A 228651-nucleotide genomic window follows, 5' to 3' on the forward strand; every position below is an offset into this window, starting at 1 on the left:
GGATTAAAGGAGTTATTTCGCAAATCTTCAACTGGGCAGGCAGTTGGTGACTAAAACAGAAATAAGAAGATAAAACAACAATGAAGCAAAAACAATATTCCAAAATGACTGAGAATGTCCACAAGCTACTTAACAACATGAATTCAGGGTAGAGTTCCTCCTCAGCATTCTAATGTGAACAATTAAAAACCTCTTCACTGCTAGCAAACCTCGGGTCTTCTCATTGATGGGGCTGAAAATGATGGGGAGGGTGTGGGGAGAGGAAAAGAAAAGAAAGATGAGAACTAGCAAAAGTCAACAAGCATTTTATTATTCACACTGATTCCTTTTATCCTGTGCTTTGCTTTTATACACAGAACTTTCAAATAAATTCTTATAAACAGAGTGAGTTTCTTTCTGATTAAATAAAAAAACCACAATAGTGTTCATTGTGGTCAAATTAGAATTACAGCAGAATCACCATATGCCAGCACACACAATCATGCCCCTGGTGGCTGGAAAACTGGCTGGCGGCCCTGGAGGGTACATGGTGATGAGGGAAGGCCACGCTTGGAGAAAGCCGGGTCTTTCTGATCACCTTCAGTCCTCTTTCCCTTCATCACCATTCTCCGCACTGCGCTTGAACACAGGAATCTGCTGACCATCCTTGAGCTGTAAGAAGACCTCCTGAAGGTGCCACCTGACGGAAAGAAATCAAAAGGATAGAAACCAAAACCAAGCTCAGAGACACACAGAACAGATGGGTGGGTGCCAGAGGCGGAGTGGGAGAAATGTCAGCTTTTTTTTTAGTTTAAATAAACAAAATATTTTTTTAAAAAAGAAGGAGATTTGGGAAATTAACAAATAATTGTAACAAACAATATTCTTCCAAACAACCAATGAATCAAAGAAAAACTTACAAGGAAAAGTTTTAAATATTTGATGATGAATGCAAATGAAAACACAAGATACTAAAACTAACAAATGCAGTCAAAGCAAGAAGCAGGAAGGAAATAATATAGTTTGGAACAGAAATAAGTGAGAGAGAATACATGCAATCAACGAAACCAAAAGTTGTTTACAAATTAACAAACCATTAGCCAGACTGACCAAGAAAAAAAAATATATTTAAAATTATTCAAATCAGTAAAAAAAAAAATGTATAGTCTCTAATCAATGGAACACTGAGGCAAAAGACATGCTCAAAAAGGAAAAGAAGCAGTTGTTTGGAATAATGTCTTAAAATGTTTTAAATAGTATTTTATGTTAGAGCTGCCTTAACATTTTAAGATTTTATTACGGGCTCTTGTTACTTAACCAGCATCACTGTCAAGCAAGTTCAACAATGAATGAGCGCCGGTCAATGGAAAGGCCGGCAGGAAAGAGAAGGAGCAGTTTAGTCCCCGTCTCAGAATGCACGTCGACCTTTCACTCTTGGCTGGAACTTGGCCAGCTCCTCCACTAAGCCCAGGCTCAGGGGTCAAGGAGCCCAGGGGAAGCCAGGTGGGGGCTGCCTAAGAGCTGCCTGCTCCTTTTGTCCTCGGGAATTAAAACACATCCTGGCTAAACAGCAAACATCTCTGAGCGAGGCTTCCCGGGGGAAGTGAGTGAATGCAGCTATTGGCAACCAGACAAGAAAGGCCAATTAACAGGGTGGAGAGCTTATACAAAGAATGTGATGAATAATTCTGGAACAGAAACCCATGCCTTCATTCACTGGTAACGACTGAGGCAGCAGTGTCAGAAGCTGTAACATGGCATCAAATTATTGTCGACCTGGACCACCGTAGCTGTAAAGTTCTTCAAACTGAGCAGCAGCAGGAGAGGACGCGTCAGAAGACTGTCCTGGATGAAATGTCAGGACGGAGCCAGGAGCCAAAGCCCGGGCTTGGTGCCCAGGCCATGAAACTTTGCAGTCTTTGAAAAACTAATTCTCATTACTGTAATCATATAATTACAAACGAAAATGGGAATCAAGATTGTTTCTATCAGAAGGTTCTCCTCCTGTTCTCCATTCCCACCCACCTTCCCATAATACCTCTTAAAGGGGGCATCTCTGGACGAGCTGACATAGAGATGGCCCTCTGACTTGGATCCAGACACAGGAATCTTCAACTGGGGGTGTAAAAGGAGAGATATAATTGGATATGGTGTTGTCCTCTCAAGAGATGACAAACTGATGCTTTCTAGAGCTAACCCTATAAAATCCAGTGATTATCCACAGAATCTGGTTGTTTTCTAACTTGAGCCTTGCTGGAGAATTCACCTGATTTTTCCTTCTGTCTCCTTCCAAATGTCCCCCCCTCTTTGGATGGTTTGAGGAGGTCAATGGCAGGACTGCCATCGACCACTGATCGCCATTGAGGAGGGCCTCCTGTCTGGCAATGAGGACTTATGCACAAAACTCAATGCTCTTAGTACTTACAACAATTATTCAAAAATCCACTGTTAAAATAGAACAAACTACTGATACATGCAACAACACAAATTATCAAAAACACGCTGAGTGAAAGAGCCTTACCCAAGAGTATATAATGCATGATTCCATGTTCTAGAACAGGCTAAACTACGCTGGAAAAAAATGTCAGAAGAGCAACTGCCTTTGGAGGGGCTGGGGATTGAGGGGACCAACTGGGAAGAGCAGGAGGGGCCTCCAGGGTGAGGGGAATAGTCTCCATCTAGACAGGGGCTTCAGTTACACAGGTGGATACATTCGTTAAAATTCATGAGCATAAGGGTGTTTGAAAATGAGATGGGTTCATGGACAAACAGAGATATGGCTAGAAGAAGAGGTGTGGAATAAAGTAAACTGAGCAAAATACTAACTGTAGGATCCAGGGAGCAGATATATGGGCACCACAGCATAAATTCTTTCCTCTTTTCTGTATGTTTGAAACTTTTCATAATAAAACAGGAAAAAAAAAAAAAGTCCACTGTTTAAAAGGGGAAACTATTACCAGCAAATTGGTACACACTTTGGTCTGGACAACAAGGAACAGGCTCTCCGGAAAGTACGTGAAGGCTCATTTGGGAGAGACGACAAGGAGTTCTGGGTTAGGTCTGTGTCCCCAGCCAGCGTGGATGGCACTCATCCCTCTGGTGACGCGGCGCAGACGCCACCACGCCCTGAGCCAGGGGAGTGGGCCCGGGGCCTCAGAGTGAGCCGCTGCTTGCTAATGCTCCTATTTAGAAAAACACTGAATGTAGTATTTTTGGTTTCTGAGTGAAAACTAAAGATGGTTTGAGCCTTGAGAACGGGCCACAATGTGGTAATCAGGAAGCCTGTCCTCGGGCGCCTCCCAGGGCCCTCCTGTGCCACAGGTGACGGCCAAAGGAACTTCCATGGGCTGAGCTGGCATATTTCACCCATTCCAACATGCCACCTAGAGAAAAAACTGCTTTGGTACACACACATTTGTGTTTTCCAAAATTCTCTCTTTCACTTATTTAAACACATTCTAAAGAAGACACAGGCTTTGGGATGGTGGCTCCACAGTCACCTAGTCACACTCAAACGACTCTTCAGGGTTCCACTTTTGGAATCAAGCTGTAGCTCTTCTCAGGGGGTTATAAAATTAAGCAACAGAGCACACCCTGAGCATCTCTGCATGCTAAAGGAAAACCAAAAACAAAGGGAAAGAAAAGGGCACAAGTAAGTCGGATTTTGAAGAACAGCAAACACTGAGGGGTCAACATCTGAACTTTGGGCAGCGCATCTCTGCGAGTGGACAAGGCACGTCACAGGCCAGATGGTGCCAAAGAGTAAGCAGGAGTGTCTGCTACCAAAGTGTTCGTGAAGAGTGACCATTTCACATATACGCTTGGGAAAAAATCCTTCCACATGACAACTACCTCATGAACAACCAAATCTTCTCACCCTGGACAAAATACAGGAACTACAAATAGTGGACTTTGGGATAAGACAGCATGCGCTGTATACAGGCATCCTTACAAACAGCTGATTGTGAAGGAAGGAAGTGAAAAACCTGAGAGAATGTCAACCATACTCTATATACTGGAAGAGCAAAGGCTGGGGCAGCAGACCGCAAACTCCTGCCACCATGGAGTCACAGTGTTTGGCAGCAGCAGAGGCCCAGACCCAGCACCACAGCCAATACCATCCCGGTGCTGCCAAGGGCCCTGGGCTGCAGGGAAGCCCAGGGAGAAGCCCTCTCCACACAGCTGGAATGTGCTAGAAGACTGGGCCAAAGGGAAAGCCGGATCTGACCAGAGGAGGTTCCCCATCAAAACCACCATGGCGTCAACCACGCAAGGGGGCACTGGATCATGGAACTGATCCTGCATCAACCTGCCCTTAGCAAAGGCACCATCAGGCTTCCTGAGCACCTAAGCCGGGCCCTGTGCTCTGTGCTGAGAGACAGTGAACAACTGGACCCAAACCCTGGCCTTCCGAGTTCTCATGCTTGCAAGGATCCAGCCAGGTGACCAGAGATGGGGAAGTACAGAGGAGCCACACCACACTGTGAGGGATTTGGTGACAAAGCACATAAGGCCATCTGGCACAGGGCGGGCACTAAACACATATCCCCCCTTCCCTTTTCCCTCCTGGGTTCCTGTCTCACTCAGCGGCACTGCCATCTTCCCACTCACTCACGTTGAACATCAGAGCATCGCCTTTGCCTCATCCCTCTGCTGATACAAAACTGTTACCAGTCCCAGCACCTGGCCACAGTTGTCACCGGGCCACCAGGACAGCCTCCTCAGCCATTTCTCGTTTCTCCAGGGCACAGCACTGGCTCACGCTCTCACCACTGCATACCTCCTGGCCACAGTGCTCTCCCAAAGGTGGTTCCCTGAATCCAGTCCCTGCACACTGCTAATCTGCCTCAATTTTCCTTCTTTAAAACCAGATCAAATATTTTTATCACAATACTTGAGCATGAATTGCTTTTGCAGTTAGAAAAAAATCCCAATAAAACTATTGCCATTAAAAATAATAAAAACAATAATAGCAAAATATAAACTAGGTCAGATCATCTCACTCTTATCCTCAAAATACTCCAGGGCTTCTGCTGGCCACTGACTCAAGCACGCTCGCCTCACAGAATGATGTCATGGCCTCGAGATGCCCCAGCCCATCCCACCTGCCCACACCCTCGGCAGCCTGCACCTCGGCTGAGGTGCCCTGGCAGGGAGCACAGCGACGTGCCTTCGCGTGCATGCTGCTGCTCAGCCTGGCCTGCCTCTTCTCCACAGCAATCTCCCAGTGCTCCCGGCCTCTGGGCCTCCACCACAGCGGTCGTGTCAGCCTCTCTTATTCCGGAGTTCTAAACTGTGAACTCCCTGACAGCCTCCACGTCCCTGCACGCCCCATCCAGCCTGGAATCCTCTCTCTACCGCAGCACGTGCTCCACACACTTGTTACACAGAACTAATGCATTTTACATTCAGGTGAGCTTTATCAGCTGAACTATAAAAGACGGTAAGCTACAGCTGATAAAATGGACTGGCACTCCATGGAAGCAATGTCAATAACTAAGCTTTAAAACTGGAGTGTAGAGAGCTGCTTATGTTGGAATGAGCGTTGACTGGCTGTGGATGTACTTCAAGTTCAAAGTGGAAGCAAAGGCAAAGTACCACTGGTCACTCCTCCATGACCGTCGGTTCAGGACGGGGACATGAGCACAAACACTGCATTCCCTCCACATCCACTCCCCGGAAAGGAGGAAAAATGTATGAAAATAAATTAATTCACAGTGCTTTTGAAAAAGGTGCTACGTAATACCTAGTGGCAGTTTACAAAGTGGATTTTCCCACCCTCGACTTCCGCAGGACCCCGGCCTGCAGTTCCCAGGGAGAACGTTACCTGGGCATCGGCAATGTCCACGAAGTTGTACCTGTCGGTGAGGTGGAGATAGTGCACGCTGAGGGGAGGGCCCAGAGCTTCCAGAGCCTCGGGGCGGCTGTGCAGCTGCTCCAGCGCTGACTGGTAATAGGAAGCCCTGGAAAAAGCTTCTGGGGGAAAGACAGTTGTTCATTTACTTTTCTTTATTGAACTTGGTCAGGTGGACTCTCTGCAGAAAGTTAAACGATACAATTCAGGTACAGCGTGGAAACAAACTGATGTGCAGTTTATGGGTGGGAGAACAATTAGGAACCATCTACTCTAAACTGGCCATTTTTGAGACTCAAAACCAAAGTCTGGAAAGTCAGTGTCTGTGGGGATGTGGCAGATGATCCTGGGCAAGGTCCTTGACCCGTCTGTGCCTCAACTTCTCCATCCCTCACTTCCTCGCCTTCTTCACTGCCTCATTTCTTCATCTGAGGGGTCTATCAGATCTTCTCTAACTTTGCTTACAGTTCTAAAGTCCTATGATCCTGTGGAAATTAATAAACAGAAACCTCATTAAACTGAGGTCGAAAGGGAAAAGGGAGAGCTTTCCTGCCCTAAGTTGGTAGCAGAGACCAACAGGAAGAAGAAAGACTTCCTCTTCTTGATTGGCAAGAAGCTCGGCCAATGAGAGATGGTCACAACTCAGCCAATGAAAGGCCACTACACTTGGAACTCTCAGTCTCCTCCAAGGCACTCTGCTTACAATAGCCCTCCCAACTTCCTCTTCCCATCTTGAAAAGTTTCTCTTCCCCTTGCTGCTCAGGACTTGCATGTGGTTTGCTATGGTTGCAGACCCTTAATTGCAATTCTTTGCTGATCCTGAATAAACTCAATTTTTCTGGAGAAATAACTGGCTATTTAAGGTCCACAATTCCATGACTTGCTCAAAGTGATACAGGTAGTCCACGGCAGAGCTGGGGCCTGCATCTATGACTCTTGACTTCTAAACACTGCTCCTTCCACTAAGATGACGGTCCTGATAAACCAGCATAAAATAGACCACAATATCAATAACAACAAAACCCATGGGCCAAGAAACAGGACATAAAGATGGTAATTTGTCAAGTTTATAGATTTAAGCCAACATTTATGTAGATAAAGCTAATAAACTACTCTCAGTTTCAGGAACGCTCCTGGCCCGATGGCATCTAGGAACTCCAGGAAGCACCTCCCTGACGTGTAAGGTATGACCAGCTGCCCCAGGGAGAGAGCAAAAGCAGGCTTCCCAAGTAGAGTTTTTGGTTCGGCAACAAGAGGAGCTCCCCTCCACGGCCCAGTCATAGCTATGGAAGGGAAAGGGCTTGAGCCTGGAGAGGACAGGGAGAAGGCCATCCTGTGCGGCTTCCCGGGAATGGGGCAGGTAGCAGCGGATGCTGCGGGTGTAAATGAGGTGCCAGCCATGACAGGCAAAGGAGAAGCAGGCGCTGGGTCCAGACAGCTAACCTTCACTGAGTGATTTCCAAGGCTGGACATGGTTCTCAGTATTTCATATACCTCACAATTCTCAATATCTCACAGGTTGTGAGATTTAATTTTCGCAACTTTCTGCATAGGCACTAATATTATCCCTCATCGCACAGATAAGCTGACCGAGGCCCAGGAAGGTGATGGACTCCCCGACAAGGCCACATAGCTTGTCAAGAGCTGGAGCTGGGACTCAATGCAGGTAGAGGCTGCAGAGCCGACTCCAGCCTCCTAAGGGGAAAAGGCTGTCAGTCCCCTGCCCATGAAATGCGCCCATTCCTTTCGTGTCCTGCCTCTGTCCCTTTGGCAGAGGGGAGCGGAGGCTGAGCTATCCCAGTCTGCATTATCCCTGGGAATGCTCCTCCTGGGCCACCTCTAGACCCAGGGCCCTCTGGGCCAACTCTGAAGGAAGGTGCGGAGAGGACACAGCGCTCTGTTTGCCTGTCTGCTGGTGAAACACCCTGGCAGGAAGTGAAAACGCTGCAGAGTCAGCGTGAGAAGCCAAGCTGGGCGGGCAGAAAGGAGCTTCAAAGAAGTCAGTCTAGAAAAACTGCTGGCTGCTTCGCAACCAGTAGCATTGAAATGACCTTAAATGTCTTGGCTGCTCACAATGATTGTGGCCTGTCTTTACAAATTCAAATTTGGGTACAGTGGGGCTAGAAGCAGCATCTGTCAGGGTTTTGCCATCCTGGACGGCTTTTATTTTGTGCTTTCGCCAGGGTCCCTTGCTCAAGGTCTCCTCCTCTACTCAATCAGCAGCAGAGAATGGGAGGGCAAACAGGCTGACGACACTTGAGAAACAGCCAGTGTTCTCCACCTGGGAACCATCTGGTCTGCCCCTTCCCTCTCTTCTTCGTGTAATCTTGGAAATCTTGACAGATCTCCTTGCTTTTTGCAAGACTTCTTACACAAATGAATCCTGGTCTTTTATCTGCATCTGGGGCTCCTGGAAAAACTGGGATTACAGAATAAGGGGGAAGCTATAGCCAATGGAATGGTGTACCAGCTTCTAAATACAGCCCTCCCCTCCTTTCTCTGATCTGCTTAAAGCATCGGAAGCATTTCCTTTGATGGAGAAACAGGGACAGGAGAACCAGGAGGCAGCCACGCCTCAGGCGGCTCACTGGACACTCACTCTGTATAAGGTAATATATCAGGGTGCAGCTCCCACCAGCCACCACGCTGCCAAAAAGGACCAGTTTCTGCAGAGGCATTGACATCCTGCTTCCTGGAGACTTAAAAAAAAAGAGGCGAATTTCTCGTTAGATTCAGGTTTGTGCCTGGATTGGGCCCCACAGGGAAAGGAAAGCTAAGGAGGAAGTGAGCAAGGAGGTGAGGCCACCTTCCCTCATTTGCTTCCTTGCAGAACACCAGGGCCGGTTCTGGAGCCAAAGCAAAAGTGCCTTCCCGAGGGTGGCCTGCATCCAGGACCCAGGCCATGGGGGTGACGGCCGAGCACAGAGCAAGCATTCAGCCCTGCCGTCCTGACAGACAGAACCCAGCCTGTGTGCCAAGTCCCTCACTGCCAGGAAGCACAACCACTTTGTCTCAGGCCGGCTGGTAAACAGGAAGCTTATCCTTTTGCTGCAATAGCTGGTCTTGTAAGCCTACAAATGGGCCAGAGTGGTCACTGGCTGCTTTCTTTCATATTTTGAAAGATGTCCCACCCCCTGGATGAGGAAACTGTGGTCATGACTTTCAGGCTGAATGAAGAGATGGAGAGGAGCCAGCTCAGCAAATTCAGCACACCCATACCACCCTGGCCTTAACTCCTGGCCCCTGAAAGCCCGGGTGGGGCTAGGAGCAGCATGTGGGCCTCGATGGAGCCAATTATCCTCCTTCCTGGTGGCCATTTAACCACTGCTCACTCCCGGCCTGGGCCTCTCTGGAAGGCTATAAGATACTCGGCCATAAAACAGAGTAGGACAGTGGCTGGGATCGGGGGTCACAAGTCAAATGCCCAAAGGGCCAGACAAGTCACATCAATGAGAGCTGACCTTGAAAAGTGAGGCACACAAAGCCCAGCCAAGGGGCAGCTTCACCCGGCTCCAGCTAACTGCGGCCATGTGGGCCAAGTCTGGAAGGATCTTCCAGTTTTTCAAGAGGTCTTTTATGTGAAATTGCCCGAGTTCTAAATGTTGACAACCGCCCCAATTAAAAACAAAAAAAACCTAACAAAATACATTTGTGAGTCAGTCTTCCTGAGGACTTCCAGTCTGCTGTGACCACCCAAGCTGCATCAGGGCGTCCTCACCCGAGGTGAGATTTAGGTAAATTCCTCTTTGTCTGTCTTTGAAGCCATTTCTCCAAAAAGAAATGAGATTTGGGGCAGAGACGGAAATTTCACCTTTAGTAAAGGAAAAGATGACTATAAGTGTTTATGTCCCCATTTAAAGATTTAACCTTAGATTTTATGTGCTTCTTTAGAAAATAAAGGCTTTAATGTGACCTAAAGGGGTCTGAGGCATTGCTGTGCAAAAGAACTGGGTAGAAAGCTAGTTCCTCCACCAGCCAGACCTGTGAGTCCAGATAAACACTCTCACTATCCGCTTCGCCACCTTCTAGAATACGGAGGGTAACAACAACTGTCTACCTATCATTTCTGAAACCTGAGGCAAATGAATCCATAAGAAAGCCTGTTGGAGAAAGCTCTTCACGTGGATTATTCTTTCTAAGAACTGATAATTAAACACGTCCTTGGATAGGGCTAAAGTTGACCAGAATAATACTGAATCCAGATTTATGTATATAAAGGGTTTTGATCAACTTATCTAACTAGGGAGGTGAAGTTTTAGATCATTTTTGTCTTATTTACTTATATATACTGTTTTGCTCAACTAAGAAAAGGCTGCTGAAACCCCAGACAAACGTACTGCATCTGCTGTGAAAGTTTCGGCCGCTGCTGTATAGTACATAAGAGTATTTATCAGAGTGGAGTGTAAAGTCAATTACAATAATGTGATCTGGGAAAAGCCATTTTAGTCTCACAATGAAAAGGGTCAGAGCATCTGCAAAGAATGCATTAGTCAGATCTTGCTTAATGTGAAGGGGAGCTCAGCAGGGTGGGGCAGTGAGCGCGAGTTACGCAGAGCCTCCCACAGGCTGTAGTTTCCAAAGGCAGCGTTGAGATGCAAGGGAAGAAGCATCCTGAACAACGCAAAGAACAGCCCCCAGCCCTCATGTGATGTCACAGCCACAAGTGCCACCGAAGGCCAGGAGAAACCCACCACCAGTCAGAGAGCAACTGTCACCTACTGTTCAACTTGAGGACACCCTCGTGGGTTCTAATGGGGCACTTGGTTTGGGAACATTCATTACCTTTTGCTACTTCGTAGCACAGCTTTCTTGAAAATCAAAGGAAAGTTGTCCTGCAATCAGATAAAGATTTTACATTAAAATCACTTTTTCAAACGCAATTCTCTCTGGTTTCTACTTTTATACAGCCAAGATGTATTATTAATCCAAGCTTCAGAACAGGAGCAAGAAGTTAAGTTTAAAGTCTAAAACTAGCCTTGTCTGTAAAAGGCCCTTGTTTTCTCCCCTTTCTCTTTGGCCATATTAAGAAGAAAAACACAGCCTCTTGGTTTCCTGTCTATGCAGTGTATCTTTCGTTGCAGCAACCAGAAAATCGTGTGGGCGGGGGCGGCGCAGGTGTGTGACTGCAGCGCACACAATCAGGGGCCAGTCAGCACCCGCCCACACAAGATGCTCTCAATACAAGATGTATACCATGGATTAAAACAGCTTCTCAAGGTTAAACAGAAACAGTGGTATACTAAATGTAGACATAGCCTTTAATAATACTGATGATAACAGAGAACACATCATCTCTTACTATGATGTGCCTGGTACTATTCCAAGGACTGTACATATAATAATTCATTTAATTCTCACAACAACCCCATGAAGGAGGAACTATTGCTATCATCCCCATTTTACAGATGAGCAAACTGAGGCACACAGGGGTTAGGAAAGGTGCCTGAAGTCACACAAAGAAGTACATAAGTGACAGAACTGGGATTCAGACCCAGGCAGTCTAGCTCCGGGGTCTGTGCTCTCAACCTCTGTGATACACCAACTTTAAGATTTCTGCTGACTTCATAAATACTGAAATGTGAAAAGCAAATGTCTCTGAATTACAATATATTCATAACGTTTGGTGCAACAGGCCTTGTCAGGTATGCCTTCCCTACTATTTCTCCAGACAAGAGCATGGCATGTATTTGTACCTTCTTTCTTTCACTTAGCAAATGGTTGTTGAGGGCCTGCGCTGCTCAGACAGACAGTGCTACAGAGAATACAGACAATTCACAATAATTAGAGCCATAGAGTACAGCTGTGCGGTTGGGCACAGCACAGCCCTAGCAGGGCGCCACTCACAGGGTAAATATCCTAGACTCATACATTAAGACCGTTTTCCAACAGTTGGAAGTTCTATAAAGTGTCTCAAAAAAGCTGAGGGGGAGTGGTCTTTTTCAAATTTGCACAAAGGCACCTGTGGGCGAGCAGCAGCCTGGTTAGTGCCACCAGACCCAGGTGTGGGCACCAGGAGAGGAAGCAACATCCGGGAAGTGGTCAGCCCTGCCCGGAGGGGATCAGCAGAGGTTTCACAGAGGAAACTGACTCTGAAAAGAGAAAGGGGAATAAGTGGGAGAAGGGCTTCAGATCAGTGGAAATGGCAAGCAGTGGCAGAGAGGCAGAAACAAGAGGTGCAAAAGTATGGAGAGCCGGTGGGGAGCCACAGGAAATCGGTCTGGAAATGGAGGGAGTTACTGCTAAGAAAGGCCATCTACCCTGGGCTGCTGGGCTCCACTCTGCTGCTGAGGGGCTGCAGAAAGATCTCTGGGACACAGAGGTGGGCAGATGGGGAGGAGAAGGGATAGAGCAGGACAGCCAAGAGACCCTTGCGGCAGACAGCAGAACCAAGAGCTAAGACCGAAGTAGCCAGAGTGGATCAAAAGGATGATTTCTTAAAATATTTAGAATAATTCTTATTTATGTGCTAATTTGTACACCAGCTCATTCGAAAAAGGATGATGGGGCTAACAAGGATACACACTTCAGAAGAGAAGGAAATAAATGGATGAGGAAATGAAGACAAATGGAAAATAATTTTAAAAAGAGAAATACAGCTGGGGTAAAGTTAGTGCACAAAACCACACTCTGATGCAACAGGTACTTCCTCAAGGCAGCCACAGACTTGACACTGAGCTGCCAACCTGCTCAGGAGAAAGGGAAGCCTGAGCAGCTACAGGGCCCAGGGTGTCCATGGGGTCACATGAATCAGCAGCCAAGGAGGAAAACAACATTTCCTAATAGCACAAGAAGCCCGGGAAAGCTCTCTCCCACGCATGCTCAGAAAGGGATTCTCTGAAGCGGCTGGTGTTGCACACAACATCCCTAGTCTTTTTTTTAAGTTCACAATTTTCAAATGACTATTTTTATAACATCCCATAATGAAAGCCACAATCACAATCCAAGAAAAAACATAAACAGAATTTCACAAGTGGCCATAACAGTGAGGACTCAGTGGGACTCTGAGGGGCCACCTTGGTTCAGTGGAGAGAGAAGGCAGTGACAATCAATCTGGTCTCCAGGGAGCCGCTCTGTGCATCAGAGGGGTGAGGGCTTTGGGAGCAGAAGGCAGAACAGGGGCTCAGCCCCGGCCCCTTCTTAACCAGCTGCAGTTCACCCGCACCGTCAGCTGTCTTTTCGAAGAGAGTGTTCAGTAGACCCCTAACCTCACACACACACACAAAATAAAAAAGACAACTAGAAAGATTTTAGGCCACCTCCAGGAACGTTTTAGATCTAAGCTTCCTATAAGAATTGAAATATTTAAAATTTGATGTGAAAATCTGCAAGAAACTCAAACTCAGTCTACTAGGCAGCCAATTAAGGGAAGATCTTTTTGCTTTACAGTCAACCAAGGGGAAAGGGTTGAGACCTGCTTTGAAAATTAAGGGGCTGGTTAACCACGGAAGTGGGGGAACGAAGTCCAGGCAGCGTCTCTCCAGAAAGCAGTCCTGTAGCTCTGCTCAGACACACAAAGGGTGACTTAGGCTCTCAAAGGCCAATGGTTAACAAAATTTTTTTGAAGTACAGAACCTCTTTCTGGAGCCAAAGTGCAATCTGTCAGACAGATGCTCTGGGCAGCCAAAGGGTTCCAGCCACAGGCAGCAGCTGACCAGGGAAGGGTGAAAGGAGTCAGGTGGTACAATCTCAACTTCGCTGCACATTAGAGTTTAAGAAAGAAACCAGATGTCCAGGCCAGACCCCAGATAGATTAAAATAGACTGGGGGTGGGATCCAGGCAATCGTGTTTTTTAACCTCCTCAGGTGATCCTAACATGCAGCCAAGCTTAGGAACCAGCAGTCTACGGGAGCAAAGCACAGAGAGTCAGCACACGGCCTGAGTTTCGAAGGCAGGTCAGGTGATCCTTTAGGGGCTCCTGGGAAGTTAGAGAATAGAAACAGCTATTGCTCTATCCACGCCACACACACTACCTCCCCACCGCATCTTGAGACATACAGAGCCTGTGGCAATAAACGGAACAGACTCCTCTTCCCAGGGATTCCAGTACTGGACAGGAGACAGACTACCCTCGGGCCAGGTGAGATGGTGGGAGCCTCAAGTAGAGATCTGCCAAGCCTCAAGATAAAATCCCTGAGCTTAATAAGAGGTGGGCTCAGGAGACTGTCACAGCAAGACAATCATCCCAAAGCCCAGCTGAGAAAGATGGACCAAACTACAGACAAAAATCCTTGATTTTTAAGAGGCATTTTTCTCACACTGTAATATTTTTGAAATTGGGATATGTCTTACAAGCTGAGACTATTTATTAAAGTGACTCTTTCCTCTACACTCCCACATCCAAATTGGTAAAACTGAGGTTCATCTTAATATGCTAGAAGTGGGCATTATAAGAAGCTGAAGTAGGAGCAAGGCCAGAAGCCTATCCATGACCCCAGGACCAGTGACCTCCCAGCAGGCCTGTTAACATCCCATGGTTCTCTCTCATTCTGAGCTTTGCTAGGGCAGACCCACTCCAGGCATAATCTACCCACTCGCTTCATTTCCTCCGGGTGACATATGGCTGGCCTGGCTTGTCCCACATTTGAGTGACGACTATGGGCCAGGGACAATGCAGGGTATTCTATAGGCACTACTACTATTTCTTACAATAACTGAAAGGTAGATATTATTTTTGCCTTTTTAGAGCTAGGCAGAAAGCCTCAAGAAAGGATCTGAAACTTGCTCATGGTCACGCAGCTATTCCACAGCAGAGCTTAAATGCACCTGTCTGACTCAGTCTTTCCACCGAGTGACAAAACCCACGTTACAGACCACGGATTTCAGAACAATCAGCGCCTCATACAGGTGGTATGTGCTGTCCAAAGCCACGCCAAAAGTTCACAGGAGCCATCTGCCGGGAGCACATCTCCACTGCTCTGTGAAATTGTTTTAATCAGTATATCCCCAAGTTATAATTTCAGGGGTCAAGACAAAACAAAGAGATATAAAATCTACTTAGCGACTACTAGGGGGAGAAGGAGAGAAGCGGTCTCCCCTGGTTGTCGACTGACACTGCCCACTGCTACTACCTGCTGAGGACTGACTATACATCCTTCCGGCCTTTACAAAATCTAACCAGGACGGGGAGGAGAGGGAGTGCTTAAGAACACAGACACGAAAAAGTTAAGGCAGTCAGAATTAAAATTAGAATGAAAGAATGATAAGGAACATAAAAACCAAAAGGACCAAAAATAGAGGAAAAACTCAGAATTTAAGAAAAAAAGAATAGCAAAGTAAAGAAATAAAAGAGGGCTAAACTTTAAAAGAATGAAATGCATTATATTTGAGATAAGGGAGTCAAAAAGGCTAACACCAAAAAACAAAAAGATAAAAGCACGTAAGTAAACATGATAAAAGATTAAGAAAGAATTTAAAGAACTTAAATGTTCTCACCAAACACAATAAAATAAACAAACATGTGAGGTGCTGGATTTGTTAATGAACTAGACGGGAGGAATCCTTTCACAGTATGTATGTATATCAAATCATCACAGTGTACATTTCAAATATCTTACAATTTTATTTGTCAATTATACTTGGATAAAAATGAAAAAAAAAGGTGATTATGTTAAAATGAGGCCGTCAGGGTGAAGCTCTAATCCAGTATGACTGGGGTCCTTATGAGATGAGACACCAGGGCTGCACAGAGAAAACCATGAGAAGAGGCAGCAACAGGGAGACCATCAACAAGCCAAGGAGAGAGGCCTCAGAAGAAAGCAAACCTGCCCACACCTCGATCTTGAACTTCCAGCCTCCAGAACTGGGAGCAAGTAAATCGCTGTTGTTTAAGCACACCGCCCCCTGCACCCAAACAACTAAAAGACTAAGAAGTTAAGCAGTTTAAATATTAAGCATAAAAACGTTAGTGCCAGCTTTTTAACCGAGTTTTGGCTCTGGAGTCTTAACATAACTGAATACTCCTAGAGGAGAAACTTCGTGTGACCTTTTCCTCTTAACTCAGGCTAATCATGAGGCCAGCACCTGGCACGAGCGACTCCCCCCCTTGGTTAAGCTGAGTTAAGAAGGTTAATAAAGGGTTGTCCAATGTTCTTTTTATCAAAAGTATCTGTTAGTGATCCCAGGGAGACCATGACTACCTGGAGAGAGGGTCCCGGTGCCAATAAAAAGAATTAACATTTCTTAAAGATTAATAAAATGTAAGATAAAAAAAGACAACATCTAGTTTAAGAGGGCACCAGGCTACCACCTACTGATGGAATTTACAAATCCCATTTAAAACACCTATAAAGATACACATAAGAAAAGGCAGGCGGCCGGCTCTGCGGCCGAGTGGTTAAGTTCGCACATTCCACTGCGGCGGCCCAGGGTTCAGATCCTGGGCGCGGACACAGCACTTCTCGTCAGGCCATGTTGAGGCGGCGTCCCACATCCCACAACTAGAAGGACCTGCAACTAAGATATACAACTATGTACGGGGCGGGGCGGGGGAGGGGGGGTTTAAAAAAAAATTATTGGCAACAGTTGTTAGCCCAGGTGTCAATCCTTAAAAAAAAAAAGGAAGATTGGCAACAGTTGTTAGCCTAGGTGCCAATCTTTAAAAAAAAAAGAAAAGGCAGAAAGTAGAGTGTGCCTTGAACAATAACAACTTGGTAAAGTCTGGGAGAAATTTTCACTAACTCTAGTGTGAATGAAGACAGAGAAACATCCACGCAGGCTGCACCCTTGCCTCTGAAGGGGAACAGCACAGCTGCAAGCAAGGACACGCGAAGAGGGTTCAGCCCTTCACCTCTCTCCACCACTAGCACAATTTCTGGGTTTGTAGCAATCAGGAAACAGGCTGGCCAGCCCACACTGGGTGAGTCTGACAGCCACTCTCCCTTTCCCACCCAGCAGCTCTTTTCCTATATCCATTCAGAGACTCCAGTCCTACTAAGTACCACCCCGCAGTAAGTAGAGGCGGGGCTGGCACTGCCTCTAAGAACCAAGCGTAGTGGGAATAAAGAGGCATTATGCAGAGAAGGAAATGGAAGAAACTCAGATTAGGATAGATTTCAAGGAAACGAAAATGCAACAGCAGAACTAACATTAGCAAGGGAGAAAAATAGCAGAACTAACATGGCAGAAAAGCTGAATTCATAATGAGGAAGTTACATTCAAGAAGTTTTCCCATAATGTAGAACGACCAAAAATATGAAAATGCAGAGTGAGATGACAAATGTAGCTTTCAGAACTAAGCTCTATCAAACAAATCATTATACTTGCAGTTAAATGGACGATGAGATAAAACAAAAATTATACTAGAAGAAAACCTGACAGAGTTGAAAAAAAGACAAAAATGCACACCATGTTCCAGTTTCATTCACCAACACTTAGTGGCAAAAATTTTATATTACAGGGGAGAAAAAAAGAATCCAGTTCCCCAAAAAGAAGAACCTATAAAGGACAATGAATTCCCAAAGACAATGGAACAATAACAATAAATTCCTGAGAAGCAAAGAGTGTGATCCAAGAACTCTATAACCAACCCAACAGGATGAAGAGGAAGGCATGATAAATTTGGAAAGAAATCAGATATTATCTAATCTACATCGGATTCCTGAAACATGAGTTGAAGATATATTACATCTTACCAAAAAATAAATCCAAGTTCCCTAGAAATAATGGTATATTAGGACTGACAGCATGCACTGAAACCAATTAAATCGAAATAATTATTTATATAGTTATAAAATGAATGAAAACATGTAGTACTTTTTAAAAAGAATATATACAATATTTAAATTTAAATTATGGCCTAAAATTCCAGATAATAACTAAATATAAAATGTGAGTAAAATCATGCTGAAGGCCTCCGTTATCATAATTGAAGTAAAAGCACTGTCTTTTGTCTTGATGTTGATAGAGAAATGAATAGAATTAAAAGCACGAGGCAAATTCACCAAAGGAAATAAAAGCGAACAAGCCTCAACCGTAGGGACAATATTCACATCAATTAAAATAATAAATGTGAAGGGTTTAGATTCTCATTTTGTGCGAGGCAGCCTCCAAAGATGGCCCTCAATGGACCACACCTCCTTGTATTTACATGAATCTGGGCTGGCTCTATGACTGTCTTCAACCAACAGAATGAGGCAGAAGTGACACTGTGGGAGTTCCATGCCTCAGCTTTAAGGAGGCCTGACAGCTTCAACCTCAACACACTTGAGAGCCCTAAACTGCCATATAAGAAGTATGGTCACCCTGCTGGAGGGACCACATAAAAAGATCATGTGAAGAGGCCACTTGGCGAGGGAGACGGCTGAGATTAGAACAGCAGACAGCAAGATAGGTAGATAGAGAGTTCAATAGATATGGATGCTACGCTGTCAACATCCCACTTGAGCCCAGCCATCTCCACCAAGGCACTAGCCATGTGAATGAGCCATCGTGCACGTGCTAGTCTAGGTGAGCCACTAGATGACCGCGGGACCAGCAGAATATCCATGGAGCAGAAGAACCATCCAGCCATGAATCACGGGAGAGAATAAAATGGTTCTAGTTTGAAGCCACTAAGTTTTGAGATGGTTTGTTACGAAGCAATAGAAAACCAAAACATCTTTTAAAAGCTTTTCTGAAAGGATTTTTAAAAATCTCTTACATATGTTACTTTTAAGGCTTAAAATAGAAGACTTGAATTTTTAAAAATCTCTTATAGAGGTTATTTTTAAGACTTAAAAATAGAAGACTTGGCATACCCAAACAAAAACAAAGCAGGGCAGACACCTTCAAAGAGTAGAATTCAAGGCAAAAAGCATTTAATTGGGACAAAGATAGACAAAAATATAATACTTATGAACACTAGTAGCAAACAACATAACACAAATATATAAAGCCAAAGACTACTAAAGATATTTTTTTAAAAAAGGAAAACTATAGTAGGAGACTAACATGTCATTTTCCATCTTTAACAAATCCAATAACAAAAAAGCAATCAAGAACAGAGAATTTGAATAATTTTTTACCTTGCAAGGCTCAGTGTGTGTATGTGTGTGCGTGTGTTTATCTGTGGACACATCTTTGAACACACTGAGACTCTCCAGTGTCTAGCAGGTGGCACTTATCCCATGAGCCTTTGTGGGACTGACAGAGAAGTCCTCCTGCTCCCGCTGCCCAGTCCTGAAACGACTTCCTGGAGAAGAAATCTGTACGACTCTTGAGAGGGCAGAGCAAGTGCAGCTCAGCAATGACATCTTAAACCAATGCACCTGAACCAGAGTGGAAACTCATCTCACACTATCGCGAGTGGCTATTATCCCTAATTTTGAAGATTAAAATGGCAAAAATTTGAACTTGAGTTTTAAATAAGAAGACTGAAGAACTTAAGTCAGCTGAATGCAATTTTCAATAAAAATACAACAAACTAAAAATGTTAACAGTTGTTATCCATTCACTCAATAAAGAAATATTTGTCAAGTGCATCCAAAATACCAGGCACCATGCTATGCACTGGGAATACGGCAAAGAACAAAACAGACGGGTTGTCTGTGGACCTTACACTGTAGTGGAAGGAGACAAACAATAAACAATAAGATTATTTTAGTTAGCGATAAATACTCTGGAAAAAATAACAGTGTCAAGAGAATAAGAAGACAAGCCACAGACTGGGAGAAAATATTTACAAAAGACATCTGATAAAGGACTGTTAGCCAAAATATACAAAGAACTCATAAAACTCAACAATAAGAAAATGAACAACCTAATTCAAAAATGGACAAAAATCTGAACATCTCACCAAAGAAGATATACTGATGGCATCAAAGCATATGAAAAGATACTCAGTGAAATATGTCATTAGAGAATTGCAAATTAAAACAATGAGATACCATTATGCACCCATTAGAACCGCTAAAATCCAAAACACTGACAACACCAAATGCTGGATGTGGAGCAACCACTGCTGGTGCGAGCGCAAAATGGTACATGCACTTGTTAGACAGTCTGACAGCTGCTTACAAAACTAACCTACCTACCTAAATAAATACATAGATAATAAGTAAATAAATGTGACACGCTAGAATACAAAAAGAGGAAAGAGCAATTTTAGCTGTGGTGTGAGGGAAGGCCTTTCTGCCAAGGTGACATTTGAGTTGAGATTGAAGGAGTAACTTGAAAACAAGGGGAGGGGCAGGAAGGTAGGCTAAGGCTAAGGCTGAGGCGGCCATTAGCTTGGTATCAAGCAGCAGAAAGGAGGCCAGTGCGGCAGATGAGGGCGGGCAGGTGGGCAGCGTCTTATCAGGCAGATCTTTTTAGGGTGTGGTAGGGAGTTTGGATTTTATTCCAAATGTAATAAAAAGCTGCTGAAGGTTTAATCAGAGGATGACATAGTCTGGCTTTGTTTTTTTTTTTCTTAAAGATTTCTCTAGAAGGGGCAAGAATAAAAGCAGGAAGTCCAGTTAGAAGGCTGCTGTGGTATTCCACACCAAAGATGATGGCAGCTGGAGTAGCTGGCAGCGGTGGAGAGGCAAAAAAGTGAACAAACGTGCCATATGAAGCAGAACTACCAGGATTTGCTGATGAATTGGATATTGGAGGAAGGGTGAAGGACAAGGCCCTGGCAGAGTGACTTCACAAAGTTTATCATTATTATCCTTAAACCTGCTTGCAAATATTTTGAGCATTCAAAACTACCATCCAGTTAGAATAGAAATGATACAGTCTTGGTAGAAAGCTTTAAATAGTAAACCGCAATTTTTAAATCTGATTACTCACGATGTCTCATCTGTTTGAACAAAATATATTTCAAGGCCATTCTCTTATAGACTTGAAAACATAGTAGGAAGATATTCAGCATTTGTACAATATTCAGAAAGGGTTTGCCTTACTCATAGTCACTTGCAAAATGGCTATGAATCAAAATTTCATGTAAGCGACTCTGATTCATAACCATTTTGCAAGTGAGTATGAGTAAGGCAAACCCTATTAAACATTTACTTCAGCATTTCTATTAAAAGCCTCCATTTTAGAAAAAGTATTTAGAAAAATAAAATGATTTGTTATCAGTGATTAGAAGCGGAATCTGGGAGGTTTGTGGTTGACCCTACCCTCCCTGAAACCCTCCTTTATTCTCACAGACAGCTCTCCAACCTGCTGTCCTTCCCCTCAGGCCAGTCCTCCTACGCTGCTCCCTGCAATCTCCACTCCTCGGTCCGTTCCATTTCTCCCTCATCCTGTGTCATGGGCTGCACTGTGTCCCCTCACCTGCCACAAAATTCTTATGTTGAGGCCCTAATGCCCAGTACCTCAGAATGTAACTGTATTTGGAGATAAGGTCTTTAAAGAGCTAATTAAGTTAAAATAAGGTCTTTAGGGCAGGCCCTAATCCAATTACAACCGGTGTCCTTATTAGAGGAAATCTGGACAGAGACATGCAGGTGAACTGAGGGACCATGTGAACACCAAGGGAGAAGGCGGCCACCTGCAAGCAGACAGGTCTCAGATGGAACCAAACCTGACAACACCTTGATCGTGGGCTTCCACTCTCCAGAACTGTGAGGAATAAATTTGTTGTTTAAGCCACCCAGTCTGTTGTATTTTGTTATGACAGCCCTGACAAACTAATGTACTCTGTGTACCCTCTTCTGCCCCTCCTTCCGTCCCCAGCCCAACCTTCGGCTAAGATCTTATTCGATGACTTAGCTTCAGTCTACTAAGATGATTCCCCAATCTCTGTATCTAGGCAAGGCATCCCTTCTGCGCTTTAAACTGAGTCTCGAATAAACACTTACACATGTCCGCAGGGTAGCTCCTTCCTCTACTCTCCTCTACCCCATGCCCGCTCTCCCCTTCCTGCACTCCTTCCTGTGGTGGATGGAACCAACCCAGCTGCCTAAGTAAGATACCCAGGAGTCATCTTCATAAAAACAAAAATAGCTACCATATATTTGCTAAACATGTACGAGCTTTATATGCATCTTCTCAAAACAACTAGAACTCTCAGATACTGCTGGTGGAGTGGAAGTTAGTAAAAGGACCATGGAAATTGTTTGACAGTATCTATTAAAGCTCACGCACATATCCAATCACCCAGCAATCCCACCCCAAGATATTTGTATAAGAGAAAAACATACATGCATCAAAAAGCACACACAAGAATGTTAATAGCCGTGTTATTTATAATAGGCCCCAAATGAAAATGACAGAATGGACAACAAAAACAACTGTCATATATTCATACAATGGCACAAAATACAGCAATGAAAATGAACAAGTGAGAGGAAACCTCAGAAACACAATACTGGGCAAGAGAAGTCTGGATCCCAAATATTGCACAGTGAATAATTTTCCATACATAAAATTTTTTCCTCTCCAAAGTTGTCTCTCTTTTTTTTAATTGTGGTAAAAAACACATAACATAGAGTGCTATCACCAAGAGGGCAAAAGTGAGAGACCCCAGCCTCCGTCCCCCAGCAAAGAATACCAATTAGACAGTTTTTCATGAACAAAAGGAGCCTGGGAGACCTCAGGAGTCCATCTAGGAAGCTTCAGCAACACAGAAGACAAAAAAGCCTGAAAATAACTGCACAAAAAGGGGAAGAGGAGGGGCTGGCCCAGTGGCATAGTGGCTAAGTTTGTGCGCTCCACTTTGGCAGCCCAGAGTTCGGATCCCCACTGCAGACCTACACACTGCTCATCAAGCCATGCTGTGGCAGCATCCCACATACAAAATAGAGGAAGCTTGGCAACAGATGTTAGCTCAGGGCCAATCTTCCTCACCAAATAAAAACGGTAAGAAGAAAGTTTCATTTTGCCTGCATCAGCCCATCTTAGCATCAAGAGGGAATTCCCCAGGGGAACAGAGTTCTCCTTGCAGGAAAAGGAAAGCAGGGTGAGAGACTAGCTTTGCCAGCCTTTCAGGGCACTGCATAGAGGACCTGCTCCGATGTCACCCCACCCAGATACCAACAAAGCTGACATGTATAGAGAGACCTAGGAACAAGAAGGAAGGGCAGGGCTACCAATATCAGCCACGCGGCAGGAGTAACACGGTTCCCAGGGGCCTGGGCCTGTTCCTCAGAGGACCCCAGCAGCCTTCACCGCTGAGGACAACAACAAGCCTTGTGGACACTGCAGATATCAGCAGCTTTCATCACCGAGGACCTCACTGTAGACCCAAGCAGACTGCTCCACAGAGGACCCCAGCAGCTTTCACCACTCAGGAAACCAACAGCCAGCACAGCTGCTACGGACCCCCTGCAGATTTCACTACTGAAATTTTCAGCCACAGGTTTTCATGTTCACAGACAACAGCTGCCTAAGTCCCTCCCACTCCCTCCCCTCCTTCCCACTAGAGCTTAGGATCCACACCAGCAGCCAGCTCTGGGCTCCTGTAGCGGCACACAAGCAAGACACCAGCCTAGACTCCTGTGGCCAACCCTCACCGCCGTGCGTTCACCTGTGGCTAGCCCTTGCAGCCACACACATGCACACCAATAGCTAAGGCCCCCACAGCTGCTACTGGGCCCGGATAAGGCTCTGACCCCCGTCACTGGCCTGCAAAGCTGTGCACACCAGGACCTAGGCCCTACAGTGCACCTTTAGACTGCTGGCTCTGACTCCCATCACAGGCCTGCAATGTCATGTGCATGCCTGCAGCAAGCCCCTGAAGCCACACAAGTGTATGGTGACAGCCCAGGTCCCCACAGCTGCTTGGGCATCCAGAGCAGGCCCCAACTCCTGTCACTGGCCTGTACCACCACATGTGCCCAAGATAGCCCCAGCAGCCACATCCCTACACCCACCTGCCTTGATTCCCAATACCAGCTCCCAAACCATACAAGGCCCTGTGGCTAGCTCCCGCGGACTCACAAATAAACGCCAACAGCCAAGTCTCCTAGAGTTGGCCTGAGACTCTGCTGCTGAAGCCCTGGTCTCACCACTGCACATGTAACTGCAGCTGACCCTGCCCACACAGGCACCTGCAGCTGGCCCCTGCAGCCAACTGTGTCCATACCACCAACTCCAGCCTCTACCACTGCCTGCCCTGGTACCTAGCCACTGGACCTAGAAGCACCACTGAAGACTTCAACAGGCTTGCAGCCACTGTGGACCCTCTCCAGCCCTCCCCAAGGATCAAAGAGTTGTCAATGTAGTAGACTCCTGCTGCTTGAGCTGACAAGACACCATGTACCCCGAGGCCCAGAGCTGCCCCACGCCCCTGCACTTGGCACCTCTGCACCATGAGACCCAGGTTCACAGAACACTCCAGTGTGCCCCCACCTGCAGGTGAAGGTCTTTCCTTACTGAAGTCAGTCTGTAAAGCCTGGAAGAAGAGATCACTTCTTCAAATACACAGATACCTATGCAAGACTATAGTGATCACAAAGAAACAAGAAAAAATGACATCACAAAAGAATCACAGTAAGCTTTCAGTAACCAACCCCCTAAACATGGAGATACATGAATTGCCTGACACAGAATTTTTAAAAATCGTTATAAAGATGATCAGAGAGCTGTAAGAGAACACTGATAAACAATTTAACAAAATCAGGAAAACAATACAGGAACAAAATGAGACATACACAAAGGGACAGAAATCATAAAAAAAGAACCAAACATAAATTTTGGAGATGAAGAATACAATCACAGAATTGAAGAAGTTAATAGAAAGCTTCAACAGCAGACTCAATCAAACAGAAGAAATAATCAGTGAACTCAAAGACAGGACATTTGAAACTATCCACTCAGAGGAACAAAAGGAAAAAAGAAAAAAAGAAATGATGAAAGCCCATGGAACTTCTGGGACACCATTAAAAGAAACAAATGACGTATTATGGGAGTCCCAGAAGAGGAAGAAGAGAGAGAGGAAGGGCAGAAAGATTTTTTAAAGATATGGTGGCTGAGAACTTTCCAAAATGAGGAGGGATTTGGACATGTAAGTTCTTGAAGCTCAGAGATCTCTAAACAATTCAATCCAAAGATATCTTCTCCAAGATACATTATAATAAAACTTTCAAAATTAGGAGACAAAGAGAATCTCAAGAGCAGCAAGAGAAAAGAAGCTTTTCTTTTCACTTACAAGGGAACCCCCAAAGGCTATCAGTGGATTTCTAAGCAGAAACTTTACAGGCTGGGAGAGAGTATGATATATTCAAAATGCTGAAAGAAAAAACCTACCAACCAAGAATACTTTATCTGGCAAAGCTGTCCTTCAGAATAAAAAAGAGGTAACATGTCCCAACACCAAAAAAAGCTCAGAGAGTTCGTTATCACTAGACCTGCCTTACCAAAAATGTTGAAAGAATATCGTTAACCTAAAAAGTAAGGATGCTAAGTAGTAACATGAAAGTATGAAACACACTGGTAACGTTAAGTATTCAAATTCAGAAAACACAAATACTGCAATATAGTGGTGTGTTAATCACTTAACTCTAGCATAAAGGTTAAAGGATAGAATTATTAAAAAGAACTATAGCTATAATAATTTGTTAATGGATATACAACGTGAAAAGATATAAATTGTGACAACAGAAACATGAAATATACGGAGAGTAAGAGATTTCTGTATGTGATTGAAGTTAAGTTGCAATAAGTTTAAAACAGACTGTTACACTTATAAGATATATTATCAATGCCTCATGGAAACCACAGGGCAAAAACCTACACACATATCACACACACACACACAAAAAAAAAGGAGCCAAAGCATACCACTATGGAAAATTATCAATTCAGAAAGGAAGGCAGTATGAGAGGAAGAAAAGAACAAAGGAACTACAAAACAGCCAAAAAAAAAAAAAAAACTAATAAGAAAGCATTAATAAGTAATTACCTACAAATAATTACTTTAAATGTAAATGGATTAAATTCTCCAACCAAAGGAACAGAGTGGCTGTATGCATTAAAAAAAACAAGACCCAACTATCTGCTGCCTACAAGAGACTCACTTAAGCTTTAAGAATACATATAGGTTCAATGAGAAGGAATGTAAAAAGATATTTCACACAAATGGAGACCAAAAGAGAATAAAGATAGCTATACTTATATCACACAAAATAGACTTTAAATCAAAATTGTAATAAGAAACAAAGAAGATCATTATATAATGATAAAAGGGCCATTTAATCAAGAGAACATAACAATTGTAAATATATTGCACCCAACATTGGAGCATCCAGTATACAAAGCAACAAAGGAGTAAGTAGATAACAATACAATAACAGCAGGGGACTGTATTGTCCCACTTTACAATGGATAGATGATCCAAACAGTAAATTAATTTGGAAACATGGGACTTGAAATATGCTTCAGACCAAAATGGACCTAACAGACATATACAGAACATCCCATTCAAAAGCAGCAGAATACACCTTCTTCTCATGTATGCACAAAACATGCTCAAGGACAGATTATATGTTCTGTCAAATGACAGGTCAAAAAACAAGTCTTACTATATTTAAAAAGACTGAAGTCATACCAATCTGACTACAATGCTATGAAACTAGAAGTCAATAAAAGGAGGAAAACTGGAAAATTCATGAATACATGAAAATTAAACAACACACTCCTACACAACCAACAGGTCAAAAAAGAAATAAAAAATTATCTTGACACAAACAAAAAAGGAAACATAACATACCAAATTTATAGGATGTAGCAAAAGCAGTTCTAACAGGAGATTTATAATGACAAATGCCAATATTAAAAAAAAATAAAGATCTCAAAAAAAAACCTAACTTTATACCTTAAGGAATTACAAAAAGAACACACTAAGCCCAACGTTAGCAGAAGGAAAGAAATAACAAAAACCAGAGAAGAAATAAATAAAAGTGAGATCAGAAAAACAATAGAAAGGCTCAGTGAAACTAAGAACAAGTTTCTTGAAAAGATAAAATTGACAAACCTTTAGCTAGACTAAGAAGAGAGATGACTCAAATAAATAAAATTAGAAATGAAAGAGACATTACAATTGACACTACAGAAGTACATAGGATCATGAAGACTACTATGAACAATTATATGTAAAAAAATTAGATAACCTAGAAGAAATAAAATTTCCTAGAAACACACAATCTACCAAGAATGAATAGGAAGAAATAGAAAATCCCAAACAGATGCATAATGAGTTAAGAGCTTGAACTGGTAATCAAAAACCTCCCAACACAGAAAACCTCAGGATCAGACAGCTTCACTGGTGAATTCTACCAAACATTTAAAGGAAAATTAACACTAATACTGCTCAAACTCTTCAAAAAATTCAAGAAGAGAGAACACTTCAAAATTCATTCTATGAGGCCTGCACTACCTTGATTCCAAAGCCAGATAAGACTACAAAAAAAGAAAACTATAGATCAATATCTCTGATGAATATAGATGCAAAAATCAACAAAATATTAACAAAATGCATTTAAGAACACATTAAAAGGATTATACACCATGACCAAGTGGGATTTATCCCTGGGGTGCAAGGATGGTTCACCATAAGCACATCAATAAGTGTAATATATCACATTAAAAGATGAAAGATAAAAAAATCACAGGATCACCTCAACAGATGCAAAAAAAGCATTTGACAAAATACAATATCCTTTCATGATAAAAATCCTCAACAGATTGGGTATAGAAGAAACATACCTCAACATAATAAAGGCCATATACAATAAACTCACAGCTAACATCGTACTCAACAGTGAAAACCTGAAAGCTTTTCCTCTAAGATTAAGAACAAGACAAGGATGTCCACTCTTACCAGTCCTATTCCACATTGTACTGGGAGACCCAGCCAGACCAATTAGGCAAGAAAAAGAAATAAAAAGGCATTCAAATCAAAAAGGAAGAGGGGCCGACCCGGTGGCGCAGCGGTTAAGTTCGCACGTTCCGCTTCTCGGCGGCCCGGGGTTCGCTGGTTCGGATCCCGGGTGCGGACATGGCACTGCTTGGCAGCCATGCTGTGGTAGGCGTCCCACGTATAAACTAGAGGAAGATGGGCACGGATGTTAGCTCAGAGCCAGGCTTCCTCAGCAAAAAGAGGAGGACTGGCAGTAGTTAGCTGAGGGCTAATCTTCCTCCAAAAAAAAAAAAAAAAAAAAGGAAGAAGTAAAATTGTTGTTGTTTGCAGACGATATGATTTTTTATATAGAAATCCCAAAGACTCAACCCAAAGACTGCTGGAACTAATCAATGAATTCAATAAAGTTGCAGGGTATAAAATTAACATACAAAATCAGCTGCATTTCTATATACTAATAATAAAACATCTGAAAAAGAAACAAAGGAAACTATCCCATTCCCAACAGAATCAAAAACAATAAAATACCTAGGAATAAATTTAATAACCAAGCAAGTGAAAGATCTGTACAAGAAAAACTACAAGACTTTGCTGAAAGAAGTTGGAGAAGAAACAAACAAATGGAAAGACATCCCGTGTTCGTGGATCAGAAGAATTAATCTTGTTAAATGTCCATACTACCCAAAGCCATCTATATGTTCAACGCAATTTCTACCAAAATCTACCTGGTATTCTTCACAGAAATAGAAAAAACAATCCTAAAATTTTGGGCAAACACAAAAGACCTTGAATAGCCAAAGCAATCCTGAGAGAGAAGAACAAGGCCAGAGGCATCACACTTCCTGATTTAAAACTATACCACAAATCGAAGCAATTAAAACAGTATGGTTTGGCATAAAAATAGACACATATACCAGTCGAACAGAACAGAGAGCCCAGAATTAAACTCCAACATATAGAGTCAATTAATATTCAATAAGGGAGCCAAGAACACCCAGTGGGGAAAGAATACTCTCTTTAACAAATGGTGCTGGAAAACTGCATAAATACATACAGAACAATGAAATTGGACCCCTATATTATACCACTCACAAAAATTAACTCAAAATGGATTTTCAAAGACTTAAACACAAGACCTGCTACCATAAAACTCCTAGACGAAAACATAGGGAAGAAGCTCCTCAACATGAGTCTTGGCAATGAGTTTTTGGATATGATACCAAAAGCACAACAACAAAACCAAAACTCAATAAGTGGGACTACACCAAACTTAAAAGCTTCTGTACAACAAAAGAAATCCTCAACAAAATGAAAAGGTAACCTGCAGAATGGGAGAAAATTTTTGCAAACACATATCAGATAAAGGGTTAATAGTCAAAATATATAACAAACTTGTACAATTCAAAAACAAAAAAAATCTGATTAAAAAATGGGCAGAGGAACTAGACATTTTTCCAAAGAAGACATGCAAATGGCCAAGAGGTACATAAAAAGATGTTCAACATCACTAACAATCAGAGAAATGCAAATCAAAACCACAATGAGATATTACCTTACATCTCTTAGAATGGCTATCATCGAGAAGACAAGAGATAACACATGTTAGTGAGAATGTGGAAAAATGGGAACCCTTGTACACCGTTGGTAGAAACGTAAATTGCTTTAGCCACTACGGAAAAAATATAGAAGTTCCTCAAAAAATTAAAATTAGAACTACCATAAGATCCAAAAATGCCACTTCTGGGTATATACCCAAAGGAAATGAAAACAGGTTATTGAAGAAATATCTACACTTCCATGTTTATTGCAGCACTATTCATTATAGCCAAGATATGGAAACAACCCAAGTGCTCATCAATGGATGAATGGATAAAGAAGACATGGTGTGTGTATATATATATACACACACATATATACACATTTATACACAATGAATATTATTCAGCCATGAGAAATAAGGACAACCTGCCATTTGCAACAACATGGATGAACCTTGAGGACATTATGCTAAGTGAGATAAGTCAGACAGAGAAAGATAAATACTGTATGATATCACTTATACCTAAAAAAGATATAAATCTTTTTGGAATTTATGGAATCTAAAAAAGCCAAACTCATAAAAACAGAGAGTAACTTGTGATTACCAGGGGACGGAGGGTGGGGGAACAGGACAGATGTTGCTTAAGGGTACGAACTCCCAACGAGTAGCAAATGAGTCCTAGAGATCTAATGCACAGTATGGTGACTATAGACAACAATGTTGTCTCATAACCACAAACCTGGTAAGACATTAGATCTTAATTATTCCAACCACATAAAGAAAGGATAATTATGTGATGTGACAGAGGTGCTAATCATTGCTACAATGGCAATCATATTATAATATATAAATGTATCAAATCAACATGTTGTACACCTTAAATTTACAGAATGTTACATGTATATTTCAATAAACAAAAAAAGACAGATAACGACAAGTGTTGGTAAGAATGTGGAGAAACAAACTCTTCTACATTGATGGTGGGAAGGTAAAATGGTAAAGCTGCTGTGGAAAACAGTTTATTGCACTTTTTTTTAAAAGAAAGGCAGAGAGCCATATGCCGTGCCTCATTTGGATGTGCCTGGAGTCTGAGAAGCTTGACTCCGTACCTTCTCCTACAAATGGACCTTGGTAGTTTGTTGGCAGGTTGTAGCAGGGAAGCATAGCTACCATATACCCTTGACCGAGGTACGGTCCTCCTCTATCGGGGAAAGTCATCCTCTTCGACTGAGCGCAGAGCTTCGGGAGGGACACCTATGGAGTGGTGAGGGAGGAAGGGGACACCTTCCTAGCCAGCCAGATCAGCTGAATCCACCCTGACAATCAATGAGGTGACAGATGTTGCAGCCAGATTGCCCTCGCATCCCAAAACAGTTTTGAAGTTCCTTCAAATGTTCAACATAAAGATTTTAAAATATGACTCAGCAACTATACTCATAGGTATATACCAAAAAGACCTGAAAACAGATGTTCAAACAAAACTTACACAAGAATTTTCAAACTGGGAGAAAATAATTCTTATACCTATAACCACCCAAGAAACAGTATCCAGAACATATAAGTAAGTCCTACAAACCAATAAGAATAAACAACCCAAAAGACAAAAAGAGCAAGAAACACAAACAGACATTTAACAGAAGACTTATGTCAGTAAACGTGAAAAAAAGGTGTTTAATCTTTTAAAAACAAAAAAGTGTTTAATCTCATTAATGTTCAGGAAAATGTAACTTAAGACCATAGAATAACTGTATATCCATCAGAATGGCAAAATTAAGAAATATGACAATGCCAAATGTCGGCAAAGATGCAGATCACTGGGAATACTCATACACCGCTGATCGAATAGAAACTGGTACAACCACTGTGAATCCCAATTTTGGATATCTTGTGAAATTTAGCATTCACATATCCTAAAACCCAATAATTCCACTCCTAGATATAGGCCCCAGAGGGCATATATTTGGGTACATATGCAGGAGGAAACGTACAAAATATTGTTTATAGTAGCATTGCTCAAAATAGCAAAAAAACTGGAAACAATTCAAATGCTTACAAATAAATATATGGTGATGTATTTACACAAAGGAATACCAGCAACAAAAATGAATGAACTACCACTAAAGGCAACAACATATAGAAACACAACATGAGTATTAAAAAAAAATAGCAAGAATACATAACATTTTTGTAAAACTTCAAAAATAAGCAAAACCAAACTATATATTGCTTAGGGATACTTAAGTTTGTGATTTTAAAAAGGCAAGGAAATGATAAACAAAACTGAGGATAGCAGTGTTTCTGATAGGAAGGTTAGAGGGGAGGACAGGAAGGAACACACAGGTAGACAAATAGTGGCCCCCACGCTCTTCAGCTGGGCCTGAGAATTAAATTGACTTAAGAAAGATTAACAGGTGAAACGGGCACAAATTTTATTTTTACACGCACATGGAAGTCTCCACAAGAAAATGAAGACTCAAAGAATGGGCAAAACCTAAGTGCTTATATATCAGGTTGAACAAGGAGAGGCAATTGTGGGAAAGTAACTCAAATATATGGCAAGACCAAAAAAGAAAGATAGGCGTTATTTTAACAAGGTCTGTTTGTACAGAATACTCAGTCTCAACTCCTGTGTCTGGTGATAAGAATGTTTCTTTCCTCCTGGTATAGGGAGGGCATCTTTCACATGGGAGTTTTATCTCTTGCTTTCAGAAAAAAACAGGAGGTCAGAGCATCCTTCTTGCACCTTCTGTTTTTCAAGTGCCTTAGCTCAAAGTAATCCTTATGCCAAAGTGGCATATTTTGAGGTGGCGTGTTCTGCCACTCTTCAAGAGTATTGATTCTCAAATTGTTCTTACATTGAGCAACCGGTTCACAGAAAGCCATAACTTATATATGTGATACATAGAGTCTTTTGCATGTATTAAATAGTACATATTTGTTAAATATAAAAAAATTTTAAAAATATAAAATAATAATACATTAGCTCTGTGCCAAACATATAGTAGATGCTCAAGAAAGGTTAACTATTTTTATTGTGAGGAGTAAGCACTTACATAAAAGAATAGAATTCAATCAAGTATAAGCTGCATGTTCTCAATAAAATGGGACTTATTTTTAAAGAATAAAAAAGAATTTGAGGAAATAGACCAAAATGCTAACAACGACTACCTCTGGGGGATGAGAGGCAGAGTAAATTAATTTTTTCTGGATCTTCATACTTCCCTGTACTTACAAATCTTCTGCATTAAGCATGCTTAAACTACTAAGAGTGACAGCCCTACCAAATGGAATGGTCAATGAGTATAACACCTGACGCATATTATGCACTTAAAAAATACCTGTCACAATAATAAAGAAATGTAAATATCTCATTTCTACCATATTATCAAACTACTAAATGGCTTTCTTTGCCATTTTATCCTAGCAAAGTGACTCAAAGACCAATACAGGATATATTCTAAAGGTTACACACAGTTCTTGGGCTACTCTGGATAGATTATCTAACTCACCATTCAGTTAGCATTTCACAAAGACTGCAGAAACACAGGAGTGAGGCTAAATATTTAGTCCATTCTTTATTTAATCTCTCTGGGCCTTATTATTCCAGCTGTAAACCCCAAACAGTACTGTTACAAAGACTGACAGAGATAATACCATGGAAGCAATTTTGTAGTCTGTAAAGAGCAAGGCAGTTGTGAGTTGCTCTTATCCTCCTATGCTGTGAATATCTTGGGGGCATAATCAGCTCTTTGTAACTCCAGTAACTATGACAGTTTCTGAAATAAAAAAGGAGCTCAATAATAGCTTCTTAAATAGAATTTTTAAGTATGCCTTACTCCTCCCCCACCCAATAATAGCTCTAACACTTCTGTTTATAGATTATAAATCTTCAATGAACTAAGACGGTCTTTGATAAAAATCAAAATTATTCTTAAAATTCAGCTCTAAGTAAACTTTTCTTATGTTTCATGTGTTCTATCTTCCTAACAAGACTCTACGTTTACCTGGAAGTAGAAATTGTGTTACTTGTCTTGGGTTCAATATAATAGAATGTTTGGCAAATGGTAAGCATTTAATACACAACAAAGATTATTTCTTTCTTGTTTCAAAAGTGAAAGAGCTTTATAAAGCTCCATAGCTTTGAAGAAGAGCTGGAGAAACTACCCTAACCATATGAAACTGCTGGTGATATTACTATAGGGACTTTGTAATAAGCCACACCTTGTGTTATAAAAGAATCAACATAGCAACATGCTTTTCTCCATAACTTCAGCCTGATGTAATCCTAAAGTTAGAGAGTGTGATTTGTGACAAATGGACCTGAGTCAAGGACAAGATTTCCTTGATGAATAGACTTTATTGAATTAGTCACAGAGGGAGTAAATATGCACAACTCAGTATCAGGGCTTCTGTTCGGGACTTCAAAGGGCAGACTTCCCATGACCACTCTCATTCCAACCCAGTCTGTGCTCTCCATAGCTGAACCATGGCATAAGTATTAGGTATTTCCAAAACTGCTGATAAAGTGATAGAATTGCTTGGTTGAAGGTAATTTTAAAGGTTAAAGGTCATTGGCCAAGTTTATTTTTCCACAGATATTACACTTTGTATTTTTCTTAGATAATCCCTAAACAAGAATAGCCCTTCATGTTTTTTTCTTCCCCAACACACATGATACATGACATTTACACACACAAATACCCTGCCAGGCTATAGAATAAATAAGTGTATTCATTGTAACATCATCTCTTTCTCCTCTGCGCAAGGAAATAAGTCAAAAACTATTACAAGATTAAGTGCAAATCCACTCTAATTTATATGGTATAAGTAAATTAATTACACACAAATTCATTTCTTAAATGTAACAAATTACCTGCTATATTCCTCATGACCGTTCATTATTCTGAATTATAGGAGGATAATGTCACACTGAGAAAGTCGGATTACATTTTCAGGGGAAAAAAGTGCTACTGGTACACAGTTCAAGAGAATTTACATGAAAAATCTTATCAAAGAATCCTATAATTTGGATTGTTGAACTTTGAACAAAGCCAGATGTTACACAGGAGTTCACTTGTAGCATCTGAATAAAACAATTAATGTACTGCTCTGCTGACTCCTTTAACATGAAGGGCCCCTCAACGGATTTCTAAAAATCACTATTCATCAATACTGGCTGCTTCCAACCCTCAGCTTTTGGGAATCCCTTCCTTGCCGACTCCTGAACAAAGTGGTAACTGATAGTCAAAGAAGAAATTTCTAACAGAAATAAAATGAAACATTACCACATATCATTTGCAGACAGCACGATTAGTACACACTTTGTCACCGAAAATTTTAAAATAGGGAGGTTGCCCCTCCATCCACCTAATTAAACATGATTAAATAGGTGACATTTTAAATTTGAGACCTAATCCTTATTGATTTACTATTGGGGAAAAACACAGCCACTAAAAAGGGATGGGAATGCTTTCATGATTCCCATATTTTTGGTAGAAAATTACATCTTTGTTTCTCTCACTAGTAACTTAATTCTTAATGACATTTACAACCTAAGAAGATGCGATTTAGACTACTGAATTACTTGGTTATTATACAAAAAAAAATTATGCCGATGAGCTGTATCTTTTTTCCATGAAAATTGCAAAATTGCAACCAAACAGTATTTAAAAGCTAAGGATAGGAGCTATATCCCTCCACAGATTTCATAGGACTTAGGTCATCACTTGTGCTCTCATTCAAGTTGATTTAAAACATTACTGCAATTTCCTATTACCAATAATAGTGGCCTAGGTTTTACACATCACCTTCCCGTTGAAAACAACTTAATAATCAGTATAAATTGTTTAAAAACATCTTTTCAAAAGCACCAAAAAACAACAAGATATTAAGAAATTATCAAGTCAAAAGTAAAAGGGGATTTCAACAAGTGGTGCTGGGAAACGAAATATCTCCATGCAAAGGAAGGAGGTTGGACCCTTATCCTATACCATATACAAAAATTAACTCAAAATGGATCCAAGGCCTAAACAGAAGAGCTAAAACTACAAAACTCTCCAAAGAAAACATAGGGGGAAGGTTTATGACACTGGATTTGGCAATAATTTCTTGTATGTGACACTAAAAACAAAGCCAACAAAAGAAAAAAAAAATAGATATACTGGGCTATCTCAAAATTTAAAACTTTTGTGCACGAAAGAACACTAACAACAGAGTAAAAAGGCAAACCATAGAATTGGAGATATTTGCAAATCGCATATCTGATAAGGAATTAATATCCAGAATATATAAAGAACTCCTAATACTCAACAACAACAAAAATGTGCAAATTCAAAAATGGGCTAAGGACATGAATAGACATTTCTCCAAAGAAGATACACAAATGGCCAATGAAAAGATGTTCAACATCACTAATCACTGGGGAAATGCAAATCAAAACCACAATGAGATATCACTTCACACCCACTAAAATGGTTATTATTAAAAAAAACAAAACAGAAAATAACAAATGTTGATGAAGATGTGAAGAAATTGGAACCCTTGTGCATTACTAGTAGAAATGTAAAATGGTGCAGCTGCTGTGCAAAACAGTATGGTGGTTCCTGAAAAAACTAAAAATAGAATTACTACATGATCCAGCACTTCCACTCATGGTATGTACCCAAAAGAAATGAAAGCAGGGACTGGAACAGCTATTTGTACACTCATGTTCACAGCAGCATTATAAACAATAGCCAAAGGATAGAAGCGACTCAAGTGCCTAATCAACTGAAGAGTGGATAAACAAAATATGGTATATATATTTATACACACACACATACACACACAGAGGAATATTATTCAGCCTTAAAAAGGAGTGAAATTTTTATACATGTTACAACATAGATGAATCTTGAAGACATTATGCTAAGCGAAATAAGCCAGACATAAAAAGATAATACACGATTCTACTAATATGAGGCACCTAGAACAGTCAAATTCATACAGAAAGTAGAAAAAGTGATTACCGGGGGGAGGGGGAAAAGGGGAGTATTGTTTAATGGTACATTTCAGTCTGGGATGACGAAAAAGTTGTGGAGATGGAGAGTGATGATGTTTGCACAACAGTTTGAATGCACTTAAGGCAACTGAACTGTATACTTAAAAACAGTTAAAATGGTAAATTTTATGTTATGTATATTTTACCACAATCAAAAAAAAGTGAAAGAGGAATGAAAATTCAGCATGGAAAGCAAGTTCTGAAGCCATATTTCCTCTAAGAGGTCTTTGCTGATCTTGAAAAATTAGAACCTTTGCTTTCACTAACTCTCAGGGGTGATCAATATAGAAATAAAGCTGAGGGACATCTAACCTAAGACCCTCCTCACAATAAGCTGGAATCCCAAAGGGCTACATCCTTAGGGTGAGAATAACCGGAAGAAGATTACAGCCTAGGAGCAGATTGCTTTTACCATACTTTGAACTTGGTTTATAACCCGTCTGGACTGGAATACTCCCAAGTGTTTATCGGAAGCAAATGCAAATTGTCTAAATACCTACCCTGTGGGCCTAAAAATATTCATAAATAATTTTTCAAATGCAATATCCAGACCCCAGTCAAGGATAATGGAGTACACAAGGAAACTAAACAAGAATGAAAAAAAAGCAGAAACAGCAGGCAGGAAAAAAGGATCAGGAAAAAACCTTAGAAACTGGAATTATTAGATGCAGACTAAAAAACAACTGTGTTTTCTATGACAGGATAAATAAAAGTTGTAATTTTTAGCAGAGAACTGAAAACTATAAGTAGTGACACATTTGAAAAAAGAAAAAAAAACCCTAGAAACTCTAGAACTAAAAATAAAATATAATAACCCAAATTAAGAACTGAATGGAGAGGTTTAAAAGCAGATTTGATGCAGTTTGAGAGATACTTAATGACAGGAGGACAGGAGAAAAGCCTAGAGGTACGCTGGAGCCCTGCGTGAGCCACACTGTGAGGGCCAGTTATGTGGCTCCTTCTGACTCTGTCTCAGTGAAGTCATTTGGCTGCCTGAAACTGCCCTTGAGAATATTTACACTACGGAAATCAACAAATGCCACAAATTTGGGCTTATTTTTCTCTGGTGAGCCAGTTTATCAGCATATCACTGGAAGTAACCATACAAGATTCAGGACAGGTGGACAAAAAGATGATAAATGCAGAAGAGAGGATAAAAAATGCACAGGATACGTGAGAAGGTCCAAAATACATTTAATAGGAGTTTCAAAACAAATTGAAGAAAGACAGAATGGCAAAAGTAAGAAACATTTGATGAGATAATGGCTAAAGTTTTTCTAGAACTAATGAAATCACCAAATCATAGATTTCAGAAGCCCAATGAATCCATTAAAGAATAAATAAAAATCTTCTGTAAAGTAAGACTGACTTCTATACCATTAGAGTAATCTATTTGTTTCTGAATCTTTGAGTTTTTTTCTTTAAGAATTATAAATGTTACCAGAATTCAGAAAGACTGGGATTTATCTTCATTCATTTTGCCTAGAATACAATGAAGCCTACACTTCGGACCTGCAGATTCAGAATCTTTTCAGTTTCAGAAAGTTTTCTTCTGCTTTTATTCTTTGCCTCTCTTACACTCACTCTGACTTCCCCTTTAGGAACACCTTATTACTCATCAGTAGGTTCTCTCTCTGTCCTCAGTATCTGTTACCTTCACCGTCATCGCTTCATTTCCCTGTCACCATTTTCTCCTTCATTCTAGACAATCTCAAACACTCTATATAGGATTGATCCCATTTTCTGCAGGATCAGCCCTGCTATTTACAATTGTCATTGCAGATTTTTATTTTGCTATTGCATTTTCACTTTACTTTGTTGTTCTTCATTCTGACTCCTAAAATCTCATTCTGATTTTTCCTTATGCCTTTCCATTTTGGTTTCCTGGAGGTCATATTTTTTGCTCTGTTGCTAAGAATAAAACCTGAGATTTTCCATAAATATCTTCTGTATACCATAAAACATATTCAGAATTACTTTTAAGTCTTTCCTCATCTTTTGGTAATGGTTCTCTTCTTTTGTGCTACATATTTCTTTCTTAATCTCCATGAAGATTATTATCTTTGCAAAAAGAAAATATACAATGTTTAAAATGGCACAGTATGCAGACTACCCTTGATTCTCATCACTATCTATAGGATGGTGAAATTTTCCTCACATTTTAATTTGATCAAGTTTAATGTGTACAGCCTGATGTACACAGGCCATGGCTGAATTTACAGTACAAACAGCACAGTGCAGACAGCACAATCGTGCTGGACTGATTTGGGATCTTCTATCACTCCCTCTTCTCATATTATGAGGAGAATTCATTCCTATATTATTAGGAATATGCTGTAATTTGTCTTTTAACAGAAAAAATAAATGCTAATACGAAATCCTAAGAACACAACTCTCTCAGGGTTCCTCTGAACACCTCTACAGCTGCATCACAGCCCTGGAACGCAATATTCTAACAGTTTCTTTTCATTCTCTTCCATACTGCATACTGACAATTTAGTCTATGAATGGATGTATGAAGCATGGTGTTGAAGGTGGGTTGGGAGGGGTTGGGAGGGGTTGGGAGTGGGGAAGTGGGGGTTAGACAGAGGAATCTCTAGTCAGGTTAATTAACCTGTGATATATCATGAAATACATAATATGAAGGAAATAGTACAGGTTTCCAATGCTCATTCATGCTAACCTGTGTCTCAAAGGTATAAATAAACAACGGAAATAGATCAAAGCCTCTTTGATCTTCCCATCTAATTTTATTATCCTGTTTTAGAAGTCAAAGCATCAACAGACCACTAAGGCCTTCTCAGTCTGCTCCAAATTCAACATAGCAAGTAGTTAGTGGAAATGCCTCTAAAACTAAGAAATGGCTGACTGCTACTTTACTCTTCAGTGCCATTACAGGACTATATGAGTATTCTAATGGGAAGATGGAAGAAGGCATACCACACATAGATAGCTAAAAGTAAATATTTTTTAAAGTACAGTTTTTGGGGGTTTTTTTTGTTTTTTGGTGAGGAAGATTGGCCCTGAGCTAACATCTGTGCCAATCTTCCTCTATTTTCTAGTGGGACACCACCACAGCATGGCTTGATGAGCGGTGTGTAGGTCTGCACCCAGGATCCAAACCCATGAACCCCAGACTGCTGAAGCAGAGCATGCAAACCCAACCACTACGCCACTGGGCCATCCCCATGAAGTACAGTTTTTTTAAACAAAGAAACTGATATTTTATTCTCCATGTTTAAAAAGATAGTCAACCAAAATGTCATGGTGACAGGAAGTGACACACAGAGTGAAATAATTAGAATTCTTTCACACCAGAAAGATGAAGATCAGGACTTACTGTAATGACCGTACACATTTAAAATGGCTTACGATAATGATTTTATACATGGTGATGTAAACACATTTCTTCTCCATATCACTTTAAAATTTGAAAGAGATCATTTTAGGATGATTTTTTAAAGTTCTACTCTAACCACTCTACCCAGTAAACATAGAGAATTTGTTATTCCAGAATGTGATCAAAGGCAATGATACAAAGAGGTTTCAAAAGCATTCAGTTTAATTCACAGATGGTATCTCTAAATAGACAATTAAGGAAAGCCATGGCTATTTTGAGGACACATCCAAACCATACCCGTTGATATTCTTAAGGACAATTACCAGAACCCCATCTCCTCAATGGATGGAAAAGATTCCAAATTAAGAAAAATTACGTCATTTTTTTCCTTTTTACATATCATAATGAACATTTCATTAATAAAGTCAAGCTGAATCACTATTTCTAACATGACTAGTCTCCCCAAAACATTTAGTAATCTACTGGATTTCTCTTAGTTAATAGCTAAGATTTAATAAATCCTCACTACGTTCCAGTCACTTTTATAAGTGCTTTACGTGTATTAACTCATTTCTCTGAGGGAATGCTATTATTATCATCAGCCTTTAAAGACAGGAAGTTAAGGGACAAAGAAGTCAAGTAATTTGCCAAGGTTTTTATTCCAGTTACTATTGCTGTATAACAAATTATAGCAAAATATAGTGGTTTGAGAAACAATTTTAGCACACACAAATTCTGTGGGTCAGGAATGTGGACAGGGCACAAAGGTACCACACGACATCTGAGGCTACAATTAAGAAGACTGAACAGCTAGGGATGACTCGATGGCTGGGGGTTGGAATCAACTGGGGAAATCTTCACTTACATGTATGATTATTAATGCTACCATCAGCTAGAATCTCCGCGGGAGCTGTCAACTGGAGCACCTACATATGGCCTCTCTTGTGGCCTGGGCTTTTGTCACAGCATGGCAATTTCAGAAATAGCAGGACACCTTACATGGCAGCACAGGGATCCAAATGCAAGTGCCCCAGAAAACAAGGTGGAGGCTGAATTGCCTCTTCTGACCTAGCCCCGGACATCATGAGCACTTTTGCCACATTCTATTAGTCGTAAGCAAATCACAAGCCTGTAGAGATTCAAGAGGAGAGGACAGAGACCCCCTCCTCTCAATGGAGCAGTGCCAAGGTGACAGACTATAAAGAGCAGGCGGTTAGAAGTGCAGCCATCTTTGAAAAATACAATATATCACCACCATCTTTCAGCAGAGATTCACAGTGCATGTCCTTAACTATCATACCCGACTACTAGCTCAAAAAGTGGCACTCTTTCTAGTGCTAATGACCATGCTCTTGATCTAATCCAAAAGCTTTAGTGTAGCCTGCAACACCATTCAGCATCTGGAATGGGCAAAAGGACCAAGGGGAGAATGAGTTCTGAAGAAACTTTAGACTATATTCCCTTCATGTTTACTCCCTCTGGAAGCCATCAGTGAAGACAGTCAGAGGATTCTCTAAGCCACCAAGAAAAACAAAAAGCGTGTCTCTAGTAATCTCTCCACTATGGCAGCTCCCAGTGGTGGCCAACTGTATCACAGAAATCACTGTCTAAGTGCTTCTGAAAGAGGGACAGAGATGCGCCATGGACATCCTACTCTCACAGACTTGACTTCTGGCCCACTCACCATCACCTGGTGTCCAGTATTACAGCTCTAACCCAAATCAGACCTTCATTTCTGAGTTCTCATTAAAACTTCCGCAACATAAGATACACATTATTTACAAACAAATCAACAAATATTTCACATTCAGATGGGAATCTGCAATTCTAACAGCGAGTTTCCTGAACCTTGTTTGGGGTTGTGGGAGAGTCGGAGGAGCCATTCAGAACAAAAAGTAATTCTTTATATGACTTCATATCACATGTACATAATCAAAACTTACTGTTAATTCCTCTGCCAATTTCCAAGGGTTTGGAAAGACTAGAGTGGAATTTAGAGAACTGGAGAATTGGGCTATTTAGAGACTCTCCAACGTTAAATCTTTCAGAATCAAATCCGTGGTACAAAGCCAGGCAAATCCAAGGTGGGAACTGACTTATTGAACTAAACACTCGAGCCTTCAGTAGCCACCACGGCAGACTGATGTTTTAAAGCGGCAGAGTTACTGTCTGGGCTGTGAACAAACACCTCCCCATTAACCGCTCCTCAGAACACTGTTCTAAAAACATCAGTGTTACCAAGGAATTTCCATTAAATCTGGTTATTTTTTGTGAAAAATAATAAAATCAGTATCTTCAAGGAAGTGTTGGTTGACATAAAGGGAAAAATCAAGGCGGCCTTCTATTTTTGTTTATACACAGCTACAATGCATTTGTGGTTTATTTACAGAGAACCATTCAACAAAATTAGCAAACTGGTTGAGTGTTATGTATTTGGAGATACTGATGTAGTGGTAATTAAAAAAAAAAAACTACTTTACCAGTTTAACTTTATTTGAAGAATTCAAGTCAAATTTTCATTTTGAATAAAATTTCAATTAACACAAACAACGGGCTGGACTGTTAAAACAACCAAACAGTAGAGGAGATATTTAATGAATAAACTCCTCTGTTAACACTTTCCCTAAGTAGATTTTCCAGAGGTTCTGTGTTCTGGCTGTGTGAGGCTGGCTTTGTTTCTTTCAGTAAATTAGAGAAGGGAAAAGGTGGGGAGGGGAATGTGACAATCACACTTAATCCACACCAGGCTGCCATATGTCACTTTTTGTCCTCTGCTGGATCATTGATTATTCATGAGTTCACTACCTGAAAAGTGCTATATTTATCTTCACAGCCACAACGGTCGATTCAGTTCCAAGTATGCCTGCCTTTGTTTTCAATGAAATGCACAAGGCCTTGTGTATATGACGCTGCTCCATGCTATAATACAAAGATTAAAAAACAACATTGATATAATATAGGTGAGTTTCCATTTTGATACAGGCCTGAGCTTTATTATTATTTTTTAATGACTGTTACATCAAAAGAAAAATGAAGCAGTCTTGGCTTTTAGAGTCTTTGGCCTCTAAAGATTTCCACAGAGGCCCCAAATCCTACTCCTGCCTGTATTTTATTATCAATGGTCTTACTGTTTCCATTTCTTTTCTTCTGTTATCCACACTTGTTTCTCGTAAATACCCTCTGCTATTAACTCACCTGCTCAAAGCTAACTGAGTTCCAGCACTGCCTCCCAGGGATGCATTACATAGGCTCTAGCTCAGAATCTGCCCTAGCATTTCCTTTTCCCTCATTGCAGTCACTGTCGTGAAAGATTTCACAGGTCATTCAAATTCCAACTTGTTTGCCAGCATCTAGAGAAGACATATTTTTAAAAAAGGCATAAAAAGAGACACTTAGCTTTCATCACTACCAGACAAGAAGACAGGGAAAACAAGCTTGCCTAAAGACATTTTAAATGCTTCCTTGATGGCTTCAAACTTAAAACTACAACCACAAATCCATCATACTTGTCCTGAGGGAGAAAGATCAGAGAGAGAAAATAGATTAAAAATATACCGGCATCCTAAAAATTCTTTGAATAGCTTGAAGAATAAAAAAGCCAGTTGAAATCTATACTCCAAAATTACTATCACTTGAAAGTTTTATAATAAATAAAGCCAAAAATGTAAATTGAATTTAATTTTCCCTAGGTGTGCTCAACAATAATTGTGACATGAAAATTCAAAATACCTGATAAAGGTTCTTTAACAGTTAATGAATGAATTATATTTTCCACCATACCTCAATAAAGCAGGAAAAAAAGTTAATTGTTTAAATCAAACTTAATAACAAAGTATATGGGTTTATAACATGTAGAAGTAAAATAGGACAAAAATAGCACAAAGGAGGAATATAATGGTAGTATATTGTTGTAAGGTTCTGGTGTGAAATGGTATGTTACTTAAAGGAAAGGGAATATTACTTAAAGGTAAACTCATAAAGTTAGATATATATTATAAACCCTAGAATAACCATTAAAAAATAAACAAAGGTATAGCTAATAAGCCAATAATGGAAATAAAACGGAACCACAAGGGGCCGAGTGGTTAAGTTCACAGGCTCCGCTTCGGCGGCCCAGGGTTTCTCTGGTTGAGATCCTGGGCTCGGACATGGTGCAATCGTCAGGCCACGCTGAGGCGGCATCCCACGTGCCACAACTAGAGGGACCCACAACCAAAAATACACAACTATGTACCAGGGAGCTTTGCTGAGAAAAAACGAAATAAATAAAATCTTTAAAAAAAAAAAATGGAATCACAAAACAATACTCTATTAATCCAAAAGAAAGCAGGAAAACATGAAAAAAAGGGGAACAAAGACGGATAAGACACACAGAAAACAAAGAACAAGATGGCAAATTCAAACTTGATCATACGGATAATTAAATGTAAGTTGTCTAAACACTATGATTAAAGGACAGAGATTATCATAATGGATAAAAGGAAAAAGCAGGACTCAACGACACACTGTCTCTGTGAATTCATTGGTTTGTGACACTGACTAGCGTCCCTCAGGTCTACAAAGATATGGAATAGCCTCTTCCCTTTAACTGGGAAATTCCTGGATAGTGCAGGAAGGAGGGCCCAGCAAGGTCCTCACTTCACAGTCGACCAAGAAATTTTTCATCAATAAAAAATTTCCCTGCCAGAAAGAAGTGAAACTCTTGCTGTTTGCAGGTGACACGATTTTATATATAGAAAACCCTAAAGAAGCCATCGGAAAACTATTAGAAATAATCAACAACTACAGTAAAGTTGCAGGGTACGAAATCAACTTGCAAAAATCAGTGGTACTTCTATACTTTAATAACAAACTAACAGAAAGAGAATTCAAGAATACAATCCCATTTGCAACTGCAACAAAAAGAATAAAATATCTAGGAATAAATTTAACCAAGGACCTGAAAGACCTATACAATGAAAACTCTAAGACATTATTGAAAGAAATTGATGATGACATAAAGAAATGGAAAGATATTCTATGCACATGGATTGGAAAAATAAATATAGTTAAAATGTCCATTATAACTAAAGCAATCTACAGATTCAGTGCAACCCCAATTAGAATCTCAATGACATTCTTCACAGAAACAGAACAAAGAATCCTAAAATTCATGAGGCAACAGAAGACCCCAAATAGCTAAAGCAATCCTGATAAAAAAGAACAAAGCTGGAGGCATCACAATCCCTGACTTCAAATGTACTACAAAGCTACAGTAATCAAAACAGCACAGTGGGCCAGCCCAGTGGTGTAGCTATTAAGTTCGAGTGCTCCACTTCAGTGGCTTGCGGTTCACTGGTTCAGATCCCAGGTACAGACCTACACATCACTTATCAAGCCATGCTGTGGCAGGCATCCCACATAAAAATAGAGGAAGATGGGCACAGATGTTAGTTCAGGGCCAATCTTCCTCAGAAAAAAGAGGACTGGGGGGGGGGGGCGGTGTTAGCTCAGGGCTAATCTTCCTCAAAAAAAAAAAACCCAAAAAAACAAACCAGCATGTTACCGGTACAAAAACAGACACACAGATCAATGGGACAGAAGTGAAAGGCCAGAAATAAAACCACACGCACATGGACAGCTAATTGACATAGGAGCTAAGAACATACAATGGAAGAAAGGAAAGTGTCTTCAATAAATGGTGCTGGGATAACTAGACAGTGACACGCAAAGAATGAAAGTAGACCATTATCTTTTGCCATACACAAAAATTAACTCAAAATGGATTAATGCTTGAAGGTAAGACCTGAAACCATAAAACTCCTAGAAGAAAATACAGGCAGTACACTCTTTGACATTGGTCTTAGAAGGATCTTTTTGAATACCATGTCTACTCAGGCAAGGGAAATGAAAGAAAAAACAAACAAATGGGACTTCACCAGACTAAAGAGCTTCTGCAAGGCAAAGGAAACCACAGACAAACCAAAAAGACCCACCAACTGAGAGAAAATATTTGCAAATCATATTTCCAACAAGGGGTTAATTTCCAAACTATATAAAGAACTCATACAACTCAACAAAAGAACAACCAACCCGATAAAAAAATGGACAGAGGATAGATGTTTTTCCAAAGAAGATATACAGATAGCCAACAACCACATGAAAAGATGTTCAACATCACTAATCATTAGAGAAATGCAAATCAACACTACAATGAGATATCACCTTACAGCTGTTAGAATGGCTATAATTACCAAGACGAAAAACAACGTTGGAGAGGATATGGAGAAAAGGGAACCCTCATACGCTGCTGGTGGGAACGCAAATTGGTGCAGCCACTGTGGAAAAGAGTATGGAGATTTCTCAAAAAGTTGAAAATAGAAATACCATAGCACCCAGTCATTCCACTATTGGGTATTTATCCAAAGAACTTGAAATCAACCATTCAAAGAGATTTACACACCCCTATGTTCACTACAGCATTATTCACAACAGCCAAGACGTGGAAGCAACGGATGAATGAATAAAGAAAAAGTGATGTGTGTATATATATACAATGGAATACTACTCAGCCATAAAAAAAGACAAAATCATCCCATTTGCAACAACATGGATGGAACTTGAGGGTATCATGTTAATTGAGATAGAGCCAGACAGAGAAAGACAAACACCGTATGATTTCACTCATACGTGGAAGATAAACAAATACATGGACAGAGAAAACAGATTAGTAGTTACCAGAGGGAAAGGAGGTTGGGAGTTAGGAGGTGGGCATAAGGGGTAAAGGGGCACATACATATGGTGACAGACAAATAATAACGTACAACTGAAATTTCACAATGTTATAAACTATTATGACATCAATTAAAAAAAATTTCCCTGCCAGGAAGTAAGCAAGAGCAGAAACTCAGAATTATGGATTCTGCCTTTCTGGTAGCCCTAACATAGAATCTGCTGAGAAGACAGAAACTTTGGGTGAATTCAAGCCTTCAGCCACAGAAAGAATTACATTCGTTTGAAAAGGGATGGGAAAGTCAGTTGACCTATTTCATCCACACTGACCCACTGAGGCTTCTAAAAATTGAGCCACCAAAACCAATTAACTCAACAACAGCCATTGGGCAATGAGAAAAAACTTGGTGCTGCATCAAGTCAAGGAACATATCATTTGCAGGAGCTAATAGAAGTGTTGGCCACATTGGGCAAGTTGAGCTGTCAAACATGCACTTTAGCCTGCTGAGCAAGTCAGCCCAATAAAATAGGTAACCAGGGAACGGCCCAGCATTTTCTCCCTCTGTCAGGTAAGAAACAAGATACGTGTCTCGCTCAGTCTCCATCATGAATAACAACGCCATGAGCAGCTGCATTTGTAACCAAACAGGTAGTTTCCCTGATAAACATCACAAGATGACAAAAATAATTTCTTGAGGATTAGGGCAGGGCAATTAGGAGTATGGATCAGTATCTGACCTTGAATTCCTGGAAAGTGGCAGCCAACAGCAGAACAGTTTTGAAATTTTATGTATCCTCTTAACATTGGTTATGTTTTGTAAAGTCAATGAGCGAATACTGAGGTGTCCTAAGGACAGTCACAGCTCATTTAGAGTCAACAGTCTTACAGTGGGTTGTTTTATCCAAGCATCTAGATGAGAAACATGGAGCCAGGATATGTAAGGGAAATCAAGGTAGCCAAGGAAACCACCAGATGATAAGGGAAGGGGGAGAAGCAAAGTGGGTGACTTTTTCTGAGGAGCAGTATAAGTGCTTGTATTAGTTTTCTATGGCTACTTTAACAAATCACCACAAATTTAGTGGCTTAAAACAACACAAATTTATCATCTTACAGTTCTGTTAATCAGAAGTCTAACAGATCTCACTGGGCCAAGATCAAGGTGTCAGTAGGATTCATTCTTTTCTGGGGGCCCTATGGGAAAATCTGTTTTTCTGTCTTTTCCAGCTTGTACAGGTCATCACTTTCCCTAACTCGTAGCCCCTTCCTTCATCTTCAAAGCTAGCAGGCCTAGTCCTTCTCATGCTGCTATCTCTCTGGTTCTGTCTTCCAATTCCCTCCACCACTTTTAGGGACCCTGTGATTACACTGGGATCACTACATTAATCCAGGATAACATCCATATTTTAAGGCCAGCTGACTAGCAACCTTATTTGCCATGTATCCTAAAACATTCAGAGGTTCCAAGGATGAGGATGTGAACATCTTGGTGGGGCAGAGGAAAGGGTGGAGGGGGCACCACAGTGCCCCTAGCAGCTTCCATAGGGCTTTCTCCGCTGGTTGGCATGGATAAAGCAATGTTGTATATAGGGGGAAAACAGCACAGATTGGGGGAAATATGGGTAACCACTGTGGTTCCAAGTCTATGCTTTTATAGGTCTTCAGGAAGAAGTGTGGACAAGGCTCCCAAGAAAACAACAACAGTACTGCAAATTAGACTGGCCCAGAATAGAGTGGCTGGGAAACATCAGGGCCACAAAAGGCAAAAAAAGGGGGTGAGGGTCAGGGTTTGATACCAGAGTCCAAGATCTGAGACCAGCAATAAGGTCTTACTCAAGCAAGTCACCTAACTTCTGGGTCTTACTTTCCTCATTTTAAATTGAAAAAGTTGATCCAAATCATCCTTGAAAGTCTCTTCCAAGTCAAAATGCCATGATGTAATACAGAGGAGAAAGAAAGAGAGACCAGAAGTTTACTTTCCTTATATTTGAAACCAGGGCTCAGCATTTCATCCTCCCAGGGCAATGAAGAACAGAAAAATAGACTTTTTAATTTTGAAGCCAAACAAATAATACCTTGAAAACAGTAAGTGTGTGGAAACATCGGACTATAGCATCTTCATCACTTCAATTTTCAAATTAATCCATTTAAGTAAAAAACAGCCAATAGATGACATATTTGATGATTCCAATAATTAAAATATATAAAATGATGATATTGTACTATTAGAAAAGAAATAAAATTTTAGAAGGTTAACCAATCTTTGCGTTCAGGAGGAAGGACTGGGAAAGGTGAAAGAACCAGTTCCCAGGGAGTAGAAAGTATCATTCAGGATGAATAATTTATGAGTTATGAAACTGCTAACCAGCAGATTAATAAACACCTAGAACACAACCTTAAAAGGAAAAATTAATCAAATGAATGGCCATTCTACATGATCTCAGAATATTAATTTTTAAAAGTAAAGTATTGAAATATATTATGTAGTTAATCCCTATTACACAAGAACATTATCCATGATATGTAAATACTTACTGACTGTAGCAATTCTCAGGTATTCAATACAACTAAACCCCTAGAAACACTACCTAGGCTCTTTTTCCTGGAAAGAACTGATTATGGTTATTAACATCCTACCCAAATTTACCAGAGGAACACTAAAAAGTAGGGAGAATTACAGCCAACCTAAAAGTAAAGGGAAATCCCCTCCAATATAATAATCCAGATGTCCACTTTTTGGCCTCAATTAACATATATAAATATTAGTAAGGTAGTCTTTGAAAATTGAGAAATAAATTTACCCAGGTAACTTACACAGAGAGAAGACAGCTACAGTTTTATTTTTTTATAAATGATTGCCTGTTCTAAAAAGTGCATGTACAAAAGAAAACTATATGGAGGCAACATTTTTAAGGACATCAGCTAGATTTAGGAATAGAGTATTTACGGAAGGATCCTGGAATGAAATTCGTGGTTCTGGTGACAATGAATTAAAACTTCGGAAACCTGAGCCCTAGTCCCCACAATCTCTAAAGGCCTAGGTTTGCTCACCTGTAAAATAACAAGATTCGAATATCTGAGAGGATGACGGCTAGTTATTTTTCATATTCACTGACAGCAAATATTAAGAAACAGCCGTATACTGTCAAATGAAAGCCTTATGATGGATAAGGAAATAACTTTATGTTACAAAGTATTGTTAAAGATTACAACATTCCATCAACAAAGGCTGAAAATTACTTTTTCGTTTGTTTAATAGTAAACTTTATCTTTAGAGCAGTTTTAGGTTCACAGAGAAATTGAGCAGCACATACAGAGAGCTCCCGCATGTTCCCTGCCCCTCGCCCCACACACAGATACACAGCCTCCCCCACTATCCACATCCTGCACCAGACCTCGGAAGACTTGGTATGTGACCATTTAACATACTAAGCTGTCTTTACTCACTATCATACAACCTCACAAAGCACCGGAGCTATGTCACTATTATAACAGGTAAGGAGACGGACATGAAGATGAAAATACTTCACTCAAGAAACTTGATAAGTTATTGATACATTTATTTATAACAATATTCTGATATCGTACTCATCTAAACTTCAAAGAATTGTAGAGAATGTGGTACAAAGTGACTATTTAAAAGCAAGCAAGCAGTATTTTTGTCCTTACCATTTTTTCCAATTGTCTTTAATATTTACAGTGTTATTTTCAATCAGGTTTATTCTTCAGCAGATGCTAAAGGTATAGCTAAAATAAAAGAAACTTATTTCCTGCTCCTGACAGTAGCAAAAAGTCTTCATCATAATGGCCTACCAGCTTTTGCTTCCCAGCTTTCTGTCAAGAAATGAAAAATTAAGTTCATTGTGTTGGTCATTTTACAGATCAAAAATCTAGCTTTTGGGGGCCAGCCCCGTGGCCGAGTGGTTAAGTTCGCGCGCTCTGCTTCGGCAGCCCAGGGTTTGGCCAGTTCGGATCCTGGGCACGGACATGGCAGTGCTCATCAGGCCATGTTGAGGCAGCATCCCACATGCCACAACTAGAAGGACTCACAAGTAAAATATACAACTGTGTACTGGGGGGATTTGGGGAGAAAAAAAGCTGCATCACAAATCAAAAAAAAAAAATCTAGCTTTTTTTTTTTAACAGCGTGGTCAAAATACTGGAAATTAATAGGTACCAATGCCAAAAGCAGAATCTGACAATTTACATTTATTCAATATATTTCATAGTTAAAAACGGTGGTAACTATTCCTCAGAGCTCTTCTCTGACTCAAACGTGGCTTACAGTTGTTCTGCAAGCCCTAACCCTAGACTCAGAACCACAGTCAGGCAGGCGTGGAAGACCCAAACTGTCCTGGCCAACTGGGTGAGGCCCTACCACTCAGAGCATGTTTCCACCTGCCAGAACTTTTAGCTCATTCCGATCAGGCAGGGGTAGAGCTAATGAAAGACCAGGCAGAAAAGGACAGGGTCTCTTATGTGTCTCCAACTCCACTGCACTGCCAAGAGGCAAGTTTTCAGATGAAAAAAACATTATCTTAAATTTTTTCAAGCCCTTTTGTATGTATCCTATGTACCTTAACAGCAAAAGAGAAATATATATGGTTTACCATATAACCTAAGGCCAGTACAGTTTGATACAAAATCTATCTTGTTGTTCAAGGTAGGCAGCATAAGATCCTTTTTAAAAATCAAATTTTCCCAAGTAGAGGGGATAGTAAATAGAAGTGGGGGGGGGGGGCGGTGCAAGTGTGGCTTCTGGGTGCTAGTAATGTTACCCAGCCCACCAACCCCATAAGACTTTAACCACAGCCCTGCTCAGAACAAGCCTAACACATTCTCTTCAGCTTACAGGAAACCACAAAGAGAGGAAGGAGATGACTGAGACATATAGTTGAAACCAGTTAAAACCAGCTGAAGGCAACATGGCAGCCTGACTTGACCTGACATAGACCCTACAGCTTATCATACGCTCATTGTCATATATTACCATGCTACACAACACACCCACAGGTGCTATAATTTACAGCTGCCATGGCAACAGCAGGATATAACCAAATAAAAAAAGAAAAGAGGTGGCACCCTTGTTCCCCTGAAAAGCCTGCCCATTTCCCCAAATAACTATGAATATTCCTCCCCTTCATTACTGAGACCCCTTACAACAATTGCTTAATCACCCCAGGAGCTGAGAAGTTGATTTGTGAACTTAAGTTCCCACTTCTCCATTCTCTGGCCATTGAATAAAGCTTGCACTGTAGAAGGCTCAGATTCGGTTTTGTTTCAAATTCGAGACACAGAACAGGAAAGAACCCTCTGAAAAAGAGATGGATTGTGGGTAGGAGGCCACCCGTGGGCCCCTCCTCAGTGCTCCTCCAAGTGTGGGTGGGAGTCCCGCTGGAGTGAGGTGAAATTGATAAGAGTAATATTCTGTTTGTTGATTTGGGTGCTCATTACACGATGTGTGCAGGTGTACTTCAATATCCATGTAATACTTCAATAAAAAGCTCAAACCAAAAAAAAAAAAAAATCAAATATTTACCAATAGAAAAAAAGAGTCATGCAATGAATAGGCAATTCACAGAAATTTGAAGGGCCAGTAAACTTTGAAAAGATGCCCCACCCATCTCAAACTCCAGAACCCTTTCTCTAGGCCCTCAGAAACACATCCTATCATCCCCAATTACTCAGCCTTCTCTCAGAACATTCCTGCTTGGGCCACAACCCTGGCGGCACACTCAATCACCTTGGAGTTAAAAAAATTACCTAAGCCTGAGCCCCACCCCAGACTATCTGAGTCAGAATCTCAGAGGGTGCAGGGACCCAGGAAATGGTATGTTTACAAGGCCTCTCTGGTGATTTTAACGTGCAGCCAAGGTTGAAAGCCACTGCCAACTGAAACCTGGCTCTCTCTGCAGCCCTCTTCAGTCCTGGCTGTCTTCATTCTCACTCCTCCTTCCATCAGGCCTGGAGACAGAGTAGGTGTTCTCATTTCTTGTTGCCACTTCCAAACTATGGTCTCACCTACCTCTCTAAAATTGCATCTTTCAATCTCACATTATCAGACCACACAATCCCTAACTCTCCTTGTGGCAGTCATTAACATGACACCTCCAACCTCATTCCTTAAAGATTTTAGCTCCTGGCCATGATACTCTCTCCAACACTGTTCTTATCAAAATGCATAATGATTTTAAAAATCAAAAAAAATAGCTGAGACAGATGAAAATGAAAATACACCATACCAAAACTTTTGGACTGCAGCAAAAGCAGTTCTAAGAGGGAAGTTCATAGAGATAAATGCCCACATCAAGAAAAAAGAAAAATCTCAAACAAACAACCTAAAATTATACCTCAAGGAACTAGGAAAAAGAACAAATGAAGCTCAAAGTTCACAGAAGGAAGGAAATAAGAAAGACCATAGTAGAAATAAATTAAATAGAAAACTAAAGACAACAGGAGAGATCAATGAAATTAAGAGCTGATTCTTTGAAAAGATAAGCAAAATTGACAGATCTTTAGCTACACTCACCAAGGAAAAGAGGACTCAATAAATAAAATCAGAATTGAAAGAGGACACATCACAACTGATACCAAAGAAATACAAAGCATCAGAAGAGACCACTATAAACAATTATATGCCAACAAATTTGACAAGCTGGAAGAAATGGATAAATTCCTAGAAACAAAATGTGTAATGATTTAAATATCTGCAAAGATGATCCTTGACATCCTCCTCTCTTCTCAGAATCCAGTCCTTCACTTGACCACAGCTACTCTTTCCCAGTCATACCCTAGAACTTGTCATTACCAATAACTTGAACCCCTCCACAGTCTCAATTTTTAGCATCCCACTCTCCAGCCACCCCCTATCTTTTCAACTCACCTCCTCAAATATTTTTACTCCAATATTTTTAATCCCCAGTTCCAGAATCCATTTTCACTGTCCTTCACCCAGTTTAGAGTCCATGGTCCATCATTATAATCCCCCTCCTTTGAACACCCCTTCAACTATCTTGCCCCCTCTTCCTCTATCATTATCACCAGGCAAACCCCAATCACAGATAAATCCTAGGTCAATCCTACTCTCTACCTTATCTGCACAGGTGAATCTGGCTGGAGGAAAACTCTGCTGACCGACCTCACTATATACCTATGACCACTGACTGCAAGTGTAATCACACTTGTAATCACAGGCCATTTCTCTAGGTTCCTGGATGAGTAGGTCACACTTTCTCCTCTCTTCTCACTTTGTATCTCCTTCCCCCTCCTCAGGCTCAGCAGGTGATCTTGCTTCCTAATTCACTGAGAAAATAAAAGCAATGAGAATCTATCAGTTTACCCGTATTTGTGCCAAAGTCCTCTTGCCTTCCCTTTGCCACTGTGGATGCACAGTCTGTGCTCCCACTAAAACCAATCCCTCCATCTCCTTTCCTTTACTCAAGCTCATTCCAGCAAGTCTCCCCTCTTTACTGTATTATTCATATCAGCATCAAACACACTATAATAGCTCCTATCTTTGAAAAAAATTCTCTTAATCCCATATCTTATTCCAGCAACAGTCCCATTTCTCTACTCCCTTTCTGAGAGAAATTCCTCAAAAGAGATATCTATTTTTGCTGTCTCCAATTCCTGTGTCCCCCTTCTCTCTTGAGGGAACACCAACCCAGCCTTTGTCTCCTCACTACTCGACGGAAATGCTCCTGTGAAAGTCTTCAAAGGCATCCATATTGCTAAAACCAAAGGTCAAATCTCAGCACCCATCGTACTTGATCCATCAGAGCTTATTCGATACCACCAACCACTCCTTTGAAACAGTTTCTAGATTAAGCTTCTAGGACACTATTTGCTCCTGGTTCTCCTCTCCTTGTTAAGCACTCGTTTTCAGTCTCTCTTGTTGGTAAGCCTTGTCCTCCTGACCTCTAATCACTGGATTGGCCCAGGGCTCTTCTTAGACTTCTTTTCTATCTCTACACTCATTCCTTCACCCAGTCTCATGGCTTTAAACCACTCCTCTATGTTGACATCCAAACCTCTAGTTCAGCCTCTTTGTATTGCAGACTCATGTATTTACCTGCGGGGTCAACATCGTAATCTCAATACTGAGGAGGCATCTAGAACTTGCTTGTTCAAAATCACACTCCTGATTTCTTTCTCCTCCTCAAATTTGTTTCTCCCACAGATCCCTTTCAATGAATGGCAACTCTAGGCTTCCAGTTGTTCAGACCAAAGTCTTTGTACTTTTTCTTTCACATCAGCACATCTCATGGACACTACTTTCAAAACACATCCAGACTGTGAACACTTCACCACCTTCATCTCCACTCAGGCCTAAATCACCATCATCTCTTGCCTGGATTATAACCACAGTCTCTTAATTAGTCTCCTTATTTCCTCCTTTAGCCTCTCTTACAGTGTCCCCTTAACAAAGCAACTAGAGTTATCTTGTTAAAGCCTAAATGAAATTATGTCACCCCTCTTTTCAAAACCCTCAAATAACACATCGTAATCATCACACTCAAGGTAAAAGACAAAGTCTTTACAATAGTCTATAAGGCTCCCTATTAATTCTCTCACCTCATTTCCTTCTATCCTTTTTACTTACTCTACTCCAGCTGCCCTGGCCTCCTTGTAGTTCTGTGAACATGTTACACATGAGGGCCTTCCCATTTGTTATTCCCTCTGTCTGGAATGTTCTTCCTTCAGTTTTCCACATGGTATTTGCTCTCTTCTCTCTCTCTCTTCATAGCACTTATTGCCATCTAAGATACTGTGAAAATTAATAAAGGGAAACCCTATTTAAAAATGGAGTCAGGAGGCCTGAAGGAGGAGCTCCCATGTAGTACCACTGAGCTCAATTATAGGAAAGATAGTCAATTACAGACCCCAGAGAAAGAAGTCTCAACAGGAAAGAATTGTCAATTACTGGAAGAAATGTATATTGCATCCCAAACAGAAAGTGACTACGCCAGCAAGTCAGCCAATGAGAAACCATCACCACTCTGAAGTCTTGCTTTTCTCCAACGGATGTTTGTTCAAAACCACCTCTTCCAATTTCCTCCTTTTTCCTCTATAAAAATTACGTTCTTCTCCCTTGTTTGTTGGATTTGCCTATGGTCCACCATAGCACACACAACCCAAACGGCAATTCTTTGGCTATTTCTGAATAAACTCCTTTTGCTGGTAAAATAATTGGCTGTTTTATTTTTAAGGTTAACAATGCTATGCATTTTCTTGTTTATTCATTTCTCATCTCCCATTACTAGAACATAAGCACATGGGACTTTGCCTGTCATTTAGCAGTATCAATTCATCCACTGAAAGAATGAATGGTGCTTATGCTCATTAATAATTAGGGAAATGCAAATTAGAGCAATATGAAAAGCCATTACATACCAATCATATGCCAAAAATTTAAGCCTGATAAAACCAAGAATGATCAGAATATGGAACAGAAACTTTTTACACTACTGGTGGGAGTATAAATTAATGCAAATACTTTAGAGAACAATCTGGCAATATCTAGTAAAGCTGAAGATGCATATACACTTCAGCCTAGCAAGTGCACTTCTGCATATATGTCCTAGACTCTAGGGCCTAGAGCAACTCTCACAAGTAGACAAAGAGACCCCAGCAAGAATACTCACTGCCACATTCTTTGTTAAAGCAAACCAACCAAAAACCTAAATACCTACCAACAGGAAATGTACCCATTATAATGGATACATTTAATGGAATGCTATATAACACTAAAATGAATGACCAACCTGCAAATATCAACATGTCTGCAGTTAAAAACCACCATGCTGAATTAATGAAAAGCAAGCTGCAAAATGATATGTATTAAAGTATGATGCTATGTATATACATTATTGAAAACATGGAAAATGAAGTTATGTTGTGTACAGCTACATTTATATATAATAATATGTATCAGGACAGTGGTTACTTCTGAGAAAGAACAGAGAAAAAGAGATTCAGGGAGGATTAGGCAGGGTGTTACAACTGTAACCATTTGGTTTTATTTCTTAAAAAAAAGAAAAAGCCTGGCAAGTATGAGAAAATAACAAGATTTGATAGAAGTAGATCACAGATACATGGGTATTTGTTATGTTATTCTCTAAATTCTTCTTTTTTTAAAATTTTTAACTTTTTAAATTTTTATTGATTGATTGATTGATTGAAGCAGATTAGCCCTGAGCTAACATCTGCCGCCAATCTTCCTCTTTTTGCTAAAGAAGACTGGCCCTGAGCTAACATCCATGCCCATCCTCCCCTACCCTATATGTGGGACACCTACCACAGCATGGCTTGCCAAGCAGTACCATGTCCGCACCAGGGATCGGAACCGGCAAACCCCGGGCCGCAGAAGCAGAACGTGCGAACTCAACCACTGCGCCACTAGGCCAGCCCCTCTAAATTCTTCTTACGCTTAAAATATTCTTAATTTTAATCAAGCATATTACATTCTAAGAAACTTAGATGATTAAAATGTTACACTTTCCAAACCTCATAAATAACAATGGCAAGCCTCTTCTAATTGAAATGAGTGGCAAGACAGCCAGGGCTTTTCTGAAAATTCTGGAATCCCAGAAGAAGAGGGCTGACTGTCATCCCACTCACTATTCCACCTCAGCTTCCCTTCTTTAAAAAGATCTTTAAGCGGCACATTTCTATTTAAATATTAATCATCTGTAAACACTACCACATAAATACACTGCCCTAGGTGAGGGCTGTGAAGTGCAAATGCAATTTGAAGCAGACATAGCAAAAGGCCCCAAGACTCCCGTGAGCTGCTGAAATCATCAGTTGGTAAAATGACTAATGCAAAGGTAGACAACTGCTCTTTCATTTAGTTTCTGAACCACATACAGCAGGACCAGTGATATCTCTTCTGTCTTCTCAGATCTCGTACCCAATCCAGAAAGTGTCCGTGTAACTTGAACTCAGTAGAAAAATTCCCCTTACAATCACTTATTAATTAAATTAATGCAGGATGAAACTCCAAGAACACTAAAGTATAATCTTCAGGAAGACTGACTTTTGCAAGATCAAAACAAAAGTTATGGAATCACATACAACACGAAAAACAAATTTTAGCCCACAGATAAATCAGACAGGTTAAATTTCAGTGACACCAATACAACCAACTTTTATAAGATTGTTTTTAAAAATCTTGAACATTGAAAACTGCTACACAGTTCGCAGATGCAGAGGCATAAAGCCAGCTGACCGGTTAAATAACACACCTCTCAAGTCCGTGGTTTCTTTGCACTGTAAAGACACTGAATACTTGCCACCCACTATTATTTATACAGAAGCTCTGAGAATCGCAGGACAAAAGGCAATGCGAAACCTGCTTTACAACCATAGTGAAGGTTTAGAGTTGATGCACCAGGCAGCCATGAGTCAAAAATGACGACAGCCAGTTAGCAGGAGAACAACTCTATTAGGCTAATGATTTGTATAAATTGTGTTAGTGGCTGAGGTGTGAATCATCAGTAGCTTGCCATACTTGCACATGATCTTGAGTACTTAATTCCAAGGACAGTAATCTAAGCTACAATGTGCTTTAAAAGCCCATTATCAGTTGTTACTGATTAAATAACTAACCTTTACAATTAGATATTGCTTGGAGGACACACCAAGCACACACTTTTCCACCACACAAAGGATCCATCTGCATAAGGCCTGATACATCCATTCTGAAAAGCGCCTGCACATTTGAAAGTCACCACCACATTTGAAAGACCAGCATAAGTGGTCTACCTTATGTTAGCATAAACGTTCTTGCAATTGTCAGCCAGAAAGTTTCCAATTCCCCAGGTCTTTATTTTAGCACTGAAGAGACATCTAGGGCCTGGGAAAACTCAGAACAGGGTGGGTTAGGAGAGCTACAATTATACCTTGACTGCTCTCATCCAATTAGAGGAGTGGGAGGTAAAGACATTAATTGAGATACTCATAAAAGAACAACCCTTAAAGGCAAATGTTACACTCTGATACACTAGGATCAAATGCAGAAAAAAGTCATATCTACCCCCTCACTTGGTGAGTTTCACAGGAAATACAACAATGAGGGGCGCATAGTTCATAGGTCCCTGAAAGGAGAAATTCATGCACCTTTCTGGCTGCACCCAAGGTAGTTATTATGATTTAATTAAAGTTCTTATTCACTTTATTAATTACAGAGTTAATTATATCTGTTTAAAGTGAACTGTGGGACTTGCAGAGTAAACTTATTATTTGTAAAGAAAAAAAAAAGTGAAGGTTTTTTCCTCTAAGTACTAATTAGCATGAGAGTGTTTCATATTTGCTCCTAACACAGTTTCGAGTCTAGAAAGACTGCCTAGATTTCCACTTGACTCTGTTTACCACAGACAGCACCACTGTCACACAGCCACAAAAAGGAAATATGAAACAATTCTGTTAGGGAATGTTTCAATTGATTCAATACGTCCTAGATAGAGTTTACTGATGTCTTACAAGTAATACCACGCATATTTAGGATGTTGTTAACATCCCAACATCTAATTAGCATATCATAGACACTATCATTGCAGAACGAGATCTATCTTAGAAATTATGGCCAGAGGCATTTGACAAATATATTGAAACAGAAATTAGGAGGAGGTGGGGAATCCTTGAGGCATGATTAGAGTCAGCCTAACTTTTCAAATACAGTAATGGGCTGCACAATGAAGTTTCGGACAATAATGGACCAAGTATACGACAATGGCCCCATAAGATGAGTACCATATAAGCTAGATATGTAGAAAGCTATACTATCTAGGTTTGTGTAAGTACTGCAGGTGAGAAAGAAATTTTCCTCTACCCTTCTAGGTTCTTCTGGCTGATGTAAGAATTAAATTGAGATGAGAAGATTAACAGGAGAAAAGCTAAAGTTTAGTAACACCTATACAGGGAAGAAACCCAGGAAAACCAAGTAACTGGCCAAAATGGCTGAAGCCCTCACATTAAAAACCATCCTGAGCTAAAGACAAAAGAAGATGTTGGGGGTGGGGAGAGTCAGGGGCCTCAAAGGGAAGGAAGGCAATTCACAGGTAGGTGAAAAGGAGCAAACATTTGTAAAACAAGTGTTTGGGCACAAAGAAACAGAAGAACACAGAGAGGAGCCCAACAAACAGCCTTTTCGAGGTTCCTCCTTGTCTACCACCTAGTTCATGGTATGCTGAGGTGAGAGCTCCCTTCCTGAGAAAAGTTTTTGAATCTGAATTCTTTTAGGCAGTTAAGGAAAAGGTAACAGGAAAAACCTTCTGAGTCTTTTTTTTTTTGGGGGTGAGGATGATTGTCCCTGAGCTAACATCTGTGCCAATCTTCCTCTATTTTCTATGTGAGTCTCCACCATAGCCTGGCTTGATGAGCAATGTATAGGTCCACACTTGGGATCTGAACCCTCGAACCCTGGTCCACCAAAGCAGAGCGTGCAACCTTAACCACTACACCACCTGGCTGGCCCTTCTGAGTCTTTTGTTTCTTAAAAATAACCAGCCTAGGGGCTGGCCCAGTGGCGCAGCGGTTAAGTGCACACGTTCTACTTTGGCAGCCCAGGGTTTGCAGGTTCAGATCCCAGGTGTGGACACGGTGCTGCTTGGCAAGCCATGCTGTGGTAGATGTCCCACATAGAAAGTATAGTAAGATGGGCATGGATGTTAGCTCAGAGACAGTCTTCCTCAGCAAAGAGAGGAGGATTGGCAGCAGATGTTAGCTCAGGGCTAATCTTCCTCAAAAAAAATAAATAACCAGCCTAAAATAATCTTCATGTTACAGAGACACATTTTGGGGTGGCAAATTTTGTTCCATATTAGTACACTCTATGATGTTCACATAATGACAAAATCACCTAATGACACATTTATCAGAACATATGCCTATTGTTAAGCCACGCATGACAGTATACAAATGCCAGAACTAGGGGCCATTTTAGACAGATTTTTGGTCTGCCTTTCGCCTCTTCATCTGGTAGATCTATGTTAAGTATGTAAGTATACTTAAGTATATTTGTATACTTACATCACTTTGTAAGCACTTTAAGGGTAACTTCTACCTCTTTAGCGTCCTCCACTAAACAAAAAGCAAACCTGCCCCAGCAAACTCAGGATGCTCCATGATTTCTGCTGGATCTTGTCCAAATTAGGCTCTAAATATTTAGCATCATCTGATGGCAAATTTATTCTTTAAATTGGAGAAAAAAGCATAGACCACAACAAGTAATGTAAACCCTCAAATCAATAATAATATTCCAACATCAGTGCAAATTAAAGCTTTAGGTAATTGTTCAACTTGGATCATAGATACGTGGGTGTAGTTATCCCATGCTCTTTAATTTTGTGTATGTGTGAAATTTCCCATAATAAAAGAGCAAAAACCGCAAGCCTCTGAAAGCAGCCTGATTTGTGTCATGGAAACTTTCTTCAGACCCACATTCTAATTCATTCTGGACTCAGACTGCAAATACAATTTCTGGTAACATGACAGACAAAAAACTGGTAGAAAAACCCTGATCAGCTTTCTAAAACTGTAGGAAGATCCCTGTACATTTATGAGGGGAAAAAACCTTAAATTTATAGTTTAATTCTCAATGTTCACACTGACCTTACTGCATTTTATCACAACAGTTTCATTAAAAAAAAAATGGAATGGTAAATATTCTTCACAGTTTACAAATGTAGAGAGTTAAGAAAATGAACCCATAGCAACGCTGGCCTCCGCACCCAGAACACACACACCTCTCTCCTAGGTGCTCTGTAAAGAAGTAAGAACTTCTCAGGCCGTTGGAGGCTCAAAGGGGTCCCTTGCCTCGCAGAAATTATAGTATGGACTAACATAACATTCTGTCAGCAGCACTAATGAGTCTATGCTGATATATCCTGCCTATCTTACCTGTTTTCATTCCTACAAAGCAAAGCAAGCTACAAAACCCGACAAGTTTATGCAGACTTAGAGCAATATATTACTTTAAAGAATCTCTTTCATAAGTTAAGACACTTCTTTACTACTAAATTATTTTTAAAGAATAAAGTATAGGGGCTGGCCCCGTGGCCGAGTGGTTAAGTTCGCGCGCTCCGCTGCAGGCGGCCCAGTGTTTCGTTAGTTCGAATCCTGGGCGCGGACATGGCACTGCTCATCAGACCACGCTGAGGCAGCGTCCCACATGCCACAACTAGAAGAACCCACAACGAAGAATACACAACTATGCACCGGGGGGCTTTGGGGAGAAAAAGGAAAAAATAAAATCTTTAAAAAAAAAAAAAAAAGAATAAAGTATAAAACTCTTTCAGTAACAAATAAAAGTAGAGAAAAGAATTTGTCTTTTACATTACCGAAAAGAAAACCTCTTTTACACGAATGCTTAGAGTATTTTGAGTCAAAAGCAAAAACTGTCTGCACTCTGAGGATCTCCGGTGATCCTCCTTCCTGGTTTAGGCCTGGAACCTGTTTCAATTCTGGTTTGAGCCCCTGATTTACTCCATGAGCCTTCCTAGGTATTCAGGAGTGAATGCATAATCTAGAAAAGAACGCCACTTAAATTTAGTGGAGAAAATACAGAGAAATTTTACTTATTTAAAAAAGGGAGAGAGATAGGACTAAATAAAGCTGACTTCAATTACCATTTACTGTATTAAGAATACTGATGTGCAACAGGATATTTTTTTTAAAGTTTTAAAAAATCTCCATTATTAATACTGGTTGATATAAATTATATGACTGTATCGGAAGACAATACAAAGGAACAACTCAAAACCATTACCATAGAATCGATGAGTTTAATCAAGCGTGACGTAAACGACACCCATAAAAACCAACAATGTTCTTGTAAATACTCAACAATTAGAACATATAAATTTCAAAACAATATTCCATTTGTAACTAGAAAAATATATATATGTAAAAACTTTTAAATTTAACAGGGAACGTATGTAACATTTATAAAGCCACAGAACTCTTGGGTCAAAAATAAGGTTTGGAACAATAGAAAAAAGTACCCAAAAAAGTGACAGTTTCAACTACTTACAATTAAGACTTTTCTACAATGAAAATTTAAAGAAACAACAAATGTGTCATAAGAGAGTCTCATTACACCTCTGTCATATTCAAAAAAATTATACTGTTTGTGGGTCACACAAAAAGCTGGAGCTCTGAATTTTCAAGGGCAAAGTTACTTTCTGTACGTGTGCTGGCTAAAACTGTCCCTATCTAATCTTTAAGGGGTTCAAATTTATAATATCAAGCCCCAAATTAATAATTAATCAAAGGACATACACAAATGCTCACAAATTAGATGGAGAGGTAAGAAGGAAAATCTTGTATTGAATATTTACTCGGTGTTATAAAGCTGGGTGGTTCTTATTTTTCTATTGAAGTTTAACACACAAAGAAAAGCACAAAAACATATATGTTCAGCTCAATAAATTATAACACAGCAAGCACCCATGTAACTACCATGGAGCACTGCCAGTAGCTGGCAGTCCCTTCCTGTCCCCTCCCAATCACTAAGCCTTCCCCCTCCAAGGGTAACTATCACGACTTCTAAACACCGGAATCATACAGCAACTATTCTTTTACGTGTGGGTTCTTTTGCTCAACACTGTTTTTGAGATACATCCATGTTGTTGTATGAGGTCAGTTTGTTCGTTTTCATTACAGTATAGTATTCCAAGGTAGGAACACACAACAATTTATTCACCTACTATACTGTTGATGCACAATCCCCCAACTCATTATGGAGCTAGAACAAATAACGCTGCTATAAACATTCATACACACACCACTTGGTTGCACACATGCACACCATTTCTGTGGGGAGTGGAACTGTAGGTTCACAGAATATGCATATATTCAGCTTCTACACTGCCAACCAATTTACCAAAGTGTTTGTACCAACATATATTCCACCAACAGTGTATGAGAATTTCTTTGCTCCATATTCCCACAAACTCTCTATCGTTAATCCATTTTAATGTTCTGGTGAGTGTGTAGTAGTTGTATGCCATTATGGTTTTAATCTGCATTTCTAAAGACTTGTGGTTTTGAGCACCTTTTCTTATTTTTACTGGACGTTTCGATATCCTTTTGTTGAACTGTCTGTTCAAGTCTCTCACCCATTTCTCTATTAGGATGTCTTTTTCTCACAGATCTGTAGTTCCACCTATATCCTATCCATGAGCCCTTTGTCACAGTACTGCAAATATCTTCTACTCCATGGCTTGCCTTGCACTCTCTTGAAGGTGATTTTTGATGAACAGAAGTTCTTACTCTTCATAAAATCCAATTTATCGTTTTTTTTCCTTTCTGGTTAATGCTTTTTGTGTCCTATTCAAGAAAAATTTTCATAAAAGTTCACCTAGATATTTTCCTGTACTGTCTCCCAAAATATTTATTGTTTTGCCTTCCACAAGTAGGTCCACAATCCACAGGGAATTTATTATGGGTGTGGTGCGGCAGGGTCTTGATTCACTTTGTTCCATATGAACATACATGACGTCTCAGCACCACTTACTGAAACATCATATTTCTGCTGTTCTGCATGCCACCTTTCCAATAAATCATGTCTACATATGCATGTGGTTTTTTGTGCATTCTTTATTCTGTTCCATTCATCTACTGAACCAAGAATACTGTGCAACCTTGCACCAATACAACACTGTCTTTATTAATCTAGTTTCATTAAAAATTCTGACATCTGATCAAACAAATTGTTCTACTCTGTACTTGAAAAGCATCTTGGCTCTTCTTTTTAGTCTTTTGCATTTTCATATAAATTTATCTCTTTTAATGATTGTGACAACCCTGTATGTAACCAAATCTTATTAATCTACTTTAAAAATGTAATAAAGGAAGTCTAGAAAAAGTATATAACTTGCCTAAGGTCATAAAACCATAGAGGCTAGATTTGAACCTGGGAGTGTCTTTGTGCAAAGCGTACACTTTTTACACTACAATATCCTGCATGCCTATAAATTCACATGTGAAAATGTTAACCTTAAATGTAAAAAGACCCACAAGTAACAATAACAATCAAGTATTATTTTAGGGGCCAGCTCCGTGGCCGAGTGGTTAAGTTTGAGCGCTCTGCTGCAGCGGCCCAGGGTTCGGATCCTGGGCGCGGACATGGCACCACTCGTCAGACCACGCTGAGGTGGCATCCCACATCCCACAACTAGAAGGACCTGCAACTGAGATATACAACTATGTACAGGGGGGTTTGGGGAGATAAAGCAGAAAAAAAAAAAAGAAGATTGGCAATGGTTGTTAGCTCAGGTGCCGATGTTTAAAAAAAAAAAAGGTATTATTTTAATACCTGTTCAACATATCATGGGTAACTTTAAGATAATTAATTCTGACAATGCTGGCAAATTTATAATGAAATTGGTACTAACAATACCAATTTTGCCAGTAGAAGTGAAAATCACAACAATCCTTTTAGAGTTTTAGAAAACTAATAGTTACTACTACTAATAAAAGTGCAAGGGAACTTGGTGTCCTGAAGGATTGGTTTAGTTACTGCCAGCTTAAAGCCCAATTGTTATAAAATGTGGGTCATGCCTCACTCCCATTCTGGAGCTATTAAGGAGATGAAATGGATAGATTTTTGATAGGTGAAGGACTGAAAAAATTCATGGACAATTCCAGATGTCTGGCTTGAGCAAAGGGTGCCCACAGAACTAATATTTATGAACTAATATTTCTTCTAGGCAGTGTGGTAACTGCTTGACATAAATTATGTCATTTCATTCTCCCAAGTTTCCCAACTGAGCAGGTATTATTGCTGCCCCAAATTACAAACGAAAAAAAATAGGATGAGAAAGAAAGCACTGGATATCAGATCTTAAATGAAATATTCAGTTGCTAAGCCCTTTCCACCACAGCAAACTGCTAATATCCATGTGATATCTGTTTCACAACTGACCTGAAAGACTAGATTTTCCACCAGGAAATATACAAGTAACACAAAAACAACAGCCAGGCAGCTGTCAGGGTTTCACTGTGTCCAAATGTAGTAAGTCACATGGGAGCCTTTTGACATTACTGCCCCTAGCAAAGTCACCTTTGAAAACAATACTGCGTTTGTTTGTTTGGGTTTTTATTTCTTTCCTTTTAAAAAAAACTTTGGCACCTTAAACTTAAAAAAAAGTTTACATCTTTAATACACATTAGAGACCATGTAATATCTCACTCTACACTTTTTACAACCCCACTGCAGTGACAGCAGAAATCTTGTAATTTGGTTTTTAACATATTCTAACATAAATTAAAATGAGGTAATACAGGCTCATGAAAAGATAAGGGATCCCTATGATAGACCTTGGTGTAAGTGGATGGAAGGGAACAACTTCCTCATATACATGACAGCATAGGAACTACATGTAGGAAAGAAATGGCCCCACTTCAATCTGTACTCTTCAGACCACATCAGTAATACTGGGCAACACGCTTAATAAGGACAACAGATCAACCAGAGTAATAATTCTTACCCAACAGTAAAATTTACAATGCAGATTCCTGGAAAGTATTTAGAGAGTTTCTGATTCAATGGGTCTGAAGGTGAGGCCTCGGAATCTACTTTTTAAAAAGTTTCTACAAAACACCCAGAAAACAATTAACAAAATGGGAATAATGACATACCTATCAATAATTACTTTAAATGTAAATGGACTAAATTCTCCAATCAAAAGACACAGAGCAGCTGAATAGATTTTAAAAAGACCTATCTATATGCTGCCTACAAAAGACTCACTTCAGATGTAAGGATACAGACTGAAAGTGAAGGGATGGAAAAAGATATTCTATTCTGTTCAGATTTCCTATTTCTTTATGATTCAGTTGGTAGGTTGTATCTTTCTAGGAATTTATCCATTTTTTCTAGGTTGTCCAGTTTGTTGACAAAAGAAACCAAAAGAAAGCTGAGGTAGCTGGGAATACTTAAATCAAACAATATAGGCATTAAGACAAAGACTATAATAAGAGACAAGGTCATTACATAATGATAAAAGGATCAATCCAACAAGAGGACATAACATTGATATTTATACACCCAACATAGCAGCAGCTAAATACATAAAGCAACCATTAACAGACCTAAAGCGAGAAACAGACAGCAATATGATAATAATAATTAATATTGCACTTTCAACAATGGACAGATCATCCAGACAGAAGATCAATAAGGAAACATTGGACTTAAATGACACACTGACCATATGGAGTTAACAGACATATACAGAATATTCCATTCAAAAGCAACAGAATACACATTCTACTCAAGTACACATGGGACATTTTCCAGGATAGAAATATTAGCTCACAAAACAAGTTTTAATAACTTTAAGAAAATTGAAATCATATCAGCATCTTTTCCAACCACTATGTTATGAAACTAGAAATCAATTACAAGAAGACAACTGGAAAATTCACAAACAACATGCTACTGAACAACCTATAGGTCAAAGAAGAAATCAAAGAGAATTAAAAAAATACCTGCGACAAACGAAAATGGAAATACAACATACCAAAACATATGGGTTGCAGCAAAAGTAGTTCTAAGAGAGAAGTTCATAGTGATAAACGCTTACACTAAGAAACAGGGAAAATCTCAAATATACAACCTAACTTTACACCTCAAGGAACTAAAAAAACAAAGAACAAATGAAGCTCAGTTAGTAGAATGAAGGAAATAACAAAGATCAGAGTGGAAATAAATCAAACAGAGACTAAAAAGACAATAAAAGATCAATGAAACTAAGAGCTGATTTTTTGAAAAGACAAACAAAATTGATAAACCTTATGCTAGACTCATCAAAAAACAAAAAAGAGAGAGAGAGGGGACTCAAACAAAATCAGAAATGAAATAAGAGACATTACAATTGATAGCATAGAAATACAGAGGATCATAAGATACCACAATGAACAATTATATGCCAACAAACTGGACAACCTAGAAAAAATGGATAAATTCCTAGAAAGATACAACCTACCAACTGAATCATAAAGAAATAGGAAATCTGAACAGACCAATAACTACTAAGGAAATTGAATCCATAATTTAAAAACTCCCAAGAAATGAAAGTACAGGACCAGAAGGCTTCACTGGTAAATTCTACAAAACATTTAAGAAGAATTAATACCAATTCTTCTCAAATTCTTCCAAAAAACAGAAGAGGAGAGACCACTTCCAAACCCTTTTATTCCAAGCCAGAATCACCCAGATACCAAAACCAGACAAGCATGCCACAAGAAAAGAAAGTAACAGGCCAATTTCCCTTATAGATGCACTATCTATATTTTGCAAATTAAATGCAAAAATCCTCAACAAAATATTAGCAAACTGAATTCAACAATACATTTAAAGAATCATGTGGGATTTACTCCAGAGATGCAAGAATAGTTCAACTCTGCAAATGAATCAATGTGATGTACCACATTAACAAAATGAAGGATAAAAATCATATGATCATCTCAACAGATGCACAAAAAGCATCTGACAAAATTCAATATCCATTTATGATAAAAACTTTCAATGAAGTGGGTATAGAGAAAATGTACCTCAACATAATAAAGGCCATTGATGACAAGCTCACAGCTGACATCACAGTCAATGGTGAAATGCTGAAAGCTTTTCCTCTAAGATCAGAAACAAGACAAAGATGCTCACTCTCCCCACTTTTATTCAACATAGTATTGGAAGTTCTAGCCAGAGCAATTAGGCAAAAAAAAAAAAGAAATAAATGTATTCAAATAAAAAAGGGAAGTAGTAAAACTGTCACTATTTGAAGATAACATGATCTTATATATAAAAAACCCTAAAGACTCTGCCAAAAAACTGTTAGAACTAATCAACTAATTAAGTAAAGCTGCAGGATACAAAATCAATATACAAAAATCTCTTGAGTTTCTATACACACATAAGGAACTAAAGACAGGAAAATTCAGGAAAAAATCCCATTTACAATTCCATCAAAAAGAATAAAATACCTAAGGATAAATTAACCAAGGAGGTGAAATACCTATACACTGAAAACTATAAGACATTGATGAAAGAAACAGAAGAAGACACAAATAAATGGAAAGACATTCCATGCTCATGAACTGGAATAATTAATATTGTTAAAATGGCCATACTACCCAAAGCAATCTACAGATTCAATGTAATCCCTACCAAAATTCTAATGGCATTTTTCATAGAACTAGAACAAACAAGCCAAAAATTCGTATGGAACCACACAAGACCCCAAATAGGCAAGCAATTTTGAGAAAGAAGAACAAAGTTGGAGGCATCATGCTCCCTGATTTCAAATCATATTACAAAGCTATAGTAATCAAAACAGTATGGTATTGCATAAAAACAGACAAAGACATCAGTGGAACTGAATAGACAGCCCACAAATAAACCCATGCATATACGGTCAATTAATTTACAGCAAGGGAGGCAAGAATATACTATGGTGACAGGATAGTCTCTTCAACAAATGGTGCTGGGAAATCAGAGAGTTAAATACAAAAGAATGAAACCAAACCACTATCCTACACCATACACAAAAATGAACCAAAATGGATTACACACTTCAAAGTAAGATCTGAAATCATAAAGTTCCTAGAAAAAAACATAGGTGGTAAAATAGACTACCATATGATCCAGTAATTCCACTTCTGGGTATTTATTAAATGATAACAAAAACACTAACTTGAAAAGATACATGCACCACTATGTTCAGTGCAGCATTATTTACGAAAGCCAAGATATGGAAACAACCTAAATGTCCATCAATGAACAAATGCATAGAGAAAAGGTGGTGTATATATACAAGGGAATATTATTCAACCACAAAAAAGAAGGAAATCTTGCCATTTGTGATAACATGGATGGACCTTGAGGGCAATGTGCTAAATGAAATAAGTCAGAAAAAGACAAATATCATATGATCTCATTTACATAGGGAATCTGAAAAAAGAAACCTGAGCTCATAGACAGAGAGAACAGATTGGTGGTTGCCAGGGGCAGAGGGTGGGGGTAGGCGGAATAGGTGAAGGGGGTCAAAAGATACAAAATTCCAGTTATAAAATAAATAAGTCATGGGGATGTAATGTACAGCATGGGGACTACAGTTAGCAATACGGTACTGCATGTTTGAAAGTTGCTAAGAGAGTTAAAAGTTCTCATAACAAGGGGCTGGCCCCGTGGCCGAGTGGTTAAGTTCGTGTGCTCTGCTGCAGGCAGCCCAGTGTTTCGTTGGTTCGAATCCTGGGCACGGACATGGCACTGCTCATCAGACCATGCTGAGGCAGCGTCCCACATGCCACAACTAGAAGGACCCACAACGAAGAATATACAACTATGTACCGGGGGGCTTTGGGAAGTAAAAAGGAAAAAAATAAAATCTTTAAAAAAAAAAACCAGGAACATATATAAATTAAAAATAAAAAGTTCTCATAAGAAAAAAAATTTACATATGGCGACAGTTGTAACTAGACTTACTGTGGTAATCATTTCAAAATATATATAAATATTGAATCATTATGTTGTGTACCTAAAAGTAACATAAAAATAAATAAATTAAAGTAACAATATTATGTCAATCATATCTCAATAAAAAGATATTTTGATGTGCTTCAACCATATAAGAATATACGAAATATACATGCATATGAAGAGAAATTAATTCAACAAACCCCCATAGATCCACTGCCCTGTTTTAAAAAGATCTTCAACAAGACTTTAGAAGCCCCCTGATCCCACCTCCTTCCCTCCCCGAAGGGAACCATTATCCCGATTCTCTGTTAATCATTCCCTTGCTTTTCTGATTAGTTTTACCCCTAATACATACGAATACATATTCCTCTGAACAATGTATTTTCAGTTTTGAAAACCTGATGAGAAATCATAAACCCAGATACACAAGAGCACGGTGTCCTTAAAAACGAAGGTAAGTAAAGAAGGATAGGGAAAGATAAACTGAACAGTCTCTGCATCACTGTCCAGTTTCAGTTGTCCAAAAAGTTAACAGAATTCCTCTCTGGAAAAGTTAGCAGGCAAAGAAATGAATCCTGAAAAACACAAAGGTCAAGCTCAGTCAAGGCTTCTACCAGGGTAGTGTAGGTTAGTACTGAACTTACAGCAAGAACACAGGCGGAGAGCAGGCTCCTGCGCATCATTGTTTCTAAGCTCACCACGGCTATCCACCAGGACCTAGCAGTAGGTCAAAGCAAATACATCTGAGAGGTGAAACAAGCATCCTCAGCTGAGCCGGGCGGCAGGGCATGAGGGGAGAGCAAGAACTTCTGTAGCACATGGTCAAAACAAGCTAAGAACAGACAAACCTGGGTCAAGCTCACCAGGGAATTCTGTGCTCGGGTTTAAAAGGTCTACCAGTGACAGCAAGCATCTTGGTAATTACTGTCTTAACATTTCTGTCTTGATTCACAGCCCTCCAAACTAGAGTGGGTGACCTCTACATATAACACACAGCTGGCAGCTTGCAATCGCCTAGTCATCATTCTGGGGATTCCGCTCATCTCCCTTCTTTGTTGAATCTCTTGTTTCCTATATCACAAGTCTTCCTTTTTCTTAGTTTACTCTCGATTTGGTGTTCCTCATCCTCCAATAATTTTTAATGAAGGGGACAAGGGAGGTAACTATTTTGAGACACTGCCTGTCTGACAATAGCTTTATTCCAACTGGCCATAATTTGGCGGAGTACATACAGTCATGCATTGCTTAACAATGGGATACATTCTGAGAAATGCACTAGTAGGTGATTTCATCACTGTGTGAACATCACAGTGTACTCACACAAGCCCAGATGGTATAGCCTATTACACACCTAGTCTATATGGTATAGTTTATTGCTCCTAAGCTACACACCCGTACAGCATGTTACTGTACTGAATACTGTAAGAAACTGTAACACCCTGGTAAGTATTGGGTATCTAGACATAACTAAACATAGAAAAGGTAAAGATAGGGTATAAAAGATCAAAAAGGGTACACCTATATAGGGCACTTACCAAGAATCAAGCTTGCAGGACCGCAAATTGCTCTGGGTGAGTCAGTGACTGAGTGGTGAGTGAACGTGAAGGCCAAGGCCTTTCCTGGACAGTACTGTAGACGTTACAAACACTGGACACTACTATAGACGTTACAAACAGGGGACACTACTATAGACGTTACAAACACTGGACACTACTATAGACGTTACAAACACTGGACACTTAGGCTACAGTTAATTTATTAAAGAATATTTTATTTCTTCAATAATAAATTAACCTTAGCTTACTGTAACTTTTTTACTTTATAAACTTTTTAACTTTTTGACTCTTTTGTAGTAACACTTAGCTTAAAACACAAACAACAAGTACAGCTGTACAAAAATATTTTTACTTTATATGCTTATCCCATAAACTTTTTTCTATTTTTAAAATTTTTTATTTTAAACTTTTTTGTTAGAAACTAAGACACAAACACACACATCAGCCTTGACCTCAATCATGAGGATCATCAATGTCACTGTCTTCTATCTCCACATCTTGTCTCATTGGAAAGTCTTCAAGGGCAATGACACACATGGAGCCGTCATCTTCTATGATAACAATGCTTCTTCTGGAATGCGTCCTGAAGGGCCTGCCTGAGGCTCTTCTTGAGGAGGTATTACTCTCTTCAGAAATATGTCCGTGGTGGTTTCCTTGGTTTATTTTTTTTTTATCATAGATTTGCTTGTAAGCAGATAGAGCACCATAAACGTTCCTCTCTATTAATGAAAACCTTTCAATATTGGGATCCATGTTTTCAAACTTTTTAAGGAGCTCGCTGAGGTCTGCAAAAGCTTCTGCTAAACTCTTCAACTGTGAACTTCCTTGGGGGTTCTTTTTCTTCTCCTGCAGTTCCTTTTGCTCTTGCTGCTTCTTCAGCCATGGGTTCCTCTTCTAGTTCCAACAACTCCTCATTAGTCAATTCCTCAGGAACCACCTCTGGGAGCTCCTCGGTGTCATCCGTACCCACAACCAGGTTACAGTTACTTGCCATCTCAACCACAGGCTTGTTGATTTTTGCAACCTTTTCATCCTTGCTGTCAGGGACGAAGCTCTTGCATGTCTTCTTCCAGGTGCCATTCCTACACTCCTTGGTGACATCACCCCAAGCCCAAGTAAAGTTCTTGATGCAGTCAGAGATGTTGTAATCCTTCCAGAATTGCATCAGTGTCTTCTCAGCATCTTCCTCATTTGCAGCAACAGCCTGCACAAAGGTCCTCCTCAGGCATTAGGCCTTAAAATCTGCTATAACTCCTTGATCCACTGGCTGGATCAAAGAGGTGGTGTTTGGAGGGAGAAACATGACTTTGATATTGGGACGAAGATCACCAAAATAAGGAGGATGTCCAGAGCATTATCAACAATAAGCAGTCTTGAGAGGTATGTTAGTATCCAAACAGTACTTCTCCATTTCACTGGCGAGCTATTCAGGAGGGTGTCTTGGAAGACAAACTAGGTCATCCAGGACCTCTTATTGCTCCTGTAGTTCACAGGCAATGCATGCTTACTGACATTCTTGAAGGCCCTAGGATTCTCATTGTGCCAGATCACAAAGAGTTTCAATTTGTAGCCTGCAATACTGCCCCCAAGCAAGACTTTTATCCTGTCCTTAAAAGCTTTAAAACCTGGCATTGACTTGCCTCCTTATGGATAAAAGTCCTTTCAGGCATCTGTTTCCAGAACAGGAAGGTTTAATTCATATTAAATATTTGCCCCGGCAAGTAATTTTCCTCCACAATCAGCTTACCTAGAGTTTCCAAAAATCCTTCAGCTGCCTTCACATCAGCGCTCAGACTCACCACTCACTTTCACGTTATGTAATGAATAACAATTTTTGAATCATTTAAATCACCCAGAGCTAGCAGTAAACTCAACCAGCCTTTTCTTTCAACATCGCAAACAAACTTTTTGCTTTGGCTGTGATCGTCATGGTGCTGAGAAGGACATGCTTCCGTGTCCAGCCCTCAATCCAGGTCATTAGAAGTTTCTTCATGTCTGATATAGGCCTTTCTTGAATTTTTTTGTGAGTCTCATTGTCTTTAATGAAGCAGATCCTTTAACAGCTTCCATCCTTTGGCTCTCGTTCGTCAAGATCGTAGCTATGATGGAGTGGGACACCCCTGACTGGCGAGCAATAACTATCACTGACTTTTTACCTTTGCAGTCCTTCATCACTTTTAATTTTGCTTCCATGTCAATCACTTGATGTGGCCTCTTACTGGTGACGTTAGCAGTGGATTTTGTATTCTCAGGGGCCACGATGAACAAAACAACATGAGAGTAAATCAAGCACAGGAGAAAATGATGCGATCTAAAGATGCGGTAAATGTGAGATGTATGAGGCTGCTGCTAGTGCAACATAGCATACTGTTTCACAATCAACTTGTTTTTATAAGTGGAAAGAGTACACTCTAAAATAACAATAAACAGTATAGTAAATACATAAAACAGTAACAGTCATTTATCGCTATCAAGTATTATGTGCTATGCATAATTGTATGTGCTATACTTTCACGTGACTGGCAGAGCAGTAGGTTTGTCCACATCAGCATCACCACAAACACATAAGTAATGCACTGGGCTATGCCATTACAACAGCTACAATGTCAGTGGGTGATAAGAATTTTTCAGCTCCATTATAATCTTACAGGACCACTGTCGTATATGTGGTCGGTCGTATATGTGGTTGACCAAAATGTCATTATGCGGTGCATGACTGTACTTCAAAGTTCAAAATCATTTTCCCTCAGAATTTTGAAGGCACTGCTCCACTGTTTTCTCATTTCCAGGTTGCTGCAGAGAAATCCAAAGCCATTTTGATTCCTGATTCTATATACGTGACCTGTTTTTTGCACCCTAGACTCATCTCTTTGCTTCCCATTATTTTGAAATTTCCTAATGATGTGCCTTAGCACAGGTACATTTTCATCTATTAGGTTGGGCTCTCAGTGGGTACCTTCAATCTGAAAAGTCTAACCTTCAATTACGGGTCACTTTCTTGAGTTATTTATTATTTTCTCCTTTTCATGTCCCCCTTTTTTCTCTATCTGGAACTTTTTTTTTTTTTTTGAGGAAGACTGGCCCTGAGTTAACATCTGTTGCCAATCTTCCTCTTTTTTTTCCTCCCCAAAGCCCGAGAACACAGTTGTATATCCCAGTTGTAAGTCATTCTAGTTCTTCTATGTGGGATGCCTCCACAGCATGGCTTGATGAGCGGTGTGTAGGTCCGTGCCCAGGATCTGAACCAGTGAACCCCAGGCCACCAAAGAGGAGTACACAAACTTAACCACTTGGCCACAGGGCGGGCCACTCTATCTGGAACTTAATCATATGGACACTTAAATTCCAGAAGAGTCTGCTAAGTGTTCTCTCTTTTATTTTCTACGTGTCTTTTTGCTCTACTTTCTGGGCAATTTCCCCTTACAATCCTCCTACGGTTTCATTTCTACCATCATGTTTTAAATTCTTTTTTTGTTTTCTAATTATGTCTTTATAGAATACGGTTTTTATTTCACCCTCATCACTTGTCTCTCTTAATATATTAATAATTGGGGGCAGAGAATTGTTGGTAGTTTTTTTCTCTTTGCAAAGTCTCATCCAAGTGGCTTTTCTCTGTTTATTTGTTTTAGTTCCCATCTCCCACCTTCAACGTAAGAGGCTTTCCTCAAATAACTAGTAATACTAGGGTGTTTGCTTATGATTAACAGTAGGGGACTAAAATGTTTATCCTGAACTTGTGGGTGGGGCTTATGACCTAGATCTTCAAGGAAACCCGTGTCAGGTTTTTTCTCTAGGGCTACTCAGAAAGCCCTGACACTAAAACTTCAGCCTCATATCTGGCTACCAGCATTAGGTGAACCTAGAGGAGAAATGGGGGGCGGGGGTAGGGGTGAGGTAACTCTGCTCTCAGATTCAGTATGTGTAAAATCATGTATTCTTCTCTTTTCAGTATGGTAATGATTATATTTCCCAATGTTATTTCCAAATTCCAGACAGACATTAATAATTGAGATTTGGGAACAAGAAACTGGAATTTCCCAAATCACAAGTTATTCTGTACCTTTCATAAGACTTCACTTACGGATTCTTAAATAATAATGAGCGACCATAAAAATATACAGTGAATCATTTTTCTGTGATACAGTTATCATAAAAGTTTCAAGAGTTTTCTGTAAAAAGAAACTTTGATTATAGTTTGATGATAAAAAGTTTTAGGAGAGAGTGAAATCATCAAAATGGCAGAATAGAGTTTTTGACTGTCATCTCCCCAAAGAACACCAATTATGATAACCCCTCACAGACAAGAGCGCCTTTGTGGAAGTCCAGGAGTCCAGCAAAGAAATTCCAGAAATCGTTGAAACAAAAAGTCCGAGATTGCACGCATTGAAGAGAGTAAGAGGAAATGTCTGACTTAATGCGTCACCCCTCCCACAAGAGGACACAGCGCAGTACCAAGAAAACCCTTACTTGCCAGTGATTTCTCCTGCCGGGGAAAGTGAGTGTGTGTGAATTAGCACTCGGCCTCCCTGGCTGTGCTGGATGCTGCCAAAGAGGCTCATTTCTTGGGCCCCATCCAGAATACTGAGCTGTGAGCTGCACAACGGGGGCAGTAAGTGGCTAAGGGAAAAACAGCCAGGAACATATCAAAGGGACACAGATCCTACTAACTACTACATGGATTCCATCAAGGGTCCTGCCCATGAGCAACTGCGTATGCCTCACCTGCAGATTCCCACAACTGGCCCATGGGCACCCTCAGCACTCTGCATGCCTCACCCACACACACCACCACCCGTGGACAGCTCCGTGTGCCCCCCATGGCCGTGACAGCAAGATTTTGCAGATGGCTAGTGAGCGTGACTAGAAAGCCAGTCCAGGAGAAACTACAATCTTGAATATTTGGCACTGCACTAGGGAAAGCAAAAGGGAGGCTGTCACACCCAGTCTAGCTTTGCAGGACTGAGAGAAGGCATACAAGCTTAAGAATTCTGCCACAAGAGGAAGCAAGAAGTGTGGAGAAAGCGTACCCATAGAAGAGGTCTAAGAAAGCCTCAGAATCCCTAACAGGGCTGACAGAAGGTATTTCTCTCCCAAAGCTAGTCAGTAAAGACTGGAGGAGGTGACTGCTTCTTCAAATGTGAAGACAGCAATGCAAGACATCAAGGAACATGAAAAATTAAGGAAATATAACAACACAAAAGGAATACAATAATTTTCCAGTAACTAAACCCAAAGAATGGAGATCAGTAATTTACCCAGTAAGGAATTCAAAATAGTTGTTTTAAGGAAACTAAGTGAGCTACAAGAAAACATAGACAATTCCATGAAATCAGAAAACAACAGACAAAAAAAATGAGACGTTTAACAGAGAGAAATCACACAAAAGAACCATACAGAAATTCAAGGGTTGAAGAATACAATGAATGAAATGAAAAATACAATAGAACACATCAATAGGAGAATGGATCAAGCAGAAGAAAGAATCTGTGAAGTAGAAAGCAGGACTTCTGAAATTACCCCGTCAGAGGAGACCAAAGAAAAAAAGAATGGAAAAACATGAAGAAAGCCTATGTGAATTATGGGACCCCATTAAGAAAAATAATCTACGTATTATTACAGTCCCAGAAGAAAGGGAGACAGGGCAGAAAGCTTATTTAAAAAGTAACTGAGAATTTCCCATATCTGGGAAGAGGGTTAGACATCCAAGTTCATGAAGCTCACAGTTCCCCAAAGAGATTTAATCCTAAATGACCTTCTCCAAGACACATTAAAACAAAACTGTCTAACATCAAAGACAAAGAGAGAATTTTAAAAGGAGTAAGAGGAAAAAAATCCTGACTTACAAGGGAACCCACATAAGGCCATCAGCAGATTTCTCAGCAGAAACCATATAGGCCAGGAAAGAACAGTATGATATATCCAAAGTGCTAAAAGAAAAAAATTTCCAATTAGAATACGTTACCCAACAAAGTTGACCTTCAGAAATGAAGAGAGATAAAGATGTTCCCAGACAACCAAAAGCTGAGAGAGTTCATCACCGCCATACTTGCCTTACAAGAAATGCTGAAAGGAGTTCTACCAGCTGAAATGAAAAGATGCCAATTAGCAACATGAAAGCGTACAACACACAGGTAAAGGTAAGTATACAGTCAAATTTAGAATACTCTAATACTGTAATATGTTGGTGTATTAACAACTTAACTCCAATATAAAAGTTAAAGGACAAAAGTATGAAAAATAACTATAGCTACAATAATTTGTAAATTACTTATAAATTGTGACATAAAAAAACAAAAATGGGGGGCCAGCCCCATGGCCGAGTGGTTGAGTTCACGCACTCTGCTTTGGCAGCCCAGAGTTTCACTGGTTTGCATCCTATGTGCGGACATGGCACTGCTCATCAAGCCATGCTGATGCGGCATCCTACGTGCCACAACTAGAAGGACCCACAACTAAAAATACACAACTTTGTACTGGGGGACTTTGGGAGAAAAAGGAAAAATAAAATCTTAAAAAAAAAAATGGTGGGGTGGATGAAACAGTAGAGTTTTTGTATGCATTGGAAGTTAAATTGTTATCAGCATAAAATAGACTCATATCTACAAGACATTTTATGGATGCCTCATGGTAACTAAGAAGCAAAAACTTGCATTTGATAAAAGATAAAGAGAAGGGAATCAAAGCTACAGAAATTCATCAATTCACAAAGGAAGACAGCAGGAGAAGAAGACAGGAATGAGGAAACCACAAAACAGCCAGAAAACAATTAATTAGATGGCATTAATAAGTCCTTATCTATCAATAATTATTACTTTAAATGTAAATGGATTAAATTCTCCAATCATAAGGCACAGAGTGACTGCTTGGTTAAAAAACAAGACCCAACTATGTCATGCATACAACAGCCAAACTTCTGCTTTAGGTACACATAAAGGCTCAAAATGAGGGATAGAAAAGATAGTTCATGAAAATGAAAACCAAAAGAGAGGACAAATAGCTATATTTATTTCAGAGAAGATAGGTTTTAACTCAAAAGATGAAACAAGAGACAAAGAAGGTTATTTTATAACGATAAAGGGATTAATTCACCAAAAGGATATATTGATCATAAATATCTATGCACCCAACAATAAAGCACCTGTATATACTAAGCAAATACTAATAGATATGAAGGGCAAAATAGACAACAATACAATAATAGTAAGGGACTTCAATACCCCACTTTCAACAATGGATAGGTCACTCAGACAAAAAATCAATAAGAAAACCTTGGACTTGAACTATATATTGGACCAAATGAACCTAAGAGACATACACAGAACATTCCATCCAAAGCAGGAGGATATACATTCTTCTCAAACACACACAAAACATACTCCAAGACAGATCATATGTTTGGTCACAAAACAAGTCTTAGCAAATTTAAGAAGAATAAAATCATAGCAAGTACCTTTTCTGACCAAAATGGTATGGAACAAGTAATCAGTAACAGGAGGAAAACTGGAAAATTCACAAATATGTGGAAATGAAACAACACATTCCTGAACAACCAATGGGCCAAAGAAAAAATCAAAAGGGAAATTTTTTAAAAATCGTGACACAAAAGAAAAAGGAAGTACAACATAGCAAAATTCATGGGATGCAACAAACGCAGTTTTAAGACGGAGGTTTATAGCAATAAATGCTTACATAAGAAAAAAGAAAGATCTCAAATAAACAGCCTAACTTTATACCTCAAGGAATTAGAAAGAGAAGATCAAACTAAGCCCAAAGTTAGGAGAAGGAAAGAAATAACAAAGATGAGAACAGAAATAAATGAAATTGAGGCCAGAAAAACAGAAAGATCAACAAAACTAAGAGCTGATTTTAGATAAACAAAATTCATAATCCTTTAGCCAGACTAAGAAAAAAAGAGAAAAGAGGCAAATAAAATCAGAAATAAAAGAGGAGACATTAATCAGATACCATACAAACACAAATGATCAGAAGAGACTACTATAAACAATCATACACCAACAAATCGGATAACCTACATGAAATGGACAAATTCCTAGAAACATACAATCTACCAAGACTGAATCATGAAGAAACAGAAAATCTGGGGCCAGCACCAGGGCCAAGTGGTTAAGTTTGCGCACTCTGCTTCAGCGGCCCAGGGTTTCGCTGGTCCAGATCGTGGGGGCGGACATGGCACCGCTCATCAGGCCATGCTGAGGCAACGTCCCACATGCCACAACTAGAAAATATTCAACTATGAACTGGGGGGATTGGGGGAGAAAAAGCAGGAAAAAAAAAGAATTGGCAACAGTTATTAGCTCAGGTGCCAAATTCCTTTTTTTTTTTCTGCTTTATCTCCCAAAATCCCCCCCAGACGTAGCTGTATATCCTAGTTGCAGGTCCTTCTAGTTGTGGCATGGGGGATGCCACCTCAATGTGTCCTGATGAGCAGTGCCATGTCTGTGCCCAGGATCTGAACTGGCGAAACCCTGGGCCGCTGCAGCAGAGCACATGAACTTAACCGCTCGGCCACAGGGCCGGCCCCCTCAGGTGTCAATCTTTAAAAAAGAAAAAGAAAAAAAAAGAAACAGAAAATCTGAAGAGCCCAATAACAAGTAAGGAGATTAAATCAGTAATCAAAAAACTCCTAACAACAACAAAAACCAGGACCAGTTAACTGCATTAGGGAATTCCACCAAACATTTGAAAAAGAATTAACACTAATCCTTCTTAAATTCTTGCAAACAGTTGAAGAGGAAGGAACACATACAAACTCATTTTATGAGGCCTGCATTATCCTGATACCAAAGCCAGATAAGACACTACAAGAAAACTACAGACCAATGTAACTGATGAACATGTATGCAAAAATTCTCAAGAAAATACTAGCAAAGCCAATTCAACAGCACATTAAAAGGTCATATACTACAATCAAGTAGGATTTTAGCCCTAGCCAAGGTTGGTTCAACATCTGCAAATTGATAAATGTGATTTAACAGAATGAAAGTTTAAAATCATATGATCATCTCAACAGATACAGAAAAAGCATTTGACAAAAATTCTACATCCTTTCATGATAAAAACTCTCAACAAATACAGTATAGAAGAAATGTACATCAACATAATAAAGGCCATATATGAGCAGACAACAGCTAATATCATACTCAACCTGAAATGCTGAAAGCTTTTCCTCTCAGATCAGGAACAAGACAAGGATGCCCACTCTCACCACTCCTACTTAACATAGTACTGGTAGTCCCAGCCAGAGCAATCAGGCAAGAAAAAGAAATAACAGGCATCCAAATCAGAAAGGAAGAAGAAAATTGTTTCTTTTTGCAGATGACATGATCTTATATATAGGAAATCCTAAAGACTACACCAAAAAACTGTTAAAACTAATCAATGAATTCAGTAAAGTTACAGGATACAAAATCAACATACAGAAATCAATTGTGTTTCTGTATACTCACAATGAAATATCTGAAAAAGAAACAAAGAAAACAATCCCCTTTATAATAGCACCCAAAACAATAAAGTACTTAAGAATATATTTAACTAAGGAGGTAAAACATCTTTACTCTGAAAAAACTATAATAGTGTCTTACAGTTTTTGTAATGAAAACTGAAATAAGTGAAATTGTAATGAAAGAAATTGAAAATACAAATAAATGGAAATACATCCCATGTTCATGAATTGGAAGACTTATTATTGTTAAAATGGCCATACCACCCAAAGCCATCTATAGATTTAATGCAATCCCAATGAAAATTCCAATGGCATTTTTTTACAGAAAAAGAAATAAAATTCTAAAATTCACATGGAACCACAAAAGACCTGAAGAGCCAAAGCAATCCTGAGAAAGAAGAGCAAATCTGGAGGCAAAACACTTCCTGATTTCTAACTATATTCAAAGCTATAGTAACCAAAACAATATGGTACTGGCACAAAAACAGACACACAGACCAATGGAGCATAAGAGAGAGCCAGAAATAAACCCATGCATATACAGTCAACAAATATTTGACAAGGAGCCAAAATTCTCAGTGAGGAAAAGACTCTTCAATAAATGTTGGGAAAACTTGAATATTCACATGCAAAAGAATGAAATTGAAACCCTATCTTATACTACTCACAAAAATTAATTTAGAAATAGATTAAAGACTTAAATATAAGACCTTAAACCACAAAACTCCTAGAAGAAAACATAAAGGAAAAGCTCCTTGACATCTGACATTAGTCTTGGCAATGATTTTTTAGATATGACACCAAAAGCACAAGCAACAAAAGGAAAAAGCAACAAATGGGACATCATCAAAGTAAAAAGCTTCTGCAGAGCAAAAGAAATAATCAACAAAATGAAAAGGCAATCTATAGAACAGGAGAAAATATTTGTAAACCATATATCTGATAAGGGCCAATATCCAAAATATATAAAGAACTCATACAACTCAATAGCAAAAATCAAATAATCTGATTAAAAAATGGCCAGAGGATCTGAAGAGACATTTTTCCAAAAAAGATATACTAATGGCCAAAAGGTACATGAAAAGATACTCAACATCACTAATTATCAGTAATATCACTAAATATCAATAATTATAGTTATCATAATTATCACTATTACACAGTCCTGGGTGTACATCAAAAAGAAATGAAATCACTACATCGAAGAGATACCCACACTCCTATTTTCATTACAGCATTATTCACAATAGCCAAGACATGGAAATAACCTAAGTGTCCACTGATGGATGAATGGATAAGGAAAATGTGATACACACACACATACATACACACACACACAAACACACACACACACACAGACACACACGGAAGAATATTATTTGGTCATTAAAAAAGAAGGGAAATCCTGCTATTTGGGACAATACCAATGGACCATGAGAGCAATATGAAGTGAAAAGAGTTAGAGGAAAACATTGACTGTATGATATTACTTATACGTGGAATCTAAAAAAGCCAAACTCACAGAAACAGAGAGTAGAATGGTGTTTGCTAAGGGGTGGGAAATGGGGGGAATGGGGAGATGTTGGTCAAGGGGTACAAATTTCCAGTTTTAAGGGGAATAAATTGTGGGGATCTCATGTACAGAATAGTAACTATAGTTAACAACACTGTATTATATACTGTATTATATACTTTGTAATGACTTTACTCAGGACTTGGGATTTGAATAAACATATAAATTTCCTAAGAAACGCTAGGAATGCCTGCCTATGTGGAAATGATACTTTATCCAGAGATCATCTGCTTTGAACCTCCAGAATTTGACCCAAGGTGAAGAGGACCCATTGGGAGAGTTACTCCCCGGCAATATTCCAATCTTTCTTATTTTAACTCCCTTGTATCCCAATTTCCAGAGATATTGGTAATGCCAGTTCTTGAGGTTTTGAGGATTTACAGGGTAAATATGATTCGTTTCAGTTTTTCCCTCTGCCAATTTAAGATTCATGAGTCTTGGATATCTAAGTTAATTTCCATTCATTCTTAGGCTTTCAGTTTTCCAAATTGTATGGTCTCCTTTCCTGATGTTCTTGTCCTTTGGATCTTTATTATAGTTTTAGTGGGCTTCCACAGGGAGCAAAATTAGAAGAGTCAGTTCACTATCTTAATCCCACAGGAATCTTCATTTTTAACAAGTGTCTTAGTTGATTCCAATGTAGGTAGCCCCAAAATCACACTTTCAAACACTGGACTAGAGGACAATCAGTAGAAAAGTGCCCAGAATAGGGAATACAAATAGAAATAGTTGAGGGTGAGGATATTTGTCAAGAAGAATACTCTGGGAGCTACAACAGCTACTTCAGTAGCTAACGGGCATTAGAAAAGAAGTTAGGCTTGGGGGAAGGGAAGTGAGGCTTGTTCCCTATGCCTCCGAGGAATACTAGAACCAGTATGGAAAAACTGCAGGCCAGAGATTGGGCACGAGATAGAGAAGAATTCCTCAACAGACAAAACTCTCCCAAGAAGGTATGAACCGCCTCCGGAAATAAGAAACTCAAGAACAGGCTGCACAACTATCACTTCCTGGGGATGCCACTAAGAGCATTTAAGCCCTAGATGGTTGTGTGGTCCAAATGGTTGCTGAGGCAAGGTTAACCCACATGAAAAGCCAAGTTAATGCATAATTAAATGCTAGAAAGATGAAATTACAACAATAAAGTCATTTTAGGCGCACTGAATGAAAGCTACCAAATGTAAAGGATTATCCACACTTGGAATATAACAGGTAATGGCTCCCTTGTCCCAAATTTCCTTTTCTCAGTTAGAATATATATATTTTCCCCACACAGAATGTGCACTCAGATGTGCATTTATCCCTAGATTTAATTTGAGAACTTGAAAAGTGACCAGTGATGGGTTCCCGATTGTTATGAAAATGTTCCTATAAGCCATAAACTTTAATATATTAGTAAGCATTTTTTCTTTACTTCAAATGCATGTTGGCTTAAAAACACGTTTCCCTGCCTCTATTCTCCTCACCTCCTCCAATCAAGGAACAAAGAGGACACCAGAGAGGATGGAGCACGCTGAACAAGGGAAAAGTGGCATGACAGGAAGTCGTAGCAGTGATCAGAGGGCAGATCCCAGGGTGGGAATGGGAGGGAGGAACATTGTGGGTCAAGTTAAACATTTCAGGTTTATTTTAAGTATAATGGTAAATAATAGAAAAGAATCAAGCAGGAGATGGACATGATCAGATTTTATATTTTTTTAAATGGCTTTTGTGTGAAAAATAAAATGGAGGCATTAACACACTTTGGTAGACCAATTAGGAAGCAGTACCCAAGTGAGAGATAACTGTTGTTTGGACTAGGACGATAGAGGTAGAGATGAAGTGACCACATTTGAGAAATTCTACCTAAAAGGTAGAATCAAGAGAATGCTGAGAGGCCTTAAAGACGATCCCAGATATCTTGCACGAGCTTCTCGATAAACGGTGGTCCCAGGTCCCAGGAAAGTACACAGTGCCAGATGTAAGTTGCTAGAAATATAAGGAAAAAGGGAATCACTTTTTGGGTGGGTTAGGTTTGAAAACACATGAATCATCTAAGTGCGAACGCCTCACAAGCTCCACGTCATCATTTCTCACTGAGTATCTCTATTAAAGCCTCAAACTCAGGATGCTGGCAATCAAAATCTGTATCTTTCTTCTGCATCTGCTCCATTTGCTGATGAATTAACACCACCAATTGTGAAGGATGCTATAGTTGGGGTTTCTACAAATGCTAGAGAAGACTGGAATAGAAAACACCTCAAGTCTCTCTGATAAGATTCTCTGACTCACAGATTCATCCGTAACACTGGAGTTATTCTTGCCACAAAGGTTAACCATAAGGAAAGAGCTAAACTTCTAACTGTGCAAACATCTAAGACCATTGGAAAACACACGTGAAAGTATTAAGGACGGGATACTTTTATCCACAGATTGCTTTGTTAGGAACATTACAAGAGTAAGACAGATTTTGGAATAGATTCAAGAAAATAGATTCGAGAGTTAAATGTTAATTCTTAATTAATGTTGTTCTGAATTAAAAACTTAAAGCAATTATTTTCCAGCTAAGAAGCATCACAATCTTTATTAATATGTCCTACTATAGCACAACACTGCCACCTGCTGGAAGACATCACTAGCAAAACGTTTTTATTCCCAACCAAGTTGGTGAGAAAGTTTGTGAGTTTCTGAAAGAAAACGAAAAGGGACTATATTGATTTTATCTTTTCTAGTCTATCACACTTGGATAAAAAACCATTAACAAAGAGAAAAGGCAGGGATGCAACCATTCTGCTTCCCACAATAAAAAGCACAAATGACATTTACTTTTCGGTTGTGGTCACTTCGATGAGAGAAAGGTGTGATGAAGAAGAGACAGAATAAGAGAGTTTTTGAGGTGTATTATAGTGGTGGTTACACAATCTATACATGTGTTGAAATTCATAGAACAGTAAACCAAAAGGCAAAACAGTCAATTTTACTATACGATAATTTTTTAAAGACTATTACAGAATAAGAGGATAAAGATAGTGCCACCTGTTTATAGAAAGGAGAAAAATCATAAAAAGTTAGAATGCAAAAGTATTCACATAAAATTCAACAGTTTTGCCATTTATAACCCAAAGTCTGAGGCCCAAATAAAATGAGAAAGGTCCAAATCTGACACAAGCATGTTGAAATATTTACATATGGACCTGGAAGTGTTTCTAAAGGCTACCAATGTACACTAGACGTAAATCACTTTGTCTCTAGCATTGACAGGTCTGATGAAAGGTAATTTATTACCAAAAACTAGGAATCAATATTCATCTCCAACTCTGGTAACCTCCAAAGAAGTTTTGTAAAGTTATTTTTATGTGATTGTGTTTTGTCTCCCTCAAAAAGCTGAGGCATGGGGGCTGGCCCCGTGGCTGAGTGGTTAAGTTCGCGCGCTCCGCTGCAGGCGGCCCAGTGTTTCGTTAGTTCGAATCCTGGGCGCGGACATGGCACTGCTCATCAGACCACGCTGAGGCAGCGTCCCACATGCCACAACTAGAAGAACCCACAACGAAGAATACACAACTATGCACCAGGGGGCTTTGGGGAGAAAAAGGAAAAAATAAAATCTTAAAAAAAAAAAGCTGAGGCATGAACAGGCTAAGCTGGGTGCTCAGCATCTATGTAATCTTGGTATTTGCTGGATGCTGGGGAAGTAACATATAAACATAAGCTATATTGAAGTTCCAAGAGTCTGGAGCATCCAAATCCTTCTAGGGAGGTTACTAGTCCATCTGTAGATGCCAAATGCCATAAGGTGCCAAGAGTCCACAAGAAGAGAGATGACCAGGTGAGAGCACAGATGACAAATGGACCCAAACTGAGAGCAAAAGTCACATTAACCACACTTGTTCCTCCCATCTCTCCTGGTAACACACTTGCTGACTTGCTGTGTACTATGGGGCATGGGCTGTAACAGTGAAGAGGGAATATTAAACAGGGAGTTTATGAAAGACGTTGCAATTGGAGGGGTCGAGGGGTGGGTACGGAGAGTCTGGCAGGCAGCATGAGATGTCAGTTTTCTAAGATTTGGTTGAGCCATACTGTTGTCTGTTTTCTGCATTTCCCCACTGACCTCAAGAAGGCCACAGTTGAGAAGGATCCCAGTACCACAACTTAAGAGTTCCAACATCAGACATAGTTGAGAAGTAATGGTACAGTAATAAAAAAGAATAATGTTGGTCATTTCCCATTGTTCACTAATTAATAAGATGGCTATCTTTGCACGGCGGGGGGTGGAGGGTGGGGGTGGAATTTGCCTATCAGAAGCAGCAGTATTCACAGAAAACCAGAGTAACTGCCAAAGTATCCAACTAGAGCAGCAGAATGATACAGAGCAATCCCAACCTTTGGAACTACACAAGTGTGCAAAATCCCCTCTGCCATCACGGGTAATTTGCCCAAACAGACTAAAAACATAGGGAGAATTAAGAAAAAACAAACAAAAAAACCAAGAGCTTGAATCATAAAGAAGTTTAGGGTTTGGTAAACGATCCAGGTAAACCTTTTATTTAGTGTGAATTCTAATAATTTTAGAACTCAAAGATCTCCAAGTCCTAAGACAAAAACCTCTACATCCCTTCAGTTAGGAGATGGCTCTCTGAATTTATATTTTCAGAAAAGTAAATGTGACAATACATGCCTAAATTACACAGTTCTTTTAAATCTCATATTTTATGTGAATGTCAAAAAACACTGAAGCATATGGGCAGTTCCTCAAAAATTAAACAGAATTATCCTATGATCCAGCAATTCTACTTCTGGATGTACGCCCACAAGAACTCAAACAGATATGTGTACCAGTGTTCATAGCAGCACGGTTCACAACAGCCACAAGATAGAAACAACTCAAATGTCTATCAACTAATGAATGGAAAAGCAAAATGTTATATATCCATACAATGGAATATTATTCAGCCTTAACAAGGAAGGAAATTCTGCAATATGCTACAGCATGGATGAACCTTAAAGACATTATGCTAAGTGAAATAAATCAGATATGAAAGGACAAATAGTGTATGATTCCATTTATATGAGGTATCTAGAATAGCCAAACTCAGAGACAAAAAATTTAATGGTGGTTGCCAGGGGCTGGGGCGGGGGTGGGGGGAATGTGGAGATATTATTTAACGGGTACAGAGTTTCAGTTTGGGAAGAGGAAGGTTCTGAAGAAAATGGTGGTGATAGTTGCACAACAACATGAAGGTACTTAATGTCACTGAAGTGTACACTTGAAAATAGTTAGAATGCTAAATTTCACGTTATATATATTTTACCACTATTTTCTCTTTTTTTTTTTGAGGAAGATTAGCCCTGAGCTAACATCTGCTGCCAATCCTCCTCTTTTTGCTGAGGAAGACTGGCCCTGAGCTAACAGCCGTGCCCATCTTCCTCTACTTTATATGTGGGATGCCTACCACAGCATGGCTTTTGCCAAGCAGTGCCATGTCTGCACCCGGTATCCAAACCAGCGAACCCCAGGCCACCGAAGCGGAATGTCCGAACTTAACCACTGAGCCACCGGGCCAGCCTATATTTTACCACAATTTAAACAAACAAATATTGAAGCAAGAAACAGGGTCTTCCTAACAAATCAGGCCATAAGGAAATAATGAAGCCTCGCACATTGTACCTAGAGATGGAACTTTTTCTAGAGAGCTATGGTATAGCTTTCCTCAGTTTCTCAAAATGTTCAGAGATCCTAAAAACATCTGAATTACTACTACCATTAAACCAATGAAATGAGAAAAACAAATAGCAAGATAACGTTAATAGGATTTTATAAAACTAGTATTCCAAGCTTGCCCCAATCAATATAGAACCAGTACAGTTATATTCAAGCTCTGTACACACAAAATCTTCCAATAATCTTCTGTTAGCATGAAATAAGTGCCTACTACTTGATGACCACTATCCAGTATGGCTCTCACAAATCTAATGCACTATACTAAAGATGAATAAGGGAATAACTTCTAGGAGTCTGTTTGACATAGAAAATTAAATGAACCAACAAAGCCGAGGCAGGTTATAGCATATTTTTCAAGGCAGAGAGGAAGCCACCAGTGTCTGAAATAATGAACGCTATAAAGTTAAATATGGTACCAGGGACTCAGACATCATACTAACCAGGGAACTACTGTGTCAATTTCTGTAATTCCTGCAATTTAAGATATCCAGTATCTTACCCTAATACCCCAAACTACCACCCAGAAGTCTTTTAAAGGAAAATACGATGAGTCCTGACTACATAAAAATTCAAAACATTAGTATAGTAAAAGATATAAAACAAAGTTAACAGGCAAATAGGCTGAAAATATCTGCCACATACGTAACAGTCAATGGGTTAATATCTCTACACAAAGAACTCCTACAGATCAATAAAGAAAAGACAAAACTCAATAGGGAATAGACTATAAACTATTTCCCCCTGCTTCACTTTTCAAATCTTAAAGTGCTGCTCACAAGTTCTTCACAGCATTTTTTCCTGGGCCCGGTCTTCCAGAGATAGAAGTTGTATTCAACTCAGTCTCTGAATTACCCTCAAAGACCTATAATATGGTCTCCAGGAAGAGTAAATACTAACCTCACGTGCTTTTCATTGAAAGGAACTACAGCATAATCTACAAGACTGTCACATATCTGATAGGGGACTTGTATCTAGAATATATAAAGAACACATAACTCAACAGTGAAAAGACAGATAACCTAATTTAAAAATTGGCAAAGGATATGAATAGACATTTCTCCAAAGAAGATATACAAATGGCTAATAGCACATGAAAAGATGCTCAATAGCATTAGCCATCAGGGAAATGCAAATCAAAACCACAATGAGACAAACTTCACACCCATTAGGATGGCCAGAATTTAAAAAGACAGATAATAAGTGTTGACGAGGATTTGAAGAAATCAGAACCTTCATATACTGTTGACGGGAATATAAAATGGTGTAGCTGCTTTAGAAAACAGTCTGATAGTTCCTCAAAATGTTCAACACAGAGTTATCAGATGACCCAGCAAGTCTACTCTCAGGTACATACTCAAAAGAAATGAAAACGGGGCCGGCCCCGTGGCCGAGTGAGTGGTTAAGTCTGTGCGCTCCGCTGCAGGCAGCCCTTGTTTCGTTGATTCGAATCCTTGGCACGGACATGGCACTGCGCATCAAACCACGCTGAGGCAGCGTCCCACATGCTACAACTAGAAGGACCCACAACGAAGAATATACAACTATGTACTGGGGCATTTTGGGGAGAAAAAGGAAAAAATAAAATCTTTAAAAAAAAAAAAAGAAAATCATTTAAAAAAAAAAGAAAGAAATGAAAACGATGTTTGTGCAAAAACTTGTATATGAATGCTCATAGCAGCATTATTCATAGTAGCCAAAACAACCCAAATGTCCATCAACTGACCAACAGATAAATAAATGGTGGTATGTCCATATAATGAAATACTACCTAGCAAAAAAAAAGGAATGAAGTAGTAATACTACAAAATGAATGAACATGAAGGTTAAGCGAAAGAAAACCAACAAAGAAGACCATATATTGTATGATTTCATTGATGTGAATTGTCCAGAATATGCAAATATATAGACAGTAGATTAGTACACTACTTGCATGGGGCTAGAAGTAGGGTGGGATGGGGGAAATAAGAACAGATTGCTAACGGGCACAGGGCTTGCTTTGGGGGTGACGAAAGTGTTTTAAAATTGATTGTGGTGATGGCTGTACAACCTTGTGAATTACTAAAAATCAATCTGTATTTTAAATGAGTAAATTCTATGGTATGTGAACTACATCTCAATTAAGCTACTTTTTAAAAGGTCTGTAGATTGCATCTTTTCTTAGACTATATCCCCAGCTCCTAAAACAGTGCCTAGCAATATTAGGAATTCAATAAATTCTGACTGAATGGAAAAATAAATTTCAAAACGTGGGTAAACCATTATAAAACTTTATCATAGTCAAAGTGATGAAATTGCTGCAGGCTGGCACGGCGGGAGCATACAGGGTGTATGTATGGGTGTGTTTCTCATAAAAGGAGATGAGACAGAAAAAGTCAGCAGAAGCAAGATCTTGAAGGCTCTTGATGCCAGACTAAGGAATTTGTATTATCCTGAATCAATGGGAAGACCAGTGAGATTCTGAGAATAACACAATCAGATCTGCGTTTTCAATGTGCAAAGCGTAAGTAGTGTTGCTATTCTGTCCACAGGTGAGAACGGGGAGGAGTTGGGGGGAGATATGAGGAGACGCAAATAACAAAATGTAAGAATCTTTTTGGATTTTTAAAATTACACACAGCACGGGGCGCGCGCACACACACACACAAAGACTGACACTCATACACACACAGACACGCGCCCCGCGCCCCACACTGAAAATAAAGAATCAGCCTGTATGGAGCTCAGGTGTGGAGACAAAAATTATAATGACCACTGAGCCAAAAACTTCTTTTGTACAACCCTCTGGGCAGGGTCCTCCTTAGCGTTGTAATTCAGGACCTGGTACCAACAAAGTGCCAGTTTCACCTCTGCGGGAGGACCCAACTCTTCATAAATGGGCTGCTGTGAACGCTCAGGAGGGACTGCAGGGCGCGGGCACCGTCAGCTACACACGGCCTCCTAACTCCGGGGTCAAGGGGCACCTTGTAGCCTCCCCTGGCGCGGAGCCCACCACCGGCCGCAGGCGCCAACCATGCAGCGGAGGGAGGTCGCGAGCCGCCGGGAGGTGACCCCTGAGGGGACTCCCCTCGCAGCCGCTCACCCGGCGCACAAACGCGACCGCCCGGAGTGCGGGAACAAGCGCTTCTGGTGATAGGAGAAACGGGGCTCAGTCTCCGGGGGCCAGCGGGGGAAATCTAACCTGTCAGGGACAGAAGCCCCACGCTGCAGAAGGCGTGACGGTTCCTTCCGGACGTGGCGAGTGCGTGGGAAAAGCCCGCGGCGGGCCCGCCCAGCGCGGAGCAGTCGAGACTTCCGGTGTCTTCGCCTCGCGGGCTAGAGCGTCGGAACGCTCCAGCTGATGGCGGAGGGCCGAGCGAGGGTCTGCGAGCGGCTGGTCCCAGGCTGAGATCGCCTGGGCGGCCTGGCTTCAGGTTCCGGGACGTTCGGACTCGCCTTGGGAAGGAGTTCGTCTCCTCAAATCCCCACGTTTTGTGTTTATGCGTCCCGTTAGCCCCCAACATATACATTCAGTCCGGGAGGGCTTGCTGAGGAAGTTTAACCCGCTGGCTTATTGCTCCTCGCAAGTATCTGACGGTTCGGCCAACCTCCAAGGACGGGAAACCATGGTCCATCTGTGCCCCGTTCTGGCACTGAAGTCCATCTTGCCCTATTCGGCTGAGAAGTTTGGAAACACTAAATTTTATTTTATTCACCAAGTAGTTATGAAATGCCTGCTGTGCTCCAGGGAATGCAGGGGTAGGAAAAAACTAATGGTCTCTGTTTTTATGGAGCTTAGTGGTAAGATGGATAATAATAGTATTTACCTCACAGATTTGTCACGAGAATGTAAAGCATTTAGAATAGTCTGGCACTTTGTAAGTATTCAATAAGCGTTAGCTGTTATTTTCATCTTGCTAATTCCATTGCCATCATCACCACTATTATCATCATCATTTACATTTTTAATGTTAAACAAAGTCCAAGTACCTTTCTTCCACAAAGCAATGAGTCACACGATTGCTGGCTTACCTAAATTTGATGTGCTCCATAACCAGACTAATCAGGTTTAATACAAGGCAGTGGTCTTCAAACTCTTGATCACACATCCCTATGAGAAAAGAAGATTATATACGTGTACTATGTATGATATCGATATATATTATGCATACTGTAAGGTTTTCGCAAGAAATAGAACTTCAAAAAGGTGAAATAAAAATATTAATAGGAGTTCTATTATTTTCTACCCATGCAACAAATAGGTTGCCATGCATACATTCCATCACTTTGGAGTCGACTGGCTAAAACAGCACATTATCAAAGCGGCCTGTCATTAAATTATGGATCCCCAGAATAGCTCTTTTATAAAGAATGAATAGAAACTAATCAGATGTTGAGGTGCTTGAACTATAAGGACTATTTGGATGGTTTCTTACATCAGAGGAAATTAAGAAATAAAATAGGCACCCAGGGGCTGGCCTGGTGGCGCAGCGGTTAAGTTCCCCACGTTCTGCTGCGGCTGCCCACGGTTCTCTGGTTCAGATCCCAGGAGCAGACATGGCACCACTTGGCAAGCCATGCTGTGGTATGCGTCCCACATATAAAGTGGAGGAAGATGGGCATGGATGTTAGCTCAGGATCAGTCTTCCTCAGCAAAAAGAGGAGAATTGGTAGCAGATGTTAGCTCAGGGCTAATCTTCGTCAAAAAAAGAAAAAAAAAATAGGCATCCATTAAGTAATCTTCATTGATCTGACATTGATTATTGACTTCTTAAAATCCAAATAAAGAGACTGATTGCAATGTCTTACACCAAGCTGGAGATTTCATAGAATAAATCAAGTAACAAAAAGCTAATGAGGTTTTGTGTATATGTGTTTCATACAATATTCAAAATGAACCCTGGATCACTTAGCTCCTATACCATACCAGAAAGAGAAACGTGTTTACTTTGTAAAAAGAAAGCATCAAATAGACTTTGACCATTTGCTTGAAAACTCAGAATTTTACGTTTCTATCACTGGACTTAGATCCACTAAAGTTTTGATCTAAATTTTAAATATGGTTTTAATATGGTTTAATACTCTATAGTGAATAATGTTGGTATGTATTCGATATTTATTCCCCTCTTACTCCTTTGTAACAAAACTCACATTTTGTTCAGATAGCCACCCTATTCCCAACACTAGAAAATGATACTGATTAAATCTAAACCAATCACCATACAGAATTCCTTTAGGAATAGTTATTGGTTAAGGGATGAGCAAGTGGTGCTAGTTGGCTCAATCAGAATGAAGGAGAAGGACTTCCATTTCATGCTTAGGAGAAAGTTTCTAACACATTCTCCTCTTGACATGGAAACATCTAGCCTACACTGCTACTGCAGCTGTCTTCCCTACCACAAGGGAATAAAGCTGATGCTGAGGACAACTGAACAAAGTGATAGAAATATTATCCTAAGCCTGGAGCTCAACCTCTTTGTGAAATTCTTGTAGGGATATGTAGTGTCTCCTTATTGTTTTCTGATAGAGATAGTAAGATGAAATGAGTTAAAATAGTGCAGGTAATGTTTTAAGTACTCAAAAATGTTAGTTATTATTGTTAAGTAATCTTGAGACAACGATTCTATTTCTTATAGCCAAGAATATCCTGTCTGATTCATACTCTCTTTTCTGTATATTTAAGGAAAGAATCTATTTCTCTACCTCCCTCTTAACTTCTAAGGAGCCAGGGCAAGGGTAGGAGGTGGAAAGTGGAGGAGGGTTGGCTATAACGCTGTCTATGAGGGGTACTAGTAAGTGGTGAGATGGTCACTTTGAGAAATGCACTCAGTAACAGCAGGAGCCAATCCAGCATATCCAGTCTTTTGGCAGCAGCGTGGAACTATCAAATCTGAATGGAGTTACTATACATGGTAGTTTTTTATGTACATGGGCATATCATTTTCTGCATAGTAATATTTTACTCTGCCACCTTACTAAGTTGCCCTATTGTTTGGAGTTTATTCTTTTATATTTTCTAGGATTGCAATCATATCATTGAAACAGTGAGAGTTTTACCTAATCCTTTCCAAATTTTATACAGTCATAGATCGCTTACCGACAGGTATACATTCTGAGAAATGCGTCGTTAAGCAATTTCGTCGTTGTGCGGACATCATAGAGTGTACTTACACAAACCCAAACAGTATAGCCTACTACACACCTAGGCTATATGGCATCAATCTTATGGGCCCCCCGTCACATATGCAGTCCGTCGTTGACCAAAACCTCATTATACGTTGCATGACTTTACCTCTAATTTCTCATATCTAATTGCATTTCTAGTATTTTCAGTAAAAATATTTAATAATTGTGAAGACAGTGGGCTTCCTTGTCTTATTCCTGTCTTTAATGGAATATCTCTAGAATTTTCCCATTAAGCATGCTGCTACTTTAGGGGACTGAGGTAGATATCTATCATCATGTTAAGGACGTAGCCAGCTATTGAGAGAATAGGGAAGAATTGAACACAGAGCCTTTAAGAAAACAAAGCATTGAGCATGCCATTACATCTTGTCATAAAAGTAAACGCAAACCAGACAATATTTGCCTCAAGGACACTAATAAAATTAACTAGGTTGGGGTGAATGTTCCTTCTTACTTATCTTATATACTATCATCATGAAATTGAGTCCTGACTAGTTTGTTTACAAGAAAGTCCTCTGTGATATCCTGATTTTTTACCCTGGGAATGCTTTTTATTATCTTTTACAAAATGTCATCTTTAATCCAAAGTCTATGCTTGCTCTATGTTTGTCATAGGAAATTTCATGGATCTACTATAGTTTTGTTATAGGGAATTGTATCTGTTCAAATATGCTGGTTGTAAAAAATAGGGACAGTTATAATGATAAAGAGGTTAGGTCATCAAGAAGATATAACCATCCTAAATTTGTATGCAACTTATAGCAGAGGTTCAATATACATGAAACAAAAACTGAAAGGAGAATTAGAAAATTCAGCAATTGTAGTGGGTGATTTTAACATTCATCTCAGCAGTTGTTAGAACAACTAGACAAAAACATCAGTAAGTGGATAGAAGATTGGAACAACATTATCAACCAACTTGACCTATCGATATTTACAGAACACACTGTAAAAAGCAAAATGTACCTTTTTTAAGTGTACAGAATATTCAGCTTTATGCTGGTTCACAAAAGGAATCTCAATACATTTAAATAGGTTGAAATCATACACAATATGTTATCTTATCACAATATAATTAAATTAGAAATAAGTAACAGAAAGCTATCTGGGAAAATTCTAAATATTTTGAAATTAAATAACACATTTCTAAATAACCCACAGGTCAAAGAAGAAATTGCAAGGGAAATTGAAAATATTTTGAACTAAATAAAAATAAAAACACATATTGAAAGGTGTGGAATGCAGTTAAAGCAGTGCTTAGAGGGAAAAATTATAGCCTTACGTGTTCATATTAGAAAGGAAGAAAAGTCTAAATTATTTAAGTTTCCACTTTAAGAAATTATTGGGAAAAACAAAAGTAGTAGAAAAGGAAAGAAAGATAATTTTGGAAATCAAATGAATAGAAAAGCTGTTCTTTTAAAAGATTAATAAAATTGGTAAATCTCTAGCTAAACTGATCAATCAAAAAGAGGTGGGGGGACACCAATAAGGGGTTAAATAAGGGGTTCTGCTTCCAGCAATAACCAGGTATTTCCTTTTGGACCAACCCTCCTACAGGGAAAAACTGCAAACTCTGGACCAAATAGAAAAAATATCTGAAGAGACGGGAGAACACCAAAAGAAGCCATTTACTAGAGAGGTGTTAGTGCTCGTGAGAAAGAAATGGGATTCAGTGAGTTTCCCACTTTTATGGCGTTTTGCTTGAGGGCGGGCCCCTGTTGTTGCCCTGAGACTTACTGGGTTGAAAAAGCAGAAGACAGAGTTTGGGACAACTAGAATAGCTGGAAAGTGGGAGAAAATCCAAGAAAGGAAATCCCCAAAAGGAGAGAAGTTAGAGAGGAAGAAGACCAAATTCTGTGTATAAACTGCCATATTTCTGGCTGACACCTGAAACGCACACATATGGAGCAGGTCTTTTGAACTCTCTAAGGCTGCAAAACTGCAGAGACATCAGGTGCTGCCCACCACAGGCAAGACTGGCAGATCTGAAAAGAGAAATAGACAGATTCACAATTATAATTGGATCTTTCAACACTCCCCTCTTGGCAATTAGTAGAAGCTCTACATAAAAATTTAGTAAAGTCATAAAAGATCTGAATAACATTATCAAGCACCTTGACCTAATTGGTATTTTACAGAATACTGCATTCAACTCCTGTAAAATACACATTCTTTTTAAATGTACATGATTTGTTCACCAAGATAGACCATACGTCAGGGTAGGAAACAAGTCTCAATCTTTTAAAAGACTGAAATCAGAGGGCCAGCCCCGTGGCCAAGTGGCTAAGTTCTCACACTGCTTCAGCAGCCCAGGGTTTCGCCGGTTCGGATCCTGGGCACGGACATGGCACCGCTCATCAGGCCATGTTGAGGCAGCGTGCCACATGGCACAACTAGAAGGACCCACAACTAAAATATACAGCTATGTACTGGAGGTATTTTGAGAGGAAAAAGCAGAAAAAAAAAAGAAGATTGGCAACAGTTGTTAGCTCAGGTGCCAATCTTTAAAAAAAAGATTGATATCATGCATTATGTTTTCTAACAATAATGGAATTAAATTAGAAATAAATAACAGGGGCTGGCCTGGTGGCACATTGGTTGAGTGCGCATGTTCTGCTTCAGTGGCCTGGGGTCCGCCAGCTCGGAGCCCGGGTGCAGACGTGGCAACACTTGGCAGGCCGTGCTGTGGTAAGCATCCCACATATAAAGTAGAGGAAGGTGGACATGGATGTTGGCTCAGGACCAGTCTTCCTCAGCAAAAAGAGGAGGATTGGCAGCAGATGTTAGCTCAGGGCTAATTTTCCTCAATAAAAATAAATAAATAACAGAAAAATATCTGGAAAACCTCTAAATATTTGGTTGTATTTAAGGGGTAATTTAGAGCTTTAAATACTTGTTTTAAAAAAGAAGAAAGTTGTAAATCATGATCTAAATTTCCACCTCAAGAAGCTAGAAACAGTAGAGCAAGTAAAGGCAAGGAAAGTAGAAGGAAGGATATAATAAAGATAACAGCAGAAGTCAATGAAATAAAAGACAGTAAATTTACAAAACCAAAGACTAGATCTTTGACATATCAACAAAATCCATAAATTGCTAGCTAGACTGATCAAGAAATAAAGAAAACATGAATTAACAATATCAGCAATGAAAGAAGAGTCATTACTACAGATCGTACAAACATTAAAAATTCTGAAGATGGGATGAACTTTCCAAGATATCCTGAGATGAGGCCAGAGGTCAGTCATGGGATGTGGGCCACTCCAGCAAAAGAACATGACCCTGGGTGAGACCACGCTCTCCAACTGAGGCCGTTGCTGAAGGGAGCTGCTGGCAGGTGGAGTAATGATTTCATCATTCCAGGTTGTGTGACCCAACAACCACCGTCCACTTAGGAGGGGAAGAGAAACAAATTTGGAGAGAGTCAGGTTATATATAAGATTTATCAAGTTGCTCAACAAAAGAACAAGGAAAAAGTAAATTAGGTAAAGCTTCCTGGAAGATGTGCTAAAAAGACAGGATTTAGACAAAAGAAGAGAGGACATTTCCACCTGAAGAAATACTGTGAGGCAAAGCAGAGTTAAGAAAAGGAGCAGGGGCCGGCCCGTGGCCGAGTGGTTAATTTCATGAGCTCCGCTTTGGCGGTTCAGGGTTTCGCTGGTTGATATCCTGGGCACGGACATGGCACCACTCATCAGGCCATGCAGAGGCAGCATCTCACATGCCACAACTAGAAGGATGCACAACTGAAATATGTGCAACTGTGTACTGGAGGGATTGGGGAAGAAAACCAGAAAGAAAAAAAAGATTGGCAATAGTTGTTATTTCAGGTGCCAATCTAAAAAAAAAAAAAAGCAGCAGCTAATTTCTAAAATTATATAAACTTTACATGGATTTGCAAGTATGCTGTCTTTTTAAAACTTTCATTTTGAAATAATTATAAATTCACAGAAAGTTTGAAAAAGGGAGGTCCTGCATCCCTTCACCCAGTTTTCTCCAATGGTAACATTTTTTGTAACTATACTACAATATCAAAGTAGGAAATTTACCTTGGCATAATCCACCAAGCTTATGCAGATTTCACCAGTTTTCCATGCACTCATTTGTGTGTGTGTGTTCGTGTGCATGTATGAAGTTCTGTCCAATTGCATCACATGGTTAGATTCATGTAACCACCACCCCAGTCAGGATACAGGACAATTGCATCACGAGGATCCCTGGTGCTCCCCTTTCACAGCCAGGGTCATTCCTGTCTTTCCTGCCCCCTACCCTCTCTGTAACCCCTGTCGACCACTAATCTCTTCTCCATCTCTATAATTTTGTGGCAAGCATGCTGTCTTTTCCCTTAAATATATAGCTTTAATCATACCCAGTGTTATTTTGTGAGAAACTTAGTATCATCTTCAGCTTGGACTTTTAAAATTTCTCATGAATCTTTTCATTTAGTAGTCAGATTTTCCAAGACAATTTATACCAAGTTAATTACAAACCAACTGTCTTTAAATTTCTATTGTCCAATTCTTCTTCCCTCTTACTCTGGAAGATGATTTTGTCAAACACTTTACAAAGCAACTGTGACCATCAGGTGGGAGTGGTTTTTGTCTTTGCTTTAAAAACTTACTTTCAGTGTATCTTTGTTGATCCTTTCTTCCACTGCTAAGGCACAGGTATTCTTCCTCATCTCTGGTATTTATTGTGGAAACTTTTTCTTTTTCTTTTTTTTCCGTAAAGATTGGCACCTGAACTAACATCTATTGCCAATCTTTTCTTCTTCTTCTACTCCTCCTGCTCCCCCTCCCCTCATTTCCCCTGCTCTTCCCCCTTCTTCTCCTCTCTCACCCCAAAGCCCCCCCAGTACATAGTTGTATATTCTAGTTGTAGAAACTTCTGGTTGTACTATGTGGGACGCCACCTCAACATGGCTTGATGAGCAGTGCTAGGTCTGCACCCAGGATCCAAACCAGCAAACCCCTGGGCTGCCAAAGTGGAGCACGCGAACTTAACCACTCAGGCATGGGGCTGGCCCCTTATTGTGGAAACTTTTTCTGAAAATACTGTATTCCTTCCTTCTCTAAGATTGTTATCTGCCCCTGCACCACTGCTGCCCCTTTTAACTGCTGCTTTTATGTGTGTGCATATTTTTAACCTTATTACAAATCAATATTGATTGCATATCCAGGTCAGACTAAGTTCCTAGCCACAAAGGAGTCTTATCCAAGCAAGCAAGATGCAACCTATGCTAAGAGCTTAAATTCAGCAAGAGCACACCAGTGCAGCCCTATTGGTTGCCAGATATCAAAATACTTCTGTACTAGTTGATAAATAGGTGATGCCATAAGACCCTGCGGCTGCAACCCCACAACCACCACCTTAGGCACAACCAGGTTCCATCTCTGAGACCCACCAAACATCCATCCCTATGATCCAGCAACAGAAGCTGTCATGATATTTCAAAACATCGCTCCATCCTCTACCACTAAACACCATAAAATGTGATAAAATGCTGTATTGGTGATCTAAACACAGTGTTACAAGATCTCAGAGAATGCAGTGCTCATTGACAACAGCCGATAGGACGAAGAGAGACAAGAGAGCATCCAGAAAAAGTTTACAGAGTATATTGGTGCTTCTCAACTTTTGATAAATAGTAATAAATGGTGTTTATTAAGTGCTTACTATGTCATAAGCTCTGTGACAAATACCTTTTACACATATTTAGTGCATTTATTCCTCACAAAACTTCAAGCCATATTTATTTATAAGTCCGTTTTAGGGATGAGCAGTGTTGATCTTCAGCCAATTCACAGTGGTCCAGCTGAACCAGTTATTCAAAGCCATCTGTTTTGATTGTTCATAGCATTTGTTGTGCTCAGTCAGCACCTGGACTATATCAGTTATTAAGAATTTTGGACATCATCCCTACAGAGAACAAAGCAGACTAAGGATAAATCAGCTGCACAAGGTCACATCATAAACAGCAGAACTGGGGTTTCAATTCAAGAGTGAGTAAAGTTGATGCTCTAAACCTCTCTCTTAACCATATTTCAAGTATGAAGACAACTCTAAAAAACTTTCATAATATGTTTTTTCTCTTTATATCTTCTGGGAAAATGATAGCGGTACCATATTTTTTTAATCTCTCTAAAGCCTCCCATAAAAACAAACAGGAAATAGGGTAGGAAAGTCAAAAACCTACAGACAACATCAACAACAAAGTAGGTTGACAGGGTATTCCCGCAAAGTCTCAATTTTGAGTGGGTAGGCATCAAACGTCAACAGTAACAAAGCTCACTCGTGTCAGCAGCTGTGCAGGAGGGAGCAGAGAAGAGACAGAGGGTCTTCTGATAGCCGTGGGAGCTCAAGAGCCCCCATTACCGTAGGTATTCTCGGAAATGCTCACAAGGCCCATCTGAGAACAGCCAAAACTGAGTGGAGCTTTGCAGACTCCAAGTCGCAAGTAAGAGCAGGAGGGCTGGAGTGGTCTGAGCCTGTGAACTCTCAGTTCTAGGGGACCAAAGGTTTCTTAGAGGACAAAGCCCACAATAAGGAGAAACTGCTGGAAGGAGAATTGAGCAGAGCCAATTGAGCAGGTCAGGAACAGTGAGGAAACAAGGTACGATCACAGCGGGAGGAGGAGTACTTTATGAAAACACCAGGAGAGGGAGCTCTAGAACTGAGGAGTGAGGACAGTGCGTACCTTATCTCCTCCACTAGTAGGGAAATGCCTCACTGAAACATGAGCAAGCAAATATATTGCACAATTGAATCTCACCCAAAGTTACTATGAGAAGAAGAGAGTAAGGAGCAGAATAACGTCCCTCTAGACAATGAAGGCACACTAAAAAGACATGCCCACAAATAGATAGAAACATCTCATATTCCAAAATTAGCCAAAAAATGAAATATTAGCCAAAACCTTCCGAATCTGATTAAAAACAATAGCAAAAGCAGTAACGTACAGATACAGGAAGCTCAGCAATCCCCCAGAACCTTCCGAAAACCACACTTAGGCACGTTATAATAGAAGGGCTAAAAACCCAAAGAGAAAAAATCTTAAAAGCGGAGAGATGAAGAAAAGGACACAAGTGTAAGAAGGAGGGCAGGTTTCTCTTCATAAACAATGGAGGCCAGAAGAAAATGAAACATCTCTAATGTGGTGAAAGGGAAGAAACCGTCAACCTACAATTCTAGATTCATATTTTAGTATATGTGCTGCCTAACCGGGCACTTTAGATTCATATTTTAAACTTCCTATGAAACACTTTTGAAAGGAAATACAAACTGAATTTATAGAATTTTTTTTAAATGGCAATGAAATCACTGCATACTGAAATCTACGGATGCATGTAAAGCAGGGATCAGAAGAAAATTCATTGCACTAAACACTATTATTAATCAAAATTAAAATAAATGAATTAAATTCCCAGATAAAAAATAAGAAAAAAAACAATAAAGCGGGGGCCGGCCCAGTGGCACAGAGGTTAAGTTCACGCACTCCACTTTGGCACCCTGGGGTTTGCCGGTTGGGATCTCAGGCCCAGACCTATGCACCACTTATCAAGCCATGCTGTGGTATGTGTCCCATGTATAAAATAGAGGAAGATGGGCGCAGATGTTAGCCCAGAGCCAATCTTCCTCAGCAAAAAGAGGAGGATTGGCAGTAGATGTTAGCTTAGGGCTAATCTTCCTTAAAAAAAGAAAACAATAAAGCAAACCAAAAGAAAGCAAAAGAAGGAAATAATGAAGATAAAAGCAGAAATGAATGAGGTAGAGAATAGAAAAGCAGCAGGCATAATTAATAAAATCCTATTTTTAACAGCTTTATTGAAATGTAATTAACTATAATTCACCCACTTAGATGTACAATTCAATGGCTTTTAGTATATCCACAGAATTGTTCAACCATGACCACAATCAATTTTACAACATTTTCATCACCCCGAAAAGAAACCCCACACTCCTCGGCTGTGACTTCCCAATATCCCCAGCCACTCTCCCAGCCCTAGGCAACCAATAATCTACTTTCTGTCTCTGTAGATGTGTCTATTCCAGCCATTTCATACCAGAATCATACAACATGTGATCTTTGTGACTGGCTTCTTTCACTTAGCATAATATTTTCGATGTTCATCATGATAATAAAATGGTTTATATAATCTATAGATTAAAAGAGAAATAATCAGAGAGAGTGAGATAAAATTATGCATAGAGATGTTGACTGTCGCATTCTTTATAATAAGAACTAGAAAATTGTCAAAATATCCAACAGTAAAAAAATAATTGTTGACCTAGCATATCCTTGACAGAAGATGACACTGCCATTAAAAAATTTAAAAATATGAAATGAAATATGCACAAAGCTACTTATTTTAGCACTATTTGTATTAGTGGAAGACTGGGTCTTACTCAAATATCTTATTAACTGGAGACTAGTCAAATAAATTATGATACATCTATTCAATGGAGTTCTGTGCAGCTGTAAAAAGAAATAATGAAGATCTCTTCATTGGGCCATGGGGTGATCTCCAGGATGTAGTGTCAATTTTGTATAGGAAATGGGGGAGGGGGAGAGAGAGATGAATATGTATTTTGGGAAAAGATAGATAAAATCTAATCATTTTAAAGCAAGTCGGGAAGGAACAGAGGAAAGGAAACAAGGATGAAAGCTAGGCATCTGAATACACCAGATTTTATTTGTTTATTTATTTATTTGTTTATTGTAAAGATTGGCACCTGAGCTAACAACTGTTGCCAATTTTCTTCTTTTTTTTTCTTTCTGCTTTTTCTCCCCAAATTCCCCCAGTATATAGTTGTATATATATTTTTTTCAGTTGTGGGTCCTTCTAGTTGTAGTATACCAGATTTTATAGTTTTTATTTTGGAAACAAGTATATATTATACATAATGAAAAATCAAAATTAAATTTTAAAAAGAAAACTCATTCAAAGCAAAAATTCAACAAATGAACCTAACTGTACAAAATTAGTGGTATAACCACTTTGAGAAAAATTATCATGACTTTAAAGCACTATATTTTGACTGTACATCTGAAGACAAAAATTACCTGCAAAGAAGTCCTACACTGGATTCAGTAGCTTTGTATTTGTACTAATATTGCTATTTTGAAGCTATTACAATAATTTATATATATAATATTTAATGTCTATGTGTGTGTTTTAGAATAAAATCAAATAAGTAAGTACGTTGGTGTTGTGGGGAACCAGTTTTTTCACAACAAGAAAATGAGATGCAGGGGCCAGCCCACTATAGTGGTTAAGTTCACACATTCTGCTTCCACAGCCCAGGGTTTGCAGGTTTGGATCCCAGGCACAGACTTACACGCTGCTCATCAGGCCATGCTGTGGCGGCGTCCCACATACAAAATAGAGGAAGACTGGCACAGATGTTAGCTCAGGGCCAATCTTCCTCACCAAAAATAAAAGAAAAAAGAAAAAAAGTAGTAAAGTCCAGTTTTCCAATGCAAGTGATAGGAGATGGATACATTTCCATACATGGCTTAAATCACAATTAAGATTTGAATTTGGAAAGACAACGAGTAAGGACAAGCCTAAATGTACAAAGTCATGAAAATCACGAAGAGGTTAATACTTTACCACGTCCTGAGGTCCCAGAATTGAGGGGGCAACCTTGAAACTTGAAGGAGGAGTGAACTGGCTGGGAGTGACAAACTGATGACGATCTTAATGACTAAGCATATTGCCAGGTAGTTGGAGAGCAGAAGAACTGGGCCAGCAGAGATTTGCCACACACGGGTCTGGCAGATTGGTTGGGTTCATAGCCAAGAATTTAAAAGTAGAGGGAAGAGTAGAGCTGGCGGATGCCAGGAGCATCTGCCCTAATGAAGTCAGCACTCTCACTAGAGCCAAAAGGAAGTCCGAGTTAGGGGTTGGAGGTACAAGACACTGAAAGGAGGTAGCTAATACTGATTGCTTAGCAGGCGTTGTCCTCAGAGCTGGTGCATGAACATTTAGTGTTTCTACCTACCCCCGATCCACTCCTCCTCCTCTTGATACTGTTCCAGTATCTCTCAAGACAACTGCTTCCTCCTACTCAGTCCACATGCTTTGTCTGGAGCATAGGTCCTAGTCCTCCCAGATCAAATCACGGCAATCCTCTGCGTTTGTGACGGACCCGGAGAAGGGTGTGTAATCTACTTAGAATCAAGGACTTTATGGGGCTCTGAGAGTAAAGCAAGATACTGTTTACCACTGGTCTTGAACTTGAGAGGATATGAAAAAATGCCTCTTGTGGCCATCAGAGAGATTCTGTCCAGGGACTGAGCCAACAAGGACTAGCTGACAGAGGTAGACAGAGAAACCAGGTTCTGGAACTTAATTTGCAGATGTGAGTCCAGCTGTTCCTGGAACCAATGCTAAAATACTACCTTTAGAATTTTGTTATTGTCACAAGCCAATACATGCCCTTTTTGTTTTAAGCCATGGTAGATGGAGTTTTCTCCCACTTTCAACAGAAAACTATGTAATACTGCTAGACACTTTACATACAATATATCATTTAATTTCACAATATTTGTGTGTCATAGGTATTATTATACCAGTTTTATACAAATGAGGTAACTGAACATGCTTTGATCGGCTCTAAAATGAACTTATCACAGGTGAGGCTAAGGCTATAGGAACCTTTGTATTGGGAAAGGCATAGGGAAATAGAAAACTCAGTGGTTTAAATAGAGGTTTCCCAAATCTTTAACAGCTCCAATCAGCTCAGTGATTCTGCATTTCCAGTAAGGGACCAGAAGTAGGCTTCAGCATCTCTGAGTTTTAAAATCATACAGATTTTGACATTAGGATGGAATAAAATGCAAATAAAAAAATACCTCTCACTTGCAAACTATCTGCAATGGAGCAAAATGAATTTATAGGCAACTTGCTGATTCTGGGAAAGAGGGTGATCCTGAAAGGGTTCCATCTGGCAAGGGGTAGTAAATGGAGCCTAATTGAACAGTTCCTATTATAACATTTCGACATGTACATACATTATCTTAATTTTTGACTGGGATTTTCATAAACTCTTTGGAGATGACCATCACTGAGGACCTCTCTCCAGCAATTCTCCTGCCCTGAGCAGACGTACTGTGACCCCTTCCGCAGCCCCTGCAAATCTGACATTAACCTCCAGCTTCTTGCTGAGGGGATTCCTCTGCCCTCCCAGGCAGCTTTATGGACTGGACCCAAGGGGACTCTCTCTCCTGCATGGCCTACACCTGATCCATTGGAAACACAAATGCATCACCTGATCCATTGGAAACACAAATGCGTCCTGTGACTCCTCCTTCATTGTGTGCTGACCGCCTCCAGCACAGCAGCACGCTGCTGGCTCTGCCACCCTAGCTGTCTGCAGCCTGTCTCTCCCAGGTGGGAGGCAGATGACAGCCCAGAGAGTCTCCCAAGTGTACTGACTCTTACCAAGTTCCTCAACTAGTCTTCTGGAAGCCTGTAGGCATGACATGAGGGAAATAGGCTGGAGCTTCACTCCGATGGGGAGGAGAAGAACTCACAGCACAGCAAGAATTCATCAAAGATTTCGTCACCAAATCCTGTCTCTACTGTGATGCCTTCTTATATCCTTGGAGATCTAAAAAAAAAGAGCAAAGAGAATGACAGAGACATGGAGCTGGAGCCTAGCATACTTCCTTATTGTTTAATGCTGTTTGAGTGGGGGTTTTCTGTTACTTGTGGCCTAAGGCAGCCTGTGACTGCCCCTCAACCTACCACAAAGTCCTTTGGTTTAGAGAGAGTTACTACTTTGTACAACGGGAAGATCTTACACAAAAAAGGAGTGGAAACTGAGCATAAAATCAGTCTTCACAAGGATTAAGATATATAAACTAACACATTCATAACACATCATTACAAGAAAGTTAGAGTGTTGGCAGCTCCATCCTTACACTCTACACTCAAGGACATGTGTGGCCCCGCTCACAGGCTTTCCCAAAGTTCCTCTGGGTATGCTAGTCTGATTCAGCAAGTGAACATCTGTGGGTCTTGCCTAGCCAGCATCTCTTCTCCTAGTAAAAGAATCCAGCATTTCATTTCGGGGAATTACCTCTTCTCCATGTGGTTTGTTTGAAGTGATCTCACATTTAGACCCAAGGGTTTGAATTGTGGTTGAGGCCTTGCCAGTGAAAATATGACATCCCTTTTGCGGCAGTTATTTTTTCAAGAAAGGCGATCTCATGGCCCAAGAGGCAGGAGTAGGGAGGGGTAGGGGCAGGTGGATGGAAGAGACAGATTATCAACAACAAGCATAATAAATAAATAAATAATAGAGTGTATTAGAAGGTGACAAGTGCTATGGAAAGAAATAGAGCAAACTAAGGAAGTCAGGAGCAGGGCAGGTGGTAATTTTGAATGGAGTGGTCAGGGTAGTTCTCATTGACGTGGAATTTGAGCAAAGATCAGGAAGAGTGGAAATTAGACATGCATTCCAGAGAGGGACCAGCCAGTGCAAAGGCCCTACAGGAGAAGACTTCCTGCATTGTTTGAGGAATAGCAAGAAGGCCAGAGTGACGGGACCAGAGTGAGCCAAGGGGAGAATAGTAATAGATGAGGTTGCGGGAGTATTGGAAGAGCAGATCATGAAGGGCCTTGTAAGGGCTTTGAATTTTACTCTGAATTAAATGGAAACTATAGGAAGGTTTGAGCAGAGCAGGCACACGATCTTTCAATTTTTTCGAAGTCACTCTGGCTACTGCATGGGGATAAACAGCAGGAAGACCAGGGAGGAGACTGCTTCAGTGACTCAGGCGAGAGATGATGGAGGTATGGGTAAGAAGTAATCAGACTCTAGAAATTCTAGGAAGGTCCAGCCAACAGAATTTCCTGACTCATGGATGTGGGATGTGAGAGAAAAATGAGTCAAGGATAACACCAAGGTTTTTGGCATAAACAACTGGAAGGATGGAGTTGCCAATGGTATGAGAATTATAAGTTTTGGGGAAAAGATCAGGGGCATAGATGTGAACCTGTGAATACTGACATGTATTGCAGATATCCAAGAGGAGATATTAAGCAGACAGCTGAATAAAGGAGTATGGAATTCAGGAGACAGGTATGGGCTGGGGATTAAAATTTAAAGCCAAGATAAAAAGACTTGCTTTTGAGCCAGCCCTGATTGTCTAGTGATCAAAGTTCAGCGTACTGCACTTTGGTGGCCTGGGTTCAGTTCCCAGGTGTGGAACCACACCACTCATCTGTCGGTAACCATGCTGTGGCTGTAGTTCACACAGAAGAACCAGAAGGACTTACAACTAGAATATCCAATTACTGGGGCTTTGGGGAGGGAAAAAAAAAGAGAGAGGAAGATTGACAACAGGTGTTAGCTCAGGGAAAATCTTTTTCAGCAAAAAAAAAAAAAAAAAGGACTTGCTTTCTCTCTCCACACCCAACAATCTCCCTTCGTTAAGCAGGCTTGTCAGGTCATAGGATAAAGGGTGAGAACTCTGTTGAGGGAAATGCCAGTCAACCTTACAGGTCAGAGCCCTGATTCTGGAAAGATGGTGGAGTAGGAAGCACCAGAAATCTGTCTCCCCACCTGGACAACCATTGCACTGGCAGAATCTGTCTGAAGTAACTATTTTGGAATTCTGGAGTCTGTTGAAAGCTTGCAACTTCCAGGAAGAAGACTTGATTGGTAAATTGCCATTAATTTCAGTCAATTTCAGCTCTTAGGACAGTAGCAACTTCCCATCCCCCATCCCCAGCTCACAGCAGGCAGCTGCACATGTGTTCCTTGCAGGAGCCTCTCCTCAGGGATCTGTGCACTGATCACTGATTGCTGCTTATGATCACAGAGGTGCAGACAAAGAATTGGGCAGCCATTGTCATTGCACCTCTCATTGTTGCAACCCCCTCCTCCTTAACTCAAGTGACTTCCAGGGGATTTAGAGGGCCAATGCCCTTCCCCCTCTTTTGTTTTTTGCTTTTTCCCCTTTTAGGAGCCAGACTAAAGACTAGAACATAAAAACAACTGCATATATGAGGAAAATTAGAAAGTGACCCTGCATATAAAAATCTCAATAGGGGCCAGCCCCGTGGCCAAGTGGTTAATTTTGTGTGCTCCGCTGCAGGCGGCCCAGTGTTTCATCAGTTGGAATCCTGGGCACGGACATGGCACCGCTCATCAAGCCACGCTGAGGCGGCATCCCACATGCCACAACTAGAAGGACCCACAACTAAGAATATACAACTATGTACCAGGGGGCTTTGGGGAGAAAAAGGAAAAAAATAAAGTCTTAAAAAAAAAAGAGGAGATTGGCAACATGTTAGCTCAGGTGCCAATCTTTAAAAAAAAAAATCTCAATAAAGGTAAATATAGGAAATTATAAAAGTTGTTATAACAATGGTTTGTAATTGCACTTTTTGTTTTCTACATGATTTAAGAGACTAACATATTTTAGGAAAAAATTATTATTAGTGTAAAAGCTGCTATTACTGTAACTTTTGGTTTGTAACTCCAAATCTTATTTTCTACATAATTTAAAAAGATTATTAGTTTGTGTTTTGGAGCACATGGTGTAGAAAGATAGAATTTTGTAACATCGACAAATGAAAGAGGTGAGGAAAGGTCTGTCAAGGAGCATAGTTTTTGTATCTTATTGAAGTTAAGCTGGTGTAAATTCAAATTAGAGTGTTATAATTATAGGATGTTAAATGTAATCTCCATGGTAACCACAAAGAAAATAGCTATAGAATATACACAAAGGAAATGAGAAAGGAATTTAAACATTTCACTACAAAAAGTCAACTAAAGAAAAAAGACAGTAATGCAAGAAATGAGGGACAAAGAAAGCTATAAGGCATATAGAAAACAAACAGCACAATGACGGAAGTAAGTCCCTCTTTATCAGTAATTACTTTAAATGTAAATGGATTAAACTTTCCAATCAAAAGACAGAAATTGACAGAATGGATAAAAACACATGATCCAACTACATGCTATCTACAACAGACTTATCTGAGATCCAAAGACACAAACAGGTTGAAACTGAAAGGATAGAAAAAGATATTCCATGAAAACAGTAACCAAAAGAGAGCAGTGGTGATTATAACAATATCAAAGAAAATAGACTTTAAATGAAAAGAGTTTATAAGAGACAAAGAAGGACATTATATATTAATAAAAGGTTCAACACAGCAAGAAGATATAATAATTATAAACACTTATGCATCAAGTGACAGACCATTAAAATATATGAAGCAAAAACTGACAGAATCGAAGGGAGAAATAGTTCTACTGTAATAATTGAAGACTTCAATATCCCACTTACAGTAATGGGTTGAACAACCAGGCAGAATATAAGTAAGGAAACAGCGGACTTACACAACACAATAAACCAACTAGATCTAATATACATACACAGAACGCTCTACTCAGCAACAGCAGAGTACACATTCTCCTCAATTGGACATTTTTTAGGATAGACTATATGTTAGGCCACAGATTAAGTCTCAATTATAGATTATTATTAAATCTATTTAATCTATTATTATAGATTAAAATAATAGATATATCATACAAAGTATCTTCCCTGACCACAATGGGATGAAATTAGAAATCAACAACGAAAAGAAAACAGGAAAATTCACAAAATTGTAGAAATTAAGCAATGCACGTTTAAACACCCATTGGATCAAAGAAGGAAATACAAAGGGAATTAGAAAATACTTAGAGATGAATGAAAGCAAAAAGCCAACATTTCATAACTTATGGGATGCAGCAAAAGTGGTGCTAAGGGGGAAATTTATAGCTATAAATGCTTACGTTAGAAAACAAGAAAGGTCTTAAATCAACAACCTAACTTTACAACCTAAGAACTGGAAACAAAAGAACAAACTAAACTCAAAGCTAGAAGAGAAATGAAATAAAGATTAGAACAGAGATAAACAAAATAGAGAATAGAAAAACAATAGGAAAAGTCAATGACACCAAAAGTTGGTTCTTTGAAAAAATCAGCAAAACTGACAAACCTTTAGCTAAATGGACAATGAAAAAAAGAGAGAAGACAAATTACTAAAATCAGAAATGATAGTAGGGATGTTACTACTGATTTTATTTCTAAAAGGATTAACAGAAAGTACTGTGAAAAACTGTTTGCCAAGAAATCAGATAACCTAGATGAAATGGACAAATTCCTAGAAACACAAAACCTACCAAGACTAAATCATGAAAATATAGAAAATCTGAATAGACCTATAACTAGTAAGGAGATTGAATCAGTAATCAAAAATCTCCCCACAAAGAAAAACCCTGGACTGGATAGCTGCGCTGGCGAATTCTACCAAACATTTAAAGAAGAACTAATACCAATCCTTCTCAAATTTTCCAAAATAATTAAAGAGGAGGGAACACTTCCTAAGTCTTTCTATGAGGCCAGTATTACCTTGATACCAAAGTCAGACAAAGACATTATAAAAAAACTACAGATCAATATTCCTTATGAAGATTGATGCAAAAACACTCACCAAAATACTGGGAAACAGAATTCAGCAGCATATTAAAAGGATTATACACCATGACCAAGTGGGATGAATCAACATATGAAAACTGATCAATGTAATGTGCCACATCAACAGAATGAAGGACAAAAAAATACATGATCACCTCAAGTGATGCAGGAAAAGCACTTGGCAAAGTTCAGCACTCTTTCATGATAAAAACACTCAACAAAGTAGGAATAGAAGGAAACTACCTCATCATAATAAAAGCCATATATGAAAAACTCACAGTGAACATCATACACAATGGTGAAAAACCGAAGGCTTTTCCTTTAATGTTAAGAAGAAGGCGGGGCGGCCCAGTGGCACAGAGGTAAAGTGCGCATGTTCCGCTTCAGCAGCCCGGGGTTCGTCAGTTCGGATCACAGGTGATGTGATCTAATATGTAGAAAACCCTAGAGATTCCACAGAAACTATTAGAACCAATAAATGAATTCAGCAAAGTAGCAGGATACAAAGTCAACACACAAAAATCAGTCGCATTTCCATACACCAACAATGAACAACCCGAAAAGGAAATTACAAAAACAATTCCACTCATAACAGCATCAAGAAGAATAAAATACTTAGGAATTAACTTAACCAAGGAGGTGAAAGACTTGTATAACCAAACTAAAAAATATTGCTGAAAGAAATTAAAGACATAAATAAATGAAAACACATCTCATGTTCATGGACTGGAGGACTGAATATTGTTAAAATTTCAATACCTCCCAAAGTAATCTACAGATTCAATGCAAACCCTACAAAAATCCCAATGGTGTTTTTCTTCCCCAGAAATTAAAAAAATATATATTCTAAAATTTATATGGAATCTCAAGCGACCCCAAAATGCCAAAACAATCTTGAAAAAGAACAAAAATGGAGGACTCACACTTTCTCAAGACTTATCAAAAAGTTAAAGTAATCAAAACAGGATGGTACTGGCATAAAGACAGACATAACAACCAGTGGAATAGAATAGAGAGCCCAGAAATAAATCCTTGCATATATGGTCAAATGATTTTTGACAAGGGTGCCAAGACCATTCAATGGGGAAAGAGAGTCTATTCAACAGATGGTGCTGGGAAAACTGGATCTCCACGTGCAAAAGAGTGAAGTTGGATCCTTACCTAACACCATAGACAAAAATTAACTCAAAATGGATCAAGGACCTAAAGGTAAGACCTAGAACAATAAAACTCCTAGAAGAAAACATAGGAAAAAACCTTCATGACATTGGATTTGGCAATAATTTTTTGGAGATGACACCACAGGCATAGGTAACAAAAGTAAAAATAGACAAATTGGACTTCGTGAAAATTTTAAAATTTGTGCATCAAAGACACTATCAAGAGAATAAAAAGGCAACCCGTGGCATAGGAGAAAATATTTGTAAATCATATATCTGATAAAATATTGATATCCAGAATCTATAGAGAACTCCTAAAACTCAATAACAAAACACCAAACAGCCTGATTAAAAAATAGACAAAGGGCTTGAATAGATATTTCTCCAAAGAAGAGATACGAATGGCCAACAAGCACCAATTATTAGGCAAATGCAAATCAAAACTACAGTGAGATACCACCTCACACTCATTGGGATGGCTATTATCAAGAAAACAGAAAAGTGTTAGCAAGGATGTGGCGAAACTGGAACCCTTGTGGGAATGTAAAGTGGTATAATCACTACGGAAAATAGCGTAGTGGCTCCTCAAATAATTAAAAATATAACCACCAAATTATCCAGCAATTCCACTTCTGGGTACATACCCAAAAGAATCGAAAGCAGAGTCTCAAAGAGGTATTTGTACACCCGTGTTTGTAGTAGCGTTATTCACAATAGCTAAACCATGGAAGCCACTCAAGTGTCCAGCAACGCATGAATGGGTAAGCAAAATGCGGTATATATGTACAATGGAATATTGTTCCGTCTTTAAAAAGAAGGAAATTCTGTAATACGTTACATGGATGAACCTCGAGGACATTATGCTAAATGAAATAAGCCAGTTACAAAAAAGACAAATATTGTAAGATTCCACTTTTATGAGGTACTTAAGAGTAGTCAAATCATAGAGACAGAAAGAATAATGGTGGTTGCCAGCGGCTGGGGGCAAGAGATAATGGGAAATTATTGTTTAATGGGTATAGGGTTTGTTTTACAAGATGGCAAGAGTTAGGAGGATGGATGGTGGCAATGGTTGCACAACAACGTGAATGTATTTGATACCACTGAACTGTACACTTAAACATGGTTAAGACGGTAAATTTTATGTTATGTGTATTTTACTGCCAAAAAGAAAAAAAAAAAGCTTGGCTGTCTACTCACTCTGATTCAAAAAGGACCTAGCAGGTTCCACGTGGTGGGAGTAGGGCGTAGGAGATGGCTGCGATGCCCCCCACCACGTGTGGGCAGAACACACCGGCACAGCCAGGCCGCCTCCACTGGCCCAGGGACCCCTCCCGTCGGCAGGCGCCCACTGCCCACTCGCGCTGCCAAGCGGAGCGCAGGGAACAGGGCAGGAGCAGGGCTGCAGCCAAGAGCCCGGGCACGCTCACAGCCAGTTCCGCGGTCCCGTACCCGGGCACAGCGCTAGCTCTGGGCCCTCCCAGGAAGGGGCATGAGACCCGGCCCCGGGTTCTCACAGCCCGGCAGCGCTCTCCTCCCGCCCCCGCCTCCCCCGCGCGTCCCCGCATCCTCCGGCCGGGCGGCCAATCCGCGCCGGGCTCCCGCCCCCGTTCGCAGGGCGGGCCGCGGGGAGCCCAGAGGCTGCGCCCCGAGCTCGAGCTTTGTGCCCAGCAGCAGGTAAGGTGCGCGCAGGGGCGTGGGGTCGCGGGCTGCTGCTATAAAACTCCGGGGCGGGCGCTGGAAAGCCGATGCCAGCGGGAGGCGGGCGGCCGCCCTGGGGCCCAGGCCCGCGGCGCCGAGCACCCGCGCAGCCTCTCCGCCCGCCTCGCCCCGCGTGGGCCCGGCGGGGAGGCGGCGGTCGGGGATCGCGCCGTGCTGCCCCGGGAGGAGCTTCTCAGATAAACCAAGACAGACTATTTAAAAAGTTAAATCTGTATTTCATTTAAAAAATGCTTCTGGTTTCGGTTTTTTTTGTCGACAGAAGTCGGCTGATGCTGCGTAGGTGCAGGCGTCGTCCGGGCGGCCGGGGCTGCGCGATGGTCCTGTCGCGGCATCTCCGGCGCGGGGAGACAGCTAGGCCCGGGCAGCCGGGCGTGCGGGGCTGGGCCGCTGCGCCCCGGGGCGCGTCGGGCGCACGTCCCTTCGCCTCTCCCGGCCGCACTTTCCTCCTTGGAAACTAAAAATATTACATATTGGGTTACATGAGTTAAGTGCATTCCAAAAAAAAAAAGAAAACTAACGCTGAGCTCCCAGCAACAGAGTCATATATACACGGATATTTCAAGGTACAGATACCCTGATTGTTTCACAAAGGAATTAAGATAGTTTACAGCAAAATCACATACAACAGTAACAAATGGATATAAAAAAATATAACCAGATATTGGGAGCAGAGACAACGTTAAGAACAGAGAAAAATCCCAAGAGGAAAAAGAACTTTCGGTGATAATGGAAATATTCTGTATTTAATTAACTTACGTTAAATAACCACGTGTGTCTAATGACTACCTTATAGGACAGTGCAGATCAATTGTTTTTGTAGTTGAGTCTCAAATTTGTCTCTAGGAAGGTCAACTTGGTCAGTTACATCGTTCTTATTTGAAAGTAAAGTATACTAGCGACTTCATTCATTCATCCGTCAGATATTAACGGCCTTGGAGGAAGCGGAGCCTTTCCTGATAATCAGCTATAAGGACAGTTTTCTGTGGGTTTCATTATTAGAGCACCCTGACATAGTGCCGTGGGAAGGCTATTCAGTTGAGGAATTGGGGCTGGGAGAGATGGAGTCGGTAAATATGGCATAATTTATAACTTTTTAAAGAGTTTTGAATATTTATACAAATGTTAACTAACCTTTATAGCAAAATTTAAAATATATAGATAAGCAAAAAGAAACTAAATCACTAAAAATTCCACCACTCAAAGATGTAATTACTGTTAATATTTTGATGTGTTTATTTCCAGACTTTTGTCCCATGTTGCCATTTTATTTTCCCTGATAGGCCCCGAAGTATCCAGTGCCCTCCGTGCAAGGGAAATCCAGTCTTGAGGGGGAGGGTTGCTGTTACCTTTACCCTTGGACCTCTCAGGCCAGCACCTGACCCCATCTGAGAAGGTCCCCCTCTCCCTAAATCTTCCCCATGCTTCTGCCAGTGGCCTGGCTTTGGGGCAATGATTACAGGTATCTGAGAGAGCATTTCAGAGAGGAGAAAAAAGGGAGGAAGGTCACAGCTGTGGTTCATTCTTCATGATGAGTAATCCAGAGTTTCTCAGCCTTGACACTATTGATATTTGGGGCTGAAGAACTCTTTGTTGTGGGGGCCTGTCCTGTACACTATAGGATGTTTAGCAGGATTCCTGGCATTCTCCCCCTTCTCCCCATCATGTCAATCAGAAATGTTGGTTGAGAGCCAGTGAGGTAATGGAAATCACTAAATTATTGCCGTCTTGCTTGGAGAGGTTCATATTCCAGTTTGCCTGTGGGAGAGACTGAGATGGAAAGAGAGGCATAAACTAAGCTAAGCTAAGCTAAGCTAAGGAAGCTTAGTCCTGGCTGTATCGTTAATTTACTGTGAGATTTTGGCAGACAGATTTATCATTTGGGATCGCAACAGGAAAAATCACAAAAATGAAAGGAATTTTTGAGGGGATTCTTTAGAGAAGAGTTGGTAGGATTCGGGGAACCAAAAAGGGATGATGAAGCACCCAGAGAAGAGCCTTGGTAGAGGGCCATCCCCACCCTGGTGTGATGGGGCAGGAAGGGACTGTGGTACCAGAGCTCGGGGGAGGTGAGTGGTTGGAATCGTGGAGGAGGGGCCGCTCTCCAGGGCTGCTGTGGCCGTGGCAGAATGCAGCCACTGCCAGAGCAGCAGTCCAGCAAGACGGGCAGGTGGGGAATAAGCACACTGGCCTCTCTCTTTCCCCTCCTCTAACCGCTGATCCCCTCCTCTGGCCAAAGCCAAGTGGAAGCTGCAGGGTGAAGGAGCCCTGGTGATGCAGCCTGGGGAGGTCAGCCAGCCTTCTGGGGGGGTGGGAGGGGGTCGGATGGAGAACCACCTTCAACAGGTGATCTGCTGTCTTCCTGCCTCTGCAGAATGAGGGTTTGGGGGCTCCACTTCTTAAGGGATACTGTGGGAGTAAAAGAAGATAGACAAAAAATGTTTTTGAAAAATAAAGCACACATACATGTAGGCCATTGCTGCTTTTGACCTCTGGCTCTGTTTCATGCAGTAATGTCAAGTTGTACTGTTTTAGCTACTGCAGGATTTTTTTTTCAGCTTTATTGAGGCATAATTGACCAAAAAATTCTAAGATACTTAAAGTGTACGATGTGATGATGTGATATACAGATGCATCATGAAAGAATTCTCCCCACTGAGTAAGTGAACACATCCATCTCCTCACGTACATTTACCTTTTATATATGTGTGTCAAAATGTTTAAGTTTTACTCTCTTAGTAACTTTCAATTACACAATACAGTGTCGTTAATTGTGGTCACCATGTAATACAGTAGGTCCTCAGACCTTATTCGTCCTTTCATCTTACACCTGAAAGTTTGTACCCTTTTACCAACCTCTTCCTGTTTTCTCCACACCCCACCTCCTGGGAATCACTTTTCTACCCTCTGTTTTTGTGAATATGACTTTTTTTTTCCCCGTTTTAGATTCCACATGTAAGTATACCACACAGTAGTCGTCTTTCTCTGTCTGGCTTATTTCACTTAGCATAATGCCATCTGGGTTCATCCATGTTGTCACAAATAACCGGTTCTCCTTTTTTAAGGCTGAATAAACTTTCATTGTGTGTGTGTGTGTGTGTATATATATATATATATATTTTTTTTTTTTTCCTTATCCTTTCATTCATTGACCAACACTTTGCTTTTTTCCCTGTCTTGGCTTTTGTAAACAGCGCTGCAGTGAACATGGGAGTACATACATATCTCTCTGAGATAATTATTTTGTTTCCTTTGGATAAATACCCAGAAGTGGGATTGCTAGGTCATACGGTAGTTCTGTTTTTAATTTTGTAAGGAAACTCCATGTTGTTTTTCACAGTGGCTGTACCAGTTTACATTCCCATCAACAGTGCAGAAGGGTTCCTTTTCTCCAATCCTCACCAGCACTTGTTCTCTCTTGTCTTTTTTATAATAGCCATCCTAACGTGTGAGATGATTTCTCATTATCGTTTTGTTTGCCATTTCCCTGGTGATTATTGATGTTGAGCATCTTTTCCTGTACTTTTTGGCCATTTGTATGTCTTTTTTGGAAAAATGTCTGTTCAATTTCTCTGCCTATTTTTAAATGGGAACATTTGGGTTTTTTGCTGTTGAGTTGTATGCGTTCCTTATGTATTTTGGGTATTAACCCCTTACCAGATATGTGGTTTGCAAATATTTTCTCCCATTCCCTAGGTTGCCTTTTCGTTTTGTTGATGGCTTCCTTTGCTGTGCAGAAGGATGTACTCCCACTTGTTTATTTTTGCTTTTGTTGCCTTTGCTTTTGGTGTCAAATCCAAAAAAATCATTGCCAAGACCAATATCTAGGAGCTTACCCTTTTCATATTCACCTAGTAGATTTATGATTTCAGATCTTACATTCAAGACTTTAATGCATTTTCGGTTGATTTTTGTGTCTGATGTAAGACACTGGTCCAGTTTCTTTTGCATGTGGCTCTCCAGTTTTCCAAACACCATTTATTGAGGAGACTGCCCCCTCTGCATTGTGTATTCTTGGCTCTTTTGTCAAAAATTATTTGACCATATATGCGTGGGCTTATTTCTGGGATCTCTGTGCTGTCTCATATCAGTGTGTCTGTTTTTATGCCAGTACCATACTGTTTTGATTACTATAGCTTTGTAATACAGTTTGAAATCAGAAAGTGTGATGCGTCCGGCTTTGTCCTTCTTGCTTTGGTTATTCAGGTCTTTTGTGATTCCATACAAATTTTAGGGTTGTTTTTTCTGTTTCTGTGAAGAATACCACTGGAATTTTGATAGGGATTGCGTTGGATATGTAAATTGCTTTGGGTAATATGGACATTTTAATAATATAAATTCTTCCAGTCCATGAGCACAGAGTATCTTTCCATTTATTTTTGTCTTCAATTTCTTTCATCAGTGTCATAGTTTTCAGTGTACAGGTCCTTCACTTCCTAGGTTAAATTTATTCCTAAGTATTTATTTCTCTTTGATGCTATTGTGCATGGGATTGTTTTCTTAATTTTCCTTTCTGTTATTTCATTGTTGTTGTATAGAAATGCAACTGATTTTTATATATTAATTTTTATCCTTCAACTTTACTGAATTCATTGATTAGTTCTAACAGTTATTTGGTGGAGTCTTTGGGGTTTCCTGTATATAATACCATGTCATCTGCAAATAAAGACAATTTTGATTCTTCCTTTCCAATTTGGATGTCTTTTATTTCTATTTCTTGCCTAATTGTTCTGGCCAGGACTTCCAATACTATGATGACTGAAAGTGGCGAGAGTGGCCATTCTTGTCTTGTTCCTAATTTTAGAGGAAATGCTTCCAGCTTTTCACCATTGAGTATGATCTTAGTTTGGGGCCTTGTGTATATGGCCTTTATTTTGATGAGGTTTGTTCCCTCTATCCCCAGTTAGTTGAGTTTTTGTCATGAAACGATGTTAAATTTTGTCAAATGCTTTTTCTCCATCTGTAGAGATGATCGTGTGATTTTTATACTTCATTTCGTTAATGTGGTGTATCACATTTAGTGATTTGCAGCATTGAACCATCCTTGGATCTCTGGAATAAATCCCGTGTGATCATGGTATATGATCTTTTTAATGTGTTGTTGAATTTGGTTTGCTAATACTTTGTTGAGGATTTTTGCACCTGTGTTCATCAGGGATATTGGCCTGTAGTTACTTTTCTGTAGTGTACTTGTCTGGCTTTGGTATCAGGGTCATGCTGGCCTTGTAATATGAGATTGGAAGTTTTTCCTGCTCTTCAGTTTTTTGGAAGAGGTTGGGAGGGATCGGCATTAATTCTTGTTTAAATGTTTTGTGGAATTCACCATTGAAGCCATCTGATCCTGGACTTTTCTTTGATGGGAGGTTTTTGATTACTGATTCAGTCTCCTTACTAGTAATTGATCTGTTCAGATTTTCTATGTCTTCATGACTCAGTCTTGGTAAGTTGTATGTTTATCCATTTCTTCTAGGTTGTCCAATTTGTTGATGAATATGTGTTCATAGTAGTCTCTTATGATCCTTTGTATTTCTGTGGTATCAGTTGTAATGTCTCCTCTTTAATTTCTGATTTTATTTAGTTGAGTTCTCTCTCTTTTTTTCTTGGTGGTCTAGCTTAAGTTTTGTCAAAACTTTTAAAAGTGTTACGTTTTATTTGTCTTTCAAAAAATTAGCTCTTAGTTTCATTGATCTTTTCTATTAGCTTTTTCATCTCTGTTTCATTTATTTCTGCCCTCATCTTTGTTATTTTCTTCTTTCTACTAACTCTGTGCTAGTTCCTTAAGGTATAAAGTTAGGTTGTTATTTGAGATTTTTCTTTTTTAGTAATTTAGGCATTTATTGCTATAAACTTCTCAGAACTGCTTTTGTTACATCCCCTGTTTTTGTCTATTGTGTTTCCATTTTCTTTCTCTCAAGATATTTTTTTTATTTCTCTTTTGATTTCTTCTTTGACCCATTGGTTGTTCAGCAGCATGTTCACATATTTGTGAGTTTTCCAGATTTTTTTGTGATTGATTTATAATTTCGTACCATGATGGTTGGAAAAGATGCTTGTTATAATTTCAGTGTTCTTACATTTTTAAGACTTATTTTGTGGCCTAATGTATGAGCTATCCTGGAAATGTTCCATGTGCGCCTGAGAAGAATATGTATTCTGTTGCTTTTGGATGGAAAGTTCTATGTCTGTTTGGTCCATCTGTTCTAATGTATAGTTTAAGTCCAATGTTTCTTTATTGATTTTCTGTCTAGATGATATATCCATTGAAAGTGGGATATTGAAGTCCCATGATATTATTGTGTTGCTGTCTCTTCAGATCTGTTAATATTTCCTCTCTGTATTTAGGTGCTCCCATGTTGGGTGCATAAATATTTACAAATATTATATCCTCTTGATTAATTGATCCCTTTATCATTTATATAATGACCTTCTTTGTCTGTTTTTATAGTCTTTGGTAAAATCCGTTTTGTGTGATGTGTATAGCTACCCCTGGCTTTTTCGGTTCAATTTGTGTGGAATATCTTTTTCCATCCCTTCACTTTCAGTCTGTGTGGGTCCTTTAAGCTTAAGTGAGTCTCTGTAGGAAGCATGTAGTTGAGTCTTGTTCTGTTTTAGTTTTAATCTCTCAGCTACTCTGTGTGTTTTGATTGTATGTGGTCAATTTACATTTAAAGTAATTATCGATAGTAAGGGACTTACTGTTGCCATTTTGTTCATTGTTTTCTGGTTGTTTTGTAATTCCTTTGTTCCTTTTTTCCTCTCTTGCCATCTTCCTTTGTGATTAGATGATTTTCTATAGTGGTACGCTTTATTCTTTTTCTTTCTCCTTCATGTGTCTACTATAGGCTTTTGCTTTCTGGTTGCTATGAGGCTTGCATAAAACATATTAATAAGAGTCTACTTTAAGCTAACAACTTACCTTCAAATGCATACTAAAGCTCTACTGTTATATACTCTCTCTCCCACATTTTATGTTTTGATGTCACAATTTACATCTTTTTACTTTGCGTATCTATTAACAAATTGTTGTGGTTATAGCTATTTTTAATAGTTCGTCTTTTAACGTTCATACTATTTATAGGTGATTTACCTATAACCATTATAACATTGGAGTATTCTGAACTTAGCTGTATACTTACCTTTACCAGTGAGGTTTTCATGTGTGACTGTTACTAATTAGCATCCTTTTGTTCCAGCTTGAAGAACTCCCTTTAACATTTCTTCTAAGGCTGATATATGGTGATGAACTCCTTCAGCTTTTGTTGTCTGGAAAACTCTTTATCTCTCCTTCAATTCTGAATGACAGCTTTGCCAGGTAGAGTATTCTTGGTTGATAGTTTTTTTCTTTCAGCACTTTAAATATATCATCCCATTCCTTTCTGGCCTGCAAAGTTCTGCTGACAAATATGCTGATAGTCTTATGGGGGATTCCCTTGTATTTAACAAGTTTTTAGCTCACTGCTTTTAAGATTCTTTCCTTGTCTTTAACTTTTGACAATATAATTATAACGTGTCCTGTCATGGGTCTCTTTGGATTTGTCTTCTTTGGTCCTTTTTGGGCTTCCTGGATCTGAATGTCTGTTTCTTCCTCCAGGTAATGGAAGTTTTTTCAGCCATTATTTCTTTGAATAAGATTTCTCCCCATTTTTCTCTCTCCTCCTTGGACCCCTATAATGTGGATTTGATCTGCTTGTTGGTGTCCCATAAATCCCTTAAATTATCTTCACTCTTTTCATACTTTTTTTCTTTTTGTTTCTCTGATTTTATTAATTCCACTGCCCTGTCTTCCAGTCTGCTGATCCTTTCTTTTGTTTATCTAGTCTGCTGTTGAATCCTGGTATTGAATTTTTTAGTTTGATTATAGTATTTTTCATCTCTGTGATTTTCGTTTAGTACTGTTTTATATTTCCTATCTCTTTGTTGAAATTCTCACTTTGTTCGTGCATTGCTCTCCTGACCTTAGTGAACATCCTTATGTTCATTATTTTGAACTCTGTCGGGTAAATGACTTATCACTGTTTCATTAAGATCTGTTTCTGGAGATTTATCTTGTTCTTTTGTTTGGAACATATTTCTCTATTTTTTCGTTTTCTTTGACTGTCTATGTTGGTTTCTGTGAATTAGATAAAACCGCCACATCTTTCAGTCTTTAGAGAGTGGTCTCATGTAGGAGATGGACCTCATCAACCAGCCTGGCCTGAGCTCCTGGTTGTCTCTCACACCTTTGCAGCTGTTGAAGTTACCGTTTTTCCATAGTGGCTCCCAGTAGTTGAGAGTGTGCCAGGACCCCTCAGTGTCCCGAAGGGGAGGATTGCAGTCAGCACTGAGATGCAGGCTTATTAGAAGGTGGACCCTCAGGCAGCATCTGGAAAAGTATGTGGTTAAGCCCCTTCCAGGGAGAAACTGGCAGGGAGGTGTTTTTGCCTGCTCCCTCTGTGCTAGGCCCAGGTGTATAGTCGCAGAGCTGGGTTGGGAACGGTGCTCCTGTGCCAGATAAGAACTGTTTCATTAGTTGCTACAGTCCTGTGGGATTCGTGAATGTAAGCCTCATTGCTAACAGAGTCTTGCGATCTGGGAGCCCATCTCTCAGGCATTTGCCACAAAAACTGGGGCACCGGACATGTGTGCGAGACCCTTCCAGGGAGATACAGGCAACTTGGTTTTGTTATTGGTGTGGGCTGGAGGAGGAAGGTCGGGTAGGTGTACACTGGCTTCCTCCGTCTCTGAGGAGCATTCCAGGCAGGCCCTAGACCTGTGCTTACGTTAGAGCCTGACTCTCAAGCAGCAGCTTGTAAACAATGCAGATAAACCCCTTTAAGGGAAAGACTGGCAAATGGGCATTTTTCCTGCTTCTTCTGTGCTGAGTCCTGCCATGATAGCTGTGGCGAGTGCTCATGCACCTGTTGGGAACTCCTTTTTTGTTTGCTGTGCTCTTGTGGTTTTATGGATGCAAGCCCCACTGGCTTTCAGAGCTAGGTGTTTTGGGGGCCCATCTCTAGGGTTTGAGTCTTAAAAGTTGTGGTGTTAGATTTGAGGTCCAGACCCTTTACATCTCAGGGAGAAGCTGGGAGTTGGAGGTTCCTTCCTGATTGTACGGCGTTACACCAGGGGTTTGGTTTATGGCAAGAGTGTGTCTCAACCTTTCCCACCTGTTTTGGTGTGAGTTTTTCTCATTCGCAAGGGAGCTAGTTTTTGGATCTTTTTCAGAGGGAATTTCTCTGTGTGTAACTGTGCCTTCTATGCAGCTTTGGGAGGAAGGGAGCACAGGGGCCTCTTGTGTTGCCATCTTGATCAACTTTACTGCAAGATTTCTTTAAGTTTGTGTTTTGTGTGGGTTTTTTTGCTGAGGAAGATTTGCCCTCAGCTAAAAATCTGTTGCCAGTCTTCCTGTATTTCATATGTGAGCTGCTGCCACAGCATGGCCACTGACAAGTGGTGTAGGTCTGTGCCCAGGAACCAAACCCGGGCCACTGAAGCAGAGCATGCTGAACTTAACCACTAGGCCATCGGGGCTGGCCCTCTTTAAATTTTTTAATCCTCCGTATTTCAACTCAATTGTGCTGTTTGGTGTACTAAGACATATGTGTGCTGGTGTTTGAATAAATAGTTGGATATTTTATACATACCTTGCACTTGTACAGGATAATTTTTCTTGTACTTTGTTTCCCTTTTTTCCTTTATCCTTACAGAAACTACATCATAGAACCTCAGAGTTTAAAAGGGCCTTAAAGTTTCCCATCTGAAATCTGAGGATTTGCAGCCTCTCAAAAAGACTGCATAGGAAATATATACCTGTATCAAATCATCACTTTATATCTTAAATTTATACAATGTTATATGTCAGTTACATCTCAATAAAGCTGGAAAAAAACTTCATAGGAAACTCAAACAGAGAAAGAATATGATGTGCTCAGTGTAGAGAATAAGGTGATTTATGTAAATGATATTAAGGTCACAACAGGTTGTGAAATCTTGCCTGTAAAAGTCCTGATTGGTCTGCTAAGGAAAGAAAACGTGTTTCTCTCTAAATATCTTTAAAAGCATTATTGAGCTTTTGACTTTTAAAATGTTAAAAAGAAGAGTTAAACCTACATATGTTTTGCTTCTGTGGAAGATTTGTGTTCCTTTGCCCTGCCGCCCCCGTCTTGTCAGTTGTGCTGTGCTCAGCTGTTCTCGCGGTTCATAGTTTCTTATGGCACTTGGCCAGAAAGAACCAGTCTTTCAGCAATAGGGGACCAAGGTTATGACCTGGACCTTCTGAGGGATCAATGCCTAACAATATGTGCAGGGCCCCAGAATGTCTCCTGATCTCAACCCAGCTTTGAAATTGAGTTGCACGTTGTTCTGCAATTATTTTGTTACTAAGCTGCTCTTTTTAAACCTGGTGAAAAACATTTAAACTCACAAGTTTAAATATACTAGACGTGTATTCTTTAGTAAGAGTAATTTGACTCCTACTATCTCATTTCTCTCCTGTTATATCCAGATCAATTTCAATAAAAGGAAGAAGGTTTAGAAGTGGCATGAGGAGGAGTAGGAGGGACTGGAGCAGGTGGGAGGGGCTAGAAAGGCAGGGTGGGGAAGACAGAGGCTTATGTTCGGGAGAGTGCCAAGGAGAGCCTCACCTAGTTGGCACTTTTGTGCCTGGGGCCTCAGTGGTAGCAGCTTCACCAGCTCTGATGACCTGAGTCTTGTCCTAGTTTACCTGTGTCTGCCTCTGAGATAACTAGAAGAGAAGCTGATGACCTCCAGTAAACCGATCCACACACCAAGGAAGCTAAACCAAAGGAGAATAAAAAAATAGAAGTAAAGTGGGTTAGAATTATAGTGTGTCAGCACTGAGAGTGTCGGGGTCATCTAACTTTATCTAGGTTCATCTGCACTGCCCCCCGCTCCCCCACTTACCAAGCTGCAGAAACCAAGGCACTGGGAGACCACATGCCCCAGGCTTGGTCACACAGCTTGTGAGTGTCGTGTTTAGGATTCTAGAATTCCAGCCTCTTGAGTCACAGGCGGGCTCTTTATCCCCCAGAGAGAGAACATGTCTGTGTGCACCTGCGTGCATCATGTTTTGGGGTCAAAGCTCAGACTCCAGCAGTGTGTAGTAGAGCTGCTGCGGTAGGTATGGGGGAAGGAGAAGCCTACTTTAAATCGCTGTAAGCAGCTTATTTATGCAAAAGCAATGACTTTTTTCTTTAACAGCCTGAGCCGTTATTTGTCATTTTGCAATAACTCAGGAACTAACTCAAGAGTCTTCTTCTTCTTGTCGTGTCTTTTTAAGTGTCTGCTCCTAGAGAGTCACACCATATATTTCTGGATGGGAAGGCTTATTCATTAACCCTAATTTAATTTATAAATTCGATGCAATCATAGGCACAGTCCCAGTGGAATTTTTTTTTAACTTGACAGAGATGTTCTAAAATTAATCTGGAGATCTGAACAAGCAAGAGTAGGTAAGAATCCTGAACACGTTCATGAGAAAACTTGAACTACCAGATGCCAAAACGTATAGTCATGCACCACATAACGATGTCCCAGTCAATTGACGGAGCACGCAGCTGACAGTGGTTCCATGGGGCCTAGGTGTGTAGTGGGCTGTACCTTCTAGGTTTGTGCAAGGACACCCTATCATGGTCGCCCAATGACAAAATCACCTCATGATGCATTTCTCAGAACACATCCCCCTCATTAAGCAACACATGACTGTATTGTAAGGCCGTAATCGTGTGAACGGTGTATCATGGGCATGAGCGTAGAGGTCGATGACACAGCAGAGATAGTGAAAAAAAGAATAACCATATTCATAAGAAGTTAAGTATGAGTCATTGAGGGAAAGGATGAAATATTCAATGAAAGATGTGGGAACAACTCAACTATTTGGGGAGAAGTACAGTCAGGGTCTTATGCCATATTACCAAAATACAGTTTAGATTGATTAAAAAATGAAAATGCAAATAAAGAAAAAAAAGTCAAAAATCTAAAAAAGAAGTCTATAAATCTTTCTAAGTGTATCACTAAAAGTCAGCAACTTAAAGCCTTTTAGTGTTTGACCGTTTAAATATTAAACCTTTTAAATAAAACAGACCAACCTAAATCTTCTTGTTATAGGATTAGGTCTTAGATCTTTTAGACTATATTAAAATAAAGAAGAAAGCTCTCCCTGGGTTCTGTTGAAACTTTAACTGGTCTTGACAGTATAGTGGGGAAGATGGGAAAGATGTGTGCTGGGGGCAGGGACGGTGTTGAAAGGTGGACCCAGATCTCACCTGGCCTGGAGTTGCTGCCTCTCCCGACAGTGCCATTTTATTATAAGAGAGTTGAAAACTGATGGGGAAAGAGCGTGGAGAGGCTCTGGCCAGGATACCCCAGTTGAACGTGCTTTATAAATGACAATGCAGTTTATCCTAGGAAGTAGATCGCTGATGCCTGATGCAGTAGGATTTCTAGGTGGCATTCTTTCTCGTGCACATACATCTCTCCAGATTGTTTTTTTAATTTTCTTTTATTTTGCTTTCCCCAGATTCTGTGGGAAAGCAGCAAAATTTGTAAATAATGTTTTATAGACTATTTTTATAGGAAAGCTTTCCTGGAAGTGCTCATTAGAAAGGGAGGATAAGTGCTAGTAACATTCCTACAAGAGGACTCAGGGCAATTTAACAGTTTGTCCTGAATGTGGTTTAGGGGCTGGAGACAGAAATAGGAAGCAGTGGAATTGCTAGGTCAGAGGTCGTGTACATTTTGTAATTTCATTTTTTTGTTTTTTGTTTTTTGCTGAGGAAGAGTGACCCTGAGCTAACATCTGCTGCTCATCTTCCTCCTTTTATGTGTGAATTGCCACCACAGCATGGCCACTAACAGACGAGTGATGTAGGTCCACGCCTGGGAACCAAATCCAGGCTGCCGAAGCAGAGTGCGCTGAACTTAACCACTAGGCCCCTGGGGCTGGCCCTTGGAATTTTAATAGATGTTTCTAAACTGCCCTCCATAGAGATACTACCTATCTGTAGTTCTGCAATATTGTCAGAGTGTTCTTCCCCATGCTTTGACCAACACACTGTGGCAAACATTTGGATCTCTGTCAGTCTGATAGAGCATCTGGGTGAAATTGCAATTTGCATTCTGTGATCATGACTGAGGTTGAGCATTGTTCTACTTCTTTTAAGAGTCACCTGTATTTCCTTTTCTGGGAATCGGGGCATTTTAGAGCTGGAACAGAACTTTAGAGATGACGTCTGACTGTTCAGCCTACAGATGAGGAACCTTTTTCACCATGGTCACTTGGCTAGTCCAGGTCTAAAGCAGGACCAAACACCAGGTCTCCTATTTATCGTACAAGCCCTCTGGGTGAGTGTAAGGCAGGAGCTGGTCTCTGGGGTATTCTGGGTTTGGCTCTAGAAACAGAAACTCTGAAAATTACAGTGCCATCCCACAAGGCCTTGACTAAGAGACCAAGTGCTTTAACCACCCTGAACTTCAGGTACCTCGTCTGTAAAATGGACTGAATATTAGCTTTTTTGCCAAGGTTTCAGGCATTAGGGTTCGTGCATATAAAGTAGCTGACACAAGTGGGCTCAAAACTGTTATCATCCTCCTTGTATTTGTGCATTTTGTTATCTGACTTCCCCATTCACATGTGAACTCCATGGGAAACTTAAACTAAAGTTATTAGAAATATAAGTAAAACACAGTAGAGTGCTGGGGAGGGCATCTATGTAGGGAAGGGCTCCTTCTCTGGAGAGCCCCTGCAGTCCAGACTGTTGCCCAGTCCTCTTCCTTGGCTTACTTCTGACTTTTCCCCCTGGTTTTGCATATCCTTCTGAGATATTTTATGCATAAGAAGACATCACACTCCTACTGACTCTGTTACTGCACCGGGTTCGTTTTTACCCATCACCCAGAAAGCCAAACACCAAGACAACAAGATTGCAGCAGAGAGAGAGTTTAATCATTAGGCAGCCAGGTGAGGAAGCAAGAGAATGAGTCTTAAATCTGCTTCCCTGAAATAGGGACTCAGAGATATTTATGGGGTAGGAAGCAAGGTGGTCTGAAAGGTGGAGGCAGATGACTGGAGGTGAGGAGAGGTGAGGTAATTGATGATCTGTGCAAGTGTAGTCAGACTTCACGCCTCTTCACAGGACGCGTGTCCACAAAATGGTGGAGCATGATCTGAGGATGGAGTTTTTAGCCTCTTGATGGCAAAATGTTGCCTGTCGGACATCTGCATGGGCCCAGTTGATGAGTTGGTGGTCTCAACCAGCCTGAAGTGGACAAGGAGTTCTAATTCCTGAAAAACAGCTCACACACCCATTACCATGGTGACCCAGGCTCCAGGGAGATGTTATCTATGAGGAGTTTAGTGGGAGTCAGATAGCATATTGCCTAAACAGCACAGTTAACAATGGGTGGGTCAAACAGCTAAAAGCTATAATCAGTAATTGCAAAAAGGAAAAAAACCTTTAGTTACTAGCTACTTAATAATCAATGGCTAACTCTCTGCCGGTTTCAATTCCTCCTATTCTTTGGTCATTCCTGAGTCTTGAGGGATTCGGGGTGACAACTAATGTAGCTACTTCCTGTTGAATTGGGGCTTAGATCCCGGTTAGAGGAATGAAACTGTTTAGCACTCGTTTGGAAATATTCTCTTGTTCCCAGCTTCAGGTTGCCATTTTGCATTATTAGAATTTTGTACCTTGCTCAACAGTTTTCAAACAACATTAAAGGCACATTTTGTAATCAAGTGTCCAACCAGAAGAGTAGGAAGTATAGATGACCCAATTTTAACAGTCCCCAAAAAAGAGACCAATCCCAGTGGGGCCTCCATCTGATCTCCAGGTGGGACAGACATCTGGTCTCAGTTCCTGATAGTCCTTTGTTTTACTGGATTTGCATCAGAGACCAGAACAACATCCTATACCCTGATCTTTCACTTGTCATTGATGATGGCCCTCAGCACCGACTCTCTGCCTGGGCGTCATCATGATGAAGATTATTTTAGGCTGGCTACTGTTAAAAACTGCAGATGAGAAGGAGGCTCTGAGGAGTAGAATTTGCTTGCCCTTTGATGAGAGACATTTGCGTTTGTGAAGGAAATCTCCATCTGTGGGGGGTGTCTCCCTCTCTGCACCAGGAGGAAGGGGGGATGACCTTATCTCTAGAAACTTAATGGGGACAGCAAGGACTTAAGTCTTGTTTATTATGTTTGTCTGGTAACCTCATGTAGATGACTCTCCCCACCACCAACATCCTCCTTTGTCTTTAGCTGAAAATAATATTTAAGGTAGTGGCTTCTGCCATTTACTTAATCCAGTCTGATTCTTATCTAAAAGTTATAGGACCACCCAATAACCAGACCCCACTGGCACTGATACCATTTTAACAACTCTTTTTGCATATTCTTTCCTTTGTCTTGTAAAGAGAGAACTCACATACCTGTGCCTTAAATTTAGCCCTACCCTCAGCCCATGTTTGCTGCAGCAGCAGCAGCAGCAGCAGCAGCAGCTCTTATTGCCCATGGGTCCTGTCCCCACGCAACAGCTCTGACTGCCCATGGGTCCTGTCCCCATGCTATTCCACACTATTCTCTAAATAAAAGAGCACTACTGCCAGACCTTGAGAGTCCAAGAAAATCTTTCTTTGACTCCTCGGTTCACCGACCCCGCATCAATCACATTCCTAAGGAACTCAAAACAGCAGAGTTAGAAACTTATAGCAGCTGGGAGTGTCCCTAAAATCTACAGAGCATGTCTGGGTTAGTTAATCAGAGGTCATTCAAAGTTATAATATGGTTTCTTTTCTACAATATGACTTCCCTTATGTCAACCTTGTGCTGAGCTGGTATCAGCTTCTCAGAATCTGCGAAGAATGCTTACCCATTTTGTCACTCTCTGCTTTTTACGATTTGTCTTCTAGCAAGTTCCCTTTTTCGGATTTTCCAGTAAACATGAAAAGACTCCAGATTGCAAAAGGAAAGACAGCATGTATGCTGGGAGGGTGGCTCACGAGACCCACTCTGAAAGCAAGAAGGAGGAGAGGAAGAGAGAAGGGAGGGCAGTTACTGAGAACAGTATTTTCGACACGCAGACCAGATGATCATCCCAGGTGTTCGTAGGACTGCCAGGAGTCCAGATTTTTTTTTAACGGGTGTTATTATTTCAGTTTTATCACTCATGGTTATCATCACTATGCTTAATCCTTCCTATATTTTGAAAGAGAATAAGATCAAATGCAGGGTTGGGTCCAAGGACAGGGGCTGCCAGAGCCTTTCCTTCCCCGAGGCCTTGGAGGGCCCTCCTTCCTCTCCTGGAACTTGGGGCGGTCACTTGCGTTGGCTTCCTGGACATCCCACTCAGGTGGAAGAACTGGGGAGGCATCTTTAGTCCTTTCTCCATCACCTCTGGTTACCCACTCACCCTGCCATTGCCTGCTCAGGTCTTTGTTAAAATCAAGTGGCAATTCTAACAGCTCTGAAAAATGAATGAGAAAGTTTATCCTTATGGGCCTCTGTGTTCTACTCTCAATTCTAGTGTTTCTCCAAGTGTGGCTCTCTGACTGACTGTACACCATCTCCTGGATGCCTGTTGAAAATGCAGATTCTTAGCCTCGCCTCCCCTGTAGACTTCCTGAATCAGAATCTCTAGGGTGGAACCCAGAAGTACGCTTTTTCAGAAAGCACTACTAGGAGTTCGTTAAGCTTGGGAACCACTGTTAGTCCGCACTAGTTCCTTATTTCTTTTCCTTCTCTCTCCTGCTTCCCCTTATCTTCCCCTTCTCTTTTCTCATTCCTTCTGACTCATGCTCGCCTGTTTGCTCCCTCCTTCCTCCTCCTCAATGCTAATGGTTCAGACTCGCCTGTTGAACTGTTCTTTTAACGTCATACATTGAAGTCCTTTGGAAACTCAGCTAGGAGGAAAAAAAAGACGTGCATATTTTTACTGCCTTTCTTGTCCCCGTAAAAGAAAGGCAGATATGAGCTGTCCTCTCTGAGCACCCACTTTGGGAAGTGCATCATTCTTTTAAGTACATGGAGGCATCGTGTTTACAACTACTCTCCCTGTAAAAGAGATGGACCTTGGGGGTTAGAAATGTCCTTCTTTAGAAAAACAGTACTGGCCTGTCATCCCAGGGGAATCAGCCACCACCACCCTCAGAATCAGACACTGGCCTGTGTACCCTTACTGGACAGCACAATGTGGTGGAGGCATTTGGGGAAGATGGGGCCAATGGGACAAAGTGGTTGGGGAGGAAGTGGGGTGGCAAAGGGGAGTGTCTGCATGGATTTTGGGGCGGGTGCCACCAGAGTCCTGAACCTCTGCTTTTGTCTTCACAGCCGCTGGAGGAAGAGACCAAGATGAATGCAGAGGTGAGTTCTTTAAAAGGACCAGTTTAAAGAATGCTTGTCTTGCACTGTCCCTCATTTCTCCTTCACAGAGTGTCTTCTTTCCCTACAGAGCTTTCAGAAACATCGGCATGACCTGGAAAGAATTTCCCCTCCAAGCTGCCATGTGCATGTGGCTTGGGTGATGTCGGAAAGTTAGGCCTGAGTTCTTATCTGTGTCTGTCCAGCTTCAGTGAGATGAGGATTTATCTACTCCAGTTAATCTTGGAACAACACTCAAGGGCTAGGGGTGGAGCAGGCAGCAAGGCGAGGGCGGTGCTGGGCCCAGAGCACTGCTCTGTGTTGTTCTCAGGACAATTAATGCTGCTCACTAGGACCTTTGTCGGCATTATCTCCTTGGTGCTCTCACTTCCTCTGTACCTGTTCTTTGATCCGATGAGTTATCTGGTCTGTCCGTCCTTTTGTTTTTTCCTGACTGACAGCCCCTTCCTCCTCTCACTCCCTTCCAAGTCAGGCCTAGACCCTGGAGTCGACCTCCTTACCTGCTATTGTGCTGACGCCTCAACTCCTTTTCCTCTTGTCCTGTTGATCCACTAGGGCGAACCCAGAAGCTGTCCCCACAGGATGGTGGTCTTGGGTGAGTGGCACAGCTTCCTGCTGTTCGCAGCGGGGAAATGTCTCAAAACCCTCCTGTGGGCGCTCAGCACTGCCTGCCACACCCTCCACGTAGCCCCGGGCAGCTCTCTTTCGCATTCCCCTGAACAGCCAGCTCCAGTCGTCATCACTCCTCCCAGCTTCCTCCTCACTCTTAGCATCTAGATCACCTTTTACTTTACAGAGAAAAACTGGAACCATCAGGCATGATTCTCTCAATTCCTGCTTCCCTGTTTGTCTATTCCTCTTGTCACAGTGGAAGGGATGTTTCATAGTGAGAGAGCTACAGGGTACGAGTATAGGACAACCCAGCTTAATGTAATTTTTATCCTAGAAGTCCAAACGGAGGGCAGGCTTCAGGGCTGGTTGACCCAGTGGCTCAGAGATCTCATCAAGAATCCAGGATCTCTTCATCTCTGCTCTTCATCCAAGTGTTGGCTTCATCCTGGAGGTAGTTCGCCTGTGGTGACAGGACGGCTGCCAGCAGCACTTGGGGCCACATGCGTCCTCATTCATTTTGAGCAGGACAAAGAGATGGCTGGCTTCCTGCTGTCCTCCCAGAAGAGTGAGAACCTCTTCTTGAAGCCCCACTGCATGTGTCCTTAGGTCTTATCAGCCAGCATCAGGTCACATGCCCATTCCTGGACCAATTACTGTGTCAGAGGAGTCAGGATTTTGCCAATTGGCTTAGACTGTTGAGGCCCAGCCTGGAGAGCTTCCTCCTCTACTCCTGGGCTGGATATAGGAAGAAAGGGGGATGCACGTGGGGAAAGGATCCGTCACATCCAGTGCAAGGCATTTCTGGTGAAAATGTACCCTCTCCATACTCTGAATTGCGAACTCTCCTGCCTCTTCAGACCTTGTGCTGCCTCCCTCGTTACCCTTTACCAGCTGCATTGTTAACCTCACTTCTACTCGCTCCTTCTCATTAATATTCAAAATGCTTTAGTTTTGACTTTCTTCAGAACAGCACATGATATCTTTTTTTTTTTTTTTTTTTTTTTAAAGATTTTATTTTTTCCTTTTTCTCCCCAAAGCCCCCCAGTACATAGTTGTATATTCTTCGTTGTGGGTCCTTCTAGTTGTGGCATGTGGGACGCTGCCTCAGCGTGGTCTGATGAGCAGTGCCATGTCCGCGCCCAGGATTCGAACCAACGAAACACTGGGCCGCCTGCAGCGGAGCGCGTGAGCTTAACCACTCGGCCACGGGGCCAGCCCCCCAGCACATGATATCTTGTCAAACTATTATAATCCTATTTTTCTCATCTCCTTCAGAGGGATGCTTCTGTTTGTTTGTTTTGGGTGAGGGAGATTGGCCCTGGGCTAGCATCTGTTGCCAGTCTTCCTCTGTTTTATGTGGGACTGTGCCACGGCATGGCTTGATGAGTGGCATGTAGGTCTGCACCCAGGATCTGAACCAGCGGGCCCCGGGCTGCCAAAGCCGAGCATACAAACAGAAACACCACGCCACTGGGCCGGCCCCATAGAGGGATCCTTCTTGAAAAAGATGTCTGCAAGTAATTTCTCCATTTTCTCATCTCTCTGAATCATTCTCAACCTGCTGCAGTCTGGCTTCTTTCCCTGCCATTATACTGAAATTCACCTTAAATAATAATTTTTTGATAATTTATTTTCTTAATGTAAATACACACAGTACAAAACTCAAAAGCTGCAGAATGGTGAATAGTCAATGGTAGGTCTGACTTCTGTTACCCACTTTCTGGTGCCTCTGATCTGAAGGCCATGACTCACTCTAATTTCCATAGCTTTGGAAGGTCTGAAGAAAGAGTAGAACCTTTGCATTGATATTAAGCTTATACAACCTGGCCCAGTAACAGTTCCATCCATCTAAGTTCTCCTTATGTCCTATAATTTTGATCTTTCCTTTGTTGATCGCTTTTTCCTTTCAACCTTTGAAAAACATTGCCAGGCCCAGGGTCCCCCTCCGACTGTCCCCCTTCTCTTCTGCCTTCACCACCCATCATTTGTTGTCTGTGACCACCTTCTTACTCCCCTTTTATATCTAATCCCATTGCTGGCTGACTTGGTTTTCACTGTTCCACTAAAAACTTCTCAGGTGAAGGTCACCAGTGGCCTCCATATTGCCAGATTTGGTGGAAACATTTTCCTTGAAGCATTTGCCATTATTGACCATGTTCTTAAAGTGTCCCCGTCACACCCCTGGGTTTCTCCCTGTCTCTCTAGTGACTTCACAGACTCTTTCTTAGGCTCCTCTTCTCCTTGCTCCTTAAAAGTTTGTGTTTTCCAGGACACTTCTTGCCCTACTTACTGTCCTGGGGACCTCCTCTGATCCCACGGCTTTTATTTATCAGTTACATGCTTAGGAGTGTCCCAAATGGTTCTGTTCAACCAGGTCTTTCTCCTCAACTCGAACCCGTACATCCAGAAGCCTGGACTGCTCATCTTCATTTAGAGGTTCCACAGGCACGCCAGCTCATTGTAACCCAAGCCAGACTTGCTGTCTTTTACCCACTTCAAATATGCTTCTCCTCGTGGGCCCCCTAATGGTACCCCTGCCATCTGTTCTCCTGGCTCAGAAGCCTGACGTCCTCTCATTCCTTTTCCACACTCCATGTTACTTCTTTGACTTAATCAGTCACCAGAATTTATGCAGCAGCACATTGTGCCAGACTCCAGACCTGGCCTTACAGCTCTAATGCTAAAAAACATAGACATGGTATTTATGCTTATAGAACTTACTGATAAGTGAGACCATAGTAACTTTGCAATCTGTCTCTTACTTTACTCTCCACCTCCTCATCTCTTCCTCTCTTTCCTAATTCTGCACTTACTCTCCTTCGCTTTACTTACCCTCCCCTCGGTCATTGTCTTTCCCTTTTTGGGGACAGAGGAGGAGACCTCAGGCACAGAGGGTACTCCTCAGCCCCAGTTCATGGCACGTTGTCTTGGTTGGTCTGTGCCAGGCCCCTCTCTTGTATGTATCTTCTTATTCCTTTTTGTCTCCATCCGCATTCTCACCCTTCCAAAGACAGCGGTTCTCATGTACCAAATGTTTACCTTTCTGTTTGCGTGTATTCATGAAAATATGGTATTCTTTTTGTACAAATGCCTTTTACATTTACATACTATAAAATTGATTTTTTGGGGGGTGTACAGTCCTGTGAATTAAGGCATCGATTGAGGGAACCATCACCACAGTCAGGATTCAGACCCTCACTCCCAAACATTTCCTTCTGTTGCCCTTTTGTTGTCACAGCCTCTCCCACCCCTAACTCCTGGGAACCATTGTGTGATGTACATTTAATTCAAATAATTGTATTTTGTTACAGTTTATGGCTTGTTCTCTTTCTTATTCTGTCCACTCAGCACTGTGTTTTCAAGATATAACATATAGTTAATCTGCTGCATAGCTCCCGTGATGCACATCCGTTTGATGCTAACAAAATGCCTGTGAGGAAGATGCTCTTATTACCTCTGCTTTGTAGATGAGGAAAAGGAGGGTTAAGCAAATTGCTCTAAGCCACAGGGTATTAAAGGCAGAACCCAGATTCAAGCCCTGCTGTTTCTGGCCCATGAATGCTTTTCTTCTTTCCTGTAGTCAGCTAATCCTGTCCATCTGGTTCAGATGTCATTTCTGCTACATGGAAGGCTTCTCAGAGCTTTCTCTCTGGAAGTGATACCTCCCTCTGTGAATTCCCATTGCCCTTTATTTATCTCTTTTTTTGTCACCTTCCATTCTCTGACTTCGAGTGTAGCCGTCTGTGAGCCACATTCATCTTAGTGTCCCCACGGTGTCTGTCATGATGCCACATACATAGTTTGTCCTCACTAAATGTCAGTTGACTAAATGATAGGATGATCCAGAGACTGTTTAATAATCTTGTAATGCAGTCCAGAGCGGGGGTGGGTCACTGAAAATGTAGAAGAAGGAAGTCACATGACAGAAGTTTTTCAAGGAAAGCGTACTGTGACTCAGGCTGGCTGGAGGGGAAAGGTGGAGAAAGATCATGAGCCGCAACCAGCCCTTTGATCTCAGAGGATGTTTGCTGAATGCATTTCAAGCGGGGTGCCTGTTAGAACTCGTGGAGTCACTGGCCTTTGCCCGGAAGTCCAGACCACAGCCAGTCAGGTGGGATGGACGGTTGGAGTCTGGCACAGAGCGTAATGGTCCAGGTCGGGGGAGACAGCCCAGGCGAAAATGCCCAGCTCACATTTCTTCTGGGGACTGGAGCGTGGAGGACAGGATGGCTCACAGCTCCAGATGCTGAGTCTTCAGCATAAAGGTGGTCATGGAAATCTTAGGAATGAGGGAATATGGGGAAGAGAGAAGAACAGAGGGACAAGCATTGAGCATTGGGACGTATGCACGTCGAGGGGGCAGGATGAAGAAGAAAAGTGGTGAAATGTGAAAAGAAAACCTCAGCATGAGGTGGGGGAAGACAAGGCAGGAGTGAATTTAAAGAGGGTCCAGTTAAGTTTCAGATATGCCTGAGGTCCAGGAGAATGCAGCTGAGGAAAAGCCCTTGAATATGGCAACGAGAAGGTCCTAGGTGGCCTGAGGTAAAGCAGAGAGGCGCAGTGGTGAGAACCAGATTGCGCTTCGGCCAGAAAGGGTGAGTGGAGGCAGCAGTTGTTGCCTGCGGTGTGAGGAGTTGAGGATTTGGGGGGCTTTGGACAGGGCATGGTCAGGGGCAAAGGGCCAGGAGGTGGGGCAGCCGAGAATGCCAGACCCTGTAGAGGGAGCTCCAGGAGGGCAGATGGGAGTAAGGGTAAGGCTCTCCATGCTGCAGAGTTCTCGTCTGCTCTGAGGGGCCCTCAGACATTGGTATCTATGTTAAGTGTTTGTATTTTGGATAACGAATATATCCACATGATTCAAAATTTGAAAGGATTTAGGGGGAGAAAAAGATTTACCCTGAGAAGTCCTCTTCCCTCCCAGCTATTCTGTTTTTCATGCTCCCTGGCAACCAGTGTTACTGGTTTCTTGGCTATCCGTTCAGAGAGATTTCTAAACGTCTATGACAAATATTTTTTTCTTTTAGCTGCCCCCTCCTTTTTTGACACAAACTATAGCATACAACTTACACTGCTCTGTATTTTACTTTTCTCACCCAACAATGTATCTTGGAGATCAGTCCCTTTCAATACATAAAGAACTTCCTTGTTCTTTTTTGTAGCTGCATAACATTCCATTTTAGGGGTATACCATAACTTATATAACCAGCCTGCTATTGACAACATATATGTTACTTTCAATCTTTTGCTATTACAAGCAAGGCTGCAATAAACCTAAGTCATATCACCTGTGTAGCTCCATAGGCTACCTTCTTAGAAATGGATTTACTGGAGCAAAGAGTATTGTTGGATAAACATTTCCAAGTTGCTCTCGAAAGGTTGCCTGTTTGCCCGTGCCAAACAATGTGTTGTCAACTTTTTGATCCTTGTAAACAATGGGTGAAAAACATTAGATTGTTCTTCCTGACTGTTTGGAATCTCCTTTTCCCTTCCCAGAGTGGTAGTCTAGCACCTGCACTCATGCCTCACACCTTGTTCTTCTGCAGCGATTTGACATTATTTTCTACCCTCTTCATCTGAGAACAATTTTTTTCTAAATTGGCAGAGCATCTTCTCTTAATCCTAACTTTCTCTGAATGTCATTTTCAGATCTGGAGCTCCAGACACCAGCTTCTCTGAGTCCAAGAGGGGGAACAAGCTTCCTCTGTGACTAAGATTTGGTCCTGAATTAGTTTTTGAGTCACTTTGCTATTCCTTGTATGTGTCCCTTTTTTGCTATCTTGTAACTGCTCCTGTCCTTTTATATCTCTGCAGGGCTGTATGTATAGTGGCATTTTACCAAAAGTTCAAGACGGCAGAGCACAGCAAGCAACTGAAAATGGAATTTTAGTCACTCTCGTTTCTGGAATTCCATTGTCCGCCCTCCACTGGGCATGTCTCACTGGCTCCTTTCTCCACGTACTTCACCCTCTTCATAATCTGCACGCATTTTCCCCTGTCTATTCATCTTTCTTCCCCTTTCCCCTGCTGTTGGCTGGTTCCCACCCCAAAGTTTTAGCCACCACTACAGAGCAGTTTAGCCATCTCTTTGATTTACTTAGTCCCCTTATATTTTGGGATTTTCTGGTTATCTTTCTGTTATTGATTTCTAGTTTAATTCCATTATGGCCTCAGCAGACGCTGTCTGATTTCTGTTCTTTTAAATTTGTTAAGGTATATTTTAGGGCTCAGAATGTGCTGTGAGTGTTCCATGTGAGCTTGAGAAGAATGCTGTTGTTGGATGAAGTCGTCTAGACATGTCAATTATATCCAGTTAATTGATGGTGGTGTTGAGGTCAACTGTGTCCTCACTGATTTTCTGCCTGCTGCATCTGTCCATTTCTGATGGAGGGGTGTTGAAGTCTCTAACTATGATAATGGATCCATCTCTTTCTCTTTGCAGTTCTGCTGGGTTTTTCCCTCATGTAGTTTGGTTGTTAGGTATACATGTTAAGGATTATGATGTCTTCTTGGACCCCATTATTGTTATGTAACGCCCTTCCTGAAATTAATATAGCTACTCCTGCTTTCTTTTGGTTAGTTGTAGCATGGTACACTTATCTCCATCCATTTACTTTTAGTCTATGTGTGTCTTTATATTTAAAGTGGGTTTTTTGTAAACGACATATGGTTGGGTCTTGTTTTTTGATCCACTCTGACAATCTCTACCTTTTAATTGATGCATTTAGACCATTAATGTTCAAAGTGATTATTGATGTAGTTGGAGTAATGTGTGTTACTATTTTCTATTTGTTGCCCTTGTTCTTTGTTCCTGTTTTTGTCTTCCACTCTTTTTCTCCCTTTTGTGGTTTTAATTGAGCATTTTGATTCCATTTTCTCTCTTTTCTTAGCATATTGGTTTTTTTTTTTTTTTTAATTTTTTTAGTGGTTGCCCTAGAGTTTGCAATATACATTTACAGCTAATCCAAGTCCACTTTCAAATAACATGATGCTGCTCCACAGGTCGTGTGGGTCTCATGAAATAACAGAAGGATCCAGTTCCTTCCTCTTGTCCTTTGTGTCATTGCTCCATTTATTCCACTTATAAGCATCTGGAGGTATCTAAATACATTTGTAAGACATATACATAAGCATACGTAATTGATTACTTTGTTGCTGTTTGATTTCCAACAAATTGTTGTGTTAGATCAACTAAGTATAAGAAAAATAAAGTTTTTGTGTTATCCTCACTTCATCCTTCCTTGATGCTCTTCCTTTCTTTATATAGATGTGATTTTCCAACTTATATTATTTTCCCACTCCCTGTAGAAATTATTTTAACATTTCTTGCAAGGCAGGTCTACTGGGAACAGATTCCCTCAAGTTTTTGTCTGAGAACTTTTTATTTCTCCTTCACTTTTGAAGGATGATTTCACAGGATACAGAATTTTATTTTATTTATTTATTTATTTTTCTTAAAGATTGGCACCTGAGCTAACAACTGTTGCCAATCTTTTTTTTTTTCCTGCTTTATCTCCCCAAACACCCCCGTACATAGTTGTATATCTTAGTTGTGGGTCCTTCTAGTTGTGGTATGTAGGACGCCGCCTCAACGTGACCTGACGAGCGGTGCCATGTCCGCGCCCAGGATCCGAACCCTGGGCTGCCGCAGCGGAGCGCACAAACTTAACCACTCGGCCACGGGGCCGGCCCCAGGATACAGAATTTTAGGTTGGCGGGTTTTTTCCCTCAACACTCAAATATTTCACTTCTCTCTGTCAACTTAGAAAAAAGAGGCGACTGCAAAACAAAAGGAGAGTCTTTATTTGGGGGTCTTGGAATTGCAATTCGGGGAAGACAGGCTTCAGCAGCAGCCAGAGAAGTGTACCTCTGAGGGCTGAAGGTCAGGAGTGCTCATAGCAAAAAGGAGAGCCCAGAACTGTTACCCCAGTTGTTTGTTAGGAAGGATCAATTTGTTACAGTTCATTGGTTACCCAAGGACATCCTGTTGCTTCCACAAAAAGTATATTTTTGCACAGCCCTTTGGAAAGTCCTTTCTCAGCAAATAGCTCCCTTTTGGCAAGTCAGCAAGGTCAGCACAGTTTCATATTTTTAACAAGATGGAGTCCAGGGTGCAAAATGGAGGCACTGTTGTCAACTCGTTTCACATTTCTCTTCTTGCTTGCATGGTTTCTGAGGAGAAGTAAGATATAATTCTTATTTTGGTTCCTCTGTATGGGTGTTTTTTCCTCTGACTTCCTTCTGGATGTTCCCTTTTATCTTTAATTTTCTGTAATTTGAAAATCATGGGCCTGAGCATCGTTGTTTGGGGACGTTTATTCTGCTTGGTGTTCCCTGAACTTCCTGGACCTGTGGTTTGGTGTCTGACATTAATTTGGGGAAATTCTCAGTAGTTATTGTTTCAAATATTTCTTCTGATCCTTTCTCTCTCTCTTCTCCTTCTGGCTTTCCCATTACATACATTATACTTTTTGTAGTTGTCCCACAGTCCTTGGATATTCTGTTTTGTTTTTTTCAGTCTTTGTTCTCTTTGCTTTTCAGTTTGAAGGTTACCACTGAGATATTGTCAAGCTCTGAGTCTCTTTCCTCAGCTGTGTCCAGTCACTAATAAGCCCATGAGAGGTTTGCTTCATTTCTGTTCCGTGTTTCTGATCTCTAGCACTTCTTTTTGGTTGTTTCTCAGGATTTCATCCCTCAGCTTACATTGCCCATCTGTTCTTGCATTCTGTCTGCTTTATCCATTAGACCTTAGCGTGTTAATCATAGTTGTTTTAAATTCCCAGTCTCATAATTCCAACATCCCTGCCGTGTCTGGTTCTGATGCTTCCTCTGTCTCTTCAAATTGTGATTTTTGCCTTTTGGTATGTGTTGTCATTTTTCCTTGATAGCCAGATATGAGGTACTGTGTGAGAGGAATAGCTGTAAATAGGCCTTTAGTGACGTGGTGGTGAGGTGTGGGGGAGGGGAGGCGTTCTGTAGTCCAGGGATTAGGTCTCAGTCTCTTGTTAAGCCTGTGCCTCTGAATTATGAACTTCACACTGTTTCTTGTTTTTTTCCTCCCTGCTTAGGTGGGACAGGATGGCCTGAGGGGCCTGGAGGTGGGTGTTTCCCTTCCCTGAGGTCAGTTAGGCTCTGATAATACCCCAGCAGGTTAGGCTCTGGTTAACTAGTTTCCCTTGAGGGCAGGCCTTGTCAAGAACATTTCTGGCATATTTCAAAAGGGTTCTTTATCTCGTTCCCTGCTGGAAGCAAGAGGGGAAATTTCTGCAATATTTACTAGCGGAACTGGTCAAGCTCCTGGAGGTAAATCTCACCAAATTGTGGGGCCCCCTCCCCAAGGCTGGGTCCCTGGCGTGTTTAACTCTCAGAGTTGTCCTCACTGAGCGTCCAGCAGTTTGTCAGGTACAGTCCAGGCTCTCCCCCGCAGCGCTGGTCCTTGAGGCGCTTTTTGCTCCTGAGTCTCTGCTCCAGAAAGTTGTTCTGTGCATTTGCCTGTCTGTCTGTCCAGTCTTGGGGCAGCACTTTGCCCCATGTCCTCCCCTCTATTATGGATCCTGGAAGAGTTGTTGATTTTTCAGTCTGTTTAGCTTGTCTCTTGTTGTTAGGATGGCTCCTTACGTGTGGAATGAGAAACCAGAAGCCCTCATCTCTTTGATTTGCAGTTTCCTGTCAGAAAATGCTGAAGAGGTCTCGTGTAAAATGCAGACACTCAGGAAAAATGGCCTAGCAATTCATTTTCCTCAAAAATAAAGTTCTTTCCCAAGGAGGAACTCAACTCTTAAAATATCAATATTTTCACGCCTGTTTTGTCCCTCTGTCTCAGTTGTGCAAGAAAATGTTGTCCAAACCAAACTGTAAAACATTTCGTCATTCAGTCTGACGCTGGGCAAGCCGGGTTTTGTTTGCAAGTTTGTATCATCACTAAAATGAAAAAAGCAATTTGGCTTATTACAGATAATGGAGCTGTTTCTTAATCTAGCGGCTCTTTTGAAGCTAGAAACTTATGTTCCTGGTTGTTATCTGGAATATGACTGTTCAATAGTTAATCTTAGAAATGCAGTAAATATTTAACCTAGTGAGATTGCTCGTCTCCTTTTCTCAGTTAAAGAAGAAACAAATATTTGATCGGGGTGTGTGTTGGGCTGTACAGATTTCTCTAATGATTACCTTACTGCTTTTTGGTACGTGAGACTGTCAAAAAATAAAAATAAAAAACTAGACTTGTAACTGAAAAGGTACTAACTGGGCTCAATTGCCTGTTGTCAGTTGGGCGTTGTGGCCGCTCCTTCTCATGCTCCCCCCTGACTCAAAGAAAGCAGCCTGAAACTACACTGTCCAGAGCTCTCTCCGTGTGAAGTCGGCCGGTTAGAGGCAGTCTTGGGAGTCCTGGGAGACTGAAGAAAGAGACTGTTGTTCACAGGGCACAGTTGCAGTCTCATGTGTCCGTCAAGGCTGCTGTGTGGCTTAGCAGGCAGTCAAGCTCCTGTGAACACTCCCTCCCAAGCTGCAGGCTGCAGACGCTTTCCAGACTTCTTGGTTTCCAGGCAACCCCTCAGTGATGCTGGAGAAGCAGGCAGGAGCCAAGCTGTGGAAGGTCTCCTATGTTTGGTAAAGAACTTGCACTTGGCTGTTTTTCGCTCTTTGGTTGGAATCTCAGTCAGTTTGGGCTGCTGTAATAAAGTACTGCAGACCAGGTGGCTTATAAGCCTCAGAAATTGATTTCTCACAGCTCTGGAGTCCGGCAGTCTGAGATCGGGCTGCCAGCATGGCCAGGGTCTGGTGAGAGCCCTCTTCTGGGTTGCAGACAGCCGACTTCTCAGTGTGTCCTCATGTGGGCGGAGGCCAGAGAGAGGAAGCAAGCTCTCGTGACTCGTAAGGACACTGACGCCACTCATGAGTGCTCCTACCTCGTGACTTCACCTAACCCTAATTACCTCCCAAAGGCCCCACCTCCTAATCCCATCATATTGCGGGAAAGGGTTACAATCTTCATTCAATGTGAATTTTGGGGGGACACTAACACTCAGTGCATAGCAGTTGGGGAAATGACGGGCCTTATCAGGGGAGGGACTTAGTTTCATCATAAGCGCCTGCTCTGGGAGGCCTGTGGATGGCCGTGGGAAGGGTGAGATTAGAAGCAGTGAGACTAGTTGGTTATTTATTACATTGTCAGTAAGGAGGCAAGGAAGGCCTGGGCCAAGACGAGAGCAGGAGACACAGGGAGAGGGGCAGAATCAGCAGGAAATGGCGACAACCAGACAGTAGAGGTGAAGGAAGGGGGCGAGTCTGTGCTCAGACACATCCAGGATCTCCGTTAAGGGATGTGTAGAGATAATTGTATCAGTTTGTATTCTATTGAGTTGCTGGGTAACTTTCAAAAGTCGACTTGATTTTTCACTCTAATACGATTTGCATACAGCCGCCAGCGGGATACCTAAATGATACGCAAGCTACCATGGCAGAGTGGGAGGGAAGTTGGTTGGAACCCAGAAAGCCATAGTGAGGAGTCTGAGTAGGTGACAGATCGTGGTTTGCCTATTTGCCCTTCCACCAGCAGCTCACTGAGCAGCTGAGGCCTCTGAAGACTCCCAGCTGTATGAGAGTCGCGTGTCCCCTGGAGGAGGGATCCAGGGAGGACAGAGGGACCAGAACGTGGGCTAGGAATGGCTTAAAGAGGAAAATCTCCCACCCTTGGAGAGGTGGCAGTAGAAATGGAGAGCCACATGTGGGAGCCTTCTCCATGTATGACACTGGCCAGAGCACCCGTAGAAATATGTCTTGGGTGGAGGTGACTTCTCTCCGAGCCGCATTTCAGGGACTTTCTTAATCCTTACGTTCCGCGGCTTCTGGTGGTTTCTGGGTTGGCTCCCTTCCTTGCTGGTTGGACCCTGACTGGTTCTGCCCATGTGTCTTTGTTTTGCTGTTCCCTGCCAGATGCCTGGACCGTTTGCAAACTCCACGTTGGTCCCTTGTGTTTCAGCCCGAGAGGAAGTTTGGCGTCGTGGTGGTTGGCGTTGGCAGAGCCGGCTCCGTGCGGATAAGGGACCTGCGGAATCCACATCCTTCATCGGCGTTCCTGAACCTGATTGGCTTCGTGTCCAGGTGGCTCGCATTTGCTTTGTGCTTTGTAATTCGTGGGAAGCTCAGAGAGATGGACTAGGCCTTGGGACATGGAGATTCTCCAGACCCAGGAGAGAGAGAGCCGGCCCCAGGGTCACTCAGAGAACTGTGTTGGGGGTCAGCCTCACAAGATCTCCGGTGTGAATGGGGCTGGGAGCTGAAGAGTGCTGGCCCTGCAGCTGGGATGTTCAACGAGTCAGCCCAGAGGGGTCTGACAGTTACAGAAGGGGCACAGCGAACGTGTGATGGGGTGGCCTGAAAGAAGGCTTAAGGTGTACATTAGTCATCATAACAGCCATCCATGCAGTGGCCCTGGGCTTTACCAGGCTTACCCACTATTTGATGTAGATTTGATCACCAAGCCCACTTTACAGATAAAGAAGCTGAGCCACAGAGGAGTTAGGTAATTTGCCTGAGGTCACACAGCTAGGAAGTCTAAGAACTGGATTTGGACACAGGTCTGTTTGATTCAAAGCCCATCTTTTAAACACCATGTGTTCCTTTCCCTTTGATCATTTTGAGCCCCGCTTTTCTTTAGGGATTTGTTTATCTCCCATAACTCAACCAAAACTGAACTTACCCCCGTGTTTCTTCTTCCCTGCCCCACACTCAGCTCCTTGCTCCACTTGCACACACTACTCACCAAAGTCCCGCTGTGCAACCTCGTTCATCGATATGAGCGGTGAACTAGATGTAGGCACTTTGCGGGCTGAGATGTGCGGTGCGCAAGTTGGGCGTGTCTCTACTTTCTAGTGCTTTGGAGAAATCAGATAAATACTTACGCAAGGCAGAAGTAACCATCGTGATGGTCTGTGCTGGAGATTTTTCATATTTTAGTTTATGGGACCTACTTTCTTGCAGTTTACCTGTCTCAAAACCTGGCCCTTCCTTTAAGGATTTAAAGTGGACTTCTGGGCGCTAGGGAGACCCAGAAGTGCCGGGAATCTGTCCTTGGTCTGTCTTCCTCTCCCAGTAAGACTTGAAGGGAGCTGCGCACAAATGGGAGATCGACGTTGTTGTTAGCCAGCATTGTGGCTCCCAGTGTGCCCCCACCTGAAGCTGGATCGAGCACAGCACTGGCTCAAGGCTGAAGCAGGGCCTCTCCTTTTCCCGTAATCCCCAGTCCTCTGCCAGCTGGCTGCCGTGACGGATGCAGCGGGAGCTCCTGAACTACCCAGGTCGTGTGCGAAGATGGCCAGCTCATACCTGCTGCTCTGCGGCACCCTGCCATTGTCGCACTGTTCCCCTTCTCACATACCCTGTTCTTCATGGCCGACCTGCTGAGTCCGTCACCTCCCCAGGAGGCCTTTTCTGAAACTCTAAACTAGGCTTTCCTTGCCTTCTCTCAGCCTCCTCCCTGTACCCCCGGCACATTTCTCATGTTAGTCTTGTGTTGCTGTGTATCTGTATGTGTGTCTTCCTCCCACTACCAGCCTGTGAGCTCACTGGAAGCTGAGGACTTTTAATTCATTCTCTACGTCCTCCCTGCAGTGCCCAACACACAGCAGGCAAACAATAAGTATTGGGCAAATTAAGCCGTATGGATTGGGTGGCACCCGTAGGAGGAAACCTCCCATAATACCCTTTGGCAGCTGAACTTTCCTAACTGCCCTCTGCCTGCTGCAGCTTGGGTGGAGCTCTGAGCCGGCCAAGGCCTCCTGCTCTGCCCGTTTCCTCTGTGGAGGCTGCCGTTGGAGGACTGCGCCAGCCCCCGCCCTGGGGCCTGTGCAGATAGCCGGGTGCTCGGCTCTTCTAGAGCAGAAGCTCCTTCCTGCAAAGGGCCAGAAGGCTTAGGGTTCCTGTCCTGCTTCTGCTGCTGGTCAGCCGTGGCAGCCACTGCCTCTCTGGGCTTTGTGAGCTCAGCTATCAAGGAGGCGATGACACTTGCCTTGTACTTGACCATCAGGAAGCCGTGATGTATGTGAAGAAGCTTGAATGCACTCAGCCGTTTGCACTTTAAAGGGGTTAGCGTATCGGATTTGGATTCGGTTTGAGACACACAGTGTTTGGCCAAGTGCTCGGAGCTGGCAGTGACCACAGAGATCACTTCTCATGAGATAAAAGGAGACCAGTTCTTTTTACTTTAGAAGTGAAGTAATTCAGAGACTCCCACGTCACACAGGCTGTTAGTTGTAGTGTCGGCACTCAATGCCTGGTGCCCTGACTTCACCCCTGGGGCTGTTTTTCTCCCTCCATGGTGGAAAGTGCCCTGGAAGTGGGAGGGAGGAAATTCGTTTCTTGATTTCCAAAAGCTGATCATCAGGACGTTGTTGGGAGGAGGGGAGAGAGATGGCTCTCATTTATTCGATATTCTGCCTACTTTTGAGTTCCATTTCCCTGTAACTCTCAAACAGACGAGAACTCGGGAGTGTTGAAGGAGTGCCCCAGATTTCTTTGGAAGATGCTCTCTCCAGCCAAGAGGTCGAGGTTGCTTATATCTGCAGTGAGAATTCCAGCCATGAGGACTACATCAGGTGAGTGTTGAACGCAGGCTATCGTTGCCTTGCGCAGTCGTGCAGGGCTGTGAGAATGACTGGGCAAGCCGAAATCTTGCAAAGGGGTCTTAGTAATCAACGGAAGGATTACTGTGGATCCATGATCTTTAAAAATTGTCGTCAAAACAATAAAAATTCTCAATATTGGTTATAAATGTGTAAGGAAATGAAAAATGTAGTAAAACTAATATTTACGTAGTACACTGTAATTTAAAACATTAGAAACATTAAGAATTAAAGTGTCTTATTTCTTTGTAAAGAATTTCTTGAGAGTAGTTTGAACAGTGCTTGCGTTTTTCTCATCCTATAACTCAGGATACGGAGCCCGCGTCTTTTCTGTGCCTCAGCAAACTGTCATGGTCCTTTCTAAGTGTGGATCAGCTTCCAGTATTTGATCGTTTACCCTTTCCACATCATTTGCTATCTCTGAGAGCTCCTTTAGTATAAAGCGTTTTTGCCATGGGATAAAAGTGTAAGGAAGTAGTGGTGGCATCAAAGAGGGGAGATGACATTGTTTATAGAGCAAGAAGGGAAGCGGCGTGTCCCGCTGCCCCACCTTTGAATGCGAAGCTGAGAGCCCTTCGAGCTTTTGGTGGGACTGAGCCTGGGAAGGAGGAGCCCCACCCGGGACCTGGCAGCTCCCTCGGCAGTGCCGGCCGCCTCCCTGAGTCTCAGCTTCCCCTCTAGGTTCCGACATTCAGCCACAGCTGCTGCCACCCTGCTGTCCCCCAGGAGTAAGCTGCTCCCTCTTCATCACTCCAGTTCTAGTGTGGAAAGACACACCTTTCCTTGGCTCCCCTTAACCTTCTTTGGCACCAGAGTGTATTTCCTTAAGAAAGGGATCGTGTAATTCCCATGCTTGTACCCTAAAATATCTAGAGAATCAAATTCCATGTTCTGAGCCCAGCCTTCTAGCCCCTTCACTGTCAGACTCCCAGCTCCTTTTAGGACTTTGTTTCCCTCTTCCTCCTGTAGCCCATGCCCCAGCCGTGCTGAAATTCACACCATTATCCCAATGGCCGGAGCCCTGTCAAACGCCCCAGCCCCTGCCCATGCTGCTCAAAGGGAAATACCCTTGTCCTGTTACACCTGGAAGAGGGCTTTTGTCCTTCAAGGCCCAGTTCAGATGTCATTAGTGAAACCCCTTTGGGCTGCCTCAGGCAGAGCTACCTGCCCTGGGATTTGTAGTCTTTGTTCATAGCTGTTGTTGGTAACAGGCTCTTTACCTGTTAACATGTCTCTATTTCTTCTCCGAAATAACTGGTAAGTAGTACCTAGTTGAATCTGTAACTGGATGAATGGATGAATGTTCAAATTAGCCCGTAACTAGGAAGACACTCTCGTGCAGCATAGTAGAAACTAACGTGAGGTACAGTTCGTCCTCCTTATCCTCTGGCCCTGACTGTCTCCCGCATCCTTCATGGCACGTGGACACACAGAGACTTTGTGCATGTGTAACATTCTGTTCTCTGTCATGCAGGGCATTTTAGTGAAGCTTATTTGAAGTGATTTTCTCTCTCTCTCCCTCTTTTTTCCAAAGGCAGTTTCTTAATGCTGGCAAGCATGTCCTTGTGGAATACCCCATGACACTGTCTTGGGCAGCAGCTCGGGACCTGTGGGATCTGGCTGAGCAGAAAGGTGACGTATGTTCTGTCTGGAGCACAGACCCTATTGCTAAGAGTTCCTGCCTCTAAGATTTCTATGCTATCATCTTTATGCCTTTAAAACTTTACCCCATATCATATATTATTGTTCTATGGACTCCCAACCCCCCTGACCACGCCCCATACTGTAGGCACAAATAAGGGGGGCGTATGGAGGGCCTGCAGGGTGGGGGGATGGTGGGAATCTGCAAACTTTGGTTTGAGACTCACCAGCTTCTTTTACTCTAACGAAAAATAGGAATCAGCTTCCACCTGTGCTACTGTCATGATATTATTTTGGCTTTATTCCTGTGATATTTATACTGCTAAAGGAAAAATGCGCAAATCAGAGTACTTGATTGTCTTATATGCATACTTTATAGTTTTTGCTATTTCTCAAGAGGAATACCATTTATTAAATATTTACTATATTCTAGGAACTTGGGAGCTCTTCTAAGCACTTCATATCTTATTTTGCTTAATTGTCCTAAAAACTCTTGGAGGTAGCTACTTCCTCTAGCTTGTGTATAGGAATCCATGGCTCAGAGAAGTTAAATAATTTGTGCCAGATCACAAAGCCAGTAACACGACTACAAAATGAAAGATGGAGCTTTGGCTTCAATCCTTTTGGGCTCTGAAGTCTACATTCGTTCCTCTAAGCCATGCTGCCCTCCGGAGATTTTTAGATTTTTATGTTTTTATAATAACTAGACAAGTCTTTGTATAGAGGCAACTAGAACTAACTAGAATGTTTGCAGATTAAAGGACCTAGTTAACTGAAGTTTAAATCATAAACTCTCTTTGTTTCAACACTAACTAATGAAAATCTTGAGTATGTGAGCAAAGTGTGGTGAACAATTATAGTGGCAATCACCAAAGAAAGCACCGTGTGCTTCTCACCAGTGTAGACTGATCACATTTATCTTGATCACCTTTCTGTAGCACTGGGCTGTGCGCCTGGAGGACAGAGCCCAGCTTTCCCCTCTGTAGCCCCAGCAGCTAAATACTGCCTAGAACTTAGTAGGCCTACGGTAGATGTTTGTTGAACGCACAGCTGGGTGAATGAGTACTGATGGGAACCAGAGGATTCAGGAGCTTTGGAGCCAGCCCCTTTGTATATCATTTCTCATGGCATCGATGTCCATGGACGAAGACCAAGATGCCAAAGTATGCCCGATGCATTTCTTGCTAATTGCAAAGAAAAAATGTCCTTTTACAGTGAAGAGCTCTGCTGTTACCTTCCTAACCAAATGATTGCTAATATGGGTCAATCTGACATCACAAGCCATCTGGTGTGATGTACACATCATCAACCGTATAATTGAGATTTACAGGAAATACAGGGATAAGGAACAAATTAGATGACACTTTTAAAAATTGAACAGACCAAAACGTGGAATGCTCTACAAAATAACAGGCTAAGTTTTTTCAGAAGGATAGTGTCCTGCACATAGTGACTTCCTTGCAAAGAGTATACATGGAAAGTAGGGAAAAAGAGTATAACTTTACGCTGGAGAAACCAGACAAACATTGCCTCAACCAGGTGATCAAGGTCGACATCAACAGCGGTAAGTCATGTTAATAGCATGTACCCTTGATATGGTGTGATGCGAATGGCCCGTTAGCTGTGTAGTTTTCCTCCCCAAAACATAACCCCAGTCTAATTATGAGGAGAACATCAGAAAAATCTTAGTTGAGGAACGTTCTACAAAATAGCTGACCACTGCTCTTCAAGACTGTGAAGGTCATTAAAAAAATAAGGAAAGTTTGAGAAATTTTCCAACCCAAGAAGAGCTTATAGAGGCATAATGACTAAATGTAATGTAGTATCCTAAAACAGAAGAAGCACATTAGGTAAAAACTAAGGAAATCTGAATAAAATATGTACCTAAGTTAATTTTTTTTTAAATGAGGAAAAAAATGCTAAGAATCAGTGTTATATTGGAGCCTTGGTATTAGCCACTTAAGCAGGCAGAATCTAAGTGGATATGTACAGATCATGAATGGCTTTAAAAAAGAAAACAGTCCTTAACGATGAAAGTGACCTTTGTTTTCTGGGAAAGTATTCAGAACTCATACTAGAACGTTCATTAAGCAGCTTCTACATGATAGTTATCATTATGTGGGAGATACTGGGCTTGATGATAGGGATAACAAGAGGATGACCCTTGCCCTAGAAGAACCCACATTGCCACATGTTCACAACTAGCAATATGAATTTACCTGCTGAAGGTGAATTAAAAAGGTAACTATAACATTTACATTGTAGCCTGGGAAGTAATAATCTTATTCAACTCGGCATACCCAAATGTTATGTCATTTTTGGATGGCAAAAGTTATGGACAATTTGGGAGTAATGTCAGCAAGATGGTAGAATAGGAAGCCCCAGGACCTCATTCCTCAGTGGAGACACTAACTTATCAACAATATATGGACCAAATTGCCTTTCTGAGAACTCCAGATACCAGTAAGTGGTTGCCGTACCCCAGGCTTGCACAGAACCAAGAAGAGCTGCATTGAAGCAGGTGAGAAGGTTCATTGCATTTGCTCACCATAGCCCTTCCCGGGCACAGCATAGTGGTCGGGAGAAAACTCCCAACTCTTAGCTTCTGCCTTTGGGGGAAAGGGAAGAGTAGAATGTGTGTCCGACATTCTGGTTTTTCACGCGCTGCTTGAGGGACTGTTTTCTGTCTCTCCTAACTCAGCGCTGCTGGAAATGGTAGCATACTTTGGATGCCAGGTGGGGGACCACTAAGAACACCGAGAGCGCTGTGGCTTGTTATAGCACCAGAGGCACACTGCTGTACCGGAGGCAGACACCAGGGGGAGCAAGAGGTTACAGGCTCTTGAGAATAGGGGCAAACCTCTTTAACTTGGAAATTACACCCGCCTGCCCTGAAAATGTCTGGGAGGCCCCCAGAATTTCTAGCTGGCTGATTGGTGAAGGTCATCCCCTGTACAAAGCCAGACTGTAAAGATTGGGAAGGGTGACTGTTTTTTCAGATATTCACATCTCAACAAATGATCACAAGGAATACAAAGAAACAAGGAAACATAGCCCACTCTAAGGAACAACATAAATCTCCAGAAACCAGCCCTAAATAAATGTAGATCTATGAATTACCTGACAAAGAATTCAAAATAACTCTAAAAGATGCTTAGTCAGCTAAAAAACACAGACAAGTAAACAAAATCAGGAAAACAATGTGTGAACAAAACAAAAATGTACAACAAAGAGATGTAGACTATAAAAAAGAACCAAACAAATTCTGGAGATAAAGAATAAAATAACTGAGTTGAAAAAATCGCAAGAAGGGTTCAACAACAAACTTGATAAAGCAGAGGAAAGAATCGGCAAACTTGAAGATGGGTCATTTGAAATTTTAGTCGAACAAAAAAAAAGTGGCAAAAAGTGAAGAAAGCTTAAGGGACTTAGGTGACACCATCAGGCAGATCAATATATGCATTATGTGAGTTCCCAGAAGGACAAGAGAGAGAGAGAAAGGAGCAGAGAGCTTATTTGAAGAAATAGTGGCTGAAAACATCCCAAATTTGAGAAAGGAAATGGAATATAAATTCAAGATGCTTAATAAACCCAATTAGAATAAATCCAAGGACCCATACGCCCCAAGACACATTATAATCACACTGTCAGAAGTCACAGATAAAGGCAGAATCTTGGAAAAAGCAAGAGAAAAGTGACTCATCATATACAGAGGAGCTTCTGTAAGTTTATTACAGAGTTCTCAGCAGACGCTTTGCAGGCCAGGAGGAGTAGAGATGATGTATTCAAAGTGTTGAGAGAAAAATGACAACCAAGAATTCTGTATCCAGCAAAACTGTCCCTCAGAAATGAAGGTGAAATTAAGACTTTCCTAGATAAGTAAAAGCTGAGGGAGTTAATCACCACTGGACCTACCCTGTAAGAAATGCTAAGGGAAGTCCTTCAAATTGAAACAAAAGGGTGCTAAACAACAACAAAAAAGCATATGAAAATAAAAAGTTCTAGACAAATATGGAATCTTGTAGTATTTTGTTGGTGTATAAATAATTTTTAATTCTGTGTAGAATTGAAAAGACAAAGCATAAAAAATGACTAAATCTATGTTAATGGATATAAAAAGATGTAATTTGTGACATGAGTAACATAAAGTGGGAGGTTGGAAATGTGTAAAGGAATAGAATTTTTGTGTGCAATTGAATTTAAGTTGTTATCAGTTTAAATTAGATTATTATAACTTTAAGATGTTTTCTATTATCCCCATAGTAACCACATAAAAATACCTATAGAAGACACACAAAAGAAAATGAGAAAGGAGTCAAAGCATGCCACCACAAAAAAATCAGCAAAACACAAAAGAAGGCAGTAAGAGAGGCAACAAGGGACAAAATAGCGGCAAGAATATACAGATAACACTTAACAAAATGGCATTAGTAAGTCTTTCCTACCAGTAATTACTTCAAATGTAAGTGATTAAACTGCCTAATCAGAAGACATAGACTGGCTCAATGGATTAAAAAAACAAGGTCCAAGTATTTGCTGTCTACAACAGACTTTGATCTAGAGACACACTAAGAGTCAAGGATGGAAAAAATACATTCCATGCAAATGGTAACCAAAAGAGCAAAGGCTATACTTGTGTCAAACAAAATAGGCTTTAAGTCAAAATGCGTTGTAAGAGGGTCCGGCCCCGTGGCATAGTGGTTAAGTTCATGTGCTCTTCTTCAGCAGCCCAGAGTTCAGGGGTTCGGATCCCAGGCGTAGACCTGCATCACTCATCATCTATGGTATGGTGGTGACCCACATACAAAATAGAGGAAGATTGGCACAGATGTTAGCTCAGGGCTAATCTTCCTCAAGGAAGAAAAACGAAGATTGGCAACAGATGTTAGCTCAGGATGAATCTTCCTCATCAAAAAAAAAAAGTCATAAGAGATGAAGAAGGACATTGTATAATGATAAAACGGTCAATTCACCTAACGTCAGAGCTGCCAAATATATGAAGCAAACATTGACAGATGGAAGGGACACAATAGCAGTAGACTTCAGTGCTCCACTTTCAGTAATGGAGAGGTAAACCAGACAGAAGATCAATGTGGGAAACAGAAGATTGAACAACACTGTAGACCAGTTAAACCTAACAGACATAAACAGACCACTCCATCTAATAATAGCAGAATATACATTCTTCCCAAGCACACATGGATCATTCTCCAGGATAGACCACATGGAGGCCGCAATAAGTCTTAAATTTAAGAAGATTGAAATCATACTAATTATCTTTTCAGAACACAATGGAATGAAACTAGAACTCAACAGCAGAAGGAAAACTGAAAAATCCACAAATGTGTGAAAATTAAACAACACACTCTTAAATAGCCAGTGGATGAAGGAAAAACTTACTAGAGAAATTAGAAAATCAATTGAGAAAACGAAAATAGAACAGACCAAACTTTATGGGATGTAGGGAAAGCAGTACTAAGAAGGAAGTTTATGGTGGTAAACACTTAGCTTAAAATAAGGAAAAAGATCTCAAGTCAACAACCTAACTTTTCACCTCAAGGAACTAGAAGAAGACCAAACTAAATCAAAAGTTTAGAAATCAAAAGAAAAAGGAAATAATAGAAATTAGAATAGAAATAAAGGAAGTAGAGAATAGAAAAACAATAGAAAAAAATCAAAGAAACTAACAGTTGCTTTTTGAAAAGATGAACAAAATTGACAAACTCTTACCTAGATTAACTAGAAAGAAACGAGAGAAGTGGAGGGTGATATGCGTTCTTATTCAGCGAGTGTAAAGTTTGGTTTTGCAAGATGAAAAAGTTTTAGAGATCTTTTGCACAATAGCATGAATATCGTTAACACTAGTGGACTGTGTACTTAAAAATGGTTAATATGGTAAATTTTATATTGTGTTTTTTACTACAATTTTTTTAAACTAAATTTATAAAACCTAGAGCAGAAATAAATGAAATTGAAAACAAAAAACAGTAGAAATGATCAGTGAAACAGAGAGCTGGTTCTTTGAGAAGATAAACAAAACTGACAAACCCTTAGCCAGACTCACTAAGAAAAAGAGAAAGAAGACTCATATAAATAAAATTAGAAATGAAAGAGGAGAAATTACAACAGATACCACAGAAATACAAAAGATAAGAGAATACTATGAAAAACTACATGCCAACAAATTGGACAATCTAGAAGAAATGCATAAATTCTTAGACTCATACAAACCTCCCAAAACTGAATGAAGAAGAAATGCAGAATGTAAATAGACGAATCGCAAGTAAAGAGATTGAAATAGTAATCAAAATCCTTCCCCCCAAATGAAAATGCAGGCCCAGATGGCTTCTCTGGAGAATTCTACCAAACATTCAGAGGTTTAATACCTATCCTTCTCAAAAGTCCTCAAGCCATTCCAAAAAGGTGAAGAAGACAGAACATTTCCTAACACATTTTACAAGGCCAACATCACCCTGATCCCAAAGCCACACAAGGACAACACAAGGAAGGAAAATTACAGGTCAGTATTGTTGATGAACATAAATGCAAAAATCTTCAGCAAAATATTGGCAAACCGAATACAGTAACACATTACAAAGATCATACACCGTGATCAAGTAGTATTTATACCAGGGACACAGAGATGGTTCATCCTCTGCAAATCACTGTGATACACCACATTAACAAAATGAGGAATAAAAACCACGTGATCATCATAATAGACTCAGAGAAAGCATTTGACAAGATCCAACATCCATTTATGATAAAAACTCTCAGTAAAATGGGTATAGAAAGAAAATACCTCAACATAATAAAGGCCATATATGAAAAACCCACAGCCAACATCACACTCAATAAGGAAAAACTGAAAGCCTTCCTTCTGAGAACAGGAACAAGACGAAGATGCCCACTCTTGCCACTTATTCAACATAGTACTGGGTGTTTTGGCCAGAGCAATTAGGCAAGAAAAAGAAATAAAAGGAGGGACTGGCCCCATGGCCAAGTCGTTAAGTTCACGCGTTCTGCTTCGACAGGCCGAGGTTTCACTGGTTTGGATCCTGGGCGTGGACATGGCACCACTCATCAGGCCATGCTGAGGCAGTGTCCCATATAGCACAACCAGAGGCACTCACAACTAGAATATACACCTATGTACCAGGGGGCTTTAGGAAGAAGAAGAAGAAGGAAAAAAAAAGATTGGCAACAGATGTTAGCACAGGTGCCAATCTTTAAAAAAAAAAAGAAGAAGAAAAGAAAAGAAGTAAAAGGAATCCAAATAGGCAATGAAGAAGTGAAACTCTCCCTGTTTGCAGATGACATGATTTTATATATAGGAAAACTTAAAGAATGTATCAGAAAACTGTTAGAAATAATCAACAATTATAGCAAAGTTGCAGGGTACCAAATCAACTTAGAAAAATCAGTGGCATTTTAATAACATACTTATAGAAAGAGAATTCAAGAATACAATCTGATTTATGATTGCAACAAAAAGAATAAAACATCTAGGAATAAGTTTAAACAAGGAGGTGAAAGACCTATAGAATGACAACTGTAAAACATTATTGAAAGAAATAAATGATGACATAAAGAAATGAAAAGATATTCCATGTGCATGGATTAGAAGAATAAACATAGTTAAAATGTCCATACTATCTAAAGCAATCTACAGATTCCGTGCAATCCGAATCAGAATCCCAAAGACATTCTTCATTGAAATAGAACAAAGAATCCTAAAATTGATATGGGACAAAAAAAGACCCGAAATAGCTAAAGCAATCCTGAGAAAAAAGAACAAAGCTGGAGGCATCACAATCCCTGACTTCAAACTGTACTGCACAGCTATGGTAATCAAAATAGCATGGTACCAGTACAAAAACAGACACACAGATCAATGGAACAGAATCAAAAGCCCAAAAATAAAACACATCAACGTACAGCTAATCTTCAACAAAGGAGCTAAGAACATACATGGAGAAAGGAAAGTCTCTTTAATAAATTGTGGTGGGAAAACTGGACAGCCACATGCAGAAGAATGAAAGTAGACCATTATCTTAAGCCATACACAAAAATTAACCAAACTGGATCAAAGACACGAAGGTTAGACCTGAAACCATAAAACTCCTGGAAGAAAATATAGGCAGTATACTCTTTGACATCTGTCTGAGAAGGATCTTTTCTGATACTACTCAGGCAAGGGAAACAAAAGAAAAAATAAAGAAGTGGGACTTCATCAAACTAAAGAGCTTCTGCAAGGCAAAAGAAACCAGGAACAAAACAAAAAGCCCACCAACGGGGAGAAAATATTTGCAAATCATATATCTGACAAGGGATTAATCTCCAAAATATATAAAGAACTCACACAACTGAACAACAAAAAGGCGAACAACCCGATCAAAAAATGGGCAGAGGAGGGCAGACTCAGTGGCACAGTGGTTAAGTTCACACGCTCTGCTTCAGCGGCCCAGGGTTTGCTAGTTCAGATCCTGGGCGCAGACCTGCACACCACTTGTCAAGCCATGCTCTGGCAGCATCCCACATAGAAGGACTTATGACTAGGATGTGCAGCTATGTGCTGGGGCTTTGGGGAGGGAAAAACAAAAAAACAAAAAGGAGAAAGATTGAAAATAGATGTTAGCTCAGGGCGAATATTCCTAAAAAAAGCAAAACAAAACAGGGCAGAGGTTATGAACAGACCTTTTTCCAAAGAAGATACACAGATGGGCAATAGGCACATGAAAAGATATTCAACATCACTAATCATCAGGGAAATGCAAATCAAAACTACGCTAACATATCACCTTACGCCAGTTAGAATGGCTGTAATCACCAAGACAAATAATAACAAATGTTGGAGATGATGTGGAGAAAAGAGAACCTTCATACACTGCTGGTGGGAATGCAAATTGGTGCACCCACTATGGAAAACAGTATGGAGATTTCTTCAGAAAATTAAAAATAGAAATATACAACCCAGCTATCACACTACTCAGTATCCTAAGAACTTGAAATCAACAATTTAAAGAGATTTACACACCCCTATGTTCATTGCAGCATTATTCACAATAGCCAAGATGTGGAAACAACTCAAGTGCCCATTGACCGATGAATGGATGAAGAAGATGTGGTATATATATACAATGGAATACTACTCAGTCATAAAAAAGAGACAAAATTGTCCCATTCGCAACCACATGGATGGACTTTGAGGGTATTATGTTAAGTGAAATAAGTCAGACAGAGAAAGACAACACCGTATGATTTCACTCACATGTGGAAGGTAAACTAACACATGGACAAAGAGAACAGTTTAGTGATTACCAGAGAGGAAGGGGGTTGGAGGGTGGGCATGAGGGGTAAAGGGTACATTTGTATGGTGACTGATAAATAATAATGTACAACTGAAATTTCACAATGTTATAAACTATTATGACTTCCATAAAATAAAATTTAAAAGAAATACAAAGAAAAACTCTAAATACACTTAGAAGAGTGAGGCAGTCAAAGTTGAAGAAATAGGATTTGACCTCATGTGGAATGCTGATGCATGATAATTATAAGGCTCCAGATGCAACACTATTAACTTAGCAATCTGGCAAGTCAAAATATGTATCAAATTAAAAGATTCAAATCCTTTGTAAACCTTATTTTACAGAAATATGTAAAAAACTTTGTATACGAGTGTTCACGCCAACATTATAAGAGCAAAAAATAGCAAACAAATTTGGTATTCAATAGTAAGAGAATGGTTAGTATTTATAATTCATCTGATAGAATGCAGGCTCTAAAAATCATGAAGATTCTTATTGTCATAAGAAAAGGTACATTATACATGGCTAAATAGAAAATGCAGGTTATAAAACTATAGTATTATTTTAAGACAAATATAGATGTATAGACAGTTTGTTTAATAGTGGTTATTTCTTGGTAGTGGCATTTTGGGTGATTCTGTTTTCTTCATATTTTTCATGTTTTCTGTAATAAGCATAACTTGCTTTAGTAATATGATATAAAACAATATATTAAGAATTATTAAGTTACCAAATTATCCACACAGTATAATCCCCCAAAATAAAAACAAATTTTAAAAAGTTACACATAATTTGGATAAATACCTAGAGAAGTTTAAATATTTAATGTAAAGAAGAAAAATCTTAAGATGTATAAAAGCTCTCCACAGAAAGAGAAAATAGATTTATGTTGCATTGCTTCAGTCCGTAGAGGGCAGAATTACAGAGATGGAAATCTCAAATTCATGTAAGAAAGAATTTTCTAAGAATGTGTGACACTGGCATGTTTACCCAGGGTGCCACAGAAAACAGGCTCAGTATTGGGTATCGTATAGTTGACTACTGCCTAGTTAAGGGTACTTTTTGCATTTTAAATATCACAAATGGAATGGGAAGTCCTATTTTTCTTTTCATGGACGCACATAAAATGAATCACTGTTAGTGGCTCAGGATGGTGCGTGACCTCCTCTCCCTCTGCTTCTCAGAATTCTTCTCAGAATGCGTGTTTCTCAAGTCCCATCTGTCACTCCACCAGTCAGATGGGATAACTTGCCGAGCTTGACAAATTTCAATAAATGGGCAACTTTTTCTAGCACCTGTATCAATGGTCAAACTAGTTATAAAGCTAGAATCCTATGACACAAGAATTTCTAAGAAGTAAGTCTTGTTTCTTCTACAAAAGCAGCTCTGAGGACTCCCACAGTCTTTGCCAGTGTTGATCCAAGCGTGGAGCTGCCTGGAGTCCCCACTGCTTGCATCTCCTCCCTGGAGCTGGAGCTGTTGCTACAGTGAGACCTGCCCCAGGGCCCCAGTCACTGTGCACTGTTTTCTAGGATTGGGACAGCACAGCAGCTTGTCATATATGAGAATGGAGCTGCTCTGAGACCTGCACCCCTGTGTCTCAGGTCATGCTTTGACCTGCATTGCCGGGGCCAGGCTGCCACTGCTCTGAGCCCCACCTCTTGGGTCCCAGGCCACAACTCTGGCTGACCGTTGCTGGGGCCACACTGCTACTACTCTGAGCCTGCACCCTGGGTCCCCATATGTGGCTTTAACAAGCCACTGCTGGAGACATGTTGCTGCTGTTCCATGACTGCCCCCTGGGACCAGAGTCAGGACTTAGACCCACCACCCGGGGTTGTGCTTCTACAGCACCCTGCCCTCCTGGGCCGAAGCCACCACTGCAGTCTGTCATCCCAGGGCCTGTGCTACTGTTGCACCCCTCCTCTACTGGAGTCACTGCAGCAAGTCCAGAGACCCACACCCTGGGTCCATGAGGATCTGCACATGTCCACACTTTAGACCTCAGCACCACTGCTGCAAATGCACTAAAATTAGGCCTCAAGACCCAGGTACTGTGATAGTTCTGCATACACCTGATTCCAGGGTTCTAGCTCCACTATGGCTCTGAGTGCCTGCTGGCCAGACCAGGTGCCAAGAGGGATCCCCTTGGCTGGAACTTCCTCCAGTGGGCCACAAAGGAGAACAGGAGGACCCAGCAGCTTTCACCTCTGAGGACCGGAATAGCCCTGGCTGCAACTGCCTCCAGCATCTCCACAGCCTTGGCCACAGAAGACCCGCACAGTATACACTGATGTTGACCTCAGCTAACAGATCTACACAGAGACTATGCCACTGTACCCTACAGGAACCAAGCACTGCATCCCACCCAGCCAGCGCCCTTGCAGCAATCATCAGGTGAAAATCTTTCCCACTGAAGCCAGTCCAAAATGGCTGGAGAAGTGGCTGCTCCCTCAGATGCACAGATATCAATGCCAAGCCATGAGAAACATGAAAAACCAAAGGAAGACACCACCATCAAAGGAACACAACAGTTTTCCAGTAACTCACCCCAAAGAAGTGGAGATCTACAAGTTACCTGGAAAAGAATTCAAAATTATTTTAAGGAAACTCAGCATGGTTCAAGAGAATACAGATAGACAATGAAATCAGGAAAACAGTACATGATGGAAACGAGAAGATAGAAATCATAGAAAAGAAACAAATTCTGGAGCTGAAGAACACATTGAATGAAATGAAAAATTCAATAGAGAGCTTCAACAGCAGGCTCAATCAGGCAGACGAAAGAATCTGTGAGCTTGAAGACAGATCTGTTGATATTATTGAGTCAAGAGGAAAAAAGAAATTAGAATGTAAAAGTGAAGAAAGCATAGATGAATCATGGCACAGCATCAGTTGAAGCAATATTCACATTATGGGAGTCCCAGAAAGAGAAGGGAGAATGAAAGAGAAAGAAAACTTATTTAAAGAAATAATTGCTGAAACTTCCTGTATCTGAGGAGAGAGATGGTCATCCAGGAACATGAAACTCAAGGATCCCTAAAAAGATTTAGCACAAAGAGATCTTCACCAAGACACATTATAGGCAAGCTCTTCAAAATCAAATTGAATTTTGAAAGCAGCAAGAGAAAAAAAGACTCATCACATGCAATGGAGTCCTGACAAGGCTATCAGCAGAAAACTGTAGGCCAGGAGAGAGTGGGATGATATGTTCAAAGTGCTTAAAGAAAAGAACTGTCAAGCAAGAACACTTTACCCAGGAAAATTGTCCTCAGAAATGAAGGAGAGGGGCTGGCCCAGTGGCACAGCGGTTAAGTTCGCACTTTCTGCTTTGGCAGCCCAGGGTTCACCGGTTCAGATCCTGGGTGCAGACCTACACACTGCTTGTCAGGCCATGCGGTGGCAGGCATCCCACAAATAAAGTAGAGGAAGATGTTAGCTCAGGGCCAGTCTTCCTCAGCAAAAGGAGAAGGATGGGCAGATGTTAGCTGAGTGCTAATCTTCCTCAAAAAAAAGGAAAAATAAGAAATGAAGGAGAGATAAAGACTTTCCCAGACAAATAAAAACTGAAGGAATTTATCATCAGCATTAGAAGAAATGCTGAAGGAAGTTCCACGCTGAAATGAAAGAGTGCTAAGTAGTAGCAAGAAAATATATAAAAGTATAAAATTCACTGGTAAAGATAAGTATATAGTCAAATTCAAAATAATGCTGCAATAGTGGTGTGTAAATCATTCTGAACTCTAGCGTATAGGTTAAAAGACAAAAGTGTTAAAATAACTACAGCTACAATATTTTATTAATGCATTCACAAGATAAAAAATGTAAATTGAGATAGCAACAGCATAATTTGTGTGGGGGGGGAATAAATGTGTATAATTTTGTTATGCAATTGAAATTAAGTTATCAGCTTAAAATAGACTGTTATAACTATAATATGTATTATGAAAACCTCATCATCATAACAAAGAAAAACCTATAATCTATACACAAATGATAAAGAGAAAAGAATCAAAGCATACCACTACAAGAAGTCATTAATTCACAAAGAAAGACAGCAGGAGATGAAAAAATGAAGAAAGGAGCTATAAAATAGTCGGAAAGCAATTAACAAAATGGCTTACCTGTCAGTAATTACTCCAAATGTAAATGGCCTAAATTCCCCAATTAAAAACAGAGTGACTCAATAGATAAAAAAAGAAGACCCAACGATATGCTGCCTGCAAGAGACTCACTTACGCTTTAAGAACATTCGTAAGTCAAAAGTGAATAAATGTAAAAATATTTTATGCACATGGAAACCAAACTAGAGCATATACTTACATCAGACAAAATAGACTTTAACTCAAAAGCTGTAGCAAGAGGGAAAGAAGGTCATTATGTAATGATAAATGGATCAGTTCATGAAGAGGATATAACAATTGTAAATATATGTGCACTCAATATTAGAGCACCTAGCTATATTAAACAATTATTTACAAATCTGAAGGCAAAAATAGACAGCAATGCAATAATGGTAGAAGACTTTAATACCCACTTTCAACAATGGATAGATCATCCAGACAACATGGAAATAATGGATTTGAGCTACACTTTAGATCAAATGGACCTAACAGACATTTACAGAGCATTTCAGCCAACAACGGAATACACATTCTCCTCAAGTGCACATGGAACATTCTTCGGGATAGATTATATGTTTGGTCACAAAACAAGTCTTAACAAATGTAATGAGATTGAAATCTTATCAGGTATCTTTTCTGACCACATGGTATAAAGGTAGAAGTCAGTAACAAGGAGGAAAGCTGGAAAAGTTACAAATACATGGATTAAACAACATGCTTCTGAAAAACCAATGGGACAAAGAAGAAATAAAAAAAAATCTTGATGAATGAAAATGGAAATACAAATACCAAAACTCATCAGATTCAACAAAACCATTTCTAAGAGAAGAGTTTATAGTGATAAACACCTACATTAAGAAAAAATAAAGATCTCAAATAAACAACTTAACTTTACATCTCAAGGAAGTGGAAAAGGAAGAACAAACTTAGCAGGAAGGAGGGAAACAATAAAGATGAGAGCAGAAATAAATGAAATAGAGACTAATAAAGACAATAGAAAAGATCAATGAAACTAAGAGTTGATTTTTTAAGAAATTAAACAAAATTAACAAACCTTTTGCTAGACTTACCCCCCCAAAAAAGACAATTCAAATTAATAAAATTATAAATGAGGGAGGAGACATTGTAACTGATAGCACAGAAATACAAAAGATCATAAAAGACCACTATGAACAATTATACATCAACAAATTAAGTAACTTAGAAGGAAATGGATGAATTCCTAGGAACATACAACTTACCAAGACTGAATCATGAAGTATAGAAAAACTGAACAGACCAATAATGAGCAAGAAGATTGGATAAGTAATCAAAAACCTGCCAACATCTAAAAAGCTTAAGACAAGATGGCTTCATAGGTGAATTCTACAAAACATTTAAAGAAGAATTAATACCAGTCCTTCTCAAACTCTTCCAAAAAATTGGAGAGGGAGGAATGCTGCTTAACTCATTTTACGAGGCTAGCATTACTCTAATAAAGTAGACAAAGACACTAAAAGAAAAGAAAATTACAGGCCGCTATCCATGATGAACATAGATGCAAAAATCTTCATCCAAATACTAGCACTGAATTCAAGAGCACATTAAAAGGATCATACACCCTGATCTAGTGGGATTCATTGCTGGGATGCAAGGATGGTTCAACATACGTAAATCAATAAATCTGATACACCGCATTAATGGAATGAAGGGTATTATATGATCTTCTCAATAGATGCAGAAACTGCATTTGACAAAATTCAGTATCCTTTCATGATAAAAACTCTCAACAGGGGCTGGCCCTGTGGCCGAGTGGTTAAGTTCGCGCGCTCCGCTGCAGGCGGCCCAGTGTTTCGTTGGTTCGAATCCTGGGCGCGGACATGGCACTGCTCATCAAACCATGCTGAGGCAGCGTCCCATATGCCACAACTAGAAGGACCCACAACGAAGAATATACAACTATGTACTGGGGGGCTTTGGGGAGAAAAAGGAAAAAATAAAATCTTAAAAAAAAAAACTCTCAACAAACTAGGTATAGAAGGAATGTTCCTCAATATAGTAAAGGTGATAGTGAGAAACCCATAGCTAACAACATGTTTGTTGGTGAAAAATTAAAAGCCTTTCCTCTAAGATCAGGAACAAGACAAGGATGTCCACTCTCTCTACGTTCTGTTTAACAGTACTAGAAGTTGAAGGCAGAGTAATTAGGCAAGAAGAAGAAATAACAGGCATCCAAATCAAGAAGGAAGAATTAAAATTGTCTTTGTTTGCAGATGACTTGATTTTATGTAGAGAACACTAAATACTCCACCGAGGACTGTTAGCGCTAATAAATGGGTTCAGTAAAGTTGTAGAATACAAAATCAACGTTCAGAAATCAGTTGTGTTTCTATACACTAACAACTCTCTGAGAGAGAAATTTAGAAAGCAATCCCATTTACAGTACCATCAAAAACAATAAAATACTTAGTAATAAATTTAACCAAGGAGGTGAAAGATGTACACTGAAAACTATAAGACATTCATAAAAGGGATTAAAGACACAAATAAACGGAAAGATATGCCATGATCTTGGATTGGAAGGATTGTTAAAATGTCCGTACTATCCAAAGCAATCTAGAGATTCAGTGCAATGTCTATCAAAATTGCAATGGTGTTTTTCACAGAAAGAGAAAAAACTATCCTGAAATTTGGTATGAAACCCGTAAGACCCCAAATAGCAAAAGCAGTCCTGAGAATGAAGAACAAATTGGAGACATCACACTTCCTGATTACAACCTATAGTACAAAGCTATAGGAATCAAACAGTGTGGTACTGCCATAAAAACAGGCATATAGATCAGTGGAACAGAATAGAGAGCCCAGATGTAAACCCAGGTGTATATGGTCAACTAATTTTTGACAAGGGCACCGAAAACACACAATGGGAGAAGGATAGTTTCTCCAATCAGTAGTGTTGGGAAAACTGAACATCTACATGCAAAAGAATGAAACTGAGCCCTGTCTTACACTGCTCACAAACGTTATCTTGAAATGTATCAAAGACAAATGAAGCAATAAAAAAAGAATGACCTGAAACTGTAAAATTCCTTGAAGGAAACATTGTTTTTCTGGGTAAGACACCAAGTGCGTGGACAGCGAAAGCTAAAAATAAACAGATAGATGTACATCAAACTAAAGAGATTCTGCACAGCAAAGGAAACAATAAATTGAAATGGCAACCTGCAGTGTCGGAAAAAATATTTGCAAACTATCTGTCTGATAAGGGGTTAATATCCAAAATATAAAAAACTCATGCAACTAATAGCAAAAAAGCAAATAATCCAATTATAAAATGAGCAGATGACCTGAATAGACATATTCTCAAAGAAGACATACAACAGGTATGTCAACAGGTGTATGAAAAGGTGCTCAACATTGCTAGTCATCAGGGAAATGCAGATCAAAACCGCAGTGAGATATCACCTCACACCTCTTAGGATGGCTGTTATCAAAAAATAACAAGTGTTGGTGAGGGTGTGGGGAGAAGGGAAGCATGGGGAGAAGGGAATGTAAATTGGTACAGCCAAAGTGGAAAACAGGATGGTGGGTCTTCAGAAAGTTAAAAATAGCACTACCATGTGATCCAGCAATCCCACTCCTGGGTGTGTATCCGAAGAAATTGAAATCAATATAGCAAAGAAATCTCTGCACACTCATGTTTCTTATAGCATTATTCACAATAGCCAAGACATGGAACCAACCTAAGTGTCCTTCATCAGGTGAAAGGAGAAAGAGAATGTGGTATGCATGTACACACACACATACATGCCTGCACACAATGGAATGTTATTCAGCCATAAAAAAGAGGGAAATCCTGCCTTTTGCAACTACATAGTGGACCTGGAGCACATTATGCTATGTGAAATAAGCCAGACAGAGAGAAATACTGTGTGGTTTCACTTATATGTGGAATCTAAAAAAATTAAAATAAACAGCCAATTTCATAGAAACAGAGATTAGAATGGTGGTTGCCTGGAGTTGAGGGAAAGAGGAAATAGGGCAGTGTTCTAAGGGTACAAATTTTCAGTTCTGAGGAGAATAAGTTGGGAGGCTCTGATGTACAGCATGGTGATAATAGTTAATGATGTGGCATTGTATACTTGAAAGTTCCTGAGAGTAGATCCTAAGCATTCTCATCACATATACACAGAGTTAACTGTCTGAGGTGATGGATGTTTTAAGTATCTTGTTCTTGGTAATTATTCCACAATGTATGTGTATATCAAATTAACACATTGTACACTTAAATATGTACAATTATATTTGTTAATTATTCCTCAATTTTAAAAAGTGAAATAAATATGAGGAAATTAACATTGATACATACTACAATCTAATCCTCAGACTGCATTCAGATTTCCCACTTTTCCTAATAACATTCTTTCTTTTCTTTTTTTTTTGAGAAAGATTAGCCCTGAGCTAACTAATGCCAATCCTCCTCTTTTTGCTGAGGAAGGCTGGCCCTGAGCTAACATCCATGCCCATCTTCCTCTACTTTATATGTGGGGCGCCTACCACAGCATGGCTTGCCAAGCGGTGCCATGTCCGCACCCGGGATCCAAACCAGCGCACCCCGGGCCTCCGAGAAGCAGAACGTGCAAACTTAACTGCTGTGCCACTGGGCCGGCCCCCCTAATAACATTCTTTATAGCAAAATGATTTAGTTTAGAATCACATATTGTCTTCAGTTGGCATGTCACTTTTAGTCTCTACTCTGAACAGTTCCTCATTCATTCCTTGGTCCTTAGGAAGATTACAGGCCACTTATTTTCCTGGCCTGTAGTGTTCCTAAATTTAGGTTTGCCTGATGTTTCTTCATGGTTAGATTCAGGGCATGCCTCTTTCATAGGAATGTCATAGAACTGATGCTGTGTTCTTCTAAATGAAATAAGCGGCATCCAATTCAGTTCATCCATTACTAATATCATTTGGTCAAGGTGGTGTCTGCCAGATTTCTCCACTGAAAGTTACTTTTTCCCTTTTGTAATTAGTGATTATTTTTGGCGAAATAGTTTGAAACTTGGTGAATATCCGCTATTTATCAGACTTTCTGATTATTCATTTACTAATTTATAGCAGTATGGATTCGTGGCTTTTTTTTTAATTCAATGGATTATAATCTATTTTTACTACTAATTTTGATGTTCAAGTTGTTTTCATATTCGGTCAGTGGGATCTCTTCATGCTGGCTCTCATGTCATTTTCTTATATTTCCGTTATTCTTTGGACGATTCCTTGCTTTCTGGAATAAAATCATTTGTGTTCATTGTTTGCTTTCTCTGCCTCAGCCCTGCAATTAGCCATTTCTTTAAGGAGCCCTAGTTCTTTTAGTGATGAATGGTATTTTAAAAAATTGTTTTTATTGAGATATAGTTGATATACAACATTATATTAGTTTCAGGTATACGACATAGTGATTCAATATTTGTATATATTGCAAAATGATCACCACAATAAGTTTAGTTAACACACATCACCATTAGTTAACTATGTGTGTGGTTATAACACAGTTATAAATGTTTTTCTTGTGATAAGAACTTTTAAGGTCTACTGTCTTAGCAACTTTCAAATATATGATACAGTACTAACCATAGTCACCCTGCTGTGCGTTACGTCCCCAGGACTTATTTATTTTATGACTGGAAGTTTGTACCTTTTGACCACCGTCACCTATTTTGCCCACTCCCTACCCCACCTATGACAGCCATCAATCTGTTCTCTGTATCTATGAGGTGTTTTTGTAAGGTTCCATATATAAGTGAGACCATACAATATTTCTCTTTCTCTGTCTGTCTGATTTCACTTAGCATAATGCCCTCAAGGTCCCCATAATGTCACAAATGGCAAGATTATCCTCTTTTTTATGGCTGAATAATATTCCATTGTGTATATATACCACATCTTTATCCATTCATCCATTGGTGGACACTTAGGTTGTTTCCATGTCTTGGCTGTTGTAAATAATGCTGCAATAAACATGGGGGTGCAGATGAAATTTTGAGTTAGTGTTTTCGTTTTCTTCAGATAAATACTCAGAAGTAGAATTTCTGGATCATATGGTAGTTCTACTTTTAATTTTTTGAGGAATCTCCATACTGTTTTCCATAGTGGCTGCACCAATTTACATTCCCACCAACAGTGCAGTAAATGGTATATTGATGTTAAGAGCACCAGGTGTACTCATTGCTTTTGAAGTATCTCTGCTTCTAAGTTCTTTCAAGGAAGAGATCTAGGAATATATGTATATGAATTTCTGTGTGTGTGTGTGCGTATACACTGTGGTTGCCACACATGTTTATCACAGTAGAGCATTGAGTGAATGATAGAAAAACAAGCAAAGATACAGTTTCTTTGATGACCATGGATATGGACATCGTGCTAGAGAAAACACAGCATCCTCTAAAACATGGTCCAACTTCCCAGATGCCCAGCGTCCCTTTATAGGCCTGCAGATGTGGGCAAAGCCACCCACAGGAAATAAGGTTCAACTTTTCGTAAGAAGCTTTCTTTGCCTTCTTCATGGTCTAGGGAGAGGATGGAAGGGATCTCACTCTCCCACACACTTAACCGTCTGGAGACAGGCAGCATGGCTGCCCACTCCTGAGGTGCAGAAACCAGCCCAGCACATTCTGCAGTGTTTTCTGTGAAGCTGAGTTAAGCAACGGCCAATGTCCCAGGAGAATCTCCCACTTGCCCAGATTTCTCTCTGTGTTTCAGTGAAACTGTAGATCATAACCACACTTTACACTTAATCACAAAATGGTTCTTAAATAGACATTTTTCCAAAGAGGACATCAAAATGGCCAACAGACACATGAAAAGATGCTCAGCCTCACTAATCATCAGGGAAATTCAAATCAAAACCAACCACAATGAGATATCACCTCACACCTTTAGGATGGCTGTCATCAAGAAGACAGGAGACAGCAGGTGCTGGCGAGGAGTGGTAAAAAGGGAACCCTTATACATTGTTGGTGGGAATGTAAATTGGTCCAACCACTATGGGAAACACTATGGAGGGTCCTCAAAAAATTAGGGGTAGAACTGCCATATGATCCAGCACTTGCACTTCCAGGTATAAACCCAAAGGAAGTGGAAACAGGGTTTTGACAAGATATCTGCACTCCCGTGTTCATTGCAGCATTATTCACAGTAGCGAAGATGTGGAAACGATTCAATTGCCCAGCAACAAATGAATGGATGAAAAAGATGTGATATGTGTACACAGTGGGACGTTATTCAGCCTTGAGCAAGGAGGATATCCTCCCGTTTACAACAACACGGATGCACTTTGAGCACATTACGCTAGATGAGATAAAGAGATAAGTCAGACAGAGAAAAACAAGTACCGTATGATGTCACTTTTATGTGGAATCTAAAATAAATCTGTAAAGAACAGAGTAAAATGGTGGTTACCAGGGGATGGCAGGGTGGTGAGAATGAGAGTGGTGGCGTTTAAGGGCACAAACTTGCAAAGAGTAGTAAATAAGCCTTAGAGCTTATTTAGATGCAGTTGAAAGATACAAAGTTTCTAAATAAATAAATAATAAAAGGGGAAAATAAAACGTACTTGAATAAAAGGGCTTTATTATTCTTTAAATTTTCCTTAGGTTTTTTTTTTTTGTTCTGTCAACCTAGAGAGGTTGGTAATATGGGATAAAATATATGGAAAAAATAGGCACGTGAGAAGGGTTGAAAATGAAGAGCTATTGAGGAGAAAAAAAATAGTTCTGTATTTTATGAAACTCCTGGCCTAGATGTAAAAAAGCCAGCAGAGCAACAGTTTTTAACAGCTTTCTTTTAGAATCCAAAATTTTAGTTATGAATGTTAAGGTTTTATCCTCCCTCCAGCCTGATAATTTTAAAAAGTCATCTGATGCTTCCCACTCTATGAAATAAAGAGTCTAATTTTAGCTCCTCTCCTTTAGTCCCAACAATCTCTTCTCTTTTCTTCAGTCCCAATCCCTTTGCTTCTCCGTGTTTCTGAGGTTTCTCTGCCACGCCGCCCCTTCTGTCCCAAACAGAAGCTAACACTCGGCTGACTCTCAGACGCGTCCCTGGTCTCATCTTGCTCTGGGGCGGGTGGACACCATGTTGCTTTCTCAGATTTTCTTTTCTGTTGTAAGCGTAGAGCTGGTGCCGCCTTTACCTGAGTGTGCAGGTGTAGCGGTGCTCGGGGCAGTTCTGAGGTCTGTGTGTCCTTCTGCGCTGGAGGAAGACAGACCTAGGCTCTGGGATGCACAAGCACACACAGTGGGTGATGACCGCCTTTTTTCCTCCATTTGTGTCCTGACAGGGAGAGTCTTGCACGAGGAGCATGTTGAACTCTTGATGGAGGAGTTTGCATTCCTGAAGAAGGAAGTGGTGGGGAAAGACCTGCTGAAAGGCTCTCTTCTCTTCACAGGTCAGTTTTAGGTGGGATCCCAGGTCGTGCGTAACTGGTGAGGCCAGTGGCTACTGGGCTGCTTGCCTAGCTCTCTAGATGTGCGCTTGGATTCATTTTTCCTAAAGACTCTCTGACTGAGGACCAATTTAATTTAATCTCCCCATGCTTCCACAAACAAAAATATCTACTTTGCTTCTTTCCTCAAATGAGATGGAATTGCTTGGTGGGGCTTGGGTAAAACATATGTTACAGTCTCAAGCATATTTACGCTTCTGGGTCAGTTTGTTAGGTAGAATTTCCCCTCATGAAATCTTAACAAATTGGAGATTATTTTTCCACAGGAGGTTGAAAATGAAACCTCTTTTTTAAAAAAGGACTCAGAGACGCATTCTTGGACAAGAGAACATTTTTACACTTCTCTTTGTGGAGCAAATAAAATATGCATAGCCCCTTCTTCCTCCAGCAGGTTACAAGGACCTTGGCTGCGGCCAAAATATTTGGTCTGCCATATATTTGCTTATTTACTTTGGGTTTGTCATTCTTTAGGGGGCTACATTAGCAATAGGACAGGAGCGTCCTGGAGCCTCATGCTTTTTAAATCACCTTTGGATGGACTCCTTATTTGGTTACACCCAAGGGTGTCTGGGCCACCCTTCTGAGGGCTTTTCTTACAGAAAGAAAAGCCTGACATGGTCTGGAATAGTTAAATGGTAAAACTATTCATCTCTTCATGAGTTTCCAGAAAATGCAATGGAACCTCATTGCAAAATCCATCTTCATCCTTTAAAATGGTGATGTAATGAGAGTTGTGGGACAAATAATAATAACCATTGATCTGTACAAGGAACTATGCTAAGTATGTGACATGCATTAGTTTGTGTTAATTCGTATGATAATCCTATAAAGTGGGTATTTATTACCCCCATTATACAGGTGAAAAAAATGCAGCTCGGAGAGGGGAGCGCTCACAAAGTTGACTAAACAGTTGACTGGCTGAGCCAGATTGGCGCTCAGGCCTCTGACTTCATGGCTCAGACTTTCGATTGCCTCTCGGTCCTCTCCAAAGATCAAGAGCAGGCACTCACCAGCCCAGAGGGAGGTGCCTTTCTTTTTTAAGTTTGACGCTTAGGTCTCAGTGATTTCAAACCATGTTGTCTACGAAACATAATTTTTGTTTGCTTTTATTTATAACTTAACCTTTTTTAGAACATATTCATAATCATGAATTGCTTTAAGCTAATATCAAAGTTACAAGAAATCTTTGGCTTATAGAGCAACGTAATAGATATGAAGTCTTATAAATTTAGGTTATGCTTAAAATTTGTCCTGGGGACAGTGGGCAGCAGTATCTTGGCCAGATGGATTTCTCCCACAGGGATCGTTCTGAATGTACTTTTGTACACGAGATTATGAAGACTTAAGAAAACACTTAACACTGTATCAGTTTCTTGATATTGACGTAGTTTATAAGTATTACTGCTTGCTTTATGGCTATCATGATGCTTTCACCCTGTTGCCATTACACAGACAGTTACATGGTGTGTATGGAAATATAGGTTTGAGGGGCTAAAATACCTGATTCTTCTTTTTTTTTAGAAGACTTTTTAAATCACTAACAGAAGAGGATAGATATGTATGTATATATGTGTTACACAGACAGTTACATGGTGTGTATGGAAATATAGGTTTGAGGGGCTAAAATACCTGATTCTTCTTTTTTTTTTTAGAAGACTTTTTAAATCACTAACAGAAGAGGATAGATATGTATGTATATATGTGTGTATAAGTATACGTATGTTTACATACATACACACACACATATATGTAAGAAGCCTGAAACATCTTTATTATCCTGTGTGCTAGACGGACTGCTGTTTCCAATAAAATGTTTTTTTTACTAAAAGCAAGAAAAAAAGGAGGTGCTTGTACGATGGTTGCAGTCAGGCACCTGAGTCTCATCAGTACTGTTGGTGATCTTGCACACCCACACCCTCAGGCAGGGTTGCCTTGTCCCGATCACCTCGCCACGTCTGTTCACCCTCTGTCGTACCTGCCCCCACGGCCCGCCTGCTCTCCAGCTGGCAGGCCCTCGCTTCCCGGTCCCGGTCCCCACGTGTTTGTGCTTCCCCGCAGCTGGCCCGCTGGAACAAGAGCGGTTTGGCTTCCCCGCGTTCAGTGGCATTTCTCGCCTCACCTGGCTGGTCTCCCTCTTTGGGGAGCTTTCTCTCGTGTCCGCCACTTTGGAACAGCGAAAGGAAGATCAGTATATGAAAATGACTGTGTGCTTGGAGACGGAGAACAAACGGTAGGTCACGAGACCCCGTGAGGAGGAGGGAGCTTAAGGACGTCCTCGTGTGTTCCCGAGGGTGAATCTGGAGGTAGCCCAGCAGGCCTCCACCCCACCCCCACTCCAGAAGGGCTGTCTGCTTCTGCAGACGGAGCAGATGCTGGGGTTGCGCTTCTCTTCCCTCATTTCATCCTCACTGCAGCCCTGGAAGGTAAACAAGACCAACAGGATCCCCTTTGCAGTAAGCAGAGGCTGGTAGAGTTTGAGCAGGTTGCCTACGCCACACAAGTGAGCAGTAGCAGATGCAGAGGCAGAAATCCAGTTACCTCTGTGCCCTGCATTCTTTCCAACGTTTTCTTAGGAAAGTTTCAGAGGGTGACGCTGAAAGAATTTTACTGAACATCCGTACAACTCCCACCCGGATCCTGCCATCAGCATTTTACCGTGCCTGCTTATCACACGTCCAGACATTTGTTCCTCAGTGTGACCACAACTTAGTCAGCTGTACCATCACGTCATGCTGTCGTTCTATTCCCGAAATGTTCTGATTCTTTATTTCTCACGCCAAGTCTTTTTAAACAAAAGCATATTCATAATTTTCCTTGAAAAGCATTTGCACTGTGTAAAATGTTTCAAACAGCCAGAGTTTTAGAGTGTTTCTATATCTGTTTCCAGATAGGTGGGTGTCTTGGTAGTAAAAGAAACAGACCATCGGGTAGTTACAAAGAGAGAAGTATTTGAGTTCCCGAATGAAGCTGATCTGTGTCCCTTTCCAGGAGGTTCCCCTTTGCCGAGGGGCGGGGGCAGAGGTCACAGGTGCAGGGAAAGCGTGCAGAGCTGGGAAGTGCTGCATGTGGAGAGATGGCGTGGGGCCGCTGACTGTGACGCCGGCTGTGGGGTGTTAGAATTGCAGCCATGACAGGTGCGGTCCCCTGTGTTCAGAGCTGAAGGCAGCTCAGGGTGCTCAGGAGCACAGGGAACGGGGCTGGAGGGGTCAGATCCCACTTCTCAGAGGGGAAGGCTTGACGTCTGAGGAGGAGTCAGACAGGAAACGAGACTTGAGGGAAGCAGAGGCTGACCCGTCACTGCAGGGGGAGGCACGCTCTGGGTGAGGGGCTGGGACAGATGGCAAATCCCAATTATAACAACTTCTTAAGTTCATCTAGTACTTTCCACTTCACAGACTGCTTTGTAACCTCACACCACCACCACCAAAGGTAAAGCCGTGTTCTTATTATCATGACTTATTTTTACTGCTTGGGAAACTGAAGCGGAGGAAACATCCTAACCTTTTGCATTCCCTCGAACCCTCAGACTCCGTGTTAGAATGAAGGACATGAGAAGTTTCCTTAGATGGATCAGAATGTTTGGAATATCTCAAATTTATTTTTATCTGGTATTAAAGCAATAAATAAGGAGCATTAATATTAATCTTTGTCATCACATTCTGGGATGTTTGTAAAGTCTGTACCATGAGCTTTTAAAACGAGCCATGGGTGGATCCAGCCCTGTGCTGTAGTGGTTAAGTTCGGCGCGCTCCACTTTGGCTGCCTGGGTTCACGGGTTTGGATCTCAGGTGTGGACATACACCACTCTTCAGCCATGCTGTGGCAGCCACCCTCATATAAAGTGGAGGAAGATTGGCACAGATGTTAGCTCACAGCTAATCTTCCTCAGCAAAAAAAAAAAAAACAACAAACAAACAAACAAAAAAATCTAGCCATGGCCTGAAACTAACATGTTGCATGTCAACATACCTCAAAAAAACAAGCAAACAGGCCAGCCTGGTGGCAGTGGTTAAGTTCATGCACTCTACTTCGGCGGCCTAGGGTTCATGGGTTCAGATCCCAGGCATGACCTACACACTGCTCATCAGGCCATGCTCTGGCAGCATCCCCTATACAAAATAGAGGAAGATTGGCACAGATGGTTAGCTCAGGGCCAATCTTCCTCACCACAAAAGAAAACAAGCTGACAAACAAAAAACTAGCCATGGGAATTAATCTTTTAGAAGAAGTTAGACCAGCTTTTTGATAGAGTTTGTAATAGTCATTTATCTATTTATTTATTTATTTATTTGTGTGAGGAAGATTGGCCCTGAGTTAACATCCGTTGCAGTCTTCCTCTTTTTTCTTTTTTTTTTGCTTGAGGAAGATTAGCCGTGAGCTAACATCTGTGCCAGTCTTCTTTCCCCACTTTGTAGCCAGTCTTCCCCTACTTTGTACGTGGGATGCCTCCACAGTATGGCTGTTGAGTGGAGTCGGTCCACACCCGGGATCCGAAACTGGCGAACCCCAGGCTGCCAAAGTGGAGTGCACAAAACTTTTAACTACTCGGCCATGGGGCCAGCCCCTGTAGCAATCATTTATTTTTTAAAATTTAAATCATAACCAAATATTTTAGTTGCTAGACTGAACACCTAGTTTTACTAGTTTACTAATTTAACTACTGCTTCCTAGATTCTTTGCCTGACCTGAGTGTGAATTTTTGATTTATAAGCTAGCATTGATTCACACACAAGTCATTTTAGTGACTTCCAGAATAGAAAACTTGCTTGACTGAAGATCTTCAAAGCAGACTGGTCGCTGCCCGGGTTCCGTGCCCGGGGTCCAGTGCGCTGTGTGACAGAGAAAGGCCATCTCCTCCTGTGGACGCAGCCCTGGCTTCTGACTCCCCTGGGGAAGATGCTTTGGGCTCTGTGGGCCTCTTTTCCCTCTGTCCCTAGCTCATCGCAGTCTGCAGCCACAGTTTGTTTCAGGGGTGGGTCAATGTCTTTGCAGGGCTTGTCATGACACATTAGAAGCCACTGCCAGTTGTTCCCAAACACAGTGTGTTAAGTTCTAGCTACCTTCAGACCACGCTGTGGGATGGAGTGGAACCACAGCAGGGGCTGGGGAGGTGGGGAGGCGTGATCTTGAAAGGTCACAATAAAAGGACGAGCAGGACGGGGCTCATTACTTGATCCCTGTTGTACAAGTGTGAGTACCAGCTACTGTTTATTGGGTGCTCACTACGTGCTGGGCCTGGGCTGAGCCCTTTTACAGGGATTTTCTCATATAATCTTTATGCCAGCTCTGAAATGGGTGTTATTCTTATCACCTAGGAAACTGAGGCTCAGAGAGGTTGAGAAACTTGCCAAGAACACAGAGCTGTAAGTGATGGTGTGAGAATCACACTTAGGCAGCCTGTCTCCGGTTCTCAGGTTGTCACGCCTTCTCCCCAGGAGTGCACAGGAAGGGCACGAGAAAGGGGTATCATGGAAACCCCACCAGGCCTTGTCCTCTCGGTGAAGCAGTTATCATTAGCCTCAGATCCCAGAGTCAGCTGGGCAGCCTTAGTGCAACTTATTCCCAAGCCCGTGTTCTTTTCATTTTACCAGCAGTTTTCAAACTTTGTAAAAATAAGCATTAGAATGCTTTTTCAACCCAGATCTTTTGTGGATAGCCAGTACAGAGAAGAGGTGCACGCTTCAACTCTCCTGTTGAAGCCAGTTTGTGGGAGTGGTGCCAACGCCATGCAGCTGCTGCCTGCCCGTCCTTCAGGGCTGGGGGAGGAGCGCCACCAGGAGGCGCCACCTCCGCGGTGCTTGCAGACACCTGCGGACGCTGAGGATGTGCATGTGTTTGAACATCTTCCTGTAGAAGCTGAGAAGTAAGAAGCGTTTTGCAGGTAGTCAGTGCCCGGGTTAGTGAATGCAGGTATTTGCAAGTGAAGGTTCTCACAGAGAGGAGCAGCAGAGGAGCTGTCTGTGAATTCAAGCTGGTGCTTTTGGTTGGGGTGTCTGGAGCTGAGTGCCGTCCAGGCCCAGGGCACAAGGGGACCAGGTCCTGTCCTCCTCTCTGCTCCACCCAGGTGGCAGTGAAGTGCCTGCAGCCTGTGGCCTCACTTCAGTACAGGATTAGGAAACAGCGTGACTTGTCAGTGACCACAAAACGAGGACGTTATTGTTTCAACTCTCTCCTGATGTCTCCTGCACGTGTGGGTGTTGGCGTGGCTCCTCGTTGATGTCCTTCAGATCTTTTCCTCTTAACCACTCACTCCACACTCTATAGAGTAGCTCTTGGTAAGCCAGGTTGGCCTTACAGCCCCGTACAATCTAGTGACCTGCTTGGCCCTTTTCCCTGTAACCCCACACCTACGTCTTAAGCCTTATCCTGGCCCATCACTCTAGAGGCGGAGAAGAAACAAACAATCAAAGGTACTTTCCTTTCATCCTTAGCAACGCTGGTCTAACCCGGCCCTGCCAGGCCTCCCTTCTGCGGCCCAGTGGGAGAGGAGGGGAAGTCTGAGCGGTGGTGGCGGGAGAGAGGAGAAGGCAGAGACCCCCATGCTGGTCAGGATCTAGCACTTTCCCTGTTTACACTGAAAACTCCATCGCTTAGCGCGACAGCCCAACACAATTCCCTCGCCCTTGACCCTGACGCATCCCTGAGAAAGAAAGGGGAGGAGAAAGCAGCGAGAAGCAGCCAGAGACCAACACCTAGTCATCGCGTTCCTGGGACTCCGTTCTAAGGAAAAGGAGGAGGGAACACTGTATATGTGTATCTGTGTGAAGATGTTGAATGCAGGGTATCCAGATTAATTTAAGATTGGAAAGAGGTTAAATGTTTGGCAACAATAAAATATTAAATAAGTTATGTAATCAATTGTGCATGCTATGCAGCCAAAAATAATCATCATAGCAGTATTTCTAGGATCATAAGAATATTTTAAAATAAGTAAAAGAAGCATAATCAAAAATTATTTATACTTGATGATTTCCATGTTACATGCATATAGACAAATATTTGAAATGATTGCCTCAAACTAAAGATACTTTTATTTAGTTGAAAGAATTATGGATTTTCTTTTTATGTAAAAAGTCCTTAAATCAATGCTGTATTGTTTTTAGAATATATTTTTAAAAGCTGATTTTCTGTTTTTCCTGGAATATTATTCAATGAAGCTTCTTACTGTAGGTCAGTGTCTACTTAGGACGTTTCTCCGTTTTTCGTTGGGCAGATAACAGCTCTTAGCTACTGTCAGGACAGAAAAGATAAAGCCAGAGAAAGGAGAGACTTCAGAGGGGTGGAGTCCACTCTGTTTGGGTTTTAGGTTTCTTCGAGTGCTGGCATCAGCCTGGGGCACAGATGTGGCGTGGACACAGAGGCTTTGTTAATCTGCAGCGAGAATCTGGTATTTTCCGGCGTGTGCTTGGGCTCGTAGACTTGTTTGAGAATGTAATGAAAGAACTCTTTCCCACACAAATGCACATATCCGTGGAGACAACAGTTTGGCCCATCTCCAGTGGTTCATGGATTGCCTGTAGCCCCTGTCTGGATCCCCTAACAGGGACCACGAGACTCAGGGTAAGAGCTCCTGAGCAACAGACTGGTGTCCACACAAAATCATTGGATGAATTCCCCGGCCTGATGGTAAATTTATATAAAGGACCATCTGGCAGTGAAGTTGGAAACAGTCATCCGCGGCCCTTGTGAGGCTGCTGGAGGTCGGAATGCCGCCTGCGTCACCGCCTAAAGCAGCAGCTGCGGACTGTGGGTGCCAGAGGACTTGTTAGCGGTTGCTCAGGTGCCAGCAGCGTCCATTTGTCATCTCTAACATCTGCTTCTTTGTCTCCGCAGTCCGCTCACGTGGATTGAAGAGAAGGCACCTGGTCTCAAACGGAACAGACATTTAAGCTTCCACTTCAAATCTGGGTCCCTGGAGAATATGCCAAATGTAGGCGTCAATAAGAATATTTTCCTGAAAGATCAAAATATATTTGTCCAGAAACTCTTGGGCCAGTTCTCAGAAAAGGAACTGGCTGCTGAAAAGAAGCGCATCCTGCACTGCCTGTGGCTGGCGGAGGAAATCCAGAAACACTGCTACTCAAAGGAGTAAAAGTGGGTGGCAGCAGGCGCTAGCGAGACCGACCGGAGTCTGATTTTTATGGAGAGTTGACCGTTCTCTCTCTTCTTACAATTAAACATGTCCTGGGTAAACAGGATTTGCTTATTGTCACCCCCCGTGTTGGGACTGATGTTTGGGGACAGGGCACGTGCGGTGGGAATGAGGCGGGAGCTCGCCGTGGCTGAGCCTCGCTAAATGCTTTGCCTGCCTGGTTTCATTTACTCTGCCCGGCAGCCCGGTCAGGTGGGTGTTACCAGGCTTGTTTTCGTTAGTGTTTTGGGAAATTCTCTTTGAGGCCACTCGGATACTCAATGGCAGAACCAGCCTTTAAACCCCACTCCTGCATTGAACCAGTACACAATAGGGCCTTGAACCCTCTTTAAGGAATTTTATTTTCCCCCACAAACTTTGGCTGGGTGACTGTGCTAGGTCCTGGGGATTCTAGAAATGAATAAGACATAGCCACTGCCTCAGTGACTCAGCGTCCAAAGGGAACCAGTCACACAAACCGGGCATTGTAATGTAGTCGTTGGTCCAATAAAAGCGATACACCCCTGGCCATCTGGAGAAGGGTTCAGGGAAAACTCTCAGCCAGCCCTTGATGATGAGTAGGTTAGCTGTGCAAGGGTCCGAGGACGGCTCTCCCGGCAGAGGACTGGCGTGAGCAAGGAGAAGGAAGTGATAAGCAGCTTGCTATGTGCCCTGGGAACAGTGTTGCTGGGACCTCGGGGCTGGGGAGGGAGTCCCGGAGAGACCTTCTGGCCGTGGGGGGCCCTGTAAGCCAGGTGAAGGAGCTGGGACACTGTTACTAGGCAGGGTAGAGGCTGAAGGCTGTTATCTGATGGGAGTGGCGTGGTGAGGTTTCCAGTTTAGGGGAAGCACTCAGAAGGCTGCCAGGAGGAGGGGAGACTTGAGACCGAGGAGGAGGAGGCCCCCATTGAGACCAACAAGTGTGTTCGCTCTTGCAGCCCGTGGGCTGTCTGGACTTGTCGCTCATGTTGAGTCAGACTCTGCTGACCCTGTGGCAGAGCTGAGTCCAGGAAGCTGCTCTGTGTCCTGTTGCATTTTCTTCAAGCTTGTGTTAGATTTCTTGCTTCTGTAAGTGTCTCCCTCTTGGTTTTTGCCTGCTCCCCACTTGCCATTGTGAGGTTTAACCAGTTCAAAAGCTGTGAGGTCACTGGTGGAGGCAAACTCTGTTTCTATTATTTTATCACCATAGCGCCTCAAGGTAAAGCAGGCAAAGATACTAACTTAAATCTAAAGAAAAAATTCTCTAGGTTATTCTTTTATTTGCCGTATAAAATAATTTGTAAAAAATATTGGTCAGTTGGTTCTCTTTCATTATCCACATCAAATGTCCCTTGGCCAGGAAGTGTTGTACATATTTTGTGTGCTGTGCAGCGTCCAGCATGAGGTAAATATGAAATATCTGATGTTTAAAATGCTGTGCACTAGCCTCTCCCGTTTGGGCTTGAGGACTCTGCTGTTTCAAAAACACTGGCTCCTGTTTGATATTGGAAGTGGGGGTGGGTGTCAAAGAAAACCAGAGCAGGACTGTAAAGTGGTATAAGCAGATTTTATCCAGGACTATTGCAATAGAGGCAGAGACCCCCGTATAGAACTGAGCTCCATCCCGAATACAGCGAGGGCAAGGGAGGGTTATACCCAAGGGGCAGGGTGGGGGTCAGTGAATGGAAGGTTACTCAGAGGAAGCATAATTCTAGCTGAACCAACTTGACAGGTTCTTGCTGAAGGGAGGCCAGGGAGGTCAGATACCAAGGGTGAGAGATGAGGAATTTGATCAGATATTGAGGGTAGGGATTCTTATTAAACTGAGTAGGATTTTTGTTGAAATTGGGCGATGCAAGACGGACATGGAAGTCCAAAGGTCGAGGCCTAGTGGAGAAGAGGGCTCAGAGGAGCCTGACTAAAGTTTGGTCAAGGAGAGCGTCTTTGTCATGGGCTGTGTGATTACTGACTGGTATTGATAACTATTCATCTCAAGCTTGTTTCATCTGTCGTCAAGAGACTCAAAATGGAGACATCCATTAATTTTACTAGTTGGTAGGAATTGCAGAGGAGGACGACGAGGAGATGGGACAGAACCGAACCTGGAGAGATGGTGATGGAGCAGCGGTCTTCTTACAGTTCTGTTTACACTGCCCTCGTCTTCCTTGGGGGCTCTGCAGCCATCCTGGCTACACCCACTGCAGCGTTCCCAAATACGCTTTCCCCTGAAGACCTCCCCCCCACACACAGCTTCTCTTCCAGAGTATCACAGAGTAAAGGAGCCACAAGTATCCCTCAGCCGTTTGTTCATAGTACCCAAAATAGTGACCTCCCTTTTCTCCCTTGCCTTTAGGCTGTCTTGACTCCTTGGAAAGTCTAGTGAGAAAAGGGGGACTTGAGGTCTGAGATTTGAGAACAAATTAGGCTCTCTGTCCAACTTGAAGGGAAAAGTCTTCTATCCCTTTTACTGTACTCACACCTGTAAGTGTTAAGGGGTCCTCTCGGAGGAAAGTAACTTACTCTGCAGTGCCCTTGACTGTCTCCAGGGACCCCTCTCTGCCCTCACCCACTCCTCCTTTGGCAGGAGTAACCTGCCCAACAGGTGAAGCTGAGAAAGTGATAAAGCATGCGAGCCAGCCACCCTCTCGATTCCCCTGAGTTCTCTGCTTGTCCACGTGGTGGGTGACTGGGGCAGCCTCTTCCTCTGCGATGATGGAGTCGCCTGCAGCTTTGAAGACTTACGTTACTCCATCAGAGGGCGGATTAGCACAGCTACCTGGCTGTAGATGCCAGCCACGTTCCCAATCAGCTTTATCATCATAGAACTGAGTCTTTGTGAAATGCTTCATCTCTCCCCTACGTCGAGCTTAATTGGTCCCTAAAATTGGGAAGGAGAAAAAGGAATCTTCCTTGCTGGCCCCTTGAATTTCAACCGTATGTTATCTCCTTGTGGTCCTTTGCCTGAAAAATCAAGTGGAAAAAAAAGGGTGAATATTTTAGTCAGTGACGCTAGAGTTCCTCAGGAGAGAGCCTATTTTTGGAAAATTCTTTGATAAGCAGTGGTGATGGAGATGGAGGGGATGAGAGAAGAGTTGTGAGGTCAGGGAAAGCCTCGGAGACCTGGGTTGGGAGATTGAGGGGAAAGACATAAATAGGCAAACCTCTCTGTGAAGGGAGCCTAAATGGGAAAGGAGAAGAGAATAAGTCCGAGAGAGCTAGGCCCTCAATAGTCAACGTGGGTGGTGTGCTACCAGCAGCCTGCGCATTGGCTGGCCTGGGAGCACATTGGAAACGCAAATTCTCAGGCCCACCTCAGACCTGCAGAGTATGAATCTACATTTTAATAAGATCTCAGGGTGATTCATGTGCATAGCAAAATCTCATGGAGCTCATGGACTAGTAAGGAAGAAAAATGTTATTTAAATAATAAATGTTAAAGCTCAACTAGGAAAAAGCTACAAAGAGGATTTGAAAGGCTTCTGACAACGAGAGTTTTCTCCGGGCAAGAAGTCGCCAAAGAACGTGCTGAAACCTGAAGGTTGAGAAAGACTTTCAGCAGATGCAGGCAGGCGGGAGATGGGGCGGGCATTCCAGGCGGAAGGAACAAAAGTGCAAGACCCCTGTGTCCAGCCGTGTCTGAGGCCAACACTGCCCCTGGATCTACGGGCACGTGAAATGCCTTTTGGTTAATTCCAGTTGGCTTTCCTAAACCTAGCCATTTCTTTGAAATTGTGAAATGTGAATGAGCTACTAACGAACGTTGGAAAGTCTTTTTTGCTGACTAAAAAATTATGCTAATTACCACTTATTAAGCAAACAGTCTGCTCCAGGCCTGGTGCTAAGAGTTTTACATACTCTATTCCATTTACCCTTAATAACGCCCATATAAGGCCATATGCAATAAGCACTTTTCATTCATCTTTTTAAACAAATGGTTGAAACTGAGACTCGGAATTTAAGCCACGTGGCCAGTTTCTCTCACATAAGTCAGGAGATGGCAGAGTATAGCCTGCAGGCCAGAACTGGTGGCCACTGCCTGTTTGTGTAAAGTTTTATCGGAACACAGGCACGCTCATTCATTTACGTGTTGTGTACAACCGCTTTCATGCTTTAACAGCATTGTGGAGTTGTTGTGACCAAGACTGTAGGCCCAAGTCTAAAATATTTACCGTCTGGCCCTTTACAGAAGATGATGGCCAGCCCCTGTTCCAGGGAGAGGAGCCCAGAGCTGAGCTCAGACCTCTCTGGCTGCGGTTTTCCTTTCAGTATTCATGCCCCAACTCACGTCAAGGTAAAAGGTATAGACACTGTCATGTCGTAAACACCAAAATGTAAAGTCTGGAAACTGCAAGGGGTGCTTGGAACACGCTTTCCAAGTTTCATTGTTAACTGTTTCTGGTTTTGGTATGCGTCATTTATTCATTCTTTTGTGTTCAACTAACATTGGATGAAGACCTACGATGTGTGCGTGCTGGCTGTGCTGGGCTCCAGGGAGGCTGAAGGGAGTGTGACGCGGCCCCTGCCTCAGGATGCTGACAGCTTACTGAGGAATGGCTCACACCAGCTGGAGCGTGTGGTGTCCTCGGAGAGGCACAGCCTGAAGCCAGGGGACCCCAGAGGGGGAGGGGGCACTTCTGCATGAGACTTCTGGGAGGAAGTGGCATCTGGGTCGAGCCAAACAGGGAAGAAGTAGGAAAACAGGAATATTTTCAGAAAAGAAGAGAATGATGCAATTTGACAGCACAGAGGAGCCAGGTAGGAGATGTAGCTGAGAGGCAGGAAGGGGCTAGAGCTGGAGGACTCCAGGGACACAGAGGTGGGACCTCAGGAGACTGGCTGCAGCCCCACTAACACTGCTAAACTGGACTGTGACCTCGCTAAAATCATCTGATGTCTCTGGGGTTCTGTTTCCTCTTAAAAGAAGGGGTAGGACCAGATAATCTGTAGAGTCCTTTCAGGAGGATTTTGAGCGAGAGGGTATCATGAGTAGAGCTGCTTCTCAGGATGATGGGCCCTGGAGAAAAGGAGGTCCGGGCCCATGTCTTTCTCCCCAGGCAGGTGACTGAAAGAGGGCTATGCCTTTGAGAGAAAGCAGCCTTTACCCACAGCTGGGTTATTGCAGAGACACAGGACCAAGACACCAGACCATAAAATGGGGTTTCCTCCTCTCTGTGGAAGAGACTTCAGACAACTCTTCCTTGATGATTCTTGGTCAAGGGAACTGACCTTTATGGAAACGCTACTTGGGGAGTTTCCGTGGGGCCATATAGGGGCCACTGAAAGAATGAGAGTTTATTCAGCTTTAAGGAGAAACAGTGTTGATCAGATGTCAAGAGGCTGCAGCTTGGGCCCAGGAAGTAAAGATTTTTTCTTTTTCACTGTGGGATCCAGAAAGCTTGGACTAGGAGTGAGGTAGGAGAGAAGTTGAGGCGAGAATGCAGAGTCACCGCAAATGAGGATGCAGCCACAGAAAAGGAAGCATGTCTGAAAGAGGCCGTTCACTGCCCAAGCCTTGTACCAAAGTCACAGGAGCCCAGGCAGGGGGCAGCCACCTCCCCCCCCGCCGACCTATGGCAGACTTCTTCACACGCATGGAGATGCTCTCATGGCAGTGCCCAGCTGTTCTCTGTATGGGAACTGCAGCCAAAGACAAGAGTTGGAGCCAAGACACGTTCTTTCTGGCTGGGGGCACTGGAGGCTTTCCTGAAGACCCAAACCAGGGCTACCCACCCCCACCACCTGCGGTTTGCTGCTCCCTGACTACTGCTGTCACTTTTTTAAATCAGTGTCTATGCTGCCATGGGGCAGAGAGCTAGCTCTCAGCAGCTCACAGAGTAAGGGATGATGTTACAGGCTTCTAGGCTCTCCAGGGACCTGGCCTCCTGTTCACAGCAGGGAGCTTGAGTCTTTTTATCTGATATCCAGGGGAGACTAGAACTGCCAGCTGAAATGTCTGTCTGGATTAGGGAGCGGGAAACCTCATCCTTGAGAAAAAGGAGGAGAGAAAATGTTCTACGCAGGAGCCTTTGGCTTCAAAGGAAAGACCGGAGAGAACCAAGTTGAATGGACAGACTCCTCAAAGCCCAGGGTGAGCAAAGGACAGGGAAGGCGGCCACCACTGGCTGCATGCACGTGGTGGCCCCCACCTGTGGACGTGCCTCCACATGGAGCCTGGGCCCAGGGTTGGAGGAAGTGGGCAGGGGTGTAAGCAACTCAAGAGCAGACATCCTGGGCTCGCTACCTTGCATATGCATTAAAAACCGATGTAGAACAAGCTGGAATTAATCACAAGCAACTAATGAAACACTTGGCAAGGAGGCAGGAGTGGAGGGAGGCGAGGCTGCTTGGTAAGGAGCTGATCCCCGAGGAAGGAGGAGGCAAGAGAGGTTGGCCTCCTTTCAGTCTGACAGTTGAAAAAAGAGAAAGCCACAGAGTTCCAATGATGAAATCTGCGTTGGCACAAAGACAGTGGTGTCCCCACTCCCTGCTTTTGTGTTCCGAGGGAGGGCTGGGGAAGTAGCGTGGCAGGGCAGTTCCACTTGGCTCACTGGGGTCTTCCCCTGCCTCGGCACAGGGCAATTTTATGCTAATTAATTCACCTGCACAGGCATCATTTTTCTGTTACTTCTTGTCTGCAGACTATGCTGCTTCTCCAGGCTTCCAGAACATGAATCGTTTTTCTGGGGTTACAAAAAAAGCTATACTCCTGTTTAAATATTACATCAAAACATTGAAACCGCCTCCTAAATGTGACATTCACGCAGGCTAAGAAGGATGGGTTGTTTTTGTTTGTTTAAGTTCAGAAACCAAAAGTACAAAAATCTCGCTTCCTTCCCTGTCCCCATCCACCCATTTTTTCCTGCATGTCTTGCAAGAAACTGATGTTTAAATTAGTTTCTTTCTCTTTCTTTCTTCTGACCATTTGAACCACTTTAAGATGTAGAGTTCAGTGGCATTAAGTATATTTGCAGTTTGTGCAACTGTCACCATTATCCAGTTCCAAAACATCTTCATCGCCCCAAAAAGAAACTCCATGCCTATTAAGCAGTCACTCCCCATTTCTCCCCTCCCTGACCCCTGGCAACCGCTACTCTCTTTTTCTCCATGAATTTGCCTACTCTTGACATTGCATATGAATGAAATCATACGATATGTGGCCTTTTGTGTCTGGCATCTTTCAAGGAGCATAATGTTTAGATTAATTTCTTATGTGTCCCGCCACATTCAAGCGACGGTGAATTCTGGCATATATTGTCCTTCTGTCTCTTTTTTTTAAAAAAATACATATAAATGGTAGCATACTATCTACACTGTCTTAGAAATTGTTTGGGGGTTCTTTTTGACAGGGGCTGGCTCTCCTATTTCAGAATCCTGTGTGGTGGCTTCGTGTCCCAGAATGGCAAGCGCTTCCAGCTGGAGAGGATTCTGAGCTCCTTTGTTAGTCATTACGGGGCTGCTTGCGTGAAGCACCCTGCTCCCTCTCTGACTGGGTTAGGCTGTCATTTGATTGTCCCACTGCCCACTGAGGCACAGCTGCGGCCCGAGGCCTCCTCGGGTTCATGCTGTGTCATACGGGGCTCCAGCTCACCCTGAGCGTGCCTGGAGCTGAGAGCTTGTAGCGGCCTTTACTGGCCTCCCAAGACTCAGAAAATAGAGGGAAAAAAAACAGTACTTTGGGTTCTTCCGTGTTGAAAGAACAGTTTATTTCGAGTAGTAGAAGATTCCAAATGAAGAAACAATTTTTCGCTCTGACTCACAGTTCCTTAGCAACAGTTTCTTGATTTCAACACATTTTATAGACCAATTTCACTAATCTTTAGAACCTTCCAGCAGGTGCGGGAAGACAGAGATGGTCACTCAGTTCTGAGCTGAGGCCCTAGAGAAGAGTTTGAGACATCAGAAGTGATTTTGGGGGGACCTTTCTTTCAAGCCCAGGTTGCGTATGGTCACCATTATTATCAAATAGCAGGCATCTCCTAGGCAACCAGCGACCTTGGACTCTGGAAATCTGAGGCTATCTGGGACGATGAAGGAGTGTAAGATCACAGACCCAAGGCATGTTTCTTCACTCCATAAGTGACTGAATAAACGAGTGCCGTAATGGGGCATGCAGGCTAGCTAGAGTGGAAAGCAACGTAGACTGTAAATGAAAGTAATATAAGAGAGTATGTTTGCAATGCCTGTTGGTTGATATTGCCAGAAGGTTTTTATAGGAGTGTCAGGGGACAAACTGAGGAAAGGTTGTATTTCTAAAGGGTGGTTAAATTTGAAGCCCAAGGGCCAGCCTGGTGGTGCAGCGGTTAAGTGCACACGTTCCACTTTGGCAGCCCAGGGTTCACTGGTTCAGATCCTGGCTGCGGACATGGCACCGCTTGGCAAGCCATGCTGTGGCAGGCATCCCACAAATAAAGTAGAGGAAGATGGACGTGGATGTTAGCTCAGGGCCAGTCTTCCTCAGCAAAAAGAGGAGGATTGGCTGCAGATGTTAGCTCAGGGTTGATGTTCCTCAAACAAAAAATAAATTTGAAGCCCAAGGGATGGATTTTGGGGAACCTAAAGCTTATTTATTTTGTGGAAGTTGGCTCTTTAAGGAAAGGAATACAAACTTATGCTTGAAAAATTAGGTATAAAAGTGAATATCTATTAAAAATGATTAAAAAAAACCCAATTTATGATTTTTGAAAATTTTCACACTATCAGAAAATCTAGAAAAATAACATACTGTTTTTATTAAGTAACTTTCTGAGATATTTCTATAAATTTTTTTCTTATATTTTTTGGCAGTATACTTTTTTTTTAATAGACGTAATTTTTTTAGAGCAGTTTTAGGTTCATGTCCATGTTGGAATCATACAGTATGTAGCCTTTTCAGATTGCTTCTTTCACGTAGTAACATGCAATTAAGTTTCCTCCATGTCTTTTTACGGTTTGAGAGCTCTTTTCTTATTAGCACTGAATAATATGCCATTGTCTGGATGGACCATAGTTTATTTGTCCATTCACCTACTGAAGGGCGTCTTGGTTGTTTCCAAGTTTTGGCAATTATGAGTAAAGCTGCTGTGTGTGTGCAGGTTTCTGTGTGGACGGAAGGTTTCAACTCCTTTGGGTAGATACCAAGAAGCTTGATTGCTGGATCCTCTGGTAAGAGTGTGGTTAGCTTTGTAAGAAACTGCCGAACTACCTTCCAAAGTGGCCATACAGTTTCATATTCCTACTAGCAGTGAATGAGAGTTCCTGGTGTTCCACGTCCTTGCCAGCATTTGGTGTTGTCAATGTTCCGGATTTTGGGTATTCTAATAGTTATCTCATTGTTGTTTTAATTTGCATTTCTCTGGTAACATATGAAGTGGAGCATCTTTTCCTATGCATATTTGCCACCTGTATATCTTCTTTGGTGAGGTATCTGTTAAGGTCTTGGACCCATTTTTAAACTGAGTTATCTGCTATTGTTGAGTTTGAATTCTTTGTATACTTTGGATAACAGTCCTTTATCTGATGTGTTCTTTACAAATATTTTCTCCTAGTCTGTGGCTTGTTTTCTCATTCTCTTGACATTGCCTTTCCCAGAGCAGAAATTTTTAATTTGAATGAAGTCCAGGTTATCCATTATTTCTCTCATGGCTCGTGCCATTGGTATTGTATCTAAAATGTCATTATCATATACCCAGGGTCATCTAGGTTTTCTCCCAAGTTATGTTCTATGAGTTTTATAGTTTTGCATTTTATACCTAGGTCTGTGGTCCATTTGGGGTTCATTTTTGTGAAGTATAAGGTTTGGATCTAGATTTTTTGTGTGTGCGGATGTCCAGCAGTTCCAGCACCATTTGTGGAAAAGATTATCTTTGCTCCTTGTATTGCCTTTGCTCATTTGTCAAAGATCAGTTGACTAACTCTGTATGAATCTATTTCTGGGCTTCATGTTCCATTCCATTGATCTAGTTGTCTGTTCTTTTGCCAGTACCACACTGTCTTGATTACTGTACATTTATAGTAAGTCTTGAAGTCAGGTAAAGTCAGTCCTCCAACTTTGTTTTTCTTCAATATTGTGCTGGCCATTCAGAGTCTTTTACCTCTCCATGTAAACTTTAGAATCGGTTTGTCAATACCCACAAAATAACTTGCTGGGATTTTGATTGAGATTGTGCTGAATCTATAGATCAAGCTGGAAAGAACTAACGTCTTGACCTTATTGAATCGTCCTATCCACGAACATAGAATATCCCTCCATGTATTTAGTTCTTCTTTGATTTCATTCATCAGAATTTTTTTATATTCCTTATTTGGGTTTTATACATATTTTGTTAGTTCTATAACTAAGTATTTCATTTTGGGGGGCGTTAATGTAAATGGTATCGTGTGTAAAATTTCACATTCCACTTGTTAATTGCAAGTACATAGGAAAGCAATTCCTTTTTTAAAAAATTCTTTTTTCCCCAACATTATGAGGTATGAATGATAAATAAAAATTGTATATATTTTAGGTGTGTAACATGATGTTTGATACATGTATACATTGTAAAATGATTACCACACTCAAGCTAATTAACATATCCATCACCTTGCATTGTTACCAACATTTGAGATCTACTCTCTTAGCAAATTTCAAGTATACAATATATTAACTGTAGTCACCATGCTGTACATCAGGTCTCCAGAAGTATTCATCATATAATGGAAAATATGCACCCTTTAACATTCCAATGTGTGTGTATATCTGTCTACTCTATCAATATCGATGGATAGATATATGTATCTATAAATACCACATTTTCTTTATCCATTGATCTGTCGATGGACATTTAGGTTGTTCCCGTATCTTGGCCATTGTGCATGATGCTGCAATGATCATGAGAGTGCAGACATTTCTTTGAGATGCTGATTTAGTTTCCTTTGGATATATACCCAGAATGGGATTGCTAAATCATATGGTTAGTTCTACTTTTAACTTTTTGAGGAACCTCCTTACTGTTTTCCATAATGGCTGCACCAATTTACATTTCCATTAACAGTGCACAGAGTTCCCTACTCTCTACTTCCTCTTTAATATTTGCTATCTCATGTCCTTTTGACAATAGCCATCCTAACAAGTGTGAGGTGATATCACATTGTGGTTTTGATTTGCATTTTCCTGATGATTAATGATGTTGAGTGCATTTTCATATACCTATTGGCCATTATTTGTATGTCTTCTTGGAAAAATGTCTGTTAAGGTCCTTTTCCCATTTTTATTTTTATATTTTTTTATTTCGGTTTTATTGAGATATAATTGACATACAGCACTATATAAGTTTAAGGTGTCCATAATGACTTGACTTACATACATTATGAAATGATTGCCACAATAAATTTAGTTAATATCCATCATCTCTTATAGTGACAAAGAAAAAGGAAAAAAATGGTTTTTTCCTTGTGATGAGAACTTTTAGGATCTACTCTCTTAGCAACTTTTAAATATATCATACAGAAGTGTTAACTATAGTCATCGTTGTACATTACATCCCTAGTACTTACTTATAAGTGAAAGTTTGTACCTTCGGGTCACCTTTATCCAATTCTCCACCCGACCCCCTGCCTCTGGTAACTAAAAATCTGACCTCTTTTCCTATGAGTTGTTTTTTTTTTGTTGTGTTTTTTTTTTAGCTTCCACATATAAGTGAAATCATGCAGTATTTGTCTACCTCTGACTTATTTCTCTTAGCATAATGCCCTCAAGGTCCATCCATGTTGTTGCAAGTGAAAGATTTCCTTCTTTTTATGGCTAAATAGTATTCCGTTGTATATGTATATACACCACATTTCCTTTATCCGTTCATCTGTTGATGAATGCTTAAGTTGTTCCCATGTCTTGGCTACTGTGAACAAGGCTGCAATGATCAGGGGGTTGCAGATATCTCTTTCACATGGTGCTTTCATTTCCTTCAGATATGTACCCAGAAGTGGAGTGCTGGCTCATATGATAGTTCTATTTTTAATTTTTTGAGGAAGCTCCATGCTGTTTTTAGTCGCTGCACCAAGTTACATTCCCACCAACAGTGCACAAGCATTCTGTTTTCTCCACATCCTTGCCACATTTGTTGTCTCTTGTCTTTTTGATAATAGCCATTTAAACAGGTATAAAGTGATATCTCTTTGTGATTTTAATTTGCATTTCCTAATGATTAGTTATGTTGAGCACATTTTCATGTATGTGTTGGCCTTTTGTATATCTTTGGAAAAATATCTCTTCAGGTCTTTTGCCCACTTTTAAGTTGGCTATATGTTCTGTTGCTATAGACTTGTATGAACTCTTTGTATATTTTGGACATTAATCCCTTATCAGATATATGATTTGCAAATATTTTCTTTCATTCCATATGTTGTCTTTTCATTTCGTTGATCATTCTTTTGTTGTGCAGAAGGTTTTTAGTTTGATGCAGTGTTTTGTTTGGTTTTGTTGATGTGTTTATTTTTTATTTTGTTGCTTGTGCCTTAGGTGTCTTATCCAAAAAGTTGTTGCCAAAACCCATGTCAAGGAGCTTTTTTCTTATGTTTTCTTCTAGGATTTTTATGGTTTCAAGTCTTACATTTAAGTCTTTAATCCATTTTGAGTTAATTTTTTTGAATGGTGTAAGATAGGGGTCTAGTTTCTTTCTTTTACATGTAAATATCCAATTTTTCCGGCACTATTTATAGAAAAGACTGTCTTTTCTCCATTGAGTATTCTTGCCTCCATTGTCAAATATTAGTTGATCATATATGCATAGATTTATATCTCTGTTCTCCATTTGTTCCATTGGTCTGTGTGTCTGTTTTTATGCCAGTACCGTTGTGTTTTGATTATTGTAGCTCGAAATCAGGAAGTGTGATGCTTCCTACGTTGTTCTTCATTCTCAGGATTGCTTTGGCTATTTAGGGTCTTTTGTGGTTCCATAAAAATTTTAGGATTGTTTTTTCTACTTCTGTAAAAAATTCCATTGGAATCTTGTTAGAGATTGCCTGGAATCTATAGATGGCTTGGTTAGTATGGACTTTTTAATGATAGTATTTCTTCCGATCTGTGAACGTGGGATACTTTTCCATTTATTTGTCACTCTTTGATTTCTTTCGTCAACGGTTTGTAGTTTTCAGTGTAGAGATATTTAACCTCCTTGGTTAAATTTGTTCCTAAGTATTTTGTTGTTTTTGATACTATTGTAAATGGAGTCATTTTCGTTATTTTTTTTAGATACTTTGTTGTTAGTGTATAGGGATGCTAGTGATTTTTGTATGGCAGTTTTGTGTCCTACAGCTTTACTGAATTTGTCGATTAGATCTAGCTTTTTTTGGTGGAGTCTTTAGAATTTTCTATATATAAAATCATGTCATCTGCACAGAGACAGTTTGGCTTCCTCCTTTCCATTTTTGATGCCTTTATTTCTTTTTCTTGCCTGATTACTCTGGCTAGGACTTCCAGTAATATGATGTGTAGGAGTGGTGAGAGTGGCCACTCTTGTCTTGTTCAGGATCTTAGAGGAAAAGCTTTCAACTTTTCACCATTAGCATAATGTTAGCTGTAGGCTTGCCATAAATGGACTTTATTATGTTTTTGTTGTTGTTTAGGGTTTTTTTGTTTTTGTTTTTGTTTTTTTTGAGGAAGATTAGCCCTGAGCTAACATCTGCTGCCAATCCTCCTCTTTTTGCTGAGGAAGATTGGCCCTGAGCTAACATCTGTGCCCATCTTCCTCTACTTTATATGTGGGACACCTGCCACAGCATGGCTTGATAAGTGGTGGGTAGGTCCACGCCCAGGATCCAAACTGGCAAACCCCAGACCGCCAAAGCAGAGTGCACGAACTTAACCACTGCGCCACCAGGCCAGCCCCTGGTCTTTATTATGTTGAGATACATTCCTTCTATACCTAATTTGTTAAGAGTTTTTATCATGAATGCATATTGAACTTTGTCAAATGCTTTTTTGTGTCTATTGAGATCATATTATTTTTTTCTTTCATTCTGTTAATATGTTGTATCTCATTTATTGATTTGAGTATGTTGAACCCTCCTTGCATCTCAGGGATAAATCCCACTTGATCCTGGTGAATGATCCTTTTAATGTGCTGCTGAGTTTGGTTTGGTAGTATTTTATTGATAATTTTTGCATCTATATTCATCACAGATATTGGCCTGTTGTTTTCTTTCCTGTTGTGTCCTTTCTGGTGTTTGCATCAGGGTAAGGGTAGCCTCATAAAATGAATTTGGAAGATTTTCTCATTTCTAAATTTAGTTATTTGCTTTTATGCTATTGAGTTGTATGAGTTCCTTATATATTTTGGATATTAACCCTGTATCACATGTCTGCTTTGCAAATATTGCCTTTTCAATTTGTTGATTGTTTCTTTTGCTGTGCAGAAGCTTTTTAATTCAATATAGTCCCACATATTTATTTATTTTTTTAAAGATTGGCACCTGAGCTAACATCTGTTGCCAATCTTCTTTTTTTCTTCTTCTTCCTCTTCTTCTCCCCAAAGCCCCTCAGTACATAGTTCTATATTCTAGTTATAGATTCTTCTGGTTGTGCTGTGTGCAACACTGCCTCAGCATGGCTTGATGAGCGGTGCCATGTCCGCGCCCAGGATCCAAATCAGTGAAACCTTAGGACACCTAAGTGGAGCACACAAACTTAATCAGTTGGCCACGTGGCTGGCCCCACACGTATTTATTTTAACTTTAGTTGCCTGTGCTTTTCGAGTCTTATCCAAAAAATCATTGACTACACCAACGTCAAGAAGTTTTTTCCTTATATTTTTTTCCAGGAGTTTTATGATTCTACATCTTACATTTAAGTCTTTAATCTGTTTCAAATTAATTTTGTGAGTGGTGTAAGATAGGGTCTAGTTTCATTCTTTTGCATGTGAATATCCACTTTTCCCAACACGATTGATTGAAGAGACAATCTTTCCCTATTGTGTGTTCTTGGCTCCCCTGTCAAATATCAGTCGACTGTATATGTGTGGGTTTATTTCTGGGCTCTCTTTTCTGTTCCATTAGTCTGTGTGTCTGTTTTTATGCCAGTACCATAATGCTTTAGTTACTATAACTTTGTAATATAACTTTAAATCAGGGAGCATGATGCCTCCAGCTTTGTTCTTCTTTCTCAAGATTGCTTTGGCTATTTGAGGTCTTTTGTGGTTCCATAAACATTTTAGGATTGTTTGTTCTATTTCTGTGAGAGATGCCATTGTAATTGTAGAGATTGTACTAAATCTGTAGATGACTTTTGGTAGTATGGGCATTTTAACAATAGTACCAATCCATGAGCACAGACTATCATTTCACTTATTTGTGTCTTCTTCAATTTGTTTCATGAATATTTTGTAGTTTCAGTGTACAAATGTTTCACCTTCTTGGTTAAATATATTCCCAAGTATTTCATTATTTTTGATGCCACTGTACATAAAACTGTTTTCGTTATTTCTTTTTCAGATAGTTTGTTGTTAGTGTATAAAACTGCAAGTGATGTTTGCATGTGGATTTTGTATCCTGCAGCTTTACTGAATTGGTTTATTAGTTCTAACAGTTTTTTGTGAAATTTTTAGGGTTTTGTATCTATAAGATCATATAATCTGCAAACAGAGACAATTTTACCTCTTTCCAATTTGGACACTTCTTATTTCTTTTTCTTGTCTGATTGCTCTGGCTAGGATTTCCAGTACTATGTTGAATAGTACTGGTGATAGTGGGCATCCTTGTCTTGTTCCTGATCTTAGAGGGGAAGCTTTCAACCATTCACATTGAGTATAATGTTAGCTATGGGTCTGTCATATATGACTTTTGTTGTATTGAAGTATGCTTCTCCTATACCCAAGGTGTTGAGAATTTTTATCATGAAAGGATGGTAAATTTTGTCAAATCTTTTCATCTATTGTGATGAACATATGATTTTTATCTTTATTCTATTAATGTGATGGATTATATTTATTGATTTGCCTATGTTGAACCATTCTTGCATCCCAAGGATGATCCCACTTGATCGTGATTTATGATCCTTTTAATGTGCTGTTGAATACAGTTTGCTAATATTTTGCTGAGAATTTTTGCATCTATAGTCAACAAGGATATTGGTTGGTAATTTTCTTTTCTTGTAGTGTCCTTGTCTGGCTTTCATATCAAGGTGATACTGGTCTCATAAAATGAGTTTGATAGTATTCCGTCTTCTTCAATTTTTTGAAAGAATTTGAGAAGGATCGGCATTAATTCTTAAGTGTGTGATAGAGTTCACCAAGGAAGCTGGCTGGCCCTGGGCTTTTCTGTGTTGGGAGGTTTTTCCTTTATGATTCTTTGCATTTCTGTGGTATCTGATTCTGTGGTAATGTCTCCTCTTTCATTTGAATTTTTATTTATTTGAGACTTCTCCCTTTTTTTCTTGGTTAGTCTAGTTAAAGGTGTGCCAATTTTGTTTATCTTTTCAAAGAACCAGCTCTTAGTCTTGTTAATCTTTTGCATTTTTTTCCTTTCCTCTATTTCATTTATTTCTGCTCTAATCTTTATTATTTCCTTCCCATGCTAACTTTGGGCTTCATTTGTTGTTCTTTTACTAGTTCCTTGAGGCGTCTAGTTCCTTGGCCCATTGATTGTTCAGGAGTGTATTGTTTCATTTGTACAAGTTTGTGAATATTTCAGCTTTCCTCTTGATGTTGATGTCTAGTTTTATACCTTTGCCATCAGAAAAGATGCTTAATATAACTTCTATCTTCTTGAATTTATTGAGACTTGTTTTGTGATTCAACATACAATTTATTTTAGAAAATCTTCCCTGTGCACTTAAGAAGAATGTGTATACTGCCACTGTTGATGGAATGGTCTCTAAATGTGTATTAGACCCACTTGGTCTATATGTTCTTTTTTTATTAAAATATATTTGACGTATAACACTGTGTAAGTTTAAGGTGTGCAACATATTGATTTGACACATTTATATATTGCAATATGATTACCACTGTAGCATTAGCTAAATATGCTTCATGTTACATAATTATAATTTCTTTTTTTGTGATGGAAAAATTAAAATCTAGCCTCTTGGCAATTTTGAAGTTTATAATACTCTATTAATGACTATAATCATAATACTGTGCATTCACTCTCCAGGACTTATTTGTCTACTAGTTCCAACTTTGTACCCATAAACAACATGTCCCCAATTCCCACACCCCCAGCCTCTGGTAAGCACCATTCTATTCTTTGTTTTTGAGTTTGGCTTTTTGAGATTCCACATATAAGTGATATCATACAATATTTGTCTTTCTATGCCTGACATCTCACTTAGCATAATGTACTCAAGGTCCATCCATGTTATTGCAAATGGCCAGGATGTCCTTCTGTCCTTTCTCATGGCTGAATAATATTCCATTTTATACACACACCCCCCACAACTTCTTTATCTGTTCAGCTGTTGATAGGCACTTGGGTTGTTTCCATATCTTGGCTATTATGAATAATGCTGCAATAAACATGGGAGTTCATGTATCTTTTCAAACTCCTGTTTTCAGTTCCTTTGTATATATATGCAAAGTGGAACTGTGGGGTCATATGATAGTTTTATTTTTAATTTTTTTGAGAAACCTCCATACGGTTTTCCTTGGTGGCTGCAGCGATTTACATTCCTACCAGCAGTGTACAAAGGTTCCTTTATCTCCACATCTTTGCCAGCACTTGTTATCTCTTGTCTTCTTGATGACAGCCATTCTAATAGGTGTGAGGATGAATCTCATTGTGGTTTTGATTTGCATTTCCCTAATCATTAGTGATATTGAGCATCTTTTCATGTACCTGTAGTCATCTGTATGTCTTCTTTGGGAAAATGTCTGTTTAGTTATCCTGCCAATTTGGGGGGTGTGTGTGGGTAATTTTTTGTTGTTATAGAGTTGTGTGAGTTCTTTATGTAGTTTGGATATTAGACCCTAATCAATACCTGGTTTGCAAATATTTTCTCCCATTCCATAAGTTGCCTTTTCATTATTTAGATTGTTTTGTTAAGTAAAATAAGGTAAGTCAGACAGAGAAAGGCAAATACTGTATATCTCGTATATGTAGAATCTAAAAAAACACAAAGAGTAAAATAGTGGTTACCAGGAGCTGGGGAGCGGGGTGGAGGAATGAGAGAGGTGTATAAGGGTTCTTACTTGCTATTAGTAGACAAGTATATCCTGGAGAACTAATAAACAGTGATTATAAGCAACAAAACTATATTATAAACATTAAAGTTGTTAAGAGACTAGATCTTAATTGTTCCCAACACTGAGGAAATGATAATTATGTCAGGCAAAAAGGGTGTTAGCAAGTGCTACGATGGCAATCGTATTGCAATATAAATGCATCTGATCAGTATGTTGTATACTTTAAACACACACAATGTTGTGTGTCAAATATATCACAATTTTTAAAAAGAACATGTAATAAGTTATTTCTAAGGATGCTTCTAGCTGCTATCATGAGACCAGCGTTATAGCAATGAATATAAGTCCTAACCATTCTGCAAAGCATATGGAGAAGTGTTTAAGACCACTTGTAATGATGATGTGTCTAAGAATGCTACATGCTGCCTACTTTGAGAAAAGTAATTTCAGTGAATGGAATTTATACCCATTTTACACTGCATGTACAGAAGGCTTTAAGAACACTTGTAATAAAAATGTTTCTAAGAACACTACTTGCTTGCTGCCTTAAGAACAGTGTTACATCAGAGAATGGGAATTATAGCCATGCTCCAATGCATGTATGTAAGTGCCTTAACAACCTTATGACAGAGGACCCAGGAGGACACTTTCCCGCCTCTGCATCTGAAAATAAACACGACCTCAGTGAGGAATGCAGCGCCTAGGGAGTGGGCAAACCTGCTCCATCCCCATTCACCAGGGTGGGAAATAAACCCTGGAGATTGCAAACCTGGACAGATAGCCAAGGGCAAGTGAGAATTTGTAGAAGTGCAGCCTGCCAGTGGGGCAATTCCAGCATGCCTTCAGAGTTCGGATGCAGAGGAGAAGGAGGAACTCAACAAAGCCGCCCCCTTCCCAGGCAGCCCTGCACAGGGCCCATCTGTGTAGCAGCCGCGGTGGTTTCCTCTCCTGCAGAGGAGGTGGAAAACAAAAGGGATGAGGCACCGCCCTGCTACCCCTGTTGTGCAGGTCGTGGCTAGAGAAACCTGTTTTTCTCCAGCAGCACCCAGATTTCTGAGGAGGGACCTCGACAACTGGGGGAAAGGAGAAGGAAGGGAAGGAAGTATTTGATAATATCAGTGGGCTGTAAAGGAACACAGTTCCTGCTGTCTGCTTCAAGACTTCAGCAGGAAGTCTGCCCAGAGCCTTTGGTAGTATCCCACTCGAGGATCTATCTTCCCACAGGGCCCAGTGGCACCCACGAAACCCTGAGTGCTAAACCCACACCTGCGCCCGCTCTGCAGCCGGCTCGTTGTGTGCACTCCCAAGTGTGGCAGTAAAGACAGCTAGTCCGAGTGTTCCCAGAAAATGGACCAGGTTCCCTTGGTAAGGGCGAACCAACAAACTGGGGCTGCAGTGCCACCTTCTGGAAAACGAAAGGGAGATTTCCTGCAGCCAGCCTGGTGAGTTATAAGAACAAGAGAAAACACAAACGTTAATAACTCTTCCGCAAGAGGGAACAGGAAGAGTGGAGCAGCTCCATCCATAATAAACATAGGATCCCCAGAGAAGCAGCACCAATGAACAGTATCTCATCAAAGACAACCAGTAAAGACACTTCAAATGCTAAAGCAGCAACACAGAAAAACAACATTAAAAATCAAGGAAATACACAATCACCAAAAGATATCAATAATTCTCCAACAACTGAGCCCAACGTCCCAGAATTCTCAGTCTAGCTGATAAGGAATTCAAAATAGTTATATTGAAGAAACTCAACAAGCTATGAGAAAAACTAGAAACAGCTCAATGAGATTAGGAAAAGGATACATGAACAAAATGAGTAATTTATAAAAGAGATTGAAACCATAAAAAAACAGAAATGCGGGAGCTGAAGAATTTATTGAATGAGATGAAGAATACAATAGAGAGCATCTGTAGTAGAGTAGAGCAGATGGAAGACAGAATGAGCAACTTAGAAGACAGAAATTCTGAAATAAAGAGTTGCAACAGAACGAAGAGAAAGAATAAAATTGAGGGAAGAAAACCTACCTAATCTATGGGACTTGGTCAAAAGGGCAAATATTTGAATAATTGGGGATCCAGAAGGAGGAGAGAGAGAAGGGTGCAGCAAGAAAGTTTAGTTGAAGATATAATAGCTTAAAACTTCCCAAGCCTGTGGAAAGACTGGACATCAAGTTCAAGAGGCTAACAGATCACCCCATTATCTCAATGCCAAGAGACCTTCCCCAAAATACATAATAATGAAACTGTCAAAAATGAAAGATAAAGAAAAAATACTAAAGCCAGTCAGGGAGAAAAAGAATGTAACCTACCAAGGAACCCCCAGTAGGTTATCAGCAGATTTCTCAGCAGAAGCACGGGCCAGGAGAGAGTAGAATGATGTATTCAAAGGGCTGAAGATAAAAATTGCCAGCCGAGAACACTCTATCTGGCAAAGCCATCCTTGAGATAAGAAAGAAAAAGGATTTTCCCAAACAAAATCTGAGGGATTTTCTAACCACTACACCTGTGATGCAAGAAATGCTGAAAGGAGTTCTTCAGCCTGTAAAGAAATGATGCTAATCAGCAGCATGAAAACATACTAAACTATACAACACACTGGTAACAGTGAAAAATGTCTAGTTAGATTTATAAAATTCCATTCTATAATGGAATGGTTCATTAACCAGTTAACTATAGCATAAAGGTTAAAGGAAAAGTGTATCCAAAATAACTACAGCTAATATAATTTGTTAACAAATACACAGCAGAAAAAGAGGTAGAATGTGACATCAAAAATATAAAAGGGGAGGAGTAATACTGTGTAGACTTTATGGGGAATGAAGATAAGTTGCTATCAGCATAAAATGGACTGTTTTATCTATGAGATGTTTTATGTCAGCTTCATTAAAACTACAAAACAAAAATCTAGAGTAGATCCATGAAACATAAAAAAGGGAAAACAGCATACTACCATAGAGAACCACCAATTTACAATGGTAGACAGAGACAGAGGGAAGAAGAGAAAATGGAAATACAGAACAACCAGAAAGTAATCAATAAGATGGCAGTAAGTTCCTACATATCAACAATCACTCTAAATATGAAGGGATTGAATTCACCAATCAAAAGGCAAAAAGTGGCTAGATGGATAAAAAGCAAAACCCAAATATATGCTGCCAGCAAAATACTCACTTAAAGACACATATAGGGCCAAAATGAAGGCATGGAAGAAGACATTCCATGCAAGGGGAAACCAAAAAAAAACCAACAAGATTAGTTATACTTAGACAAAATATACTTTAAGCCAAAAATGGTAACAAGAGACAAGGAAGGTCATTACATAATGATAAAGTGCTCAGTATATTAATAAGATATAATAATCGTAAATATATATGCACCCAACATCACAGCACCTAAATATATTAAGCAAATACTAACAAATAGAAGAGAGAAGTAGACAATAATACATTAAGAGTTGGGGACTTCAATACCCCACTTTCAACAATGGATATATCAACTAGTCAGAAAATCAACAAGGAAACATTGGAAGTGAACCATACTTTAGACCAAAGGAAGTTAACAGACATACATAGAACATTCCATCCAACAACAGCAGACTATGCATTCTTTTCAGGTGTACACAGAACATTCTCCAAGGTAGATCATAAGATAGGACACAAAACAAATCTTAGCAAATTTAATAAGATTGAAATCGCACCAATATGGAATATGAAGAAAGATGGAAAATCTACAAAAATGTTGAAATTAAATGAATGCACTTCTGAATTATCAATGGGTCAAGGAAGAAGTCAAAAGGGATATAAAAAATATCTCAAAACAAATGAAAATTGAAATACAAAATAACAAAACCTATGGGATGCTGCGAAAGCAGTTCTTAGAAGAGAGTTTATTGTGATAAGTGCATATATTAGGAAATTAGAAAGATCTCAAATAAACACCCTAACTTTACACTTCAAAAAACTAAAAAAAGAACAAACTGAGGCAGAAGTTGGCAGAAGGAAGGAAATAATAAAGATCAGAGTAGAAATAAATGAAATAGAGATCAGAAAAACAATAGAAAAGATCAAAAAACCTAAGAGCTGAGTTTTGAAAAGATAAACACAATTGACAAACTTCTAGTGAGATTAAGAAAAAAAGAGAAAAGACTCAATTTTATTAATGTAAGAAGAGACATTATGACTGATACTACAGAAACACATAGTATCATAAGAGACTACTATGAACAATTACATGCCAACAAATAGATAATCTAGAAAAATGGGTAAATTTCTAGAAATGCACAACCTACCAACACTGACCCAGGAGAAATAGAAACTCTGAACAGACCAATAATGAGAAATGAGATTGAATCAGTAATCGAAAACCTCCCAACACAGAAAACCCCAGGACCAGACGGCTTTGCCAGTGAATTCTAGCAAACATTTAAAGAATTATGTCAAAAATAAAATCTTAAAAAAAAAGCGGGGGGTGCTGGCCTCATGCCAAGTGGTTAAGTTCTTGCGCTCTGCTTTGGCGGCCCAGAGTTTTGCCGGTTCAAATCCTGGGCGCGGACATGGCACCACTCATCAGGCCATGCTGCGGCGGCGTCCCACATGCCACAACTAAAAGGACCCACAACTGAAAATACACAACTATGTACTAGGGGGCTTTGGGAGAAAAAGGAAAAATAAAATCTTAAAAATAAATAAATAAGAATTATGTCAGTCCTTCTCAAGCTCTTCTAAAAATTGAAGAAGAGGGCATACTTCCAAACTCACTTTACAAGGCCAGCATTACCCTGACATGGAACCAGATAAAGACACTACAAGAAAACTTTAGACCAATATCCCCAATGAATAAAGATGCAAAAATTCTCAACAAAATATTAGCAAGTTGAATTCAAGAGCACATTACAGGATTATAAACCTGACGAAGTAGGATTTACCCCTGGGGTTCAAGGATGGCTCAATATATGTGAATCAATAAATGTAATACATCAAATTAATAGAATGAAAGATTTTAAAAAATGATCAACTCAGCAGATGCAGAAAAAGCATTCGAAAAAGTAGAAACTACTTTTATGATAATAACCCTCAATAGATTGAGTACATAAGGAATATACCTCAACATCATAAAGGCCACATATGACAAATCCACAGCTAACATTATACTCAACAGTGAAAACTTGAAAGCTTTCACTCTAAGATCAGAACCCAGACCAGATGTTGACTCTCACCACTCATACAATATGTGCTCAAATTCCTAGCTAGAGCAATTAAGCAAGACAAAGAAATAAAAGCATCCAAATCAGAAAAGAAGAAGTAAAATTGTCATTATTGCAGATGATATAATTTTGTATATGAAATATCCCAAGACTCAAACAAAAAACCGTTGGAACTAATAAAAAAATTCAGTAAAGTTGAGGATATAAAATCCACACAGAAATCAGTTGCATTTCTATACACTAATAATGAAACAACCGAAAAAGGAATAAAGAAAACTATCCCATTCACAATAGCACCCAAAGCGATAAAATGCCTAGGAATAAATTTAACAAAAGAAGTGAAAGATCCACAGAGGAAATAAAACTTTCTTAAAAGAAATCAAATAAGACACACCATGTGGAATGACATCTCGTGTTCCTGGATTAGAAGAACTAATATTGTTAAAATGTCCGTGTAAATTGGTTTAGCCTCTATGGAAAACAATATGGAGGATCCTCAAAAAATTAAAAATGGACCTGTCATATGCTCCAGTAATTCCACTTTTGGGTACATACCTAAGAAAATGAAAACAGTGTATTGAAGAGATATATGCACTCCTATGTTTATTGCAGCATTATTAACAATAGCCAAGCTATGGAAGCAGCCTAAGTGTCCATCAACAGATGAATGGATAAAGAATTGTGGTACATATACACAATGAAATATTATTCAGCCATGAAAAAAGAAAGAAATCTTGCCATTTATGACAACATGGATGGACCTTGAGGGCATTACGCTAAGTGAAATAAGTCAGACAGAGGAAAACAATTACCATATGATCTCACTTATACGTGGAATCGGAAAACAAAAACCCCGAACTCAGATACAGGGAACACATTGGTGTTTGCCGGCAGGGGTGTGGGAGGTGGATGAAACAAGCGAAGGAAGCCAAGAGGTAAAACTTCCAGTTATAAAATAAATAAGTCTTGGGGATGTAAACTACAGCGTAGTGACTATAGTTAATAATACCATAGTGGATATTTGAAAGTTGGTAAGAAAGTAGATCTTAAAAGTTCTCATTACAAGAAAAAAAATTGTAACTATGCATGGTATGGATGTTAATAGACTTATTATGGTGATCATTCCATAATATATATAAATATTAAATCATAACGTTGTACACTTGAAACTAAATATAATGTTATATGTCAATTATATTTCCATTTAAAAAGAATGCTGCCTGCTCACTTCTTTGAAAACAGTGTCTTTCAGTGAATAGATGGGACAGACATTCTGTAATGCACATCGAGAAGTGTTTATAATCATGCATTAAGGAGATGCTTGTAAGAATATTACCTGCACCCCTCTTTGAGAACAGTATCATTTCAGCAAGTGGGTGTGGTCGACTTTCTGTCCTGCAAGTAGGAAACTGTTTATAAACATGACTAAAAACAATGTTTTAAAAAATGCCACTTGCTTCTTTGAGAACAATGTTTTTCTTTCAATGGGTGATACAGATTCTGTAATGCACGTAGAAAATAAACAACTCATAAAACAAGACATTTCTAAGAATGCTACTTACAAACCTCTTTGAGAATAACGATCTTTAGTGAATGGAGGTAATAGGTATTCTGTCTTGCACATAGAGAAATATTTATAAACATATGTAAAAACAATTTCTGTAAGACTGCTACTTGCTCCTTTCTTTAAGGACAGTGTTTTTTCAGTGAATGGATGTAACAGACATCTTCTAAAGAGTGTAGAGGAAAGCGTATAAAATCTTGTTATAAATGGAGTTTGTAAGAATGTGAATTGCTCTCTTTGAGAAGAGTGTCTTTCAGTAAAGGGAAGTGATAAATATTTTGTAACGCGTACTGAGAAGTGTTCATAAACTATTGTAAAGAAGATATTGCTGAGAATATTACTTGTTCACCTTTCTGAGAACAGTGTTGTTTTTGGAACAAATGTGAAAGACATTGTGTATAAATGTAGAGTAGTGTTTATAAACTCATGTAAAAAAGATCTTTGCCAGAATTATGCTTGCTTGTTTCTTTGAGAACAGTTTTCCAGTAAATGAATAATATGGATTTTGCAATGCATGTAGAAAATAGTTAATAAAATCTTGTGTTAAAAAAAAGTATAGAATGCTACTTGCTCACTTCCTGGAGGACAATGTTCCTTCACTGAATGCATGTGACACACATTCTATAATGCATGTAGGGAACTGATTATAAACGTGTAAGGGTGATGTTTGTAGCTATGCTACTTGCAAACCTATTTGAGAACCATGTTTTTTCAGTGAATAGATGCGATAGCATTCTGTACTGCATGTAAGAAAGTGTTCATGAACAAGTTAAAAGCAATGTAAGGATGCTACTTGCTTGCGTTGAAATGCATGTAGGGAAGTGTTTTTATACATATGATAAAATGATATATATAAGGATGCTACTTGCTCACTTCTTTGAGAACAGTGTTTTTTCAGTAAAAGGATTTAATAGATGTGTCCTCACATATCAATAATATTCAAAATGTAAATGGATTGATTTCCCCAATCAAAAGGCAGAGAGTGACTGGATGGATAAAAAAGTAAGACCCACCTATATACTCCCTACAAGAGATTCACTTCACCTTCAAGACAACATAGGCTCAGACTAAAGGGATGGAAAAAGTTATTCCATGCAAGTAAAAACCAAAAGAAAGCTGGGTAGCCATACTTACATCAGACAAAATAAACTTTAAGCCAACAAACAGTAACAAAGGACAAAGTAAGTCATTATATAATGATAAAGTGGTCAATTTATCAAGAAGATAGAACAGTCATAAATACATACACACCCAAGATTGGAACAACTAAATATTTTAAGCAAATACTAACAGGTCTGAAGGGAGAAGTAGACAACAATACAATAATAGTAGGGTACTTCAATGCCCCACGTTCAGCAATGGATATATCATCCAGACAGAAAATCAGACTTGAAAATGTGCATTTGAACCACACATTAGACCAAATGAACCTAACAGACATTTATAAGACATTCCATCCAACAGAAGAATACACATTTTTCTCAAGTGCACATGGAACAGTCTCCAGAATAGACCATATAATAAGACACAAAACAGATCTTCTCCTTCTGGAACCTAATTATTCAAATATTTGCCTTTCTCTTTGAATCTAATAGCTCTCTTTCCTCACTATTTTAAAATCTTAGTTCCCTCTCCTCTTCTAACTGTATTATTCCTATAGTCCTAGCCTTCAAGTCATTTATTCTTTCTTCCATCTGCTCTGCTCTGCTACAGATGCTTTCTATTGCATTCTTCGTCTCATTCATTGAGTCCTTCAGCTCCAGAATTTCTGGGTTTTTAAAAGTAATTTCAATCTCCTTGGCAAAGAACTCTTCTGTTTATTAATTATATTACTGATTTCATTAAATTGTCTTTCTGAATTCTCTTGTAGCTTGTTGAATTTCTTCATAACAGCTATTTTGAATTCTTTGTCAGATCACAATGATTTATGCCTTTGAGTTCAGTTGCTGGAGAATTATCATTTTCTTTTTGTGATATCATCTTTCCTTGATTTCTTATATTGTGTGTAACTATGCGCTTCTGCTTTCTCGTTTGAGGTAGACGCCTTAACTGAGCTTTTATGTTCCTGCACTTTACCAATCTGGCTATTAGAAACCTTTCTTTTGTATTCCAGAAGGTGGCGCTATAGCTCACGTTCGTGGTTTCTCCCTTGCCCACCAACCATGACGGCCTGTTTCCTGAGTGTGCTGCCTTTCCGCCAAAGCTTGCTCTTGTGGATGTACGCGGGCGCTCACGCAAGGAGCCAGAAACAGAGCCGGCCGAGGTGTGGGTTTAGCCCCTGGAGCTTTGTGGGTGCCTGTGCACTGGTGGGGATATCCTCAAATTGGGTGCTCCCAGAGGCTTGTGGGCAGACTTGCTGCTGAAGTCCTGAACAAGACAGCAGGAACCATATTTCTTTAATTCCGTTTTAAATTTTATCTGCTTCCTTCTCTTTCTTCCTCCTCCCCCTAGTTAGGGATGTTGTCCTCAGAAATTTGGGTGGCACTGGAGAAAACCAGGTTACTCCAGCCACAACCCACACAACTAGGGTAGCTGGGTAGTTCCTCGCTGCTTTCGCTTTCCATTTCCACTGTGGAAGAGGTTGCTGCCCTCCCCCTCTACTGCGGGAGAGACCCTTGCTGCTGCCGGCAAACATCTCAGCCCCTGGCTGTGGCGCAGGCGGCTCTGACAAATTTCTCCCCTCTCCGCTGCATCTAAACTTGTCTCCATCCTGCTCAGTGGTGTGATGGAATCTCCCCTCAGGAGGCTGGATTGCTACAAATTCTCTCTCACTCACGGGTATCTGTCTGGGTTGGCAATCTCCAGGGTTTTTGTCTGATCGTGGTAGAGGGGGTAGGGCAGGTTTGCCATTTCCCTTGGATCCACTGCTATTTCCTAGGTCTTGGTTGTTTTCCGATGCACAGGTGGGCAACCGTCCTCCCAGGTCCCTTGGTGTAGGGTGCAGAGGCACTTTTATGTGGTTGTGGATGTCTAATTAGTTGTTTAAAAAAAGGGGGGAGAGAAAAGAGAAACAGGATATGCTGCCATGATGCTGAGGTCACTCCCTGATCTGTCTTTTGAGTATAGGCATCCTTGTGGACGTGAAGTGCTATGTCATTGTAGTTTTGGTTTTACTTTACCTTATGGTTAATGATGTTGAGCATATTTTCATGTGTTTATTGGCCATTTATCCATCTTCTTTGGAGAAATGTCTGTTCAAGTTCTTTGCCTATTTTTAAATTGGGTTATTTGTCTTTTTATTTTATTTACTTATTTATTTTGAGGAAGATTAGTCCTAAGCTAACATCCACTGCCAATTCTCTTTTTGCTGAGGAAGATTGGCCCAGAGCTAACATCTGTGCCCGTCTTCCTCTACTTTATATGTGAGATGCCTGGCACAGCATGGCTGGATAAGCCGTGCGTAGGTCCATGCCCAGGATCCAAATTGGCAAACCCCAGGCCACTGAAGCTGGAACGCATGAATTTACCCGCTCTGCCACGGGCCGGCCCAGGTTACTTGTCTTCTTCTTATTCAGTTATAAGAGTTCCTTATATATTCTAGATACAATTCCACTGCCAAATATGATTTGCATATTTCTTTTCCCATTTTATTGGTGGTTTTCACTTTCTATATGGTATCTTTTTTAGTACAAGTATTTTTAATTTTCATGAAATTCAACCTATCAATTTTTTCTTTTGTCACTTGTGTCTTTGATTGTATCTAAGAAACCATTGCCTGATCCAAGCCTGTGAAGGTTACTCCCATTTTCTTTTAAGAGTTTTATAATTTCAGCCCTTACGTTTAGGTTTATGATCCATTTTGAGCTGGTTTTCATGTATGGTGTCAGGAAGGGGCCCAGCTTCATTTTTTTGCATGTAGATATCCAGTTGTCCCAGCATCATTGTTGAAAAGACTATTATTTTTCCATTTTATGGTCTTGATGCTCTTGTTGACAATCAGTTGACTATAGGTGTAAGCGCTTATTTCTGTACTCTCATCAGTTATTTTTAAGTGACAATTTTATTGTGGCGTCAATAACTCATTGAAGAGGTAATTATTAAGCCTTCTGTGAGCCAGGCACTACTCTAGGTTGTAGAGTTATAACGGCAACAAGACAAAGTCCTTGATCTCTTGCTGCTTATATTTTCATGGGGAATGAAAAGAAATGTGAAGAATATAAAGCACATTGAGGGATTGGAGAAGAGCAAGTGTGCATATGTGGGGTTACACTGTTTTCTTCATCTAGCCATCTGTCTCTTTTTAGGGCATCTAGCTCTTCCTGCCATGTATAGTTAGTTTTTTTTTTTTTTTTTTTTTTGAGGAAGATTAGCCCTGAGCTAACATCTCCTGCCAATCCTCCTCTTTTTTTGCTAAGGAAGACTGGCTCTGAGCTAACATCCATGCCCATCTTCCTCCACTTTATATGTGGGACGCCTACCACAGCATGGCTTGACAAGCAGTGCCATGTCCGCACCTGGGTTCTGAACCCGTGAACCCCGGGCTGCTGAAGCGGAAGGTGTGAACTTAACTGCTGAGCCACCGGGCTGGCCCTTATAGTTAGTATTTTTAGATGCATGCCTCATCTCCCCAGCTAGGCTTCAGGTCAAGGCCACTCTTTGCCAATCCATCATATTTAGAAATAGTAGATACTCAATGGGTAGTTAATGATTGAATAAATAGATTAATTAACTACTTTGGGGCACTGAATTTATGATGAATGTTTTATACACACATTCATACATACATAAACCGTTATAACATACATGTTACTCAGAGCCATTAGAATAGTTTGAAATGAGCAGAGTGGCATCCCTTATATTCGTGTTGCTCTCCGTTAGACTTTTTAATCTAGAAACTCAGACTCTGTCTCTCTGTTCAACCCAGATTTCCATTTGGTACTTGCCTCAGCTGGACTCTTCTTCCCTTCCCTTCCCGCTCAAGCAGATTCAGCCTCACTCTGTCCTTAACGGGGGCATGAGCATCTCTTTCTTTCCTCTGTTTCCACCAAGAAGCAATCCAGTATTTCAAGTTTGAACCAAGAACAGAGTTGTGGTTAAGTCCCAGGTAAAGTGAGGTTATTTGATATTAAACTGACTTACATGACCGCTTAATAATGCTCATGTGCTTAGCCTGACATGTTGAAAATGTGAAGATTTGACCTGATCATATTTTCTTTGTTCATGGCAACTTTTAAAAAATTTCCCCATTCATAGAGACAAAGTTTATAGTTTCTTCCTAGTTCAATTATGCCAGGCCCTGGTTAACGGTATATCATCCACCTTGCCCATTAGCTGCCATAGTGCTTGGCACTGCAATATGTTCAGTAAATATTTGTTAAATGAATAATTTAAAGAATCACTGAACAAAAGAAGGCAAAAATATTTGAAATTTCTTGCTTCAGAAACAGCGTTAGGAGAGAGTTTGGAAGATGGCGGTGTATACAGATCTTGAACTCGCCTCCTCCCACAGACACAACAAACATACAACTACCAGCATAAGAGAGATGAGATCCCCAGATACCTGGCTTTGAAACCCAATGGGGAGTACACCTAGGAAAACTACAGGACTTCAGGGAAAGGAAAACCTGCTGTTAAAGGGCCCACACACAGACTCACTCGATCCAGAAACCAGCACAAAAACACCAGAGAGAGAGGTGCATAGTCCATTGGTGAAAGAAACTCAGTTACTAAGCTCAGAGAGCATCCCAGAGAGGCAGGAGGCAGCTGAGCCCACCATCAGGGACTGAGACACTGGTGGCAGCCATTATTATGACCTAGTTCAGCTGTGCTGACACAGACAGTGGCAGGTGCCATTGGAATCTCTCTCTAGCCTGTTAGCACAGGGCTCTACCCTGCCCACTAGAGCACGCAAGGCAGTTGAGTGCAGGCAGGTAGCAGGCAGCCCGCTCCAGGGACTAGCCCTGCCCATGAGCAAGCCTACAACAGCCTTGCACTGCTGAACCTCACAAACAGCCACACAGGGGATCTGCCCACCTACGAACGCCTAATATGGTTGCCCATTGCTGTGCCTAGGGCCTGCCCTTCCGGTCAGTGCACTTAAGGCAGCTGTGTACCATAGGATGCGCCAGGTAGCCAGTTTGAGCCAGAGGCCTGCTCTGCCCAAAAGTGAGCTGGCAACAAGCATGTGCTGCACAGCTAGCCTCACCAGAAGCATGCCACATCCACCAATGCATCCAAGGCAGCTGAGCACTGCAGGGCTGTGCAGCCAGCCACAGCAGGGGCCAGCAGCAGTTGCGTGCCCCTGGGCCTACCAGCCAGCCACACTGGGGGCCTGACTTGCTTACCAGCAAAAACACAGAAACTGAGTGCTACTAGACCTCACACAAGCCATGCCAGGGGCTTGCACCACCCAATAACATGCCTGTAGCAGCTGCATGTAGCCAGGTCTCACAACCAGCCAGCCCAGGGGCCATCCCAGCCTATCCATATACCCACAGCAATAGCAGCCCTGCCACAACAGAAGGTCACATGCAGCCCACACAGGGGACACTACTGTGGCATTTGGCATGGGTGACAAGAGGGGAGCATGTTGCTGGTCCCCATAAGATATCTCCTGCATAAGGTCACATTTCCAAGATCGGGAAACATAGCTCATCTACCTAATACATAGAAATAAACACAGAGAAGTAGGCAAAATGAGGAGACAAAGGAATATGTTCCAAATAGAAGAACAGGACAAACCCTCAGAAAAAGAACTAAATGAAACAGATAGAAACAATCCACCTATTAAAGACTACAAACTAATGGTCATAAGGATGCTCACTGAATTGGGGAGACAAATAGAAGAACACAGTGAAAACTTCACTGAAGAATTAGAAAATATAAAAAAGAACCAATTGGAATATTATAATGGAAATGAAAAATTCACTAAAGAAAATCAACAGCAGAGTAGATGATGCAGAAGAATGGATCAGTGATCTGGATGAAAGAGTAGAGGAAATCATGCAAGCTGAACAGAAAAAAGATAAAGGAATTAAAAAGAATGAGAACAGCCTAAGAGACCTCTGGAACAACATCGAGTGCACTAACATTCACATTATAGGTGTCCCAAAAGGAGAAGAGAGAGAGAAAGGGTCAGAGAACTTATTTGAAGAAATAATAGCTGAAATCTTCTATAATCTAGGGAAGGAAACAGACATCCAGGTACAGGAACCACAGAGAGTACCAAACAAAATAAAGCCAAAAAGGCCCACACCAGGACATTTTTTAACTAAAATGTTAAGAGTTAAAGATTAAAAGAGAATTATAAAAGCTGCAAGAGGAAAGCAATAAGTTACATACAAAGGAAACCCCATAAGGCTATCAGCTGACTTTTCAGCAGAAACTTTACAGGCTAGAAAGGAGTGGCATGATATATTCAAAGTGTTGAAAGGAAAACACCTACAACCACGAATGCTCTACTCGGCACGTTATAATTTAAAATGGAAGGAGAGGGGTGACATCAGCATCATGGCTGAGTGAGGTCTCAGAAATCTTCTCCCTCCAATGTACAATGAAAAAAACATCCATACTCCAACAGAGGATGTCCAAACTCAACACAGAAAATGTCAGAGAGATCCATGCAGCCATACAACAGAGGGTGGAGAGGCTGGAGGCCCCCTCAGGGGAGGTGGAACGGGGTAAGAGAAATCTTCGCTCCCTCCCCTAAAGACTGCAATGGGGACCACGGGAGGCTTCTTCAAGGGAAGGGACAGGGGAGGGGACATTCATTCGTGGGGACATCTAGGACTCCCTAGGGCCCTTGCAGCCTAGAGGAAAGCCCTCTACCAGGGTGAAAGCTTTTACAGGGGGTGACCTCATCAAGCCAACACCCCAGGAGACCAGATGGTGAAAGCAGAGAGAGAAAACCCTGAGACCATGCAGGAGAAAGCACCCCTCCCCCTACCTGCTCAGCGCAGCTTCAGCCCCTAGGATTTCAGCTGAAAGCAGAGGGCTCAGAATACAGAGCTCTTGACCCCACCCAGTGGCGATAGGTGGTAACTGCAACCTAACAACACCAGGATGTGAAAAAACAGAGCCTCTTGCAATATCAAACACTATATTAGATCTCCAGACAAGAAAGAAAATGAAAAGTACCCAGAAATCAGTCCAGAGGATGCAGAAATATGTAATCTAAGTGACAACGCAAAACAGCTATCATCAAAAACCTCAATGAGGTAAAAGAGAATGTAGAGAAACAATTCAATGAGTTCAGGAGCTACTTCACAAAAGAGATAGAAACTACAAAGAAGAATCAATCAGAAATATTAGAGATGAAAGACACAATGGAAGAAATAAAACGAAATATGGATTCCCTGAACGCGAGCAGACACCATAGAGGAGTGTATCAGCTAATCAAAGATAGACATGTTGAAATGCTCCAGATAGAGGAGGAGAGAGAACTAAGACTAAAAAGAAATGAATGAAGTCCCCTAGAAATATCCGACTCAATTAGGAAATGCAACTTAAGAACTATAGGTATTCAAGAAGGAGAATGGAGTAGAAAGTTTGTTCAAAGAAATAACAGCAGAGAACTTCCCAAATCTGGGGAAAGAAATCCATGTGGAAGAGGCTGCCAGATCTCCTAAATATGTCAATGTAAAAAGACCTACTGCAAGGCATATAGTAGTGAAACTGGCAAAACTGAATGACAAAGAAAGAATACTAAGGGCAGCAAAGCAGAAGAAAATAACCTACAAAGGAACCCCCATCAGGTTTTTGGAGGATTTCTCTGCAGAAACCTTACAGGCTAGGAGAGACTGGAATGACATATTCAAATCATTGAAGGACAAAAACTTTCAGCCAAGAATACTCTATCCAGCGAAAATATCCTTCAGATATGATGGAGAGGTAAAAACTTTACCAGCAAACATAAGCTAAGGGAGTTCATAGCCATGAGACCCCCCCCCCCCAACGCTACACACACACATGAAATCCTCAAGAAGGCTGTCATACTTGAAAAAAAAAGGGGGAGAAAAGGGTTACAAAGCACAGAGTAAGGAGTTAAATAGGTAGACAGAATCAGAGCAGGATAGCAAATACTCAAGTATAGAATTAAAGACAAAGGGAAGGAAAACACCAAAAATAAAAATAATCTTGTCATCTTAACCACAAACTCATAACACAAGATGGAATAAGATGTGAGAAAAACAACTTAGGAGTGGGAGAGGAAAGGGACTGAATTGGTTTACTCTAAGGAAATTAGATGCTATCAGAAAAGGGACTATCTTGTCCACAAGATCTTGAATACAAACCTCAGGGTAACCACTAAACAAAAAAGCAGAATAGAAACACAAATAATAAATAAGAATAAAACAAAGAAACACAACTTAAAAAACTATGTAACTTGATTGGTAGACCAAAATACACAGGATGAGAAACAAAAGAAATGCAGGAAAATCACACAATGAGTGATAAAATGGCAGCATTAAGCCCTTATATATTGATAATCACCCTAAACATAAATGGATTGAATTCTTTAATAAAAAGACACAGAGTGGTGAGATGGATTAAAGAACAAGACCCAACAATATGCCACCTCCAGAAACACATCTCAGCTCCAATGACAAACACAGGCTCAGAGTGAAGGGATGGAAGATGATACTCCAAGCTAATGGCAAACAAAAGAAAGCAGGTATTACTATACTTAGACAAAGTAGGCTTCAAGATAAGACAGGAAAGAGAGACAAAGACGGGCAGTATATAATGATCAAAGGGACATTCCATCAAGAAGAAATAACACTTATAAATATCTATGCACCCAACACAGGAGCACCAAAGTACATAAAGCAATTATTAACAAACCTAAAAGGAGACATTAATAATAACACAATAGTAGTAGGGGACCTCAACACTCCACTCACATCAATGGATAGATCATCCAGGAAGAAAATCAACAAGGAAACAGTGGAATTAAATGAAATGCTAGACCAGTTGAACTTAATAGACATATATAGAACACTCCATCCCAAAACAGCAGAATACATATTCTTCTCAAGTATGCATGTAACATTCTCAAGGATAGACCATATGTTGGGAAACAAGGCAAGCCTCAATAAATTTAATAAAATTGAAATAATAACAAGCATCTTTTACAATCACAATGTTATAAAGCTAGAAATTAATTACAAGAAAAGAGCTGAGAAAAGGACAAAGATGTGGAGACTAAACAACATCCTATTGAACAAGCAATGGATCATTGAAGAAATTAAAGAATAAATCAAAAAATATCTGGAGACAAATGAAAATGAAGACATACCATACCAACTCATTTGGGATGCAGCAAAAGCTGTATTAAGAGGGAAATTCATTGCAATACAGGCTCACCTTAATAAACAAGAAAAAAACCAAATAAGCAATCTCAAACTACACCTAACTGAATTAGAGGAAGAAGAACAAACAAAGCCCAAGTTCAGTAGAAGGAGAGAAATAATAAAAATCAGAGCAGAAATTAATGCTATTGAAACAAAAAAGGCAGTAGAAAGGATCAATGAAACAAAGAGCTGGTTCTTTGAGAAGATAAATAAAATTGGCAAAACCCTATCCAGACTTACAAAGACAAGAAGAGAGAAAGCTCAGATAAATAAAATTAGAAATGAAAGAGGAGAAATAACAACGGATACCACAGAAAGACAAAGGATTATAAGGGAATACTATGAAAAACCATATGCCAACAAAATGGACAATCTAGAGGAAATGGATAAATTCTTAGACTTGTACAACCTCCCAAAGCTGAATCAAGAAGAAATAGAGAATCTGAATAGACCAATCACAAGTAAAGAGATCGAAACAGTAATCAAAAGCATCCTAAAGAAGAAAAGCCCGGGACCAGACAGCTTCCCTGGGGAATTCTACCAAACTTTCAGAGAGGATTTAATACCTGTGCTTCTCAAGCTATTCCAAAAAATCAGGGAAGATGGAGCATTTCCTAACACATTCTATGAGGCCAACATCACTCTGATACCAAAGCCTGACAAGGACAACACAAAAAAGGAAAACTACAGGCCAATATTGCTGATGACCATAGATGCAAAAATCCTCAACAAAGTATTGGCAACCCGAACACAGCAAGACATCAAAAAGATCATACATCATGATCAAGTGGGATTTATTCCAGGGACACAGGGATGGTTCAACATCCGCAAATCAATCAATGTGATACACGACATCAACAAACTGAGGAATAAAAACCACATGATCATCTCAATAGATGCAGAGAAAGCATTTAACAAGACCCAAGAGCCATTTATGATAAAAATTCTTAGCAAAATAGGGATAAAAGGAAATTACCTCAACATAATAAAGGCCATATATGACAACCCCACAGCCAACATCATACTCAATGGGCAAAATCTGAGCGCCATCCCCCTGAGAACAGGAACGAGACAAGGATGCCCTCTATCACCACTCTTATTCAACAATATGGTCAGTATGCTCTTCAAAATCAGTCTTAGCAATATCTTTTTGCTTATGTATCCTCAGGCAAGGAAAAAGGAAAGCAAAAATAAACAAATTGGACTACATCAAACTAAACACTTTCTACATAGCAAGGAAACCATCAACAAAATGAAAAGATAATCTACTGATTGGGAGAAAATATTTGCAAATCGTACATCAATAAGGGTTTAATATCTGAAATAAATAAACAATTCAGGGGCCAGCCCGGTGGTGCAGTGGTTAAGTTTGCATGTTCTGCTTTGGTGGCCTGGGGTTCGCCGGTTCAGATCCCAGGTGCGAACCTATGCACTGCTTGTCAAGCCATGCTGTGGCAGGCGTCCCACATATAGAGTAGGTGAAGATGGACATGGATGTTAGCTCAGGGCCAGTCTTTCTCAGCAAAAAGAGGAGGATTGGCAGTAGATGTTAGCTCAGGGCTAATCTTCCTCAAAAAAAAAAAAGAAGAATTCGTTCAACCAAACAACAACAACAACAAAAAACCTGATTAAAAAATGGGCAGAGGATTGGAACAGACATTTTTCCAAAGAAGATATTCAGATAGCCAACAGGCACATTAAAAGATGTCCAACATCACTAATTATTAGAGAAATGCAAATCAAAACCACAATGAGACATCACCTCATGCCTGTCAGAATGCCTATTATTGAAAAGATAAGAAATAAGTGTTGGGGGGGATGTGGAGAAAAGGTAACCCTTGTACACCGCTGGTGGGAATGTAAATTGGTGATGCCATTATGAAAAACAGTATGGAGATTCCTTAAAAAAATTAAAAATAGAACTACCATAAGATCCAGCTATTCCTCTTCTGGGTGTTTATCCAAAGAATACAAAAACACTAATTTGAAAAGATATATGCACCCCTATGTTTAGTGTAGCATTGTTTTCAAAAGTCAAGACGTGGAAACAACCTACCACAATGGAATACTAGTCAGCCATAAAAAAGGATGAAATCTTGCCATTTGCAACAACATGGATGGACCTTGAGGGTATTACGCTAAGCAAAATAAGTCAGATGGAGAAAGACAGATACCATATGATTTTACTCATATGTGGAAGATAGGAAGAACAACAACAAGCAAACACATAGATACAGAGAAGACACTGGTGGTTACCCGAGTGGAGGTGGGGTGGGGAGAGGGTAAAGGGGTAAAGGGAGATATTTGCACAGTGATAGGTGGAAATGAGATTTTTGGTGGTGAACATGATGTAGTGTTGAAATATAATGATGTACACCTGAGACTTATATAGTGCTGAAAACCAATGTTACTTCAATTAAAAAAAGGTTGTTTCTAACAAAGCGGCATGAAAGCAACAGTCAGAACAGTGTTAACTCATTGAGGGGAAACGATCTCCGTTCTGTATTGCATGTAGTGAGTAGTAACAGAACAATTGTAAAAGAGGTGTTCTATGAATGTACTTGTAAACAGCTCTGGAAAAAGGTTATTTAAGTCGGTGAAAGGGATGCTCATTCTGTGATGCATGTGGTGATAGAACACTTGCAATAAAAATGTTTCAAACAATGTTATTTGCAAGCTGCGAGCAGAACACTGTTATTTCAATGAAAGGAACTCTTACGCATTCTCTAATCCACGTAGTGAAGGGTTTAAGTGTTTTTACACTTAAACATATTTCTAACAAATCTACATGAAAGCAGCATTTAGAGCAGTGTTATTTCAGTGAGTGGAAGTTATGCTCATTCTGTGAAACATGTAGTGAATTGTTTAAGCTCGCATTTAATAAAGATGTTTCCAGGAATGTGCTTGTAAGCAGCTTTCAGAGCAGTGTAAGTTTAGTGAATGAAATGATACCCATTCTACAATGTATTTAGAAAGTGTTTAAGAAAACTAGTAGTAAAGATGTTTCTACCAAAGCTACTTGCAGGTAGCATTCAGAATATTGTTATTTCAGGAATGTGTATCATACCTGTTCTGTAATGCACGTAGAGAAGTGTTTAATAACACTGGTATAAAAATATTTCTAACAAACCTTCGTGCATGCAGCATTTCAAACAGTGTTAGTTCAGCAAATAGAATTCACACCCACTCAGTATTGCGCACAGTGTTTAACACCACCTGTAAATATGACATTTCTAAGAAATTTACTGGAAAGCTACTTTCAGAACAGTGATATTTAAGTGAATTGAAGTGATGTGTATCCTGTAAGGCATGTAATGAAGTGGTTTTTTTTTTTCTGTTGACGCTGTTTATTTTCAAATTTTGTAACATTTTATCGATAGTACTGGGAGCTAATGTTTATTGTTTACTTTGCTCCAGGTACTTCTAAGTGACCCAATCATTTCACATCCATAACAACCACAGGAACAGGCACTATTGTTGTTCCCACTTTAAAGATATGGAAATAGGGGCTCAAAGAGGTTAAATGACTGACTTAGGATCCTACAGCTGGTAAGTGGTAAAACCATGATAGAAAGTCAGGTCTGAAGTCAACCCCAGTTCTCTCCGACTCCAGGGCCCTAGTTATTATCATTATTATTACAATACGCTCACTTCATGCTCTTGCTAGGAGTTCATTTTGTTTTCACACAATAACTCGGTTCCCCCTGAGATGAGAATTCACGGCAGCTTCATCCCCACCATCCTCCCCCTGACTTGGGTTTCCTTCCCCAAACAGGCTGATGGTGGTGACCTGAAAGAGCAGAGAGCTGACTGGAGGTCAGCAGAGGGAGGTTTGGGGAAGGGAGTGGCCAGAGAGTGAGGTCCTTGTGGAGTGTCTCCCAGCAGCAAAGGCACCCCATGGGCCTGGACTTTGGGGTGCAGACAGACCTCAGGGCAAGAAGAGGTCTCTGATTCCAGAGCAGGCTCACGTGAAGCTGGGTCCCAGAAGAGGGTTACCAATGACTGGCCCAGGCAATGCCTCACTCCAACAAGGACGATAGGGAGCCTCGTGAATTGTGGGCCACGTTCTCATGAGGGATGAGAAGGAGTGTAATGAAGTGTTTTAAGGTCTTAGTAATAAAGATGTTTCCAACAAAAATACTCACAAGCTGCATTCTGAGCAGTGTCATTTAAGTGATTGGAAGGGGTAACCAATCTGTTAGGCATGTAGTAAACTGCTTAACAACACTTGTAATAAAGATGTTTCTAGGAACACGCTCATAAAATGCTATCAAAATTGTCTTATTTCAGTGAGTCTATGTGATAAGCATCCTGTAATGCGTGTTGTGAGGTGATTAAGAACACTTGTAATGTAGATGTTTCAAACAAACTACGTGCAAGCAGCCTTCAGAGGAATGTTATTTGCATGGATTATGTGACACCCGTTCTCTAATGCATGTAGTGAAGTGTTTTAGAACATTCATAGTAAAGATATTTCTAACAATGCTATTTTCAAACTGCATTAAGAACAGCATTATTTCTTGAATGAAAGTGATGCCCAATCTGTAGTTCATGTAGTGAAGTGTTTAAGAACACTTGCAAGACAGATATTTCTAAAACCTACTTGTAAGCTCCATTCAGAACAGTGTTATTTTAGGGGCCAGCCCGGTGGCGCAGCGGTAAAGTGCACACGTTCTGCTTTGACGGTCTGGGGTTTGCCGGTTCAGATCCCAGGTGCGGACATGGCACCACTCATCAAGCCATGCTGTGGCAGGCATCCCACATATAAAGTAGAGGAAGATGGGCACGGATGTTAGCTCAGGGCCAGTCTTCCTCAGCAAAAAGAGAAGGATTGGCAGATGTTAGCTCAGGGCTGATCTTCCTCAAAAAAAAAAAAGAACAGTGTTATTTCAGTGAATAGAAGTGAAACCTATTCAATACTGCATTTGGTGGAGTGTTTAAGAAAACTTGTAAGAAATATTTTTGTAACTATCTACTTGCAAGTTGCATTTAACAGTGTTATTTCGATAAATGGAAGTGATATACATTCTGTGCTGCATGTAGTGTAGTGTTAAAGAACATTTGTAATAAAAATGATCCTATAAACTTACTTGTAAGCACATTTTGAGCAGTTATGTTTCAGTGACTGTAAATGATACACACTCTGTAAATTGTGTAAGGAAGTATTTAGGAACTGTTATAATAGAGATGTTCCTAGTAATACTCTTTGAAGGCTACATTCTGAAAAGTGTTATTTCAGTGAAGTAAAGTGATACCCACTCTGTAATGCATGTAGTGAACTGTTTAAGAAGACTTATAATGAAGATATTTCTAACAAGCTACTTGCAATGTGCATTCAGCACAGTGTTCTTTCAGTGAATGGAAGTAATACCCGTTCTGTCATGCCTATAGGGAAGTGTTGAAAAACGTGTGTAGTAAAGAGATTTCTAACAACACTGCATGCAAACAACATTCAGAATAGTGATAGTTCACTGTTTGGAAGTTATAAACATTCTGTAATGTGTGTTTTGAAGTGTTTTAAGAAGACTTGTAATAAACAGGTTTCTGTGAACATACTTATAAGGTGATTTCAGATCACTGTTACTTCGGGGAATAAAAGTGATACATTTTCTGTAAATTGTGTAGTAAAGTGTTAAATTACTCTTGTAATAAGTTTTCAGGGAAGCTGCTTTCAGGCTTCGTTCAGAGCAGTGTTATTTCACGGCTGGGAAGTGATGCCCATTCTGTAATGCACGTAGCGATGTGTTGAAGAATGCTCGTAATAAACATATTTCTAACACTGCTCCTTATAAACTGTTCCGCGAGTTTTGTTTCAGTGAATGGTGTTGACACGCATTCTGCACTGTATTTAGTGAGGTGTTTAATACTTGTAACAGAGATGTTTCTATTAACTACTAGGAAGGAGCTGTCAGATTAGTGTTCTGTGAATGGAAGTGATACTTATTGTGAAATGTGTGCAGTGAAGTGTTTAAAAACACTTGTAATAATTTTTTTTTTGTCTGAGAATTTATTTGCCAGTCTAGACTGAATGCCAATCAAATATCAGTCATATGACACTGAGTCCTCAGGAGTACCTGTGTGGCAGTTGGAGTTCTCGCACTTTCCAGATGAGGAACCAGGCACAGGGAGGCCAGGCTGCAGGCCCAAGGTCACACTCAAGTGAATGTCAGAACTGGGCTTGTTCTCGAATCAGAACACGCTGGAGGACGGAGTAGCTTGGTACCAGATGACTCGGGTCAGATTTTTTGAGGTCAGGGTGCTGGGGAGAAATGAGGTTAGGCCAATATGGCCTCACCGACCCTGTCCTCAACCCTGGCAGGAGCAGCCCTCCACATTTGCCACCCTGGTGATGAATCTCCAGAGAGCCCAGAAGAGGCTGCAGAAGAAGGGGCGTATGCCCGTCGGGGAGGGGCTCCAGGGTCAGAGGAGAGGGGGCTTCATCCTCCCAGCGGGAGGCCTCAAATCAAGGGAGGAGGGCCCTTCCTCCTCCGGCCCTGCCTCCTGTTGCCACAGTGCCTGACATCCTCCCTTAGAAGTGACCAGGAGCAGAGCCTGGAAAGCTGGGTGCAGGATGGATTTGGGGATGGGAGGGGCCAAGGATGAAATACCCTGTGATTTGCCAAAAGCAAGTCCTGAGAAGTGATCAGAAGGAGTGTGGTGTTCATGGAGTGTGGGGGGAGGCGAGGGGGAATTGAGGGGAGGCTGCTAAAGGTCCCAGGCTGCTCCACGTCGGAACCCTTGGGTGGGCCAGGAGGCGGAGGGTGAGGAGTTTTCAGGGGAGAATCCATGGGGGCACCTGAGAGTACGGCTCATCCCACCCGCACCCCAAAGTCACAGGGTGGAGTCCCCTTTCTCAGCACATTCATCACTGACCTGGAGATGCTGGACACTGAGAAGGGAGGTTATCTGGAGGTGGGTGGGCCTGGGGGCAGGGCAGCGTTGACCAGGATTGAGGCTTCGGATGAGAGCACCTCTGTGCCGAGCCCTGAGCTGTCAGAAGTTGGCAAACCTTCTCTCATGAGAGCCTTGCAGCTGCCCCTGGGAGCTGGGGCCTCCGGACTGTCTTAGGGTTGAGTGAACAGGGCTGCGCAGGAGACACCCTCCCGGCTCCCCAGGCTGGTGAACAGCAGAGCTGCCTGACTGCAAAGCTGGACTCAGCCTCTCCCTCGGGCTGCCCGTGGGGGAACAGAGAAGTTGAGCCCCTCCAATCAGGCAGCAGATAAGTGGCTGAGCCGTCCTTTCCTGCCTGAGACTCAGCCTCCCAGTCTGTCATCAGACGGGGTCGTGCTACAGGGTCCCTAAGCCACAGCCCCCTGTCTCCCCTTCTCTGGGGCCAAGAGCCTGGCCTAGTCCTGGTCCTGTTTTCTTTGAGTTCCCGGCCGCCTCCTGGGTCCTGGCGGTACTGCAACATGAGAAAAGATGGGCATACGGGCTAGTGATGGCTAGAGCACTCTTACTGATGGACTTTGGCTGTCTGCCTTCCAGGAGAATGAGATCAACCTCCAGGGAAAGAATGAGGTGAGCAGCTGTGGCACTTCCTGTGGGGGTGGAAATCAGAGAAGACCCTGGGCAGGAAACTCTTTAGCTCCATCCCCTGCATCTTACATTTATTGAGAGAGTTTGATGACAGAGAAGTGGGAGACCCATCCATTTGGCGGGTGGGGGTAGGGAGATGGAATCAAGGATAAGCTCCTGGAGCAGGAGCTGTTTATACTCATCTCTGAGAACGGGTAGGCCCTGGATGGAACTGGAGGGAAGGAGGGTTCCCACATGTACAAAGACCCGGGACTGGTTCCCTGCCCCGCTCTTTACTTTCCACAAGTCTCTATAGCATCCGTCACCCAGGCCCCATCGCATCCTCTCCTTCTCTTTGGTCCCAGGAATGCAAAGTAATGATGGAGATCATGCTGCTCAAGGTGGCTGCAAATAGTTACAACCTAGAGCCTGAGGAACAATTTGGGGTCTGGTTCTGGGACGTGGAACGGCTCAGCAAGGGAGATGAGACGTGAGGTCAGGCAGGAGTTGGGTGGGGGCAGGCTGGGCTCTACCTGCTGGCCAGTCCAGAGTGCCTGCATCCACAGCTCCCTGGTCAGGTCCCCCAGACCTTATTGCATGGCGACCGCTGGGGCACCCAGACTCTAGCAGGTGGGCAGACACTGGGCAGACATCTGAATTATGGCATCTGGTAGGCTCACAGGTGCCACTCTGTCCTGTAGCTATATCCTGTCCTGCCAGCTGGGGCCCCAGTCCTAGTTGGCATGCTAAACACTCAAGGCCAAGAAGAACCAGCTGTCATCAAGCTCAGGAGGAAGTGAGTGTCCAGGCTGGCAGTGTGACCTCTTCTTCAGCAGTGGGGACACCACTGGGGCACTTGGTACACTGGCCCCATCTCTCAGCCGCCTCTTCCCCGAGTCTATTTACCTATGGGGAGGTGTGATAGTTAATTGCTGTAAATAGTAAATGTTAGATTTAAATATTATCCTGGTAAGTCCTGTTTATAACAGCCTGTGAGCCGAGGTTCAGTTCTTTCACTTCCTATGCTAATTTAAATGAGGTGCAGACTCTTGCATTCCTCCCAGAATTAAGAAATCTCGCAGTCATCAGCTTATTGTATGTGGAGAAGGCAGAATGGCCAGCCATCCTCCCTGGCTGCTGAAGGAGACGCCCAGCCCCCCCTTCCTCAGAGGACATGTTCTTTTCAGTATCAGGAGCTGGGGGGAAGAGCAGAGATGGCCCCTCACACCTCCTGGGATTAGAGGTTGAAGGTACTTTCACAGGCAGGGCAACAGCCACTGAAATTTGGATGTTTTTAAAAATAGCGCCTGCTAGAACCTCTTCCTGCCCCAGGACAGTGGCTGCCTTTCTACACTTTGAAGGAAGGGGTAACATCTTCTGCTTCTCTTACTGAGGTTTCTTTGGACCAAATATTTGGAACTTGTAGTTTTCTAGTTCAATCTCTGGAATTGTATCAGCGTTAAGTGGGGGAAAACACATAAAGAGATCAAACCGTATGCATAGAGAGGACAAGGCCAGGGGTTGGTCCTGTGCAGATGGACTAAGGGCAGGCAGGACTTCCCTCTTCAGGCCCCTCTAGGGGCTCCGTGTTCACCCTTCACATAGACTTGAATCCTCCTGGGATCCTTGTTCATAACTTCCAAAGATCTTTTCCTGCTTGTTTCTTATCCAGGTGAAAGATTTGTGATGCAGCTTTAAGGCTACAGCTGGGCCTGGTTCCGTAAATATGCATGCTACCTACAAAATAGGATTTCTAGCATCCCTGCACTTCCTTATACTTTTTTTTTTTTTTTTTGGTGAGGAAGATTGGCCCTGAGCTAACATCTGTGCTAATCTTCATCTGTTTTGTACATAGGACGCTGCCAGAGGATGGCTTGATGAGTAGTGTGTAGCTCCATGCTCGAGATTCAAACCTGTGAATCCCAGACCACCAAAGTGGAGCAAGCAAGCTTAACCACTACGCCACCATTAACCAGGCCAGCCCCCCTTATAAAATTCTTTTTCAGGCAGAAATTCACTCGAGGCCTCCAGTCTCTCTATCAGGTACATCGTGGCCACTCCTCCCTGACTTAGACCTAATGGATCAGGGATGGGTTCTGATACGCCGGGACAAGGGTGTGTATTTGGCCAGAGTCTCCCATGTTGGCCAAGGTGACTTCTGGGGCTCTGTGGTTCTGAAGCCCATGGTCTTGGACATCCTTCAGTTTGCACCCTCAGTCGTGCTGTTACTGACTTGTCCTACGTTGACAGCTAGGCCGGAGCCCGTACAGCATCTGGCCCTGGGATGGCTGTGCTCTTTTCCCCAGTCTTGTGCTGTGGTTACATCCTGGGGTGTGTGAGCCTTTCCTGCTGGAAGCTTTGAAAGATGAAACATGAGAGGGGAGGGTGTAGGGAGGTCCCTCAGGGGAATGCCACCAAACTGATGACTTACGGCCATGCATCGATACACACTTACCAATTAAAATACTGAAATGCTTACAATCTAAGTGAAAAACAGACACTGCTCTGAGCTCACCCCAGGTCCCCGCTCATGACCAGGAGCTAAAGCGTTGCCACCTGGTATTTTGAACACCATCCCCTGGAATCACCATGTGGAAACAAGACCCGGATGAATTGCTTAGCAGCTCTGAGCTCTCCCCGTCCATCCGAAGGCTGCAAGTGTCCCTCAGACACAGGGCAGGGCTGGCCTCTGCCAGGGACGCCTTTCACTGGCAGGCAGGGGCTGAGGATAACTTCTGGTTCTGGCAGCCCAGGCCCTTCCTGACACGGCACAGCCATCTAGGAAAATGATTTGCTAAAAGAAAGGCAGGGAAGATGTACGTTACCTCCAAGAGAAAGAGAAGTGCCAGGTCCCAGGGCTACTCAGGAGGAGGGCAAGGATGACGAGACTGAATGTTTGTATGTATTAGCTCATTTTATTATTAAAGTAATTTTGAGAGTTGTGGGTATGATCCCTGTTTTCTTATAATGTAAAGGAAGCACAGAAAGGCAAAGTAATTGGCCGATGTCACACAGCTAGAAATCGGTGGTGTGGTGATCCCGACACTCTGAGTCCCACTTTCCTCAGCTTCTAAAAGCTGAATGACAAAGCCGAGTTGTGGACATTAAGTTAAAAGAGAGAAGCCTGGCAGACACACCTGGCAACACAGCTGGGTTGACGGCAGGTGCTCAATGATGATTGAATTTCAATGGCTCTGGGACTCGTGAGGTGGACAGGACTTCCCTTACCCTGTTGGCGGGTCCTGTAGCTCTTGCACAGGCTTCATGCGTGACTGAATCGTCAGACTTTGAACAGGTCCCGGGCCATCAGAGGACTTATACTTGAGAAGGAAGAATTTGGGTGAGTCCTGGGCCCTCTGCACAAAGAGACAAGTCCAGGCCTCCCAGCCTGGCATCTGGGCCTGCTGGGATGGCCCATCCAGCCCCTAACACCCCCTGCACCAGATGGTCTGTCCTCCTCAAACACGCCTGGGGCTTTCCTGCTCCCACAGCTTTGCTCGTCTTGTCTAGAATGCCTGCCCACCTCACCTCTGCCTCCCCAGACAGCTGGCTGCCCCAGATGACCCCACCCTTGCCAGAGAGACACTGTTGTGACCAAAGCCTGTTCTGATCTGTTCTTCATCCCAGTAGCCGTGAGAGAGAGCTTAGTGTGTGCCTGTTCACCCTTCCAGATTAGAGGCTGAGATCATGAATTTCCTTCTCTCCCACCCACCAGAAACCTGGAAAAAAGGAAGCAATGAGAATCTTGTTGGGTTGAGAGCACATTTTTTTCCAGAGAAAAATGGCATCACACAGTTAAACGGTCCTGGGGTGGAAACTTTGCCACCTTCTTCAGAAACCCAAAGGTCTGCCCTGTAATCATGTTAAGTGCTTCTTAACATGCAACTCTCAGGCCGCTCCTAACCACAGATAGTGGGAATCATAGTTGGGCAAAGTTTGATGAACAGAGCTCTTCATTAGTCTCGGTCTTTTTTCCAAGGGAGAGAGGCAGACCTGAGACTTGATTGCTGAGCCCGGGTGTCATGCCCTGAGTGCCTGGAGCTGGCTGCCGTCTGTATGGACAGAGGCTGTACCATTCCATCACACCTTAGGGGACAACTGCGGGTAGTGTGGGCCTTCTCTCAGGGGCAGACATTCTGAAACGGCCTTAGAGCAGACCTTGGAGGCCAGCGTCAGCTCTCCGAGCACATCAGCAGGATCTAGGTAAACTCCCTTTAACCATGACCTGCTTTCAGTTTTCTGAGCGTGACCATTCTGGGGCTGTTGATGAGAGCCTGCAGCAGGAGACAGCTCATCCCAGACTAGTGAGATGCAGGGACGTGGCATAGGATCAGAGAAGAAAGACAAGGAGAAGGGACAGCTTGTCTCTGTTCTTCTCAGAGGCTGTTGGAAATCTTCCTGGAAGGTGGGAGGTGTGGAAAAAGGAGCTGGACCAGGACTCCTGGTGACATGGGGGTGGCTGGAGGGATGTGAGGTTGTCCCACAGAGCTGGGTATCTATGGTGTTGGGGACAGAGATGAACACCGTCCAGATCGGTGCTGAATGTCCACAGACAAGTCATGGCTAACAGGTGGGCTTCCCAGAAGAATTTGGAGCAGAGTAATAGGGGTCCAAGGGGTGGGAATAGAGAATATAAGGCCTTGAGGGGACAGGAGTTGGTGACCCATAGAGCTTGTAGTAAGCAACACGACAGATTAAGCAAAACCGAGCCCCATTTGGAGGGCAGCAGGCCTGCAGCCCGGGATATGGATGGAGTCTCAGACAAGTGGCGATGGAGGACTCAGCCAGCAGGTCTGGGGCTCATTTCCAGGAAAGAGAGGACCCCAGTCAAAAGGACAAAGACACAAGGCCTCAGGGTTCCCAGAGCCAGGCTGATGGGGGACTAAGCTGATCTTCCAGGTAGAAGGGCTCCCAGGGCATGGAGTGTGGAGGCAGGGGCAGGGAAGGGGAACCCAGGACATCTCAGGGGAGCCTTAGGGTACTTGTTTCCTGGTGCTCAGCCCCAGTATAGGTTCGAACAGGAGACTACTACCTGCTGACTGACAGAGACAGCATTTGATGGCCCGAACTCCTGCGTTCCACTAATGGACTTTTGTTCAGAACAACCCCTCTCAGCTTCCTCCTTTTTTCTCTATAAAATAGCGTTCCTTTCCTTTGATTGATGACTTTACCTATGGCTTTTGCTATAGCTTACTTGTCCCAAATTACAATTATTGCAGTAATGCTTAGGATCATAAGAGACTTACGAACAATTATAAGCCAACAAACTAGATAAGCTAGAAGAAATGGATAAATTTTTAGAAACACACAACTTACAAAGACCGAATCAGGAAGAAATAGGACATCTGAACAGATCAACAACAAGTAAAGAGATTGAATCAGTAATCAAAAACCTCCCAACACAGAAAACCCAAGGACCAGATGGCTTCACTGGCAAATTCTACCAAATGTTTAAACAAGAATTAACACTAATCCTTCTCAAATTCTTCTGAAAAATTGAGGAGGAGGGAAAACTTCCAAACTCATTCCATGAGGCCAGCATACCCTGATACCAAAGCCAGATAAAGGCACCACAAGAAAACTATAAACCAATATCCCTGATGAATGTAGATGCAAAAATCCTCAACAAAATATTAGCAAACTGGGTTCAAAAACACATAAAAAGGATTACACACTGTGACCAAGTAGAATTTATCCCTAGAATGCAAGGATTGTTCAAGATATGCAAGTCAATAAATGTAATACATCACATTAATAAAATGAAAGATAAAAATCACACGATCATCTTGATAGATACAGAGAAAACATTTGACAAAATACAGCATCCTTTCATGATAAAAACCATTGGCAGATTGGGTATAGAAAGGACATACCTCAACATAACAAAGGCCAAATATGAACCCATAGTTAACATTATACTCAATGGAGAGAAATCGAGAGCTTTTTCTCAAAGATCAACAACAAGACAAGGATTTCCACTCTCACCACTCTTATTCAATGTACTACTAGAAGTCCTAAGTAGAGCAATTAGGCAAGACAAAGAAATAAAAGGCATCCAAATTGGGAAGGAAGAAGTAAAACTGTTGTTATTTGCAAGTGATATGATTCTGTACACAGAAAATCCCAGACTCAACCAAAAAATTGTTGGAGGTAATCAACAATTTTCGTAAAGTTGCAGTATACAAAATCAACATGCAGAAATCAGTTGCACTTCTATACACTGAGGATGAAATATCTGAAAACAAAATAAAGAAAACGATCTCATTCACAATAGCATCAAAAACAATAAAATACCTAGGAATAAACCTAACCAAGGAAGTGAAAGATCTGTACAATAAAAATTACGAGACTTTGCTGAAAGAAACTGAAGAAAACAAATGGAGAGACATCCTGTGTTCGTGCATCAGAAGAATTAGTAGTGTTAAAATGTCCATACTACCCAAAGCCATGTGTAGATTGAATGCAATCCCCATCAAAATACCAATGGCATTCTTCACAGAAATAGAAAAAACGATACTAAAATCTGTGTGGAAAGACAAAAGACCCTGAATAGCCAAAGCAATCCTAAGGAAAAAGAACAATCCCAGAGGAAGCACATTGCCTGATTTCAGACTATACTATGAAGCTATAGCAATAATAATGATGTATGGTACTGGCACAAAACCAGACACAGACCAACGAACAGAATAGAAAGCCTCCCAAAATATTAAACAGAATAGAAATAGAAACAGCCTCCTAAAATATTAAATATTAAGCTTCCTAATGGAAAGTTCATTGGACAAAAGTAACAGTTTGGGATGGCAACAGCTTCTCGTTGGCTGAGCTGCGGTGTTTCTCATTGGCTGGGCTGTGGTGTTTCTCATTGGCTGGGCTGCAGTGTTTCTCATTGGCTGGGCTGCGGTGTTTCTCATTGGCTGGGCTGCGGTGTTTCTCATTGGCTGGGCTGCGGTGTTTCTCATTGGCTGGGCTGCGGTGTTTCTCATTGGCTGGGCTGCGGTGTTTCTCATTGGCTGGGCTGCGGTGTTTCTCATTGGCTGGGCTGTTGTGGGGTGGGGAGAGAAATCTTCCTTCAGCAGTAAAGTAGTGGTACTTCTTGCTGCAGATGCTCCAGCGTATATGTCTCTCCCTTTGATGTATTGATGTATGTAGGATAGGCCATGAGCGCTCCCCCTACAGGCCTTCCAACTCCATTTAGTTGAGGTTTCCTTTATTCATTTCACAAAACTCAAAACTAGTAGTAAACAAGCCCTTGAGATACAATGCACAGTAAAGTGAATATAGACAATACTGTATTATAATCATCAAACTTGCTAAGAGACTAGCACTTAACTATGCTAACTATTAAAAATAAAAGGATAATTGTGTAACAGGATAGAAGTGCTAATTATTACTACACTAGTAATCATATTACAAGATATAAGTGTAGCAAATTAACGTGTTGTATATCTCAAATTTACACATTATATGTCAAATATATTTCAGTTAAAAAAGGATCTGGGTGAGTCTCTGATGGTCAATATCAAGGCAAAGATGAGCATCACGGTCATGGTCAGGGACACGATAAGGCCTGGTGTCAGGCTGAGGATTTGGGTAAAGTTCAGGGTCAAGTGTATTTTCATGAACAGTATGTGAGTAGATCAGGGTCACGAAGGTCAGGGGACGTGATCAAGTCCAGCTGAGGTTCAGTATCTGGGATAGAGTAAGGTTCAGTCAAGGTCACTGTCAGACTAAGGGTGAGGGTCAAAACACCTTCAGGTCAGAGTCAGTGTTATGGTGAGAATCAGGAACAGGGTGAGGGTCAAATTCAGATGAAAAGTCCGGTCCAGGGTCAGATTGAGCGTCAGGGTCAGCATCAGAGTGAAGGTCAGAAGGTAAGGGTGAGGCTCTCGTCAGTAGGGTGTCAGGATGGGTCTCAGGGCCTGAATGACAATCGGCTTCAGGGTTCTTAAGCGTCAGAATCAGGGTCAAGAGTAGGGTCAGAGCCAGCCTTGATGGCCTAGTGTTTAAGTCTGGCCCTCTCACCACTTCAGCGGCCCAGGTTCTGTTCCTGGTCGCGGAACCACACCACTAGTCTGTCAGTTGCCATGCTGTGTGCGGTGGTGGCTCACATAGAACTAGGACTTACAACTAGAATACACAAC

General features: G+C 41.0%; 2 protein-coding genes and 1 long non-coding RNA gene across 25 annotated transcripts; 1 reads left to right on the forward strand and 2 right to left on the reverse strand.

The window, feature by feature from the left end:
- Window positions 1–289: 289 nt before the first annotated feature.
- COA1 (cytochrome c oxidase assembly factor 1) lies at window positions 290–113145 on the reverse strand. 17 transcript variants are annotated; one of them, XM_070617204.1, is made up of 11 exons: window positions 113009–113145; window positions 105607–105775; window positions 97338–97549; window positions 96061–96147; window positions 92009–92087; window positions 91179–91654; window positions 10616–10665; window positions 8433–8532; window positions 5807–5955; window positions 2018–2094; window positions 290–679 (listed from the first exon to the last, which is right to left on the reverse strand). In XM_070617204.1, exons 8-11 carry the CDS (start codon window positions 8515–8517, stop codon window positions 580–582), a joined length of 411 nt encoding a protein of 136 aa, XP_070473305.1. In that variant the 5' UTR covers window positions 8518–8532; window positions 10616–10665; window positions 91179–91654; window positions 92009–92087; window positions 96061–96147; window positions 97338–97549; window positions 105607–105775; window positions 113009–113145; the 3' UTR covers window positions 290–579. The 17 variants fall into 17 exon arrangements, with proteins under 17 accessions (XP_070473305.1, XP_070473315.1, XP_008525518.1 ...); XM_070617214.1 differs by lacking the exons at window positions 92009–92087; window positions 96061–96147; window positions 97338–97549; window positions 105607–105775; window positions 113009–113145 and adding exons at window positions 11527–11585; window positions 77229–77348 and having other exon boundaries at window positions 5807–5952; window positions 91179–91285; XM_008527296.2 differs by lacking the exons at window positions 92009–92087; window positions 96061–96147; window positions 97338–97549; window positions 105607–105775; window positions 113009–113145 and adding an exon at window positions 77317–77348 and having other exon boundaries at window positions 91179–91408.
- Window positions 113063–177901, forward strand: BLVRA (biliverdin reductase A). 7 transcript variants are annotated; one of them, XM_070617198.1, is made up of 9 exons: window positions 113166–113485; window positions 120721–120839; window positions 130851–130883; window positions 143491–143612; window positions 145985–146104; window positions 147666–147763; window positions 169525–169632; window positions 171748–171919; window positions 177523–177901. In XM_070617198.1, the coding sequence occupies exons 3-9, from the start codon at window positions 130872–130874 to the stop codon at window positions 177779–177781; spliced, it is 891 nt and encodes a 296-aa protein (XP_070473299.1). In that variant the 5' UTR covers window positions 113166–113485; window positions 120721–120839; window positions 130851–130871; the 3' UTR covers window positions 177782–177901. The 7 variants fall into 7 exon arrangements, with proteins under 7 accessions (XP_008525512.2, XP_070473299.1, XP_070473298.1 ...); XM_070617197.1 differs by having other exon boundaries at window positions 113182–113485; window positions 143445–143612; XM_070617199.1 differs by lacking the exon at window positions 113166–113485 and adding an exon at window positions 116061–116186.
- Window positions 127448–132102, reverse strand: LOC103555615 (uncharacterized). The gene is made up of 3 exons (XR_546034.2): window positions 131402–132102; window positions 129394–129533; window positions 127448–127808 (listed from the first exon to the last, which is right to left on the reverse strand). It is a non-coding gene; the product is annotated as an uncharacterized lncRNA (long non-coding RNA).
- Window positions 177902–228651: the final 50750 nt, after the last annotated feature.

The sequence above is a fragment of the Equus przewalskii genome, chromosome 4, assembly GCF_037783145.1.
Source record: "Equus przewalskii isolate Varuska chromosome 4, EquPr2, whole genome shotgun sequence".
In the NCBI taxonomy this organism is placed as follows: Eukaryota; Metazoa; Chordata; class Mammalia; order Perissodactyla; family Equidae; genus Equus; species Equus przewalskii.

What these genes read in the sequence shown, in the direction of transcription:
- COA1 (XM_070617202.1), bottom strand. Translation starts at nt 91,506, where the DNA reads ATGTATATGTTGGGGGCTAACGGGACGCATAAACACAAAACGTGGGGA. An exon ending in GGGGCTTCTGTCCCTGACAG is followed by an intron (nt 77,349 to 91,178) that starts GTTAGATTTCCC and finishes TTTTCATTTCAG; the next exon opens with CTGGTAGAACTCCTTTCAGC. An exon ending in TGGACATTGCCGATGCCCAG is followed by an intron (nt 2,095 to 5,806) that starts GTAACGTTCTCC and finishes TTACACCCCCAG; the next exon opens with TTGAAGATTCCTGTGTCTGG.
- BLVRA (XM_008527290.2), top strand. Translation starts at nt 113,063, where the DNA reads ATGGCTGCGATGCCCCCCACCACGTGTGGGCAGAACACACCGGCACAG. An exon ending in AGCTTTGTGCCCAGCAGCAG is followed by an intron (nt 113,486 to 130,850) that starts GTAAGGTGCGCG and finishes TTGTCTTCACAG; the next exon opens with CCGCTGGAGGAAGAGACCAA. An exon ending in CTGATTGGCTTCGTGTCCAG is followed by an intron (nt 143,613 to 145,984) that starts GTGGCTCGCATT and finishes ACTCTCAAACAG; the next exon opens with ACGAGAACTCGGGAGTGTTG.